Consider the following 288,358-nt stretch of genomic DNA (forward strand, 5'->3'; position numbering starts at 1 on the left):
GAGAGTGAGCCTTGTATATGAAATGCGTACTCTCTAAGACATTGGCCTCTCACTAGAGAGGCAGCAGTGCTTTTTGGGTAGCCAGCCTTAAGCATCTGACCAAGAGCTATGTAGTACAAAAAATGAGAAATAATGAGTGGCAGGAGGGATTAGTGAAAGATGTCGTTGGGTAGTTGGAGTGATGGCAAGAAGAATCAAATGCTAACAGAGCTTTGTAAATCTTATAGAGATACTAAGGTAGGTCAGATAGAGTCCCACTGAGGCAGGAAACTGCCCAGCTGCTCCAGAATATTTACAGTGCAACCTTCTCATGAGACTCCTACTAATAATTACATGTCACTGTGTGTTCACTGTTGAAGAAGTGTTGGAGGAAAATCTGACCTGAGAGGACAGAAACCATTAGTTTTGGAGATTTTAGGTCTTTATTAGCTGTTTAATAGATGGGATGATGCAGGTTGGGTTCGCAAGAGAGGCTAGTAGATTACTCTTCATCCAAAACCTTTTTTTTCAATTGTTCTGATTTAACCGCATCACTTCTAAAAGAAGCCAGACTACCTTTGTTTCTAGAGGTACATTGTTATGCTTTTACTTAGCATTGCCGCATGAAGTCATATTTCATAATCGATTTACCCCTACTCAAGGATATCGATCTAATGTGCACACCACACCAGCTGTAAAAACAGTGTGTAGAAATTCCACAGACTTAAGGATGTAGCATTTCCTCTTGTTGCACTGTTACTATTTTTAGGAATCATTAGTATTTATTACTCTCCTGCTGCTAATGTTCATGTGTGTGATGTATGCTTGGGTGTTAGTTTTTGCAGTCATGGACTTCAAAATCCTCACTCACGTCTACAAATGCCTGCACAACAATGGACCCAAATACCTCAATGACAGAATAAACTTCCACGTACCCATTAGGAACCTGCGATCATCCAACCTCGCACTAGCTGAAACACCGCGCATCCACAGAGCCAGATCAGGAGAAAGATCGCTCTCTCACATTGTGGCCAAGACCAGGAATGAGCTACCTGCAGACATCAGATGCTCCCCCTCCCTGAACACTTTCAGGAAGACCCTCAAGACCTGGTCCCTCGGCTGCACAGAGCGGCGCCCCTCCACCCCCCTCAGTGTCTTGAGACCCTCACGGGTGAGTAGCTTGCTCATAGTTCCCTGATGATTGATTGATTGATTGAAACAACTAAAGTACCAAAAGGAACTGGACATTACATACCCTTTAAGAATGAATGGCAATACATGGTTGATCCTTCGACCCACGCTGAGCCTCTCACCCTCCTCTTGATTGCTTAGTACAGAATGTTTGAAGATATGTTTAGTTTCTTATCCAGAAACTTCCTTGATGAACCTCAAACGCAGCCATACCAAAGACACTGCCAGGGTTAGCAAGTGCCCCGAGAGCTGTAGTAGCTGATACCGCTGGATATCTCTAAATTTTGACAGTGGATGCACCATGTATAATTATACTTATATTCAGTTTTTGTGCTTCATCATGTGCTGTTAGCACTAACTTCTTTACAAATATGGCTTGCTTTCAGGCTGCAGTACTTGCCAAGCATATCAAAAGCATGAATGCATGATGGAAGCTGGAATTCAGGGTTACAGTGTAGTACCACTGAATACACCTTCAACATTCTGCATGTTATAGTGCTGTCCAGATGATGTGGTTTACCGCAGTAAAAGGAGCCTGGACTAGTCATTGTGACCTAGCTCCTGGAAATGGCTATGCTGCCATTGATCAAAGCGCTAGCCTAAACTCCGAGTCTAGTTGCTCCCCTGACTGCACCTGTGTTACCTTCCTCAAATTTTTATGTTCATCTTTTACTAGATTGTTTTTATTTCTATAGAATACAAAGTCTGATTTTAAAACTGCTCTTTTTAAAATGAAATATTTGTCATCACAACAAGGCATTGGCACTTCTCACGAACACGGATTCCCTAAGAGTGGCTTGGGCATTAGCAAAATTCTTTAAAAAAAAGGAGGTCCACCTCTAGGAAAAAGGTAACGGCAACCCTAAACCAGACCAAATATTAGCTAGTACATAAGGCATACTGGACACCAGCCCGCCTAGCATCCATGGGGATCTGAGAGAGCGATTGTTGCGTGTTTATCTAGGTTCCTGATCGATACTGTGACCTTATGCCCCTATTCGGCTATAAATCCATTTATTCCCTATATTGGCATAACCGTTCAAGTGCGATTTTCTGAAAAGTCATCTCTGGCCTCACACGAACAGAGCCACATTCCAGCATAGTTCCCTCTGCCACTTCCTTTGCGACCAATTAGTGCAATGACAGAGCAGTAGTCACTATCTGATATTCCTAGATAACACTCTGAGTTCTTCAACAAGATAAAAACTCAGCAAACCTGGAAATCCCCGCTTGCTATGTTTTGATTAGTAATAGAACTCTAATGAGCAACTGATAACTATCACTTCCTAGTGACATCTTTAATTGACGTCTTATGTCCAGCAAACTTGCGTCAAACCCGGCACCTGTCAGGTATAAATATTACCAACGTTGCCTTAAGCAATGCCTGTTGTACGAGCTACTGAAGCCAGCTGCCTGCACGACCCCGTGTTGGTAAATCTAGCACTCTGTCGCTGCAGCCTGCTATCCTGTGGTGGTGAAGCTGCTGATACCATTATCGCCGCTAAAGCGCGAACTATGGTGCAGTACGCTTAAGGAGCTGAACAGCCGTCCCTCTGCGAAGACATCCAGCAGATTCCAGCTGCCCGCGGACGCTGTCCCCCCTCCTTCCTCGACGCGCTGAAGAGACCCGCTGCCTTTCTCGTGCAGAGAAATCCAGCCACGGCGTTTCCGGTTTACCCTCGCGGGTGACTGGGATATCGAGAGAGACCCCTGAAGGAGATACCAATCCTCCATCATTCTATTCAGAGGTATGGTGTTGACTAAACCCTTAGACGAGAATTCTTGAAACAAACCTTGGCAAAACCAACTTAACTTAAAGCTACTTACTTGCTCCCCTTTTCACGTGTTAGGCTTAGGTCAGGCACACTGGGGTAGGCTTAGTTAGAAGCACCAGTTGAGTATGTTAGCCTAATGTATATATGACTGTATATATGTTTTATTACTTTTAAACCATTGTATGGCTAAGAAACCATATCAATGCTTTTACAGTTCTATTTCGCAATACTTATCTTACTGTACGTACTTTTTATAATAACAATTATTGCAATTGTGGCAATACATTTCTCTTGTACGAGAAGAAAGACTGTTCAATAAATGTTAACCCTTTATTGATAAACGCCCGTCTCTCTATTCTCTACATCTCGTGAAAGTAAACTGCACTAGACTGACTGAGTGAAATACATGTCTATTGTTTCACACGACCCTAGAGATTGACTCTTGATCTGAGGAGCAAAGTTGTCATGTTGCACGGTTGTTGGAAAGCTGAATCCCTTCTTGTCTGTGCCAAGGAAGCTGATCACTTCCTATGCAGAGAAGAAAGTTTCCAGTGACCTCTGAGCGAGTTGGTAACACAACCCAATTAAGTTTAGCATAGTCAGTGGAGGCCTGGAATATCCGCAGTTCCACGTCAATACTACTGTTTATGTTATTCCAATGCGCAGGGCCTAGTGGGAAACTAGGAACTACACTACATGGCGCCCAAACGTTTGGTAAGGCGATAAACTAACGCAAGGCAGTTAGAGTAACTCAGTCGTGCATATTTCACACCCCTTTCTCCCGTAAATACTCCAATAGACGTCTGGAGTGGGTGAAAGGTTAAAATCCGCCCGACCTTAGTAGGAAGAGATTCCTATGTAAAGCTCTGGTTTATTCAACGTTGAAGGATACAGTGTTCCAAAATATTGTGCATCTAATCTTTGTCTCCTTGGAGACCTACTCTGCAAACCTTGCATTTTAACAATGCCAGAAAATAACGGAACCTCTGGGGCCGCAGTAGATGCGACTCAGCAGGGTCCCGAACACACAGACCCGGATGCTATTATCATCCCGGTCCACTTAAGAAGATCTATAACTTTAAAACTTATAGAAAACGGACTGACACCACAAGGTGGTACAGTAATTTTCATGATAGAGGCTCACGAGTATCGGCAGACAGAGGTATTCTATTCATGGATAAACTTTCCAGCGGTAAACGCTAGAACAAAAGAGTTTCACTATTACAAAATAGAGAAACCTCCGGAAGAGTACGCTCCTTTCGAGGAGATTGAAATTCCACTTAAATTTCAAGAGCACCTGCTCTGGTTTAATGGCGCCCTAAAACACAATGATCACATAACCAGGCTCGGTCCACTAGGTAGACCAGGAGCCACGTGGCCGGTTCTAGCCAGCTACACACCACATCCTGACATTGTAAAAATGTCTAAGGAAGAGCTGTTAGTACAGCTAAACACATTAATAAAAATACATAGGCAATTAGTCCAATATGTAATGCGGACTGCAACAGTCCAGCCAGCTGTTAATACACCACAGCTGACCCCTCATCAGGGGAACACTAATAAAATTACACCACAGAACATACAGTCATGTCTTGGTAAAACACCCGTAAAACGGGAACAAATTCCTTTCTGGTTAGCCCAGAAAATCACTCAAATAGAGGCAGTATTTCCTGATACTACCCCTATTGAGAAACACAGAATCTTGACCATCTGCCTTCCTATGGGAATTGCACCACACATGGAGGACTGTGACACTTGGGGTACAGTCTTTGCTTCCATTTACACAAAAACACACGGTGTTCCGTCTATGGCGGTAATACCAGAAGTGCTAAAACAGATTCAAAATGAATTCGGTCCAGAGCCCGCTTTAAATCTAGGTATGAAATTACTGAAAGACTTCAAGCAGGTCACGGCTATATTATTAGCCAACATAAAGGGAGAAGCAGCATCTGTGGCGATCCGCCAGAAGTTGAAGGAAACAGATATAAAAGATCCTGTTGAGCTTGCAAAAATCATAGAAAAATGCTATGAAGAATTAGGTAGAGACAGCTTGGGTGGAAAACCAGTCAAGCCCCAACTGCTCGAAAATCCTGAAAAATTATTTATTAAAAATAATTCAAACACTCCTAAAAAGAGCTGGGATGGAAATAAACAATCCACTCCCAAGGAAAAAGTTTTCCAGTCCAGAGGAAGGTCTCCTCGACGGAGGGAAAGAACTCCGACTCGAGAACGCCAGTCTCCCCAGAGGGAGCCCTCTGAGAAAAGATATAACCTTAGAAATAGGGATAATCTGAAAAAACCTGATAGATATCAAAGTATTGATACACGTCCCTCTCGATCTTTTCCACAGAATTCGGAAAGAAGAGGACGGTCAGACCCAGGAGAGCACACCAAGTCCAAAGACAAGGAACCTGCTCAGAGTAAAAAATCTCAATTTCAGAAAAAGAAGGTAGCTAGTATTAGAATAATCAACCATGCCGAGAATACTGAGGACACAGTTGAAAAACGAGGAGTGGGCATTGACAATGTTGGACAGTGCAGCAGAAATCAGTATAGCGCGCAAGATCTTGATGAGTCATCTGGAGACAGTGGACACGAATGAATTCATTCAAGTTGAAACTGCCGACGCCAGACTTAGCGAGCCCCATAAAATATACGAAATAACATTGCGTATAGAGGGTGATAAGACTAGGAAAATTAAGGGTCTATTTTGGGATAAGCTCTCAAAAGGCTATGATATTCTGTTAGCTGAAAAAGATTGGCCCCCAGAGTTTGTCAGGGAGTGCCCTCGTGGCGAAGAAGTGATTATGCCTGCCTTCTCGAATCACATTCCGATTCACAAAAACTATACATATGCAAGGAAATGGGCAGTAGCCCAGGCACCTGCATTATATAAAAATCATGTAGGATGGGATGAGGATTCACCTCCTCACAAAATCCAACTAAAAAGTGAACCAACTGCCCAACGGCAGTATCCCATAAAGCAAGAAGCTAAAAAACAAGTCAGGGAGATCTTAGATCAACTTGAGTACCAGGGGGTGATTGAAACATGCACCTCTCAAATGAACAATCCTTTGTTTCCTGTCTCCAAGCCAGACAATTCATATCGTCTAGTTTTGGACTACAGACATCTTAATACATGTTGCAAAACTTTTGCAGTACAAAACTCGCATAGTGCAGCCCTAATGAATAACATAGTTAGGAAAAAATACAAAACGACATTAGACATATCTAATGGCTTCTTTTGTCAAAACATTGCACCAGAAAGCAGATATTTGACCGCTTTCTCCGCATTTGGGTCACAGAAAAAATTCTGTCGACTCCCACAGGGGGTCAAGAACAGCCCAGGACTATTCTCAGCTAGGGTAACAGAGTTACTACAAATCTATGATGATGAAGCATTATCTTACGTAGATGATATTTATCTCACAGACGACGACTTGGATACTCACTTGAAAAGAGTGAACACCATTATACTTGGGTTCGCAGCAGAGGGTTACAAATTCAACTTTAAAAAGTCCCGAATTGCCCATCTGACAGTACTATTTTTAGGGTACGAGTTATCAAGTGAAGGGAAAAGCCTAGCGGACAACTTCTTAGAGAAGTGCGCTGTACTCCAAGCTCCAAAAACGCTGAAGAATTTACAATCCATACTAGGTTTTCTGAATTTCGGAAGAACTTACATTCTAAATTACGCAGAGAGGGTTAAACCTCTCTACGAACTAATTAAACCTGATTTTAAACAAATCAATTGGACTCAAAAACACACAGAAATTTTGAGATCACTGCAAACAGACATGTTAGCAAAAACAAAATTAGATACACGTGACAACACACGTGATCTTGTAATCCGAGTCATCCCAGGAAGATGCGGATTCACGTACCTAACCTCTAATGAGGGAGAAAAGGTACCTATTTCAATTAAATCTCACTTGTACACACAAGCAGAAAAAACATTCAGTCACACAGAAAGAACTGTGAAAGCAGTGCAAATCGCATTAGCAAATGAACGAGAACTAGCACACGGCAAACGGATTAATATCCTTACAGCGGAATCCGCCTTCGAGGCGCTATTCAGCCCAGTATACATGCCTACAGTGTCACTGGATCCGAAATGGATACAGTGCATAGATTCTCTAGGAGCGGAAGATGTGAAATACTATTTCGCCCCGCAATTTGAAGAACTGAATGATTTAGAATATGAAGAAGAATATCCTCTGCCAATCGAAATTCTACCTCTCCCACAATACGCCTGTATAATCTATACAGATAGCTTTGTACAGCATTTCAACGTAGAGAGAAAATCCTACGATGCAGCATGTGCTCTCATTAAAGGTCGTTGGCTGTGCGGTAAATTCAGACCGAAAGTAACAAAAACTGAATCTGTAAGAAACTGTTCGGTTCAGAGAACTGAAATCAGATCTTTAAAGATGGCGCTCGAAAATGCAGAACGTGAATTCCCGACACTTATAGTGTGCGATTCTCATTTTTGCGTCAACTCTTACAACAATAAACTGTAGAGTTGGATCGAAAACGACTACAAAGATGACACAGGTGCCACAATAAAGCATAAATTGCTCTGGAACGAGGTAGCTCTTTTAAGCAAAGAACTACATAAGACTCACGTGATTCACGCACAGAGTCTTCAACGTGATGGCGTCCACGTTGCAGGGAATTCATTGGCTAATACAGCCGAAGCGGAAGCAACTAAACCGGCTTCCGTAGCCACAAAAAAGCGTACAGATAAATACATAGACGGGGAAACCATGCTGGCAGTAAAAACGACCGTAAAAGGCGACTGTGCAGCACTACCCGTAAACTATCCACTCAATTATGCATACATAATCGATGCAAACTCCGTTCCTTTTGCTCGAATCCCTGGAGTGGGGGACAGAGTAATTCCAAACATGAACAGGAGAATATTTTTAATAGCAGACGCACACATGGGTTTGGGTCTAAGGCACAGAGAGATCAAGGAATCACTGACTGAATTACAATCAGTATTCTGGTGGCCGGGAATGAGTGTAGAACACCAAATATATGCAAACAACTGTGAAAACTGTAATAGGGATCGCAGTAGCGAACCTTGCTACCGGCTACCAGTCAGAAAGAGCGTAACGCTGCCTACACCCCATCCTGCGTCCTATTAACAGTTAAGACGAAAAGCACTTAAAAAATGAGGCCCCCAGCGCTCGGCTGACGCTAGAACGGTTATAAAAGATTTGCGAGTCTTTATCGGCACATACGCAATTACCACGTTCCATTCTGACCAGGGTCCTGCTTTTAGCTCTCGAGCTTATAAGGAGGCCATGGCCAGCATGGGAATTGGGTTGCGGTATTCTTGTCCGTCGCACCCCGAAGGGAATAGTGTGGTAGAAAGAAAAAACCGTGACATAAAGCAATCTATAACAGCGAAGGTATTAGGTTCAGGCGCTGGGTGGGTCAAACATTTAATAAGTGTCCAGACTAGTCTTAACAACATGCCAAGAAATTCTCTAAAAGGTTTCAGCCCATACGAACTATTGTTCGGAATTAGAATGCGAGTTCAGGACCTCGATAGTCAGATGTCAGTGGTACAAGAAGAAACAACGCACTTTGATGTAAAAGATCGTTTGGCTGTTTTACAGGAACTGAATGAAACAAGAAAATCATTAAGCAACATAAAATTAAAGCAACAGCCAAGTACCACTGACGAGGCACCACCCGCAACAGCCCCAGCAAGGCCTGTCTGGATTCCAAAGATTGGGGATCTAGTCAGAGAAAAGATCGCGGTGAAGAAGGAATTTGGGCCTTCTTACAGAAAAGCAGTACCTGTCTTGGCAGTCACCGGAACAAGATCAGTTGTACTACCGCCCCTTGCTGGTAAAAAGGAGAACAGAGTTGTGTCTATCGATCTGGTAAAACCACAAGCATGTGGCCTATAATCAACAGTAGGCCCAGTGGACTCCCAAGAAACATCAGAATACCCAAACTTGCAACAATCCAAGAGGTTCAAACTGAAAGACTAATCACATTCGATCAGCCTGCAGTGCACAATGAAGGACTATGCAATAATGCCATGGAACTCGTGCCTCTTGAAACACAGATTGAAACAGTTCGTCAAGAAACAACACCAGTCTACAATGATGTGGCATCAGAAAGTGCTTCCGAGAGAGAGATTGAAAAAACAATCCCATCAATTGACAGAACTGCCTCTGGTTATTTCATCAACTTCGACAACTTCTCTGAAGATCAAAACGATCCCGAAGTGATGCCAGAAACAAAAAAGTATTCTAAAGAAAATACAACAGGACTCTTTCAACAAATCAAAGAACTGTATCTGGATTCACCGTTGATTGAGCATTGGATTATCTCAGGGGTATTCATACTCCTACTTTGCCTAATTTTAGTTTTAATTTTAGGAAAGTTTATTACAATTGAATGGACACAGCAAGTCAGAACATCAACCTAGTCCTGAAACCACACAGATCATCCCACGTGAAGAAAAGAGAACTGTCAACAGTAAATGTCACAGCAATTCCAATACCTGGTGGGGTAGTATGGGAGAAAACAGACTATGAGATATATGGTCCGGTCGAAATCCTGAAGTATCCTCATCAACTAAAGGTTTCCTTAAGTGACTTTGTAACACCTAGTACATTCTCTGATGATTGGGACTTTAACAGTATTAATGACATGATGTCTGATTTAGTAATGTCAGCTAGATTCACAGATCATGATTATTTACAAGGTTCATCTAGTTATGAGCAGTTATTCTGTTATACCCATTATGGGGATCATTATTTGCATAAATCTGCACAGCCTAGAAATGTTTTTATGTATAATCAATGGGAACATTGTTCTACACCACCTAAAAGCAGTTCTAAAGCATTCTTTGAGAAATTCAAATACTTCTCAGGGTTTAACACCAGTAATGCAGAAACGTTTTATTACAAACTGTTAGATAAAACAGGAATGAAAACAATGCTGACAAATTCTAAATTGATATATTCAGAAGCATTTTATGACAAAATGATGACATTTGGTTTTGATTATTGGAAAAATAATATTGAAACGAAAACAATTTGGGGTACAAAAGATTGGCAGGTGCAAGGCATTGAAGCACTATTTAGAACCTGCATGATACCAGAACAAATGTTGTTTTTAAATGACACAATACACCAAACATCTTGTCGTGGCCTAGCTAAGATCAAAGACCTTAAAACACCGTCTATTCCGAAGCCAATACCAGATAATGCAACCGCTGATATTGAGTTAGACGTGTCACAAATTTTACATTTCAACAGAACACATCCTGATTGGAAAAAGTGGTTAATCTGGCCTACAGACACAAATAGCTGTCAAGATAGATTCCTGAATAAAACACAGGGGTTAAAAATGACCAGATTAGACCCTAGATACTCCCAGAGACAGCATCCAGGGATTATAACAACATCCAGTGTAGGGAAACTCTGCCTTGAATGGCTAACTTCATCCACACTGGCTGAAATTAAGCTACACTTGTCTTTATTAAAAGATGGTGCTGATTTGCGCGATTTCATTCTTGGACCACGCAAACAGCGTCAAAAGCGTTTCATAGCGACCAGTATCTATGCTGCTTACAACGAGGCTTGGAAAGTAAAGCAAATTGAAACTGCTGAAAAAATACGAGAAATTGATCGTATTAATTTGGAGAAATCACTTTCTGTGGTAGACAATGGGTTAACGACTCTGTCTTCCAGAATATATTCTTTGGACAATATTGTATCCTCTGCCTTTGATGTGATAGACAGAGATTTGCTAATGTTACAACATGGCCAATCTCAATTACGCTCTATTATAGAATTAGGCTGGACGCTGCAAAATCTTCGTTCAGGCTATGTGCCTTGGCGTTTAATCAACACGACGTCATTATTTTCCAGTTTTAACCTTACTGATAAACAGATCAGTTTGGCACAGAAAGGAGCAGACTATACAATCCTGAGCATCGAAAAACTCGAGAGATTACCATTGACAATGTCAGAGAGTCCTGTCAATGAATGGATAATACACGGAATTATCACAATTCCGATAACAACTTTCCGATTTAAAAAATGCCTTGAGTACATACCTGCTGGCCAGTATGAACAATTGGGTAAAGGATATGTAAAATCCGAATGGAAATTACCATACACTCATTCTTGCTATAGTGACAGTGACAAAAATGTATTTCTTAGTGGTGAAAATTGTAAACATTCACTAAGCGGTATACTTTTGTGTCAGGGTATTAATTTACACGGAGCATGTGATGGAAATTCAAACAACCTTTCATGCCACCAGCTAGTCACACCTGCAACTCAGATAGAGCCCTTCTTTATGCAACTTTCGAACGGGAGTTACATTCTTAGAACGGATCACAGATGTTGTGGCCTCACGCCAGGGAAAAGTTATCTAATAGAAGTAACGTCCATGGTCAAATGTTGTATGCAAGCATTGTTTCCGAGTGGGCCTCCAGACATAGTGACTCCCATCTGGCCTCGTCTGAATCTCTATTCTATACGAATTGATACATTAAGCAAAATTAAATTTGTACTTTTACAGACAACAGTGCCTATAACGTCATCTAAAGAGACGTATGATCTTCTAGTTGCAAGGACAGCTACTGAAGTTCATGACCTTTTATCAACAAATTGCCCCGTGCATTTCGTAGAAATGTTCAGCCAACTCCTTAACATGTCTAGTGCAACAAGCATCCCAGGCATATTTAAGACAGTCTTTACGGGACTGCTAACACCCTTCCAGGCAATTTTGGGAATCTTTCCTAATTTTGTGCACTCCATTTTTGGCGGCATACCATTATTTTTGGGACTCGTCGCAGGGATTCTATTTTTGACCCTCCTGCTTCGTTATGGCAAGCCTCGGCTCAGACATAGCTCCCATGGGAATGGAAGAGACAATCCTAGCAATGCGCTACCGGGACAGGATAACTAACGTCCTTGGATTGGCCAGGCTGAGAGATCTAAACATGACCTGGTTCCTTTCATTCAGACCGATATGGCAAAATTGCATTTTACCTGTGCTACGGTGTATGCTTTGCGGCGATGAATGTGTGTTGGACATCTGTCTTTCACTTCCATCAGCAGTACCAATGGACGTCGATGCTTTGCTCAGTCCAATAACGGCTCACGGATTGTGTTGTCCCCAGCGGCTACCAATCCTGATGACGGCATTCGTGGAGACTCCTGTACTACAGCCAAGTGGTAACAGTGGAGCGAGTGACAAAAGCAACATCATCCAGGTACAACGTTCTGTGAGCATTGCTGGTCCTGCCTTCGATGACAGCAATCATTCTCACACCTGCCAAGTTACAGCGCTATCTAATTTGGTTGAACTATCACCTGATTTTGTAGACCAATTCTTTGAGAGTCTGTCTGATACGATGTTCTCACCCGTACAGAAACAATAACTTTTAGAAGCTTTCCGACACACAGCGTTCCCATGAACTCTGAATTCGGCCTTCAGTGTTGATCAACAAAAACTGCCAAGAGCTTTGGAAATCTATTTTTCCCCGTTCAAGCAATAACTTTTTGATTTGGACAATTTTTTTAATATTGACCCCTTTTTGGCACGAACAATTCTTTGCTTAACGTAAAAACTATTCTTAGAGAACAGAAGCTTCACACTTCTATTTCTAAACACATCTAGAGACATAACAACATTACACCAGCCTCTAGCACACATGTTATTACAATGCATTTTATGTGATGATTTATCTCGCCTTTTCTTCTGTCAGAGATACTTCATGTGTAATTCTTTTTGCATAATCGTTCATTGATTTCATATGCAATAATTTTTTGAATGATTACTATGCTTTAAAAAACGTACAGTACCTAAATTCATGTATTACAAGTACGCCTATTTCGAATGCATTTATGTATTTTGGGGTGGGCAATGTTACACATGCATCTAATTGCTTTAGTTTTAGTAATTTTGATGGACATTAACCCGTGGAGTGGGTGTTGCGTGTTTATCTAGGTTCCTGATCGATACTGTGACCTTATGCCCCTATTCGGCTATAAATCCATTTATTCCCTATATTGGCATAACCGTTCAAGTGCGATTTTCTGAAAAGTCATCTCTGGCCTCACACGAACAGAGCCACATTCCAGCATAGTTCCCTCTGCCACTTCCTTTGCGACCAATTAGTGCAATGACAGAGCAGTAGTCACTATCTGATATTCCTAGATAACACTCCGAGTTCTTCAACAAGATAAAAACTCAGCAAACCTGGAAATCCCCGCTTGCTATGTTTTGATTAGTAATAGAACTCTAATGAGCAACTGATAACTATCACTTCCTAGTGACATCTTTAATTGACGTCTTATGTCCAGCAAACTTGCGTCAAACCCGGCACCTGTCAGGTATAAATATTACCAACGTTGCCTTAAGCAATGCCTGTTGTATGAGCTACTGAAGCCAGCTGCCTGCACGACCCCGTGTTGGTAAATCTAGCACTCTGTCGCTGCAGCCTGCTATCCTGTGGTGGTGAAGCTGCTGATACCATTATCGCCGCTAAAGCGCGAACTATGGTGCAGTACGCTTAAGGAGCTGAACAGCCGTCCCTCTGCGAAGACATCCAGCAGATTCCAGTTGCCCGCGGACGCTGTCCCCCCTCCTTCCTCGACGCGCTGAAGAGACCCGCTGCCTTTCTCGTGCAGAGAAATCCAGCCACGGCGTTTCCGGTTTACCCTCGCGGGTGACTGGGATATCGAGAGAGACCCCTGAAGGAGATACCAATCCTCCATCATTCTATTCAGAGGTATGGTGTTGACTAAACCCTTAGACGAGAATTCTTGAAACAAACCTTGGCAAAACCAACTTAACTTAAAGCTACTTACTTGCTCCCCTTTTCACGTGTTAGGCTTAGGTCAGGCACACTGGGGTAGGCTTAGTTAGAAGCACCAGTTGAGTATGTTAGCCTAATGTATATATGACTGTATATATGTTTTATTACTTTTAAACCATTGTAAGGCTAAGAAACCATATCAATGCTTTTACAGTTCTATTTCGCAATACTTATCTTACTGTACGTACTTTTTATAATAACAATTATTGCAATTGTGGCAATACATTTCTCTTGTACGAGAAGAAAGACTGTTCAATAAATGTTAACCCTTTTTTGATAAACGCCCGTCTCTCTATTCTCTACATCTCGTGAAAGTAAACTGCACTAGACTGACTGAGTGAAATACATGTCTATTGTTTCACACGACCCTAGAGATTGACTCTTGATCTGAGGAGCAAAGTTGTCATGTTGCACGGTTGTTGGAAAGCTGAATCCCTTCTTGTCTGTGCCAAGGAAGCTGATCACTTCCTATGCAGAGAAGAAAGTTTCCAGTGACCTCTGAGCTAGTTGGTAACACAACCCAATTAAGTTTAGCATAGTCAGTGGAGGCCTGGAATATCCGCAGTTCCACGTCGATACTACTGTTTATGTTATTCCAATGCGCAGGGCCTAGTGGGAAACTAGGAACTACACTACACGATTCCTGCTGGAACTGCGACAAGGGGAGGGGAGACCTGGAACACTTACTCCTAAGCTGTCCTAAGGTTAGGGGATTCTGGTACAAAATTGGAACACTAATTAATTACATCACAAGAGTAGCCATACACATAGATTTCCCAAGCCTAGTTCTGGGCTTCACATCCCCATCAATCACAACTATAGAAGACCGTGACCTCACCGACCTACTGCTGACGGCTGCAGTCAAAACAGTCCCAAGCAATTGGAAAGATACATCGAAAGCTGCGCCCCAGGTGTGGATTAACTGGATTACCTTCCTAAGGGGGGCTGACAACATTACAGCGAAACACTCACCGAAAACTCACAGGCAGTCGAACATGTGGGGCTCCCTAGACTTCTACCTATCATCGCATAAACCCCCATAGGCGGCGAATCTAGTCAATAAACGAGGCGGTACACCTCGCCGGTCTATGTGCATACAAAAGGAAAATAACCTGCAATGCTCCTTTCCTTTCCTCTCCGATCTTTTCTCTATCCTCTCTATCCTCCGGGGCGTGGGACAAAGATGCCAACCAAGCAATACGAAGTGGCAGCAGACGACAACGACAAGCAGAACTTTGAAAGACTGGGAACCGAACCAACCCAATGAGACTGGAAGCCAGCAGCTAACCCCCCTCGCCCCCCTGCCCGGGCGTTTTTCTTTTCCTTTCTTTTCCCTCTTCCTCCACCCATGTATATACCATGCTCCATGTAAATATATATATTTTTTTATACAATAAAAAATTACAGAAATAAAAAAACATGGTTGGGCTAGAATTATTGTTAGAGATGAATATTGATTAAAGTTGACCAAACTCCATGTTGGTCTTGCTGGAGTAGTACTGAAGTGGCAAACTTGATGATTTGTGATATTATGCTGTATCGTCTACTCTATAGCGTGGTTAGGTGTGGGGAGAACAAGTAGGTTGTTTTAATGATTTTATTTTGGATTGGGCGGTGGCTGGGGTAGGGTTTTTTATTGTGAATGTGTGTTCATTGTTTTATAGACATGTGTCTAAACAATAATAAAGATTTTTTTTCCTCATACCCAAGGCTCAACTCCAGCTAAAGGAGGCGGGGGAGCAAAGGGGCGATGCCATAGCATCTGAAGAATGCACCCTAGCTTCCCAATCATTTAAAAAAATAGACTTTGGCCAGATATACTTGGGCCCCCCTCTGTTTAAGAGATGTCATTCATTGCAGGATATAACCCATCTCCAGAGACTATACCACCTATTATACATCAGCACTTTATATCATAGTCCTGGACCGCTGGGAACAGCATTTAAAATACACCCAAGCACGCCATACTACATCACATAGAGGATGTAAATACCCACATAAACATGAACCTGAATCTATAAACTTTACCTGAAGATAAATGCACATGAATCGTTTTTACTATAATTAAATGAATAACTACAGATAGGATTCTTGGAAAATTGAAGTAGCTGGTATGAATAAGTAATGTTTATTTAAAACAAGTGTTCCTTTTATGTCAAGGTTCCTTCAAGGAAGATGGAAATGCTGCGGGAAAAATATTTTGTTTCTGATAAAATTACATAGTATTTGGAATAACAACTCAGCCTTGTATGGCACTATTGCTTCTTTAAAATGAAGCCATATTCGAGCGATTACAAAGAAAAAGTATAATAATGTTTATTTCCATTTCCAATTTTTTTCTTTAATTGTCGGGTTGCATTTTTCACCTTATCTTGTAATTAATATTTAATTGTACATTGCATAGTTTCTGGGAAGAGCTATTGTCTTCACATGCTGTCTGTCACCCAAGAAAAGTCAGCGTGACATCAAACGTAGACGTGGACATTCTAGACACTATCTTACAGTGGAATCTATACTTCTTCCTGAGCCCAGACAGCTTGAATATTAGACATACCTTGTTGTACGTGCCACTCCCAAGCTGAGAATTCATAAAGCACTTCTTCTGATAAAAATCTACTTCCAAATACTTCTGACTGCTCATCTAAGGTTGTTGTGAATACTCATAAACCATGGCGTTCCAAACAGACTGACACTGGCTTTAGCGGATGTAGCATTCAAATAAGGAAAATGTAGGTATGTTTAATGACAACTCACTGCCTCTTCACTCAGGCGAAAGTATACAGAGTGTCTGAGATGCAGAGTTGCCAACATATTTTTTGAAAACATATTTTATTGGCATTTTGTAACTGTTAGTGATCAATACATTGCATTAAAGTATTAATGATACATACACGGCGTTCTAAGAAATTATACATTAGCTTTTCACATTCCTTGCTATTCGACAATCTTTATCTCTTACTCATTGACAACATAGCTACAGTGAGCTATATTAAACGTCACATTATCTTTGGACTCGGTCCTTCATTCACTGATATCTGACATCGATTTCTCCTGGGGGGGCTCACAGATGTTGCCCAGAAAGGCATTCCACTTGCCCCATATCCGTGTCCATTTCTTGGGCCATCCTGTGTCGACATAGACTGATTTCTCTGTTATCAGTGCATTGTCCATGTCACAACACCATTGGCGATGGGTAGGAGTCAGTGTTGAGCTATATTTTGTTTCGCTAATGCCATACCCAGCGTCGCCTAGTCATGAGCCATATGATTGATATCTGTAGGCTCCCAAACATTAAGGAGACATCTCTTCGGTTCCGGCGGAATCGTAACTCCACTAACCTGCGAAATTGTGTGTATTACCGCCTCCCAGTAGGGTATGATTTCCGGGCAGTCCCACAGTGTGTGATAAAATGTGCCTGGCGATCCACACTGTCTCAGGCAGAGTGGTGTGTCAGTCCGACCTTAATCTGTGCATAAGTATTCCCGTGAAGTAGGTGCGATGGAGGATTTTTGGTTGTACAAATTTTAGTTTAGAGGATATCACAACCTCTCTTGGAGATGCAATTGCCTCTTACCAGTCTGTCTCATCCAGTTCTCCCACGTCAGCCTGCCAACGATCCTTAAGGGCTGTCTTGGGGTCCAGCTGATTGTTTTTTATTTTTCGGTAGGTTTGGGACATGGCTTTTGTGCTTAGGTGGTCTGTTAGGAGTCTGTCCTCTAATGGTGAGGCCTCTGGTAGTTGCGTTCCTGGTGGAATAACCCCCATGAGTGCGTGTCTGATCTGCATGTATCGTAAAGTTTCCGTCTGTGCCAGTCTATATGTGTCTTGAAGTTGAGCGAACGCAATGACCTCGACCTTTCTCCACAGATCCCCCACCTTTGAGATACCTATCAGGTCCCACTGCCTGAATCCTTTAGTGTTGCATAGTTTACCTAACCGTCGGGTTTCGCATAGTGGTGTGGCCTGCGTTATGACCCCCTCCCATCATAGCACTCGTTGTGGGGCAAACCAGATTTGGACGGTGTGCGCTGTTGGACCTGTGAGAGTATTACCCCGTGATTTATTGTACAATACCCCCATAACTCCTTTGGCCTCCAGAAGATGCCTATCCATGCGGAACGCTGGTTCCTCCTGGGAGGCGTGAAGCCACTGGTTTATTACAGTGAGCTGCGAAGCCCAATAATACACTTTTATATTGGGAAGGGCAATGCCACCATCATACCAGCCTTTCACTAGTTTATGCATGGCTATACAGACGGGACTCCAATCCCCCAAGCGATTGGTCACTTCGGCAGTTATCGTTATGAAGTATATTGGGGGAACAGGGAATGGGGTGTTTTGTAGGATGTATATGAATCTGGGGAGTGCCATCTACAGTTCCGATCTACAGTTTTGTTTAACTCAATCAGAAGCCACGTGCGGAGATACCCCTTCGGGGCTGATTCACGCGCGATACAAGACTATAAATAAATAAATAAATCATCTTAAAGATGGCTGCTATCCCCGGTAGTATTAGCGGTAGTGATCGCCAATGTTTGACATCACAGCAAAATCATTTTAAGGGCTGCATGAGGTTTTCCTCAATAAACATGTACAATCCTAGGTATTTAAATCCCTTGTCAGCACTCTGGATTTCACACCCACGTGGGAGCTGTGGAGGGGGACTGTGAAGCACATAAAGGTACAATTTTGCCCAGTTTATGGTAGAGCCTGAGACTCTCCCATATGCTGTGCAAATATCCAATAGGCAATTAATAGAACACGCATGGTAATGCCAGTTATAATAACACATCATCCACATATAGCGAAATACGATCTTCCCATCCCATAGCCCATTTTACCCCTTGGATGACCGGGTCCTGTCGTATCCATGCCGCCAGCGTCTCTAGCACCAGCGCAAACCATAGCAGTGGGAGGAGACGGCCGTTTCTTGACCTTCTTCCTAGGGGGAAGTCCGCCGAGATGCGACTATTTGCCACCACCTGCGCCGTGGGGTTTGTGTACATTAGTTGTACCCACGAGCAGAACCTTGGGCCAAAGCCCAGATGTCTGAGGACCGCAAAGAGAAATGGCCATTCGACGAGGTTGAATGTCATACATGCATCTAGGGCACAGCTTTCCAAACTGTGTGGCGCGACACGTTACTGTGTTGCGCCCCATGCGTAGGTGTGTTGCGCGATCACAGGGTCGGCCGATATAGGGGAATGCGACTCCAGCCTTGCTCAGTTTTTACGTCGTTGAAGGCGGAGTAGCAGCGGAGCCTCGTGGTGAGGAGCTCCATTCAGCTATACAGAGGCTCAGTGGGTTGGGTGACCAGATGTCCGGGTTTTGCCCGGACGGTCCCTGTTTTTGGCGAAGTGTCCCGACACTTTTCTCCAAAGTAGAGAAATGTCCGGGTTTTACAACAGCGTCCAGGTAAAACATCCAAATGTCCAGGTTTTAGCATGCTGTTTAGATCAACAGGCAGAGTGGCGCTGCAGAGGCTCTAATATGAATAACAACAAAGCCTTATTAGCACGTTATATTGTCTTTTAAAGACCTGTGAAGTGCTCGGGTGCGGCTGTGTGTGGGTCCGGCAGAGGGGTCTGGGGGGGAGGGATTCATTTGTGGATAGTCCATTTGGCAAAGGGCCCTTCAATGGGTGAATACGGTGGGTTATTGGGTCCAGGGGGTTGGCCTGGGGTTTGGGGCAGCCCCGTGATCGCGGTTGCATTGGAAAGAAAAGCTGCCAAGAAGCCCTATAGAAGCTTTCACATTTACATCATTCTGCACGCTGCGGATTGTTACGAAAACAAAAACATAAACAATTCAGTTCAATGGAGAATGCCCTTGTGAGCCATGGGCATGAGGAGTGCGAAGGAGGGAGTGGGGAGGGGCGCTGCACACCTGGGCACCACCAATACAGGAAAATATTAAAACGATTTATGAATGAAAGCAACATTTTTTCCTCTTTGTCACAGACCCTTATGGAACCCACAGAATATGTTGGTCAGGGGAGAGGGAGGGAGTGAGACAGAGAAGGAGGGAGTGAGACAGAGAGGGAGGAAGACAGAGAGAGAGTGAGACAGACAGGGAGGGAGACAGAGAGAGTGAGACAGAGAGAGTGAGACAGACAGAGGGAGACGGAGGGAGAGAGAGTGAGACAGAGGGAGACAGTGGGAGACAGTCAGAGGGAGAGGGAGTGAGACAGAGATGGAGGGAGGGAGACAGAGGGAGTGAGACACTCAGAGGGAGAGGGAGTGAGACAGAGGGAGGAAGACAGACAGGCAGGGAGACAGAGAGGGAGTGAGACAGAGAGGGAGGGAGGGAGGGAGACAGTCGGAGGGAGACAGATGGAGGGAAAGGCCACATCCGTCACTGATTTCCTCACTAGTACCCGTTAACAGTGCCCCTCAAGTCTCTATAACCACTGTCTCTCAGATTTCTATGTCTGACAGCTGTCGAATAGTCCTACTTTTATGTCGATGGTTAGTGCAAACCGCAGTCCTACTTCTATGTGGCAAGAATAGGCTTGAGTGTTGTGTGGAAAAGCAAACCCAGCTGAAGCCAGGATAATAGATCAAAAGTGTGGCCATGAAGAGCAGAGTTTTACGAGACAGAATTCCTCCAAGAACATGCAACATTTCGGGATTCTAGACCACAGAGATTTAGTCTAGTGCCGAAACTGGTGACCTAGTGATCTGGAACTTCTGGTTTTAATTCCAGGTCTGGCACTTGACTTTAAAATGTGTGATTCTGGGAAAATTAGTTGACCTCACTGTGCATAAAATTGTACATATGTATGGAATGTAACGTGATTGTAAATATGTAAAATGTAATATCACAAATGTGCAAATCTCCTGTTAATGCTCTGTTACCAACCATGTGGGTTTTCTTCAGATCCATACAAACATACGTACATTTTCTGGGGGTGGATGTGTGTGGGGTTGTGTGTGTGGGGGGTTGTGTGTGGGTGTGTGTGTGTGGGTGTGTGTGGGGGGGTTGTGTGTGTGGGGATGTGTGTGTGGGGGTGTGTGTGGGGATGTGTGTGTGGGGTTGTGTGTGTGGGGGGGTGGGGTTGTGTGGGTGGGGTGGGCTGTGTGTGTGTGTGGGGGGGGGGCTGTGTGTGGGGTGTGTGTGTGGGGTTCTGTGTGTGGGGCTGTGTGTGTGGGTTGTGTGTGGGGTTGTGGGTGATTCGGGCTAGCACGCTGCGCTTGCTCGTGTTACCGTGTCCCTGAAAACAATTCACAAAAAGTTGTGTCACCAACATGAAAAGTTTGGAAAGCTGTGATCTAGGGAAAGAATGACAGTGCCTTCCTTAATAGTGGGCATACGCGCCATAACACTATTTGGTCGTCTCAGGTTGAGCGCAGTGTTGCGGTTCGGCATGAATCCCGATTGGTCCGGGTTGATCAATGTTGTGTGGTAAGGTTGCAGCCTGACGTCCAATGCTTTAGCCAGTATTTTGGCTTCTGCATTTATCAAGGAAATTGGCCGGTAAGACGTGCATTCCTGCGGCAGTTTGCCTGGCTTATGGATAGCTACTATTGTCGCCAGACGCTGATCCCTGGGCAACTTCCCTTTTCCCAAGCTATCTTCGTACATGCTAAGCAGATGTGGTATGAGTTGAGTTGCTGCTTTCTTTTAGAATTCAACAGGATTACCATTGGGTCCTAGGGCCTTCCCCATTTGTAATTCGCCTATTGCCAGTGCCAGTTCATCCGGAATCAGATCTGCCTCCAGTGCTGGAGTTGCACTGTGGGCTAGTGTGGGCATCTTTATGTCTTTGAGGAAGGCTAGATTATCATTTATTGTGGTTGTGGCAGTGGTCAAATATACCGTCTCTTAATGAAACGCTAATGCATCAACTATTTTCTGTGGGTCTGCGGTAATAGTCCCATTCTCTAGCCTGAGTTGCGAAACCCATCAACTAGCCCTTTCCCGTCTATCTAGCCAGGCTAGGAGCTTGCTCATTTTATCACCAACCTCATAAATAGTGTGCTGTGTTTTGGTGAGTTTAGTTCTTGCCTCCTCCCAAGCGTAGGCCCTGTATTCCTGTTGGGCCAGGTTTAACTTATGTGCCGTAGTGTCGTTGGTGTCTATGGCATGTTTATCCTCTGCCTGGGATACCCCCTGTTCCAGGGTTTCTATCTGCTGTTGCTGGACTTATTTATGTCTTGTAATTAGTGAGATTGCGTGGCCCCGTAGTACAGTTTTATATGCCTCCTACAGAGTCATAGGGGATGCAACCGAGTGTTCGTTCTCCACAAAGTATTGCCCTGTGGCTGTAAATGGACCTTTCCCAATCTTGTGGTTTTTAAGATATCAGGGGTAAAGCTGAAAAATTCTGTGGCGTCCCGGGGCATGAGATGCATATGTAATTAGCACAGGTTGGTCTGAGATGCCCCTGGGCAAGTGCCAAACCTCAAGTACTCTCTCTAAACCCGTCGCCAGTGTAAAAATATAGTTTATTCTCAAAAGACTATTATGGACTCCTGAATGGAAGGTGTACTGTCGCTCCTGTGTGTACCTGGATCGCCAAACATCGACTAGATCAATGGCGTCAATGAACCCTATTAGTTTGAGGTTTACGCTACTGGGGTCCCTAGGGGGTTTTCTGTCAATGGTAGCGTCAACTGTAGCGTTGAAGTCGCCCCCCACAATGAGTTCGCCCTGCGAGAGTGTTAACAGGAATTTTCCCAGGGCCGGGAAGGCCATCGGATACAGTGTCGGCGGGATATATACTGATACTATGTTGTTGTTAGTCATCAGGCCTCTTGCACCCTTTCCTTGTCTAATAACCCACAAAGAACTACCAGTCTCAGAATGCACTGTTAGGGCTATCGCCTTGTATGCTTTCCCATGCTGCACTAGTGGCGGTCAGCTGACCTGGTACAGCATATAGATGTCAGTTCCTGGTATCAGGTGCTTGGCTTTTCTTTCCTGTTTAGGACCACCCCCCCCCCTTTTCCCTCTCTGCTAGAGTGTGGTGGATTCCTTGCTGAAGAGTCTTGTGGCTGAACTGCTTCGTGTTCTTCTATGCACCGGTTGGTTATCAGCATTACCAGTGCCTAAGGATGTATGACGTTACAACCCATGCTTTTACCATGCATGCTGTTACAACGCAAGTATTACAACGAAAACCTTTACAACGCATTATACTAGGGGGTGCTGGATAGTGAATAGTTTAATTTACTATTCCAACTCCAGTCCCCGTGGACACTAGGGAAGGTGTTGGATAGTAAATTAAAACTATTCCTTATCCTAGAGCGCCCCCCAGTGTAATGCGTTGTAATGGTTTTCGTTGTAATACAGGCGTTGTAATAGCACTGCGTGGTAAAAGTTGCGTTGTAAAGGTTGCATACCGCGCCTAATCTTCTGCCTCCCAGAGCCTAAACTGCTTCCTCCCTATTTTTGGATTAGCAGCCGTTCTACACGCTGCCTAATTGTGGCTCATCTCGCTAAACGCGGTTAATTGTTTTCTCCAGAGCGCGAGGTTGCGCAGTCCCCGACCTCGTTTTCCTCTGCCTCTGACGCGAGGTGTGTTCTTGTGTTTGGCCATTGCTGGCGCGAGTCGCGCTAGTATACAAGACTTTTATTTTGATTTTTTCGTTTCGCTAGTTAGCGCTGCACTTTTTCTGAAGAGTAACCGAGTCAGTTGTAACTCTTTTTCACACGCATGCAAAATTCTTTGTTGTATCGAGTGATACAAGATTTTGTCAGTCAGAATTTTCTTTGCTTTTAGTTAACAGCGTTATATTCTCTCGCTGTTGGAAACTTTTTTATTCCTGCTTTATTTAAAGAACTTGTACAGCAGTCGAAGCTTCAGAAGTCAAATACCTTTTTTTCAACACTGGATTCGAGTTCATCAGCCTGAATTTTCTTGGGACTATTTTTCCTTGGGCGCCAAAAAAGAACTTTGTTTATTTTGCCTCCTTTTCTAATTGGAGAGTCCTATTCATGTGCTACACTTCTAAGGCGCCTGTAATCAAGTGCAACACTGCCAAGGAGCCTATTGAAGTGCTACACTGCTAAGGTGCCTGTAAGTATGGGCTAGCATACAATGTGAACTATTGGCCATATCTGCATGAAGAACTATCTCTATTTAATCTTCTTTTCTCTGTCTTCTCGTCCATTTGCAGATTACCCGACCTTCACCTAGTCCCTCCTGAAAGACGCCCAGGTAGTCCTTCACGGTCTCTCCACTCCTTGGGGTTATCAATATATTCTCAGTTTGCTTCATTGGTTTAAGGTGGCTATACCCTACAGGAGTGAAGAGGCGTCATCTTTGCTCCCGTGGATCTTGGTTCAGCTGGTCTTGACGAGTGAGAAAACTCATCAGAACCCGACAGTTGTATGACCATCCCTCCTAGTGGCATTCTACTGCTGCAAAACGTCCTTGATCATCTGTCCAGGACCCAGTTACAATCAGTGGGAAACGTTTATTAATCAGGATCCCCACCCCTCGAGAACCCAAGGTGAATTCTGAGTGTGCTACCATTTTAAAACCACATCTGTCCAGGACTTTACAAGCTCAACCCACCAAATTGTATCAGTGCTACAGCCGGGGTTGTACTTTTAATGTACTGAAGGACCAGCCTTCTCTTTATTTTGTCACTAAGACCATTTACATTCCATGATATCACAGTGAAAGGAGGGCTTGATGTTCTAGAAGTCGAGGACTGGGTGGTCGAAACGGCAGTCAGTGTTTCTATTCGTGCCGTGTATGACATCGGCTGTGAAGGAGCGAGGAGCGTGTCGCAATATATGTACCGTGTTGTCACAATGTATGTAGCCAGTTACTTTACTGTGTACCTGTAACAATGCAAACAATAACCTATAGAACTGGTCCCCACGTCCTACCCGCCTACCTGCCTCCCTGCACGGCAGACCTAAAACTACCCACCACCCCAACTTAGCAGAGTACTTATTTCCCATAACTTGCACTTGTTCAGTGATCTCCTTGAGTCATCCCCTTAAATGTGCATGCTATGGTGGCTAGCTATTCACACACAAATGTCAATTTTGCAACATCAAAGCCACCTGGCGGCACCATGCATTATGTCCATTTCGACCCTTGGCAAAAGTCCTTTCCCAGCGAACTGCTGTGTTGTCGGGTCCCCCAGTCCGTCCCGCTGGGGTTCTTCTCTACTCAGTCCTGAAGCTCTTAAATTTGACATTAATCTGAGTTCTCATCTGTGTTCTGTTGTGCGTCTCCCGTTGCTTCCAACTCCTTCGCTCTGGACAATGTCGGTTCCATTAGTTGGTGCTTCTGTGTCTGTCCCTGCCTTCTAGGTGCCACGGGCGGGCGCCATCCCTCTAGCAATTCGTGGGCTTCTCTGGGTGTCGCGAAGAACCTGATTTTCCCTTCTGTCTCTACCCTCAGTTTCACAGGGTACAACATTGCATACTTGAGTACTCGGTTTTGCAGTTCTTTCTTGACGTCCAGAAAGTTACGACGTTGTTTGGCCTCCTCTGCCTTGTAGTCTGGATAGAGGTTTACAGTGCAGTTTTCGACTCGTATTGGTAGGGCTATTCGCGCTGCTTGCAGAATCACATCTCGATCCCAGAAGTTAAATATGCGTGCTAGTATGGGCCTAGGGGGGTGCCCGGCCCAGGTGTGCCCCCAGGCACTTGGTGTGCCCTCTCCACTGAGAAGAAGCTGGACAGCCCATGCGGCTGCAGTTGAGTCTTGATGAGGTCTTCCACATATAGGTCCAGGGCCAGTCCCCCATGTTCTCTGGCACTCGAACTAAGCGGAGATTAATAAATAAAATAGGGCGAATTGCCTATTGACTATGGAGATGTCCTTGGCTTAATAAAGTTTCTTTGAACTCACTTTCGCTGGGACGGCGAGTTTTGGAGACGTCGCACGCCAGCTGCCGAGAACTCTTCGCGTCTTGTTACAAAAAGACCGCCCGGGCTCAGGAAAGGTCGCATCGCTCTTGAGGAGAAGAAAACAGTACAGCGGCAGCCCCGAGGAATCACATGTCTAAATCCTTCTTAAGTCTTTCTAAACCGTGTCGTCCAAATATCTGTTTTTTTTCAAAAACAACGCTTTTCTACGGTCTTTTAAAAGCTCAGTTTTCCGATGTCTTTCTTAGACTTTGCTTTGCTGGCATAATGGTGGTTGGATTTCATTAACCCCTTCGCTGCGGATGACAAAGCCAACTCGTCATGGGCGTTACCTGCGCTGCGCGGATGACGAGCTGGCTTTGTCACGAACCACGCGATTTTCAAATGTCAGCGCACAGCGGGAAAACCCGTAGCGCGCATGCGGTTAAAGACTGGAGGCATTCTTCAAGGTATGCTGTTGCAGGGATTCTGCTCCTACACAGAACTGTGCACAGAGACCCAGGACCTTGGTGAATTGTGGTGTACCAAAAAACTCACCTTAGTGCCTAGAAGCCCTAACCAGCCAGCATCAATGTCACATTAGCTCTTCGTCCTACAGCAAAGGAACCAATGATTAGACAACCCAGAACATGCAACTTCGGTTACACTCAGGAATGGTGGGAAACAAGAACACTCTTTCGTTATACTCTCATACCAGTCCACAACAGGAGTAATAAGAGACACGGGCAAAGTTAAAATATTTATTTTAACGACGTGCTCTAAGATGCAGTACTTTTGCCAACATAAGCAGACATACTATTAGAAATAATATGGTCAGCTCTGTTACAACTCCATGAAACACAAAAGGAGAAATCCTATTACAAGCATGGTGAAAACTGGTCTTACAGTGCCTAGTATAACATCTTCCTTAGATAGGAACTATGTTTTATAAAATGTAGAAGGTCGCTTAGGCTTGTTTGGGGGATCCTATACCTCTAAGATCAGCAGTAGTTTATCACATCAGGATCTGCAAAAGCTCTCTGTCTCTCTGGAAAAACGGGTTTCTTCCAAGTGTCTGAAATCATACTTACAGTGCATCAATAAAGGCGCCATAATCAAGTTGGCTGCAGCTGCAGATATGCTATGGCTGAAACGTGAGCCGATCAGCCCGAACAACAGCTACCTTGATATGATAACTTTGGAGGCTTTATAACACTGTGTGCAGCCTAGAGTCTCGAAGTAAGTCTAGGGATGCTGAAAACAAGCCTTTCTCATGTAAAGCATTTCGCGCAGCCTAACTTACAACAACATTCATATTTCGAGTCGTGTGCAAAAGCAGCAAAAAGGTAAATTAGCATTTAAACTTCTAATAAGCCTATGCTAACATAGCAGTGTGAGTAACAAGGTCCAGCCCTCACTACACCCTCCCTTGATCGGAGAACGCACAATAGCGGGGGCAATTTTTAGAACGCAGAGTTCAAGTTCGATTGAGACAGAGCCAAGTTCGAAATGTTGCCAAACTGGATAATTGGGAGTAAAATCCGAATTAGGAACCGTAAAAATTGTAAAACCCAACAGGGGTGTAAAGTGTCAAAACACATGTAACTTGTGAAGTGAGAGAAAAAAATAAAGGGAAAAAATTCATCAGTCCATTACGTGTCTATGAAGCAGAAAAAATCGTAACTTCAATCCAACAGTGTATTGGCACAGTACAATGCAACTGCCTCCAACGGGAAGTCGTTATTTTCATCAGTGACCATTTTAGCCATCCAATTCAGTAATGGAAAAGAACACACATGTTCTTCAACAGCCGGAGCCTCTAGCACCATCAGAGGATAACTTGGATGTTCTTCGAGAAAACTGTGTGCCAGCAAGTCATGGGCTGCTGTCCATCTATTCCATTTGCTAGGACTCCATGAGCCGCTGCACAGGCCATATTCCCCATACCAGAACATTCTAGTTCATGAGCAACTAAGGGACTCATTAGTAGATCATAATCCGGGTTAGGAGACACCGTGTTGCTGAGACACAAATCCAGAGCCCAGTACAACATTGCATACTTGAGTTCTCGGTTTTGCAGTTCTTCCTTGACGTCCAGAAAGTTACGACGTTGTTTGGCCTCCGCTGCCTTGTAGTATGGATAGAGGGTTACAGTGCAGTTTTCGACACGTATTGGTTGGGCTATTCGCGCCGCTTGCAGAATCACATCTCAATCTCGGAAGTTAAATATGCGTGCTAGTATGGGCCTAGGGGGGTGCCCGGCCGAGGTCTGCCCCCAGGCACTTGGTGTGCCCTCTCCACTGAGAAGAAGCTGGACAGCCCATGCGGCTGCAGTTGAGTCTTGATGAGGTCTTCCACATATAGGTCCAGGGCCAGTCCCCCATGTTCTCTGGCACTCCAACTAAGCGGAGATTGTTGCATCTCAAGCGGATTTTATGATCATCCAGCTTGGCCGCCATTAACTTATTTGCCAATTCTAGTTGTTGCACCTGATGTTTCAATACAGCTGTGTCTGTGGAGAGAGCTGCTGTTGTAGTTTCCACCTCCGCCATTCTCATGCCCATTTTTGAGACATCTGCACTTATTAGTGAAATGTCTGTTGAGATCGTACCAATAGACATTTAGACCTTGTTGAGGGTGGCCATGATATCCTGCAGTGTAACCTCCTTGGGTTTCTCGGTCTGCGGGCCCTCCCTGTGTTCTATGATTGTCGCTGGTTTGTCCGGTTGGTCTTTGTTGTAAGCTTATTTGTCAAGTTTGATGTTTTACATGGTGCGCTGGAAAAGACCCCCTACGGTGTCCAGACCTCTGGACGTCCCACCAGGCGGTGCGGGGTGGGAGGGAGAGCAGTAGTCGCCGCTGCCTGCCTGCGGGACTATTAGCCACGCGCAGCCTTTTGGTTTTCCTGTCTCCCCCACCACGTTACCAGGAGCGGGTGTTGCCACGTGGGGGTCGCCCTGGCTCTGGGGCCTGCCATTAGTTTCACAGTTTACCTGGGGTCTATAAGGCCCATCCGCAGCGGAAACAACTCCCCAGAACTACGCAGCTTAATTTGTCAATTAGTTGCCTCCCCACAGGCTCAGCTTAGTCTCAGGTCATCTATTTCTAATAGCAGCTTCAGCCGAGAGCGGGCCCACACACCTGGGCGTTGAAGTGCATGTGGCCGTAGTGTAGTACAGCCAGATGATGGCCGGAGGAGGTGGAAAGATCTATTGCACAGGGAGTATGGTGCCACGCAGCACCAGTTACACCAACCTGGAAGACGTCAGCGCTGCTATCCTGGTGTATGTGAGCGTCTCTCCGTTACAGTCCGACACCGTTTCTCTCGCGCCAGGCACCCGATTCCTGGAGTCCACTTCTTGGGCGCGTGTTGGGCAGCCCAGAGCATGGCACCGGTAAGAGGGCGTTCTGCAGACCGTCCATACACCTCCCGGCCCCCGCCTTCACATGCAGTATCCTTGCGGCGTAATAACACAATTAGGACCCAGGCCAGGGTCACACTGAGCCGCTGACCGCCACCTCCTTTTCGCACCGGCTCGGCTGGTTCTCGCGTGTCTCCCTCTATCGGGTTTTGGTGCACCGGCGGTCCATACGCGCTTTGAGTCTCGTCCCACGGCAGATGCCTTTTCTGTCCATGCCGCCTGGGTCTTCCTGCCTCCCTCTGGAAATCCGGGCTGGCTTTGCTTTCGCCCTACTCGGCGCTCAGGACACGCAGGGCCCTGGCTTCTGCGTATTTCATAAGCCGTATCACTGCATCGCGGTCTCGGCTGCCCGCTGTTTGTTCTCTGGGAATCCAGACCTGCTCAATCTGTGCACCGGCCGTTCCGATGCCACCTTCATAATTTTTTATTCAATTTTGCCACCGGATTAATGTCAGGATTAGCGGGAAAGACTCCTTCGATCACGGAGCTCTATTAGGCTGCAGCCATTTTAGGTGGCTGCTAGCCATGCCCCCAGTTATCAACATTTGAAAAAAGTTTCCAGGGACACTTTGCAGCAGAGGGCTGCTGGAGATAGAAAGTTCTCGTTTGCGTGCCTGTGTGTAATAAAGAGGAACAGTTTCTGCAACAATATCACCCGGGAAAATCTCCAACTTGCCAGAACTGTTCCTGAAAAATGGGACAGTTAGCAACTATGGAGAAGCTATTAATACAAACCAGTCCTTCAGCCCGAACATTGACAATACACTGGCAGGGTTCCTATCCCAACAAGATGTCCGAAGGTCTGAGAGATGCTATCGATACACACTTCTCCCTCCACCCACACATCAACAATACAGTGGGTGGCGGCCTTTCCCTAGCGCGAGGCCTTGCGATATGACAAATGCTATTGATGCAAACCTCCCCTTCCACACAAACATTGACAATACCCTGGGATGCTGCCTCTCCTTAGCAAACGTTCTGAAGGTCACAGAGTTGCTATTAATGCAAAACTCCCCCTTAACCCAAACATCGACAATACAGCTAGTACTGCTCCTCCCTAGCAAGATGTCTGAAGGTCCAACAGATGCTGTTGATGAAAACCTCTCACTCCGGGGAGAAGCAAGATGGCGTCGTGTAGTGGCTGCTAGCAGCAGCATGTTGACCGGTTGATACATGATGAAACAAACTAACCTCTGAGATGCAAGTGGACTCTGTTGCTCTTCGCTGCTGCCTTGGAAACCATTAGGCTTGCTCATGAGCGGTGATAACTTTGAGGGGCCTTGCGATCTTCAGGTGTCTGGCGGTAGCTGTACTATCTCATTCAGACTGCTCTCTTTGTGGAAACTCGACTTGGAGGATGGGACCTAAAGCTGGTGGTGGTGCCCAGAAGGCATAGACAGCCCGCTCCTCTATTCAGACGAGCGCAATACTGCAGGGAGATGAGACTGTGATGCCGATCCCGCGACCAGGACGACACGCTCCCCAAGGACATGTCCGTCCGGCCCTAAAGTTGTTGAACTCCTCAGGGGGTCAGGTCTGAGACATGAGCTGAAGGAGCAGGAAGGGACTACAGGGAATCCACGGAGTCAGCAGAAACCTGCGGAGACAACCACTCTGGTGCCATCAGATCGGTTAGTTTTCGTTACGCCGTTCTGCTTCCAAACTAACTTTCTCAAAAGGGTGATCAATCAAAATTGACACCTGGTACAGAAAATTCAACCAACATGGAGCAAACCTTAATTTGCTCTGAAAAAGGATAAAAGTGTGGAAAATTAAATTGTACGTGCAGCAGTTCAGCAGTCGATCAATAGGAACACGTTTAGATCACAACTTAATCTACCTCCCATTAGTGGTCACCACAAATGTGGGACCTGTACCTGTTGCTCACAGACTATTGAAGGTTCCCTTTTGAGTACCATGGCATTAGATGGAAGCATGACTGGTTCACCAATTGTAAGAGTAAAAATGTGGTTCATGGAATTTTATGTCCATGCCCCAAACTATACATTGGTAAGACTACTAAAAAAGCACGACAACGGATCACGCAACATATGTCCAGAATTCGAAGAACAGTTAACAATGCCCCTTTAGTGGGCCATTGGGTCTCTAAAAAACATGTCATTAATGACCTCAAATGGACTATCTTGTCGAAAATTGAAAAAAACTCCAGAGGTGGCAATATTGAAAGGCTAATATTGCCCTGTGAAGATATGCTCATTGTGAAGTTTAATACTTCTGTAGACGGTCTGAATGAAATATCTGAAATATCTAACTTGTAAGGAAATTTCATTCCTGGCCCTCTTTTGAGTTTAGTCCTACCTTTGAATATTGGTTTTTCCAAACAATAAGCTGTCTGTGACTGTGTAATCTAATAACAGTTGTGTTTTCCGACCTCTTTTGAATGATTTATCATTTTAAGTCTGGCCCGCTTCACTTTAAAAAGGTGACAAGTTTACATTTAGGGCATCCTGGCTATCATCGGCACGAAGTGTAGCTTCCTATAGTATGATCTTTCATACTAAAAATTGGATTGAATTGAGAAGTGTCCGGTTAAACACAACCCTGTACGCACTGATGTTGCTCTGAGTGTAAGAGCCGAATTTGTAATGAACCAAACCGATAAGTCCAGTACATAACTAAAAATAAAATAGGGCGGATTGCCTATTGACTATGGAGATGTTCGTGGCTTAATAAAGTTTCTTTGAACTCACTTTCGCCGGGACGGCGAGTTTTGAAGACGTCGCACGCCAGCTGCCGAGACCTCTTCGCGTCTTGTTACAAAAAGACCGCCCGGGCTCAGGAAAGGTCACATCGCTCTTGAGGAGAAGAAAACAGTACAGCGTCAGCCCCGAGGAATCAAATGTCTAAATCCTTCTTAAGTCTTTCTAAACCGTGTCGTCCAAATATCTGCTTTTTAAAAAAAAAAACTCTTTTCTACGGTCTTTTAAAAGCTTACTTACCAATTCGGTAATTGACATTGATTCCTTTAGCTACATCTCATTTACCGAATCTAGAATACCGAATCAGTGAAATTCGGTATTTTAGAGTCGGTAAAGGAGGATTACCTACATTGGGCCCTATGTTTTATAAAATGTAGAAGGTCGCTTAGGCTTGTTTGGGGGATCCTATACCTCTAAGATCAGCAGTAGTGTATCACATCAGGATCTGCAAATGCTCTCTGTCTCTCTGGAAAAACGGGCTTCTTCCAAGTGTCTGAAATCATGCTTACAGTGTATCAATAAAGGCGCCAGAATTACGTTGGCTGCAGCTGCTTATATGTTATGGCTGAAACATGAGCCGATCAGCCCGAACAACAGCTACCTTGTTATGATAACCTTGGGGGCTTTATAACACTGTGTGCTGCCTAGAGTCTCGAAGTAAGTCTAGGGATGCTGAAAACAAGCCTTTCTCATGTGAAGCATTTCACGCAGCCTAACTTACAACAACATTCATATGTCGTGTCGTGTGCAAAAGCAGCAAAAAGGTAAATTAGCATTTAAACTTCTAATAAGCCTATGCTAACATAGCAGTGTGAGTAACAAGGTCCAGCCCTCACTACACCCTCCCTTGATCGGAGAACGCACAATAGTGGGGGCAATTTTTAGAACGCAGAGTTCGAATGAGACAGAACCAAGTTCAAAATTTCCCCAAACTGGATAATTGGGAGTAAAATCTGAATTAGGAACCATAAAAATTGTAAAACCCAACAGGGGTGTAAAGTGTCAAAACACATGTAACTTGTGAAGTGAGAGAAAAAAATGAAGGGAAAAAATTCATCAGTCCATTACGTGTCCATTAAGCAGAAAAAATCGTAACTTTAATCCAACAGTGTATAGGCACAGTACGTTGCAACTGCCTCCAACAGGAAGTCGTTATTATCGTCAGTGAACATTTCAGCAATCCAATTCAGTAATATTAAAGAACACACATGTTCTTCAACAGCCGGAGCCTCTAGCACCATCAGAGGATCACTCGGATGTTCTTCGAGAAAACTACGTGCCAGAAAGTCATGGGCTGCAGTCCATGTATTCCATTTGCTAGGACTCCATGAGCCGCTGCACAGGACATATTCCCGATACCAGAACAGTCTAGTTCATGAGCAACTAAGGGACTCATTAGTAGATCATAATCCGGGTTAGGAGACACCGTGTTGCAGAGACACAAATCCAGAGCCCATTCAAAATTACAATCCAGGCAGTGGAAAACTGGCTGCACGCACGTAAAGTACGAAAACCGGAAAGATAAACCATACGCCACACTTAGAGTAGCCAGTGGTAGCAATCCATAGTAGTCAAGCATTCGGTTATGAAGCTGGAGCAGCCGGGGCAGATTGTCGCAGGGCACAGAATGTGCAACCATTTTTCAGCAAGAAAATAAACAGCAGCACACCGGCAGCTAAAGCAAGAATTAATGGGTAACCGCCAAAGAGGCTGGAGAAAATAGAATGAAAAAATGCCAGTATCACACCACATATAGTTTGGAATGAGGTCACAAGGCCAGAACTTACTTTTTAAAAAAGTGTGGCAAGGAGGAGGAGCCGCACCAGCGACCAAGATGGCAGCTTAGAGACCCAGCTCCGCCGACCTAACTCTCCTGGCTCAACATCCTGACAAATATCCTTTGCCCCAACCCCACTCTTTGGTGTGGGAGCCGCAGCGACGTCCACGGGTGTGGATTTGAGCCGCTCCCGAGGTCTGGCGACTGTGAAACGCAGTCTTGAAGATTTAGGCCTGCCGCATTGGGAAAACGGGGCCTCGAGTGGCGGCGCGGCCGCCCACAAGTGAAACAACATCGGCCGCCGTGGACCAGATGGAGTCGGCCTGACTCGAAAAACGTGCCGGGATTGCCCCGCGATATTTAAAGAGCCCCACATTACAGAAGCCTTGGCTGGACAACAGTATAGGGGCACCGGCACAGTGCTGCCCACTGGAACTGCCCGTCTAGCTATGAGTGGGTGACCTGGCGGATTGGAAAGCGAGTCGCGATTCCCCCGGAGTGTGTGGCTAACCCCGCAGCGTGGGATTATCGACTGAGCAACAGCAGAGGGGCACAGACGTAGAGCTGCCAACTGGATCTGCCCGATTGTTGGTGGCTGGTAGCCCCGGTGGAATTTGGGACGCCCTGAGGAACTGCCCGGTGGGTGCTGTGGTCTTGCTGTGCGGCTCGGGCTCGGCCCCCCGGGACACAGATGGCGCTTGTTGCCTGCTCATATAATTTGAGAATGACGCCTTGGAGGCGGGCTTTGACTGTCGCTGTGACCCTGCCCGGGGGGTCTGGATAGTGACGCTGCCCCGGGGAGCAGCAATGGTGGCATTCATTGGAGTAGATATATAGCAATCAGCGGCGGTGAGGAAGACCGTGCAGAAGTGATATTGGCGGGGTTGGCCCTGGAGGGCCCCTACTGGTGTCTTGACTTTGCACAGAGGTAGAAATACTCTGCAGGAGCTGACCCTGAGATACGCCTGACGCGAAACTCACTTATCAACCGGCAAATATAATCGGAAGGGGCTGCGAGGACTGGATGATATACCTGCAGCAGTGGTAGAGAGCCACCCTGGGAGCTTTAGGATATACCGCCGGAGGGTGATGGAGATTCCAGTGGGGGTGCTGTCCCTAGTGAGGGTGACTGGGGCTGCGAGCTGCGTGTTACCATAACGTGGTGACAATCTTCATATTTGCTAAGATCTTGATTGCACTTTGGGCTCTTTTATATTTGTTCTGTTTTTACCGTTGGGGGCTTTTAATAGCGTTAATGGGAATTATTAGCCAGGCACACTGACACTCTCACCTATTTCGTGATCTCCTTTCTCCTTGCCCAGCCGCTTTTCAGCCGACACTCGGCGGCGGTGGGCGCCATCTTTGGTGAGGCTGGGGGAGCGCTCTAGTCGCGCCGTCCTCCCGCCCTCCTGGAATATTTAGTGGGGCTTCCCAGCGAGCTTGGTGCCTAAACGGAGCTCTCCCTAGTGAGGGTGACTGGGGCTGCGAGCTGCGTGTTACCATAACGTGGTGACAATCTTCATATTTGCTAAGATCTTGATTGCACTTTGGAGCTCTTTTATATTTGTTCTGTTTTTACCTTTGGGGGCTTTTAATAGCGTTAATGGGAATTATTAGCCAGGCACACTGACACTCTCACCTATTTCGTGATCTCCTTTCTCCTTGCCCAGCCGCTTTTCAGCCGACACTCGGCGGCGGTGGGCGCCATCTTTGGTGAGGCTGGGGGAGCGCTCTAGTCGCGCCGTCCTCACGCCCTCCTGGAATATTTAGTGGGGCTTCCCAGCGAGCTCGGTGCCTAGACGGAGCTCTCCCTAGTGAGGGTGACTGGGGCTGCGAGCTGCGTGTTACCATAGCGTGGTGACAATCTTCATATTTGCTAAGATCTTGATTGCACTTTGGAGCTCTTTTATATTTGTTCTGTTTTTACCTTTGGGGGCTTTTAATTGCGTTATTGGGAATTATTAGCCAGGCACACTGACACTCTCACCTATTTCGCGATCTCCTTTCTCCTTGCCCAGCCGCTTTTCAGCCGACACTCGGCGGCGGTGGGCGCCATCTTTGGTGAGGCTGGGGGAGCGCTCTAGTCGCGCCGTCCTCCCACCCTCCTTTCTCCCTATATAATGTGCAGACCGGCCAGACGGCGCAGGGGGCTGGCACAGCGGGCGCGCCGGACGTGCGCCGAAGCCGCGCCTAAGCCAAGCCCGTCAGCGCCCGTCCGCGCCAGGATCGCGTCGGGCGCAGGGCACGCCGGGCAACATCTACCCACCATCAGGTACGATAGTAGGGATTTAATGGCACTTCGATCTAAGATAAGTGATCCATGTAAGGGCTGTCCCCCCACTGACCTTCTTTGGGGCCCCTTTTCATGTTTACATTGTAAATGGACGTCTCCCGGGACATCCACAGAGACGCCCAAAAGTTCTGTCCCCCCTAAGCACGGCGGTAATAACTTCAAAGGAGGTCTTATCAATGCCCGCTCACTGTGCTGCCACAGCCAAGATATACACGACTTAATTATGTGTCATGATCTTGACGCCCTTTTTATAACAGAAACATGGCTCAACGACTCTTCTAATCCTGATTTGGCTACTGCCCTCCCTCCAGACTTCACTATTTTCAGACAGGACAGACCAATTGGGCGAGGAGGTGGGGTTGCATTTATTGTTAAAAAGTCCCTTTCGTGTCACACATTTGATTTAGGTCCTCTCAAGGGAAGCGAGAGTATTGGCTTTTCGATCAAACTTAATGCCTCTACCTCTTTTCGGGAGGCCTAATTTATCGCCCTCCAGGCAATGCCACCCCTTTCTGGACTCCCTAGACGAAGTTCTTGGGTCACTCATGTTACGTTACCCCCATTTTACTCTACTAGGAGACATGAATATGCAACTGGAATTGCGCGTCGACCCTAATGCCATTTGTTTTCAACATACCCTAAATATTTTCGGACTGGCTCAATTAGTGACCGCAGCTACCCACCTACCCACCTAGCACACTCTTGACGGTATTTGTTCCAACTTAAGCACTATGACTACGTCCCCTCCCATTCCACAAATTTGGACCGACCATAGTTTTATTCCCTTTGACATCGAGCAACAAGCCCAAACTTCATTAATAATAAAGCGCTCCCAACCTTCCTTCTCAGTAAACTGGAGAAAGGTGACCGACCGTATTAAGTTGGACACTCAGCCATTGGCACAGGCCCCTAAGTTGGTGGGAGACGTATTGGTCGATTCCCGCAACTTTCACACCTGGATGGATCAGATTATCTCGGAAAATTCTGACCCCATAGGCAATCGTGTGAAATGTCCTAAAAGGAAACTAAGTGCCCCATGGTACACCCAGGCCTTAACTGAGAGTCATCTACTTTGTAGAATAAAAGAAAGAAAGTGGAGGAAAACATATGACGAGGCTTCAAGAGCCCTCTATGTTCAGCAGAGGAAAAACATACCTCTCAAGTATAAAGTCCGCCAAAAAGGAGTATTACACAAAGGCCATCAACGACGCCCACCAGAAGCAAAAAAACGTGTTCTCTATAGTTAAAAGCTTCACTCACCCCACAGCTCTCCAACCCGAAATCCCCCCCTCTGAAACTCTGTGCAACCAAATTGCAGATTTCTTTGGGGAAAAAATTGCAAACATTCACAAAGATTTCCCGCCCCCTTGATCATTCCCAATCCAGGCCCCCAAAAACAGGTACTCGACAACCATCATTCCCTGTGCAGCTTCTAACCTGTTTCTCTCCAACAGACCCGCAAGGCGATTTTGGCCTGCAAATCAGGAGCACCAACTGACTCCTGTCCCCCTCACATTCTGCATCACTTAATCGAGGTAGTCAATCCTAACATCAATGCCATCATAAACGCATCCCTAGACTCAGGGGTAGTGCCTAATGAATGGAAAAAGGCTATCGTGAAACCCTTGATGAAAAAGCAAAATAAATCTCCAACGGATCTGACGAACATGCGCCCCATTTCACTCCTGCCTGTTCTAGGAAAGATCACTGAACAGATGGTGCACTGGGAGCTAAAAGCATTTGTGGAGAACCTTAACATTCTGCATCCCCAGCAATCTGGTTTCCGCTCTAGCCACTCCACCCAAACGGCTCTTATAGAACTCTCTGATTCCATCAAGTTCCTGCAGGATGAGGGAAGGCAAGCCGTCCTCATCCTGCTTGACCTCACAGCAGCGTTCAATACTATCTCTCACGTCATCCTGATAGACAGGATGCGTGAGATTGGCGTGACAGACACAGCCTTGGCATGGGTAAAATCCTTTCTGTCCAATAGGTCCCAATCTGTGTCTTTGGGTCCCTACTTATCCTGCGAAAAAACCATTACATCGGGAGTACCGCAGGGGTCCATATTAAGTCCACTACTTTTCAACATCTATATGGCACCCCTCCTCGCTGTGATAGAGTCTCATGGGATCCTAGTCACGTCATATGCTGACGACACCCAACTTGTCGTCTCTATCGACAAAAACTGCACGGACACAGAGCTGCGATTCCGGAATTGTCTCACTGAGGTATTTCAGTGGTTGAATAAAAACCACTTGAAGTGCAACAGTGGGAAAACCGAAATCATACCATTAGGCAAATATTTGCTCTTCTGCCCCAAGGATTGGTGGCCCAAAGATTCAGAGGCCCCGTCTAGTGCAGTGTCCTCTGCGCGCAACCTGGGCGTGCAATTTGATGCAACCCTTTCCTTTGACGATCACGTCAGGATTACGGGCGGTTGCTGTTTCGAACTCATTAAATCTTTTTAAAAAAATTTGACTTCCTCCCCATTGCTTCTAGGAAATCGGTCGTGGTTGCATTAATACTCTCCCGACTCGATTACTGCAATGGGCTGATGGCAGGAGTGAAAAAATCCACCCTGAAGAAGTTGCAAAGTGTACAGCACGCGGCTGCAAGGCTAGTGTTAAAACTACCTAGGAAATCTTCAGCTTCAGCAGCATTAAACTCTCTCCACTGGTTGCCATTGCATAAGAGAATCCTCTTTAAACTCTTACTCACAGTTTTTAAATCCCTGAAAAACATAGGTCCTAAATACCTCGTCAACCGCTTCATTCATTATGACCCCGTACGATGTCTGAGATCCTCAGGGGCCAACCTTGCCAAGATCCCGAGGTATAAATACAAAACCAGGGGTGGAAAAACTTTCACAGTCCTAGCAGCAAGGGCTTGGAACAACCTGCCCGTAAACCTCAGACTGATCGAGACTGAGTGTCTCTTTAGGAAACAACTGAAGACTTGGGTCTATCAGCAATCGGATACCTATGTGTTGGCAGCTATTTAGATCTTTCACCACCTATCTCCCACACGCATGCTCAGCGCCTAGATCCTCCTTCCGGAGCGAAAGTCTGCGCTTAACAAATATCCACAAATAAATAAATAAAACACCTACTTTGTGACACGGAAGACCTAACCAAGGCATGGTATATATCGCGCTAGAGAGACACAATATTTTGTCTGTTGGGGAGGCTTTCACAGCGGCGTTGGACCCCTGAGTAATGCAATAACTCTCCTGGCGTGATACAGTCTGAGAGGAGGGACCTGGATTGGGCTACCGAACTGGGCCTAGCGGAGGCAAGTGCTGGAGATTGGAGGCAGCCCGTTGCCGGATATCGGGGGCGGATGGAGACACTGCGACTCTGACGACAGACTTGGAGAATATAAACCTTTTATCAGAGAGCGAGATGGCGGCAAAAGCAGACTCGGATAAATCGCTGCCCAAGTCCACTAGGGGGGCCAAAAACATCCAGTCCAACAAATTGGATCGCTATACCCTGCCTAAAGGGTCTCCGATAGATTTGAAAAGGGGCCCCGCATGGGGGGCTGAGGACACTCCCGCCAGAGATGAGCCGATGATGGATCTCATGGCGGCTATCAATGGAGTGCAGACGTCCCTGGGCCAGAAGATGGAGGCCTTGGACAATAAACTGGATACTGTCACAATCGAGGTGGGGCTGATAAGAGCAGATCTCACAAAGGCAAGTGAGAAAGTCAAATCGCTAGAAGTCAAGACAGCTGGCTTCATAGATGATGTTTACTTGTTGCATCAAGAGTAAGTATGGGTGAATTTTGCAGATCTGCGGTCCGCGAATTTGCGCGAAATCACAAAAAAGTCCACGAATTTGCGGATTTTCCTGCGAAATTGCGGATTTTTTGCGATTTCCATCTACTCAACTGGAGTACTTTCTACTGGCTAATCAGTAAGTGCTACCTCATTGGGTAAATGTATAGTGCTTTTCCTACACTGCAGCTGCGTAAAGGGCCAGAAGATTTGTCTCCACTGACCATGTGTGCCTGTAACTTTGTCACAGCGCCAAAAGGCGCTGAGGTCCCTTGAGTGAGCTGTCCATCATAGTTGGGAAAGGGCGGGAAGACGTTTGATACCGCTAGTGTGTGGTGTGGGGCTTCTATGCATGTTCACATGCCTCTTGTGTATAAAGGGTCAGAGAGCGAGCAGGGCAGCAGGTGAGGAGAAAGCAGCCTCCTGGTCACAGGAACGGGGATTGCGCTCGGGAAACTCAGGGATGCAAAGACCTACAGCTAATTTTCGACTGCAGATATGGGGTTAAAGCACACTTGCCCAGCCTCGACCGTGCTCACTAATGTTTTGGGCTGAGTAAAACATTACTGAATTTGAGCTTCAACTCGGGCACCTACTTTATTTATATCTGTAAGTGCTTCCTGTTGAGGTTTAATTTTTGTGACAGGAGCCTCATGCCAGAATGAATCCTGCCCTGCATAGTTATCCACGAAGATGCCACCCTTTTGTGCAATACCTCTACTCAACTGGAGTACTTTCTACTGGCTAAGCCGGTAAGTGCTACCTCGTTCGGTAAATGATAGTGCTTTTCCTACACTGCAGCTGCGTAGGGCCAGAAGATTTGTCTCCACTGACCATGTGTGCCTGTAACTTTGCCGCCGCGCCAAAAGGCGCCGAGGTCCCTTGAGTGACCTGTCCATCATAGTTGGGAAAGGGCGGGAAGACATTTGATACCACTAGTGTGCGGTGCGGGGCTTCTATGCGTGTCAACATGCCTCGTGTATAAAGCGTCACAGAGCGAGCAGGGCAGCAGGTGAGGAGAAAGCAGCCTCCTGGTCACAGGAACGGGGATTGCGCTCGGGAAACTCAGGGATGCAAAGACCTACAGCTAATTTTCGACTGCAGATATGGGGTTAAAGCACACTTGCCCAGCCTCGACCGTGCTCACTAATGTTTTGGGCTGATTAAAACGTTACTGAATTTGAGCTTCAACTCGGGCACCTACTTTATTTATATCTGTAAGTGCTTCCTGTTGAGGTTTAATTTTTGTGACAGGAGCCTCATGCCAGAATGAATCCTGCCCTGCATAGTTATCCACGAAGATGCCACCCTTTTGTGCAATACCTCTACTCAACTGGAGTACTTTCTACTGGCTAAGCCGGTAAGTGCTACCTCGTTCGGTAAATGATAGTGCTTTTCCTACACTGCAGCTGCGTAGGGCCAGAAGATTTGTCTCCACTGACCATGTGTGCCTGTAACTTTGCCGCCGCGCCAAAAGGCGCCGAGGTCCCTTGAGTGACCTGTCCATCATAGTTGGGAAAGGGCGGGAAGACATTTGATACCACTAGTGTGCGGTGCGGGGCTTCTATGCGTGTCAACATGCCTCGTGTATAAAGCGTCAGAGAGCGAGCAGGGCAGCAGGTGAGGAGAAAGCAGCCTCCTGTTCACAGGAACGGGGATTGCGCTCGAGAAACTCGGGGATGCAAAGACCTCCCTCGGGTATTACAGATCATTTTCGACGGCAGATATGGGGTTAAAGCACACTTGCCCAACCTCGACCGTGCTCACTAATGTTTTGGGCTGATTAAAACGTTACTGAATTTGAGCTTCAACTCGGGCACCTGCTTTATTTATATCGGTAAGTGCTTCCTATTGAGGTTTAATTTTTGGCCCACCGGAAGCACTTACAGAGTTAAGGCAGGTGCCCGAGTTGAAGCTAAATTTGTAACCATTTTAGAATGGCGCCAGCAGGCACTCTGTCAGCTTTCCGGCGCCATTCTAAAATGGTTACAAAGTTAGCTTCAACTCGAGCACCTGCCTTAACTGTGCTTCCTGTGGGCCAAAAAAAAAAATCTGCCCGCTCGCTAATTCGCAAATTTTTCGCCAAAAACGCGAGATTCGCAGATCACAAAATTGCTGAAAATTCACAAATTTCACGAGCGGAGCGGATTTTGCGCCCATACTTTTTTTTTTTTTTTTTTTTTTAAACCTTTATTTGGAGATAATCAAGGACAGAGGAAGTGCATACACAATACATACAGTCGCATATGGCCATCACAGTGGAATGTCAGACTCGAAAAAATGTGAGGGAACAGGTACAGGGGAGCATATCAGTCAATACATATATCCACATCGAAATGTACTATGCATATAAGAAAGCAATGATCCAGTTTGCACAGACAAGCTAGTATTACAATACATTATGGTCATACTCTATGAGCGCTCAGAGAATAGAACAAAGCAGAAACAAATAAAAGAAAATCCTGACAGGGGTATGACCTCAATCCCCTCCCATCCACCCGCCATAGGAGGAGCCACAGCTCCCAAAATCTCGCAGTAAGAGGAAGCAGCCCAGCCTCTCCCCCGACACTCGAGGATCAACAGGTGTAAAATGAAAACCCAGCCCACCATGCTACCGTCAGCCAACCCCAACGCGGTCCTCATGTTCAGAATCAGAATCCTGCACAGCTCTAGTTAGGAGATACACCTGGAGCGGACTCCAAAAGTTCTTCGGTCTGCACCTGACAGGCATCAATTCAGAGTAGATATTATATTGGTCCTGACAGTATATGAGGTCAGTCAACCAATCCTGGAAGCGCGGTACCCTGCCATGACCCCAGCAACAAGCCACCCTACGCTTAGCCAACAGCAAGGCCACGTCAACAAATCTACGGTGAGAGGCAGGCACGTCCTTAGAATAACCCAGCAACATCACCAAGGGGTCCAATGCCACCCCATCCTCCGCCATAATCTGCAGGGCTTCATGGACCTGAGTCCAATATTCCAGCACCCCCGCACAACTCCAAGCCAAGTGCAGAAAGTCAGCGCCTTCTGCCCGACACCTAGCGCATCTGTCATCCTCCGCTAAATGAAACCGAAGTTTCCTCGCCGGGGTGTAATAGTACCTCTGAACAAATTTGTAATGGATAATTTTAAGCCGACAACTGGAAGAAACATTGGCTGTGAGTCCACAGCAGTACTTCCATTGCTCGTCGGTAATAGGGGCTCCCAATTCAGCGACCCACTGCTCGCGCACCCGATTGGCCGGGACCGAACGCTGTCTGCGAATAGCACCGTATAATTTCGATACCAGGTGTCGCCCATCTGATACCAACAGCACGTGGAGGGGGAGGGTAACCTCCGGCTCCGAAGGGAAATCTGGTAACAAGGCACGCATGCCCTGCCGCAAGCGGACAAAGTAGAACAGCTCTAAAGGGGAGCAGACAGCCACTCCGAAGAAATGAGCCTGCGTACGGAAGGTACCGTCATGAAACAAGTCACCCCACGAAAGGACACCGAGCCGCCTACACATTCGTTGGAACCCCGTTTCTAGCAACAGAGACAAATCAGGGTGATAAGCCAGAGGCAGGGCCGGCGAATAAAGAAAGGAGACGCCCAGCACTTGAGCCACCCGTTTCCAAGCATCCACTGTGCACGTCACCGTCGTGCGAGGCGTTTCCACATCCGACACCTTGCCCAGTACCATCCCCTCAAGTGGGAGTGGGTGGGCAACCAAATGTTCAGCAGCAATTTGGGGCATAAACGGCGTGGGGCGCATCCAGTGGTAAGCGTAATGCATCTGAGCGCTAAGATAATAAAGCTCAAAGTCAGGGACATCGAAACCGCCATCAGAGTAGGGTAATGTAAGGGTAGCCCAAGCCACCCGCGGCTGCTTGCCCCCCCAGAACAATCGTATGAGCTCAGAACGAAGTCTGCGAAAAAAATAAGCACCAGGATGGTACGGAAGGTTTTGAAAAAGGTACAGAAAGCGAGGCAGAACTACCATCTTGATAAGTGACGCCCTGCCGGCCATGGAGAGAGGCAAGGACATCCACCTAGTGACATCATCTGCAAGTTTACTAATAGCCACTCCATAATTAAGCCGAACCGTTTCTTCTCTATCCAATGACACGACAATGCCAAGGTATCGCAGCTCCGAATCACACCATTCCAGAGGGTAATCAAGGGGAAACCTAGCTACAGCAGCAGTGAGGGGGAAAAGTTGGGACTTCCGCCAGTTAATATGGACACCGGAGACACCCCCAAAAGCGACCAACTCTCGCAGGAGCGAATTAAGGTTGTTCTCAGGGTCTTTAACATAAAGTGTAACATCGTCAGCCTATAAAGAAATACCGACCTGCCGCTGAAGACAATTAAAAGCGCTCTGCTGGTGAAGCTGACGAATCCTGCAGGCCAGCGGCTCAATGGCAATGGCAAACAAGAGGGGCGAGAGGGGGCATCCCTGTCGGGTCCCCCTTGTAAGAGGGAACGAGGGGGACAGCACTCCATTCACCACCACCCTCGCCATCGGATCAGTATATAAGAGCTTGACCCATGAGATGAAGATCCGGGGGAAGCCCATCCGACAAAGAACATCAATAAGATAGCCCCACTCAACTGAGTCAAACGCCTTAGTGGCATCCAGAAAGATAGCGGCAACCGGGACATCAGGAGCAATGGTCGACACAAGCGAAAACAAGGTGCGAAGATTGTGGGAGGTAGCACGGCCGGGCACAAACCCCGACTGATCAGGTAGTACAATAACGGGCATGAGCTCGGCAAGCCTCACTGCCAAGACCTTCGCAAGAATTTTGACATTGCAGTTGAGCAATGAAAGGGGCCTATAGGAGCCCACATCCACCGGATCCTTCCCCGGCTTGAGCAGCGACATAATGGCGACCTCCCGCATGGAGCACGGCAGACGCCCCTCCTCCAGGGACTCCTCAAACACCTCGCGGAGAACAGGGGCCATGGTGTCCACATAACACTTATAAAATTCAGCAGGAAGGCAATCCAGCCCGGCGGCCTTTCCATTATTCAACGACATGATGGCATTCCTAACCTCCTCCACCTCCAGGGGTCTACCTAAGAACGCTTAATGATCATCCGATAGCCAGCAGAGCGCCAGCTCATCAAGAAATCCGCCAAACCGTGTCTCACCAGTCTGCTGTGTCGTGTACAGGTGTGCGTAATGGTCAATAAAAGTACGCTGAATCTCCGCAGTGTCCCGACAGCGAGTGCCATCCGGCGACGCCAGCTCCAACACGTCCGACCCATGCCTCGGATGCCTAGTAAGGGCAGCGAGGACCTTACCGGGCCGCTCCCCTTCACAGTATCGCCTCGCCGTCCAGTACTTTCCCCTATGTCTAGCCTCTCTAGCAGCCTCCTCTTCATATTCTGAGAGTTTAGTACGGAACTGGACCAGAAGATCGGGATCCGAGTCTACCTGCATCCTGCGTTCTAAGTCTCGCAAGTCAGCCTCCAAGCCCTCGAGGGTCCGAACAATTAGCTTGAGGATTCCACAACTTTTAGAAATAGTGACTCCTCGGATCGTAACCTTGAACGCCTCCCATATAACCTTGACGCTTTCAACAGAGCCCTTGTTTCTAGGGAAGAACGCCTCCACCTCCTCGCCAAGCTCCTCCTTGAACACCGGGTCAAGCAACGCAGTCGGAAAAAGGCGCCAAGGCGGGCGCGGCCTATGCAGCCCGGGTACGGATAGAACAGCCTTCACCGGACAGTGATCAGAATACGTACGAGCCAGATGTGCAGCCTCCCGCAAGCCAGCCACCAACCCTCTAGACAAAAACACATAGTCCAGTCTCGCCCATGAACGAGCATGTGTAGTGTAATGAGTACCCTCCTTAACGGCAGGGTGGGTGTACCTCCAGCTGTCGATCAACCCAGCCTCCTCCACAATCCCACGCATTACTTCCCTAGCTTGCACATTATACTGAGGGCTCCCTTCCGATCTATCCAACTGGGCATGAAGTGCAAGATCGAAATCCCCACCCCACACAATGTAAGTGGCATCAACAGCAAGCACATGACCCCACAATGTAACGAAAAAGGTTGGCGTATCAACATTAGGAGCATAGCAATTAACAAACAGTACAGTGTTCTGCCCAAGCCGCCCCCACAATAACACATAGCGCCCCTCAGGGTCCCCCATAGATCCCAGTTCTTGAAATGCGAGCGACTTTTTAACAAGAATGACAACCCCCCGAGCATAAGAAGAATAGGAAGCAAACATCCTGGCCACAGCCCACCTCCCTCCAAAGCTGGGGGAAGGGGCGGGGCGCAGATGCGTCTCCTGGAGGAGGGCAACATGAATAGCATGCCTGTCCAGATACTGGATCACACTGCGACATTTCCTGGCATCATTAAGTCCCCGTACATTCCATGACAAAATCGATATCTGATCTAGAACAGCAGTCGACATTAGCCAGTTTCCGGGCCCCACAGGACCCAGTAAGCGAATACGGACCATCCAACTCCCAGCAACAGCCAGCAACAGGACCAATCCCTAGGGAGCAGTCGTCCACCCGCATACACTACACACACATCCAAGCCATCTCCAACCCCAACAACCAGAACCGTAACACCCCCCCCCCCCAGCTGAACCATCCATGCAACAAGCACTCAGCAACCACTACGCGCAGCACGCAGCCAATCCAGCCCAAGCGGCCCGCGCCTAGCACACGTGTTCCTCGTGCAAAGCATTCTCCGCCACGCGGCTGCCAAAGATGGCGGCCATCCCTTACGGGCTCAAGGCGGACGGGGGCAAGGGCCCCAGGATCAACTCCGCCGAGATGATAAATGGGCCAGCCTAGGTAGCAGGCACGGAGCCGCGCCTGTGCAGACAGCCAATAGCAGCAATCCAACCACTGATCCCCGAAGCCCGGGCGCGCAAGTGCAGTCAGCTTCATCCCCACCCCACCCACCCACCTGATGCCACCCCAACTATCAGGCCATGCGTACCCCCACCCCCTCCCGTTCCCCAACACACAACCAGTCAACCAACAAAAGACTAGATTCCAAATCAAAGATACAAGTGGGGCACACCCTTCGGGGAACCTTCTAGAGGTGCACGATACCACTCCCTCACACCACGCCAGTGTCCGAGCCAACGGGTCTCAAACGGCCCCAGGCGCAGCGCGGGGGGGTGGGTGCCCAGAGCGCGACACCAGATAGCACCATCCTGCGCGGTTCCACTCCGACCCCAAAAATCAATGCGTACACTCTCACCTCAGACATGACATGACCCACGCCCCAGCAAAAGCTAAAAGCGGATATCACTTAGGCCACCAATGCGGACAAGGAAGTCAGTAGCAGTCAGCATAAAAGACAAATGTCCAGAGTGTTCCAACACCAGTAAAACAGAAACAAAGACCAAAGTCACCACAATCAGGCGACCTCCTCCTCAGCCGCCGAATGTTCATCCTCAGGGTCTCGATCACCTCCCCGATCTGCAGCCGCTCGTTCGCGCTGGAGGCGCTTTGCAAAATCCTCAGCATGCTGTGGGTTGGTAAAAAAAATGTTGCTTAGCCTGGTGCGTCACTCTAAGTTTGGCAGGGTAAAGCAAGGCGTAGTCCACTTGTAGTTCCCGAAGTTTCTTTTTCACCCCCAGAAACTTACGACGCTGGTCCTGCACCATCGGCGTGAAGTCGGGGTACATGGTGAAAGACACTCCATCGAAGGAGAGGGCCCGATTAGTGCGGGCAGCTCGGAGGGCAGCGTCCCGGTCACGGTAGTTCAAAAGGCGCGCGATGATGGGGCGCGGTGCGGCCCCAGAGGCCGGCCGAGGTCCCAGTGACCGATGCGCTCTCTCAACGATGAACTGGGACGAGAATGCTTCCGCCCCAATGGCGCCCACCAGTAGTCTCTCAACATAAAGTTCCATTTTGCCCACATTTGTGGACTCCGGCACACCTACAATGCGAACGTTATTGCGCCTACTCCTCGCCTCCAACTCCTCATTCTTAGCGGCAATAACACGCAATATATTGTCCATCCTCGCCAGTTGGGTGGTATGGGTGGCCGCCGTGTCGTCGTGGTCCGAAATGCGCTGTTCCGCCGTTGTCAGGCGCTCCTCATGCACGTCCAGCTTCTGGACGACCGCATCCATGCGCGACGATATCTTGTCCACCTTGTCCACTATCGTGGCAAACCCCTGCCTCATCTCCTGCATCATCTGGGTAAAGTCCGGTGGTGGTGGCTGCGGCACATTATCAGCGACAGGCGGGGGGGGAGACCTCGAAGCCCCAGCATCTTGGAGCAACCGCGTACCCCTCCTAGCTCCTCCAGAGTCAAAGGACAACTTGGATTGCTTAGTGTCCGGCTTCCCCATGATGGTGTGCTAGTATCACAGTAGGGGACCGGGGCAAGTAAGAAGTAGGATGTAGGCCGGGCACAGGGCACGGACAGCTGCCGAGACCGTGGGGGCACGAGCAGGCCAGCGCGCCCCGCCACTCCCAACGACGACAAAATGGCCGTCCCTGCACCCAGGCCCGAGAAGCGAACTCCCAGGCAGCCAGTAGGAGATCCGCTATGCCTCCGTGAGCAATGGTATCCGGACAGGCAGATGTAGGAGCCAAGAGATCAGTCCGATAGCAGAGAAGTAGCAACCCACCTGCCCGGCCAGCGAGCAGGCCCGGTGGAGAGGGGCAGAGCAGGGCCTACACCCCACGTGCAGAGCCACGGGCTGGCATGAATGATGGCGCCGGGCCGAGGGACACCAGACCTCCAGAGCGCATGTCGGGGATACTTGAAATCCTCGTAACTTCGGCCAGCAACCTCCGATCGGCCCAGGAGTTGGACCGTGGGTGGTCAGTCGGTATCCCAGTAGATCTATAGGGTCAGATCAGGGCGCATCGATGGTAATCAGGATCCCTAGACGGATAATAGCTCCGGGCAGCAGGAGCCTCACGACAGTGCGGCCATTCTGCAGTGCGCCCTCTAGCGCCCCCCCATTTTGCGCCCATACTTAAACAAGAGGTGCGTGATCTTAAGGCCTCAAGGGTTCTTACCGACAGGAAGCTGGACGATTGTGAAGGACGGGCATGACGCAACAACGTTCGGATAATGGGAATGCCAGAAAAGTCAGAGGGTCTAACACCAGATCTATTCATTGAAAATCTTATTCTCAACCACCTCAAACCTAAAGGTCATAGCAATTTCTTCACGGTTAAGCGCGCCCACAGAGTCCCGGGTGGTAGACCTCGACCAGGGGCGAACCCCCGTCCTATGATTTCTAAAGTTCTCAATTTTCGAGACAGAGAGGTGATCCTTCAGACGGCTCGAGCCACAGCTCCATTGAGATTCGAAAACGCAACCCTCTCATTCTTCCCGGATTTTACCTAAATGGTACAAAAGCAGCGGCAGGGCTTCTTGGCGGTGAAGAAGAAACTGAGAGACAAGGGTATAAAGTACGCCATGATGTTTCCAGCCCGCCTCCGAGTTGAGCTCAACGGGAAGGCCTGGTTTTTTGACAATCCTGAGGTGGCAGCGGACTGGTTGGATAGTGCCCAGATGCCGGGCTCCGAGAATCAGGACCAAGCAGAGGCGGATGAACAATGACTTCGTAATAGTGGGGACGTAATGGAACTTTTAATTGAAGTAAGTTGCTGTGGGTTTGAATAGGGCACGTAACTGGATCCCCTGCCTAGCTGTGTTTTGCAAGTTATTTCGGTGAATTGAAAAGCGCAGGGGTGGTGATGATGGGTCAGAGGGGAGGGGGAAGGGGTAGGAATCTGCCGGATGGCCCTCCTCTGTTTTCTACTTTTAGTTAACTATAGATTAGATTGGGGGCAACAGGCACACTGCTAGTTGGGGATAAGCATTAGCTATATGCAGGGGTGCAGGGTGGGGGAATGGGTGTTCTGAATTGTGAGTTGTTTTGTGTTTCAGTTTTTCTTTTGTTTATGCATTTTTTCTTTGCATCAGGTGAAAGTATTGTATTTTGATGCTAATGGTGTGGTTTGAATGTCTCGTACTAGTCAGGGATCGGGGATGAAAGTGTTGAGCTGGAATGTTAATGGGCTGGGCGACAAGATTAAAAGAGGGATGGTGAATCAGTTAATCAGGAGGCACTCCACGGAGGTTGCTTTGTTACAGGAGACATATCTTGTTGGGAATCGATGTATGTCTCTCCATAGAGGGGGATATAAATTAGTTGCACATGCTGGATTTACATCCGGGTCTAGAGGGGTTGGTATCCTTCTTAAAAATTCCTTCCTGTTCGATCTACAGGCCACATGGTTAGACCAGAGGGGCAGATATGTTGGTATTTTGGGGCAGCTGGGGGGTAGGACGGTTACCTTCTTATCCATATATGTGCCGCCTGGCCTTCAGTCCGACACCTTTAAAGATCTAAGTGCTATCTTTCTAACCCTGCCCCTGGGTCTTCTGGTACTGGGGGGAGATTTTAATGCCGTACTAGATGGTGGGGTGAATCGACTCCCGCCACGTCCACATGCGAATGCACAGAGGTGGCTCCCTGACTTTCTTGAATCGCTGGGATTGGTATATTGCTGGAGAGTACGTAACCCGACTCAGAGATGCTTCACTCATGTATCCGCCGCACACAATTGTATGTCCAGGTTAGACTACATACTGGTTCCAGCAGCCATGGCACATACGATTAGAGAGGCAAGGTACCTGGGAAGGGGTATTTCGTACCATTCCCCGTTGTGGTTGCAAGTTGATATTGGGCAGTCAGCGGTTGATAGAATCACCCCGATCAATGCATGGCACTTGAAAGACCCGGCCACAAAGAAAGAGGTATGCCAAATTTCGAAACATTATTTTCTGGAGAATTTGGGCACAGTCGATTCTGCACAGACTCTGTGGGAGGCATATAAAGTGGTATTAAGAAGAGGAGCAGTCCACTCCTTGATTGTAGGTAAAAAGAAGGCACACCAGGCAGATGTGGTCAGAGTAGAGGCGGAAGTCGTCGACTTGAAGAAGAGAGTGGCCGACATGGCAGCTCAGGGAGATGTGCATTTGTTGAAACTGAAACAAGATGAATACAAAGGCCTCTCTGGAGAAAGGGCAATTTCACATAATAACGACATACAGAGCCGGGTGTATGAACAAAGGGATAAGGCCGGTAAGCTGATTGCTTGGTTGGAACGTGGAGAGCATGCCTCTCCTCTGGTGCCTGAGCTAGAGGGGTCGGGACCCGATAACATCACAGACCCGCAGGCGGTGGCAGACGCCTTCTCCGAGTATTATAAAGAAGTATATACCTCAGTGAATAGTTTTACAGAGATCGAAAATAGTGAAATGATGAGAGATATAGCCATGCCGAGTCTCTCAGATGAAAATAGGGAATATTTAGACTCATCTATTACTGATGATGAAATTGCGCAAGCAATTAGAAGCAAAAAGTCTGGGAAGGCGACTGGTCCTAACGGATTGCCTATAGAATTATAAAAATTAAATGCCCATAAAATTTCTCCACATATCCGTGCCATGTTTCTGGAAAGCAGAAACTCTGGGCAACTTCCGTATGATCAACAGGTGGCTAATATAGTAGTCATTCATAAAGCGGGCAGAGCTAGGACATCCCCTTCCTCGTACCGGCCTATTTCACTTCTTAATGCAGAGCCCAAGATATTGGCGAAGTTACTCGCCACTAGATTGGTCAAAGTCATCACAACCCTTATACACCCTGACCAATCTGGTTTCATGCCACGCCGTAATACAGCCCTGAACGTGCGGAGACTGCATGGGATTTTGGCTGGCTGCCCTAAGATATTGGAACCGGCGGTCTTGGTGTCCCTGGATGCCACCATGGCATTTGATCAGGTTGAATGGGCTTATCTATTTGCGGCTCTGGCCAAAATGGGCTCTGGCTCGGAATTTATCTGGTGGGTTCGATTGTTGTATGCCGCTCCTTTGGCTAGAGTTATCGTAAATAATTGTAAATCAGATGACTTCGTCCTTGGAAAGGGCATGAGACAGGGATGTCCGCTGTCCCCACTTCTTTTCGCACTGGCGCTGGAGCCGCAGGCGGCATGGGTCCGGTGGGACCGATCAATACGGTGGACATCGGAATGGGAGGATAACATTTCGCTCTATGCTGACGATATCCTGTTATATCTCACTAACCCCAGAGCATCCCTGAGTAACTTCCTATATGTCATGACAATATTTAGGAGATACACTGGATTTGCAATAAATTGGACGAAGTCGGTATTGATTGTTATATCAGGTGATCCGCCGGTGGTCCCGCAGGCATGCCCTCTAAAGATCGAGCTGGTGGGATTTAAATACCTTTGCATATATGTAACACTGGATCCCAAAGGGAGATATGCTAATAATTTAGAGCCCCCCTTGAACCGGCTTAGAAGAGATGTGAAACGTTGGAGGGCCCTCCCTCTGTCGTTGCTTGGTAGAGCGGTGTTGTTCAAGATGATGGCCTTACCTCGGTTCCTATACGTACTCCAAAATACCATGGACCCAGTACCTGTTACCTATTTCAGGGAAATTGAGACACTCCAAAGGCAGCTTCTTTGGGATGGTAGGGCCCGCATAGCCTTTGTTAAGCTGACTCTTCCTTGGTATGATGGAGGAATTGGTCTCCCAGATTTGAAGAAATATTACTGAGCTGCTCATCTGGCGGCAGTGAATCATGTCATTTATGGCCCCCCGGGGCACCCTGGCTTTGCCATGGACCGTGGGCAGGCTGCGGGTGGGGATATTGTCAGAGCATTGTATGCCAGACCGGGAAGATTCACACTGTCGGGTCCAACAGCACATCCGGTACACATCTGGCATGCGGCTACCAAAAGTTTAAGGTGGGAAGGGAAGCTGACGATGGCAACCCCCCTGTTTAATTTGGAAAACCTTGGGAGCCTGTGGAGGACTAAAGGGTTTGACAAATAGGACCTCATTGGAATCAGTCAGATCAAGGACGTATGGGGGAAGGGCTGTGTGCAGACTATCGAGTCTCTTCAAAAACAATACAGCCTACATAATAATGAACACTTATGCTATCGACAGATTAGACATGCCCTCCTAGCTCACATACCCCTAGGCATGGAATTACTGGAGGCCTCCCCCCTTGAGGACCGAGTGCTTGACGGTTATCTCCCAGAAAAAAACATTTCCATGATCTATAAGAAACGAATTAATAATATGGAAGATCCACCTGGGAGCATTAGAACAGCGTGGGTGCTGGATGGATTGGAGCTGGATGATGAAGACTGGGTGGAGGCGGTCTCCTACCCCAAGGTAGTCGCAATTCAGATGATGCTTAGATTGGTGCAACTTAAAATCTTGCAGAGATCATATGTCACAGGGCCTAGACTGGTACACATGGGGAAAGCGACAAACGGAGACTGTAGGAGGGGGTGTGGTGAGGTGGACCCTTTCATACATATCCTATGGCACTGTCAGGAGATACAAACCTATTGGATGAAAATTCATGATGTGATCAAAGATGTGCTCTGGGGAAGTGATGCGACCGGAGGCCCGCAGATGTATATTGAACATATGGGAACCCACGGATTTGAATGGATATAAGAAACAGTGGGTGACGCTGGCGTATATGGCTCGAAACGTAACATTGCTCAACTATGGGGAGCCAGCCAATCACCCCAGCTCACCAAGCGGTCCGAGGATTTACACTGGTGTATGTTTAGAGAGAGGGCGGTATATGTGGCTAGGGGTTGTCCGGAGAAGTGGGGAAAGATTTGGGGGGACTTGGAATACTTACCGTGGCGATTTGTGTACACCCACGATGAGACAGCTAGAAGCTGAAGCACTGGAGTCCCTGTGATCCCGAGAATCTTTTATACTGTAATTGCGATTTTGTACGAATGACAGTTCTAACCTTGCAATGTTGTTATGATTTGCTCACCTAATGCCTTATTTATTGTTTGTTCTTTATTTAATAAAAAGATTTTTCTTTTAAGTGTGCCAAGCCCGTGGTCGAAGAGGCATTGAATATAGTGTGACTCAACTCCCCAAAATACTGGGAAAGATCAGTATTTAATAAGGCATGCACCTCGGTACGAGTGTTAGCCACGTGAAGGACGAATGTTTCATGCGCAGATGTAAGGGCGACTTCTTTTTGAGACAAAAGACCCCTTATTCGACTCATCTTGTTAAACTCTGCTTTCAAGGTCGGACTGGAAGGCCAGATGGATACATTGAGCTTCCCATGTGGAGGAATAAACAGCACATTCTTACAGCAGACACATGTTGGGAGACAGTCACGATGTACGGAATCCCTGCCAGCATACCACAGCAATCTTGATTACTTAAAAGTAAATAACTATTGTTTGCTAATAACATGAAAGTAGGTGTAATAACCGGGGCGAGTATACCTTTTAAACTACAGGCCAAATTTGGTGCGTCTGTATTGCAGGAACCGTGCAATTGTAAATTCCTACAGACCAATTAGTGATCAGGGGTGGAAGTGCAATCCTCACCTTTCAACTAAACTTCTTTTCCCTCCATCAGACACCTATAGGTGAACGGAAGAGACCAAACTTCATGGAGATATGCGCTACCCAATGGTTCATATCTGCCTATTGCATAGTGCTTCATACATGCTTCAAATTTAAACAGCGGGAAAGGTAGTGTTATTAACCCATGAATAAGCCAACCTGTAATATTTGTCTCAGTCAATGAGAATGGTAAAGGTTCTAACTTTTCAATATGCAAAAGTGAAAATGTAGCATCTTTCATTGACATAAATTGTTGTTTAACAGTCAGATTAAATGGTAAAAACAGTGAAGAAGTGTTCATATAGTCCCAAGGCACTTTCCCAGCCTTCAACGTTTGTAAAGTCCATGCAAACTGCATAATGGAACGCAATTGATTTTGACTATGGTACAGGACTGAGACTTCATCTTGTACAATATCAACAACAGAAGAAACAATATTACCTAATGTGTAAATTCTGGGAGAGAGTGTATTAATGCTATTATCTACAACCGCAAGCATTTTTACTAAATTAGCTTGATCAATAGCTCGTAACCTAGAAGCAGCTTCAATTTGGGACAGTTTTCAAACTTCGTTGTAAACCGCATAAATCCATCTTTTGGACCTGCCTTTTGCAGGACCTTTTACGAAGTCATTCAAGTCAACGGCGTCAGTTAATTAGGACAAATGGAGTTTAACTGACACTAAGGTGGAGTGCTTGAGCAGGGACTGACACAGCTTGCCTACAGAATAGGTAGTGACAGAATGGTCGCTCTCAAAACGGGGATCCACCCTAAACTGTGTATAGCCAGGTGTTAAACCCAGAAACTGATGTTGGCACGAATCTGTTCTTTTTTGCCATAATAACCAGCCTTTGGGATTCAAACTGGAAATGTTAAAGGTTGAATTTTGTAACAAAGCCTGTAAATCACTAAGGGACCTACTGGTGTGATTAATCCAATTGGGATATTCTCCTAAATCAGGAAAAGAAGGAGCATTTAATTTAATTTCATAGACATTGCCAATCCTAAGCAGGTGGTTTGTGGAATAGTAGAATTCAGAAACAACATATGGTTCGGTATGAGACATGCACGATGCAAAGCCTCAGTGCCTTGCACTTGCCAACTTTTAGAACCCCAAACAGATTTAAGATCAATGGTACCTTTCCACGGTTCATAGCCCCCAACAGCCCATTGGTCAATAAAGGACTTTGAATATAGTCATTTTATGTGGGTAAGTCTAACTTTGAAAGAGGACTTCTCAGTCATCTTAAAATAAAATGTATCAGGGTTGGATTGATTAAAATCAGTAAAGTAAGAAAACTTTTTCAAAAGAGTTTTAGAGCTGCCTTCAACGGGAGCGGGACAATGTTCCCATTGTGTTTAATTAACCACATTCCTAAATGTGTTTGCTTTGTGCAGAAAATGATTGCCATAGTATTGGTAACAGAACAAATCAGTATAATTAGCAGAATCTAAGTACAAATCTTCAGCATCAAAGGCAGCGTACTATTTCAAATCAAAAAATAGAGCCTCTACGGCTTTGATGTCCCAATCATCAGAGCGAATATTTTGTTTAACCACATCCCCCTTTGAAGCACGAAGTACATTAGGGATATTAATAACCTCTGTGGGTCTGTGTATCTGAAAATTGACAGCATCCCATTCTATCCCATCTAAGACAGGTCAAGCAGTGATATTCCCAAATGTTAGGTCCCTCTTCATTCTGTGTGATGAGGAGTGGGGTTCCAAAGTTCCATCAATTAGTCTAATTGTAGTTCTTTCCTTAACATAGTGGCATTCACAAGGTGGAAAAAATACACCACAAATCCAATGGACATGAACAAAAAAATTGAAAAAAGCACCAGCCAAATGTAAGTCCAAGGAGGAATTAAAAATTTTTTTTTAAACCAAACAACAAAAATTGAAACTTTTGAGGGAGACTTTGATGTGGTAGAGTCAGTGTCAAATGAAAAACGTGATTGATTAGACACACAGGTCTCTAAATCAGGCATAGATAAATCTGTGGGATAAGTATACTCAGTATCATCAAGAGGATCAGCAGCAGGTGGATCCAATAAAGGATTTGTAACTGTAGGCATCTCGATGGCAACATCAGGTCCAGCAGCAGGTGTCGGAGCCAAAACAGAGTTTCGCAGCATGGCTAGACAAGAGACCGCAGGTGTCGTACTAAGAAGGATCGGCCACTCTGTGTAGTTTGACATTGTCAATGGCGATGTACCTGTTTTCCTTTCAACCAGGAAGCGGAGGTAAAATTACTGTTCTTGTACCCTGCACGCCAAGCACAGGAACTGGTGCACGATATGAGGGATCAAACTCCTTCTTCTTTGCGACCTTTTCTCGGACCAACTTGGGGTAGCCAGCCAACTACCGGGATCTGCAATGCAACATCAGATGCGGAGAGCAAGTGTTCTTTTGCAAGACTGTCACGGGTCTTTTGTAGATTCTGGAAAACAGTACAATGTTCATCTACGTCAAAGGGAGTGGCTGACGGCGCTTGGTCTAGACCTCCAAGATCCGGAACAAACATTTTGATACCAAAGAGCATCTCATATGGGGTCCGCCCACCCAGAGACCTTCTAGGGAGATTATTAAGTGCGCGATGAACGCTTTTGAGGGAGACTAGCCAGTTCCGACCTGTACCTAATACCCTAACTGCCAAGGATTGCTTTACATCACGGTTCATCCGTTCCACAACACTATTGCCCTCAGGCCGATATGGAGACGAAAATTTGACTTGGACCCCCAATGAATGCTGGACCCTGGTCCGAATGGAAGGTACCACATGCAAAAATTCCCACAAAGACACACAAATCCCTTATGACAGTTCTGGAATCAGCATTCCGTTGGGGCCACACCCACATAAAGCGCGTGCAAGAATCAACTGCAACTACGATGTACTTATACGCAGTATCAGAGGAGAAAGGACTGCAGTGACCTAAATAAACACACGCAAGTAGTTTATTAGATATGTACAACTGTGTCTGGGGCCGGCGTGCAGCAGTTGTAGGTTTTATCTGCTGGCAAATGTCACAATAAAGGACATAATCACGCGTCTGTTTGTAATATCCCCACACCAGTAACGCTGTTATAGGAGAGATACAGTAGCTGAGAAGCCGGCATGCGCTGAGGCCATGCCCTTGTGAGCCACTGTAATCAAAGTCTGCCTGCGGTCCTGTCACCAACATCATTAATTCTCACATAAGGAACTTTATCAGGACTTAAATGAGTATTTAGATGGGAAAACTTTCGGGTAATTACCTCCCTTCTCTGCAGCGGCAATAGCTGCCAAGATGTCATCATCAATCTTACTTCTGGAACGTGTGTATGCTGCTACTGAGTATGTTGCAACTGCAACTGCTGTCTTTGCCGCTTCATCTGCAAGACTATTGCCAACAGAGTGAACCCCAACATGCTGGTGACCAAGAGAATGAATCATAAACACGAGTGGGAGCCGTTCTTTTAGTTCAGCCACTCGAACCCAGATCATTTTATGTTTTATTGTGCGACCTTTGGAATCACGAAAGTCATTTTAAGTCCAAAAGTATAAATTGTCATTGTATGATTGGACACAGTAGTAAGAGTCACTTACGACAAGAGTAGTCACACTAGGATCTTCGTACTCTAATGCAAGCATCAGAGCACGAAGCTCTGGCAATTGGGTGGTACAGTCCCCTAATGTCTGTGTATGTACGACTTCGGACTTGAATTCACCATCCACTATAGTACCAACCACTATTGCGCAGGCTGAAGAATAGGCGTGTCTAGAAACTGTAGCTGGTTGCGCGGAACAGTCAGTGTAAATGATACAATAGAAATCCTCTAAGGGCTGCATGGTCAGAGGAGCAGGATGAACGAATTCATACTGCAAAAACTCCGGAGTCTGCAGAGAGGAATCAAAAAGAAACGTGACATCCGGAGATGTCAAGGACGTGGCCCATTGTATCCACCGTAGGTGCAAAGGATTTGAATTTGGTACACTGGCTTTTGTCACTGTCTCCAAGGCAGGATACCGAGTAACAACCAAAATGAGCTTTCCCTGCAACAGTGCACGTTCCTTAAGAATCGCCATTTGCACTGCTGTCAAAACTTTTTCCACAGCGGAAAATCGCAACTCAGCCGAAGTGTACAAGTGTGACTTGTAAGCGATAGGGACTGTGTCACCCTCATTAAAGGTCAGGTACGTGAAACCCACCGCCCCAGGTACGATTCTTATCACCAGGTTGGTGTGGTTATCACGGGTGAACAAGAATTTAGATTCTAGAAGATCAGCTTGCAAATATTGCAAGATGGCTGAATGAGCAGGCAGCCAGCATGATTTGGAGAAAATTGTTTGTACCAAAGCGTAAAGAGGCTTGATACGCTGGGCATAATCGGGAATGCAAGTACGCCCGAAATTTTAAAAGCCCAGTAAAGACTGTAGTTTTTTCAATGTTGTAGGAGCGCGCAGCTGTGCGCATTTTTTCAGGAAGTGAGGAGCCAAACCTCGACCTTTATTGTTGAACTCGTAGCCCAAGAATAACACTGTGTACTCTGCAATGTGTGATTTTGCAAAGTTAAATTTATAGCCAAAATCTGCAAAATTGCAAATTATGCGGTCAACCTGACACAGATGCGGCCATAATACGTCGTCTGTGAGATAAATGTCATCCACATACGAACATGCATCTGCCTCAAGGCCCTCTAAAAGAGAGACTATTCGGGCGGCAAAGACGCCTGGACTGTTTTTATAGCCCATAGCCAAACTATGGAATTGGCGCTGTTTGCCACCACTGGTAAAATCTGTCCATTGACTACTAATGGAGGACAGATTGTGGGCAAAGAAGCCATTGGATATGTCAAGTGTGGTTTTAAACCTTTTGCGCACAAGACCATCCACAAGAGCAGAACTGTGAGTATTCTGTACCCCACACGTAAGACAATGAGAGTTCAGGTGGTGGTAATCCAAAACCAAACGGTACAAGCCATCAGGCTTAGTCACAGTAAAAAGAGGGTTATTCATCAGAGATACACATGTTTCAATTACACTTTGATATTCCAAATGCTCAAGGATTTCTGCTACGGGAGCTTTCGCTTCACGTCGTATGGGGTATTGGGGTTGAGGATGTGGCATAGACCGCAAAGGAAACTCATGTCTGGGGATAATTTGTCCCACCCACAGTGAGTGCAAGCACCTCAGCCCAATCTTCTGCAAAACGCAAGGCCTGCTCCTTCGGCACCATGTGCGTGAAACTAGGGAGGATTACCTCCTCCCTTGCGGAGCTGCTAAAACAAAAGGTGGGGGCCAGTCGACCTCCGCCAACAAAATGTCATATGTAGTAGTTGGGGTACGTTGTATGTCACCTTCAATTAAAAGGACAATTTTGAAAGGTCTTTCAGGGGGAGCCACTCTAGTGTCAGCCTTCTCAACTACAACAAATGTGTCAGTCAGTGTCACCTTCAGTAGTGGACGCATCGCCTCCCGCACTATGGTAATCTCCGCTGCACGGTCCAACAGTGTCAGCGCCCATGTCAGGTTCTGAAGCTGCGTTCTCACTATCCGTGGCATATCTCACTGTTAAAGCAACACCTTTCTTCTTCTGAAACTGGGGCCTCTGTTGTGGGGAGTCGTCCTGCTTGCCTTTACCGTCTGTCTTGCGGGGAGGGTCCTGCTTCACCCCCCTCCGCCTGCCGTCGTCTCCTACACCGGTGGGTGAGACCGATGAGTCCTGCAAAGAGCGAGGAGAACGTTGATCAGGAAACTGAAAACGATCAGGTGACTTAATCGGAGCGCGGTAGCGCAATTTATAAGTGTGCTCAGTAGACACAGGTATTGGCGAGGCAGGGCGGGACCCCTGTTTCTGTTGCTTTTTCCCGTTTTTTTTTTATTCCAAGTCTGTTTTGTGTGGCAAAAGGCTTAACACCCAAACTATTACGCCAATGGTCTTATATGCCACTGTAATAATTTTTGGCAACTGACGGGGTTTCTCTGCATCGGGGACATCGCGCAAAGCATTAGATACCTGAAAGCTTACCGCATCTCCCTTAACATTAGCAAGGACGAGATCTGAAACTACGTCAAACACTCCCATGAGTCTCATTCCCAATTCAACAGCTGCCTCCGGCCCGTGCTCATCTTGAACACGTTTAATGACGGAGGGTAGGACAGCCATTGACGGCGTGCCGAAGCATCTCGTATAGACTGCTGCAAAAATCATACCCCATGAGGTACAGTCAGTTACTTCCAGCACTAAGTCTTTCTGCAAACTAATGGTAAGAATCCTGTGTTTCTCCACACTTGTATTAGGAAATACTGCCTCCAGTTGGTCATAACCGCATTAACCATAACGGGACTGGGGGTGCTAGGTGGCGCTGGACCAAGATGACCACGCACCAGTGAGGCTCCAGCCCTGCCGAGCAGGGAAACATCCTTCTACCCCATCCTGAGGCATATTTCTCTACATCTGACCTCACCACGAGCAGCTCAGTGTCCTGCTGATGCTGGCGATACCTTTCTTGACCCGAAAATCTGGAGTGTAGCCGAAGCGGAGGCTGAGGAAGCTGAGTGCGATCTGCCACGAGTCGTGCTCGGAGCAGGGACTCGGGCACTGCAGCTGGGAAAGGCCGTGGCTTGGGGGGTCCTGATGACGGGAGCTTAATTGGCGACCTGACGAAATACGCCTTCACCGCAACTACTGTGCCGCATTATGAGCTGAAAACAAACACCGCGGGACGAGTGACAGCGGACGCTGCGGTGGCGGGACCCTGTGACCCACACGGAAGCCCCAGGAAGATTACTGCACCATAGGTATGCGGCGCCGCTAGTGGAGGGCGGCAGACGGCCAGGCGAAATTGGAGGAGCTGGCTGGGAGGCTGTTCCTGGCTGCAACTGGGAAAGGCGGTTGCCGTGCATCCCCGTCTAGGTGAAGCAAGTGTGGTCTACCTGGGAAATTGCGTAGGCTGCAATCTGACTAACTGCGAGTGAACTCTGCCATTTTAAAGCGCCTGTGCTCCGTAGACTACGCGGAAGGGGCCTGTACCTACGGGGGGACAAAAAACGGAAACTGTGGTGCCATAACCCTTGAACCCCTACTACTCACCTGGGGTTTTCAGTGCCCGATATTAACATTACCCGCCACCTCCCATCTCTATTACGCTGCCTCCGGCTGTGAGTACCTATCCAGACCGCTGGGGCGACACCATTGATTGGCAGTACCTAGCACAAAAGTGAACTCGGCGGCATACCTAGTAGCGCATTGCTTGAGAACTACTCACCTACCGGCTGAACAACATAATCCCGGTCCCTCCTGCCGATTTTGGAAGCCTTTTTACTACTGAGAAGGTACAATCGCTAGCCCTATATCAGTGCCCATCATAAGTACCCTGTGTACCCGCCATTACAGGCAGTGGGAACGGTCTGACCGCTGACTCTATTGAAGGGTACCGCGGACACCACTTCTCCACAGAAGTCATAGTCTCTGCCCGGCGGGGTGGACTCTACCTGAGGCTGACTTGAGACCCTGCTTGCTGCCTTGCTACTGACGCTGCCTCGTGGGATTTTGCCCCGACCTCTGAACTGACTCCTCTCCCTCCAACATGGGGCGCAATGATGCCAAGATCCCATTTGAAACGCACACAATGCCTAGGTCTCAATCTACGGAGCACGCGGATTCTGATGCTGCAGATGCACCAGAAGAAGACTGGGAGGCGCTCCTGCTTGGAAGGAAGCAAATCCTCACATCCATAGACACCAAAATGGATGCGAGGAACATGCGGATGGACACAGTAGTCACTAAATTGGGTCAACATGAACACCGTCTTAAAGAAACGGAGAGCAGGGTGTCGGAACTTGAGGATGGAGCGACGGCGAGTAGGAGCCAGATATCGCAGATGGATAAGTTGCTCAAGATCATCGCGTATAAGAACGAGTACCTGGAGGACCGCTCCAGAACGAACAATGTACGTATTCTTGGACTTGCAGAATCACCAACACAGGCTTCATGGAAGACTTCATCGAGAAGCTGATCGTCAACTTATTTGGTAGGGATTCCTTCTCTGCGCATCTCACGGTGGAGAGCATGCGCATAGATCCCTGGCAGCTCGCCCCCGCCCCCTGGGGCACCACCACGGCCCGTGGTAGTCCGTTTCTTAAACCATCACGACAGAGACACAGTCCTGTGCTTAGCCCACAAAAAGAAACAAGTACATCATGAAAATACTACACTGGCATTTATCTCTGATTTCACCAAAGCGGTACAAGACGCCAGACGCAAGTTTACTGCGGTCAAGAAAAAGTTTCAAAAGCAAGAAATCCCTTACGCCATGATGTATCCAGCGAAACTGAAGATCTCGCACCATGGAAAGCAGCACTACTTTCAGAATTTGCAGCAGGCTGAGGACTTCCTTAAACAAAATAGGCGTGCGGCTTCCATGGAGGCAGCGGCGCACGCACGCTCCAGACCCTAATCTCCTCTATCAAACCCGGACTGAGGTGCGGTGTTTACGGTGACTTCTAGCGGCTCCTGATGCTGATTAGGCATGGGCGAATTTTGCGAATTCGTAATTCGCGAATTTGCGAATTTTGCAAATTCGCAATCCGCAAAATCCGCAAATTTGCGGATTCGTAGATTTTGTGGATTGTGTGGGGAATGGCCGGGCGGGAAAACAGTGCACATCGCTAGTGTGAGGGGCAGGGCCAAACGGGCGAGGCTTATATGCGAGTTCACATGCCTCTTGTGTGCATAAAAGGACAGGCACGGATCAGAGAAGCTCGTGGTCACAGGAACTGCACAGGGATTGAGCTCGTGAAAGTCAATAATGCAAAGGCCTCCATCAAGCATCATAGCTATTTTTCGACGATAGATATGGGGAGAACGTACACCTGCCCTGCCTCGACAAAACTCACATTTTTGGGGGGGCTGATTAACTTTGCCATCACACCAAAGAGCGCCGGGGTCCCTCGAGTGAGCTGTCTATCAAATGGGTAAAGGGCGCGAAGATGGTGCACACACCACTAGTGTGTGGGGAGGGGCCAAACGGACGGGGCTTATATGCGAGTTCACATGCCTCTTGTGTGTATAAAAGGACAGGCACGGATCAGAGAAGCTCTTGGTCACAGGAACTGCACAGGGATTGAGCTTGTGAAAGTCAATTATGCAAAGGCCTCCATCGAGCATCATAGCTAATTTTTGACGATAGATAAGGGGAGAACCCACACCTACCCAGCCTCGACAAAACACACATCATCCTAACTAACTATTTTAGGATGGCGCTGGCAAGTTAGCTTCAACAGGAAGCACAAATAGATAAAATAAAGCAGGTGCTCGAGCACCTGCTTTATTTTATCTATTAGTGCTTCCTGATGAAGCTAATTCAGTAACTATTTTAGGATGGCGCTGGCAGCTTGCCGGCGCCATCCTAAAATAGTTAAAAGTTCAACAGGCTTGAACTTTTGCCCCCGAAATCCGCCGCTCGCGGATCTCGCGGATTTTCAGTAAATTCGCGGGAGTTCGCGGATCGCGGATTTACCGAAAATCCGCGAAATCCGCGAGCGGAACAGATTTTCCGCTCATGATTAATGCTGATCTAAATGCGAAGAACTGGCCTGCATTGGTAAAGTATTGATATGACTAACTCTGTGTAATATGCGTACTATGCCCTGCTCGGCCACCTACCTCCGTCCCGCCGTGGCTACCCGTCTATGTAGCGGAATAGCTGGGGGGTGTAAGTAAGGAGGAGAGTGGGCGGGTCGTGAGCCCCTAGTACTTTCCCCACGAGGGCAAACTCCCGACTTTTCAATAACAGGGGGAGTTAATCTTTGAATAATAGGTTTTTTCTGGGTGGGAGGGGACTTTATACCCGGCAAGTTGGGGGTGCCGGTGTGGGTGGAGAGGGGATGTTCTATTATAGATGTGCTGCAACGAGTTCAAGTAATGATGGTTAACAGTGTATGCTTAAATATTGGTAATTATAGCAATGAGAACGTTAGATAACGCAGGTACTGTTTGCACTATTAAGATGGCATCATGGAATGTGCGTGGCCTCAATAATCCTAGGAAGCGTAGGCAAATACTTGGTTACTTAGATAGGCACGATATTACGATTGCTCTTTTACAAGAAACACACCTGGCCCCCGGGACCATGCCTCAGTTTGCCTCGAGATGGGCCTCGCATCGTTGTTTCGCGTCCTACTCTAGCTACTCTACCATACTAATCAAACGGAGGTAGCGTTTGCACCCAGCGGGTCTGAATCTGATGTGGGTGGTAGGTTCTGTCTGGGGGAGACTCCATTCGTATGACGTGGTATTCGCCACTTATTATGGCCCTAACACTGATGACCCTCATGCTCTCCTCCTGTTGTGGAGCAAAATCCAAGCGTTAGGCATCACTTACGTTATTTGGGGAGGAGACTTCAACACAGCACTGCAACCCCAGATGGATAGATCTCGAGCTTCCCCAGCGCACTACACGACTACACAAAGGACACTAAGAGATATTGTGGACAGCAACTACTTGCTGGACTCCTGGAGGTACAAACATCCTGCACTTAGAAAGGGCACACATTATTCAGCGGTCCACTCCACCTGGCTAGGCTTGATTATATGTATATGTCTGCAGGTATGGCGCATTGGCTAGGCCGTGCGCTCCATTTGGCCGGCACGTACTGGGATCATTCACCTGTGGTCTTGGAGCTGCAGACCCCTCTAAACAGCTCCCCGTATATTAATTGGCGCCTCAACCCATCTCATCTTTGCGATTCAGCGCTTAAGGTTGAGGTAGAACAAGATATACAGGCCTTCTTTGAACGCAATATGAAGTCTGTCTCTAGCATTACGACGGTTTGAGAGGCATTCAAAGTTACGGCACGGGGATGGTGCATACTCAAAGGCGGAGGCGTTCTTAAAACGCTACGCAATGACCTCATCAAATTGGAAAGGCAGCTCCATGATCTAGAAAAAGACCATGCTCGCAGTCCCGATGGCAATACAATTAAGGCCCACATGAGAGTTAATGGAATATAAGCTGATTGCGGACAGGGAGTGTAGATTTCGGGGGAAAACGCACATGGCACGTGTCTATGGTGAAGGGGATCACCCTGGGAAGGCACTGGCGAGTGTGACTAGGCCCCCTAATTTTTCCAACTATATAACGGAAATACAGGGCGCACACGGTATCATGCATAGGAACCTCCCAGACCAACTCAACACTTTCAGGGAACACTATAGTACACTTTACGCTTCTCAAAGAGGTGCCCCGCTTGATTTGCCTGCTTATTTTAAAGATACTGCACTTGCCTGGCTGGATGATACCCAACGGAAGTTCCTAAACCTAGACCTGGAACTGGACGAAATCACGGACGCCATCATGCAGATGAAGTAAGGTCGGGCCCCGGGATCATATGGGCTACCAATTGAATTTTATAAAACCTACGCTTCGCTACTGGCTCCTATCCTGAAGGACGTGTTTTATGCGGCATTGGAAGAGGGATGCCTGCCCCGAACTATTCGTGAGGCCCTTATAACCTCACTGCTTAAACCAGGCAAATCCCCACTGTTGTGTGATTCATATCGTCCCCTGTCTCTATTAAACTGCGATACTAAAATATTGGCAAAGGTCCTAGCAACCCGCCTTAACCTACTGATGGAGCGACTGGTGTTGCTCGATCAGGTGGGATTCATCCCCAATCGTGCCACATCGCACAATCTTAAAACCCTGGCTGCCGTCCTACAGGATATTGATCTTCCCTGCAAGGCAGTGGCATTATTCCTCAACGCCACCAAGGCGCTTGACTCCATGGAGTGGGACTACTTGTTAGGTACACTGGGGTATATGGGAATACCTCTTACTTTTCTCAACTGGGTACAACTAATGTACTGTCAGACGACAGCTACAGTGCTACTGAATGGGGCCAGATCTCCACCCCTTTAATATTTTCAGAGGCACCAGGCAAGGCTGCCCATTTTCCCCAATCCTATTTGCATTGGCCATTGAAGAACCCTTAGCTGCCAAGCTTAGGCAACACCATAATTACAGAGCATTGATCTATCCAGCCAGACACCTGCTAATTTCTCTATAAGCAGATGATATGACACTATGTTAAAAAACCTCAGGACAATCTAAACCCTGTGTTGCGAGAGATCACAAAATTTGGTGGTATATCTGGCATACAAATTAACTGGTCTAAGTCTGCTATATTCCCCCTTACTGATAATACCCAGCCGCACCAACTAGACTACCCCCTAGTCTGGGAATCTGATGAACTAAAATACCTGGGCATATGAATTATGAGAAACAAGGATACATTGATGAGGATTAATTATGGGACGTCCATTGATAAGATAACTGACAACATCACTAAATGGCTCCATCTACCACTCTCCATGGCGGGCAGAATCTCTCTTATCAAGATGGTAATGCTACCCAAATTATTACACCTGTTCATCAATATCCCATATCACCCAGGGAGGTGTTTCTTTAGCACACTTAGGACCCAACTCACAAGACTCATATGGGGAGGGAATTAGGCGCGACTTAACTTAGCTACACTGATGCTACCATATCACCAGGGTGGATACGAGGTCCTCAATTTTGAATATTATTATTACTGCACACAGGCCCACTTTGCAACGTACTGGATCCATCCACCGCCGTTTATACCCCATCTGGCAGTAGAGGATGGCTATATAGCCCCGACGTCTCTGCCGTGCTACCTTTTTACAACAGTGAAGGAGCATGAGCGGGACCCGTCCACTGTCGACTGCACAGTGATGGCATGGCGACAGCTTGCTCGAACTCTGCGGAACCCTTTTTTGTACTCCCCCAGGATGTCTTTGTTGCAAGATCCCAGATTACAGACGACATGTGAAGAGATATGCCGCAGGATGCTAGTTGGACTACAATACCATACCTGGGGGGACCTTTACACCGGAGGCCAATTCCGCTCCATAGAGCAATTTTTTGGAGCGCTAACACCCTCGATAATAGACACATTCCTATATACCCATCTCCAGCAAAGTATCAGACAAGGGGAGAGGGGAGCCTATTACTAGCCTCCAGTCGTTGGTAAACACACCATCCAAAGTGTGTCCAGCTGAGAGGGTGGGGCTTCCCTCTCCTTGCAACAGTCCACAGGATGCCAAGGAGTCTAGCAAAAGAGAAGTATCGCCAGAGTTCAAATTGTCCAAATGGAAATTGAAGTCTCCCAAGATGGTCATGTTAGGTCTGTCAATGTATGGTTCCAAGATTTTCAATAAATCATGACTAAAGGCAGACCTAGGGCCAGGAGGCCTGTAGATCAGGAGACCAAAGAAAGAAACAGAAGGAGAAGGATTGAGGGAGAAATACAGGGCCTGGAAAGAGTCCAGAGGGGAGGGGAGAAACTCGGTCTGGCATTTTAGTGAGTTTTTATACAGTATGCCTAAACCACCCCCCCCTACGACCCACTCTATCCATTCTTGCCAGGGCATAACCCTCAGGAATGGCATTAACAAGCTCGGGTCCTGTAAATTCAGACGCCCAGGTTTCCGTGATAAAAGCCCAGAAAGGCTTTCTTTCCGAGATAAAGTCCCTGAACGCGATATTGTTCTTAACCACATGGCTGCTGGGCGTTCCCCCCCCCCCCCTGTGCTGGAAAATGCCATTTTAGTGGCACCATGACGAGCTCAGCTCGTCATCAGCACACGACACCCGTGGGTGATGACGAGCTGAGCTCGTCATCAGCATCGAAAGGGTTAACAAGAGACCTTGCATTAATAAGAAACCCAGTATCCTTCCTGATTAAGGAGGGTTCTCGCTTCTTAGGCATGGGCTGCTTTTTTAAGGGGTCTGAGGTGGTGGAAAGACTTTCTATCCTAGTACATCGACACTCAAAAGTATCGAGGAGCTTCTCTGGGGGGGAAATATGATGGCAAGGCTGCCAGAGTGGTCTTAATGCTTGTAGCTCGTACGGGGTATACAGAGGACTCACTGAGGCCTGAGTATGTGTGGCACCGGCATCCCTGGCCCCTCGCGCTTCCTCGGCGCTGACGGGCACAGGCGGGCTGGCCTTAGGCGCGACTCCGGCGCGGGAGCGGCGCGTCCGCTGAGAGCAATTGGCTCTGATCTGCGATTCTACAAACACAGATTGAACTCTTGGTTACTGAAAGTATGCCTTTACATGCAAGGTAGTGGGAGCTCCAGGGTGGGAAGTGCACCAGATGCGAGGGTGCTCCAGTTTCCTCGGCTGCTGGGGTCCTCCAAGGTAGCTTTGCTACAGAGTGTGAAGTTGCTCCAAGATGCACTGCTGCTTCAAAGGGCGAGGATTGTAGGATTTGTAGTTCTTTTAGGTTGGGCTGGGGAGAAGGCATGAATTCTGCGGGTATCTAGAGTGGGTGCGGAAGGGCACATAGAGAGGTCAGGGGAATAGAGACATACAAGGGGCATAAAGCGAGACAAACAAGGTGGTACGGAAATGAAGACAGGGAGACAGACGAGCAAACCTCGTGACAGACAGTGGTATGGAGGGAGGCCACAAAATCAAATCAGAAGAAAAGGGACACAACGTCACAGAGTTAGATAAAGGAACAAAGAGCGGCAACTACGAGCATGGCAGGAGGGAGAATACCAGTAAGCAACGAAGAGGGACAGGAGCAGGCAAAAACAATCTTATTGCCTAACAGAAATAACCTGGAGGAGTTCTGTGCGGAGCACCAACAAACTTTGCCTCCTCACCCCGCTCACCTACGTTCGTAATGCTGCCAGTCAGTGCATCCCTCTTCACGAGTGCTTGAGGGACAGCGGTTCTCTCTTCACAAGCATTTGTGAATCAGCGCTGCCCCATGCGAGAAAGTGAGTGCTGTTGTGAACGCAGACCGGCATGTGTGCACCGATCCTATCGCAGATGTTGGAGCACCCTGGGCAGACGCTCCCCCTTAGTTCATGGCCCTCTCCTTGTGGTGGCAACCTAGATGTGCTGAATGCTGGATGACCATGTGCCTCGCTCCCGTCCATGAGAGGAGCCGCAACGGGACTCGCCAAACTGCAGCTTTTGTTCAGCAACAAAGGTACAGTGAGCACCAGAGGCAGTGAGGTCTCGACCACTGACCCACGCGATATTGCAGGCATTAAACCACAGATAGGAGTAAAGTGATTGACCAGCAGCGGCGACGGCAGGCAGCAAATGGACTGCAAAGGCGGGGTAGGCGGAAGTCAGCAGGACTGCTTCACGGCACGCACTCAGCATCTGCAGTTTTGCGAAGGCACGAGCGAAAAGCAAAAAAAAACAATATACACACACAGCATTTCTCTTGCGGGAGCGAGCAAGGGCACCATCTGTTTGCAAGATAATTACAAACAGATGTCGCCAAAGCTTGCTCCCACAAGGGAAACGCCAAACGTGCACGCCTTACAATAGAAAGCAATGCAAAATGTGTATATTTTTGGCCCAAAAAACGAATCGATTCCAAGAGGTTCCCTCCTATGCAGCGCATGCGCACTGCATAGGCGAGACCTAAAAAGGTTTATTACAAGTTAGCAGTCGGGTTTAAGATTAACAAATCTTAGCACCATGCTATAAAGTCTGTGTTCACACTAGGGCTTTAGAAGCACCACTTTCTATTAAGAGACCAATAGAACAGTGTTGTACATTGCTAGGTACAATGTCAGCGTCTGCCTAGAAGGCATCAGACCTTAAAAAGAGAAGTAAAATGTTTGGCATCTTGCTGTACTCCAAGCACCCTCTTGAAGTACTGGGTGACGTGTGTCCGGTGTAACATGACTTTGCACGTACAACGAAGTACATTTAACCAGTGAGGCTCTGAAGTATAATTTTCTTCCCGATTTATCATACATTTACTAATTAGAGTCTTTACCAAAGACCATCTCCGTCAGTTTCAGCATTAATCATTCATTATTGCTATATGCAAACGCTCGAATAAAGCACTGATTGTAATCTAGTATCGGTAACAGAAGTAAGGAACAATATTTAATTAGATTGCACACAAACTGCAAAAATACCAAAACCAAGCCATATAAATACATTGTAATTTGTGCTCTTTGACCTGAATGTGAACATCTTTTCTCTGAGGTCTTCTCTTGGCTCTCTCTGCTGACAAGTGGGTCTATTTGTGAGAAGTTGGCCTGATATATAGTGTTCACTATTCTAGTGAGCACTTTGCATCAGTCCAAACAACCCTTATGGTGATTGGTTGTAAGTCAACCTTATAGACCAGCTATCCTAGTAGCGTGGATACGAGCAGTCTTCGGGCTAAACTCTAGAGGGGGTGTTAAGCCAGCTGTTATACCATCACATATACCCCTTGAACACCAAGTGAAAGGACACCACACAAGTGTTATGAAAATAAATAGTGTATTTATTGAGATCACAACAGCCCTGTACTCTTTATGAGGACAGGGTATTAAGCACACAACAAAACTCTTAGGAAAATACTTTAAGTTGCACAATTTACACAAATGCCCGAGGGGCACGGAAAACCATATACTATGGAAGTGGAATGCGAAATTACTAGCAGGTAAGTACTGTACTAATAGGCTTTGGAATCGCTAGGACTACGTTACTGAACCTTCAGTTACTAGTAGGAGGCCTAGGGGACTCGGGTGCAGAGTGGGCACTCTCACGCGGGATGCGGGACAAAGTCTATGGGAGCTAGTAAAGACAAAGTTAGTGTTCTCGGGCGAACCCGATTAGGTAGGTCGAAAACGACAGTGGATCCTGACCCTTGGATAGTAGGGCTATGCTGGGGCACCGAAATGCCGAAGTTACCTAGCCCAGGGGCTGCAGCTGCATAGGTCTCAAAAGACATCGGGAATCCTCGTAGACGAACCAGAAGCCTGAAGAAAGGAGTTGCTGGCAGGCGACCAGTGAAGATTGTTCGAGTGATCCAAGCCTGGATCGAAGATGGATGACACCTGAAAGCAGAGGGGACCAAGTTTGTGACTACTAGCCAGTAGTCAGGTGGCACCAGGAGGGCACCAGATGGTAGTCACCTCGACTAGGTGAGTGGGCGACGCTGTGCTCTGCAGATCTCATGGACCAGGAGGCATTGTCGGCGCCCAGGATGGAGGTGCGAGCTGTCCCACGATGGATGATGCTGTCGACGTCGCTGGACCCAGGATTGGGGCAACAAGTCTTGGCAAATTCAAGCCCACGCGGTGGACTCAAAATGGCGTCTGGAGTGGACCAGGAGGGTCCGGGGTGCTCCTCTTTTGGAAGGGAGCAAGGGCCAGTCTGGAGCAACCAGACCAGCAGCAGTGATGTCGTCGGGCGTCGTTAAGGAGGCCACAAGCCAGCGGGCTAGTAGCCAAACAACGCGGTGAGCAGCAAAAAGCAGAAGGGCCCCACGCAGATCGTGGAGATGCTGGGAGGCTGGACTTCGGTGCTGGAGCTGCTCAGGGTTGGGGCTTCTCGGACCCCAAAGCACTCACCAGAGGATCCCTCGGCGGTCGTGCTGGATAGAAGTTGTGCAGTTCTGATGATGGCCGGTCCCTCGAGGTCTCGTCGCACCTACGGTTCTCAGCTTAGCTGTAGAGGTAGGTAGAGGTCAGAGGTGCCAGGGAAGCCGGGTCTCGTCGTGCTGGTCGGTCGGATTCCTGAGGAAGGACGTGCAGCAAACCGCAGAGTTCTTAGATGGTGCCTGCGGATGCAGGGTGACTACTCCTTAGCTACAAGGGAGAAATCTTGAGAAGAAGTCGAGAGTTCCTTTCGTAGAAAGTAGTTTCGTGATTCAAAGATGATCTAATTTGGAAGGGTCCCCGCTCCTGCCTTTATCCTAAAGAAAGGGGTGGGTACGGGACTAGGTCCTGCCCTAGGGGTGGGACTAGGAAGGGGGGTGGTTACACCCCTCTCCCCTGCCGGACTTTCCCCAGGCCAGGGGCTGGTGTGCCCCTGGAACTGGTTCTAGCCGGCAGATGCGTAGTGAGCACCGGGGTGCCACTCTGCAGTCACCTTCCTGTAAAGCCCTGCCTACCCAGGATACACAAAACCCTGTCTGGGATGGTGCTAGCACCGCCCCTGACAGGAAACCCTTTGTCCAAGCTCTCCTCGCTGGAAGGACTCCCAGCAGCAGGAGGCCAGACTCGTGTCTATGGTGGCAGCATCCATTTTGTGGAGCTGAGGCTTCGTTTAACTTTAACCGGGGTTCACAGTTATATACATGTCGTGTCCCTCTAGAAGGGTGGAATGCTAACCCCGTCACCAGAATTGGCGAGGGGTTAGTATTCCAATTCGTATGACACCTTACTCGACATGTTTTGATAAAGCAATACCAGAGATAGCATTTAACCGCGAGGATTATAATGCACTTAAGAGTATATGGTATGCGTTATCATGGAACAGCTATTAGGACTTGGTTCCGCAAGCTGCAAACGGGCTCAGCTCATGCCAGAGCACCATTTCACACGATTCCAAGCACTCTGCCTTCAGGATTGTCAAGGCCTGCCATAGGAGTGACTGATAGGAATCTGTGTGTCCATTTTTAGGGTTAGATATAGGTATACTATATCTAAAGCAAAGGGTGATTACACCACCTTGCCCCAGCTGTCGTGCAGCCAGTTGTGTCAGATTTAGATGGCCATCCAGGGGTGGAATAATACATGCTTCAGCCCCTGGTAGGCCCTGGGTACACCTATGCCCTGAGTTACAGGGTCTGATAAGGTGGCCCAGTACCAATTGGAAATGTACCTAAGGTACATGGAATCCATTTTAGAGAGAGAGCAGTAGGCCTGGGGTCCAGATTGGCAGGGTCCCAGGCCAACTAAGTCGGAAAACCAGCAAAACACCAAGCAAAAAGTTGGGGGTAACCATAGTCAGGTATCCACCTTCCTACACAACCCCCCCCCCCCAAACGAAAGGAGATAAGGCTATCCTTGTCAAGGTAAGCCTATATTGCCTGAGTGGCCATATGAGGTGGTACATGCACTGGCATGGTTACCCCCTGTATCATGGTCCACTAAGCAACCCCTCACCCTAAGGGTATCTGAGGGTCTCCACCATAGGGAATCCCTACCTGTGGTGTGCTTTGGCAAAGTAAAAGGCTGGTGTGGGAATGGAGTACTGAAGTGAGACTCCACTACTGTTGGGCTCAACTTCCTCCAATCACTATCCACCATATGTGCCTTTCTTTCCAGTACTGAGTTGCTATGAGCTCTCAGGGTCAACCTCTGGCTACCTAAAGCTGGAGGCTGAGTCCCTCTGTTTGGCTTACTGGAGGGACAGGTCAGGCTTGGGGTTTTTAGGCCCCAGGTTTGGCTGTGCCCAGCAGTGTCCAGCTGTGGGAGTTCCCTAACTAAGTTTAAGGGGGATCCCTCAGGAGTCTGTTTTATCTTCACTTGGCTAGGGCTACTAGCTTCAGTGATCCTAATCTGCTGATTGGGGATTTTTTGACAGGGGGCCCTTTGGGGTCCACCACTGGCCTCCCTGACCTCTACAGCCCTGGGCTGACTGAGGCAGGGTAGAGAGGTGCAGGCTACCTGCTCCAGACTGGGTCCCACCTGGGAAGGGTCCACTGTCGTCAGGGGCTCTGCCAGGCTAGGCCTGACTACCTCTGGGGCAGTGCCTTCACCAGGGTTAGAGTCAGTTCCCTGAGGAGGCTGGCTCTCACCTAGTGTCTGGGAGGGGGAAGACTTTTCTTCCTCATCAATGCTCTCAGTTTGGGTGGAGTGATCCATTGTTTCAGGCTTCACAACCCCACTATCTGTCTGAGTAGAGGTTGAGACCATTTCAACCTTGCCAACCTTTTCAGGAGGGCACTCAGTCTGTGTTTGGTCTGTGACTGTCACAGCCCTCCTATCCTGTTCAGGAAAGTCTGTCTGAGCCTGGGCAGTGGCTACCACTGCTCTTCCAACCTTTTCAGGGAGGACTGGTGCTTGGACTGGGGCTGTAGCTATTACTGCCCCACTAACCTTTCTGGGTAGGCCTATCATCCTGGAGTGAGTTTCTTGCTCCACCTCAGCCCATGCTGAGAGTTCCAGGTCATTCCCCAGTAAGCAATCTACAGGTAGGTTATCTGTCACTGCCACTCTCATGGGCCCTGTGACATTACCCCAACTGAGCTCGACTACTGCCATGGGATGCCTTCTCTTCACTCCATGAACGTCTGTCACCTGATAAAGGAAACCAGGGGTCAGTTGAGCAGAGGGGACCAGATGGTCAATCACCATGGTGATGCTGGCCCCTGTGTCTCTGTAAGCCTCAACTTTCTGACCATTGATAAAGGGCTCTTGTCTATACTTTCCCAAAATGTGGGAACCAGTAGTGAAGTTGGCAAACCCCATGCCAGTCTCACAGACAAGAGTGTTGTTAGGGGACCTGGCTAGGCCATAGTCCACCTGGTTACCCAAAGTAATGCCCACCACATTCTTGGGGGCACTCCCACCACCTGGGGGATTACCACTAGTGGTAACAGGAGGTCTGGGAGTATTACCTGGGGGTATTTTCTCCTTATTGTTGTTGGCCTTGGGACAACTGCGGTCACTTTTGTAATGGCCTACCTGTTTGCAGGTATGACAATAAGGTTTCTTTTGGGTTTTGGGAGAAGTTTGGGACCCACCCTTTTCAGAGGAATTTTGGGGCCCTGTGGTTTGATCAGAAGATTTATTCCCACCCTTCTCTTGAGGCTTGGTTGATTCCTTCTTTTGGTCACCACCCTGGTTCTTAGGCCTGACCCTGGTTCTGACCCATTTGTCTGCCCTCTTACCCAATTCTTGTGGAGAGGTCAGATAAGAGTCTACCAGGTGCTGGTGTAATAACTGGTTCTGACAATTACTTAAGATTTGCTCCCTCATAATTAGATTGTACAATCCTTTAAAATCAGTAACCTTACTTCCCAGTAGCCAGCCTTCAAAAGCCTTAGTGGCACAATCAACAAAGTCAGTCCAATCCTGAGACTGAGTTTTCTGGGTGTCTCTGAACATCAACCTGTACTGTTCAGTGGTTAAACCAAACCCATCAACCAGTGTATTCTTCCGGACTTGGTAATTGTTAGCATCCTCAGCTCTAGTAGTGAGGAGCTTATCTCTACCTTTGCCTTCAAAGGAGACCCACAAGATAGCTGCCCACTGACTCTGGGGGACACACTGTATAGTGCAAGCCCTCTGCAAAGCAGTCATCCATTTGTGGATGTCATCCCCTTGCTTAAAGGGGGGCACTATCTTACTCAGGTGCCTAGTATCTAAACTCCTGTTTTCCCTTGGGGGAATGCTGCCACCAGTGGAATCTAATCCACTTAACTGTTGCTCTCTAGCAAAGGCAAGTCTCTCTTTGGCCAGGGCAAGTTCTTCCCTTTCAATCCTCAGATTGACTTCCCTTACTTTGGCTTCATATACTCTCCTCTGAGGGGATGTCATCCCTCTTTGAGAAGAGCCCTGAGAGCCATTGGTTCGAATGGATCTGTTAGAGCCTCTGGATAGGGACCTAACTCGTCCATTCCCAATGTTAAGCTGGCCTGAGAGGGGCCCCAGGGGTCTCCTAGTACCATTCTCATGCCTGCTTAAGTTGTCCCTAGTTAGCTGGCTAACTACTTCTGGACCTTTGTCTGCCTCGTCCTCAGATGGCTCTAGATCCTCATCCTCCTCTTCACCTTCTGCAGAGAGATGGATAAGGTCAGGGTCACCTGAGGTTCCCTCTAGGGGAGGCATGTTGCCATCTGGATTAGAAGGGTCTGGGTTACCAGCCCTCCTGGCATCATACGTCTCTAAGAGACCAATCAGGAATGGGATTGTGGGGTTAGACCCCTGTTTTAGCTTCCTGGAGGTACACACTTGTCTCATCTCCTGGAAGCTAAGAGCAGCATATCTGGAAGTGACCTGTGGAGGGTCCACTGACACAAGGGGAGACTCAGAGTTTCCTCCTTTGTCTGACATGCTGATTCTAGTGTGGTGTAAGTGATGCACCTACCTACACTATATGTTTGCCTACTGATCCCTTGCTAAGAGTTGTAGCCAAGGTGTGCTAAGCCTTGAGGAGCTACAACAGCTGGTTCAGTAGAACTCAGAGTATTCTAAGCTAAGTTATATGTACCTGAAGTACTTATGTGATCTTTCACAAGATATTCTTAGGATACGTGTGGTAAAACAACAGCAAGCTCAAATCCCAACCGCTGCTCACCAATGTGAGAAGTTGGCCTGATATATAGTGTTCACTATTCTAGTGAGCACTTTGCATCAGTCCAAACAACCCTTATGGTGATTGGTTGTAAGTCAACCTTATAGACCAGCTATCCTAGTAGCGTGGATACGAGCAGTCTTCGGGCTAAACTCTAGAGGGCGTGTTAAGCCAGCTGTTATACCATCACATATACCCCTTGAACACCAAGTGAAAGGACACCACACAAGTGTTATGAAAATAAACAGTGTATTTATTTAGATCACAACAGCCCTGTACTCTTTATGAGGACAGGGTACTAAGCACACAACAAAACTCTTAGGAAAATACTTTAAGTTGCACAATTTACACAAATGCCCGAGGGGCACGGAAAACCATATACTATGGAAGTGGAATGCGAAATTACTAGCAGGTAAGTACTGTACTAATAGGCTTTGGAATCGCTAGGACTACGTTACTGAACCTTCAGATTACTAGTAGGAGGCCTAGGGGACTCGGGTGCAGAGTGGGCACTCTCACGCGGGATGCGGGACAAATCTATGGGAGCTAGTAAAGACAAAGTTAGTGTTCTCGGGCGAACCTGATTAGGTAGGTCGAAAACGACAGTGGATCCTAACCCTTGGATAGTGAGGCTATGCTGGGGCACCGAAATGCCGAAGTTACCTAGCCCAGGGGCTGCGGCTGCATAGGTCTCAAAAGACGTCGGGAATCCTCGTAGACGAACCAGGAGCCTGAAGAAAGGAGTTGCTGGCAGGCGACCAGTGAAGATTGTTCGAGTGATCCAAGCCTGGATCGAAGATGGATGACACCTGAAAGCAGAGGGGACCAAGTTCGTGACTACTAGCCAGTAGTCAGGTGGCACCAGGAGGGCACCGGATGGTAGTCACCTCGACTAGGTGAGTGGGCGACGCTGTGCTCTGCAGATCTCACGGACCAGGAGGCGTTGTCGGCGATCAGGATGGAGGTGCGAGCTGTCCCACGATGGATGATGCGGTCGACGTCGCTGGACCCAGGATTGGGGCAACAAGTCTTGGCAAATTCAAGCCCACGCGGTGGACTCAAAATGGCGTCTGGAGTGGACAAGGAGGGTCCGGGGTGCTCCTCTTTTGGAAGGGAGCAAGGGCCAGTCTGGAGCAACCAGACCAGCAGCAGTGATGTCGTCGGGCGTCGTTAAGGAGGCCACAAGCCAGCGGGCTAGTAGCCAAACAACGCGGTGAGCAGCAAAAAGCAGAAGGGCCCCACGCAGATCGTGGAGATGCTGGGAGGCTGGACTTCGGTGCTGGAGCTGCTCAGGGTCGGGGCTTCTCAGACCCCAAACCACTCACCAGAGGATCCCTCGGCGGTCGTGCTGGATAGAAGTTGTGCAGTTCTGATGATGGCCGGTCCCTCGAGGTCTCGTCGCACCTACGGTTCTCAGCTTAGCTGTAGAGGTAGGTAGAGGTCAGAGGTGCCAGGGAAGCTGGGTCTCGTTGTGCTGGTCGGTCGGATTCCTGAGGAAGGACGTGCAGCAAACCGCAGAGTTCTTAGATGGTGCCTGCGGATGCAGGGTGACTACTCCTTAGCCACAAGGGAGAAATCTTGAGAAGAAGTCGAGAGTTCCTTTCGTAGAAAGTAGTTTCTTGATTCAAAGATGATCTAATTTGGAAGGGTCCCCGCTCCTGCCTTTTTCCTAAAGAAAGGGGTGGGTACGCGACTAGGTCCTGCTCTAGGGGTGGGACTAGGAAGGGGGGTGGTTGCACCCCTCTCCCCTGGCGGACTTTCCCCAGGCCAGGGGCTGGTGTGCCCCTGGAACTGGTTCTAGCCGGCAGATGCGTAGTGAGCACCGGGGTGCCACTCTGCAGTCACCTTCCTGTAAAGCCCTGCCTACCCAGGATACACCAAACCCTGTCTGGGATGGTGCTAGCACCGCCCCTGAAAGGAAACCCTTTGTCCAAGCTCTCCTCGCTGGAAGGACTCCCAGCAGCAGGAGGCCAGACTCGTGTCTGTGGTGGCAGCATCCATTTTGTGGAGCTGAGGCTTCGTTTAACTTTAACCGGGGTTCACAGTTATATACATGTCGTGTCCCTCTAGAAGGGTGGAATGCTAACCCCGTCGCCAGAATTGGCAAGGGGTTAGTATTCCAATTCATATGACACCTTACTCGACATGTTTTGATAAAGCAATACCAGAGATAGCATTTAACCGCGAGGATTATAATGCACTTAAGAGTATATGGTATGCCTTATCATGGAACAGCTATTAGGACTTGGTTCCGCAAGCTGCAAACGGGCTCAGCTCATGCCAGAGCACCATTTCACACGATTCCAAGCACTCTGCCTTCAGGATTGTCAAGGCCTGCCATAGGAGTGACTGATAGGAATCTGTGTGTCCATTTTTTGGGTTAGATATAGGTATACTATATCTAAAGCAAAGGGTGATTATACCACTTTGCCCCAGCTGTCGTGCAGCCAGTTGTGTCAGATTTAGATGGCCATCCAGGGGTGGCATAATACATACTTCAGCCCCTGGTAGGCCCTGGGTACACCTATGCCCTGAGTTACAGGGTCTGATAAGGTGGCCCGGTACCAATTGGAAATGTACCTAAGGTACTTGGAATCCATTTTAGAGAGAGAGCAGTAGGCCTGGGGTCCTGATTGGCAGGGTCCCAGGCCAACTAAGTCGGAAAACCAGCAAAACACCAGGCAAAAAGTTGGGGGAAACCATAGTCAGGTATCCACCTTCCTACACTATGAACCAAACGCTCTCGCTTTACTGAAAAGCATTTCTATGTCCAGATTCACTTGGATGGACACACAACCCCCCACAATCACACAAGCCCCCACAATCACACAACCCCACACAAACACACACCCGCCCAACACATATAACCCCACACACTTATAACCCCACACACACAACCACACACACAACCCCCCCCACACACACACAACCCCACACACACACACACACACAACCCCAAACACAACCCCAAACACAACCACACACACAACCCCAACCACACACACATCCATCTATCTATCTATCTATTGCACTCACTCTATCTATCTATCGCCCTCACTCTATCTATCGCATCACCACAGCATCACTCAGCACCACCACAGCATCACTCAGGGGCACCACAACATCACTATGCGCTACCACAGCATCACTGAACGCCACAGCATCACTCGTCGCCACCACAACATCACTTAGCACCACCACAGCATCAATCTGTGCAACCATTCAACAACAACTGGTTCAAATATGTTCTCTCAATGTTTCAAGCTTTATTACAAATGCCACAAAGCTGTTAATATTTCACTTCTGTTCTTGGATTTTCGTCACAATAAAATACACTGAACATAATCTTCACAAAAGTTATTTACACAAGTTTAAGCTATTGCCATTATAAATTACAATAACTTTTATTTAAGTATTAATTATTTAAAAAAATTAAAAGCCATTGTTATTTGTAATATCAATACATCTAAGTGACTTAAATATAACACATATTGCATTACAAATAATATAGGTGTCACATTTGCGAAAATTATAACTATTGCCATTGTAAATGAAAAAACTATTAATTTCGCTATTTCAAAACCAACACATCAATAAAAAAATTGTCATTTACAATACCAATAGCTCAAACTTTCTTAATACGAGACCTATTGCATTGCAAATGCCTGTTGATGATCTGTTTGACACTTTTTGTCTCCTGTGATTTTGAATCCACTCTGGTGCACTTAGGGAGGCCTGGTTTTAAGTCTTGCGGGGCCTGCGGTCGCAAAATGTCGGTTGTGGTCCCCCACGACGTCTGTCTCTGCTGCCTGGAGTATGACCACGACTCCCAGTCCTGTTTGGACTGTTGGCCATGGCCCTGAAGACCTTGAGGGAGCGGTGCTGGAAGCTACTTGAGGTCCGGCACTCGTCCCAGCACCGTTCAAGGTCCAGGGGCCGCTCCAGAGAACGCTTGCGGAGCCACCGTCCTTGCTCCTCGGGTTCCAAGGATTCACCCTCGGATTCGGGTAAGAGACAACACAAAAAGAAGTTGAAGAAGTGTTATCGCTCTCCGACGTCCCCCCGTCGGTACCCGGATACAGACGAGGGGGACAGGGGTTCTGACCCCGTGGCTCCTTTGGAGCACGGGAGTCCCGCGGTCTACCCGCTTTACCTGGGTTTGTCGGCGACTCGCGCACAGATGCAAGAATTCATCTGTGTGACTCTGAGCAGGACTGGGCAGCCGAGTTAGAGGAGGCTGGTGGCCTTGAGGTCTCCTCTGGCCCAGGGTTTGCTTCTCTCCCACCTACCATGTAGGGGGGGCACTTCTTACATGGTCGTGCTCCGTCGGGCAGCTGAGGTCCTCAACCTTAACCTCCCTACGGTTGCCCTGAAAACTAATCTCCTCACTGAGGTCTGCCAGGCGGTGTCCACTTTGTCGTAGCCCCTACTGCCATTTAATGACTCCCTCACTGATGTCTTACTGGGCACTTAGTCAGGGCCAGCCACAGGGGCCCCTGTGGATACGATTGTCGCCAGGCGCCCGGTGACCCTGCCTTCCTGACCACTCATCCTATTCCCGAGAGTCTGGTCATCCAAGCTTCGACATCCCAGAGTGCTTTTCCCATGGCCCCGCCGCATAAGGACTCTAAGAAGCTGGAGCAGTTCGGCAAGCGGTTGTTCTCTTCCGCCAGCTTAGGGCTGCGGTCGGTGAACACCGTGTGCCTATTGAGCCGCTATTCCCATGCGGTGTGGGATACAGTTGCGCAGGTGTTGCCTCGGTGTCCTGAAGAGACCCAAGCTGTGCTGTCTTTAGCGGTTGCCGAGGGTAAAGATGCGGCTAAGTTCGCCATTCGGTGTGGCTTGGACACCGCGGACTCACTGGGTAGGGCAATTTCTACGACTGTGTCGCTTCGTCGCCATGCCTGGTTGAGATCTACCTGGTTCTCGCCAATGTCCAAAGCTCTCTCATGGACATGCCGTTTGATGGCACTCGCCTGTTTGGCGATAAAGCCGACAGTGCGCTGGAGCATTTTAAGGACTCGCGGGCTGCGGCCAAATCCTCAGGTCTTTCCACCTCAGGCCCGGCCAAGTCTCCCTTTCGGTCCTTTTGTGGCCACAAAGGGGTGCCCCTGCATGTTCCTTCAGCCAAAAACCTGCACAGAACCAACATCAGCGCGGATGTGGAGGCTGCCATGGCGGCACAGGATGCAATCAGGCGGGTCAGTCCACCTCTGCTCCCGCAGCAACGCCTCAAAGCCTTCCTAGTTTGAGCTTTGGAGTGCACCCCACGCCTCTGGGTGGCAGAATTCGACATCACCTCCCCCACTGGCATTCTGTCACTTCAGACAGGTGGGGGGTGCAAATTGTCTGGTGGGGTTACTCCCTCTCCTTAGAATCTGCCCCCCAGGTCATGCCACCTCAGTTCCACTGCATGTCGGGGGATCGCTTTGCGCTTCTCCTGCAGGAAGACAGGCTCTCCTGGCCATGGGGGCCATCGAGCGCGTTCCTGGGCCAGAAGTATGACGTGGTTGTTGTTCCCACTACTATCTGGTCCCCAAGAAGGACAAAGGGGGCCTGCGCCCCATCTTGGACCTCAGGAACGTCAATCGCTTCCTCCGGAAGGAGAAGTTCAAGATGCTGACTCTGGCTCAGGTCTTGGCTGCCCTCAACCCTGGAGACTGGATGGTAGCGTTGGACTTGCAGGACGCATATTTTCACATCCCCGTCCTGCCGGTCCCCCAGCGTTACCTGTGGTTCACGGTAGGCCAGGAGCATTTTCAGTTTGCCGTGCTCCCCTTCGGCCTTACCAGCGCCCCTCGGTTGTTAACCAAAGTGATGGCGGTGGTCGCACCTCATCTGCGCAGGTCAGGGGTGTCCGTCTTCCCCTACTTCGACGACTGGTTATTGAAGGCGGGCTCATCCCAGACAGTAGTCACCCACCTTCAGACTATTGCCGACCACCTGCATTTGCTGGGGTTTTCCATCAATGTGCCGAAGTCGCACCTGAGTCTCTCTCAGAAGCTCCCCTTCATCAGAGTAGTTCTGGATTCGAAGCAGTTTCGGGTTTATCCTCTCGAGGAGCAAGTCCGGGATATTCAGGCTATGATTCCGATCTTTCAGCCTCTATCCAGGGGCGTAACACAGGCCCCCGCAGCCCCCGTGTTACGGGGGGGCCCTCGCCCTCCAGAGGCCCCCACCGCGGCTAGAAAGCAAAACAAATCAGTTTTGCTTGGATGTGACAGGTTACGTAACTTACATGATTACGCTCGCCATCATTGCACCTCACAGCAGCCTCTTTTTGAATTAAATTAAGAGTGGCGCGCAGTTGTCTCTACGTCTGTGCCAGCTCAGCCCTTCATCCTTAAGGTGGGGCTGGTGTTGTGCACATCGCACCGTGGTACTAGGGGAGCTCTGGCCAACGCTAAATAATCCAGCCAGGGAGAACAGCAGGGTAAGTGGGGCAGTCTATCGGATTGAAATTCATAAATTAATTGAGGTCCAAGTCCGGGGGGGGGGGGGGGGGGGGGGAGTACCAAAAGTCATGAGCAGGGACCAAGGCGGATCAGTAGCAATATCTGGCTGGCATACATTACAGGTGTTTTTATTGTGACCGATTATTTTATTGCTGTGGCATATGGCTCAGGACAGGGGGCCTCCAGCGCTCAGGGCTTTTTAGGGGCTTCTCTGAGAGTTCCATTTGGCAGTCTGTCTGGGAGATTGTCTCGACTGAGAGCGACGGTGGATAGGCGGGGTCACAGGCTGGCATTGTGCAGCATGCCCCTGGCTGATCTTTAGAATGGTGAGAATAGGGTGATTGGAGGGGTTATTTCAACAGGGGGAACGTGGCCTCGGCATTTTGTGTGCTGGATCATCGATGTCAGGGCACCGGCAGAAGGGGCTGCAAGTGGTCGGTGGGACTGGGAGGGCATGATTGTCTGGAGTAAATCTCAGACCAGTCCACCCATTGACCTTTTCTGTCAGGAAGTTTAGAAGTATTCCACTGTATTTGCAGACGCTGTGTTTAGTGTGGGCGGTGTCCGGCGTGTTGATTGCCACGCACGTGGAAAATCTGCCCCCTGCCCAGACCTGGGTTTAGGATTCTGTGGTTCTCTCTGTGTGTATTTCCTTCTCCACCAGCATTACTGATACGTTTCCGGTCTAGCTTCACCTTCTGTATTCCGGATGTACTCCTGTCCAATCTTTACTCTTCATGGGCATGAAGAAAAAGAAAGTAACTAAAAAGCCTCATGTTTTAAACTTTCCTTTGCCAGGGATTCGCCCCCCCACGAAGTTAAAGGTAAAACTCCTTAATGAAAATTGAAAGTTAGATTTATGTAAAAAAATTCAAAGGCAACATATTTATTTTGTAGAATTTTGTTTAAACAAACAGACAGTTCAGGTGGATTCCGTACATCCCTTGTACAGTCCACATTCTATACGACCTCTGTTCCTAAATCGCCCATGCTTGGGAAAGGAAGCCAGGGCTTTGCGTTCTTGTGGAGGAGTCTGCCTGGGCAGGCTGGTTATTATGTAGTGGTGTTTAGTTCTTGTTATGTGCTGTGAAAATGTAATTCAAGTTATGATTATAGGAAAAGTGTCAACACTTTGGTAATTTCAATAGAAGCATTCACTTTATGTCAATAACCATGGCCAGGCCTCCCTTTCCAGATTGTATTACTACCTCGGATGTAAATGCAGCGTTGTGTGCTTTTCAGATGCCTACGTTTCATACATTGTAACTTTGAAGGTGCAGGGATTTTAATGTAATGTTGTTTTTTTGTGTGGGTAGAATCATGAAAAGATGGAATCTTTACAAAGACCCAAACAAATGTGTATGTTGGGGAGACAGAGCTTTACTAAATGAAAGTAGAGCTGAGGCGATCCTCATTGATAAGGAATGTATTTCTATATCCGAAGTGCATGGATCGATCAACACAGGCTGTTTTTTCCCCTCCACTCCTTTACTTTCAGTATGATGGTGCCCTAGGTGCGGATGCGTCGAGAGTTACCAGAGACGGAGCGCTTGTTATCGAGATATGCATGGGTGCTGGTTATGATGCAACTGGTTTTGAAGATAGTGCTGACCTAAAAGTGGAGCCAGTGGGTTTCCATCAGACTGTAGGTCACGTCACTCTTTGTTACCCATGGCCAGTGTCATGTAGGATCTTAAATGTGACCACAAGTATAAAGGAATGCCCAACGGTAATCCAACTGATTGCTCCGGTGGAAGCACCTCAAAAGACCGATCGCCGATCGCAAGACGACGGAGCGCTCTGGAGGCGGAGCGGATCGGAGTGCTGTCCAGACGCCTCGGCTGGGCCTGGTGCTGATGGTTAGCGACCTGGTGTGGAGACCGCCCCGGTGCTCGAGGGGGATCGAAGGAGGGCTGTCGGCTGTGTGACCCACTACACGGGGAACTCCTGAGTGAGTGCCGTGGTGCTTGAACTTGAGGTGGTGGCCTCCCCTATGGTGAGAACCCCGGTCCCGGGGTCAGAGGACGATCGATTTGAGACCGGAGCCAGATCTACTATCTCTTCTAAATAGCCGGACGGCCCCGGTTGGAGAACTCTCCCATTTGCCTGGCTTCTGGGGTGGCCCCGGTGGCATCGCCGGGCTCGGACGATCTACTTGGCCCCACCCAACTGCCATTTTGTCTCCGCGGGGACAGAGTCGCAGACCTCCTTCAGAGTCGCTTGGAAGCCGTTTCCTACACCCTCTGCCTCTGTACAGCTCTCCCCTTCTGCGGGGCGCACTGGCCGGGGTTCCCCCAGTGAAGATCCCAGTTGCTATCTTGGTCGGGCGCCCACGGCTTGCTGTGACTAGACTGACCCGCCATTTTGTCATCTGTGGCGCAGGTCCCCTATCTCGCTGAGAGCTCCACATAGCGGGTCCTTGCTGGTTGTTGGAAATTCCCTGAAGTGGTCGGGCCCGTGCCCATTCTTCAGTTGAGAGCGACCAGGATGTCTGGAAGAGGAGGTTCGAGGAAGGGGGACCGTACCCTGCCGGACATGCTTGGCAGGGCCCAGCAACAGCGGGACAGGGCGCAGCCATCGCCGGGGTCTTCCCAAGCCACAGCGGACGCGACCGGGGGAGAACCCCCTGTCACGAGATCTTTCATGGAGGAACTGTTCAGCTCGCTTAAGGAAGACTTCCAGACGCTGAAGCGGGAGGTGGCCAGTGAAGTACGCGAGGTCCGCAGAGAGGTAGAGGGCCTTGGTGAACGGATAGAGACGGTGGAGACAGCGGCCCAACGCCGGGACGACGAGATTGTCCACTTACAACAGGACGTTCTCCGTCTCCGGGAGCAATGTGTTGAACTCCAGGCCCACGCCGAGGACCTAGAGAACAGGTCGAGGCAGAATAACATACGGGTACGGGGTGTACCGTCTGCGGACGAAGGGACGGACCTGGTGGGCTATTTGCAAGACTTGTTCCGGGAGATTCTGGGAGAGGCCGCGGACTTTCCCATCCGCATTGATAGAGCCCACAGAGTTGGCCGACAGCGCCAGTCGACGGCGCCCCCGCCGGACATCTTGGCTTTCCTGCCTGACTTCCCACTGAAGGAGCGCATCATGTCCGAAGCCCGCAGGAAACAACCACTGACTTTCCGAGAGCGGCCCGTAGCGCTCTATCAGGACCTGTCCGCCATCACGTTGCAGAAGCGCAGGTCCTTCAAGATTGCAACCGATTTCCTGCGTGAACATGAGACGCCGTACTCCTGGGGGCATCCCTTCCGCTTGATTTTTCGTTGGAACGGGGTGCTTCATCAGTTGCGCTCCTTGCAGGATATTTGCGGCGTCCTGGGGCTCACGGCTACGGAGGAGGATGGAGCAACGCCGACTTGGAGGCGCTCAGATAGAGGGGGCCGACGGAGGTCAGCGAGAAGACGATCGGCGGCGAGCGCTGGGCGTCCAGATTCGCCCACCATCAGAGCGGACATGGCCAGTGCCTTGAGAGAAGCGGCCAGGGACTCGGCCGCCTCTAACGGTGTGGCCTTGACGGCCTAGATTCACTCCGGGGGGAGATGGACACAGCTTCTTCGATGCCAGGATCGGGGGCTGGAGGGGGGTCGGGGGGGAGCGGGGGGAAGTGAGTGGCCGGGCGTCCACTTTCACTACCTACTACAGACTTGTCCGTTTTGGGACTTGACTGAGACAATGGGTTGTTCGAGTTGGTATTTGGCTGGTTGCCATTGGTTTGTTTGGGGTGGGGTTGGGAGTTGTTCAGGGGTTGGGAAAGAACCGTCCGATGTTACCTGTGTTCGCGCTTGGCCTACTTTTACCTGTCCCGCGCTGCTGCCCTACGCCCCCCCCCCCCCCCCCTCTGGTTCCCTGCCCGCAGCATAGCGTTCCCGGTCCCTGGGAGACATGTCGTCCCTGAAGGTGGTGACCCTTAATGTTAAGGGCCTGAATAATCCTGTTAAGCGCAGGGCGATTTTGTCTCTGCTTGAGGGGACGCAGGCTGACATCTGCCTCTTGCAAGAGACCCACTTATTGTCCCGTGACTGCCATAGACTGCGCACCGCTAGGTTTCCCACCCAGTTTTTCTCCTCTGCGGTGACCAAAACTGCGGGAGTGGCCATTCTCATAGCGAGCTCCTTCAAGGGGGAGGTGTTGTATAAATATGCTGAACAGAATGGGAGGCTTTTGGCATACCGCCTCCGCCTGGGGGGGCATATCGTTTACTGTTGGCTCCGTATATAGCCCGAATGACCATCAGGAACGCTTCTTGGACTCAGTACTAGTAGATGTCACTGCCTCCCCCGATCGTCATGTTATTCTAGGGGGTGACCTTAATATCGTCTTTGATTCAGCATTGGATAGGTCGGCGCAGCGGTTCCCGCAGACTGGGGAACTTTCCCAGGCTGCGAAGGCCCGAATCGCGGACATGGATCTGCACGACCTTTGGCGCTCATTACACCCTACGGACAGGGACTACTCCTATTATTCGCATGCGCACCAAACCTACGCACGGTTGGACTATCTTTTGGTTAGTGGACCGATGCGCACCGCTGCCACGGCGGCGGACATTGGGGTCCTGACTTTGTCTGATCATGCGCCGGTTGTTGGTGCGTTTGCGTGGCCGGCGACCTCCCCCTCTCGGGGGGTGTGGCGCCTTAGGGACACCCTTCTGCACAAGAAAACAGTGGTGAAACCCATTGAGGGGGCCATACGGGACTACCAGACACATAATAGTAATTCAGACACTTCACTAGCGACACAGTGGGCTGCATTGAAGGCGGTTCTTAGGGGGGAATTTATCTCCACCTCCTCGGCAGAAAACAGGGAGCGGCAACGGAAGAGGGAGGAGCTGACTACCCAGGTCCGGGAGCTCGAGCAGGTCCACCGCCGCACGGGCACTCCAAGGGTTTGGAGGCAGTTGAAGGCTGCTAGGAAGCTCCTGTCGGCGCTGGACATGGACAGGGTGGAATACGCAGCGTTACGTCTGAAGCATACCTTTTATACAGGGGGAGACAGGTGCGGCAAGCTCCTGGCGCATAGACTCCGAGTCGCGCAACAGCGTAACGTGGTGAAGGAACTCTTGGGTGCGGATGGGGTGGCCGTTTCTGGGGATGCGGAGGTGGCGGAAACCTTCTGCAGTTTCTACGAGGCGCTGTACGCCGGGGAGCCCTCCTTACCGCGGGAAGCCATGGAATATCTAGAGTCTGTGCCCCTTCCGGCACTGGACCCCGCTCAGGCGGAATATCTTGAGTGCGATATCCACGTTGAGGAGGTGATTTCCGCTATAGCCAGACTTAAGCACGGGAAAGCCCCTGGCCCGGACGGTTACACGTCCCTGTTTTACAAAACCTTTTGCCCGGTCGTGGCCCCTATCCTCGCTCGGCTGTTTAACTCCTTCTCCGACCCGGGAGCCATCCCGCCGGATCTCCTAAGTGCGACGGTTTCGGTGATCCCGAAGCCCGGGAAGGATCGGGCCTTATGTGGCTCGTATAGGCCCATCTCGCTCTTGAATGTCGACCTCAAGCTGTACACGGGGATTCTGGCATCCAGGCTGGCCTTGCACCTCCCCGGTCTGGTTGAGGCTGACCAGGCTGGCTTTGTACCCGGCAGGCAAACTGTCGACAACACTAAGCGAGTGACGCACATTTTGGAGAAGGCTTCGCGGATCCCGGGTGAGCGGATGCTGCTGGCGGTGGACGCTGAGAAGGCCTTCGACAGGGTTCCTTGGCCGTACCTCGAGCTGGTGCTCAGGAAACTGGGTATCGGTGATAAATTCTGCTCGATGGTTTTCAACTGCTATAAGTACCCTTCAGCGACGGTGCGGGTCAATGGGTGCAGCTCCCGCAGTTTTGCAATCAAGCGCGGCACGAGGCAGGGGTGCCCCCTTTCCCCACTCCTCTTTGCTCTCTACATGGAGCCGTTCGCCCAAAGGATCCGCCACAACCCGGATGCCATTGGGATCAAGATGGGACAGTACGTTCACACGGTCAGCCTCTATGCGGACGATGTCCTGCTGACCCTGGATGACCCCAGGAGGTCCCTGCCCGCCTGCATCCACGAGTTGGATGCCTTCTCACGTGTGGCCGGCTTCAAAATGAATATGAGCAAATCTGTGGCTTTAGACGTGTCCTTGGCTACGGACACTAGGCGAGACCTTCAGCGGCTCTTCCCCATGCAGTGGTCGTCGTCCCTAGTACCATACTTGGGGATTCTGCTGGCGCCAACGTTGCCAGCGATGGTGACGGCTAATTACGCTTCTCTCAGTAAGAAGATCAGGGAGGAGCTTGGCCGCTGGAGTAAGGGCCTGTTATCCTGGCTTGGCAGGATCGCAGCGGTCAAGATGACGGTGCTGCCCCAGATCCTATATCTTTTCCGAGCCTTACCTCTCCAGCCTCCAGTGGGTTGGATCAGACAAACGCAGGCTGACATCTCACGCTTTGTCTGGCAAGGTCGCAAGCCCCGGATGAAGAGGGTTCTCTCCACACTTGCCCCGGAAGCAGGGGGCCTGGGCATTCCGGACCTCCGTAAATACTTTCAGGCGGCACAGCTACGATACCTTGTGGAGTGGAGCAGGTGGGAATCCGATAAGCACTGGCTTTTTCAGGATCAAGCGGTTGCAGGGCGTACCCTCCAGGAAGTCCCATTCTTGCGCCGCGCTCACCGCCCCCCCAACCTTTATGCTTCCTTCGTTACGAGGGTTCCCTTGAGGGTGTGGGACGCGGTTTGCGAGGTCCGGGACCTCACCACGTTCCCTTCACCATTCACGCCCATTGTGGATAATCCTGACTTCTCCCCGGGGATGGAGCCGGGCGCTTTCTCCCATTGGAGGACGGCGGGCTGTTGAGCGCTCTTTCAGATCTATGGGCCTGAGGGAGTGGTTCCCTTTCAGCAGCTTCAGCAGGAGTTCCGTCTGACGGAGTTGGACAGACTACGTTACATGCAGGTCCGACACTGGGCGCTCCAACCCCAGGTGCGGGACACCGCTGACCGTCGGATAACACCGTACGAGCGGTGGCTGGTGACCCAAGCTTCTGATGCTAAATTGATCACTGATCTTTATAAGCTCTTACAGCCTCCTCCGTTTCACTATTATAACCCGGGTAGGGAGCGATGGCATAGGGAACTGGGCAGGACACTTAGCCACAAAGAGTGGGACCAGATTGCACAACGGGCGAGACACTCTGCGTACCACACTGGCCTCACCGAAACATTCACCAAGGTGTCCACGTACTGGTACTACACCCCAGAGAGACTGCACGAGATGAATAGGCACATTGATGAGGGGTGTTGGAGAGGTTGTGGGCAGGTGGGGACCCTTTCGCATATTCTTTGGGGTTGTCCCTTGCTGGCCGCTTATTGGAAGGAAGTTCTTGATGAGGTGGACATGCATTTTGAAATTGAGTTACCGCGCTTTCCGGCGTATGTATTGCTGGGCCTTCCTAATGGCCTAATGTATCCGTTGAAGTCCCGTAGGGGCAGGCAAATCGCGATCGCGCTGGGCTCAGCGGTTCAGAACACCCTTATCCACTGGCGCACTACCACAATCCCCTCCATCACGGGTTGGCTACACAGGCTCTGGCACGTGCTGGGAATGGAAAAACTGTCGCTCATGGTGGCGGGGGAGATAGACCAGTTTGATGAGCTGTGGCAACCCTTTCGTGCGCTGTTAACTACCGAATTTAGGGAACTCACCTGTCCGAGATACCTCAGGCTTCTGAGGCTGACACCACTGGTGATTCCGGCAGACTAGGAGGGGCGAGGGGCTGGTTTTGGAGGGGGGGGATGCGGCTGGGGGGCAGGTAGTGTTGTTGGTGGAACATCGGACGGGGGTGTTGGGGGGAGTTGGGGAGTTTTTTGGGGAGGGGGTTCTAGGGGTTGGTGGGCTGGGCTTATTTGTATCATTTTTATCACTTTCTTTGCTTAGACTTGGGGTGTCGCATATGCTCAGAACGGAGATATAGCATGTATTTCGCCTTTCATTTGCTGCTGTTTCCTTTTTTCCAGCGGACTATTCCACGATCGCACTCATAATGCCATGCTTTTTTCCTTGTTTTATTGTATGTGACCCTAACCTCCTACCCCCCCTCCCCGTGTTCTTTTGTCTTAATAAAATGCTTTAAACCTAAAATATCTTTGATTGAGACAATCATCCAATGACCTCTCAACCTTCCAGTGTTCTAATTATTGGTAACATGTCCTTTGATCACTATATAACAGTGAAGAGTGGGCGTGAACTCGCTCCATTTCATAACCCAATGCTTCTAAAGGATTGTGTTCAGCATCCCCGCCCGACACAAATCCCTATCTCGTGTTTTTTTTCTACTGTGTAACATTATGTAATTGTTATGTCACCTTGTGTAACTTGCTTCGTGATGATCTCTGTAAAGCGCTCTGATACCTATGAGTCTAGCCAGCGCTATATAAAACTCAAGCAAATAAATAAATAAATAAAAACATGATACCCCCGCCCCTCTTCCAGGGCCAGACTGGCTCTACCAGGCCGTACTGGCTGTAGCGGGCATCGGGCGTTATCCTCCCGGCTGGAAGGGTGTGGGCTGGTATTGCAGCGGTGGGGGCCGCTTTTGTTACGAGGGCCAGCTTTGGAGTGACGCTTAGTAACAATAGCTGCAGTGCTTCACACTTGCACTACACCACCGCCCTCGGGGCTCCGACACAATTGCCAGAGCTGCTTTGGTTTTCCAGGCCTGCCTTGCCCTCCACCTCCACCCACTGTGCAGCACGTTACAATTCAGAGCTCAAAATACATTTCGGAGAATTTGCCTTGCACTTGATCATGCAAACGCTCAGCTTCAGGAATAGATTGTCTCGGTATGTAAATGAATCAATTAGCGCATCACCACCTCCGAGCTTGGAAATGAAACTGCTGTAACACAGGCTACATTTAATGGATCCGGGGGAAGGACAGACCACCCACACTGCTCCGGGATGGCAGTTCAGAGGCAAACTTGGGCAGCAGTCCGGGTTTATATACAGAACGTAGAAGTGCCTGCACTTAGATGCACCCGCTGAGCACTTTGCAGGCCTTGGGCACCTGCCTATGCCAGGACCCTACCTGTACATGTTGGCACAGCGCCCCTCTGTAAGAGTAATGCACAGCACAGCTCCTTGATAATTAAGAGGGGCCCAGAGGGGTGCCAGTTGGATAGTTCACTCGGTTAAAACACCTGATGTAGGGAGTTGTGGGGCCATCTGCAGCTAATAGTAACAATAATACGAGGAATGCTCAGCACGCTAGAGCATGCCCCTAAACTCTTCGGAACCCAGGGGACTTTACGTCACTCATGCTATCGTCCTCAATAGAATCCCATTTCAATCTGTCCCGGGGTATTCTTCCTTCTCTTACATCATAATTTACCATTTCCTGTTGCCAATTCCAAAATCTCACTTTTCATCTTTGTCCAATCGGAATTACACGCTTTTCTCACCTGTTGTTTGTCTGTTTAGACCAGTTCGACCGTCCATAGACTATTTTTCGTGGTCTCAGAAGGCAAGCGAATGAAAAATGTAGACACGCTTGTCGCAGTAACACTGTCGCAAACTTGCCACATGACCGCAAAGCTTACACTGGCTTGACACCGCCATGCCACCCCTTCTGCCTCTGGCCCATGCATCTGGGCTGGTCAGAGCACCTCCCCTTCACATCCCACGTTCAGCACCTCTTCAGCCAACCACAAACAAACAATAAACACTCCTCGGTGACTACCCTATAAAATCACTCAAACATGACCGCACCACCGAGGTGAACTTACAGCCCCTGAAACACCTACCCCCTCACACATAAAATATCTTCACAGCCGAAGCCACTTACTGTTCAACAACCACCTCTGAAGCCTCCAAGCGGGGCAAAACTTTATTCAGTGTTATTAGCCAATCGCAGCGTCTGCTCATTCAGCATGTGGGGTTTTGGTTGCACAACTATGCCTGGTGCTTTCTTCATGAGGGCTGGCAGTCGTCCATTGGACCACCGTCTTGGTGGGAAGATTGAGGGGCCACCAACAGTGATTGAACAGTTAGGCAAAGGGGGTTGGAAGGTCAAGTGGCGACCTTTGTATGTGTTGCATGATTTGTTCTGGTGCTGCTCTGGAACATGTACTGGCAGCATGTGGTTGCATGATTCAGTTGCAAGCTGTGGTGCCAGACCCAGAGACGAATGTGAGGCCAATGAAATGATGTAACGTCTTCTTTGGTGTCTAACAGTCGGTAGAATGGGTCATTGGGTCACAGTCTGCATCTTTGGTCGGGTGCAGTGGCTTACAGTGAGTGGCAAGCATCTAAAATAAAGGTGCAGCGATGGAGGTCACACACTCTGGTCTTGCACATGCGATGTTCAGCTGAGGATAAGTTTCATGCTTGCAGTGGCTTACAGGGAGTGACAAGCAACCACAATAAAGGTGCAGCGATGGAGGTCACGCACTCTGGTCTTGCACATGCGATGTTCAGCTGAGGATAAGCTTCATGCTTGCAGTGGCTTACAGTGAGTGACAAGCAACCAAAATAAAGGCCCAGCGATGGAGGTCACACACTCTGGTCTTGCACATGCGATGTTCAGCTGAGGATCAGCTTCATGCTTGCAGTGGCTTACAGTGAGTGACAAGCAACCAAAATAAAGGCCCAGCGATGGAGGTCACACACTCTGGTCTTGCACATGCGATGTTCAGCTGAGGATCAGCTTCATGCTTGCAGTGGCTTACAGGGAGTGACAAGCAACACAATAAAGGTGCAGCGATGGAGGTCACACACTCTGGTCTTGCACATGCGATGTTCAGCTGAGGATAAGCTTCATGCTTGCAGTGGCTTACAGGGAGTGACAAGCAACCACAATAAAGGTGCAGCGATGGAGGTCACACACTCTGGTCTTGCACATGCGATGTTCAGCTGAGGATCAGCTTCATGCTTGCAGTGGCTTACAGGGAGTGACAAGCAACCACAATAAAGGTGCAGCGATGGAGGTCACACACTCTGGTCTTGCACATGCGACGTTCAGCTGAGGATAAGCTTCATGCTTACAGTGGCTTACAGGGAGTGACAAGCAACCACAATAAAGGTGCAGCGATGGAGGTCACACACTCTGGTCTTGCACATGCGATGTTCAGCTGAGGATCAGCTTCATGCTTGCAGTGGCTTACAGGGAGTGACAAGCAACCACAATAAAGGTGCAGCGATGGAGGTCACACACTCTGGTCTTGCACATGCGATGTTCAGCTGAGGATCAGCTTCATGCTTGCAGCGGCTTACAGGGAGTGACAAACAACCACAATAAAGGTGCAGCGATGGAGGTCACACACTCTGGTCTTGCACATGCGATGTTCAGCAGAGGATAAGCTTCATGCTTCCAGTGGCTTAAAGTGAGTGGCAAGCATCTAAAATAAAGGTGGAGCGATGGAGGTCACACATTCTGGTCTTGCACATGCGATGTTCAGCTGAGGATCAGCTTCATGCTTGCAGCGGCTTACAGTGAGTGACAAGCAACCAAAATAAAGGTGCAGCGATGGAGGTCACTCAGTCCATTCTTGCACATGCGATGTTCAGCTGAGGAGGATAAGCTTCATGCAATGGATGCAAAGGCTCACAGTCTATGGATGCAAAGGCTCACAGTGTTGACATGCGACCAAGACGTGGTGCTGCTAAGAATTTGCATGCACATACCTCACACCAGCAAGTATACTTGCTCTTGAGTGCATCATTCGAGAAGATCAGGTTCTCTGGTCTTGCTGAGTAACTTTGCCCATTCTGAAACAGATGTTATGGTTTGACTCAGCAGTGCTAAGTATCTCCCAACAGTGCAGTGCACAATATCTGGTGGTGCTCAGGCAGGTTCTCAGTATTCTAGGCAGTCTACCAGCTTGCCTCCGCAGCATAGATCTTGTCTTCAGTCTTCATGGTATGATCCTTACCCCTCATAGGGGAATAGATCTGTATTTGGCCTCTGGTTCTGCCCTCCGCCTACTTAGAACTTCTGTACTTTCTTTAATGAAAAAGGTGAACACTAGTATGCTGCAATGGTGATAATAGATCCTGGTCTCATGCAATCAAATTTAAAGTTAGGTTCAGTTTTGAGAGGGGACGAATTCTTACGAAGTGCAACTTCTTTTTATGTGTGTGATAGCTTTATAGCAAAGAGCTACAGAAACTCCAGTACTCTCATGCTTTGTAGAGCTTCCAGGCAATTTCTCCAGCTGATCAGATGCTGTTGCCGGGGTCTTCCCACTGAGTAGCAAAAAGTACCTCATCTGTTTTGTGTAGTTGTGCTGCCTTGGCATTGCCTCAGGCCACAGTCATTGCTCCGGTGTTGCCCTTGCCAAGCTACAGGCTCAGCTGCTGTAACTGACTTGGTATAGGTTCTTCCTATACCTTTCTCTTGGATCATGCTTCCAGTTAGACAGTTGCAATTGGATTCTACATGGAAGGGGGAATAAGGGGAGCAGCACCGAGGGACATGTAGAAAGAAGGGGCAACAGCAGCACTGAGTACTACTAGACCATGGGGAGCTCGCGAAGGGCTACAAACAGGCAAGTGAACCCCAGTAAAGGAGTACAGCACCTCATATGAACCCACACACTCTCATGCGTACCACAGTCAGGGGAACTGAGGGCGCCCGATCATCAGGGCCGGACTGGCATTTGCGGGCACCGGGCATTTCCCCGGTGGGCTGGAGGGGTGGGGGCCGGTTTTGTGGCCGCAGGGGGCCGCTTTTCTTACAGAGTGCCGGTTTTGTAAAATCGGCCCTCTGTAAGAAAAGCGGTAGCAGTGCTTTGCGGTTAACAACCCTCTCCCCTCCCGTTACCAGGGCCGGTGGAGAAGCAACCTGCCAGGGCTGGTTGCTGGTCTCAGTCCGGCCCTGCCGATCATCCTGTACAACAAAGATTCACCAAGAAGAGAGCCTGTAGTCAGTTACCCCACTGGGGTTCAGATTAAAGGCAGTTACTATGACCACTCCTATCCAGGCGGATCCATATCATCTGATGGAGTAAGTCTTCTAGACAGTCCATCAGCATTCCTCTGGGGCAACCCTTCAGTGTGCTCTATGGTAAACCTGAACCCTGCTAGGAATTACACCTTCAATGCAACTTTCGTTTATGTGTTTTCATGGCATTCAGTATAAGGTCTTATGGTCCTGCTGGACAGGGAGGTAGTTCCAAGCAAATGAGGACAGAACCGCTTCAATGGCCACATTATGGCATAAAGCTCTTTATCAGTCATTGGCCATTTCTGCTCTTTCAACAGGACACGATGAGTGATCAAAGTCACTGCATGGCCTTTGACAATGTAATTCTCTTATAACACTCTTGCCTGAGGCATCTGCCTGTAGCAAAAAAGACCAACTGTAGTCAGGCCCCTGAAGTATAGGGATTTGGCAAGAGCCTTTTGACATTTTGCTGTCCAATTGATCCATTTTGGTTTTTTTTTATCTAAAAGTGAAGCTAGTCAAAGGATCAAATACTGTTCCATAGTGTCCACAAATTATGCTAGCACCCGTTTAGTCTTAGAAAAACAGTCATCTACATATGGGTTAAGGGAACCTCCCAGCCTATTAGAACTTGGTCTCAGACCTCTAATGACTGGATCATGTATATACCAATTGGATGTCAAAGGTAGACCAATCTGGCACTTACTTGCCTTGATTGTGATGTTCTTTCTTTGCAGCTCCTGTCAAAATTACCTCAGATTGTTCAGGTAATCCTTCCAGCTAGTGGCAAAGGACGCTGATAGATCGTCCAATTAGGGGACACAGAAATATTCAGTGAGGGCCAGTATTGATCTCAGTGACTGCATGTTAGACATCATGGTTTCCGGAATACCCAGTTGTGTAGCCAGTGTGTTGTGGGCCCCTGGTGCAAGGGAGGAAATAGGCCATTTGGCTGCTGTTTCAATTATTAAATAAAGCAATAATCAGGGTTCAATGGGCACCTCAAAACTCACTGCGCCTGCTGCAGAAAAGAAAGCTAGGCACCTGGGATTACCTTATCTCTGTGGTACTGTGCTCAGGCACCAACCCCAATGAGCTTGTCCATGGGCTATGAGTCGTCTCGATGTCCTAGAGGTCTAGCCTAGTAGCCGCTTCTGCCTGGACACAATCCTCGATTTTATCTGACGTCCTAGAGATGCGAATCCTCAGAGAAAGACTGACCTCAGTGTCAACGTTGTGCATACACAGTGAGGACAAGTATTATAATTATCTCAGAACAGATATGCATTGTCCGTGCAGTGTAGGTGTCATATCTGGCGAGAGATGGACTCCCTCAAGTGAGACATTCTTTCGGTCACTTCATGTTAGGTACAGGATGGGCTAATTGTACTCTGGCAAGTAGGACACCATCAGCAAAACCATTCAATTTCCACGCCCATTCCAGGCCAATAGAAATGAGAGGAAAGCTTCCCCTTAGTCTTTAACCTAGAGGTGTCCAGAAGTGCATTGCATCAGGAGGATCTGTGGGGAACCTAGGGAACTACTAGCCTTGTCCTTCTTTCAGGCCCATATCGAGTGTTCCCTCAAGAGCAACCGATCTTCATACCTAAGGGTGGTAGCACCACCCAAATCTCAATTGGGCACTGTTATTCGAAACAATGACACTGATGGGGCTGGGTTCCTTTCTACTAATTTACTCTGGATACCTTGGTGAATGAATCTGTGTTGCCTGCTGAGAAGTGTAGAGGGGAGAAATAACTCATTTAGACAAACTCAACAACTTTAAAGAACCATGACTCTGAAGCACCACAGACTCTGAATTCCAAGTTAGTGGGTTTATTACAAAGCCAAAAATAACTGGCCATACAGGCACCTCAAGATGAGGTTGTAGAAGTACATCGGTACTAATACAAATCCGAATCTGCGGGCAAGACGAAACACTGAATCATAAAACGAATGACAAATTCCAGAACCAGAACACAGGCAATAATTGTCCCCACGTCGAGGTCTATCTTCATTTGGGAAGAATAAATGAAAGCATTAGTCTGTCCCTACACTCCTACTACCGTGACATCCCTACTTAGTATTCCCGAGGCAAGGTCAGGAAAGGGTGTCAGTACGTGAAGATTTCCTAAGAAGCGCACTCATGTTGTATGGGTCATGTAGCCAAAACGACAGAGCTCGTTCTAAGATGCTACTTCCAGCTCCATGGATCTCCTAACCTCCTCTCCTGACGCAACCCCCAGGGCACTGTCCCTAATTCAAAACGTAAAACGCAAAACACAAAACGCGCCCACTGCTTGCATCTGGATCTCCTCATCCTGCAGGACACTTCTCATAGGTGATTTTCCATTTAGTTTTGATACTACCCGCTCCTGACTAGATGACCTTGATTACCAGGCCTCCTTCAGTGAGAAAGAACACCGACTCCCAATTATTAGCATTCTTGCATAAACGTATCTTCTCCTCCCTGAGCTTAACTCCTAAAACAAAAGACGTTACTCTAACTAACAAAGGCGACTTTCTCCACCTGCAACACAAATGTCAGAACAGAACAAATCCAACATACACATGAAATTAATTTCACTACCCCACTGCGAGAGCCGTCAGGGAGAATACATTTCAGGCCTACAGAAATCGGCTAACATAAGAATGAAAAACACAGGCCCTACGGAAATACACATAAAGGAACAGTTTTGCTTAAGCATTTCATGTTACATAAACATTTAGAATGCACAAATCATTGTGGGCAACCTATGATTTCTTACACATGTAAACTTGAGTTGCCACATCCTCTTGTAACTTTAATCTTGTGCACGTTTAACCTACGCATTACATTACAAATGAGCAACTTTGTTAATGAACTGCAGAAAAATGCTAAAGGTTACATTATTCAAAACACAACTCCCATGTTCTTTCTTTACATGGCACATAATAGTTCAAATAATTTCATTTTCACATGTTATTGCAATGTACATCCTAATGACCAAATGTTAACACAACAAAGGAATAAACGAAGGTGCAGACTACTTGTGAATATGTGGAGTGGTGTGGCTCACTGGTTAGAGGCAGCAGACCCGGAAGCAGAAGTCGGCCTGGGACCAGGGTTCAATTCCCGATGCGGCAGGGTCTTGGACCAAAGTCAGCGGACTCGATGATTCTCGCCTCGGTGCCTACTCTAACCAGCGGTCCCACTTGGCAACTCTGGGCATTAGCTTGCCTAATCTCCACAACGGCCCCACCAACGCCGGGGATGCCTGGCTCCACCTTGGGGACTCCCAGTAGGGACCATCCCACAAGGAAAGCCAGGATGGGTTCCCCAGTGGTATACAGCGCCAGGATGTTGGCTGGCAACAGTGCGCTTTACAAGTAATACATTACATTACAATATGATGCACCCGTATAAATGAAAAAGCACCATGGTGTGCTCAATCAACACCATCTGTGCCTGTTTACTTTGCTACCTCCTGGCAGTTCAAGCACTCCTAAGGCTGGGCAAACGCTGAAGCCCACATTTTCCTGGTACACTCGTCAAGTTAAAATGCTGAAGCAGGAAGCAGGACTGGGGAATTACAGATGAGGCAGGGAAATGTACTATCAGCCAGACTATCAGTGGTGGCATCCATCTTTACGACAGGTAATGCTGCCTACTAATGAGACCGCCAAAGTGGAAACACTGCCACCTTTAGTAACAGGGGAAGTGGCATTCGGCAGAGAGAGGCTTCAAATGTGCCAACAGAGGGTACACTGCATTTTAGTGTCACCTTCTGTTACTCTGAAATAAACAGAGCACGGTTTACCCACGATCGAAGGGTTGGGTGGGATGGATGGATGGAGGTGAGAGTGAAGTAGGTAGTTCTCCTTTGGTGGTGGTGAGAGTGCAGTGTAAGGGTAAGTAGATGTACAAGAACGTGTACCATATTCGGTTTCTCCTTTTTTTACTGACATTTGCATAGGAGATGTCACCTCTATGTTGTAAGGAATATATCAAGGCACAAAAATAGACAGGCATTATAGGAAGTTAATACCTTATACTGCCATGTACGTGTTTCAGCCCCATACCCACCGGCTGTACTTCAGTACACCATACTGATGCTCTTTTACAGGGGTGGCAGAAATACTACAGTGGTGTTCATGCACTAGGAATAACTGATAACCCTGGGCCCGAGTAGTCCTTATTGCTAGAATTGGAAACACTACTTCCAAAGCTGCAGCTAAAGGACACTCTGGCAGGAGAATGTTGTGAACATTTGCTTAATTTAAGTGGCCACCCAGAGTACGTTTTTGGAGCCAAGATAGAGCCAAAACATATCAACAAGAAAGTCCATCCAGCTGGGAAACCCAGTACTTGCCAAAGTCTACCACAACAACTGTAGGAACTTTATACTGTGATAACAAGTATTTGAAGTGAGCTGCACCTATGGAAACATTGTTTTCTCATGACATTATACATTGATTGGCTCCTTTGACAAATCCGATCACTTCTTGTATAGAACACAGGGTGGGGATAGGCCCTGAGGCATCGACACATGGAACGATTGAGCCAGAGCTACGTTTGTCATTCTACTCCAGCCAATCGCATGTCTTTGTTATTTTGTTCAGGGATTTAACCTAGCTCTATCTGCTATGCACGTACCAGCCAGCACCTTTGTCAGTAATTTACATCTTGCGTGCACACCTGTGAACTGCTATCTGTAACAAATATATATGTGGCTGTATTTTAGCAAAAATGTCAACCGCACCTGATACCTTTGCATCCCAATTATCCTGCTGTTTTAAACATTATCTTCAGCCCTGACGAGTCCTCGTACACCAATAAATAACGACACATAGAGTTGGTGTGATAGACTATTTTACAAGACGTTTGAGTGGCTTGGACGGACCTTTGCACCCCAGGTTCTCTGCAACAGTGACAAGCACTAGCGTGGCTTTGTTTCTGAAAACAGTGTGGGATTGATGCAATGCAAACAAACCAAGTGTGTTCTATGTTTAGGCCGAGATCTGCTCTGCAGCAAAGGCTTGAGCAACAATCTTCACAGTCAGCGACCCAAAATGTCTTCGGAAATTAGAGCCCTGGAAATTGTTTTGTTGCTATGCAGTGCTTTTCCAAAGAAGATGCTTGTCCTCAAACAGAGAGCTGGAATCCATGCAGCTCTCGGAGTCGATATGACCCATTTAGGGAAACCATATATTTATTTCTGTCCAGGGCAGGGCGTTTCAGAATAAAGAAACTAAAAACCCATAAAAGTGGTCTTTTTTACTTTCAAGATATTCCATCCCTGAAAAAATATGAACATGTAGCCAACAAAATTCTAATAAAATCAAAGTGACATTTACAACGTATTTAACCCAAGTTCGTTACAAAATGGCTGCATACAGCTGGAGGGCGACTGGAACACAATCCCACCTGCATATACGTTGGAAGCAATTCACTAAGGCGCTCCAGGTTTCTTCTATGACCTCTCCAACCACTTTTACTTCATGTGACAAATCTGAAACCATCAATTGTAGTTGTCTTTTTTTTCAGTTTTATATAGCGCAAACTCGAAACGAAGGTATCAGAGCGCTTTGCACAGCACCAGTTGCATTACAGACAGACACATTAATATTTTTTGATGATGAAGTGATTTGCCCAGAATCACAGGATGTTCAGCGTCCCTGCCGAGACTCGGACCTGGTTCCCCAGCTTTTACGTCGACTGCTCAGGCCGTTAGGCCACATTTTCTCCCCAAGTGTGAAAAAAACCATCAACAAGAGCTGTAGGGTTTATTAGCCCATTACAACAATTTCCGCTGCCGGGGCCAGGGCCAGACAGTACCTAACGGGAACTCCACCCCCCAACGTGCTTAGAAGCAGGAGCTGCTGACGCGTGCTGGCGCGCCAGGAGGCACTTATTATCCGCTCAGGGCTCCCACGGCGCTGACCGCGCGTGGCGTCGCCCGGGTAAGGCCAAGGGCACGCCCGGAAGAGGCTGGGCTGGGCCTACCCTCTTGGCTTTAATTTCTTTCCCAAAGTGGGCTTTGAGCTACTTGGTGGTACGTGGTTATTCGCTGGGGGAGTCCAAAATTCACGGCAAGTAAGTTTGCTCGTGTCCTAGGACTAAGCTAACGGCTATACCTTGTGGGACTGGGATTATACTCCTAACAGGGTGCCTGGGGATTTAGAGTCCGTAATCCCTTTGAGCATACTGAAAATAGCAGACCAATCTGCCCGTATGAAGCCCCCATCCCCGACTTGCCTTACAATTTCCAACAATTGAATTACCAGCCAAAAGGAAGAGGAAAACTAAACCTCAAGATCCACCACTAAGTACTAGATCAGAAAATAAAACAAAGTTACCAACACTGAAGGGGATCGAAAGTACCACAACCACATTAACAGAACCACCAAGGTATCATCCTACACCATCAGCCTCTACAGCTCTAACCAAGCATGATATAGAGAATCTAAAGAATCACTTGGACAATAAACTTTTAAAGAATTTCTTACCAATCATGGATAGACTTGATACACTTGAGGCTAATTTGGTTGAAATTCAAAAGAGTATTAATAAACTCGTGGTTGGGGCAGGAAAAATGGGTTGGGGGGGGGGAGAAGAACAAGTAAGTCAGTCTAACATGGCAGGAAGACATAATAGTAAAGCCTTACAACCTCCTCTTGCAGTTACCACTCCAAAATAAGTCAATAATCAAGCAAAAGGCACATCCAAAGACAGATCCTTGAGACAAGTTGATCACTCAACAGGGGGTGGAAACATAGGGAGTAGCCCAAGAGTGCGTTCTGCTGTACAAAATGTTAATGTCATGGTACGTAATAGACAGTCAAACTTCTAACTAGATGACACCCCTAACATGTATCCTTCCTCACATGGGACTAATCTGGACCTTCCACCAGAATGTTTCCCATATGTGTCGATTTTAACCAATGGCCCTACTCTACACAGAAATGTTGAGGAAACCACAAGCCAATTAAAAAACAAAGTCTGCCACTGGCTATCCCTTAATTCTGATTATACAAATACTAGTTATGGTGTTATTCCCTTTGTAAGAAGAGTGAGTTGGATTGGTCCCTTACGCAAACCTACCAGTGGAGACCGTGTGGTGATCAACTGCAGGTCTCCTGGCCTAGCAGGGAAATTGATCAGAGGCAGGAGGAATCATGCTGGGCGGGGCCCAGACCAAAGGATTGGCATCATGCCTTTGTTTTTTTTTATAGACATCTCAAGTATAAGGGTCCTGCCAGTACAATAGATATTTGCACAGCCCATTATCCTCATGCATGTAAGGAACAATTTTCCCTTGCAACCACCGATAGCAAGCTCTCTCGGAGATGTAGATCTCCGACTGACTAAAGATGGGCAGTGTTAAAAGGATGCTGTCCCATGATATGGTTTTACCTAGTCAACTAAGGAGGGACACTACAAAAAATAATCTGAGAGAAATAGAGACTCGAAGTTCAGTTACTTCCAATGGCCATCAAATAGGTTCTCAAGATGGTGAAGTAGAAAACTTAACTGCAGGACTCCAGCTTCAAGATAAATCTGATGAGGCCCAGCAATTAAACATTATTTCACGGAATATTGCAGGGATAAAGCCTAAATTAAATAGCCCGGAGTGGGGCAGTCTAGTCAGATATGCCTGGTCCAAGAAACCTGGGATGCCGAACAGTACTATTAGGTGGGATACACCATGTTTAGTATTGAAGCTAGACCCTCAACAGCAGTTAGACCTGCCGGAGGTCTGTTAATTTGGATCAAGATAACCCTGGGTTGTAAAATTAAGCATCTAAATATAGGTTCACATGAGATCCTTGGATTAGATCTTATATTTTTGAAATGGGACTTTCACGTTAGGATAATTAATCTATATAATTGTTTGCTAGTCCCCATAAGAACTCTGATACTATCTCAATGCTCACTAACTTCCTTGACAACTCAGGTAAGTAATATCATCTTATTGTAGCTGGTGATTTCAATACGGCCTATGAACCTATCGATTATGTGCAGGAACTAGCTCAGGAGGAAGAACAAACTAGAGGTATAAAAGGCTTCAGATACCGGGGGGGCGTGGCTTGGACGCCGATCGGGATGGCGGCGTGAGCTCGCAGCTCCGCGCGGAATCCCGCTAATTCTCCTGATTTCTGCACCCTGGGCGACCCGTGATCGGCATTCCTGCCCTACGAAGTGTAGGGGGACCACTGGGCGTCGGTAGAAAGTTGCTGGGAGACCGCTGGCCCCGAGGAGATCCTGATGTGCGACGGCTGAGGTGTCGCCGAGAGTGAGAAGAAAATGGCGGCGGAGCGGACTGGAGGCTCCGGACATCGACATTGAGCGGCCTTGGCTTGGTGCCGACTGGTGGAGGGCTCGGCAGCCGTGAGATCGAAACGGTAGGGACTGTGGCGAGAGTCCTGAAGATCGGGGGACGGGAAACCCGGCTCCGCTCAGACTTTGAGGACAATTGCTGGCCGCTATCCCTCCTCCTTCCTTTCCTCCTCCAGGCTCCCGAGGGGACAGGTCGGACGGTGCTAACCCACTTGGCCCCTGGAGCCGCGGGCATCGGCGGTGGCACTTGATCCTGCTCAATATTGGGAAGTTTGTGCCGTCCCACGAGTGCCGGGACTGGACGGGTATCCTGGCCTGTGACGCAGCACCCTAAGAGGGCGGCTACGGGAGGGCCGGTGGCCGTGGAGCGCGGACAGGGGGACCTGGCGGCGCTGTCCCAGGTGGGCGAGACCCCCCCGCCGGAGTTGGACCAGGAGCAGCGACTGAATCGACGCTTGGATGCCATACTGGACGCAATTACCTCGACCAAGGAGGCGTTGCAGCAGGACATTGCGCAAGTAGCCACGGGGCTGGGGCTATTGCGAGCGGACCATGCGAAGCTGGCAGATAAGGTTAAGGACCATGATCAGCTGCTATTGGACCTGAAACCGTCGGTAGTGACTGCGGAGCATAAGATCGCGGACATCCTGGCCCGGTTGGACTCGCTGGAACGACGTGCGGAGGATGCCGAAGGCCGCAATAGGAGGAATAACGTGCGGGTCGTAGGCCTGCCGGAACGAATTGAGGGGGAGGATGCGGTGGCCTACATGGAGGACTGGTTTCGAACTGTGGTGGCGCCGGAGGGGCTTACTCCTTTCTTTACCCTGGAGCGAGCCCACAGGGTGCCAGCTCACCCGCCAAGGCTTGGCCGCCCCCCCCGACCGATGGTGGTGCGGCTCCTCCATTATAAGGACCGGGACCTCCTCATCCAGAGGGCTCGGATGTCGAGCCCGTTTGAGGTGGAGAACAGCAGGGTTACAATCTTCCCGGACTACACCCAGGCGGTCCAAAAAAACAGAGCATCGTTCCTGGAGGTGAAGAAGGAGCTGCGAGAGGAGGGCATTCAATACTCCTTGCTCTTCCCGGCCAAGCTGCGGGTCATCCTGGATGAGGCCACGCACTTCTTCCAGACTCCGGACGAGGCATGGCAGTGGCTGGAGTCGTACAGAGCGGGGACGGATAGGTCTCACAAAAGTAGGCGAGATCGGCCTAAACCGCCTCAGATCAGGCAATCGCAACGCATCCGGTCCCGCAATAGGCGCCAGCGGGAGAAACGGGAGGCCCAGATGGCTGCAGAGAAGAGAGATGCGCTCGCAGCGACGGCGGCCATCACGGGGTCGCAGCAGGACAGTGAGCTGGTGGAGACGGACTCTGGCGGCGAAGGCAGCAGGACAGGAGAGGACCTTTCGGAAGCGGAAAGATTGAAGGGGCCGGTGGTGACCCCCCAGACTTCTGATGGGATATTTCATGGTTGAGGCTGTATTGGGACTTGGACAGGATCTGATGGTAGGGTGGTATCCTGTTGGCAATGGGTGGATTGCCGGGTAGGGTGCCGCGTGGGCTGGACGGGATGGGAGCGCAGGGCATGGGCTCCGCTTGCTGGGGTCGGCGATAACTCACCCCCCCGGGGCCCTTAAGGCCTTCTGTGGTGGAGACCACAGGTTAGGAGAATGTGTGGTTGGTTTGAGGTTTGGATCGGGGCTGACATTGGGTTTGTAGGCTCTGTCCTGGGGAGTGGGGTTTGGGGTGTTTTTCTTTTCAGAGTTTGTTTCGGGGGGGGCAACTGCTTTGGTGGGGATGTGAACTGGCGTTGTTTGACCTGGACTGTTCGCTGCTGGTATGGGGACGTTACCTAGCTTAAAATGCCTAACGTGGAATGTCCGGGGACTACGGACCATGGTCAAGCGCCACAAGGTGCACGCGTATCTGGTGCGAAGGGGGGTCCAGATTGCTATGCTACAGGAGACCCATCTGACAAAAAAGGAATGTGCTGCGTTGCAAAAAAGATGGCAGGCCAGGTGATCGGCACGACTTACTCAGCATATGCCAGGGGGGTGTTCATTTGGGTGAGAGCGGGGATACCGTTTCAGGTGCTGAACCAAGTGGTGGATCCTGAGGGCAGGTTTGTGGCGGTGGAGGGGCGGTTGTATGGTAGGGATGTGGTTCTCTGCTGTGTGTACGCCCCAAATACTGATCAGGCCCGATTCTTCGATGGCCTTTCCGGGTCCTTGGCCTCTTTCCTAGCGGGCCCGGTGGTGCTTGGGGGGGATTTTAACTCGATTACGGATGTGGTCTTGGACAGGTCTCACCCCCCCCTTGTTGATTCCCCGGTACGTAAGTTGGCCATGCACAGGAAGGACTGGCAGGACAGGTGGGGGTTGCTGGATGTGTGGCGGGAACAGCACAGGGACACCAGGGACTACTCCTTTTATTCAGCTCTCCATGCACTACACGTGAGGATAGATTCAGTGCTCTGTGGCGGGTCCCTGGCCCCATTGATCTCACACACGGAATACTTGGCTAGAACCATTTCGGATCATAATCCCCTTTTGGTACATATCCAGTGGCAACGGGAGTGCTCGGCGATTCCAACATGGCGGCTTCGGCCAGACACGTTGGAGGACTCAGTGTTTAGTGAAGCTGTCCAGCAGGGTATCGATAATTACTTCGGCGAGAACGAGGGTACGGCCACGTGTAGGTCCACTGAATGGGATGCGATGAAAGTGGTGGTGAGAGGGGTATGCCTGGGTCGGTTTTCGAATGCTCGTACGACTGTGTTGAATGCACTTGCGAAAGCGGAGGAGAATCTGAGAGACTTGGAGCGGTGCAGGCCGGCCAGGCCGGACTTGCAGGGCCGGTTGTTGGAAGCGAAAGAGGTGGTCGCCACCGAAACGGAACGGTTGAGGTGTTACGGCTACAGGCAATACGCCATCAGAGCGCATGCTGAACGGGATAAGGTGGGCACGCTCTTGGCCAGACTCGCTAACCCTGAACTTAGGGGCTGCCCAGTCCTTAGCATTAACAACGCACTGGGGGAGACGGTCTATTCACAGGCAGCGGTGTTTGAGTGCTCTCGTGTGTACTATGAGGAATTGTACCAGAGTCAGTTGGGAGTGGAGGCACAGGAAATTGCGGAGTACCTAGAGGCGAGGCAGCTTCCGGTCCTGGACGAGGAAGACGCGAAAGAGTTGGGCGGGCCGATCACGCTTACTGAAATAAGAGCGGCCATTAAAAATATGGCTCGGAATAAAACACCCGGGGTGGACGGGCTACCAATAGAATTCTACCAGCAGTTTGTAGACAGCTTGGCACCCAGACTGCTGGTGGTGTACACGGAGGCTTATGAGTCAGGGGGTTTGCCTGGATCCATGAGGGATGCTTTGATTGTGCCGCTCCTAAAGCCCGGCAGGGATGCAACGGATGTGAGATCCTATTGCCCGTTGTCCATGTTGACGGTGGACTACAAAATCCTGAGCCGGATTCTGGCCACCAGGCTGGCCCCACACATGACGGGCCTGGTGCACAGGGATCAGGCGGGGTTTATCCCCACGAGGAGCACGGCGTTGAATACCCGTCGCCTGGTTGGGATAATGGATGCCGTTCTGGACGAGGATGGGACCCAAGCGGTCTTATCTGTGGATATTGAGAAGGCATTCGATAGTTTGGAGTGGGCCTTTCTGAATGGAGTGCTGGAGAGGTTTGGCATAGGTGACGGGTTCCGCCGGTGGACGAAGGTTTTGTACTCCTCGGCGACGGCGCGGGTACGTTTGGGTGGCTTGGTGTCTGCGGCATACCCGGTGGGTAGGGGCACGAGACAGGGGTGCTCCCTTTCCCCCCTCCTGTTCGCTCTGGCGATGGAACCCTTGGCGGTCCACGCTAGGTCGGGTGACAGATACGCGGGGATAAATAGCGGCGGGCGGCTACATCACATCTCGCTATATGCGGATGACCTGTTGCTGTATTTAGACAATACGGAGCGGGCCCTGGAAGGAGCGATGGACCTATTGTCGGAGTTTGGCCAGTTGTCGGGCCTTAAGGTCAACTGGGCGAAGACCTGTGTGTTCCGGCTGAGAGCGGGGTCGCCCTGCCCTGCTCGTGACTTAGGAGTGGTCTGGGAGCCATCTTGCTTCACTTATCTGGGAGTCCGTATTTACCATGTGACCACGGACCTATTAGAAGGCAATATTGGTCGGTGTGTTCGGGCGCTGAGGGGCAGCATGTCCTTTTGGTCGACCCTCCCCCTGACGGTCCTAGGTAGGATTGCTCTCTTGAAAATGGTGGCGCTCCCCCGACTCCTGTACTACTTCCGGACGCTACCCATTTGGATTCCTCAGAGGATCTTTAGGGACCTGAGGACGATGGTTATTGGTTTCCTGTGGGGACATGGCCGCCGTAGAGTGGCTCTGAGCACGTTGCTACGCCCCAAGATTGAGGGGGGGATGGCTGTTCCTGATTTTGAACTGTATTACTTGGCGGCGCAACTCCAGGTTCTCACGCAACATGTGGCCAGGGTGTTTAGGGGACCGGAGTGTGATCGGGAGTTGGGGATACAGCGCCATGTGCTGTCTTATATCGTCATGCAGCAGAAGCTGGAGCTGCGGGGCCTCACTATGGAGGAACGGACGCTCAGGCTGTGCTGGCAGAGGAGTCTCAGGAGGGCGAGGGCGACTCGGCCTTATGCGCCGGAAATTCCGATTGGCATGCTGACGGCCCTACCACACGGGGGCGATTGGTCCCCTTTGCTGGAATGGGAAGAGGCGGGACTTCAGGTGGTGGGAGACCTGTATGTCGATGGGACTTTGGTGCCCTTCGGAGTACTTCAGGAACAGTTCGGGCTGCCTGACGGGGGTTTTCTCTTGCATGCGGCGGTGGTAGCGGCTATACAGAAGCACTGGAAGGGAGGGCTAATAGAACCGGACACAACAATGGCGTGTCAGTATGTGGTAATGGCAGCGGGCACCTTTAAGTCTGTGACCTGCCTCCATAACAGGATGTTGCACAAGGGATTGGAACCGCTCCAGGGGCTCAAAGCTAAATGGGAGGAGAGTGTGGGCAGGCCCATTCCAGACACGGCATGGAGCCATATTTTACGGCGCACGTGGAAAGGCACGAGGAATGCACGTTTTCAACAAGTGCATTTCTTTGTGATACATAGGGCCTATCTGACGCCGGAAAAAATACGGCGGTACTTCCAGGTGCAGGACGCACGGTGCCCGAGGTGTTCGTCTTCGGAAGCGGACATGGATCATTTGTTTTGGGGTTGTCCGCATTTGGAGGCCTATTGGGCCGAGGTGGGGGACCTCCTAAACGAAGTGACCGTCAGGGAGGTGGACTTCGACATGGCGGCGTATCTGTTGCTCTGGTTCCCGCATACCAAACACACTAAGGTGACGAGCAAATTTATTGACCTGGGTTTGATACTGGCACAAAGAGAGATCTCATGGCATTGGAAGTCCAGGGGCGGGCCGTCAGTGAGGAGGTGGAAGAATGAATTGCTGCGGTGGTCTGAATGCGAGAGTGTGCTCCGAATGAAGCAGGCTGTCAAGCTTGGTAATGAGAAAGCCTTGGATGCAGCGCGTGCGTGGGAATTGGTGGTGCAAGCCTTGCGTGATTTGTTAGTAGAAGATGAGGACTGAGTGGATGGGACCTGTGGACACTACGAGGCATACTAACACAGAGTTATCAATGACACTGTAGCGGGATCCATACTACACTTCGGAACAGGACACACACCATTAGCAGTTGCCGGGGAAGGGATACTGAGGGGTTGTTTAGTGGGAGTTCGGGGTGGGCGGGTAGCCAGGGGATTGGTTGACCGCGATGGCGATTCTGAGCTGAGAAGGGCCTGTGGGGCGTAGGCGATGTGCGGGAGGTGGCAGAGGGGCGCGGGTTAGATATGGTGGACCCCACAGAGCGCGGGGCGGGCTTGGAAGCGGCTAGTAGCATTGACCTGCATATGTGGGATGGCTGACGCTGTTATTTGTTGTGGGTGGGGGGGTAAAATGCAGATACGTAAAATGTTCTTTCGACCATTGTCCTGAAGGGACACTCACTGTGATGCCTTCTTGCTCTTTAGGGTACTACGCCGCCCGGCCTCCGGGATGCGGGCTGAATGGCTGTGTATGGTATACGTTTTAATGATTGAACGGGGGGACACCACGAGTGGACTGGTTGAGCTATTGTATTCTGTGGTTTCTAACTCTGCAATAAAAACAAATTTAAAAAAAAAAAAAAAAGGCTTCAGATACCGGTCCTGAAAAAGAGCACTAAGGTCGGACAGCAAGTCCTGTCATTTACTCTTAATCATGGGGTTCGCGCTTGTAATTGGCGGACTCCCTCAGATGTTGAAGCTAAAGTTACGTTCAAAAGGGGAACTGCTAGGAACAGGATTGATTTTATTATGTTAGATATTGACCTCTGGGCACAAATTAAAGATATGATTCTTTTAAACCAAGAAGACAGTGATCATAATGCATTGCTCCAGAAGGTATCTGGTATTAACATTCAGTAGTTCCAGACAAGCTTAGTGACAGCCCCTGTCATCAAAACTAACAATAATAGGAGGATAAAATGGCTTCAGACAATTGCTGATGAAAAGCTTTTACCGAACATCTATAAAGAGGTGGCCCAGACCTTTAAATATTTTGGGTAATCCAGATTTAAATGATGACAGCATTATGTCTACTTTCCAACACCTAGTAAACGGCATTAAGCCTTATTAAACTACCCCGTGGTTTAATGTGGACTATAAGCATGCTAGAACCAATTTATCCTTGGCAGTTAAAAAAGGAATAAGGATTGATATAATTGACAGAAGGAGAATCTACAATAGAGTACAGGATGAGACAAAAAGGGCCTGGGAGGCAGAAAATTGGTGTACATTAGTGGAGGAGTCCAGATCGAAGGACTTTCAGCTATTTTGGCACTTACTTGCAAAAGGGGTAAAACGGCCAGTCAGTGAAACTGACTTACACTTACAAACTCAAGTCTGGGAAGAGTATTTCCAAAACTTATACACAGTAAAGGTCCCGGAGATGGAGAGTAAGGTAGGACTGTCAGGTGGTGACTGTAATATAGAGCATCCAATAGAAACTGTAATTAGTTTCTCTTTAGAGGAAACTGTGAATTCGATTAATTCATTGCAGTTTCGAAAAGCACCAGGCGATTTGTATTGATCTGGCCCTTTGCTCCACACAGTTTTTACAGCTATCACACAAGGTGGGAAAATTCCCGCATCATGGAAGGGTGCCGAAATAATACCCATATTTAAACTAGCATTTGCAATGCAATAGGTCTCGCATTTGCAAGAGTTTGAGCTATTGGCATTGTAAATGACAATGTCTTTTATTTATGTGTTTTGAAAACCTGTAATGTCGTGCGTAAACACAAATTCTTTACGAGAAGCAAGGCTGGCAGTAACTGCGTCTCTTTTACAGCCAGCCTGGCTTCTGGTAAGAAGAGACTACAAGTACAAAGAGGCACAGCTACTGTCAGCCTGGCTTGTCATAAGGAACACCTATAAGTACAAAGTGAGTGTTTACACAATACCTGCAGGTATTCAAAACACATAAATAAAAGGCATTGTCATTTACAAGCCAAAAGCTCAAACTCTCGCAAATGCGAGACCTATTGCATTGTAAATGCTTGTTGCATATTCCGTTAAAAAAAAAAATTCGTACAAAGAACAGGTTATTTTCTGTTTTTTTTAATGTAAAAAAATCAGTAAAACGTAAACAATTGTGCCTCAATTATTTCATAACTGAATCCAGAACAAGTTAACCACCTCCAACAGGGAATTCTTGACTCCTAAGCCTCACCAGCCACTGGGGAGTCAAGGAAACCTTGAGAGTGTTTGCTAACCACGTTCAGTGATCAGCAGACTGGGACAAAGGACAGGGAGGTTAAAAGACAGGGTTATCAAGGGTGATACTACCCAGTACTGCCCACTTGCCGCAGAAGCTGCAGAGAAGGCCTGACAGGCAGCAAGAGCAGTGCAAAGGTACAGAGTGAATTAAGGGAAAAGAGAGAAGCGTGGAAGGTAGGAGACGAGACAAACGTGGAGAGGGAGGGAGAGAGAGAATAGGAATGGAAAACAGGAGTAAGATGGAAGGAAAAAAGCAGGGACGTAACGCAGGCCCCTGTAGACCCTGAGGTGCAGGGGATCACTCCTTCAGGTGCTCCCAAACCCTTCAGTGGGGCCACATCTTGCCCAAGCCGAATGAATAATTTCAGAGCTGGGAGCCTCATAAACCCTCGTCATGTTCTGCATCAGTTGGGGGGCATCATTTTGCGTTATGACACTGGAGAGAGGAGAGTGCTGAAAGGAACATGGTTAGAGGCTGAAAACAGAAGGGAGGAGAGCAAGAGGGACCACTTCAGTGGGAATGTCCCAGCGAGCTGCGGCTCACTCAGAGCCGATGCCCAGCACAGGGGGTGTATTCAATTTCGGAGCTGGACTGGAAGGAGAAGCAGCAAAACAACTCATCAGATGAAACCCACCAGCAGGATTGTGTGTAAACCGCTGCCAATACTGTGGAATCTGAGAAGCCTTGGCAATACTACCAAACCCCTGCGAGGCTAATAAGGCTTGTAAATAAAGAGTGGCATAAAAATAAAAGTGAAATGATTTGCAATGGAAAACAGGGAGGTTTTGGGGGGAGAGGTTGGGCTCACAGGAAGGTTGGGAGAGTACGCAAGAACGTAGAAAAAGCCCACAAAAACACAGGGTGCCGAAGGAAGGGGGGTAGTATAAGACAGAGTGGGTCAGAGAGAGAAATCGGGTCCTGATGGGAGGGCTGAGAGTAGACAGCAAGAGACACAAATGAGGAGGAGAGGGGGGCGTAGAAAATTAGAGCAACAGGAGGAGGTGGAGGAGAAAGGGGGGTGCGACCATGGACCTCTGCCATGGAGGACTGGCGCCTCCTGGGACGTTCTAATCAACCCCAGATAGAGACTCCATACACAGGTGATTTGCTTTGCCACCAATTACCATGTTTAAAACAAATATATCCATCCCTCACCCGCTAAATCAACTATGTGCCCGTTTCAGATAGTCAGAAAAAAGTAACACTAGGAAAGGGGGGAGAAGATGCATTTTGAACCTGCCAATTGTGTAAACACTGACATTTTAAAATCAACCAATTCAAAACCGAAATAAAGACTCTACATACTTACAGGTTTGTTGTGTCTGTTGCGTTTGTGCTTGCCCATAAGATGATCTGTACCCACTAAGTTGTTGTCCGTAGCTTGACTGCGTGTCAGCAGACTGTCCGTAACAGCCGTAGCTCTGCTGGACATACTGTGGTTGGCCTGTTGTGAATACCCCTGACCCAACTAGGAAGGATAAGCCCCGTAACTAAACAGAAGAGATGCACCTTAGATTCTCTACTTTGAATTGCCAACATTTTAGCTTTAAAAGTAAAAACAGTGAATGAAACTCATCCCTGAGCAGCATGCTGACAATAATGTAAAATTATAACAAGCATGCGCCTCCATGGCCGCCACAAGCTGCAAGACAACGGACAGCGGGATGGGTCGGGAACAAAGGGAACGGGGACACCGACAACGAAAAAGGGGGTTGGAGGATGGACAACACGGCCAATGGGAGGGGGGAGGGAACAGGAAACTAAAAAGCCAACACTTCCAAACTCGGCAGCTAGTGGTGAAAATAAACAAGGAAGTTGTCCCTAAATGAGTAGAGGAACTAAACTGTAGTTGGTCGGAGCTGCTTCCTGCAAAACGGAAGCAAAACGGAAGTGACGTTTCGGACCACCATCCAATGAATAAGCTACATAAAAAGAGCAATGCCAGTTTTAACCAAAGGCAAGCTAAAAAACACAATGGGTGGAGTTTCACCACTAATACTGACTACTTGATACCTCGTAGAGGCAGCACATGCGCTGCCTATGCGAGACCTAAAAAGGAGATAAGGGAGACCCATCAAACTACAGGCCAATCAGTCTCATAGATGTATCACAGAAAATATTCAGCAAAATCATTTTAACACAACTAAAGAGCTGGATAGAGGAATTTAGTATACTCTCCCACCTGCAGGCTGGTTTTAGAGCCATTACGAGTACTTTAGAGCAGGTGTTTCGGTTCCTGGAAGGAAGTCACCATCAAGAAGGGCCACCTGTATGTCGTGTTTATCGATCTCAAAACGGCATTTGATTCCATAGATCGCACCAGGCTTTGGGCTGCCCTTAGGGAACTTGGTCTTCCTGGTGGGTTACTCCATCTCCGGGTTTGCTTACATCTAGGTAATTATGCCAAAGTCAGGTGGAACTCTGATGGTAGCTTAACTAAGAATATTCGTGTTTCTGAGGGGGTACGGCACGGTTGCTTGTTATTGCCGACTTTATTTACCCTTTAAATGAATGGGCTCATCAATGATCTTTATGATTGTGGAGGTGACCCACCAAAATTAGCTGGTAAACAAATCTGTTGTCTTTTATTTGCAGGCGATACGCCTCTCATTTCAAAAACTCCAAGGGGCATCCAGAAAGTGTTAACCAAGTTTGCTGATAGGGCGATTTGTTTGGTTTAAAAAAGTAAGGCAATAGTTTTATAAATTGGACCTGGGGTTCATGGGGGATGACCCGCAGTCTATTACTAAAAGAATGGGCTCTCAGCTCAAAAAAAGGTATTGGGGTTTTGTTGACCGATTTTGCACTGAAACTAGGACACTTAGCACTTTAACTACTCGATTTTTAGACATTAAAAGTTGTTTTAGGGGTTGCGCTTTCGCGTGACACCCTTGATCAATACTTCAACACTCTTGAACTCCTCTGGCTGGGCCACAGCCACTGGGAGTACCTCGATGAACCTTTTTCCAAGGAGGAGATCCTGGCAGCTATTAATAGTCTGCTAGGCGACAAGGCTCCGTGCTCCGACGGCTTACCAGCGTCCTTTTACAAAGCTTCCGCGCCCCTTCTAGTCCCGCACCTTGCCGCTATGTACAACGACTCCTTTGAGTGCGGCCACTTCGCTCCGCAAGCCCCTGTTGATGCTTCTCTTGAAGCCGGACAAGTACCCCGAGCTCCTCAACTCTTACCGTCCTCTGTCCCTCATCAACACCGATAATAAGATTTTCTCCCTCTCATTCCCCTTATAGCTCGCTCGGACCAGTCCGGTTTCATCCACAGCTGTGCCAGATTGCATAATCTCCGGACTATATTCGCCGTCCTCCATCAAATCAACCCCGCACTCACGGCCGTGGCTGCCCTGCATAGACTATACCGCTCCCCTGCCCAGCTGCAAAAAATGGGCCTCATTCCCAGCGACAGTTGCCTCCGATGCTCCGCTCCCGCTGCCGACTTCTCCCATCTCGCCTGGCTGTGCCCAAAGGTCTCTGCATTTTGACATGATGTGTGCACCGCCATCACTGAGATCACCTCCACGCCTGTCATGCCAGACCCACTGATCTGCCTCTTAGGTTTTGTGAAATACTGTCCAGACGCCTCCCGCCGGCTGACAGCTATGCTGCTACTGTAATGGTCTGCTTATGTACAATTGTTCCTACGATGCATGTAGCAGATGTGGTTCTCCTCTTTGAATGCAGTATTTGAGAAGAGAAAAAAAGTTGTTTTAAGTTCGATACCTATATGGATGATGCTGAACACCCCCACCCCCCGGCACAAGCATTTTATATAGAGTTTAGAATTGGGGTTCTCCCATTGAATGCTTTGGAAAGCAGCTGGATGAACGTGACTGTAACTTCATTGTGCCCTTTGTGTAGTGCCAGTCCTGAAACTTTAGAGCACTTTATATTTATCTGCCCGTTTTATGTCAATTTGAGGAAAAAGTGGATTGTTCCAGCCTGTCGGGTGTTGTCTTTTTCATGCCCCATAGATGCATTACATGTTTTTAGATGAGACTCAACGAGATGGCTTGTTTTTACGTTATTAAGATATTTGCTTTATGCCTGGTGGCAAAGGTCCAAATCTGAAACAAGACCATGATATAAGACTTTGGATATAAATGGGGCAGCAAGTTATAAAGCTTTTTTTTTTAAGGACTGTAGTGTTAAACGATGGTTGTGAACCAATCCAATATTATTGGTGTTTTCTCATTCTAATTGATTTTAATGTATTCAGAATTTTAAAGTGTCTATTTTAAGTATCTTAATCATACTTCTACCTAGAATGATGTAAAGGAGTACCAAGTGATGGTTTACTTTTTATCTATGGCAATATGAAATATGTATGTTCTGTGATATTTTTATATGTATATGATCATAATTTTGATCGAATACATTTCTATCTATTACTACAGCTGAGCATGATTTGCACAGGAAACATTTAATTTGTGTAGAGACAGAGGTCAAATGACAATGGTGATAAGTGGACCACGTGTGCAAAGATCCCATCTGCATGTCTCCTCACACTCATGTTCATGTCATAAGCACTGTCGAACTCCATTGTTAACTGGTCCTTTGCCACATGGAGTAACTCAGTATGTAAGACCCCTACAGAGAAAACATGACCCATGCTGTTAATGTCAGTCTGATCCCTGTATCAGTTAAGGGTATTGCAGGGTATTATAGGGTCAGGGATCCGTTGCCAAATACTGCTGTGTCAAGGAGTGAGCAAACACATAATCAATCATCCTAATCCCATTCTTTCAATGAAAAGGGCAGTTTGGGGAACTAGGGAATGGATCATTTATCATCCAAAGATTTTTGTGTGAAAAATAGAACCAGACATGGATGTTAATTCACCATAACACCAGGAGTTAGTGAAGTGTCAAAATGCACTCTTTGATACCAACATCACACTGTTTTTTAAAGTTCTTTTTATTTAATACTAGCTTACCAGTCGCGCGTTGCTGCGATCTCAGAAGAAAGGAAATTTGAGGAAACTTGTTATGATAACATTCAATTTACTTTGTGTCATTATTATTAAAACGTACTCATTTTAATATGGAAAACATTTTAAAGTGTTGTTTTAATTCTGTTTATTTATTCAAGTGCTTGTGGATACACAGTATTTTTTGTTTTTCCGTCTGGTGGGTACACAAATAAATCAGAAGGTTTTCCGACACGTGAGCTGGCCACAAACAGTTGTCCATGTGAGAAGCACGGATTCTCCAAATGTAGTCCACACACTTGCAGCGATTGTCCTTGTGTCCTTGTGCTTTGTTGATGGTCATTGTAAAAGCGAGTCACACCGTAAACTGTAAAAGTTCAGTATTGGAAAGATTATGAGGGCCCCGGGGTGGCCGGGGGGCCGATTTTTAACACATTTTTCATTTTTGTTTTTGCCAGAAACCTTCGCAGGAGTGTACTCAACAACTTTTAACACATTTTTGTTGTGTTTTTTTTTGCCAGAAACCTTCGCAGGAGTGTACTCAACAACTTCCCAAAGTTTCATGGCGATCGGATGAATGGTGTAGTAATGCATAAAGGACAAACAGGCATACTTTCGTTTTTATACATATAGATTTGGTCAGTTTGATTTGACCCTTCCAAGCAATATGCATAGCATCTCAATACTTGAACATAAGATTACAATACCGTTCTTTTGTTAGATTAACTCCAGTGTAAGTTCGAGGCATTCATGCTAGATTGAGGCACATTACATATTCAACAGGCTACGGCATCCTAGACATGTATGTGCAGAATCTTTGGGGTATCGGTTCAGTACCCCCTGTATGCCTCCCATAAACCCCAAATCACTTGTGAGGGCAGCCCCAACTCTGGTACACCACTTCCTCTGTGCTGTTGCACCAGTCCAGATCGACTTTCCAGGCTTTCACCCTCGGTGCCAACATCACACTGTTGACTCCATGTCCTCCTATTAGTGACGTAACAAAATGGTATGTGCTGCAAAGAGTACTTGGGCAGGACTGCCAAGGATTGGGATCTATAAAGTCTTTTGAGTTTCCTTCTTGGCTGCCAGAGGAAAGAGTAACTTCTCCTAGCAGCCCCAGTGCCAACCTGCACTTAATAGTACTTGTGAATGGGGTCAAGAGTCATCTGAAGAGGGCTCCAGTTAAGAGGAAAACACACCTAGGATAAAAAGCTTTTTATGTCAGTCTTGCAGCTCTTAATTAAAAATGAGGATTGATGCAGAAGTTCATAGCAAGGCATTACATCCCCCCTGACTACTGGAAAAAGGTAAAAGCCAAGCAAGAACATCCCAAATAAACACAGTACATGTTCCAAGCAAAAATCAGGGGCAGGCCAGTGCCTAAATGATGCCGGTATTTGCAGGTGCTTGGCCCCAGAACTTTTTCCTAAACGACACCACTTGTTTAAGACAGCCTTCAACATGGTGCCCCTTCTATGGGCCTCATTTACGAGGCCCTAGCGGCACTTTTGTGCCACCAGAGCGTCACTTTTTTGATGCTTTGGTGGCGCAATGTGCCACCGCATATTTACAAGGCCACGCAAAGCACCTTTACTGGGCTTTTCTTGGCCTTGTAAATATGTGCTCTTTTTACGCAGAACACTGCTGTGGTACGCAACACACATGGAATCTGAAGCATTCCCAGATTTACGAGGAATCGTAAACCTGGGAATGCGTCAGATTCCAGGCGTGAAAGGGGCGGTCCATGGGTGTTGCTGTGGGTGTTTCAGGCAGCACACATAGAATCTGCAGCATTCCTAGATTTACGAGGAATCATAAACCTGGGAATGCGCCAGATTCCTAAGACTACCCGCGGGGGGGAGCGGGAGGGGGGTAGGAGTGGCGCAAATAGGAGAAATACTTTTATTTCTCCTCTCCTCGTTTTTTCCTGCAGCACGCGTAGGAAGAGGAAAATGCCATCAATAATTATTTTAGGCAGAAAGGTGTCCCTTCCTGCACAAAACCAATCATCCCCACAATGCAGGCACCCTTCGAACATGGCGCAAGGGTATCTGTGTTGGCGCACGGCGGCTGTTTGTGTACAGGGAAGAAGGACAGAAATGTGCTGTATCTTGTAGATATCTGCATTACTGCCCTTTTCTTTTAACGCAGGGCAGGACAGCAAGATTTCCTTGTGGGCTGCCCTGCGCCAAAACCTCGTACATGAGGCCCTATGTTTGAGCAGTCCTTAGCACTGAAGTGTTAAACGTACTTCAAAAAAATTATTAAACCATCGGGACCAAGCCATGCTTTCAGCTTGACAAGACCTGAAATAGTGCATAACATCACACTTGTACTGTGTGGTTCTTTTTATTTGACCGTGATAACAGGGACAGAGAGTAGTGCCAACAATAGTGGCCTCCTGAGGAATACCTTAGGCCCTAGCACTTACAGTTCTACAAATTAAGCAATGGGACAAACATTTGTAGCATGTGGAAAAAGAAAGCAATAAACAGTAACGAACCAAATGCAATGTGACTCATCAGTCCCTCTTCACAGGACCCAACAGGAACTGATATCACAGGAAAAGTCTCTACTTCATCTTGGATTGGGAACCTCTGATAGGATTCTCTGGACAGACCACCGTCTTGGAAAGGGAAGTTCATAAAACATATCAACAGCCCTTTCCTGAAACTCATGAGATCGGTTTAGCACATGAATGCAATACCCAAGATTGCTATCCTCTGGTCAGTACTGAACTCCACACCTCAATTGCTGCCCTTTTTGCACAAAGGTCTACGCTGCTCACAGAACAACCCTCTGTGTGATTGCGAGTTTGGAAATGCCAGCACTATGTAGGCAGCAAAGACGCTTAACCACGTGGTGATTGTGGCATACAGTAACATACTGTCTGACTGCTCATGCAGAGCACCATCTTGTCTTGAACACTTGCAATCTCTGGTAAGCTCTTTGCAATAGTATGCCCCCACCCCCTGAAGAGGGGGCCACTGACAGAAACAGAAGACTAACAGGGAAGCATGGGCACTCTACAGAAGTAAAATCTTTCCAGTGGATGAGAAATTTAAGGCAAAATCAAAACTTCAGAGAATCAAAAAAAAATTCAACCTCATGTGCCATAATTGGTAGGAGTTCAGATGGAAGCTGATGATAAGGATCAGGAACATATGGCTTTGGTTGAGATGAATGAAAGGAAGAATATGTCTTCCAAGCATGAGGCAACTTCAATTGATGAGATTGATCTGATCAGTTATAAAGAAAATGGGCTAAAATGTTTGGTAAAATGTAACTGGCAATGTATGAGCATGTTGAATATTGTGTACACTATTTGGGTTGGACAGTGCTCAGCCATTTTTCACCAATTTATGAATGCAATATTTTCTGATGTCTTAAATCAGTTACTTTTAATCTACTTGGATGGTATCCTAGTATTCTTAAAGACTCATAAGTAACATTTAGAAAATATGAGCTTTATGTTATCAAGACTTCATCAACGTTATTTGTCTTCTTAACTAGAGAGGTGTGCGGTTAAGAAAGAAGAAGTTGAGTATGTTGTGTTTAGATTGAATGCTTCTGGCTTTCCATGGACCCAAATAAAGTTTCAGCTATTTTGGATTGACCCTCTCTTATTAATATTAAAGAGACTTAAAGTTTCCTTGAATTCACAAACATTTATCATCAATTAATCAATTTATTAAGACTCTAGCTGAGATAAACAATGAGATCATCTGAGTTGTGAAAAAGAAAAATATGAAGGGAGGCTTTTGCTAGGATAATCAAGTTGAGATGTATAATCAAGCACCACGCTCATGCCAGCCATCCTGATACTTCAAAAAAGTGCATTGTGTAAACTCTTGCCCTGGAGGAGCAGGAGGGGTAGTTTTGATACAAGAAGAAGATGGACAAGAAAACCCTGTCCGTTATTTATCTCATGTTTTATTAAAAGCAAGATGCAGAGGGTCACATTTTCTATAAGTGAGAATTTGGAAAAAGAACTAGTGAAATTAAGTGACAGTGGCATAAATGCACCCATATAGTCTTTTTTTATGGTTATCTTCCCTTGTAGTGGCTTGTAAGAAAAATGGGGAATTGAGGGTCTTCGTTGATTTGCAGACCCCCAACAGTGCAATTTGGGTTGATTCTCACTCCTCCCTAGGATTTTCGACCTATTGTCCATGGTGGCAGGTGCAAGTTGTTTTTTAACCCCTTAAGTGGGGGGAACGTTCAGCGGTCGTCGCGTGCACTACCTCGCTAGTGCTGCGCACGTCCGCTAAACGTTCCATTCACGTTAGCGCCATCGAACGTCCGCACTGGGGCGGAATTTTCGGCACGCTAAACGGGTTAAACTTGTCTTGGTATCTGCCTATCACCACGTAGTTTTGGAGCCTGAGTCGAAACACTTTATGGCTTTTATGTCCCCCACTGCAACATTTCAGAATTGCTGGATGCGGTTCGGATTGGCCTCCGTGGCATCAATTTTTCAGCAAATCTTGTAACAACTTCTCAACAACATAAAAGGGGTAGTTTCCTTTCAAGACGATGAGTTTATTTTTGCAAACACAAGGGAGGAACATGATACTATATTAGATCAAGTATTGTTTATTCTTCAAGATAGGGGTATTGTATGAAAAATTGAGAAATGTGAAATCACCAAGCCCAGGGTCGAGTATCTGGGACATGTGGTTTCAGGTGATGTCATTGAACCAAGACCTGGATTAGTAAATGCCATCATTGATGCTAAACCACCAGTTGAAAAGATTGTTCCTTGGTATTTGCAAAATGTATTCTCGTTTTATCCCCGACTATTCATCCCATATCAAACGTTTGACCATTTTCTTAAAGAAGAATGCAATTTTCAAATGAGACACTGCATGAGTCATTGGAATGGGTTAAGAACAGTTAGCCAGTTCAAGGGTTTTGAGATCATTTGACCCAAGGTTACAATGTTGTATCACAGTTGATTTTGGTTGTGGGCTTCCCACACAATCAGATGGTAAGGTTGAGAACACTATTTGCTATGCTTTGCGAGTTTTGAGAGAGTTAGAAACCCACTATTTCACAATATAAAAGGAACATTTGGTGGGCAATACAAAAGTTTAAATTGTACGTTTAGGGAACTAAGTTGATGATTGCGACAGATCATAAATCATTAGTTGGCATTCTTTCTTGGGAAAAGATAAAGGAACAAACCCCTAGAATTTCTAGGATCACAGCGAAATTATTTGAAAAATAACCAAACTTAAAACATTTTTCTTTATGCCTTTTTCTCCTTTTGTTATATTTCTGTATGTTGGCCTTCTAGGCAATGTATTTTGCAAAGTTTTAAAATCAATAAACTTAATTATTGGTAAAAGAACAAATGATTATCAGCATTAGTCCCACAAAACCCAATATAAGGCAACCAATGCACTGCTATTTTATTTTCAGCAGATGATTGAGTTCTTGCCACATTTCTCTGAGACCATTTAACACAGTGTAGTGATCAGGAAGAAACGATGACAGCATACACAGTTCAGCAGTTGAATCAGTGAGTTGATTAACAACAGGAACCACCATGCACATTGTGTCAGCACAGCTGCTACTACAACTCACACAGAACACTTATTGCAGCTTGCCTGATAACATTCCAAACCCAACATTCCACTTCACTTAGCCTCCCCTAACATCCTACCTATGCGTTTAAAACATGACATTACTTTTGCCCTTCCAATGAAAAATAACTAAAACGTATACCACCCAAAATACCCCTTGGAACATAAATGAAAAATAGCCTACAAAAATACACACTTGGATTGAACATTACTGAAAATAATTTTGGTTCAACTTTGCAGAGATCCCTGTAAAATTGAAACATTGCACAAAATCTCTACATTTCTTGGGCACATATTACAGAAACAATTCCATCATAAACCCCAGTTTACTCCCTGAATCAGAGGGGAACTTGCCTAGTGTGGCTGCTCCTGTGGATCACGGCGTCAATATTACTCTCAGGAATTGAAGACGGTTGGAAAAGTTGGCTAAATGCCAGAGTGATCTTTTCAGTCCTATCGTCACACTTAATGACCCTTCCCAGATTCCATCAGCCAGAACCATTTTTATGTTATGTTATGTTACAAAGTTCTTATAGAGCGCACGTACACCCAGGGGTTTCATGGCGCTACTGGAAACAGTCAGAGGGAATCTAGACGTGCGCATTTGTGAACAACTGGGTTTTAAGTGATTTCCTGAACCTAGTTAAATCTGCACAGGGGCGAATCTCTAGGGGAAGTGCATTCCAGAATTTAGGGGCCAAATACGCAAACCATCGTCCACCTTGTCGCTTCCGCTTGCAGGCAGGAGTGCTCAATAACTGAAGATGCATTGAGCGAAGGGCGCGGGAAGGAGTATACCTATTTAAAAGAGTGTTCATGAAAATGGGACTCTTGCCGTGCAGTGACTTGAGGATTAGACATCCCGTCTTGAATTCTGTCCTTTGAGGTATCAGAAGCCAGTGGAGTTTTTTCAGTAATGGTCTGGCTGATTGCCATCTAGGCTGATGATAAATTAGCCTGGCCGCCTGATTCTGGACCATCTGAAGCCTCTTGATAAGAAATAGGGGTAGCCCTAAATAGATAGAATTTGCATAGTCCAGGTGCGATATTATCAGTGCCAAAATCACCTGAACTAGCGCCGCATGGGTAAGCATGCGGCTGATTTTCCTTATCTTTCGGAGTTGAAGGAAGCACTTGGACACCACTGAGCCTACTTGATTTTTTATTGATAAGTCATTATCTATGATGATCCCTAGGCTTTTTACTGACATAGAAGGTACTGGTGAGGGACCTAAGTCCGTCGGCCAGTACTGTGGGCCCCAAAAGATCTTGCTTTTACCTGTTAGAAGTAACTCCGTTTTGCTAGGGTTGTGCTTAAGATGATTTTGATCCATCCATTGGCGGAGGAATAACATGGTGGTCTGGAATGCAGTCACTGACCTGGGTGAGCTGTCAATGGTGAAGGTAAGCTGAAGATCGTCAGCATAATTGAAGGTTGTTACATTTGTTTCCTTCAATTTACAAATCAAAGGGAGGAGGTATAGATTAAATAAATGAGGAGAAAGCGACGAGCCTTGTGGGACTCCACATGATATAGATAACCTAGGGGCTGTAAATGAGGCCAGACGTACAGATTGAGTACGGTCTTTGAGGAAAGAGCTAATCCATTTTAGAGCCAGCCCCTGGAAGCCCGCCTGTCTGACACGGTCGACCAAGATAGTATGGTCGACCGTGTCAAACGTGGCTGATAGATCTAGTAGTACCAGGGCCAGGGGTATATCTCCATCCGCCTTCTTACGTACGTTATCCAATACCGCCAGTATCACGGATTCCGTTGAATGTGCAGGGCGAAAGCCCGCCTGGTGAGAGTCTAGGGAACCAGACTGTTCCAAAACATTAGACAGGCATTTTGCCACATGTGCTTCCAGCACTTTTGCCAGATAAGGAAGCAAAGAGATTGGGCGATATTTGGTTAAGTTGAGAGGATCAGCTCCAGGCTTTTTTAGAAGAGGAACCACAATCGCATTTTTAAAAACATTAGGTACATATCCCTTAAGTAAAGACTCATTAAGAAGGGTTAAAGCAGCAGCTGGTAAAGCAGAGAATATGTCCTTGAGTACATCAGGCGGACAGCAATCCAAAGGAGAGCCAGATTTCACTTTAGACAGTAAGTCCAAAAAATCTTGATTACTAATGGTCGGGAAGGAGTCTAAAGTAAGATGATTGATAGGTAGACTAGCAGAGGTCCCCTTAGTATTGGAAATAGAGATAGGAATACCTGCTTTAATAACAGCGATTTTATCCAAAAAAAAGTTATTTAGGGAGTTGCAAAGTTCTTGAGTGGGCATGGGGGAGGGTAAAATTCTATCTGCATTGGCTAGTTCATTAACAATTGCAAAAATGTCCCTGGACTTGTTGGATGAATTAAGGATTCTGGACGAAAAATGCGAAGCCTTAGCTGTACTGATAGCTTTTTTATATTCCTTCTGTGCTAAAGATTAGATCTGTCTGGATTCGCTAGAATAATTTTGTCGCGACTTGCGTTCTTTTTGGCAGAGGGCAAGTTTCTTCTCTTTTAGGTCCATAGAGAACCAGTTATGTGCCTCCGACCGGCGGGCCTGTTTAAGTTTTTTTTGTAGGACATGCAAGTTACTAGCTGCCGATATCCAGCTCAAGATATTGGCGTCTAGAAGGTCCAGATCTGAAGTTAATGAGACTGAAAGATCGGTCAAGGAGTTCAAAAATTCTAATTTATTTAAGGATCCCCATGCCCTAATCAGGCCTCCTTCAGCCAAGGGGGTCTTGATATCTGTAGTCATAGTGACTAGAAACTGAAGGAAATGATGGTCCGACCATAGACAGGGTAAAATCGTAAGAGAGGATACAGTAATGTTATTTGACCAGACCTGGTCCAGAATGTGGCCTTTGTTATGTGTGGCCGAGGTCACATGCTGAAATAAATTCAGATTAGTGAAAAGTTCGGTGAGTTCTATGGAGTGAGGCCCTTCTCGCAAATCATTTGACCAGTAGTATAAGTCACCTACTAGCAGAATTTTAGTATAATTGGTAGCAATATTGGCCATTTGCTCACTCAACTGTGCAGGAAAAAGTGGCATATGCTGTGGAGGCCTATAAATCAAGACGCAGATTAGTAGTCCTAATTTAGAATCTAGCTTAATAACCAAATTATCTACCTCCGGGAGATCAAGAGGAGTCATGGTCGTGAATTTGTAGTTGTGCTGAATAATTGCAGCAACACCTCCTCCTGTCTTGCCAGAGCGATCTCTACGAAGTATATAGTAGTCATTGGGTAATGCTGCCAGAATGTCAGGCGTCGAATCTAAATTCAGACATGTTTTGGTAAGAAACAGGATGTCTGGTTTATCTCCTGATAATAATGCGAAAATATCTAGTAGGTGTTTTATTAAGGACCTTGTATTTAAATAGAGTATCTTTAATATTTGACTAATAGGTTTATTTCGAAGAGGAATAGATTGCTTACATGGATGTGTAGGGGGGGGTTTTGGTACCTCCTGGTAGTTGGTCTGAGACCTGCAGATCACTAATGACCTCAGACGCGCGATTGTTCCACAACCAAGAGGGGTGAAAGATTGATGCATGGACCTAAGTTCCTCAGCAGAATAGCTGGTAAATTGAGCATAGTTCATGGCCCCTAGGCCTTCGGCACGCCACCGACGCACACGCTGCGCGCGTCCGCTGCACTCCTGCGATAAGGTGGCCATTTAAACAGATTCCCAGCCTCTGTCTGTCCTCCGCTCTTTGTGATTGGCTGTAGAACAGGGTTAGGTAGAGACTCCTAAGGAGCTCTGCACCGTGAACAACACGTCGGTATTAGGTAAGGGAAATGACTAGTGCCCCCTAATACATTTACTACATTCAATTTTTTAAAACAGCAGCAATTCTGAGTGCAATTTTAAAAACAAGCCCTTCAGGTAGCGGTATGATTCCCAGTGCCCGCTCCCGCTTCTGAGCCGTCTTTTGAGCGATTCCCCACCTCTGTCTCCTCCCCCGCCCTTCGTGATTGGCTGTAGCACAGGGTTAGGTAGAGACTGCTATGGAGCTCTGCACTGTGAACAACACCTCGGTGTTAGGTAAGGGAAATGACTAGTGCCCCCTAATACATTTACTACATTCAATTTTTAAAAACAGCAGCAATTCTGAGTGCAATTTTAAAAACAAGCCCTTCAGGTAGCGGTATGATTCCCAGTGACCCCTCCCGCTTCTGAGCCGTCTTCTGAGCGATTCCCCGCCCTAATAGCATTCCCACATACTTTGTCCATTACACAAGGGTCACAAAAAATGTTATCTCCTATTTTTATATATGCCCCCTTTCTAATGCAGACCTTATCCCCAACTTCAATTTTTCTTTTAGAACTTGGATACACATATCAAATGTTTCTTTTTGTTTAATTCTGTCCTCAGCAACACATTTTTGATTGTGGCATCGTATTCATGCAAATAAATTCCCAATTTGACCCATCTGCTCATCCAATTGGGACAAACCTTTGTAGCTGGCTTTCTTCGCCTCAACAACTCAAATGGGGCACTTGTGTGGTAGAATGAGGACTCGTTCGATAAAACTATAGCATTGAGTGGACAACATTCAGAACAACACATCTGTTGGCATTCGCCCTTTGCACACACTGTGTTATCACCTTGTTCATGCGCTCGACTTGCTTGTTTGTTTGGGGGTGGTAAAGTGAAGTCCTGAGATTCTTGATCTGACCTGCTTTAAGAATCATCTCCATCTCTCCGCTCACAAACTGGACCAATTGTCTGATATCAGGAACCTAGGAAAACCCTCCCTGAGAAATGTTTCTTTTAAGAACTCAATAACAGGCTTCATATTGAGTTAGGTGACTAATTTTACTACAGGCCACTTTGATCAGAGATCCACTTCTGCCAACGCATAATGTCGATGGCTCGGTAAGCAATTGATTGGGTCAACCAGATCAATGTTAAATATTTTGTCATGCTTTAGAAGGGCCCTCAATATTCTGTAATGTAGGCTTCGTGACAACCAAACCCTTTTCTGCACCTTAACATACAACACATCTTCCTACAAAGTGGTCGATCTCTTTATCATATGATAGCCACCACAATGTCTGTATGATCCTGCACTTGGTAAAGGTCTTCTTTAAATGTCCTTCATGACATATTTTAATTAACCTAAATCTGATATTTTCCAGTTTAGACCTGTGTATTTCCCCAACTGTAGAAATGGAAATAAGGAAACTACGGCGCAATCTTTTGAACTAGTTAACGGAAAAATGTACATTCCCTGATATTATTAATATGCTCTACGAATGGCGTTTTGAAAATAGGATCGGACAGTCGGTTTGCTGGGGGAACCCGAGATATGATGGTTCCAGAGAACGAAGGCTGATATTGCCTGATCTTACATACCAAGAATACTATACTAAGGAAGACAGTAACTATTGTCATAGTTGAAAGACCATTTGAAGGTGAATTATAAAATAAAGGTCCTTGATACGAGCCGGATTGTTTTGACACTAAGAGTGAGGACAGTTTTAGGCCCTGAAGAAGTCATTGGGTAATGTCCCTTGACGAAACACGTGTTGGCGTTTGGCTGTTGTATACTGTATCAAGACTGTACTGCTGTATCCACAAGTCTTCGTGAACATCTTGGACTGAGAAAATAAAATACGGACATCTCATAATATGGATGCACAGATATGGACAATGATTTTTTTATTAGACTAGCAGCCCGTCCCGACCTTGTCCGGGAGCATTTAGGCTTCCAATACCCCTGCCTCCTCTGACATTGCCCAGCAGATCGTGCCCCCGCCTGCCCAGACCCCCGCCTGCCTTGTAGTCTGTTGTGTTGTAACTCCCCGTCCCCCGCCTGGCCCGACATCCGCCTGCCCCGACATTAACTCCCCGTCCCCAGCCTGGCCCGACACCCGCCTGCCCCAACATTGTCCCCTGAGCCTTACCTCATCCGCCGCTCCTCAGTTCACCGCTCCTGGCCGCTCTGTGTTGTAACTTCCCGTCCACCGCCTGGCCCAACACCCGCCTGCCCCCACATTGTCCCCGGAACCTTACCTCATCCGCCGCTCCTTAGTTCACCGCTCCTGGCCGCTCTGCTCCTCACCGCCTGTCCGCCGCCGCTCCTCCCCCGCGCCATGTCCGCCTCTCAGCTGCTCGCACCGTCGCTGGCCTGACCGCAGCTCCTCACGTCACCACTCCTCCCCCGCGCCAGGTCCGCCGCTCCTAGGACGCCGCTTCTACCCGTGCTCCTGACGTGAGCACGCACGTCGTGGCCGGCGCTACTTTGGAGGGACTACTTTTTTTTTTAATATACATTTTTTAAATAACGTTTATTTTTTATATTTATATAGCCTATAACCATCTACACACCCTGACGATTTCAATGGTGTATCAGGTGTGTAGATTGGCGCCGTGGTTCCCGAGTTTACCCGCCTCAAAGCCTGAAAGTTCTTACTTTATTATAGTTGTATAGATTTTATCTGTAAAACTCACAGATACGTGTACTCTTGTGCTCAGGGAATCCTATATGTTTGTTCTATCTTGTTAAATTCTACCAAGAAGATATCATAAGATGACAAACAAGGACCCAAATTTGTAACTAATAGAGTTGCCCAAGTTATTGAGGCTGAAAAAGTAAGGTAATTAATCCTGCAATCCATTATGTTTTTCTGTTGACTAAACTGTGCTTCCCCTACTGTTGCCTAGGTTGGAGTGGGAATAGTATGTCTGACCTCTCCAAAGTCCAACGCTTTCCCTACAGTTGCCCAGGTTGGAATAGGAATAGTAAGTCTGACCTCTCCAAAGTCCACCGCCTACGCTACCATTGCTTAAGTTTGGGTGGGAATAGTAACTACTCCATGGTCCAAAATTGTTGTTAATGTATTTTTGTTTTTTTTGCAGTTTTATATAGCGCGAACTTGACCCGCAACCGAATCGGTTATCAGAGCGCTCTACATAGCACCAGTTACGTTACATGAGGACACACATTCATGTTGCTCGGGTTGGAGTGGGAGTCATAAATCTGACCAGCACTTTCCCTACTGTTGCTTAGATTGGAGTGGCAATAGTATATGTGAACTCTCCAAAGTCCAACACTGTTATCAATGTTGCTTAAGTTGGAGTGAGACAAGTAAATCTGATCCCTCCAAAGTTGAAGACTTTTCCCAATGTTGCTTAGATTCGAATAGAAGTAGTAGATCTTAACCATGGCCTCCAAAGTCCAGCACTGTCCCTACTATTGCTTAGATTGGCGTGAGAACAGTACATCTTATCTCTCCAAAGTCCAACAAGTTCATTTCTGTTGTTTGGGTTGTAGTGGGAATAGTAAATGTAGCCCTTTAAAGTCAAACACTTTTGACAATGTTGCTTAGGGTGGACTAAATCTAACACCCACCTCCCCAAAGTCCAATGCTTTCCCCACTGTTACTAGATTTGAGTGGGTATAGTAAACCTGATACCTCCATGGTCCAACATGTTCATACCCATTGCTTAGGATGGAGTGGAAATAGTAAATATGAATCTTTTAAAGTCCAGCGCTTTCCCTACTGTAGCTGAGGTTGAAATGGGAATAGTAAATTACATCGGTCCCAAGTGTAACCCTTTCCCTGCTATTGCTTAGGTTGAAGTGGGAGTAGTACATTTTATTCCTCCCAAAAAAAAATTTTGAGCGGGGGGGGCTAAATGTGGAATGTTTATTTTGTTTTTTGGTTTGAACATGTATTTTAATGGAGTTTAGGTGTTTGTTTGATATGTATCTATTTTTTTACGTTTATTACTTTGGATGTAGAATTGAACATTTTGTATCCCTTTTTGATGAAGATGCATTTTATTATTATGTTCTGTAGGTTATTAGTATTTTTGAAGTTTGGTTATTTTTTATTCAAATATTTGTTTCATAATTTTAGCTTTTAATTTTTTGTGATTTTATTTTAAAGCATATTTTATCCTATTTTAATATATTTCGTTTATTTAGTAACTTTTGTTGAGCAATATGGTCATCCTAATGCACTCATAAAAAGTATTTTTAAATACACTTAATAATTATATGGTATACTTTTCATTTTTATTCAGTCTTTTATAATAAATGTATCTTATTGACACCTGTTTTTATCGCTTCCAGTTTGCTTCCTTGGCCCCCATAGTCCCTATTATTAATGCTTGAGGTACTAGTAACTGTGTTAGCAGCAGTTGTTCCTTGTTGTAATCGTTCATATGGTTCCCCCAGTGGCCCATTCGCATTCTCCCTTGGGTTTTCACTAATAAGTTTTAATATACCGCTAAGTTTAATAACTTCTCCATTAAGTTTTTCTAGTTTATCATGGAATGGTTTTATTAATGCTTCTAGCTTTTGGGTTAAAAGGGCTACAATATGATTAATTTGCACAGCCGGCAGAGGCCCTTGGTCAGGGTTTTTTTCTGGTTCGTTGACAATAGTGTTCGGCAGTGGGCCTTTTTTGCTTTTATTAATGGTCCCTGTTTTCACCTGACTTTTTTTACAACCCCTTTTCCTTTTCGGTGTAGGTGAACCACTAAGTGAATGTAATCGTGGTGCATCAGATAAAGTAAGTAAATTTGTATCAAGATTCCCTGTACTCACTATTGTCGGGTGGTACCTTATTGCTTGTTACAGGGGACAATCTCTGCTTCATGCTGTTGCTTACTATCTTAGTATAGAAACAAATCACAGTAAAAAATACATTAAAATTAATGGTAAACACAAAAACACACTTACAAAATACAAATAAACATTGCATTTCACAAGACCTACTGCAATATCTATAACTAACCAGCACATACTAATCTAAAAATCTAATGTGCAAAACAAAAAATGCAAACAAATGCTAAATGTTTATAAATCACACTGAATCAAAGGAGAGAGGGAGGACTAGGTAAGCTAGTCTGAATCCCCGCTTTTATATATCAAAAATCAAGAAAGACTAGCTAGGTTTTTTACAGATAAGACTCAATGGAGTACGTATGTCAAGGAAAACCAGTAGGTTTTTTAGAAAGCCCTCACCCACCAACCTAGTTGGTGGCATGCTTCATCATCGGGCCCACCACAGTGGCACCTAACGTACCCCGGGTGTGCTTCGACGCCAGATTACTGCGGAGCTGGTATAATTACTGAGTGTGCAGTGTAGTGAGTGTGAAGGTGAAGATTTAAAAAGCCATACAAAAATCCCAGCACCCGAGGGTAAAAAATATTTTAATAAAACTGGGTATCTGTTGGCACATTAAAAGGCAGACGGACACGGTGGAGTATGGATTATGACCTCCAGTGTCCTGTGTGGTCTACATGTTTCAGCCTGGCCTTTCTTAATTTAAAACAGGCTTTCCTCAGGACCAAGTGAATATGTGTGGGGTTTTAAAAGTAATTTACAGTGAGTGTTTTTTAGATTTTATGTGTAGCACGCGCTAAGGTGCTATATGGGTGAGAAGGGGATTCCCTCTCGTTTTGACAGTATTTTGCTGTTCAAAGCCTTCTTGGGTCGCCTGGCAGAGAAAAAGACCGAAACTGTCGATCTGGTTCCTCCTTGGACCTGTGGTCCTTCTGCGGCGCCCGGTTGTGAGGTGCCACTGTGGTGGGCCCGATGATGAAGCATGCCACCAACTAGGTTGGTGGGTGAGGGCTTTCTAAAAAACCTACTGGTTTTCCTTGACATACGTACTCCATTGAGTCTTATCTGTAAAAAACCTAGCTAGTCTTTCTTGATTTTTGAAATGTTTATAAATATCATATGTAGTATTTGAAAGAAAAACCTATTGACATTGAAAAATGTGTTACAATTTAGGAAGTTTACTACTCCTACTCCAAACTACACCACATTGGGGTAAATTAACTTTGGAGGGGTCAAATTTACTATTCCCACTCCAGACCTAATCACATTGATAGAATATTTGGACTTCGGATTGACAATTTTAACTCCAATCTTAACTGCATTGGGGAAAGCGTTGGGATTTGGGGGTTAAAAATACTATTCCCACTCCAAACATAAACATTCTGGGGAAATTGTTGATTTTTTGGGGGGCTGGGGGTCATAGTTACTATTCCCACTCCAAAGTTATCCACATTAGTAAAAGTGCTGGGCTTTGGAGGGAACAGATTTACTATTCCAACTGTAAAATTAAGCACTCTGGAGAAAGTGTTGGACTTTCGGGGATTCAGATTTACTATCCCAACTGAAAACTTAACCATATTTGAGAAAGTATTGTACTTTCAAGGAATCACATATGCCATTGCCGCTTCAAACTTGGGGAAAGTGATGAACTTATAATATCAAAATGACCTACTCCCACAAAATTGTAACAGATACACCACTAGAAATGATACAATACAAAAAGCCATTCTAATTATCCCAAAAAAGTAAATCACATTACATAAATAAGGTTGATTGGAAGTACTATGAAAATAACAAATCTGTGTTGTAACTTTAAAAGTGACACGTATAATGATTTTTTAAATACGTTTTACCGTTTAAAAAAAAATATTTAGGAATATAAATTATTAATAGTTTAAGTTTTAAAATTAAATGAAATTACATGCAATTTTACCTCCCATTACATAAATATACAAATTATGAAAACACCCTTATGTAAGACAAATATATATTACAATTAATAACATATTTTACAATTAATAGAATATATTTTTTCTTTTAAATAATTATAAATATGGTTTTATGTATCAAGTACCAAAAAAAGTTTTATAATTGTATATACAGAAAACCCTACTTATTACACATTTTAAAGAAAATAGGAATATTAAAAAAAAATTATTACTGAATTAAAACTCAAAACAAATTTAAAAATTCAATATATAGTTTCATAAAAAATTATGTATTATATATAATAATGGAAATTTTTGAAAAATAACAAAATAGCAAGTTTATAACATTAAAACCTTTAATTTACTTAACAGCATGTTCACCTTTTACACCAAGTTAAGGTCCCTGGTCACAACGCCATTCCAGGCAATCTATTTAATTCTTAGGTCAACATTTGGGCTTTTTACATCAACTTTCTTTCAAACAAAATCCTCAAAGGGGCTGATCCTCCTTCTACTTGGTCCAAGACTCACATTATCCTCATTTTCAAAAAGAGAGACTGAAGTGAACCCAAAAATCATAGGCCAATAATACTCCAAGACAACTTCCTAAAAATATTTTGATCCCAGCTCCTCACAAAGCTCGAGAACTGGATAGATGAAGCTAATATTTTGTAGCCTTTTCAGGCTGGGTTTGTCGCAAGATTAGCACCCTAGACCAAGTGCTCGGATTCCATTTTTTCGTTTGTAAATACGCCGTCCTATCCAAAGACCACCTCTGCGTGGCTTTTGTTGACTTCAGGGCCTTGTGTGACAAGGTCCTCAGGCGTATTCTCTGGGGGGTCCTTGGCGACCATGTGTTCCCTCCTTGAAACTTTAAACATTGTTGTCAGGCTCCATCAATCTAATTTTGCGAGGATCAGATGTGGCAATGGGAGTGAACTAACTGACCCCATCTCCATACACAGAGGAGTGTGCCATGGGTGCATACTGTCAACCACTCTATTTTCTCTCTTCATCAACGGGGTCCTCAACCAGCTAATGTTGAAAACGGTGATGTCCCGAAGCTGAGCGTAAATTAAGATCCCTGTGCTCCTGTTCGCAGACAGCGCTCTTCTCCTCTCTAGAACCCCATCTGGCCTCAAAAACTTCTAACTAAATATGAGGATTTTTGTCTCTCAAGAGGTTTGGAAATGAACATGCAAAATACCAAACTAATGGCCTTCCGACAGGATAGAAGCCTTAAGTATCAATTCACCCTAGGCTCGACACCCCTGCAGCTCTTCCAAACTTTCGATTATCTTGGAGTAAGGATTTCTGACTCCCTTTCTTGGTCACCCCAGATTCTTAAAAGCGGCCTGATTATACCTCACTCCTCGGTTAGCATTTTAAAACCCAAATAGTTGCACTTCATGAAGCTGAGTTATGGGGACATGCAAATTGTAATTTGCTAAAAGCTAAGGAGCTTAAGTTTCTTATGTCCTTGCTCAAACTCCCCTAGTCTGCTCCTAGCCTACCTATCATTCTAGATAACTCTCACAAACGTATAGCTCATCTTGCTGCTCTAAAACCCTTTCATTATTTGACCAGACTTTGGTCCAACCAGGAATTGGATTTGATTAGAAGGGATGTTCTTGAAATTAGCAGCCCAGATCTAGACAATAAGATCAAGTGGATCACCCACATCAAGGATTGGTTCACAAAATTAGGCTTGCAGTCATTTTACACTTTTCACAAATGCATCACTCCTAAAGCTACGACAATCCTCAAGAAAGCGTTTTGGAATGTTTTAGTGGCCCAGTGGCACCAATCAACTAACCTAGGCTCCCCATTACTACATTTCCTGCTTTTAACCCTGCTGCTAAATTTGAAGGGTACCTCAATGAGATTACCCCTCCTGTGGCGAAAAGCCTATACATTAAATTTCGCTTTGGCTGTTTGCCACTAAGGGCCTTTACCAGCAATGGTCCCAAGATCTTCTTCCGAAGACAGAATGTAAATTGTGAGGACATAAACATGAAGATGTTGATCATTTGATGTTTTTTGCCCGTTCTATTTGCCCCCTCTGGGCAAATGGTTTCAACCCTTGTGTCTTATCTTGGGCATTGATAATGGCCCACAGGATGTTTATAACAGACCCCTCAAGGGTTATAGCATTCACCATCAGTAGATATCTAATCGCTGCTCAGTCCAAACATTCTAGATTTCTCTCCATTGATTCCATGAACTTATGTTAAACTTTTGAATATCATTTGATCTTTGTACTCTCTGTCCATGTGATACGTAGTGATAGTTGATCTTTATAGGATAGATGAGTGCACATTGGTTTTCTTTATAACCCCCTTCCGTAACATCATTGGCTTCTCAGTCCTTAGAGGGCATAATCATACTCTCTACCTGAGGTTAGTGAGTGTTATCCTTCGTTACCCCTGAAGGGGGTCAGCCTAGCAAAGGTCTTGGCTGTGTGGCCTTCAATCTCTAGTTCCTGGTAGGCGCCATTTTCCAGCTTATCTACTTATTGGTTATAATGGGTATTTGGACCTCTCCCAAGTGTCGTTCAAGTATTTAAATTCCATCATCATAGTTGTAGGAGCACATAGCAGACCCTTAATTGAGATTTTTATTCTCCTACTTTCTTCTTTTCTACTCGAACACATAACCTATTTAGCTCAGATGCTCTGGTTCTTAGGTATGTAAATTTACACAATGTTTTTATTTGTTCCATTTTCATTATGCCATGCTCCAGACAGATTTGGTTGGAAGCTGCACTTTTAAGACTAGCAGGTATTTCGTTATAGTACATCTTCTTCTAACTGATTACTGTATAGTCATATGTCGCTATGTCACTATGTACTTTATCTGAATGTCCTTATACTCCTAACGTATTTTACACCTGCAATTTGTGATCTCCAAATATTGCGATATTCTTTGATTTATTTTTTTTCATACATACTTTATTCGAAACAAGTTTCATAAAAGTACAACACACAATATCCAAAATAAGCTATACACAAAAATTAAAACAGATTATTAACATAAAAATAATTTCAGACAATGGGCAAAAATTTTGACCTAATGAACCAAGCATTCGCCACATATTTAGCCACCCCACAAATCATATGCATTGACTTGACATTTGTTTGTAAAATACGCATGGCTAATCTATGTTCCCTCACCCCTAAATTCCTACAAACAGGTTTCAACCACCTATCTCTAGGTTTTTTGTAGGCTACACAAGCAAATAGGAAGTGTCCTAATGATTCTTTCGGGCAGGGACAACCTGGACATTTAACCCCTGTACCGCTATATCCCTTCCAACCTTCTTTGAATGTGTTAAGAGGTAAAATGCCGTATCTGAATTCCAGAAACAAAGTTCTATCTCGAGGGACCTGGATAAAATCCAAAAAGGGCTCCAATTTTCCAAGGGGCTTATGTTCAAGGAAGGAGTTAGTTAAGTGGCCCAAATTTTGGTTCCTAAGATCTTTTGCAACAACCCAATCCCAATATAGTTTCTTTACAATTGTTTTTGGGGGTGGCATTTGGGAGATCCAACTCTCCTCCAAACCTATGGCTTTCACGAGCCTCTTTAGATTATTCAACCATTTGATTTTGTTGGCTACATTCAAACCAATCAACTCATCCAAAACCATGGCATAGTTAGAGAGTTCTGGGGTCCTTCTAAGACGAACCCAAAATAACAAGGGGCGAATTTGCACCAGGTCTACTATTGATTTTTTGCCCAGGTCTAAAAATAAGGGTTTCAAGGGGGACGATAAAGGTAGCGAAACCATATTTCTAATAAACTTATTTTCCGCCACTTTTAAAGCTTTTGTATTTTCCGCACCCCAAAGTTCTGAACCATAAACTGCCGCCGACAGTGCTTTCCCTTCGTATACTGCCAGGGTAGGGGCTATGGGTCTGCTAATAGAACGTTGCTGGTTTTTGAGAATCACTCCTGCCACCCTTTTAAGGTTTAAAACCATTTTAGTAATATGGGCAGACCAACTCAAATTATTACAAAGTCTTACTCCTAGGTAATCAAATTCTTGAACCACCTCCAGCGCGGTGCCATTCAACAAGAGGTTAACCTTCCTATGTTGCTTTTTCGAGGTTAACACCATCAACTTTGTTTTGGAAGTGTTTATTGTCAACCCTCTTTCTTTACAAAAGCTGCAAAACCGATCAAGCAGTTTCTGCAGACCCATAGGGGATTTAGACATGAGAAGAGTGTCATCGGCAAACAGGAGAGTAGGTGATTTATGATTATTGTCAAATTTTGTGTATCTTGTTTTTACTCTGCACTTTTATGAACTTTTGGCTTAACTAAAGTTTTACTTCTACTACTACTTCCCATCATATTATCCTCTAAATCCCATATCCTGTTCCTAAAGTTATTACGCAAAAGATTACAAGCATATTTTGAAAAATCAACATATTAATGCACAACATACACTTAAAACAATATAAATTACAATTAAAATATTAATATACTAAAAAAACAATATTCTTACCTGCGATATTCTGATCCAGTACATTTTTGGCCTCACGGTATTTAAAACATAATATTTGTGTCTCATAATATCCTTTCTATGTTTCTTCAGAACATCAGCAAGACTTTGGGTGCTGAATTATGGCCTAGTAAAGCTAAGGTACTTGTAATGGAGGCTAGTGTGTCTGTCCATAAGGTACATGGTTTGCCTGCCACTTAGTAGGTGCCATTCTGTTGTTGTTTTGCGAATATATGCCTTGCTTCCAAAGGTAAGATACGTACCAATGCCTTCCTTTCTTTTATTAAAAGAGTCGTTATTTGTTGGCTGCCAATATCCTCAGAACCACAGACAAATGCAATAAACATTACATTATAAAAACATGATTATCAGAAGGTATGTACCCTATGTGATAGCACCATGAACATTAAACAGAATGGTGTACATGCCTATGAAAATTCTCAAAGTACATTTTTCATCTATGGCCTAGGACTCCGCCTAGTATTATCCCCTAGAGACCCTGTTGTGGTGTCGCTGAAGTGCCACATTGGTGGAACCCGCACACAAAGGAAGCAGGAAATGAAGGGGTGTGGATGTTGGTTAGTGTAAAACAAACATTTAGGTAATACATCCTGAAATTCAGTCTGCTGATCAACATTTTGGACTTCATTTAGAATTTGGAGGAAACTAAAACTCCTCCAATTTCTGAAGGAAACTCTAAATGCAAAATAGAATCCACCAGCTGATTATCTTCCCCCATCAGATTAGGCCCTGATTCAGAGTTTCGTGGAGTCTGGAGACTGAAACTCAGCATTCCTGCCACACCCACAAACATACAGTTCCCTCACTCAATTTTGAGTCAAATCCGTTCTCCATAGTGAAAACATCAGCTAAATTGGAAAGATGTGTATAGAGACTAGATGTATTTTGAAAAACACAGCAATCTTATCAGCCATTACATGAGGTGCGTGACCTAGAACCCTTAGGGGAAAAATGCAAAAAAACTGTGCCCAGTCACCTGGCAACGATATAAGAGTTGGAGCACAGGATGGAGAAGGAGCAGGGGCAGGAACGGGGGTTAATGGAAAATGACTAAATTAAAAAAGTATGGGCTAACCCAGGGAAGTTTTGCGTTAAAGAAAATAACTCTTTCATGGTTAGAACTGCAGAAGGCATCATGAGACCATGGTATATAAACCTTTATCTGGCAATAAAGGCTGAAGAGGAAACACCAGGCTGAATTCAAAAACATCAACAGCAGGTCCAAAGACTGGGGTGTGTCCGTTGCTGTCTTTACTCTGAAGAGTATGAGGATTTCATGATCCTTGACACCCTGAAATGGAGATTCGGTACTAGCAGACAGATAGTGCTAAATCTCCTTTGCCAGAAGTGTTAACTAAACTAGCCCCTTTACAGGCAGAGCAGTTCTGTCAAGCACAAATAAAGGCAACCATACAGGTGGTGGAGCCACATTGTTACTAGATATTGATGCAGCAAAGAAAATGGTAGCACATGATCATGCACAACCACCAATCACATACCCAATGATGTTGCAAAGCATATATGGTCCACAGCAGGAATTACCCATCAAAACCGCAGCATCTCTTTTGGGGAATTAAATTGCAATTGCACACAGAGATGGCAACCGGGTGGGGAGGGCGGAGGGTGCACAAAATTTGCTAGGGAGAAAAGATATGAGGCACTACAATCTTGTTGTAGGTATCTCCAAAATGACCCTATAGCAATGGTCACGTGGTACACACCCAGACCAATTCACATTGCCATCACAGCTTCTGAGCCACATGATGGCATCCAGCCAACCAACTCCTACAACCACTAGAGACAAGTGTCAAACTACTAGAGACCTAGTGCAAAAGATGTATGCCATTCCTCGAGACAGCACACGCTGCATTAGGACAGTAATGAAAGAACTATTGGGCCAAATGTGATTGCAGGCGCACCAGCATGGGCAGGTTCTATGCCAGCTGCTGGCAACTGCAAAACAGACTAACAGCAAAGGACAGCAAGATTACTGCTGACTGGGAACTAAAATAATGGTGAAACGTATTTTGCACAGATAGGGGCTGCTTTCCTTGAGATTGTTGCAAAGATCAGCATATCCTTTTGATTTGAAAAATGGGTTTTGGTGTTGTCCCCTTAAGGAAAGTAGCAGAGAATATACCGCCTTTCACTTTTGCTGCAGAAGGTAGCTAGGCGGCGCTTGCAATTTCCGCATCAGAACAGGCATGCAAACAGACAAAAAGAATCATGCCCTCACATGAGTCCAATCTAAACAGCAAACAAGAGAAGAAGAAAAGTTCCACATGTTAAGAAAACTGCAGAGCAAAGAAGCTGAATTCAAATACCCTCTAGAGAAAGGACATCCAGCATGCACAGGACAATGGAGAGACCCAATTGTGGCACACAAACACTGCCCAGATTATTCAGGAATATGCTCAACACATAGTAACACAAGTCAGTGAACCATAATTAAGCAATATGTTGATCACGTCAGTGAAAGGAAAAAAATGCAGGTTGGTGACCATTGTATGATCCACAGAAAACAGCAACACCAGTTGTAAGGATCCAATAGGAGTAATAGATGGCTCTAAACCTCACTCTCGGTTGCTGGTTCCATGCACACTCACTGCAGTCCAGGTTTTTCAGGTGGCAGATGAGTTAGTACCCATGGCCACAGCAACGGTTAGCACGAATGACCCAGTCTATGAAAAATATGTAGCTAATTATGACGAGGAAAGGTGTATACCAGTGACCTTGGCAGTCTGACAATTGACAAATAGGGAACAAGAGCTACAGGTACTTTGAAAATAGCTATTAATGTGTTGTGTGCTGCCATGAGATAGTACCACAAAAGAGTGAGGGTCAAGAAAACATGGCAATGCAAACCAATGACACAAATTAATATGCATATACCATCGAAGTATGTCAAGAGAATAGCACAATAAGTATAAGGGAGCATAGTGTTGATTATCTACATGCACCTTTTTATATATGATATGACTGATAAAGATAGACATTACAAGGTACATGGCAGATAGAGCTACACATATTGTTACATCAAATACTTGAACAACAAAGGCAATATGGGAGAAAGGAAAGAGATTTATGGAATGTACTCAATCCTCAATACAGGAAGGGCATCTCTATAGGCCTTGTAAGTGAACATGAAAGAATAAACAGTTTGGCACAAGAGTAGATAAAGAAGCAGACCATCAACTGTCATCAAGCTACCTCCAACTGAATCAAGGACAATTAACTGGGAATGCTTTTCAGGAAGCGTTAGACAACACAATATAAATACAACAAAGCACAGCCAGCATAGATAGAAGTAGCAAAATAAACAAAGACATGAACTGCCTCGACTCTTCTTCATATAACAACAAGCTTAAGTGAAAAGGTGATGAAGATAGCTTTGGGCATGAGTGATTCCATAGCCAATGTCTTCACTGAAATAGATGCATCACATTGGCAAAATGAGAAGTGCGTCTTAACTGCGACTAGTTACCATTGATTCATCTGTGTATGCAGCAGGTGGCGGACTGATCGCAGCCACTCTAGCAGGCCTCTTATGGGAGGATGAAGCAGAACAAGTCATTAGGATGGGACATCTCTGCACATGGATGTCCAAACACTCAAGGTTCTGGAGGCATGCTCCTTCCGTTAAATGATTCTGACAGAACTCTGGAAGGATAATCCCACCCAAATGTTGCAACTGGAGAGGAGGGACGTGGATCTCTTGATGTACCACAGGAGAACTGTACTGGATGAATGAACACATCCTTTTGGACCCGACAATCACAAACAGCAGAGACAGAGTGAATAGCACATTATATATCCTGTTGCGTGCTTATCTAGGTTCCTGATCGATACTGTGACCTTATGCCCCTATTCGGCTATAAATCCATTTATTCCCTATATTGGCATAACCGTTCAAGTGCGATTTTCTGAAAAGTCATCTCTGGCCTCACACGAACAGAGCCACATTCCAGCATGACTCTCTGCTACTTCCTTTGCGACCAATTAGTGCAATGACAGAGCAGCAGTCACTATCTGATATTCCTAGATAACACTCCGAGTTCTTCAACAAGATAAAAACTTAGCAAACCTGGAAATCCCCGCTTGCTATGTTTTGATTAGTAATGGAACTCTAATGAGCAACTGATAACTGTCACTTCCTAGTGACATCTTTAATTGACGTCTTATGTCCAGCAAACTTGCGTCAAACCCGGCACCTGTCAGGTATAAATATTACCAACGTTGCCTTAAGCAATGCGAGTTCGTTGCCTGTTGCTGATGCAAGCTGCCTGCATGACCCTGTGTTGGTAAATCTAGCACTCTGTCGCTGCAGCCTGCTATCCTGTGGTGGTGAAGCTGCTGATTACCATTATCGCCGCTACAGCGCGAACTATGGTGCAGTACGCTTAAGGAGCTGAACAGCCGTCCTCTGCGAAGACATCCAGCAGATTCCAGCTGCCCGCGGACGCTGTCACCCCTCCTTCCTCGACGCGCTGAAGAGAAGCCGCTGCATTTCTCGTGCAGAGAAATCCAGTCCCGGCGCTTCCGGTTTACCCTCGCGGGTGACTGGGATATCGAGAGAGACCCCTGAAGGAGATACCAATCCTCCATCATTCTATTCAGAGGTATGGTGTTGACTAAACCCCTAGATGAGAATTCTTGAAACAAACCTTGGCAAAACCAACTTAACTTAAAGCTACTTACTTGCTCCCCTTCTCACGTGTTAGGCTTAGGTCAGGCACACTGGGGTAGGCTTAGTTAGAAGCACCAGTTGAGTATGTTAGCCTAATGTATATATGACTGTATATATGTTTTATTACTTTTAAACCATTGTATGGCTAAGAAACCATATCAATGCTTTTACAGTTCTACTTCGCAATACTTATCTTACTGTACGTACTTTTTATAATAACAATTATTGCAATTGTGGCAATACATTTCTCTTGTACGAGAAGAAAGACTGTTCAATAAATGTTAACCCTTTATTGATACACGCCCGTCTCTCTATTCTCTACATACCGTGAAAGTAAACTGCACTAGACTGACTGAGTGAAATCTATGTCTATTGTTTCACACGACCCTAGAGATCGACTCTTGATCTGAGGAGCAAAGTTGTCATGTTGCACGGTTGTTGGAAAACTGAATCCCTTCTTGTCTGTGCCAAGGAAGCTGATCACTTCCTATGCAGAGAAGAAAGTTTCCAGTGACCTCTGAGCTAGTTGGTAACACAACCCAATTAAGTTTAGCATAGTCAGTGGAGGCCTGGAATATAAGCAGTTCCACGTCGATACTACTGTTTATGTTATTCCAATGCGCAGGGCCTAGTGGGAAACTAGGAACTACACTACAAGCGGCAAAGGTCGGCTCAGAGGCAAACGATGGGCAAAGAGGGACTATAATATCGATTAAAGAAGTCAGTTTAATACAGGTGAGCACCAACATCTTCAGAGGGGTACAGGACATCCAGACAATCTACACTGAGAATGAAAACCAACAACTGTAACGGAATACATTCACCAATAGTTTGTTTGAGCCTAGCCCAAAAGGCTGTGTTACGTGTCTCGAAAGAAAGAGAAATTAACAAGAATGTAATCATTCTAGCAAAGCACATTTTGGGTCAGATCAAAGACATTTAAGACAACAGTGTCAACGAAGAATTTGAAAAGATGTCCATATGGCTTTCAAAACCATACATCAGGATTTGGAAACAGCAAATGTATGGTGCGTGTAGCGCATTTCTGTACTGTAGCACGGTGTCACACTTTTACCTTAATAATGATTTTTAGAAAGAGTCGAAATAAAAAAGCCAGGGGGAGCAAAATGAAAAGAATATTATTGGGGAAAAATAGCATATTAGCATGGTAATTGCTGAATAAAAACATAAAAAATGAGCCCATGTGGATGGAGTTAGAAAATGGACTGCAGCACGACTAAAGGCAATACATGAAGGTGCCCTATTAATAGGCTCTTCCCCTACCAACGCTTGGTGAAGAAATCGCCCCAGTACACAGAGTCAGCTGGAATATTTCTGGATGGGCAGCAACAATTTCATACACAACGAAGGACACAACTGATTCAATTATGGAACTCTTAGAATGAACTCTGGCATCCTTTGCAGGTTTAGTGTATTTCCTAATAAGGTTGTAGTTTCTACTCCACAAAGTCTGTAAAAAGAGATTCACTAATTAGGAGGTTGGGCAGTGCTAAGGGGTTATCCTTCACATTAATATAATGCTGTTGTTTGTGCATGCTAGGGGTTGGAGACTTGCAGCACGATTTAGACATTGACATGTGGTTAGATGCAAACCCCATGTCTCTTCGACCTCATTCCCTAATAGCCGGCAGAGATTATGAACTTTAGAGACGGTCCCTGCCTCACGTAAAGGGACGCTCTACCTGCAAGCCGAAGCTTGGCTTACTTCCGTGACCACGCCCCCTACCTTGTTCCTGCTTCGAGCGTACGCCATTCCCCATAGCGTTTCGCTTGTTTCCCTATTCCTGCCCGGCCTGCTATGAACCCTTTTCCTCCGCTTACCGAGGATTGTTTTGGAGTTGGTGCGGAGATCCTTTTCACAGCGCGGACCTCCCCGCGTACTTTGGTGTTCGTCCCCGGCTTACGAGGAAAGCCGGTTCTCCTTCTTTCAGCGCCGTTTGGTGCACGTCCCGGCTTGTGAGAGAAGCCGAGTCTGTTTCCCCTGCATTGGTGTGCAAAGCCTTAGCGCACCGCTTGTGTACGACTCGAGGAGTCGATTCTCTCAACCCCATTTGATCCTGGCGCACAGTAAGAAACTATGAGTCACTCAACTCGCCCTATAGAGGTTTCTTCATTCCTATTGAGAGAGTGTTGCTCCGCCTGGCGCTTGGTCCCGGGCCGGGCTTCGCCTCCTTGAGTGAGTAGATGCTCCGCTCTTCGTTGGCCCAGAAGAGCCAGCCATTGCTCCTCAAGTCCCCTTGTTAACCCCTTTATTCTTTCTTTTGTATATTTCCTTTTGGTCTGAGTGTCGTGTGAATGTGATACTGAGTAGCCCATCCAGAACATCAGGACTCCTGCTTTCCCGAGTCCATTACCTTACCCTCTTCCTGCTTCAAGGACATTCTGAGACATAACTGGGGTAAGTGAAATGCGATGCTAATCACATGTCAATGTATTGGTAGTTGAATGTTAAAGCACAGTGTATTGGTATCCTCATATTGTTTCCTTGCAGCTTCTTGTGACCAGGCAGACCTGTTTCCCTCCTGTGATTCTGTCCCATGTATGGGGAGAGTGGTGGACACTCCTTGGAATTTTCCCCCATACTTTTAAGGAATAGCCTTTATGAGTGTATGCTACACATCATTCCTGTGGTTGTTTTTTCGAGGTTAAGGGGATTTCTCTTCACTCCTGTGGACCCTGGGCGCCTGGTTCTTGATTCCCGACAGTGCACAGGTGGAGGGAGGTTTAACACTTGCCATACAGCAAGTGACACTCACAATAAACCTGATCTGAATACTTTGAACCAATGAGATTATTTGTCTTCACTGGGGAGCAGTGTTGCAGTGCTGTACAGTACTCCAAGGTACTGACTAATAGTCCAGGGCTGGCTCTTGGGTGATGTGACCAGGGCAACCGCACCTGGTTCTGACCTGGGCAGGGGCTGTTTTATAAATAACGTGTTAGTTTAAAAGGATTCTCTGCAGAGTTCCTCATGTATTGGAGAGTTTTCACGAAACAATAAAATTGTCAAGATAACTCTCATGATTAATGTGCCTGCTGGGAGAGAGATCTGTGTTTTGTCTAGTGGCAGTTCTGTCTCGTGATAAAGGGTTAATTTGCAAGCTGCAAAGTGCGTGTACTGTGCAGTTCACAGATTTGTATTTTATGTGGATAGATCAGTGGGTTACTGTTTTTGTCACAGAGATCCTTTTGTTACAAGGGTCAAGGTTTCACAATGCAAAATGTAAAATGTAAATGTATTTGAGCTTATATAGCGCACAGCTACCCACAAAGGGTTTCCCGGCGCTTGCTTAGGGAACCCGTCCTGGTATTCCCCTGTGAGATAACCCCGGCAGGGTATCCACAAGGTGAAAGCCAGGCATCCCGCCGCGAGGGGCCGTTGTGGAGATTAAGCAAGCTATTGCCCAGAGTCGCAGAGTGTGAACCCGTGAGTTGAGAAGGCACCGGAGCGAGAATTATCGAGTCCGTGGAATTTTTTGAGCCCAAGACCCGCCGAGGCGGGGAATTGAACCCTGGTCCAGGGCCGATCTCAGCTTCCGGGTCTGCCGCCTCTAACCCCTGAGCCACACTTCTCCACCAGAACTTCCGATCCATCTCCCTGCTCCCGTTCCAGGCGAAAGTCATTGAGAAGACCGCCAACAGACAACTGAACCACTTCCTGGAGGAGAACAACATCCTGGACTCCTCCCAATCTGGTTTCTGAAGCAATCACACCACAGAAACCGCCCTCATCGCTGCCACCGATGACATCAGGACCCTGCTGGACAACGGCGAAACCACAGCCCTCATCCTCCTCTCTGCCGCCTTCAACACTGTCTGCCATCACACCCTGCGCACACGCCTCCACGACGCAGGGATCCGTGACAAAACCCTGAACTGGGTCTCCTCCTTCCTCACAGGCAGAATCCAGAGAGTCCGCCTACCCCCATTCCGATCTGAAGCCACCACCATCACCTGCGGCGTACCCCAAGGATCATCCCTCAGCCTGACCCTTTTCAACATCTACATTGCACCCCTCGCCAAAATCGTCCAAGCACACCACCTCAGCATCATCGCGTACGCTGACGACACCCAGCTGATCCTCTCCCTCACCAAGGACCCGCCCATCGCCAAATCCAACCTCCAAGAGGTAATGAAGGCCGTCGCAGACTGGATGAAGTCCAGCCATCTGAAACTGAATTCCTACAAGACGGAGGTCCTCATCCTTGGCCCCACCGCCTCTGCATGGGACGACTCCTGGTGGCCGGCCACGTTGGGAGCTGCCCCGACACCCATCAACCACGTACGCAACCTGGGGTTCATCCTGGACTCAACACTCTCCATGACCCAACAAGTCAACGCTGTCTCCTCCTCCTGCTTCAACACCCTCCACAAGATCTACAGATGGATCTCCACTGAAACCAGAAGGACGGTGACCCAGGCCCTCGTCAGCAGCAGGGTGGACTACAGCAACGCACTCTACGCAGGAACCACAGCCAAACTCAAGAAAAGACTCAAACACAAACAAAATGCCTCTGCACGCCTCATCCTCAGAACCTCTCATCACAGCCACATCACCGCCCTCCTGAGACCTGCACTGGCTCCCGGTACACAAGAGTTTCACCTGCAAGCTCCTCACCCACGCTCACAAAGCACTCCACAACGCCGGACCAGCATACCTTAATAAACGGCTCACCTTCTACACCCCGAACCGCCAGCTTTGCTCCACTGACCTCGCCCTCGCCACTGTCCCACGCATCCGCCGAACAAACATCGGTGGTAGATCATTCTCCCACCTCGCCGCCAAGACATGGAACACCCTCCCCATCCACCTGCGTCAGACCCAGGACCTGCTGACTTTCAGGAGACTCCTCAAGACCTGGCTGTTCGACCAGTAGCTGCAACATCCTCCTCCCCCTCCAACACCTTAAGACCCTCACGTGGGAGTAGCGCGCTCTAGAAATGTTTGATTGATTGATTGATTATTTGCAGTTCAATCATAAGTTACAACCCTAATATATTACAATGACCTATGAACTGCCATCAAAGAGCTGTATGCAAACTGCAAGGAATGGGGTTGGAACCTAATTTTTTTCCCCAGTCTTTGTTTATCCTACTTTTTCTAAAAATGGTTTGTTTGGGTAGAAATACATTCTTAATAATAAAGCCAATCCCTACCACTGTGGTACATTTTAAATCCAGAGTTGGTGCTCCTCCAGACCAAGCATTCCTAAAATATACTGCCAACTAGTATGGATGACATGTGATTCATACACCTTGTAATCCTCATTGTCTTATAGACTGATTTACACACGTAAGATTCACTGTCTCGGTATAGTGTGTGTGATGTAAATTACTCTGACACTGGTACGAGTAGCGCTATAAAACAAATGAGATGCATGTGAGGGGCTATGGAAAGATCAGAGGCACTGGTGGAAGGTGGTAGTGAGGGAATCCATGGAGAAGGAGGTCACTGAGAGGAGCTCCAAAAAGGATTGTCACACCGGGCTGCACGAGTGCTAAAGCCGGCGCTGAGTCCAGTGGGACCTTTGCAGCAGCTGAGCCCTCCCTTTGCTAGCACTTTTGGCAAATTTAGGGATGAATTACTACTTAATTTCCATGCCAGTGTCCGAATGCAAGGCATATTGTTCACAGACAGAGAAATGGTAGAATGCTCCCACACACAAGGAAAAAAAAACTGTGCATGCCAGGGGCATTTATTTTTAGAGTTAAATAAACAAAATCTTGATGTGGAAGTTTATTTTCTTAATACAAAACAGTTTGACGAGAGACGCTTTGAATATGGAGTCCATTTAACAGACCATTCAGTGCAATGGCTATGAAGAAATTACCATAGCGTCCACACTCTTCACATCACTGAGCCAGGCGGTGATCTCTAATAATATTGGAGAGGAAATTCCGCCAGTGGATTCCACTCTATACGTAGAGTTCCCTGACATAAAGTTGAATAGGTATCCCCTCTTCTCTGTCCCCTTTTAAAGTGTATAAGATAATATGTTATTCATTATAACAACAATTAATACATGTTTCAATAGAGGTGGGACATACTCGCCTCATACAATTTGTTTCCCCTTTATGGATCCCCAGTCCTCATAAATGAATACATTTTGAGAGTGCGCTGTGCACTTTTTTGAGATTGCAGAGAATTACAGCGAAGCTGATGGCTTTTACAACCTTCAGGACCATTGGGACGAAAGCGAGGGACTGGTAGGGGAAGGGGTAGACAGTCGTTTTTGTTGTGCAGCAAGGTCATGTGGTGCCTGTGGGAGGTGGGCACACCTCTATTAGTAAGTGGATGAGGAAGGGACAGGGCTGGCCTTAGGCATGGATGAGCTGGGCCCAAGCCCGGGGCGCCATTATTCCAAGGTGCGCAGCAGGGAGCTGCCTGACATAACGTCATGCAAGCAGCACCTTGTCCATCCCACACTTGGTCTCAATGGGGTCCTGTTAAAAATGTTGTAATCATCCCTTAATGTACCTCAGTGTAATTGTTAGCACCCCATAAACTCTCTGCCCTCCATCCATTTTCCTCGCACCTCCCTCCGTCACACCATAACGGTCCCCCGCCCCCACAACAAACACTACATTTTCTTTCCACCCACGGCGCTATCCCGGTCAATCTGATTTAGGGCCGGCCCTGGGAAGGGTAATTAGCGCAATAAGAACTATCGATAAGTAACCAGCACATGATTTCACCGTGCACGCCTTCTTTAAAATCCATTATCTCCTCAAATGATCACTTCCTGTCCCACTGTTTACATATTGAGGGGCGACGGAAGTGACGATGACGCTCGGACTAAGAGGCCGTGTGCCTGCCCTGTCACGCCGTGACTGAAATTTCACATCGGCGTGGACTGGAAAATGTTGGTCCCCAGCATGAGTGCCCCCCTGGCTATCCCTGCAAAAGGTCACTTGTTCTGAGAGCGCTCGTTCCCAGAACCAAATCAAGACGCTTAGGTCTAAAAACAGCGCTGTCCCTATATAGACAGAGTGCTGTGAAACAGCAACTTCTCCACATGCCTTAAGAGGACGAGCTGGAGGGACCAGGGCATACTCAGTGAGTGAGGGCTGGTGAATGGGCAGCAGGGAGAAGCAGGACAGTGAGGTATAGGCCGATATTGTACCTGGACTCGAATTTACTGTTTTAAGGGCATGACACTGACAGTGACACGTTTCACATTCTATCTATAGCAGCTGTATGCACTTTTCATTCAAAAAAGATAAAATGGCTTTTTAGTTTAAAATGAGAAGGGCACAACATCCCTGCCCACTGTGATCACAGAATTAATAATCTGTGGGTGTAAGGTAAAATAAAATTAGGCACATTAATGAGGCAAGTTTGCTCTTTAAAAGTTATATTTCCTGCACAGCTATTCTTGCTCATTTTTTTTATATTTCACCTGCTTTAACTGCAATGTTAACCCCTGCAATGTATTTTTTCTTATTGTGCTACTTTATAGAAAAAAAAACCAATAAATCAGATTTTGAGTAAAAAAAAGTTATATATCCCGTGTTTGTGCTTGCAAGAACAACATTCTTTTTCTTGCAGCGCGGCATGGAGAGATCACATTTGCTCACAAAGTTTAAACGTGTGCACTCAGCAGGTATTGTATCATATATATCATGTGTGCAGCGCTTACTTGCCTTATGAGGTAGTGTTGTCTTTTCTTTGAGCCTAGGTGGGAAGTATTTTCATGTCATGCGTTATCACCCGTGCGGTTATCGCGCTATGAGACGCAGCTCTTCGAGGTGTGTGTAATCCTTTCCCCGCCCACCTAGTGTGCTTGGGAGAAAGTTGCGCTATTTTGACTTTATCAAAAATGCCCCCCAGGCCGCGCGCCGTCTTCTAAAACAACTCAATGCCAATGTATGCCGTGCTGGCACGCAAGCGTGACGCACGCAGGGCTTGCCTGCACGGCTTGGGCCAGTCTTATAATAGTATCAGGTTTTAGAGGCCGTGGTGACCTTATTTAAAAGCATCCAATGCAGGCCACGGCTGTTATGAAATTTATACCATATATATCCCACTTTCTTCAGATTTACAATCTGTCGGTGGTTTGTTCATAATTGGGCCTGATACCTTGCCAGCTTAAAGCAATGTGCCAGCTAGTGTTCTTAAGAGCTCTCCTGAGCAGAGCTAGTCGTGTCCTCCCAGCCAGCACGTCCCTGACAACCTAGTGCTAGCTCAGGTGCAGTGAGGCGCTTTAAGCTGGGGGCGGAAATCTGCTTTGTTTTCCAATTTAATTTGGAAGCGCGGAGGCCGAGCATAGGCAGACACAGCTAAAAGCTGATGCACATAATTCGATAATAAAACGTTTGTTAGGTAGTCTCCTGTGTGTGCAGTGCTTAATGTGTGAAACAGATAATAAACAATTGCAGGGGCCAAAAGTTTTTCTCAAGAGCCCAAAGCTGCCTAGTTTTGAGCCCCCTAAAGCCCTAAACTCTTTCTTCCACTGCCCTACATGATCTGTCTCTTTACCTCACTCTTGCACGTTATTTCCATCTCTTCTTACTTCTCGTGTTAATATTACCCCCTCTTTTCCGCCTTCTCTTTCAATTTCATGCCTTTCTTTTGCTTGGACTTGGACAAAGTCATAATATGAGAAAATCTTCCTAATCATTAAAAGTGAGTGCTGAAGCCCAGCTCAAATTAGACACTGTGAGGGGTATGTGAATACACCTACTCTTACACTTTGTAGTACATTTTCAACTTCAGGCTATTCACCATTTATAAGTGTAAACGTACTACACACTCTTTTCTCACATGCCTCCACCCCCTGAAACCATGCTCTGATACTTTATGAGTCCTGATAATTTATGAGTGTCAAGTTATCCATGTAACTTTTCACACATAAACCGAGATTACCACTGGGGTAGATATCCGCCTATGGTAAAGTATAGAAAAACATTTAAACGTTTATTAACGTTCACATAAATTTAATAACAATATTTTAAAGATAAATATGAATGTACATTAATTTAAAACATTTCTTTTGAACGAAAGAATAAATATTTCAGAAGAAAAAATAGACCATTGTCAGTCTTTTATTGATTGCAGCATGCTTGAGTCAATTTTTCTAGAGGGGCCAGGTAACTATTTGCAGATAGAAATGTTTGCATTAATCCAATGTTGCACACAAAGACAACGACTATATAGATTCTACTAAAGAGGAGTTATTTGGATGTATTTATTTTTCTTCTTATCCTGTCTCACTCCATTCCGTCTGGTACTTCCATCACCATGATAGAACACAAGCAGTGGCATGACAGAAAATGATGCCCCTGCAGAATGGGCTAGGGGTTTCCCCCAGTCTCCCACATCTGACAGATACTCATAGACACTGCCCTGAATGAGGGCCCCCTGAATAGTGGCCCCCCTCACCCTCTATGTCACAGGGGCCTGCATTACACACCTAAAGACTGGCAGCAAAAGAGTACTAATAAGGGTGGGGGTTGGGGGGGGGGGGGGTTGGGAGGGGGATGACATATGAGACCAGTCTGACTGAGGACGAATGTTCTTCACTATAGAGTATTGAGTACGTACCTAGCTGCATATATCTAACCTATGGATAGCCCAACATGTGCTTATTTCATCTCTTACATCCAAATTGCGATTCTGATTTGATAACATTGCAAGGCCTCCTACTACACTCCATCTCACTTTTGAGCTTTTTACGATTTTACTATTTGTAAAACGTGTGGAAAAACCTTTGGAAATATTGTTTATATTTAGTCATTTTGAAGCACTGTCAAAAAGTCTTCATGTGTGTTAACCGAAAATACAAGTTAGTGCTAATATTCACAACAGTTTAATTCTAGTAGGGTAAGTAGAAAACAGCTTAGACCCTCATTAGGAATAGCATGGCCCTGGAGGCGATAATTAGCACTTCTGCAAAAATCCAGTTCCACAAGGGTCGGAAATTAACATGTGCTGTGCAATACTAATTTCCTTTTCTGAATTCATCCCTGCAAAGAAGGGCATTACATACGGATTTTGATGCTTACCATTATTCAATAAAAACTCAGGATATGCGATAATTATCACATCCAATAAATTCCAAACACTTCGGTGCCAGATTTTTTATTTATCATGAACAATAATTATCGCATCCTACAGGACTATTCTTAGTCAGGCTCTATGCTGGAGTTCAAAAGCCACAGAACTCTTGCCCACCAATTCCTTTTAGAAACTCTGTCAACGTTTCCATCTCACTTAACACACTGGGTAATATGTCTTATGTAAAACAATTCTAATAACATGAAATATAAAGAACACATGGTTATTCTTTTAACAGTTCTTTCTCTGGTCTATGAAAGTGGGATGCTTTTGTATTCTGCTGGTACATTTGAACTCTCCAAAGCCCAATAGGCCTACTTAAATCCATTAACAACCATTGGTAAACGAGGGGCCATCACAGCCACTGGTAGGTTGCAGTTGATCCATTATAAGTTTTTACATAGGCTATACTATACCCCTGTTAAACTGCACAAATTCCTGCTAAGGAAAATTGACAAATATGCCAGGTGCGGCAGAGACGGGGCATGGTTTCTACACCTAACATGGGAGTGTCCAGCAATATAAGAATACTGGCATCATATATTCGAAGCTATGTCACAGACGTTGGGTAAATCACATTTCAGATAGCCCCGGATGTCGCCATACTAGGGAACATTGATGAAGTAGAAACTGCACATAAGAAATATCTAACACTGGGGTTTCTGATTGCAAAATGTAAAGGAGCCTGTAAAAGGGGTAGAGGACGGGCCCCTAAATTCAAAGAATGGCTGCAAGATCTCATAATGTGGCAGGAACAGTAATTTCAGACTATATCAGAAATCAGAAAGCACAAATAAAGCAAATTATTTGTGAATCTGAAGTGTGGTGGAAAAAAATATTTTAATAAGATCACAACAAATGTATTTACTATGTGGTGCCATTTCAACACATTATCGTTTGTGCTCTGTATAGTTTTATTAGTAAAACTGTATGTCTGTGAAAATGTAATGGTCATTTCAATTGAGAATGCGTTGTCATTAATGGCAGTGCAATACCACACCATTCATACTCCACTCCATGCCACTACACTCTACTACACTCTATGCTACTCTACAGCCCTCCACTCTATGACACTCTACGCCACTATACACCACTCTATGCTACTCTACAGTCCTCCACTCTATGAAACTCAATGCCACTCTACACCACTATACGGCACTCCACTCCACACTACGACACTCCACAACACTCTACACCACTCCACTCTGTGACACTCTAGACCTCTCTACTCCTCTCTAAACGACTCCTCTCTATGCCACAACACTCTACCCCACTCCACTCATTGACACTCCATGACACTCCACTCTATGCCAATCTGTGACACGGCACTCTACAACACTCTCAACCACTCTATGCCACATCACTTTACCACCATCCACGCAACTTTACTCCACTCTACAAACACTCAACTCTATGACGCTCCACTCCACTATCCACTATGCCACTCCACTACTCTCCACTCACCACCACTCCACTCTACTCCACCCTACATTATGCTATACCACTGTACTCTACAGGACTTTACCCCACTCCATGCCCCTCCACTCTACGCCCCTCTGCTCTATGATCCTCCACTCTACACCCCTCCACTCTATGTCCCTCCACTCTATGCCTCTACACTCCACACCTCTCCACTCTATGCCTCTACACTCTATGACACTCTAGAACACTCTAAGACACTCTACAACATTCTTCGAAACTCCACTGTACAACACTTTACTACACTCTATTCCACTCTATGCCACTTCACTCTAGCCACTCTAATAAACGTCACTCCTTAACATTCCATACTACAACACTTCACTCTATCCCACTCTACGACACCTCCACCTACGACTCTCTGCTCCACTCTATGACACAGTGCGCCACTCCATTTTGCTCCACTCTATGCCACTCTGCTCCATGACACTCTACACCCCTCTACTCTATGATATTCCACTCTACAAAACTCCACTCTATGCCACTCTACAACACTCTATTCCACTCTATGTGACTCTACTCCACTCCACTCCACCCTACTTCACTCAACCTCACCCTACTTTACTTCACTCTATGCGCGCTACACCACTCCCCTCTATGCCACTTTACTCACCTTTATGCTACCCTACTCTATGCCACTCTCCTCCGCTGTATGCCACTCTACTCCACCTCACTTTATTCCACTCTAAGCCACTCCATGCTACAGCACTCTACTTCACTTTATGCCACACCACTCTATGACCCTCCACTCTAGGACTGAACAATACTTTACTCCGCTGTATTCACCTCTATTAACTCCACTGTTAGAGCACAAATTGTGCTCTTTAATTTGTATGGGTGAATTATAATCATGGGTAGTCCACACCTACATATAATTCTTTATTGTATTAACTAAGGAAATTAGAACGTGAACTGTAGTAACGTGGAAGATGACGTGTTAGGGATATATTTAATGGGAACATAAAGAAATGAACGTTGCAACTATGTGTGGTTAGTTGAAAACAACGTGCAGAATTCGTACAAGTCTCTGACAAATACTCACATAATTGATGTGCTTATGTTTTCTTGCTTTTTAACATCTTTATGGCTCCTCTGGCGGTGATGGCGGAGTCTTTCGGCGCCCGGATTGTCACCTATGCTGACGACACCCAGCTCCTCTTTGTAAGCAACAGGGATGGTCTGTTTGATGATGCCCAGGTTAGGGGTTGTTTGAGCGCGGTTTTTGAGTGGTTTGGACGTCATGGACTGAAGTGCAACTCCGACAAGTCGGAGTTGCTCTTCTTTGGTTGCACTTCTGAGCCTGATTGGAAACCCTGGTGGCCGCAGGATATGTTACCTCCCGCTAGCTCATCCTTGAAGGCCAAACATTTGGGAGTTATTATCGACAGTGATTTATCTTTCGGACCGCATATTTCCTCTCTTACTGGGAAATGTTTCGGCATCCTTCGGATGCTTCGTAAATTTCTCCCCCTAGTGTCCATCCAGCACAGGAAAATCATTGTCCAGGCACTGGTCGGCTCTAGGCTGGATTACACGAATGTTTTGTTTCTGGGACTTCCCAAATATCTGGTTAGGCGTCTACAAATCGCCCAGAATTCTGCGGCCCGAGCCATCTTTGGTCTTCCAAGAAGAGCCAGAGCCACTGATCTTCTTTCAACCCTACACTGGCTACCTATTGCCAAAAGGATTCTTTTTAAAACTTTGACCACGACTTTTAAGGCCCTACATGGTATAGGCCCTAAATATATTTCCAAACGATTGTCCTGGTATCATCCCTCCAGATCTCTTAGATCTTCGTCCCTATCTAAAATGAATGTTCCCATTATCAAGCGCGCTAGAGCAGGAGGACGGTCCTTTCGCTACTTAGCTCCTCATGCTTGGAATGACCTCCCAATTTCTTTAAGACAGGCTTCTAGCCTTCTGTCCTTCCGAAAGGCCCTTAAAACATGGCTTTTCCCTTAAATTGGTGTTGCTTTCCTGTATCTGCGTGTCCTCTCAGTGTTATGTTCTCCCTTCTTCGGTGGGTTCCTTCGATAAAGCGCCGGGATACTCCCTGGAGTGGCCGTGCGCTATAGAAGTATAATAATAACATAACAATAATAACATAACATATGTAAAGTGTTGATTTAGATATGTACAGTAAATAGTGGTAATTTGATGTTTAATTTCCTGAAGCTGTGTGCCGTTTCTTGAGTTCACCGATTTCTGTAGGCCTGAATTGTATTATTCCCCTGGAAGCTCTCACATTAGATTTACTAGTAAGTTTCATGTGCATGTTGGAATTGTTCTTTCTCACATTTCTGTTGCAGGTGAAAAATTCATCCTTGTTAGCTAAAATATTATTTTTGTTTTAGGAGTTAGACTTCGGGAGGAAAGAATACATCGAAAGTTGATACTGATAATAAAGAACTGCTGTACTTTCTCATCGGAGTAAAATTGGGAATCAAGGTCATTTCGACAAGGCCTGTGAGCATTGCTGCCATGTGGAAAACTACCTACAAGGAGGTGACTTAACTGGATGGTGTGATGCTGCAATGCAACTAGGGATACTACCTGTGAGAGTGATGTAACAAAGTTAGGGGCAGTGTCCAGGGACTTCTGCCTTGCCTTGAAAGAGAGAACATCTTAGAACGAGCTCTGTAGCTTTATGCTACTTGGCCCATCTAAACGTGAAGATACTTCTTAGGAAGACTTCATGTGCTGACACCTTTGTGGATCTTGCCTTGGGAAATGCTAAGTAGGGATGTCACACTAACTGTAGTGTAGGGACAGATTAATGCTTTATACCCACAAACGTCCAATGAAGGGGAATCTCGATGTCTTTGCTGTCATCCTCTGTATTCTGGTTCTCAAATTGATTATTCTGTGCATGCTTACATTTCACGCGTAGGTTTGGATTTTGAATGTATTTCTACACCCTCATCTTGAGGTGCTTGTATGTCTAACTGCTCTTGGCTTTGGAAAAAACTAACTAAGCCTAATTGGGAGTCTGTTATTATTCGGATTCATAGTTCAATGGAACTGTAATGATTGATTGGCTAGCGATTTCTCTCCCCTCCACACTTCCATCCTGAGAATAAGTCATCGACTGGGGGTTCCAGAGCAAACCTAGAACGTGGAACCCGGCTCCTTCACCACTCTACAGCATTCTCCTTCACTCTAATGCAGTCTATGCCCCTCCACTCCCCTCTGCTTTACAACACTCCACTCTATGACACTCTTCTCCACCATATAGAACTCCCTCTACGCCACTTTACTTCACATTACTCCACTCTAATGCAATTCACTCTATTCCACTCCACTGTGCGGCACTCTACACCACTGTATGACACACCACGCTACTCTACCCTACTCCACTATTTTCCACTCTATGGAACTCCCTCTACACCACTTTACTTCTCATTACTCCACTCTAATGCAAATCACTCTTTTCCCCTCCCCTGTGCGACACTGTACACCACTGTACAACACTCAGCACCTTTCCATACTACTCCACTCCATGACACATTATTACACTCTACACCACTCTACTACAAGCCAATCTTTGCTACCCCACTCTACAATACTTTATGCCACTCCATTTTACTCCACTCTACGCCACTCCACTTTACAATACTCTACTCCACTCTATGCCCCTCCACTCCACACCCCTTCAGTCTACACCCCTCTAAACCACTTTATGCTCATCCACTCTATGCCACTGTATACCACTCAGCACTGCCCTGCTCTACTCTAGACCATTCTTCACCATTCTACACCACTCCACGACACTCCAGAACACTCCACTGTGCTCCATGACACTCCACTCTATTCCACATCATTCCACGACACTCCAGTCCACTCTACTTAATGGCACATGTTATTTACCCAAAGGTAATCGGGTGGGGGATGAATGGGGAACTGGAGGATTAACAGTCTTGGGATAATATTTATATTTTTGATGTATGTGTGACCACGATGGCATACTGGATCCTAAAATGTGGGTCATGTGTTGTACCTATCTGCTGCCTGGAGAGTTTGTGCAGGGCGAGACTGATGGTTTTAGACCAAGATGTCAAGAACTGGTTGGGAATGTAAGTCTCAGTTGTTGGTGGGGAGAAGCCGCTCTGTATCTGACAAACTATTTCTAAAATGTGTGGTAAGATGCATCCTGTTCCTTTAATATTCAGAGTGTTTTCCCTGGAATTCTCTTTTTGTAAATGGTATGTTTGATTCCAGCTCTGGCAGTTGCTGTCTGTTCCTGTTTCGTGTAGCTGCTCCTGCCGTGGGCTACTTATTACTTGTATACCTGCCTTAGTTTATATCTAATAAATCCTTATGGATTACAACTGATGTCTCTGAGAGTTCCTGTATCTGCTCCACCACATTTTGGTACCAGGAGTGGGGTAAAGGATAACTCTCAACATCCTCCTCTACATTGCTGCTGGAGCCCACCAGTTTTTCCATTTGGGCGTATTGCTACTTCTACTTCCATGACTATTACAAGCGTTTTCTACGTGGGACAATTTGTGCTCTACGTGGTGGGTGATTTTGTCTTATGCCCTGCCTCCAACTTTTACTTTCCGTTGGTCACCCATACCTATATACATTCAAAATGACCACAGCTGCTCAGCCCCGCGCTACCCATTTATTCAAACCATCACAGCTACAGCCCCGCGCTCACCTACCTTTGTTACGTCGATTCCTGAGCCAGGAGGTTCTACTGTTCATCCCAGCATTCTTCCTGCTTGTTTGACGTCAGTTCATCGCGCAGCTATGCGCTTGGCATTCTGGGAGGCTTTGTGACGTCATACGCACGTCGGCCATTTTTGGTGAGTCTTAGAAGGAATTTTCCTCAGACTCCAACGTTTACACCTTTTCAGTGCGACACTACAGTCAAGTCAAGTCAAGTCAAGTCAAATAATTTGTATAGCGCACTACATACCCAGAGGGTTTCAAGGCGCTTAGGAAGGGGAGGAGGATTATTTGTCAAATATCCACGTTTTAAGCTGCTTTCTGAACGCTAGGTGGTTCTGGGTGAGGCGAAGGTAAGCGGGGAGTGAGTTCCATGTTTTGGCAGCCAGGTATGAAAAGGATCTGCCTCCCATGGTGGTCTTGTTGATGCGAGGTACAGTGGCGAGGGCTTGGCTGGAAGAACGTAGTTGGCGGGAGGGGGTGTAGAAGGACAGTCGAGAGTTGAGGCAATCTGGTCCGATGTCGTAGAGTGATTTGTGTGCGTGGGTAAGCAGTCGGAAAGTGATCCTCTTATTGACGGGAAGCCAGTGGAGGTCTTTAAGGTGACCAGAGATGTGTTCGTTACGTGGGATGTCTAATATGAGCCTGGCTGAGGCGTTTTGTATTCGTTGGAGTTTCTTCTGGAGTTTAGCGGTGGTACCTGCGTAGAGGGTGTTTCCGTAGTCCAGTCGGCTCGTGACCAGAGCGTGGGTGACTGTTTTCCTTGTTTCGGAGGGGATCCAGCGGAAAGTTTTTCTGAGCATGCGAAGAACGTTGAAGCAGGATGAGGATACGGCGCTGACTTGTCTGTTCATTGAGAGTGAAGAATCCAGGATGACGCCAAGGTTCCGTGCGTGGTCTGTCGGGATGGGTGCTTTTCCGAGGGCTTCCGGCCACCAGGAGTCGTCCCAGGCAGAAGGGGATGTACCTAGGATGAGGACTTCTGTTTTGTCAGAGTTCAATTTCAGACGGCTTTGTTTCATCCATTCGGCGACTTTTTTCATTCCTTCGTGTAGGTTAGTTTTGGCGGTGCAGGGGTCCTTGGTGAGAGAAAGGATCAGTTGAGTGTCATCCGCGTAAGAGATGATGTTGAGGTTGTGTTGGCGGGCGATGGCCGCGAGGGGGCTCATGTATACGTTGAAGAGGGTGGGACTGAGTGAGGATCCTTGAGGTACGCCGCAGATGACTTCAGAGGCCTCGGACTTGAATGGAGGAAGGCGGACTCTTTGGGTTCTTCCGGTGAGGAACGAGGTGATCCATTCAAGTGCTTTTCCTTGGATTCCGATGTTATTGAGGCGTTGTAGAAGGGTGCTGTGGCAGACTGTGTCGAATGCTGCGGAGAGGTCGAGGAGGATGAGGGCGACTGTGTCTCCATTGTCCAGTAGAGTTCGAATGTCGTCTGTTGCTGCGATGAGGGCGGTCTCGGTGCTGTGTTTTGCTCGGAAGCCAGATTGTGAGGGGTCGAGGGATTTGTTGGCTTCGAGGAAGGCGGCGAGTTGGTTGTTGACGGCTTTCTCGATGACTTTTGCCGGGAATGGAAGGAGAGAGATGGGGCGGTAGTTTTTGAGTTCGGTGGGGTCCGCTGTTGGTTTTTTCAGAAGGGCGGTGAGTTCAGCGTGTTTCCAGTCTTCTGGGAAGGTAGCGGAGTTGAAGGAGCAGTTGATGACGTCTCGGAGGTGAGGTGCTATGACGGAGTCTGCTTTGTTGAAGATGTGGTGAGGGCATGGGTCTGTGGGGGATCCAGAGTGGATGGAATTCATCAGGCGGATGGTGTCCTCAGTGGAGATTGAGTTCCAGGCGTTAAGGGTGTTTACGGGGGGAAGATGGTCAGCAGCTGGTAGGGTGGGTTGGTTTCCGGGTTGGTTGTCAAAGCTGTTGTGGATGTCTGCAATCTTGTTGTGGAAAAAAGAGGCTAGGGAGTCGCAGAGGGTTTGAGAGGGGGTGATGTCGTTGGAGTTGGCCGAGGGGTTGGAAAATTCCTTGACGATATTGAAAAGTTCCTTGCTGTTGTGGGCGTTGTTGTCAAGTCGATCTTTGAATGCTGTTTTCTTGGCTTTACGGATCAGTTGGTGGTGAGTGCGGGTGGCGCTTTTGAAGGCGTCCTTGGTGCTGGTGGTTGGGTCTTTTTTCCAGGCTTTTTCAAGGGAGCGGCAGAGTTTCTTGGATTTCTTAAGATCATCGTTGAACCATGAGGCCTTCTTGCAGCCAGGTTTGCTTTGACGTTTTTTCAGTGGTGAAAAATAAATATTTAAATAATCAGGGCAGTGTCAAGAGCATCAAAACACACAATTGGAAAAGGGTCCTAGGGCATGTTTATAGACCTGGCACAGACACAACCCCCAACAGAATACTTAAACAACAAAAGGTGTCCATCAGTCTCATCAAATAAACCTTCAAGAGCCCAACAAAACTAAATATTTAGACAGAGTGATGCTAACGGTGTGTGACTAAAGCAAAACAGGATATCCCTAAGGCGTAAAAGATACCCATCAGTTACTATCCGATACCGCCCTTGTCATCATCTGGGTCTCCTCATACCAAGGAGATCACAGTTGTAGCCATAAGTACTAGATGTAAGTATTAGATGCCACAAAACTAGTGATGCAAAGAGATTATTTAAGGTATCAAGATGTTATATGTGAACTGAATTGCAGTGCATAAAGTGGTGAAAAAACAAAAATCGTGATGTGCATAAAATTGGAGAGATTTATTTATTTATTTATTTAGTGTACTTATAGAGCGCAGTCCTGTCACCCAAAGGGCATCCTGGCGCTTTGAACTTCGAGCGGTTGCACTTTTCACTGCTCAAACAATTTTAGGAAAAAAATGCGTTTTTAATGGGATGGGAGGAATTGAAATTTTAATGGTGTCTCTCAATCTTCCAATGATTAAAAAAAGTGCAAATAGGTAGCAGTTTGTACAAATATCTGCTACGAAAAACTTGTGGTCAACATGTTTCAGCAGAACAAGTTTCAAGAGCTTCACATCATTCATACCAGATAATTGTGTGCGACGCCACGATCGGTGATTAGCACACCTGCTCTCCCATTTCGTCGTACAAGTGAGTTAATGGTGCATCGTGTGGTTCCGTAGTTCGTGCGGCCGTGGTTCGTAGATTCTGAACACGTTCAATAAAGGTTGTCGGATATAGACGATTTTGGTATCAGCAGATCGCAAATCATGAGTGCGGTGTGTACGAGTGTTTTTGTCATAATCGATCAATGAGAACACTACGTATTCAGGGATTTCGTTTTGAACCCTTGGGTTCCATTTTGTGTACGGCAGCCATTTTGTGTGGTTGCCCTCACATAGGCCGATGACTGCGGCCGAACGAGTCTTTAGGACACGTGCACCTTAACTGACTCTTGCATGACCTGGCCGAACTGACTCCCTTGCCCGAGGCTGACCTCGCCAAGCCAGTTCCTTGTTAAGCAGCTGGTCAGATAAAGATAAAAGAGCAGGACATTGCTGAGTTTATGGTACACTGCACCCACCCTTCTATCTTGCTTCTCATCTGTTTCTGTTCCTTCCTTTATGGCTTAATCACTGATTTGGGTTGAGGCTTTATGATGGGTTTGTCCAGCCTGATTGAACAGGATATTGGAATGTGCTTGGTCATTTCTGGTGGGCTGGACAACAGAAAGGGGGATTGTCGTCATACGCTACTTTTGAAATGTCACGTTCTGATTGGTCAGTTTGTATGTAATCAATGCCAGCCTGGAATGTGATTTTTGGCATAAAAGACCATGCTCCGCTCATTGAATTTGTGCAGTCTCTAGCGAACCACCTGTGTTGTGCTTCGTAGACCTCTGTTCCTGGTTGCAGCCAATAAACTTGGTCTTTGACGTCATCAAGAAGTCCCCCGTGTCTCTGTTTGCCGAGGCAGGGGAATCCGAAGACATCGAGCGTTATCCCTGGCGCTGCTGGGTTCTAAAACCCGGTTCTTCAGTTGGCGCCCAACGTTGGGCAACTTCAGCAGTACCGGTCCAAGCCCGAAAATCGGGAGGAGCTTTGTGTGGAAATTCTGGAGGAAGGCCTGCCACTTTATCGACCCCTGTATGTCGTCGTAGTCCGAAAGTCTTTGCTGCGAGGTTCCCCGCGTTCCGACGGCTACGAAGGACTGCTGCCCTGACTGTCGCCCTGTCTTGGAGCCATTAGACGATTTGTAGAGCGAGACGATAGACGGGTCTTCTGGTGACGCCATCGACATTTCAGTTAAGTATGAGTGGAGCGTCTCCCAGTCCTTAGCTTTGTTTGGGTATCCTTCGGGATCGCTTTGATTTGGTACCTGCAGGCCCCAAAGCCGAGGGACTCGTGTTTTCACTAGGCTATCGTTTTCAGATTTCCCATGAAGTTTGAAGCTAGACTAGTGAGCGAAGATGCCTGGTCTTAGCAGATTTGGAAAGATATTTGGTTTTGGTTGTACTAGGGATTCCCGATTGGAGGATTCGTGTCCGGTTCCTCCGATTGGAACTCCAACCTATGAGCTCTACGTAAAACATGGAGTGGGCCCCATCTCGTATAATGACATATGGGTAAAATATGCGAGAAAAGACGGTGTCCTATAGTGGCCCCGTTATGGTAGCTTTGAAACTGAGATTTTAGACAATCTCGAAGTTAAACTGTTCAAGAAGAAAGCCCGGCCGGCAATGTTTGACTCTTTCCGCATAAGGCGAAAAGAAGCCAAACAGAAAGAAATTAAGTTAGCGAAGAAGAATAAACGAGAACGAGGTATGTCAATGGTGCAAGCTGTTATACAGTTTAGGGATAAGGAGGAAGAATAAGAGAGCGAACAGATCAGTAAATTAGCAGTAGATAAGTGCTACCCAGCTTTGCCACCTAAACAGCAAGAAGAGAAGAAAGATCTTGTGAAAGATCCTTTAATGTCGCATCTATTGAGTTCGCCACCCCCTTATGCACAGAATGCTACGGCACCTCCACCGCCAGTTGTAGTTGCGCAACCTCCGGTTGCTTTGCCACCTGCGATTCCTCAACAGCCAGCTCCTCTTCCTTTGGCTACTATTCCTTTGGTGCAGCCTTCTCAAGGGCCGCCGACTTTGCTACCTCCTTCGTCTGCTATTCCTACACCTATCTTGTGTACTTCTTCTGTTCCGACTTTGGCTTCCTCTCATATTGTTCCGTCTCCTCTTCTTTTGTCACCTTCTCCTTCTGCTCGACAGAGAATGACTGATGCAGTAGCTAGTCTCGTTTCTCCTCTGATGGGTTCATTGGGTATGTCTCCTGTTGTCGAGTGTAGACAATCGTGTAGTCAATTGCCTAATATTGATGAAAGGACAGTGTTGGATCACATGGCGCGTAAATGCGTTACGTATCCTACGCAATATGACCTTGAGGGTGTTATGGATGTTTTCCATCAATGGGAAGCACCGAAACAACGGTACGTTTTCAACATGATGTGTTCTTTCATTAGTGAACAATGGGAAGATAGCGAGGTAGGTCAAACTCCGCCTGAGTTGTACCGTATGCGTTCTGAGTTTGCGAAAGGGACTGTTGTGGGTCTCGAGATTGAAAAAGCAGTTGCAACGGTGTTGTCATTACGGACTGCATCTCCTTCTGATCGATTGTTTGAGCCTGATTCGTCAGTTAGGAGAAAGGCGCGTCAATATCCGATGCGTGAGGTTCCTCCAGTTTGGAGACCTGCTGATGCAAGTGTTAATCCACCTATTGCTGCACACTTTCAGCGTGTCTGGGTACACGTTCCTTGGAAGCGTCCTGAAGTCTTAGCGCTTAAGCAGGCTTTGCCTGATCCGCGCAAAAATCCGGCAGGGTACTGTAAGGAGTTAACTCAGACTGTGGGTTCATGTATCATGAATCTGGCAGATATAGACATGTTGTTTGGGAATGTTGTTCCACTGCCTATCTGGAGTAAGATTTGTCATACGGATCATGCGGAGGAATTAGGTGAGACATGGATTAATCTTAGAGATGCAGATAATAGACAAATAGGTGGCGCTAAGCCTGAGGATTTGATTGCTGACCTTCCTGGTAGAATTATTACTTATATGAAGACTTTGATGCCTGAAGTGCATGTTAATTGGGACAAGTTGTCTGCGTGCAAGCAGAAGAAAGACGAAACTGTGTCTGACTTTTTCACGCGGTTCGAAGAGACCTTTGTAGACCACAGTGGTCAGGACATGAGTACCGAAGGTGGTCAGAGATTGTTCGTCGACAAATTCCTTCATCATTTGCTTCCTGAATTGTGCAATAGATTGAAGGATTCTGAGAGTGCTTGGGCTGTTTCTACGTCAGCGCAGATTTTAGCCACTGCCCAGTACTATGAAAATAGGAATAAGGATGAGATAGAGAAAGCGGAAAAGAAGACTAAGGAATTGAAGACTAAAGTTCTTCTACAGCAAGCTTATCCGCCCCGTAATAATCAGCGCGATTATCAGCAGAATCAGCAATATTCGAGAAACTCGCAAAGATACGAGTCTTCTCAACCACGTTTTCCTGTTGGTCCTAATCAGTGTGCGTATTGTAAAGAAGAGGGCCATTTCAAGAGTAGTTGCCCGGTTCTGTTACAGCGCACGAATGGTGCTTCTGGTGTGAGAGGTCGAGGTGCTCAACAAGCGCCTAGAGGTAGAGGTCGTGGTCAGAATACGCGTTCTTTGCCTCCACAGAATTCTATGAATAGCTTCGATCAGCAGAATGGTGCATCTGGTAGGACGGCACAGTACTATACGGACGACTACTATGTTGAAGGTGAGGAAGTGAATGCTAATGATTGTTAGGACAGCCCTAGACAAAGAGAGGGAGTTGTTTCAGTTCCAGTAGATCAGAGTGGACCTTATGTTGAAGTGATTGCATCAGGTGTGTCAGAGCCTTTTCTGTTGGATACTGGTGCTGCGAAGAGTTCTATTATGCACTCTAAACTCCCTGGTGCACCTTTGTCTGGCTTAAAGAATGTTTTAGTAGGTTTTTCTGGCGCCCCGGTTACGAATCCGATTTCTACTCCGTTGCCTCTTTCTGTTGGACCTCGTAGATTCGAAGCACCCCTCATTTTGACGACCGGTTGCGGTGAGAACTTGTTGGGATTGGACTTGTTAAAGAGATTATATGCGACGCTATATTGTTCTCCGTCAGGAGTACATCTTACGTTGGTTGAGAGAGTGATCTCTCCGATGTATATATCTAAATCGACTTCCACCTGAATTGTTTTCTCTCCCTGATTCTCTTTGGGCTACTGGTCCGAACGATGTAGGCCTTTTGGAGATTCCGCCATATGTTGTGAGGTTGAAAGCGAATGCTACGTTACCACGCATTCCACAGTACCGTATCTCGAGCGATGGTGAGCGAGCACTTTTGGCGATCATCTACGATCTGATTGAAAAGGGTGTGATCGGGGAAACGAGAGGTAATGTGTGCAATAGTCCGGTTTTCCCTGTTCTGAAGAGGACTGATTCTTCACAGCCTCCAGTATATAGGTTCGTGATCGATCTCCGCGAGGTGAATAAGATCTTTGTCCCGCAATTTCCTGTTGTACCCGATATCACCGCTTTGTTGACTTTGATCCCGGCTACAGCCACGTGGTTTTCGGTGATTGACTTGAAGAATGCTTTCTTCAGCATCCCGATTGCCGTGGAGAGTAGAGATATCTTTGGATTCTCTTTAGGAGGACGAAGCTTCCGCTTTAAGCGCGCTCCTCAAGGCTATTGCGAGAGTCCATCGATCTATAGCCAAGCTTTGAAGAATCAACTTGATTTGTTGGTTTTACCTGATGGTGCTGCTCTTATTCAGTACGTTGACGATTTGTTAGTTGCTGCCGACAATGAAGAGATTTGTGGAGAGGCCACTTTGTCGTTATTACGCCACTTGTCTGATTTCCATCACAAGGTTTCCCTTTCGAAGTTGCAATATTGTCGACAAGAAGTTACCTATTTGGGTCACCTCTTATCGAAGGAGGGAAGGAAACTGACCCCAGAAAGAATTCAAGCTATTGCAACAATGAGTGTGCCTACGACACAGAGAGAAGTACGTGCGTTTTTGGGTATTACGTCGTACTGTAGACAGTGGATCCCTAATTTCTCGTTACTAGCGAAACCTTTGATAGCTCTTACTGTTAAGGATACTCCAAATCCTATTCCTTGGACTGACGAATGTCAGAAGAGCTTTTCAGAATTGCGCAATGCGTTGTGTTCAGCTCCTGTGTTGGGTACCCCCGACTACAGTAAGCCTTTCACATTGTATGTCCACGAGAGAGAGGGATGTGCATTGTCAGTTTTGACTCAACAGTTTGGCGATAAGCAGCGTCGACTTTGGACCCGGTAGCTAGAGCGTTGGACCCGGTAGCTAGAGCGTTGCCGAGTTGTCTGAGAGCTACAGCAGCAGCGGCTGTTTCGATTCGACAGTCTGCTGGTTTGGTGATGGACAATACACTGATTGTCATGGTTCCACATGCAGTGGATACCTTGTTGAATCGTACCAAGACACAGCACTTAACTAGTGCTCGGTTGTCGGGTTACGAATTGACCTTGTTAGCGAGTCATGTGCATATTAAGAGATGCAACACGTTGAATCCAGCTACGTTGTTGCCAATTTCAGCTGAGACAGATAATGACACAGAACAGCATGATTGTTTCCTTAGAACTGAGGAAGAAACGAAAAGGAGGATATACCTTAGGGATACTCCTTTTCCAGAATGTGATGGTACTTTGTGGGTTGATGGTTCGTGCTTCAAGCTTCCGAATGGTGATAAGACTGCGGCATATGCTGTTACGACTTTGCATACGATTGTTGAAGCTGTACGTATCCCGCATAATTCAGCAGAGTTGATTGCATTAACGAGAGCGTATGTGTTGGCGAAAGGAAAACAAGTGACTGTGTACACTGACAGCCAGTATGCGTTTGGTGTGGCTCATAGTTTTGGACATTTGTGGAGAGAGCGTGGGTTCCTGACTTCGCATGGGACGAAAATTCAGCATGGACAGTTGGTGAATGAACTTCTTGGATCTCTTACTTTGCCATTGCAAGTAGCGATTGTGAAATGCAGTGCGCATAAGAAAGTTACGGATGATGTTGGTTGTGGTAATGCGTTTGCAGATGAGGTCGCAAAAGAAACTGCGAGAATGTGATGAGCCGAATGTATGTTGCAGGTCCGGCAAGATGGGTTCCAGATAGAAGCATGTGTGAAGATACGATCGAGAGTGTGAAATCCATCCAAGCTGAAGCTACAGAGAAAGAGTTGAATGAATGGAGAGAGAGTAAGGGTAAATTGGATTCGAATGGTTGTTGGACTGATTTGTCAGAACATCAAAGATGGTTGTTACCTGATGCGTATGTGCTTCCAGTTGTTACGATGGCTCATGGAATGGCACATATTAGCGTGAAAGGGATTTGCAAGCTGTTGGCTCGGGTTTGGCAGAAGGCTGGAATTCCTAAATGTGCAGAGAATCTGGTTAAGAACTCTATGGTGTGTTTGATGTACAATCCTGGTAAGGGAACTTCAACTCCAGCTGGTCATTTTGCTCCTCCAACGTATCCATTCGAGGCTTTGCAGCTAGATTTCATCCACATGGAGAGGTGCAACAACCTGAAGTATGTGTTAGTGGTTGTTTGCACTTTTTCTAGATGGGTGGAAGCTTACCCTTTGAAGGACAATACTGCCTTGTCGACAGCGAAAGCCCTTATCAAAGAATTCCTCCCTAGGTATGGTTTGCCGAGAATGATCTGGAGTGACAATGGGAGTGAATTTGTGGGTCAAGTGATGAAGAGAGTGTGTGAGGGATTAGGAATAAGGTAGAAGTTCCACGCTGCAAATCACCCCCAATCAGCTGGTTTGTCGAGTGCTATAATGGCACTCTTAAATTAAAGTTGGCCAAAATCCAAGCGAGTTCTGGTTTCCAATGGCCAGATGCTTTGCCCCTAGCTCTTTTGTCCACTAGAATGACTGTGCATTCGCGAATGGGTTTGAGTCCGTATGAAGTCGTGTTTGGCCGCCCGGCGAATATTTGGGGTGTGCCAAAGGCCGACTAAATTCAGTGAGATTGAACATCCTGTGTTGCTCGATTACCTGTATGAATTGACGGCTAAATTGTGTGTTTTACACCAACAGGTTCATGACACTCTTCCACAGCCTTCTGAAGATCCAGGTCACGCCATCGAACCTGGTAGCTGGGTCCTTATCAAGAATTTCCAGCGGACCAAGAACAAGCAGCCCCGTTGGACAGGACAATTCCTCGTGTTGTTATCTACCCGTTCCGCAGTACGAGTGCACGGCAAAAAGAATTGGATCCACGGCGTAAACTGCAAAAGGGCTCCTTTGCCCTTGCCGTACGACCGGTGGGTCCAGAAGGGACTTCCAGATTCTGAGACTGGGACCGTGCCTCGTTTTCTGCCATTTAGCGATGCCCGTTTGATTGGAACGAACACTGAGAAAGAAAGTGACGATATTCTTCAAGAAGCTGTGCCTCCTTTGAATCGTTTGAACACTACTGAACCTGATCTCTTGTTCCGCGAACAAACATTGCCTGGCAAAGACCGTTATAATTTGCGACCAAGAGTCGCGGGACTAATAAAATAATAAAATTCTTTTTTTATGATTTTTCTGTTTGCAGGTTAACTCTCCTCTGAGGAACTACTTTGATTTTTGTTTTTCGAACCGCCATCCGGGTTCAGCTGTAGGGTCGCGGTTGACAAGTCTTTGGAGTGCAAGCCTGAGACACTAGGTCGACGGTTCTGGTTGGCCTAAGGGAGGTACCCTGGGCTGACAGAGGCATTCCTTAGCATAGAACACCCTACCACCGCGAGCACCATATTAGTGAGGATGGAGTTTTTCGAGATGGAGAGACCTGTTGAGACAATAAGCTTTAAGAGCAAAATTTACAAACTGATGACTCGAAAACGATTTTTAATACTATGTTTATTCATGTTGCTGATATTTTTAATTGGTTATGTGACATTTTCTTTTAAAGTGACGCTCATTCCCTCTATGCAACCTGTACTTCCTCCCACTATTTCTTCTCATTCTTTTCACCCTCTGCCCGAACATGAAATAGTTAGAAGATTGGAATTTGCCAATAATTCTTTTATTTAACTTTTGAACCAACACCAGCTTGTTATGAACACGACAAATTGTTGGATCTGTGGCCTAATGCCCCATACGACCGATAAAGGTATTCCGTACTTGGTTTTGCCTTTCAGCCTTAATGGTTCTATTTGGGCATATAGAACGATGTTCATTTATGCTCATAGTGTCTATCCCCAACGTTCAGCAAAAGATAATCCGAAGAATGGTGCTCTTGCCAAGGGTATAGTCGATATGGTTAAAGGAACGAGTTCGTATGAGACTATTCTGAAAGATGAGAGACAACCATACATTAGTTGAAACGTTACTGGATATGGAGTTAGTCTGAGTGTTAACCAGCGAGCGAAAAGTTCTCCACCGATTTGGATAGTGCCCCATCAGGTTCGCTATTGTCTGCAAGGTAATGGCAAGAATCCGAAAGCTCAGTTAGGGAAGAGTGTCTGCACTGAGACTTATGTATTTGCGTCTCAGACTTCCCCAGCGTTTCTAGCAGCTAAGGGTACCTATTTCATCTGCTACGACAAAGCGTATACATGGTTGCCCGCTGACCTTTCCGGCACATGTTTTGTTTCTTTCCTGTTGCCTCCCACTTTTTCAGCTGCGGCAGATTACCATAAGATGAGAGTTGCTAGAGGTGTCTTCAGCAAGGAAGATACCACAGGGCAAGAGTTGGGAGATTTCTTTAAGGGTTTTCTGCCGTTCTGGGGACCGATGGCTAACAGCAGGAACATTCGCCAGTTGACGAGAGTGGTTGAGTCCACCATAGTCGAAACTGCCGGTGCCCTTAGTAACCTGACTGCTGAGCTTCAGTCGGATCGACTTATGACATAGAGTTGCTCTTGATGTCATACTTGCAGATAGAGGTGGAGTGTGTAAACTGATTCAGCCGAGCTGCTGCATTTTCATTCCAGACAACGCTACAACAGTCTTCCAGGCCATTTCCAGACTACATAAGATCACCGACTCTGTACATATAGACAAAGGAGATTGGTCGTTGATGGGATGGTTTTGGGGATTGATATCCACGTGGGGATGGAAGATTCTGATGGTCATTGGAATGATCTTAGCTATCCTTTTCCTGTTCTGTCTCTGCGTACAGTGTGCTCCTGCTATTTGTGGCCTTTGTGCTACTTCGTGTGCGAGGAGACCTGTCCAGAGAGAGATACTAAGTACTAGGATGATGCTACAGCAACATATCATGATCTAATGAATATAGACCTAGATTCAGACCGACATGGGTTTGGGTTTATTGCCTATGCAAATGCCTGTGGTTCCGTAGTTCGTGGGTCCGTGGTTCGTAGATTCTGAACCCGTTCAATAAAGGTCGTCGGATAAAGACGATTTTGGTATCAGCGGACTGCAAATCATGAGTGCGGTGTGTACGAGTGTTTTCGTCATAATCGATCAATGAGAACACTACGTATTCAGGGATTTCGTTTTGAACCCTTGGGTTCCATTTTGTGTACGGCAGCCATTTTGTGTGGTTGCCCTCACATAGGTCGATGACTGCGGCCGAACGAGTCTTTAGGACACGTACACCTTAGCTGACTCTTGCATGACCTGGCCGAACTGACTCCCTTGCCCGAGGCTGGCCTCGCTAAGCCAGTTCCTTGTTAAGCAGCTGGTCAGATAAAGATCAAAGAGCAGGACATTGCTGAGTTTATGGTACACTGCACCCACCCTTCTATCTTGCTTCTCATCTGTTTCTGTTCCTTCCTTTATGGCTTAATCACTGATTTGGGTTGAGGCTTTATGATGGGTTTGTCCGGCCTGATCGAACAGGATATTAGAATGTGCTTGGTCATTTCTGGTGGGCTGGACAATGGAAAGGGGGATTGTCGTCATGCGCTACTTTTGAAATGTCACGTTCTGATTGGTCAGTTTGTATGTAATCAATGCTAGCCTGGAATGGGATTTTTGGCATAAAAGACCATGCTCCGCTCATTGAATTTGTGCAGTCTCTAGCGAACCACCTGTGTTGTGCTTCGTAGACCTCTGTTCCTGGTTGCAGCCAATAAACTTGGTCTTTGACGTCATCAAAAAGTGTCCCGTGTCTCTGTTTGCCGAGGCAGGGGAATCTGAAGACATCGAGCGTTATCCCTGGCGCTGCTGGGTTCTAAAACCCGGTTCTTCAGTCGTGTGTGACACCCATTCTACGGTGATTCACACACCTAATGCCTATTTCACCTTTCTAGTGGCTTGTGTATGTACTGTGTGTGACGTTTGTTTACAGTGCCCTACACACCATTTTTATTGCGTTTTTCATTTTTCTCACGTCTTTAAACTCTCTTTTCACCTTTGATACAAACACTATTTCCATATTTGCTGCAAACATTTTGTTTTCCTGTTGTTCTATTTGTTTCCTTTACCATGGCAATCAGTCAAGGTGTGATTCAGCCTGCACCTCTCCTACAAAAGCCATGCAAGCCTGATATAAAGTGGACAGAATGGCTAAGAGACTTTGAGAACTACCTTACTGCTATCAACGCTGATGCCTACTGTCCTTCAAGGAAATTAGCATTATTAATCAATCATTTTGGAGTTTCTGGTCGTAGGGTGTTTAAAAACCTTCCACGTGTTCCAGAAGATGGTGACAGGGTAAGAATTGACAGCCAGCAGGGAACATGGCGGCCGTAAGCTAAGCGGTCGTGGATGAAAGTCTCTCTAATGGGATCTTCCATAACGAACTCTGAGTAATTTCGCTGTACCCCACCCTGTATTCGTTTTGGTTCCTCTTTTCTTTGTATTTGTCCTTTTCTGCCGGCAATTTTTCTCTCTTTGTCACGGCACTGCGAATGCCTCCAGAGATCCTGGGAGGAAGACCAGCACTCCGAGCCTCACGGTGGGAGGGCGCGGCTCGAGAGTGGCGATGCAGCGGAACTGCATGCTTCCAAGTCTGGGCTTCAGGAGGCAGAGTCAGTACCGGAGATCGTTCGACTGCAGAGCTTGGCTATCTATTGACTGTTGCAGGAAAGCAAATATTTCAGGTAGGGCATGAGGAGCCTGGTTAGAACACTGAGTCTGAGGTGTTCGCTGGGAAGGAAGGTAAGGATATTTATAGCTGCCCGGGGCACTTCCTTCCTCGCAGTGTGTATTGGAGAAATCAGGGGAAAATTCTCGCTGTTGCTTGGAGAGCTAAGGGGGACCCCATACTGTATGGAGAAAGGAGAAGTCTTGCAAGGAATAGGTTCCCCATTCCCAAAGTGTTCAGATACACCTTTAGAACAAGGGCTGTTCAGCTCCCCTCCCATATAAATATTGCTCCATCTACAGAATCTCTTCCCCTATTGCGGAAGTAACAGTGTCAACCACACAGAAGAAGGGTGGAGTGGAAAAGGGTGTTCATTTCGAGACCTTAGTTTGTACTAAAGGAAGAGGCAGAGGCAAGAAAGTATTGGCTCCTGAAGTAAAAATAACACCCTCACTGAAGTCATACTATAAGGTTCTGTCTGCTCCCACAACCTGGGGTTCTAACAAGGAAGGTATTTGTCCCTTCAATACCAGCAGGATGCAATTGGACCAATCCCAGAACCCACCCCAGATCGTGACCTTAGCTATGTTAACCACGCCTCAGAGCGAAATACAATCCCCCGCTACACTTCGTGTCTCGGATGGAGCAGCATAGGCATTGTCAGAGATCTCTGGGAGCCATCAGATTTCTATCCCCACTACGGTTAGTATTTCAAACCGTTTTCGCGTTTTGGAGGCACAAGATGGTCAACTAGGCTCTTGCCCAGAACCAATGCATCCAGTAACATCCCCCCAACATCTTCCAACATCAACCCCAGGGTCTCTGGCCGATATCCTATTAGCATTCAAAAATGAGATGGGGAATAGATTCACAGTCTCTGAGTCGAATCAGGCAGTTATTCAAGCATCTTCTGTAGTGTTAGCCCAAAAGTTGGAAGAGGTATCGTTACGAACAGATGTCTTAGAGCAGGAGATAACGAAGATCAAAGAGGCACTCAATACATCCGTAACGGAAATGGCTAAGTTGGTAAGCCAGAACAGGGAAATGAATGATGATCTAGAGCGCTTGGAGAATAACGCAAGGAGGAATAATTTGAGACTCATGAATGTTCCCGAAGTACTTGAATGCACTGATATTAGGGGGTTCCTGACTTTACTATTAAAAGAGACAGTATCAAAAAATTCCCCTAATATAGATCTTGCTCAGGAGATACAACGGGTACATCGGAAACCCTTTAAAAGAAACCTGGCAAAACAGAAGCTCAAAAAAATCCTGATAAACTTCCTTACGTACACTGTCAAAGAGGCAATTTTATCAACAGCACTCAAGGAAGGAACATTAACATCTAATTCCCTCTCCAACTCTTTTACATTTTCTGTGAGATCAGATGTAAGTCACACCACTGCATTAAAACTGTGGGAGCTGGGCAAACGAATGGAGGAACTGAATAGGCTGGGGGCAAGGGCACATTTGAAGTTTCCAGCATCACTTCGCATCATGTGGCATAACCACATGTATATGTATCGTTCGGTTGAGGAGGTTGATGCCCTCATTGATTGACTAAGAAGGGTGCTGTGGTGTTGGGGGAGGAATGTTAAAGCAAAGGAGGCCCTGAAACTGGAGAGACCTGGGAAATGAAATGTAAAGTTCAAAGATCTTTTTTTTTTACCAGTCCGAGGGTCTGAGGCTGAATAGGCTTATAGCCTATTAGAAGGGAGGGTTCCCCGGGGGGGATGAGGGGCACGTAGGTGGGATGGGAGTGGAAGGTGAGGGGGAGCATGGGGTGGGGAGCAGTGGGGAAAAAAAATTCTCAATCACACCTTTATGTTAGACGTCTCCCCTGGGCTTCCCGTATATAATGGGAAGGTTACCGCTAATAGCTGAACTGTTTCAATGGGTGTTAGTGATGTAAAATTTATCTTGTGGAATATAAACGGTTTAAGATGCCCTTGTAGACAAAGACTAGCGGTGAAATATCTAGACCAAAGTTCTGCTCCAATCTTTCTTATTCAGGAGACTCATTCGAGCCACCTAGAGAGTCGTACTATATTCGCAAGCTACTCTTGGGTAAAATAGTTCTATACTTCAGAACAGACAGTTCATAGTAAATGGGTGGCCAATTTGATAAAACAGGGGGCGGGCTATACTATCAAATCAACTAAAACTGATCAAACAGGGAGATGGATAGTAGCTATATTAGACTTTGGAGGATCAGAGCTAAAATGTGTATCTTTCTATGGTCCTAACATTGACAACCCTACATACATTTGTAAGTTACAATCAAAATTGATGGAAGCAGTCTCAACCATAGTTATCGGAGGGGACTTCAATGTCCTTCCTGACCCTCTAAAGGATAGATCTTATCAGAACCACTATGGAGGGGCGCCTCGGATTCGTAGAGCCTTGAAAAATATGTTCCATGATCTGGAGCTCATGGATCTGTGCAGGGCAAAGATGAGCGACAAACAGGGTTTTACTTTTCATAGTAAGAAACATGGCCACTCTTCTAGAATTGACTATGTTTTGATCGACAGGCCTAGCATAAATAATATGACATCAATAACCGTTCTGCCTAGTCATATATCAGACCATGCCCCTGTCGCATTTGCTTTTGCAGGAAAGAGGTACAATCTAAGGCCCAGGTGGACATTAAAAAAGTCTATGCTGTTGGATCCAGAGATAGCAAGGGATCTTAAATCTGCATCCCTAGTCTATTTCTCAGTAAATATCGGATCAACATCTATGGACCATGTCTGGGACGCCTTTAAGGCATAACTAAGGGGTTTGATATATAGTTGCATTTGCTCGAAGAACAGGGAGGAGTCAAAAGGGTTACAGACATTGGAGGATAAAATCTCCCAACTAGAGGTAGAAAGGTTTCGGCTTAATAAGGGGGCTTCGGAAAGATTGGAAAGATTGTTATAAGTTTAGAGGGACATGGAAAATGCTTGCCAGGACTATAGGGGTAGGTTAAATCAGAAATGTAAGGCACAATGGCTGGCCAAAAATATGCAGAACTTCGATTATGGAGAGAAGGCAGGAGCACTTTTGAAATGGAAAGCCAGAGCAGATCGTGCAAAAAAACACATTAATGAATTAATCGAGTAGATTGGAGGAAATGCAAGCCCGCCTGCTTTCACTATTCACGAAGCGCTATGAAAAGGAGATTGTACCAAATACTGAGACCCTTCAAACGTGGCTGAGGGAGAAATCCTTATTGACTTTAACAGCTGAAAGTTACGAAAGACTAGATGATCCAATTAGCGAGAGCGAGATTAGAGCGCAAATAGGGAAATGTAAAAACAATAAAGCCGCAGGTACGGATGTGCTTCCTAGTGAGGTCTACAAACTCCTGTTAGAACAACTAGTCCCGATTATGGGTATTTTATTTAACTCAGTTTACCACTCAGTGGGCCTGATCCCTAGATCTTGGAAAGAGGCAACTATAGTGCCTATTTTGTAACCTGCAAAGGACCCCTTAAGGGTGTATTCCTATATACCAATCTCCCTGTTGAATGCAGATTATAAAATCTTTATGAATATTCTTTCAGGGAGATTGGTTAAAATTGCCCCACAGCTGATTAATGCCGACCAGAAAGGATTAATTGCCAAAAGATATATCCAGGAACAAACGCAGCAACTAATTGGCAATATAGATCTGGCCACAGTATTATTGGAACCCTTGGCCGTTGTGGCACTGGATGCGCCCACGGGGTTTGATGAAGTTTGTTGGGTATATCTCTGGGAGGTATGAAGGTCGATGGGCTTTGGGCCCATTTTTATTCAGACCATGATAAATTGCTATCAAGGGGTCGCAAAAATCTTACTGAACGGTATGTTAACTCACCCTGATCGTAGGACTACGCTACGCTCGCGAAGTTTGCGCAACTACGCGCTATGCGATTTGCATGTAGCACAGTGCAAAAACGCGTAGCGGGCATTTTTTGATTGCTCGTTAGAACTTTGCACCCGGGACTCATTTTCCAGAGTCCCCGGGGCGCCTCATAGCCGCGTCATCATTCAGCGCCAGGAGGCGCTTTAAATCCGCCGCAGGGCTCCCACAGCACGGGTCCCAATCTTGCCTTCCTGCCACACGCCTGATTGCTGCCCTGTTGCCCTGCTCCAGAACAGTCCGTGGGGAATTGCAATGTTAGAACTTTGTGCACGGTACTCCATTTCCCAGAGCCCCCGGGGCGTCTCACAGTCGCGTCATCATTCAGCGCCAGGAGGCGCTTTAAATCCGCCGCAGGGCTCCCGCAGTGCGGGTCCCAATCTTGCCTTCCTGCTGCACACCTGATTGCTGCCTTGCTGCTCTGCTCCAGAACAGTCCGTGGGGGACTGCAATGTTAGAACTTTGCGCCCGGGACTCCATTTCCCAGAGTCCCCGAGGCGCCTCACAGTCGCGTCATCATTCAGCACCAGGAGGTGTTTTAAATCGGCCACAGGGCTCCTGCAGGGCGGACCCCAATCTTGCCTTCCTGCCGCACGCCTGATTGCTGCCCTGCTGCCCTGCTCCAGAACAGTCCGTGGGGGACTGCAACGTTAGAACTTTGCGCCTGGGACTCCATTTCCCAGGGTCCCCGGGACGCCTCACAGTCGCGTCATCATTCAGCGCCAGAAGGCGCTTTAAATCCGCCGCAGGGCTCCCGCAGTGCGGGTCCCAATCTTGCCTTCCTGCCGCACACCTGATTGCTGCCTTGCTGCCCTGCTCCAGAACAGTCCGTGGGGGACTATAATGTTAAAACTTTGCGCCCGGGACTCTATTTCCCAGAGTCCCCGAGGCGCCTCACAGTCGCGTCATCATTCAGCACCAGGAGGTGATTTAAGCCAGCCACAGGGCTCCTGCAGTGCGGGACCCAATCTTGCCTTCCTGCCGCACGCCTGATTGCTGCCCTGCTGCCCTGCTCCAGAACAGTCCGTGGGGGACTGCAACGTAAGAACTTAGCGCCTGGGACTCCATTTCCAAGATTCCCTCGGGCGCCTTACAGTCGCATCATCATTCAGCGCCAGGAGGCGCTTTAAATCCACCGCAGGGCTCCCGCAGTGCGGGGCCTAATCTTGCCTTCCTGCCACACGCCTGATTGCTGCCCTGCTGCCCTGCTCCAGAACAGTCCGTGGGGGACTGCAATGTTAGAACTTTGCCCCCGGGACTCCATTTCCCAGAGTCCCTGGGGCGCCTTACAGTCGCGTCATCATTCAGAGCCAGGAGGCGCTTTAAATCCGCTGCAGGGTTCCCGCAGTTCGGGTCCCAATCTTACCTTCCTGCCGCACGCCTGATTGCTGCCCTGCTGCCCTGCTCCAGAAAAGTCAGTGGGGGATTCCAACGTTAGAACTTTGCGCCCGGGACTCCATTTCCCAGAGTCCCCGGGGCGCCTCACAGTCACGTCATCATTCAGCGCCAGGAGGCGCTTTAAATCCGATGCAGGGCTCCCGCAGTGGGGGTCCCAATCTTAACTTCCTGCCGCACGCCTGATTTCTGCCTTGCTGCTCTTCTCCAGAACAGTCCGTGGGGGACTGCAATGTTAGAACTTTGCGCCCGGGACTCCATTTCCCAGAGTCCCCGGGGCGCCTCAAAGTCGCATCATCATTCAGCACCAGGAGTCGCTTTAAATCCACCGCAGGGCTCCCGCAGCACGGTTCTCAATCTTGCCTTCCTGCCGCACACCTGATTGCTGCCCTGCTCCAGAACAGTCCGCGGGGGACTGCAACGTTAGAACTTTGCGCCCGGGACTCCATTTTCCAGAGTCCCCGGGGCGCTTCACAGTCTCGTCATCATTCAGCGCCAGGAAGCGCTTTAAATCCGCCGCAGTGCTCCCGCAGCGCGGGTCCCAAGCTTGCCTTCCTGCGGCACACCTGATTGCTGCCCTGCTCCGGATCAGTCCGTGGGGGATTGCATTGTTAGAACTTTGCGCCCGGGACTCCATTTCCCAGAGACCCCGGGGCGCCTCACAGTAGCATCATCATTCAGTGCCAGAAGGCGCTTTAAATCCACCGCAGGGCTCCCGCAGCGCGGGTCTCAATCTTGCCTTCCTGCCGCACGCATGATTGCTGCCCTGCTCCAGAACAGTCCGTGGGGGACTGCAGTGTTAGAAGCTTGCGCCCGGGACTCCATTACCCAGAGTCCCCGAGGCGCCTCACAGTCGTGTCATCATTCATCGCCAGGAGGTGCTTTAAATCCGCCACAGGGCTCCTGCAGCGCGGGTCCCAATCTTGCCTTCCTGCCGCACGCCTGATTGCTGCCCTGCTGCCCTGCTCCACAACCGTCTGTGGGGGACTGCAATGTTAGAACTTTGCGCCCGGGACTCCATTTCCCAGAGTCCCTGGGCGCCTTACAGTCGCGTCATCATTCAGAGCCAGGAGGCGCTTTAAATCCGCCGCAGGGTTCCCGCAGTTCGGGTCCCAATCTTACCTTCCTGCCGCATGCCTGATTGCTGCCCTGCTGCCCTGCTCCAGAAAAGTCAGTGGGGGATTCCAACGTTAGAACTTTGCGCCCGGGACTCCATTTCCCAGAGTCCCCGGGGCGCCTCACAGTCACGTCATCATTCAGCGCCAGGAGGCGCTTTAAATCCGATGCAGGGCTCCCGCAGTGCGGGTCCCAATCTTAACTTCCTGTCGCACGCCTGATTTCTGCCTTGCTGCTCTTCTCCAGAACAGTCCGTGGGGGACTGCAATGTTAGAACTTTGCGCCCGGGACTCCATTTCCCAGAGTCCCTGGGGCGCCTTACAGTCGCGTCATCATTCAGAGCCAGGAGGCGCTTTAAATCCGCCGCAGTGCTCCCGCAGCGCGGGTCCCAATCTTGCCTTCCTGCGGCACACCTGATTGCTGCCCTGCTCCGGATCAGTCCGTGGGGGATTGCATTGTTAGAACTTTGCGCCCGGGACTCCATTTCCCAGAGACCCCGGGGCGCCTCACAGTAGCATCATCATTCAGTGCCAGAAGGCGCTTTAAATCCACCGCAGGGCTCCCGCAGCGCGAGTCTCAATCTTGCCTTCCTGCCGCATGCCTGATTGCTGCCCTGCTCCAGAACAGTCCGTGGGGGACTGCAGTGTTAGAAGCTTGCGCCCGGGACTCCATTACCCAGAGTCCCCGAGGCGCCTCACAGTCGTGTCATCATTCATCGCCAGGAGGTGCTTTAAATCCGCCACAGGGCTCCTGCAGCGCGGGTCCCAATCTTGCCTTCCTGCCGCACGCCTGATTGCTGCCCTGCTGCCCTGCTCCACAACAGTCTGTGGGGGACTGCAATGTTAGAACTTTGCGCCCGGGACTCCATTTCCCAGAGTCCCCGGGGCGCCTCACAGTTGCGTCATCATTCAGCGCCAGGAGGCGCTTTAAATCCGACGCAAGGCTCCCGCAGCGCGGGTCCCAATCTTGCCTTCCTGCGGCACACCTGATTGCTGCCCTGCTCCGGATCAGTCCGTGGGGGATTGCATTGTTAGAACTTTGCGCCCGGGACTCCATTTCCCAGAGACCCCGGGGCGCCTCACAGTAGCATCATCATTCAGTGCCAGAAGGCGCTTTAAATCCACCGCAGGGCTCCCGCAGCGCGAGTCTCAATCTTGCCTTCCTGCCGCACGCCTGATTGCTGCCCTGCTCCAGAACAGTCCGTGGGGGACTGCAGTGTTAGAAGCTTGCGCCCGGGACTCCATTACCCAGAGTCCCCGAGGCGCCTCACAGTCGTGTCATCATTCATCGCCAGGAGGTGCTTTAAATCCGCCACAGGGCTCCTGCAGCGCGGGTCCCAATCTTGCCTTCCTGCCGCACGCCTGATTGCTGCCCTGCTGCCCTGCTCCACAACAGTCTGTGGGGGACTGCAATGTTAGAACTTTGCGCCCGGGACTCCATTTCCCAGAGTCCCCGGGGCGCCTCACAGTTGCGTCATCATTCAGCGCCAGGAGGCGCTTTAAATCCGACGCAAGGCTCCCGCAGTGCGGGTCCCAATCTTGCCTTCCTGCCGCACGCCTGATTTCTGCCTTGCTGCTCTTCTCCAGAACAGTCCGTGGGGGACTGCAATGTTAGAACTTTGCGCCCGGGACTCCATTACCCAGAGTCCCCAAGGCGCCTCACAGTCGTGTCATCATTCATCGCCAGGAGGTGCTTTAAATCCGCCACAGGGCTCCTGCAGAGGGGGTCCCAATCTTGCCTTCCTGCCGCACGCCTGATTGCTGCCCTGCTGCCCTGCTCCACAACAGTCTGTGGGGGACTGCAATGTTAGAACTTTGCGCCCGGGACTCCATTTCCCAGAGTCCCCAGCGCGCCTCACAGTTGCGTCATCATTCAGCGCCAGGAGGCGCTTTAAATCCGCTGCAGGGCTCCTACAGCGCGGGTCCAAATCTTGCCTTCCTTCCGCACGCCTGATTTCTGCCTTGCTGCTCTTCTCCAGAACAGTCCGTGGGGGACTGCAACAATGTTAGAACTTTCCGCCCGGGACTCCATTTCCCAGAGTCCCCGGGGCGCCTCACAGTTGCAGCATTATTCAGCACCAGGTGGCGCTTTAAATCCGACGCAGGGCGCCCGCAGTGCGGGTCCCAATCTTGCCTTCCTGCCGCACGCCTGATTTCTGCCTTGCTGCTCTTCTCCAGAACAGTCCGTGGGGGACTGCAATGTTAGAACTTTGCGCCCGGGACTCCATTACCCAGAGTCCCGGAGGCGCCTCACAGTTGTGTCAGCATTCATCGCCAGGAGGTGCTTTAAATCCGCCACAGGGCTCCTGCAGGGCGGGTCCCAATTTTGCCTTCCTGCTGCCCGCCTGATTGCTGCCCTGCTGCCCTGCTCCACAACAGTCTGTGGGGGACTGCAACGTTAGAACTTTGCACCCGGGACTCCATTTCCCAGAGTCCCCGAGGCGCCTCACAGTCGTGTCATCATTCATCGCCAGGAGGTGCTTTAAATCCGCCACAGGGCTCCTGCAGCACGGGTCCCAATCTTGCCTTCCTGCCGCATGCCTGATTGCTGCCCTGCTGCCCTGCTCCACAACAGTCTGTGGGGGACTGCAACGTTAGAACTTTGCGCCCGGGACTCCATTTCCCAGAGTCCCCGGGGCGCCTCACATTTGCGTCATTATTCAGCGCCAGGAGGCGCTTTTAATCCACCGCAGGGCTCCCGCAGCGCGGGTCCCAATCTTGCCTTCCTGCCGCACGCCTGATTGCTGCCCTGCTGCCCTCCTCCAGAACAGTACATGGGGGACTGCAACGTTAGAACTTTGCGCCCGGGACTCCATTTGCCAGAGTCCCCGGGGCGCCTCAAAGTCGCATCATCATTCAGCGCCAGGTGTCGCTTTAAATCCACCGCAGGGCTCCCGCAGCGCGGGTCTCAATCTTGCCTTCCTGCCGCACGCCTGATTGCTGCCCTGCTCCAGATCAGTCCGTGGGGGATTGCATTGTTAGAACTTTGCGCCCGGGACTCCATTTCCCAGAGTCCCCGGGGCGCCTCACAGTCGCATCATCATTCAGTGCCAGGAGGCACTTTGAATCCGCCGCAGGGCTCCCGCAGCGTGGGTCCCAATTCTGCCTTCCTGCCGCACGCCTGATTGCTGCCCTGCTGCCCTGCTCCAGAACAGTCCGTGGGGGATTGCATCATTAGAACTTTGCGCCCGGGACTCCATTTCCCAGAGTCCCGGGGGCGCCTCACAGTTGCGTCATTATTCAGCGCCAGGAGGCGTTTTAAATCCGCCACAGGGCTCCCGCAGCGCACGGGCGCTCAGGCCCGTCTGCCCCACCAGAGGCTGGAAGAGGCTGAAAGAGGCTGGGCCACGGCTCTTGGTTGCTCCTATTTGAATATCACTTGAAGGTACTGTGCATTACGATCGAAGGGGGACTCCATAGAAAGTCTCCGTTACCTGCAAGGGACTTTGCACTTGAGTGGGCTTGAGTGGCACCTACTTGTGGGCGGTACCATTTGTAAAAGATCCTGATTGTGTACATCATATCCAATATGGGAAAACGAAAAACAGCACGTGCTTTGCCGAAAAAGAAGCAGGGAAAAACAGGGGAAGGGCCCTGTTTATCGTTAATGAATTATCTCACTGGTGCAATGGGTGCTATTGAAAAACAAATACAAATGTGGAATAGGCTATGACCTCATATAAATCCAATAGTATAGAGAACCCTATCGTACCTATTAGTATTAGCAATAATTTAAAAATATTAATTGATCCCGAATTAGAAAAATCGGGTAGTACAGTTGGATCTGATATTAGAAATGGCTGTGTTGTCAACATCTCCGACCATATTGATTGTTCTGACTCAGAGAGTGACCCTCAGCCGCCCCCGAAGCGATCTCGAAATCCCGATAATTTCCAAAAGCAGGACAAGGAACATACTATAAAGGATGTGGCTGCAGTAACCTTACCACAAACAAAAGCAACAAAAAAGGGCAGGACATTGGCACAAAATAAACCAAGTGGGAAGGAGAAAATTAGGCCAGACGCGCGATTGCAGAATAAAGTTTTAAATGTAAAAAATAAATTGGAAGTGCTAGATATTCTTGGGAAATTAAGCATAAGATTGGGAGCCATAGAAGTACTGATTAAATCTCATAGCCAAGGTGAACCTTTGCTACAATCCCGAGTTATTAATCTTGTAACAGATGACATTACTCTAGATCCGGGTAAAAACGTACAGACTCATACCCAAAATCCACTATGTAAAACTGGAAATAGGACTGGAGACATGGCGACTAGTACTAGACTAACTGCCCTTAATGGACGTGATATTAATCAACATGAGGGGCATAGCGGGTCTAGAATGGTAGATGCTCCAAGAGGTCCGGAGTTTGAGAAAGTAGTGTCATACAAAGATCTTCCACCGGCTGTAACTCTGTATGTTGTGGTCCTAACCAATGTTATGAGGCTCCATGAAGGGTCTGATGAGTCATGGGAAAGCCTAAGAAATAAGTCACTATCCTGGTTGGGATCCAGAAATGGCTTAACAGAAACCTGTTAAATTAATTTAAAATGGCTAGAATGGTGGGTTGGATAGGAAGGGAACCTAAAGATCACATGGGAGATTGTGTAAGCTTGAATTTTAAAACCCCTCATTTGATCAAGGCAATCTTAGACAGGGTGTATATTATTCCAATTAGTGGAGATCATATTAATATTGTCCCATTAGGCTATTTTTATATACATAGTCATTTTGGTTTTGGGACACAGAGAAAAGTTGCTCCGTGGATATTACCAATTATAGGTCATGGTATACCCACTTCTAACCGTTTTCATATGTTGCAGAATCTGGAGGAAGTTGATTTACAAATTGGATCTGAGTATGTCAGCCTGAGGGAAGTTTCTAAAACATTTGAGAATGCCTGTCTGAGAGAAGTTCCCAAAAATTCAAGTGCTTTTTGTATAGATCAAATACCAATGAATTTTATGGTTGATGTTGATAAAGGAGCTAGTGGAGCTATGGAAATACATGATAATGAAGTGCTGGCGTATACGTTGGAAGATGACCAACTATTTAGGGTCATATGAGAGAACTCTGTTATAGCTGATGTCGCACATTTGCCATCTAGGGATACCACTCCTGGGTCGAGTAATGCAGAACGTATGGTATCTGTGAGAGCCCCCATAGGGAAGGGTAGATGTAATTTTATGTTCTGGAACACTGCTGGCTTGAAATCAAAAGTGAATAATGTAATATGGTACCAATTTATTCAGCAATTCGACGTTTTTAGCCTTCAAGAAACATGGGTGACAGAACCAATACACATTAATGGCTATAGAACTCTTCACACTAATGCGACAACCTCCGATTACGGTAGAGCTAACGGGGGCTGTGTACGTACTTTTCTAATTTTGCTACGTTTGGAAAAGGAGACCTGGTACAGGAGGATAGTTTTTATCAAATTATCAGCTTGAAGGTTGATACTAACTGTTTAGTATTACTTGTGAATTAGTACAATAACCTTCCTCATGATTTACGAGATGGTATCCTGAAGGCTGTACGTGGACATTTGTATAAGTTGCAGGATTTTGGGGAATAAAGATGTGATTACGCTATGGGGTGGAGATTTCAACACTGCCCTTTGCCAACATTCGGATAATGGGAACTGAGGTTTAACGTACGATATGGAGATTTTTCTCCCACATTTACCACATACATCATATGGAGAATGTTTAAATGAATTAATATTTGAGCTCGATCTGGGTTTTGCTAATACCCTTAGCAGTTCCCCGGTGCCTCTGGGCCCTACATTTAATGGGCATGGATCTGGCTCCATAATAGACTTCATTTTGATTTCTAATTGCTATGGGTCCATTGTCGAAGACTTTACCCAACATCAAATTGCGTTGAGCGACCACTTCCCGCAGAGTGTAGGAATAACACTATTTGAACAAACAGTAGGTAAAGCGAATAGCCCATATACTATTCTTGAAAACGTCGCCTTAACTAGACAGAATGGTTATAGTCTGAGTTGGGAGAAGGTGATGCCCTCTGACTTTATGGTTGGGGTGGTAACTAACTGTAAAGATGCAATCATGTTTTGTCTGGAGGAAAATGCCTCACTTAAGGATGTTTTTGATAATTTCATTGTAATTGCAGATTATATAAAAAAGGCTCTTACTATCAGTAAAAAGCAGAAGCATAACTGTAAAGGGAGAAAGGTTGGTTTGACTCAGACTGTACGAGGACCCACAGAAATTTAAAAAATGCTCTGCAAGGTGAACTAGAAGATAGAGATAAAATTAGAAGGGCACGGAAAGAATATAATCAGTCCTTCACAGATAGAAAGGACAAGTTGAAAGCAGAGGCTTGAACAGAACTCCATGAAGCATCAATTGCTAAAGATCCCTGTGTATTCTGGAGGGCTTTTAACGCACCATTCCTTAATGATAAGGTGGCATCAACAATTGAGGTCACTATCCCCGAGAATAGGTGATTGAGCATTTTTCACTTTTATATGATGTAACAACTTTACAACTACCTGAGACGGATATATTAAATCTGGATGCCAGGGGGGATCGAGGTTTGAGGCTTATGGACAAATGAAATTGTAAATGAATCTAGGACCCTAGTGTAAACTTTCCCGATTCTTGCCCTTATATAGGTATACTTTATTATATCCTTTTATAGGCATAGAAATCACTATCATATTTGGCCTAAGCCTTACAGCCCAAATACGGCATGGCTACTTCCACTAAGTTGCGAGAATCAACAACGATTTCTTGGAAAAACCCGCCTCCAGCACCTAGGGATTTCCCCCTGCTTGAATATTGAGTTCTCCAAGAAATCCTGGAGTTATCAAAGAATCTAGCCTTTGAGTGACATTATTAAGTCCAATCATGCATCAAACTCAGCACCTTCAAAGTATAAATATGCCTAGGTTTGCCCAGACAAACACGCGGTGGCTTGGAGCAGATCGAATATCTACTTGCCCGACGCCCTGCAGCAGCAAGTGCCGAAGGAAGCCGACCCTCCAGCTGACGCACTGAGAGACTCTGTCTTTTCTCCTGCCGAGAAATCCAGCTACAGTGTTTCCGGGGTACTATTGCGGGAATCTGGGAAATCGAGTCCTGAGAGAGAGATACAAGACCTCCTTCATTGTAAAACCAAGGTACGGAGCTGATTAGACCTCTTAGAGAATTCTTGGATAGATCCTTGGCAGAAAAATACTAAATTTAAGCTACTCCTCACTTACTTCTTCCCTTGTACTAGACTTAGGTTAGGTACACCGGGGTAGGCGTATTTTAGAAGCACCAGTTGAGTACTTTTTGTCATTATTTTATCACTGTATGTATTTTATATGTTTTAAGGCAATTTATGGCTTAGAAACCATATCATGCTTTCACAGTACTACTTTATAATACTTTTCGTATTATATGTCCTGTACTTCATAACCAGTGTTACGACAGTAGCAGTACATTTCTTATGCTTGAGAAAGAAGACTGTTCAATAAATACTTTTATTGAAAACGCCCGTCTCTCTATTTTCTCAGCACCACTGGTGAAACGAAGCATGCACGATTGACTGAGTAAAATAGTTATCTATTGTTTCTGCGACTCTAGAGATTTGATTTCTTATTCTTGGGAAACAAAGTTGTCATGTTTATGCCGTTGTCAGAAACTAATCCCTTCTTGTGAATTAGATAAAGTTTCTAGTGACCTCTGAGCTAGCTGGCCCTCACTATTAAGTTTAATATATTCGGTAGAGACCTAGTCGACCTCAGTCCTACGTCTAAACTACAGTATATATTATTCCAATGCGCGGAGCCTATTGGGAATATAGGAACTACACTATAGAATGTCACATTATTCAAGCTTAGTGAGGTGAATCACTAGTGAGGTTAATCTAGCGATCGCGTCAAGTTCGGGAGGGAAGGCGGCAGGACCGGATGGCATCCCAGTTCATGATTTTAAAACCAACATCGCTTTATGGAGCCCCTTACTCACTCAAGTATTTAATGCCTCAATTTCAACTGGCTTCATTACAACATGGTATGAGTCTATTCTCGTACCAATATACAAAAAAGGGGACAGAAATGATCCAGCCTGTTACTGACTTATACCATTATTAGATTCAACTGTAAAAATTATAGGCTGAGGTTACAAGACTGGGCGGCAGAACAGTCAGTGGTCAGTGATCAGTGACCTACAGTTTGGCTTTCGCAAAAAAAATAGGTACCATAGAGCAGAGACTAAATTTAAATATTTTATTGATAATAAATATACCAAGGCTAAAAAGGGGCCCTTATATTTGGCCTTTGTCAATTTATCTTCGGCCTTTGATTGTGTAAATCACAGTAAATTGTGGCTTACTTTAGAAGAAATGGGCATTGATTCTTTTTTAGTTTCTTTTATTAGAGAGTTTTATTTAGGGGCAAGGGCACGGGTTCGGTTTGGGATAGGAGGTGAATGCACGACTCACTTTGAAGTTAAACATGGTGTCAGGCAAGGGTGCGTTCTCGCACCCTTTCTTTTTACCCTGTACATAAACAGTGTCGAAAAAGTATTAGTTCAAGACTGTAAAGATCTACCTCAGGCTGGAAAGCGGTCCATTCCCGCATTATTATACGCGGACGACGCAGTCTTAATGGCGCGTACCCCGTTGGGATTGCAAAGGTAGTTTCCAGCTTTGCAAACTACAGGTTAGATAGAGGTCTCATTATAAATGCTTCAAAAACATATGTAATGAACTGTGGGCCTGGATGTTTAAAGAAGAAATCTATTTTTATCGATCATAAGCAGTTAGATACTACAAAGATTTTTTCTTATCTGGGGATACTGTTTGATTGCACAGGGTCTTGGGTGCAGGCTGTAAGAGCAAGGAAGTTACTCTACATTAAGACCTTGTCCACTCTTTCCAACTTCAGTAGGAGACTTGGTAGACGTCCCGCTGTGGAACTAATGGAAATCTATAAGGCGAAATGCCTTAGCGTAGCTACATATGGGGATATGCGGATGTGGGCTCAATCCAGATAGCTGAAAATATGTTTTTACAATTTCTATCGATGGTCCCCAATAGCACCTCCTCTTTTTTATGCCATACGGAACTCGGACTGACTTATATTGAAGATATTATAAAGATTCAATGGGTCCTCTTATGGCACAGGATATGGACCACTAAGGAGACACATTTTAATAGGGGAGTTTTACTAGATAGTATGGGCCTGGATGGGGCAACAAGGATTGGATGGTTGTCTGGATTCATAGAGATCCCAATACAGTCGTTCGTGAAAATTTCGGGAGAGCTTACGCGAGGCTTGAGAGTCAAGTGGATAGGTGGATCTCGCTGCCGCTGTCATTGGCAGATCTTATAGCACTTCTTAAAATAGTAGTCTTGCCATGGTTTTTATATCTTTTTCTTAACATCCTTGGTATTGACGAAGGGGTTTTTTCGGAACCTTCGCACGCAGTTATTAAGGCTGGTATGGGGAGATAAGTGTGCCAGAGTGAGATGGTCGGTACTCACCAAGAGTTACGACAGGGGAGGGTTCGGAGCACCGGACTTTTATTTGTATTATCTGAGTGCGCAGGCACAATACGTGTTTTACTGGTAAAGACCTCATGCGTACACCCCACATGTCACGGTGGACGAAGGGGACGCCGCCCCGACACCACTGCACAGTGTGAATACTCACCGGACACGTTGCACCCCGAGGAAAGAGATCAATGCGGTGGATGCCACTGTCGCTGCCTGGCAGAGGATAGGGCGATTGGCGAATAAGTTGCCAATATATGCGCCGCATGTCTATCTGGAGCATCATGCAGCTCTATCAGTCACAAACGAAGCACCTTCGATGCGCTTGCTGCAAGAGGCAGGTTTTCGGCGCATGATGGATGTTTACCCAGATGGCACATTCATTACACAAACTGACCTCCAGTATGTTAGTAATCTGTCACTATTATTCAGATTGCGGTACATCCATTGCGCCATGCGGTAAAGGAGCACTATATACCGTATCCACGGGAACCCCCATCGCTACTGTCACTACAGTTTGCACTCACTGCCTCTACCAATAAACAGTTAATATCTAAACTATATGGGCTGATTAAAGATGAAAGCATTAATGACACTGATGGGAGCCGGGAGAGATGGAATGAGTGCTTGCCTGACCCGATCTCGGAAGCTGATTGGAAATATGTTTGTGGATTGACCGGGACTCTCAATATGAATGGGAATCTGTGTATTATACATTTTAGATATATACACCAAGTGTATTATACTCTGGTACGACTGCATAGGTTTGGGTACATGAATCGGACAGATGTGTGCGGTGCGGACAAGAATGCGCAGATTTTTTACATTTAGCATGGGACTGCATGAAAGTGTCTGAGTTCTGGGAGACGGTGGTACGCCACCTGAATGATATGGTAGCTGTGGCGCTCCAGTGTACTCCTCTTGTGTGTTTGCTCTGTTGTGTGCCGCATATTAAGGGAGTGAGTGGGAAATTCGTGCGTCTGGCTCTGCTATTGGCGACGCGGAGAGTGGCAGTTGTCTGGGGGGTAGGTGCCAACCGAAAATAAAGCAGTGGCTGAAATATCTGGTCTATTGTAAGGATAACCTAGAGTTATATGCAGAAGAATTACCGACAATCTCAAGACCGAGGGATATTTGGGCATACACGGGTGCTAGACTGGCATAGAAAAAGTTCAGATATAGGCTCATTAAAGCGGGGCTGGCCCTGCCAGACATAGGATGGCACTGTGTTGCCTTTCCTTTAAAACATATTTGGATTGTGGTGAAGGCAGGGTTCTGCTTGCAAACATTGCTATATTAGCATAAGTGTATAAGAAGTTTAAACGCCATTTTGCTACTTTGCAGCTTTTGCACACAACACAACATGTAACTGTTGTTGTAAGTTAAACTGCTTGATTTTCTTCGCATGAGAACAGTCTGTTTTTCACATCCCTAGACTTACACCGCGACCTTAGTCTGTACACTGTGTGCAGAAGTCTTCAAGGTAGTAATAACAATATATGCTGCTGGTTCAGGTTGATCGGCCCACGCTCTAGACACAACACGCACACAGCTGCAACCAACTGAAATTCTAGTGCCTTTAATATTGCATTGAAAGCATGATTCGGGTACTTGGAGAAAAAACCTTTCCAGAGACAGAGAGCTTTGCTGATCCTGAGATGTGATTCACCTCTGCTGATTTTGGAGGTACGGGTTTCCCCATTCAAGCCTAAGAGACCTTCTATTATTATAAAACCTAGCTCCTAGCAGGGGAGGGCGGTACACAAGGTGCTATATGACCTGTTTCCACTATCATTGTAACATGATTTCTCCCTTTGGGTTTTATGGAATTGTAACAATGCTGATTGTGTTATTTCTAATCATATGCCTGCTTATGTTAGCCAAAATACTGCATCTTGAAGCACATAGGTAAACAAAAACATTAAAAACGTTTCTGTGTCTCTGATTACTCACATTGTGGACTGGTATGAGAATAAAAACGAAAGAGTGTTCTTGATTCCCACCATTCCTGAGAGTACCCTAAGTCACATGTTCTGGGTTGCTTATCATGGGTAGCTTCGCTGTATTATGGAGAGCTAATGCGACACTGATGCTAGTCGGATAGGGGTTCTGGGTACTGAGGTGAGTTTTTTGGTACACCACAATTCACTGAGGTCCTGATTTCCTGTGGATAGTTCTGTGCATGAGCAGAATCCCTGCAACAAGATGTTACTTGCGAAGCCAGAGGAGACATCTTGGGGCAGACTATTGGCTGAAATGACAAGGGAGGATGGTGGCGGAGATGGTTTTTTGTATACATTCGGGGCACCTAGATACTTAAAAAAAAGTGTGTTTGAAAGTACTGAGGGCTGCCCTCAGTCTTTGGTATAAGGTCAGATGTAGATGGGGGATCCGGTATTACTCTGAGTTCGCTCCAATCTGGGAAACCCCAGGGACCCCGTTATGTCTGATGGATAGCCTCGCAACTTCAGTTAGAAGGGCAGGCATCACCATATGGTCAGAACTTTTATCTTCAGAAGGGGTTCACTCATGGGAGGTTTTAAGAGCTAGGATTGGAAGCGGTTTCTCCAGATTTAAATACTTGCAATTAGTTTCTTGGTTTGCAGCAGAAAAGGGGGACATACATGGAGATTGGGAGTCGAAGCAAACTCTGCAAGAGGCACACCTTAAGGAAATCTCAAAATGGTATAAGAAACTCCTGGAGGCTGAGGAGATGGAATACCCCCACAACAACTAGTTTGGAATGAGATCCCCCTAGAATGTGATAGTTAAGAACTCTATGAACCCTCTTTTTGAAGCTTCTTTACAAATACGTTAAGCCGGCTAACCTTAAAAAAATAAATTTTTTGTTATTAATAGACTATATTACACACCTGCAAAGATTGCTAAGTTTCTCCCACTCTCCTCCCCCAAATGTCCAAGATGTGACTTTTTTAAAGCCAATGATTTTTTTTGTTCAATATTTTTATTACATTTTTTAACAAAACATAATTTAAGACCAATATCAATGAGTCACAGTAGCCTCTTAAACATCAGTGGCCACGAAGTGGTGCTCCGTCTACTTTCGCCCCTTCAACTAAAAGGAGCATGAATACAAATCCCCTATATGATACATCAACATACATGTTCACTATATGGGATATGCAAATGAAAGGTGTTTCGGCATGTCCAGAAAGTGCCTCTGCAACACCTAAGCATCCAATAAAGAAAAATGCAAACCCCTCCTCCCACCCACTCTCCCTACCCCCACCCATGTCCCCGGTGTGTCTCGTACTACATGACTGCAAAAAAAAATGTCTGTGCTACACATGGATCAGAATTGTAGAACAGTAGCGTAATAAAGCATGTGAATGTCAGCATTCCCCCAGTCAAGGACACTATGAATATCACAATACTCCCAATCAAACTAGCAATATTCACAGAACTTTAGGGTGAAACCTTTGTTGTGCCCGCTGTCAAGTTATCACCCGAATCCATCTCCGGTGCTTGCAATGAAACTACTAGTGCTTCCCAGGCCCTAGCGGTCTCCATGGCTTTATCTCCCTGTGCTCGCCTAGCTAGCTGGAATTTGAGTGTGCTTTCCCTCGTGGCCCATTTAATCAATTCCATTTTCCATCTCAGAACACTCAGTACGGCCTTCCAAAGCCCTGTAATATCCCTCTTGGCCCATGTCAGGTGTTATCTGCCGTTCTGTGACTAGGCATAACAGTGCTACCACATCCTCCCAGTATGTCCCTGAGAGCGGACAGTCCCACGTCATGTGCTTAAACTCTGCCCCTTCTAAATGACAGCGTGGGCACCTCACAGTATCAGTATTAAAATATTTATTAATGTTGGCAGGAGTAAGATATGCTCGATGTAGTATAAAGAAGTGGACCAGTTGGAAACAGACGTTATTTGTGCTTTTCGATGCCCTCTTAATGATCTGGGCCCACGGTTTCTCAGGAATCTCCATGCCTAGGTCCAATTCCCACTTCTGTTGCAGTTCCCTCAATGGTAGCAGCCCTACCCCAGTCATACGCCTATATAGGCACATAACTGCCTTAAAGGTTCCTGCCGCCATTACTACATACTGACACGCTATGGAAGTGTGCGGCTCCGATAGCCCTTCCTGTCAATGGCATTGTATGGCCGAAACGAGGGCAGAGTGAAGCAAGAAATTTCCACGAGGGAGAACATACCTTTCTTGCAAGGTCTGAAAGGGGAGGAGAACACCATTCTCATACAAAACCCCCAGCACCTGTAGCCCCATAGTCTCCCAGTCCGTTCAGACCAATCCCCCCATGTGGGAGGACCGTGCATATTGCCAGAGGAATCTCCAGGGCGTAGGGCCCGTCAATCATGGCTCTGCGCTGGCTCCGATTCCAACATAATCTCAACGTCCGGCTGTTGAAGGATAATGGAAGAAAGTACCGGCCTTGGGATCCCATTAGTATCCCGATCATCCGGGCCCTGAAATTCCAACGCCCCTGCTTGGGTGAGCCATTGCAGCTGGGACGCCAAATAGTATGCCTCGAAATCAGGGACCGCTAACCCTCCGTCAACATTGGGGCGCATCAATGTTTTAAGTGTGCCCCGTCTCCTGCCAGTTGCCCAAATAAAACCCACGATCAGAGACTGAATTTGTTTAAATAACGACCCTGGAACCCATATTGGGAGTGTTCTGAAATAATAGAGCAACCGAGGGAGCGCCACCATTTTCAAGAGCGGCACTCTCCCAGCTACTGAGAGAGGGAGAGTGCCCCAAAATGTCATATTGCCCCGGAGATTCTGTATAGCCCTGCCCATGTTACCCTCCAGCATATCAGCAGGCGTATGATAAATGTTAGTGCCACGATAAGTCAAGCATCGATATTCCCATTTGATTCCATTAGCATGAGACGGGCCCTCACTCGCCGGAGTCACCCGGAAGAGACACGTTTTTGCCCAATTTACTCCGAGGCCTCAAAGCCTCCTAAAATCTCGAAGCAGGTCCTGCGCACCCCCAAGTGCGTCTGCCGTGTCAGCCAGGAACATAAGTAGGCCATCCGCATAGAGCAAAATATACTGTTCAACCCCATACACTTCAAGGCCAGCATACCTCCGTCCCAGTCTAGCTTGTGCTGCTAGCGGCTCTATTGCCAACGCGAACAACAGGGGGGAGAGCGGACACCCCTGTGGGGTCCCACGACCCACTATCCAGGAGGAGGAGATTAGTACCCGGACTGTGGCTGTTTTTACAATATTTCCATCCATGCCACTAAGGCGTCTCCAAGTCCAAACCTACGCATAACTTGGAACAGGTATGGCCACTCCAAGCTATCAGGCGCCTTCTCGATATCAACAGATAGGATGGCAGCAGAGGTTGAGGAGTAAGTTTCCGCCGCCATGATACGGAGGAGGCGTCGCACATTAATGGCGGTGTTTCGGGTTGGGATAAAGCCTGCCTGGTCTTGAACCAGGTGCACCATAAGCGGAAGCAGACGCGATGCAAGTATGTTACTCAATATTTCATAGTCTGTTGTGAGCATGGACAGGGGACGATATGCCGCTTTATCATTGGGAGGCTTTCCAGGTTTCAATAAAGGAATAAGGACGGCCTCGCGGGTAGAGGACGGCAACATTCCTGCTTTTTTAACCTCATTAAAACAGACATTAATTTAGGGGCAATAAAGTCCGCCCATGCCTGGAGCTTTATTACATGCCATACTCTTGATTGCACTTCGAATTTCCCCCAACATTCCCAGACCTAACAGGTCCGCCTGCGTCTTGTCCAGTTGCGGTAACCCCGTGTCTGTTAAGAATTCTCCTATGGCATCCCCATCTATGCTTAACTCACTCCTATATAATTCCGCATAATACCCCAAAAACTGGCCATTAATCCCCTGTTGGGTGTAAACCGGGTCACCAGATGGGACATATAGTTCCAGTATAATCGTACCTCGACGGGCCGGATTAGCTAGCGAGGCCAGCAGTGTGCCCGCCTTGTCACGTTCTGCATGCGCGTGCCAGATATTTCTTGAGGTCAAAGCATTACAATCTTTTGACTAGCACTGCTACTGCCTCTATAGCATCGGATACCTCCGTCTGATCTTCAGGGTTCTCTGCACGGGTTATTTCCGCCGCCCACAAACGCTGTTCTGCTGAGTCTATGTCTTGCAGCATCCCATTCAACTGCTGTCGACAAAGCCGTACCCTCATTTTCAATGAAATACTGGGTGATTCCCGCCTCAACTTCTGCACGAAATACCTGGTCTTCTAGAGCTTCTGGGCGCAACCTCCAAGTTGGAATCACCGGGCGGTCCTGAGACCAATGGTGGTGCATCAGCAAGGGATTATGATCTGACATATAAAGCTAATGATATTCATAATTTCTACGAGTGTCCCAAACTCAGTGCTTTCTGGAGGGAAGTCGAGGAAGTTCCTTGTGGTATCTTTGGAGTAAAAACCAAGGTCAATGTGACTCTGTTTTTCTTTGCGGATGATGGCACGTTAAGTAAGAAGCTGAGACACTCATATAGAGGTCTAATGTTACATCTTGTTTTAATTGCACGGAGGGAAATATGCAAGAATTGGAAAGATCCGTTGCCACCAAAGCTCGAAGATTGGATTAAATCTGCGTTTGCTATGACCCGTTTGGACCAGGGAGGAGGAAATTAGAATTTTGTGAACATTTGGCAGGCCTTACTATCTTGGGGTAGAGGTCTAAGACTTGTATAGCTCTATCTACCAACAATGGGGCAGGTCTGGACTGGACCAAGCGATTGCAGTAGCCGCGGGGCTTAAAGGTTGGAAGGGCGGCTTCTTAAGAATTGCAGACGCACATTTGGGGAAATGAGGACAAAAAGAAAAAACCTTCCACGTGTTCCTGACCCCACCTTAAGAAGATACTGTGTGGATTGTCTATATTGAGGCTAAATTGCGTATGGGTAAACAATATTCTGATTCCTCAAGTGTCCTCTTAGAGAGGATCAATTTTGCCATCTGCAAGCAATCTTCGGAGGAATCTGTGGAAGACTATGTGGCAACCTTAAGAGATTTAGCTGAAATATGTGAGTTTGGTCCTAAAGTTGATACTTATATTAGAGATCAATTTGTTTTCTATTGCTACTCCAAAAAGATTCAAGAGCGTCTCCTTACTTCTTGAAATCCTACTTTGGCTGAAACAATTGACATTGCCAAGAGTATTGAGAGGTTAATTGTCACATCTAAAGTTTTGTCCACTCATTCTAACCAACCCACTGTTCTTCCTACCCAATCTACCATGCATCCTCCTTTAAATTTGATTTCTGATGAAAATGCTATCTGTGCAATCAACTCTAAACAATTTTCAGAGAAAAGATTTTCCAAGAATCAACCTACCAGAGGTCAGCTGATTTGTTTCAATTATTGTTCCAAGAGCCACATCTAAAATAATCCCAGCTGTCCAGCTATAGGTAAGAGATGTGTGTGTCAAATGCTGCTAATTAGTTCACTTTCAAGATGTGTGCAGGGAACCCATACATGCAGCGTCAAATAGTAGCTCTAACAGAGTTAAAGTTTCAAACATTTCATTAGACACTCCTGATGTTCAAGATTGCATTTCCCAATTCTAAAATATTATAGTTACTATTGATGTTCCTGAACCTGAACTACATTCTGTCAAACCCATAAAAGGACCTTTAGTTGACATTTCTATCCATAGTAAGACCATTTTAGCTATGGCTGACTCAGGTGCTCCAGTCACAATTCCTGCAGATCACACATTTTACAAATTGTGGCCTAATAATTTACCACTCTAGGCTCCTGATATAAGTCCCTAAGCTTTTGGAGAACAAGATATCGATCTTTTGGGTTATTTTTGAGACAAAGTAGAGTGTCTAGACAGATTTGCCAAAACTAAGATTTATGTTGCAGTTAAAGGAAGTGACATCATAGGATTGAAAGACATTGCCCTTCTAGGTATTATATTACGTCCTGGACAAGATCCTCCCATAATTTTGGGTGAGCTTCCTACCAACATCCTATCTGTTAATCAATTTGACTCTACTGTTGAAAATATAGTACAATTGTTTTCTGATGTGCTCAAAAATTCCGTGGGTACTGTCAAAAGTTATGAACATTCTATCTTACTTAAAAAGGATGCCAGTCCAATTGTACACAAGGTTAGACCTGTACCTCTCAGTGTTAGAAATGATTTACAATTACTGCTGCCCAATCTTCAATCCGAAGGTATTATTTCTCCTATTGATGCCTCGGAGTGGATTTCTCCAGTGGTTTTAAAGAGAAAGAGGACTGGAGATCTCAGGCTACGTGTAGGCTTGAGATCTCTTATCCAGAATATTCTTGTTGATTGCCACCCTTTACCCCCATATACGCCAAATGCTGGCCAACATTGGGAAATCCAAGTTTTTCTCCACAATCGATCTGCACTCCACATACCATCAAATCCAGCTTTCCACGAGTTGTCAAGCACTAACTGCCTTTGTTAACAAATAAAGAACAAACTACAGACAAGGGTCCAGCTCAACCAAAACACATGTACCATCAACAATCAAAGGTTGGTGCAAAACACTTCCCGCACCCATCGTCCAAAGGTACGCGTCAGGTCACAATTTTCATAGAATAATGGAAGGTGCACTTGTTGAAATTAGACGCGGAATCAATTAGTTCAAAAGAGTGCTTGGACTAATTGATTCCGTGTCTAATTTCAACAAGTGCACCTTCCATCCTACTAACTGTCTTTGTAACTCCTTTTGGTGCCTTTAAGTATTTGAGGCTACCTTTTGGTCTTTCTTCAGCCACAAACGTTTTTCACAAGCTTATGGAAAATCTTTTTGGTAGTCTTCCACAGGTACAAGCGTTTCAAGACGACATTTTAATCCACACAGAAACAAAGGAGGAACATTTGCAAATTCGTAAGAAAGTACTCAACATCCTACTAAATAAAGGTATGATTTTGAAAGCTACAAAATGTAAACTACTTGTTAGTCAGGTTGAGTACCTTGGACATATGATATCTAGTGAAGGCATAAAACCCAAAATTGGCATTGCTGATGCGATACGTAATCCTCCTCCTCTACTTGATAAAGATTCCTTACGTTCTTTTCTTGGACTCTGTGAATACTACGCCCGGTTGGTTCCTGACTATGCACAACTAGTCTAACCCCTAAGGTGTCTTCTCAAGAAAGGTACAACATTTGTATGGACGGATACACTACAAGATATCTTTGAGAAGGTCAAACTTTTGGTGGTAAATGCACCTGCACTACATCCATTTGTTTCCAATGGCAGTTCTTTCTTAATTGAAAATGCTAGTCAGAAAGGTCTTGGTGCAGTTTTCGGACTGTGGGTGGATGGTAAGGAAAACACCATCGCCTTTACATCTCGTATCTTGACACCCACTGAATGCAACTACAGCACGATTGAAGGTGAGGCCCTTGCTATTGTTTGGGTAGTTCAAAGTTTAAAACATACATTTGGGGTACTAGGTAGAAGTGTTCACCGACCACAAGCCTTTGGTATTCTAATTGTCTGGCAATGGTTTGGGTAAATCTTCTGCTAGGCTAGTAAGATTACTTTCCTTGCTATAAGAATACAATCTCACTATCAAATACATCCAAGGGTGTAAGAATGTACGAGCAGATTGCCTTTCTCTTATTCCTCTTCCTGATTGCAGCGAAGGTGAAGATGACTTTCATAAGGATTGTGTGGTTGGTCTTGTAGATGCCATCTCCATGGGCAGTGGCAGCATCTCACAAGATGAATGATCATCTGCCATGGAAATGGATAAAACTCTCAAGAAAGTAGAGTTGTATATTAAAGGCAACTGGCCTACTAGCAAAAACCTTACTAGTGACTTATGGTGTTTCGCACAAATTAGTGAGGAGTTGTCCTTTGAAAACGGAGTTTGTGTTAGGAATGGCCTTTTCGTACCTCCCACTTCCCCGAGAGAAAAAATCATCAATATTGCTCACGAATGTCAACTTGGGATTTCCGCTACTTTCAGAAAATGAAAGGACATTTACTGGGGGCCAGGTCTAGATAGACAAGTATCTCTTTTTGTGGACAACTCTGACAAAAAATATTGTGTGGTTGCCATTGATTATCATTCCAAATGGATCTATTACTCTTTTGTGCAAACGGCTAACTCCTCCATTGTTGTTTCTTTTCTTCAAAGTCTTTTTAGGATTGAAGATACTCCTAACTGTGTCGTTACTGGTAATGGTCAACCATTTCTTTCTCATCAAGTTACTAACTTTCTGGAAAGTTCTTAGGTCAAACATTTACAAGTAGCTCCATATCGTCCATCCTCCAATAGTCTTGTAGAGCGAGCCAATTATTTCCTCAAAGAAGGTGTTCAAACTGCTATTACAGCCAATGATGATATTGGTGTTTTTTTTGCAGAAAAAGGTTTGGGCTTATCTTACTACACCACATTCTACCACTGGAGTCTAACCTTTCAAAGCCCTCAAGGGTAGATAAGCTAGGTCCAGACTCATGCCCAAGTGGTTCACTGATGTAGCAGTGTGTTCTGCTTTGTCTCTAAGAAGAAACACCTCAGTAAACCCCCAGTTAGTCAAAGACAATGTTGCTGCCAAACAGTTACTCCAGAAGAAAGCTTATGACGGCCCGTTTAGGTCCCAAGGTCCTGTGTTCAAAATCAATGATTGGGTTCTCACTAAGAAACCATATAAGGTTTGCAAAGGTCAATCTAACTTTTCTCTACCTGTTCGTGTTGTTAAAGTCACCAAACCTTTTGTTCTATTGGAAAATAGAGGTTGGTGGAATAAAAACAATATTGTCAAACTTACTGACACTCAAGTTGAGATTTTTAACAAGGTTTACGCTAACAGGTTGGATGAAGATGATTCCGATTTCCCTTTTGGTCCTGGTTTTGACATTATACATTTCCAGAGTGTACCTGATAGTTCTGAGGTAACTACACGTTTCTTCTTCAAAACCCTCTCATACTGTTTCACCTCATTCCTCGCAAATTTGTAGGTTACCTATCAAATTACATGATTATGTTTTATATTAGTTTTTTGTATTTGATGGTAAGTTGCATCCTGTTCCTTTAATAATTAATGTTTTCCCTGGAATTCTCATTGTGTAAATGCTATGTTCGATCCCAGCTCTGGCAGTTGATGTCTGTTCCTGTTTCATGCAGCTGCTCCTGCCGTGGGCTCCTTATTACTTGTATACATGCCTTGCTTTATATCTAATAAACCCTTATGGATTACAGCTGATGTCTCTGAGAGTTCCTGTATCTGCCCCACTACAAAATGTAAGGTCATTTTGTTTACTTACCTTGGCGTCTTGTACCCATTCTACGGTTTCAAACATGAAAAGTATATGTTTGTTTTTGAAATAAATAACCCAGTTTATGGTTTGATAAATGACGTTAAAGGCTACATTTCTCCATCCCATGTAGCTTTAGTTTCGAAAAGGGTTTTTCTCTGGATCAGAGCAGAATTTACGCGAGAGTTGCTGGAGTTTGTATGACCTGCAGGACAGAATGCACTGCACATTGTTATAAAAGGCAGAAAGACTCCTCGTGATCCACAGCAGAGTGAACATCTACTCGTTAAATCAGGACTTCTCGGGTTACGGTTTGGAACATTCTTTCCTTCTCCTTGATTGCTGACAGACCTCATTTAAACGGAAGTGCTCAAAATCAGCACTACTGCCCTGCAGTGCCTCCTCTCGTTAAGGCGAATCATCTCAGTAATAGGGTATTAATGCCTGAGAGACAGAGGCCTGGACAGTGCAACTACTAATGCTTTTCTTCTCAGTCAGACTTGCAACCTCTTTATTTTTTCTTTTAATTTATTTCTTCTCAGGAACAACTCTTTTTGTTAACCACATTTAATTTTCCTTGTCAGTGATTTCATTTTCTCAATAAAGCATGATTAGTAAACTTAATTAGTGAACATTCAGTCCCCAATGCTAAGCCCCCTCAGGTCTTTTGCCAGTAACTAGGGTACCTGGGCAACCTTCCCTGCAGAAAATTTGGTCACAAAACTCAATAACGTTGGATGCTTTTACTTCAATAGAGAATGCAACTTCAGGCCACTTAGAATGATAATCAATCAGCACAAGGGCAAATTTGTTCATTCCTTTGGCAGTGAATGCCCCACAAATATCCAAGGCTACCCTTTACCATGGCTTACTGGGAAATCTGGTAGGAGCAATGGGGGATTCTTCAACCTGATGTGACTTGTCACTGCACATACAATCCACACAACCATGTATACACTCTTCTACATTCTTGTCCATTCCTGGCCACCAAAATGTCACTCTAGCTCTTCTCTTCATTCCCGACATCCCACTATGTCCCTAATGCAATAATTTAAGCAGTCTGGGAGGTAACTCACTGGGCACCACTAAGCTGCCATCTCTATGCACTATACTATCTTAAACAGATAATTCTGGTCACACTGTCCAGTCTTCGCCAAATATCTTTTTCAATTCCACATTACTTTGTGTGGGGCAGGCTAATTGTTCCACCAACTCCATCATGGTAGCATCCTCCCTCACTGCAGACTTCCACTAATGCACTGTGATGGCTCTATTGCACATTGGCCACCAAACACTCATCACCGGTTTCATCCTCATCATCTACACACTGTAAGGGGAACCGAGACAAGCAGTCAGCAGTTATATTGCGGATGCCAGGCACATCATTTAAGGTGTAATCATATCCCTGTAACCTGTACAACCATTTGGTAATCCTAGGTGTTGCCTTCCCTGCTCCTTTGGTAGTGAAAAGATCTATGAGAGGCCTATAGTCTGATCTGATGTCACGGTTCGTCTGTTGACCCCCCCCTTCCTTGTCACCTGGGTGCCTGTGTGCGAGTGAGCCGTGCTCATGCGGGATGCGATCTCCTCGCTTCCAGTTTCATGCGGGTTAGCTGTCCAGCCTTCCTTGCCGGAACGGCCATGACGTCATTAGCGCTTCCCGGGGAATCTGCATAACAGCTGCGGTTTTCCCCCGGTTCGGCGATTCGTATCAACGCCATTCCCGATGCCAGTGGCCCGCATTGCTTCAGGATGCTTTCAAAGGTACTCTGCCTTTAGCGCTGGAGGGCTTACTTGTTTCTGCTCATAGCTTTGTTTTCCCCGCTTTGGAGCGCTTGTCAGTTCATAGCACTGCCGCGCTGGAGCGCTTCTTATTTCTGATAATGACTCTGTGTGCCCGCGCCGGAGCGCTTGTCAATTAATAGCACTGCAGCGCTGGAGTGCTTCTTGTTTCTGTTCATGACTTTGTGTGCCTGCGCTGGAGCGCTCATTGTTTAATTGCACTGCCACGCTTGAACACTTGCCTTTTTTCCTGCATCACAGCGCTGGAGCGCCTGTGTGGATGCCGGTAACTCTGTCAGGTCTCAATGAATCACCAGTACTTGCTGCCTGGCCCTGAAGTACTGGGGAACTTGTTATCCTATGCGTTTACCTTGCCACATTGCGCAGGAGCGCTTCTTTGTGTTTCTTTCTTGTACATTACCTCACCGCGCTGGAGCACTAATTGTTTTGGGTTCTTAATGAATATAGCGCAGGAGCGCTTCTTGATTTGTTATACATAGCGCAGGAGCGCTAGTTATCGTGGCAAGACTTTCTGTCCTTTTTCTCAATGATGGTAGCAGACCTTATGATGTTCAGGCAAGAGGTAACCACTGATTCCCGCATGAGTGTATGATTGGTAACAAGTTTGTTTGTGCTGATGGTAACAGGCGTTCTCTGGTCTCCCTGTCCAGCCTGGTGCCCACGGTTCATCCCGAACAGAGGTAGTCCCTCTACTGCCTTCCTGACATCATCCTACCATTCTTAACTACCTTCCCCACTCCCATCTTTATCCAAGTTTGTTGTCAGATCTAGAGTGGGGTAAGGAGGGCGTGGGGGCGATAGCTCATGTCGCCTCTGCGAGATCTCTCTGCAAGAAACAGGTAACTTGTGGGGTACCCGACATTTGACCTCGAAATGAGTTCCCCAAACATAATTCTTAAAATGGTTAACTACCCACCAACATGCTGGGGCTTCCTTTTCAAATACAGAATAAGTAGGTTCTGCTCCTTTCAATATACGAGACGCAAATGCCACCACACGTTCTTGACCAAGATGTTTCTGCATAAGAACAGCCCCCAATCCGTATGCAATTACATGCACTATAACCATACTTTGGTCAAGGGGATTAAAGGGTTTTAAAGCTACTGACAATCTGCTCCTTGATGGCATCAAATGCTGCTTGGCACTCCTCCCTCCATACTAATTTACTTCATTTCTTCATTAAAACTCTCAAAACATGTACTTTGTCAGCAAAGTGTTGAACAAACTTAGAACAAAATTCTGCCAACCCAAGGACCAAACGTAATTGTTCCTTGTCTTGAGGTGATGGGGCATTAGCAATGGCGTCCAACAGTGGTTTTTTGCTTGTGTTTTGCCCAACAATTATATCACAGCTGTATGCCTCACAAACAAATTATATCACAACAAATAGTCACAGTTTTTTTAAAACACAACTGTCCAACACAAATTAATATTCTTCTCAGAGTGTCATACAGCCTGCTCAGACATAAAAAAACAAGTTAAAATAACCAACGTAGTCACCGTTGTCACAAGTTGGTTGTATGTTGCTGCCACAGTATCACTGTCCCAATCACCCTCTGTATGATCACAGCGCAATCCTGCTGATGAAATGTCTCTGCACCAGTACTGCTTCACGAGTTACCAGCTGCCACACAGTATGACTTCCTGCACTTCTCACGTGATCACGCTGACGCTGTTCACAATGACGCGTACATCTCAACGCATTGCCAGCTGACACGTCACATCCTTCTGTGACTTCTTCCGTATCAAAATGTCCCGCCGATGCTGCTTTTAGTGACCTGCACAAGCAGAAAGACAATGACTCTGGCGAGACAATGGAGATCCGAACCTCGCGCAGATCAACGGACTGCCGGTGAGTGCACTTAAATAATGACAAACACCGGCATGTCCCATGCAGCACAGCAGCTCACCGCTTGACAAATTCCGGTAATTCAAATTCCCGTCACCGCTCTCAGCACGAAATCTGGCCACACTCTGCCGGTGGTGTCATCAGAGCGCATCCATCGTGCAATCCCCGTGCACCGCACCCTGCTGCTCGTGCAATCAGAGCACTCTCGCACAAACTCTCTGCCACTATCCTCTGGTGCACTTCACCATAAAGAGAACATCCGGATGCAGGCCCAGACACTGGCACTGACTGCCAAGGCACACTGTACGTAAAAGTGCCTTTAAGATTCGGTCTTCTCCACAGCCAGGGGTTGCCCAAATCTTGATGTAGTAGATTGATGACCGTCCACATCAGCCTAATCTGCCTTCACCGATCCCATCCTCGTCACCGCTTTTAAGAAGTGCAAAGTCCAGCTTAGGTACTAAATATATTGAATAAGTAACATGGGAGCAACCCCTGGACATGTCTACAAATGGCGACCCCTTCCCCTTTGTAAGTGGTTTACCACCTACTTGAAGTAGGTGGTAACTGTGAGTGTTTTGCGGCTGCAAATTCAGTAGCAAAACACTTGTACATAGCATGATGACTCGCTAGTAGGAAGGGACGCCCCTTCCTAATAGCGAGAGTCGCAAATGCTATTTTGCGAGTCAATGACTCACAAAATAGCATTGTTACTTGCTATAACTTTTTTTTGCGACTGCAAACGGGAGGTTCTCCTGTTTGCGGCCTCAAAAAAAGGGTTGTAAATCTGGCCCTAAGTATGCTGTGGATTAAGGGTTTTGTGACTGCAGCCTTTGCTTCCAGAAAATACTGTTCATTGTCAAAGTCTGTGCACAGCAGGCTCTGGTTGCAGGGATTGACAGTTGGCTATTCCATATGCCCAGTATATAGACCACCAGAACCTACTGCTTGCAAGTGATGAAGCGAGTTTCAGAAATGAATTATGTTTTATCTTGCAAAGTTAAACTTCCATAATGACTAATTGTATTAATGAGTTTATGCACGAAAATGTACTAATCAACCTAGAATAAAATACATACATGACACACGGGACTAATTCATATGCTCTATGTTGCACTTAAAATAATAAAATAATGAACTAACCTTGTCTATTGATTTTGTCAACATTAATTGCGGCTGTTTAATTAATGGCATGTGCTTATTTTAAATGTGCTTTTGTCTATGTTGTGTCTTATGTGTGGCAAAGGCTCGTGGAGAATCCTGGAGGCCCATAAGAAGAAGGTTTTTATTATGCTGCTTTTTGTGCTATGGCTAGGTAACATAATTAACTGGGTTAATATTTAGCGAGGGGGTCTGTAACAGAATAATCTTCATTACTCAAATTAATTAATGTTTTGTGTTTCTTTGAATACTAGCCTTCAAGGAAGAGGCCTGAGGCCCAGCTTTTTTAAAGGGTGTTTGGAATGCTGTCGTGATGAGCCGAGCACAGCTAAGAAAGTGGAAAAGTTTTGCCACAATGACGTTCATCAGAAAAATAAATAAATGGAACTGTGCAAGATGTGCTCTGGGTTGATTAACTTCAAGGACAGGAAGCGGCAGATCAGCCAAGCTGAGGAAGCAGCGAACTGTTGTTTAATAAGATGTTGCAAAATCCTCGGAAGCTAATGTCACCTGTGAATAAAGGATAAAGACGTTTTAGAAAGGCACAACTTTGGATTGAAAGGGTTATGATCTCATATGGACTGACGGCTGTCAGCCAATAGAAATGCTGGATGACGGAGAAAAAGTATTCTTTTAGTGTGAATTAGTAAGTTTTAGATAGAGAAAAGGTATAAAACCTGACCTCATGAGAGAAGGTCGGCTGGCTTGTTCCTGATTTCTGAAGGGCATGAAGTGCTGTTGGACTTTTGACACACGTAAGGATATTAAACTGATGACTTTAGTCAGAGAAATAGAAAATAGGGGATGAGACCTTTACTGCTTTAATTCTTTGCAAGCTGATCTGTTTAAAGTGTCAGTCTAATATGCCTTTGATTAAATGATGCTTTCAAAATTGCTAATAAAAAGATTTCATATTCTAAAAATGCTCTTTGACTGATAATAAAATTAATAAATTAGATTTTGAAATGACAAGCTGGTCTTGTTTATTCTTAGTCTAGTTACCATCAGTTGATCCATTTACCTGAGTGACTTAATTAAATGTTTCCGTTATATTTTCATGATTATGATGATGACAAACTGCAGTTGTATATAATGTGTAAACAGTTTGTGGATAGTTTTGGTTAATTAGGTCACATGATTCAGTTGCCCAATATTTGTCTCGGTTACTTATGGGCCTTGTGAGAGTTTATGATTAATGGTGAGTATCATGGTGTTGGGTAGTGTTGTTGAGACAGATTTTCTATAGGGGCGCTGGATCAATTCCTTGGTAGCAGAGTTATGGGGCTAGATGTAGGTAGAATAGATTTACCGATTTTTAATTACCAAATTTTACCGATTCGGTAATTAAAAATCGGTAAATCTAAGGGGTGGATATGTAGGTATATCCAGATGTGGAAATACCGAATCTGTAACATTCGGTATTTACCGATTCTGTAAATACAGAATCGGTATTTCCCATTGATTCCTATGGGCTTTGAAGCCCATAGGAATCAATGGGAAATACTGATTCTGTATTTACAGAATCGGTAAATACCGAATTTTGCAAGGGTGCAGGGGGTGTCAATTTGACACCCTCTGGCACCCCACAAATAGGCATGTGCGCCATGTGGCACACAGACATGACCTAAGGGCATGTCTGTCTGTCACATGGCTAGGTGTGCATGCACACATGTGCATGCACACCTGAAATCGGTATTTTACCACACAATAGGATTGTGTGGTAAAATACCGATTTGGAGGGCCTTTGGGACTCAGAAGAGTCCCACCTACATCTGAGATTTACCGAATCGGTAAAAATACCGAATCGGTATTTTACAGAATCGGTAAATTTACCGAATCGGTAAAGTTACGATTCTGTAAAATTGTGCCCCTACATGCCAATTCGTTAATACCGGTCGGTAACGGCCGAAAATACCGATTTTCGGCCGTTACCGACCGACCTACATCTGGCCCCATGGTTACTATGGTAACGGACATGCTACATGGTAGTAACGTAGGATCCATGTCTAAAACATGTTAAGTTTGTTCTCTTGTTATATGTAGTCGAAAGTTTTTTTTTCCAGCAGTGTGAAAATTCCTGGTTGCCGGCAAAAGAGTAGTGTAACAGGTGAAGTTACACAGTGCATTTGTTATGTTTCAAAATAGTGGTATTGACATATCGCTAGTGTTGTGGACGTACAACACAAGTTTAGCGATTTTAGGTGTAATAGGTAAAATGTATAGTGAGGATTGGCTTTGAAATCGTAGCTTTGAGTATAGGGACTAAGAGCCTGTTTTAAAACTCACTGTGAAAAGAGTAATAGGTTTTATCCAAGCTTGAGTGAAGATAAGGAAGCGTCGTCTATTCTTACTGGCGAATGAGGATTTTCTATTGGCAGGTTAAAGTCCTACCAAAGATAACCACATATACATGGTTAGGGTTTTCTGTTTGAATGTGTATAAATGATTTTGTGAGAATAGCGTCGTCTATTTCACGAGAAAGAATACTCGAATGATTGAGAAAACTATTGCTTTATTTAGCGAAACAGACAAATGGTTTGTTTTTCTGTAGTTACTAATTGAATTTCATCGAAAGAATTGTCAAAATGGCGTTGTGAAAATATTTTGTAAAGGAGGGGTGAGTTTACGGAGTGGAGACAGCGAAGCTGCAGCAGCAGTATACGTCACAAGGTTCGCACTGTGATTGGTTAACATACGTCACAGCAAGCGCACTGATTGGTTCACGTGACTAAAATGAGCTGATAGCTGATTGGTCCTTTCTGAAAACAGTACTTTCATTGGTTGAGCAAGGTAGTGACGTGGCTTACTAAAAAGGAATTTCCTTTCTGTGTATTCAAGTTCTAGCTGTACAATACCATTTGTAATAGTCAATTATACCAACAGCCCACCACACATAACATTTAAGTCAAAACATAACATTTAATGTATCTAATTATTTTTATTGTTATTTTCTTATTAAAAAACAGTTTCTTTCATATACACAGTATGCACAATTTATTAAAACATATAGGTTTTTTCACAAAATCATTTCACATAAGTCCACATAGTTTATCTTGAAAAAACAAAAAAAAACACAACATAATACAATTTAAAAAATTTTTTTGTCAAAAGCTTGTCGACGCGTTTTGGTGCTTCGTTGATTGGAACACCTTCCTCAGGACTAATTAAAACATCTTCTTTTTGTAAAGCAATTATTATTTTGCAGTACCAAATTCAATCCAGGAGTGGTTGTGACATTAATGACTCCTCATCCCTGTTCTGTCATCAGAGACTTTTTCATTTGCGCTGGAGCAATTCGAGACATTTGCTGCACTTATGTAAACTTGTTTATTCTGTTTCTCCCGTGTATTATTCTGGCCACACGTGGTCCTAGATACTCCACGGATTCAAGGATAGCTCCCTCCTCTTGTTCAATTGAGGCAGGTCTGCAGTGTCTCTAGTTTCCGCGAATGCTCCGTCCGTCCGGTCTCCCTGGTTGTCGGTATCGGTTACCGATACCGACCGGACCACGTGTGGCCAGAATAATACACGGAAGAAACAGAATAAACAAGTTTACATAAGTGCACCAAACCTACTCAATTTGAGGCTTTAGTTGAATGGGAGGTTGAAATGTTTGAACTTCAACGAGAAACTAGAGGTATAACAAGAGGCTTAAAATTAGACATTAATAGGCAAACTCATGAAGATAGAGTGCGACGTTAGAGAAAAGCAGACATGTGTGATGGTCTGTACCCAGTAAGAGTGATGATTACTGAAACACCAGGTCAAAAGAATACCCAAAAGAAAAATAATATTGATGAAGAATTAGATGATGCGGTTTTAGAAGAAATGTATACTACAAAACCCAACCCGCCACCTTATCAACCAGATTGTTCATGGTCTACCCCGAGAATTTCTTCAGGAACTTCTCCAAGTGCACCTCCTAGAGAAATTGATGAAAATTCACCCAGTTTAAATCAGAATAATGAAAAATTACCTGAAAGAGTAGGGACAAGAAGTAATTCTAGTTCATCAGAAGAAAACAGAAATTATCCTGAAATTCCAGAACAGAGAAATTAATTCACAAGGAATGTAATAAGAACAGAGAAACTTGGGAATATACCAGAAATTTCGGAATATTTAAGAGCAAAAGAGGAATTAATACAGCAATTAACTAAAGGGATGGAAGCAGTAACAGTACCAGTAACAATTGGTCCTGTTGTACCGGTTTTTGACCAAAGAGAAAATAGACACTCAGCTCTGACTGCTCCATTAAATGCGGACATTCAGAAAGTGGCTGAAAATTTTTATTCAGATTTATCAGAAATACATCGAGAAAAAACAATGCCGGATTTAACTTTTAATCGAAGTTTGTCAAATGATTAGACACCATCTGTTGCAGGATCTGATTCTGGATCTCCAGAAAAGAGAATGAATAAAATAGATTTAACACAGACTCCACAGACCCTACAGGCCCCTGAATTTAAACTACTTGATGTTGCAAAATTGAAAGCAGATTTGGAAGAATTAATTATTGGCACAATTGGAACTGACAGTTTAAAGCAATATCAGGATGATGAATTATTGTTTATTTGCAAAAGCATACAATGGAAAACAAAAAATAAGTATGATCAATTAGAGGAAATGGCTGCTGAACTAGAAATAGATTTGAGTAGACAGAAACAATTGCAAAAACATTACAGAGTGGATTTTTCTGAAAAAGATATTTAAAATTTGAACACCACAGGTAGGATAACTCGTGTAAAATAATTAATTGTGTTTCTGAAAAGATTAGGTGAATTAAGTAAATGGAGAGTGAAATGGACAAAGAAAAGAGAAGAAGAAAAAAGAGAAAGAGAGGAAGTTGCAAATGAGTTTCCTATGAGAGAAATAGCTGGTGGAGGGTATGTTCATGTCCCTTGGACAAGACAGGACATTATACTGTTTACAAATGATTTTCCTCTGCTGAGAGAAAAGCCAGTAGAATGGTATCGCCAGGTAGACAGATTCATTAAGGTTTCAAAAGTTCTGTGGATTGATCTTGATGGATTCTTTGACATTGTTGTCCCATCAGATCTTTGGACAGAATGTAAAATTTCTGTAAGTTGGTCCCAAAGAAGAACCAGCTAGAGATAGAATAACAGGTGCTCCTTCAGCAGATGTCATGGATTTGTATGACAAAATAATTGTGTGGTTGAAAAACAAAATTGCTCCAAAAGAAGTAGATTGGGTTAAAATTGACAGAACAAATCAAGAACCAAAAGAGTCAGTGCATTCATTTCATGAAAGATTACTGCTAGAATTTAAACAATACAGTGGCTATGAAAAATTAAGTGAGAAAGACATGAGCCACTTCATATACAGGTTTGTTTATGGCTTGAGACCTGAAGTTGGTGAAATGATTAGAAATGGAATTGTTGGCTGGCAATCACTCACAGTTGACGACATTCTGAGAAAAGCAAAATATTGCAGTGACGAGATAGATGCCAAGCAAAAGAAGCTTAAGGAAAAAGCAATGTGGGCACAAGTGAAGGTAGCTGAACAGCAAATAGCGACCTTAGAAAATAAAAATGTTCATCAGAATCAAGGCAAATTTAAAGGAAATTTCAATAAACCGAAATTTAATGTGAATATTGAAGAGCTCAAGCAGAAGCTCCCATGTTTTATTTGCGGCGAAATTGGACACTGGAAGCGTGAATGTAAGAATCAAAGCAGAAATTTAAAAAATACATCATTAAATCCACAGATGCACAGTGAGATAAATCAGCAGCAACAGCTACAGCGACAGTTAGTGAATCAGCAGAGTCAAATTCCACAACCGCCACTTCCAAACTGTGTGAATGGGCAAAGATACAGTCCTGAAACAGGATTCTGTGGAGGTGAACAGGTAAACAGACCGCCAAGAGTTGATGTGTCAAATGTTTCTCAACAATTTTGGTTAAAAGAAAATGAAGGAAGTGATTCAGAGGATTACTCATGACGGTGCCTGAGAGAGGAAGAAAAGTGTGTGCTTGGAGCCACTCTTGAGGTAGATCAGTCCGGTCCATTTGTTAATGGTAAAGTGATTGATGTAGAAATCACTTTCCTTGTGGACACTGGTGCTACCGGTTCTACTGTTAGATCAGTTGAAATAGAAAACCTTCCTCTCTCTGGTGATACCATCCAAGTAGTTGACGTAGCAAATCAACAGATTAAAACAGATTTAACTGATCCAGTTAAAGTCGAAATTGGAAAATTTAAAGATAAACATAGATATGTAGTCTGTAACAGCAGTCCGTTAAATCTATTAGGGAGGGACATTTTATGCAAAATGAATTGCAAAATATATTGCTCGCCGGATGGTATTGAGCTTCAAACTTTAGAAGAAGATGGTCTGCACAAGCTAACAATGCTAATGGTTGAAGAAGAAAATAAACTATTTCCTGCTTTTGATAAAAGTTATTTACCTGAAGAACTGAAAGAGACAGTTAATGCAAAAATCTGGGATTTAACTGGAGATGAAATGGGTTTAATGAAACATGTAGACCCAGTGCAAATTACAGTAAAACCAGGAGCAGATTATTCGAATATTCCTCAGTATAAAATGAAAGCTGAGGCAATTGAGGGAGTAATTCCTGTAATTGAAAAATTTATAAAACAAGGTGTATTAAAAGAAATTGAGAGCAGCCCATGTAATTCACCGATTATGGGGATCAAAAAGCCAAACAGAACTTACAGAATAGTTCAGGACCTGAGAAATGTTAATCAGATAAAGGTATAAAACCTGACCTCATGAGAGGAGGTCGGCTGGCTTGTTCCTGATTCCTGAAGGGCGTGAAGTGCTGTTGGACTTTTGACACACGTAAGGATAGCTAAACTGATGACTTTTTTCTTTAGGTTTTAATGAGTTTAGTCAGGGAAATAGAAAATAGGGGATGAGACCTTTACTGCTTTAATTCTTTGCAAGCTGATCTGTTTAAAGTGTCAGTCTAATATGCCTTTATTTGATTAAATGATGCTTTCAAAATTGCTAATAAAGAGATTTCATATTCTAAAAATGCTCTTTGACTGATAATAAAATTAATAAATTAGATTTTGAAATGACAAGCTGGTCTTGTTTATTCTTAGTCTAGTTACCATCAGTTGATCCATTCACCTAAGTGATTTAATTAAATGTTTCCGTTATATTTTCATGATTATGATGATGACAAACTGCAGTTGTATATAATGTGTAAATAGTTTGTGGATAGTTTCGGTTAATTAGGTCACATGATTCAGTTGCCCAATATTTGTCTCGGTTACTTATGGGCCTTGTGAGAGTTGATGATTAATGGTGAGTATCATGGTGTTGGGTAGTGTTGTTGAGACAGATTTTCTATAGGGGCGCTGGATCACAAGTAAGTAAGGAAGGCAGCAAGACCTGTTTGATATGTTTGGTATTTCAGTACAGACCCCCAAGGTATCCTGGAAGTGGGGGAACATTTTTTCAGATAAAAGCACAGAGGGTCAGAATAAAATGTCCCAAGATAAAGAGTAATAAACAATTCCTTATGAGTGAAGCTGATCATTTACCATGGCAAGTAACTGTCATGTTCCCTACCTTGGTGAAGCCTGTCTTGCCTTTTTTCAGCGCTGCGTACTGAGCTTGGACTCTCTTCCGTGCTCATGAGAAGGCACGTTCAACGCGACGCAACGGACTACGACTCCCATGAGCCCTTTCAAGGGCACGCCGGCTTCAATGGAAGGAAACAGTCAAAGTTACATCCATTTTCCCGCAGCACTGCCGATTATTCCATGAGTAATCCGGTCGCTGCTGGAGACGTTGGAGATTCATACATGGGGGTCCAGTAAGGGTGCATCGGCACCACTATTTTCTACATTGGATACCTGATATGGCCACCAATATCCTGTGGGAGGATTAGGATCCATCATAAACTGTCATATGACTTTCAGCGCTTAATCCCTTAGCATGGTTTTCCTCCCTGTTGGTGAGACACACGTATGTAGTCTCGTGCAGGGATTATGGATACCGGCGCTCTCCTGTTTTATGTATATCGAGCAGTTCCTGCCTATTCACTGTGTTTCAGAGTTCTCTGGGCTCGGAGTAGTTGTAAATCGGGCAACTGCATTCATTCATTAACTCACTATTACCATATTCCCTTTGTTGGCAAATTCACATTGCGTGGATTCATGCAAAGGGGAGTATTGAGCTATACTAATTCGCATGTGAACTAAAGACTTTTTATTCATGAACTAACACAGTACTGAGGTATCACAAGGTGTGGATACCTGTACTGTGGAACTATTTTCAGAATCTGTTTGGTTGTTTGTGTTATGTGTTGTCCTTGTTAGATTCTGTGGCATATGGCACAGAGAAACAAACCCACTTCCATAGGGGAATAACTCAAGCAGGCAGGGTGAGTGTACTGCCGGTGGCTTACACTTGAGTATTATTGCTTATGAAGGCCTCACTGAAGAAGAATGAGAGGATAGATCGTGTTAGTTTAGTTAGGACCCATACGCAATTGACAAATAATTATTTTCTATGCTTAGGCCTCACATGATAACAGGGGATAGTAGAAGAGTGTTTCTCTGCAGCCTCTTATAACCCTGTGGAGCGAGGCAATTTTCACACACGGTGTAATCATAATGAGCTCTTACAAGAAATTTCCGGGTAACGCTAAAAGGATGGGACATTTGATGAAGACATAATTGAACATACAACGACTTATATTTGCTCTAAATATAGTAGGAAGAAAAGACAGAAAAGGGACGCCACCCTGTCATTACGGAGGGTGTTTCATGAAGTAAAAACAGATGCAAAATCAATAGCACCAGAAGAGGTATACAGTCCCCCGGAGCAGCCCCCACCTTATGGTCTCTACCCTGTCTTGTCAGCCGCTGGTTTCCAGGATTCTGCTAGAGCTGAGCATGAGGAGAAGGGACAAACTTCACAGGGAGGAGAAACAAAGCCTGACCCCAGCCCTACAACTCTTCAGGACAACCAAAACCCAGGCAGAAGAGAAAGATTTATAAAAGAATTACAGTACACTGTTAGACAGGCAGAGAATTCTCAAAGTCTTTCTCCCTTTAGAGGGCAGTGGACCACAGGACGTGTTATTCTCAGACTGGGAGACACATCTACAGAAACTTTGAGAGAGACAGCTGAAGAGTGGACAAGAGAAGAAGAAAAAGAATGAGAGAGGGACACAGAGACACCTCAGTATTATGAACCCCTAGGTGAGTTACAAGATGTAGGGGGGGGCAGAGGAAGATAGAGAGAGGGATGACAGACCCAACAGAGGTACAGCTCAACAGGACATTTACAGAGAGCCATACAATTTTCGGCCACTCCCTGGGCAAGGGACACTTATGACAGTAAGAGACACTTCACAAGGACCAAAGAAGTTGATTGTGAAAAAGAGCAGGTCAGACCTAACACCTATATAGGTCATAGAATACAAGGAGGGTAGTTATTTTTGTCAGCCCTTCTCTGATGAATTAGCAAAGTGGACTAAAAGAGATGGCAGGAAGCAATGGCACCAACAAGGGTCTTTTGACCCTGTTGATTTAGCAACTGCCGAAGATTGTATATGGTAGGGACAAGGCAACCCACAGTGGGATTACCCCAAATGCAAGAGTGTCTCTCAGTATGGGAAAGGTATGTTAAAGACCCACCAATTGAAATGATCAGGAGCAATAGGCCAGATCCAAGATTAGGGCCTAGACCAACCGGTCACCGACCAATAACTCAGTTGCCCCTCATTTTGTAGGGTAGGCCAGTGCACACATATGTACCATGGCCTCAAATGGATAGAATATTTGAAGAGGGCGTTGCCGCCACTATCTGATGGAGCAGGAAAGGGGATAGGATGTTTTGAGAAACACACCACAGGAGCGAACCTTGCTTTTTTGGGCAATTTTAAAAGCTTTTATGTTCCTTTGTGGAGATGAGGTAAACACCTTTTTTATTAGAGTAGGATTTGCTCAAATAACCTTGATAGACACACAATATGATGGGTCATCTTTTAACAATATCAGACAATATACGTGGAGTGCGCTAAGGCAAACATATCCAGATAGACCAGATATTGGAGCTCTTATGGTAGAAAGTATAAAACCAACTGAAGACATTGCAGAATTCATTACCAGAATGAAAGAACGATGGATGTAAGAAATAGGTTGCAATTGGGAAAATACTGGAGGAAATGTCGTGTTATTTTATAATGTGCTAAAGAGAGGCTTGCCCACAGAGGTACAAGCAAGCCTAGATGGAGTAGTGGGACTAGAAGCTAAACCATGACCAGAAATACAGGCTCACATAATACATTATTTCAAGCAAAAGAAAAAAATAGGATAAGGAGAGGACAGAACAAGCAGAAAGGGCTACAGCTAAACTTGTGCAACAAAAGCTTAAAAAGTCCTGTACAGAAAGGGCACTCTTAGCAGTACCATCTATAGCTGTGACTGTGCCAATGTAGATGCAGGAGCAGGCACCAGGAGGGCAACGGGTAAACAATATAGGAAAGAAACGACGTTTTACAGAAGGTATGGGGTCAGTAAAAAGGAGGAAACAAGGCGGACCCAGAGCAGGAGTAAAATGTTATTATTGCTATAATGTAGGTTACATTGCAAGAGAGTGTAGAAAACCAAAAAAGGATAAGCAAGCACAAGGGTTGGTCATTCCACAAAAGCAGCGTCGGCCACAGCAGGGGCAGTGGAACCCCCCAACAGCAAGTGATACAGGGACCCCAATAGCAAGCCCTCGGGTTCAGTGAATGGCACAGCAAGGGCAGGTGTTGCAGAATGCACCTCAGGTTATTAGGAATACAGCAGGAGGGTCTACACAGATGCAGGTAGGAGGAGGAGGAGTGACAGTATAAGAAGGTAATCCCTTCAGTGTCCAACTGGCCAGAGCAATGCCAACCTATAGTTATACACAATGAGAGAGCCCACAGGCAACCATTGTGTGTCCGATACTATCGGTGATCCACAGAATAGATGAGAAACCCACTGTTATGGTAGCCATAGAAGGTCGCCCTTATAGTTTTCTAATTAACACTGGGGTCACAAAATCTTGTATAAAGTAAGGATCACTACCACTTTTTAACAAGGCAATGGACACACAAGGCTTTTCTGGGGCTGCAGGAGGGTTCCTTTCACTGAGTCAGTGAGCATGACAGTGGGAGACACACAATTAAATGAACCATTATTATTTTCCCATGAGGTTCCAGTTAATATTCTTGGAAGAGACCCGATGAGTAAGTTCAATATGACATTCTCCTCTTCGGAAGATGGGTCAATGGTATGATACACTCCAGGTATCCCACCAGGTAGGACGTAGTCACTCCTTGCTCATGAGGACTTGGGACAGCAAGTCAGAGCAATTCCAGTAGACACAGATGCTTGTTTGCCTGGCATATATGCTTTGATAGCCCATAGACCAACACTATTGGGAAAAACAGTGCAGATGTCGTAGTTTGACAATGGCCGAGTTAGCGCTTAGCTGTGCTACACGTTTTTCCCCTTAACTTGACTATACTTGGAGACGCCATTTTGTAAATCGTGGCGGCCATTTTAGAGAATGAGCGGCCTCGTGGTCAGCGTGCCCTTTAGTCCGTTGTCCGTGCAACTGACCACTCGACTCTGCCCAGCAACAGGCTATTTTTAGCCACGGTCAAGCCCGCACATGCGCAGTTCCAACTGACCAGTCACCCCTTAGGAATGTGCCGCCAAACTGACCAGTGGGGTTGTAACCCCTCCCATGAGTTGGCTGTGCTCCAAAAATGACCATATATGTACATAATCTCTGTAACCTTGTACCGCCTATCTTTTTATTGCTTATACACTGTATAAAAGAGGGATTCACACCAACGTTCGGTGTGATACTTCTTGCATTGCCGAAGGGTGCTGTAGGAATGTACCACCACCCCATGGGGTCTTAATAAACTTGTTCTTTGTACTTTTCAGTTTCCGTGCCAACAGTTCTTTCAGTGTATGTGGGTTATCTACGGAGCATGTAGGCCTTGGGAACCCGATACTACAAATTGGCGACCACGAAGGGACTCATCGGCGACTCGGATGCCCGAAGGAGAGGTCGTGACGAAGGTTTGGAAACTCACCATGGACGCGTACGCTGCCACCGAGTGACCCGAGTCTTGGCACCCACGGTGTTTCTTCCCTTCCTTCCGTTCTGACCTTCCAGGTGGCGCCGGTCTCCGACTGAGTTCTTGATCGTCTGCGTTGCTGGATAAGTGCCGTTTGGCTGATTCGATTAAAGACCTTGGCAGTTGGAATCTGGACCTTTGAGATTTGGGTAAGATTTGTGATCGGTAAGGTAGTCTGCGGACGCTTACTGAAGTTCTATGATTTGCGATCGGTAAGGTAGTCCTCGGACGCTTGCCGAAGTTCTATGATTTGTGTCTATGATTTGAGTTAGCTAACATTTGTGACTTTGTGACTTTTGGGATCTTTGAATTATATGTGTAGTGCACTCCACATAGGCAGGCATGTAGAGATGTTTCTCTAATTTTGTTTTTTTTCCTCTGAGCGGCACATTTGTGTGAAGTACTGTAAGTGCCAGTTTATATGGTATCACGCTTTCGTGGTACTTTTCGAACATGCCTGTTTTAAGCACACTCCGAGGGATGTGCTGTCTTGGAAATGGTACCTCAATTAGGTTAGCGGAATCACAGCCGGCTCCTCCAGAAGGAACTCCAAACCGTGAGATGTATATCAAATTCGGCCTTCCCCCTATAATGTACAGTAAATTATGGCATAAATATACAAAATCAGATCCTGAATTGCAATGGCCACTACATGGGTCGTTCGATTTGCGAAAGGTTCAATTTGTGGAGCAGTGTTTGTTTCAACGTAGGTCTAGACAGAATATGTTTGATTGTGTACGAATGTGGGAGAAAGCGGTGCGTGAACGTATGAAACGTGAAATTGCCTTGGTGGACAAAGAGCAGCGCAAGGCTGCTCGAGATAAGGCTTTACAGCTTGAGGAAAAGTAAGCGCAGGAGAAGAAAGAAAGGGAGGAACGGGAACGTAACTTGCAAACGGCCGGTCAATTTCCTATTCGTCGTCCGCTTTATCCTGTCCTTAATATTGAAATTGATGATTTTTCGTTACTAGATCGCTCTCCGCCTCCGTATGTCCACCCTACGGCTCCGTTCGAGGATTCTGGTGATGAAGGTCAGGATAAGTCGGATGGAAAGGACAATTCGAGTGTCAGGTTATCTGCGGACAGAGCCGCAGACTTGCGTGGTCTTGCTAGAAAATTAAATTTGGATCATGTAACTGTAGCAACGATTTTAGCTGAAAGGAAAATGTGGTCAGATCGAGAATTAATGTGTTTCGTAAATACTTTAGCGCATGAAGTTGTTGCTCGTTTTCGTAAATATTCGGACACTTTAGAACCCAAAGCTGTGTCAGTCTATTGTGAGAATTTGGATAAAGGTTTATTTGCTCTTTCAGATACTGACGACCTTTTCACACGACTACTTCATCTGCGGGATGAGGCGACCAGATTGCGGAATGAAAAGAAAAATGCTACAGGGTCCGTGCCGGGGTTGACGGAGGAAATCAAAGAGTGTTCTCTTCGGGGTTCAGATAAGAGTACCAAAATGCATGTTATGCCTATGCGTGAAGCTGCGCCTTTGTATGTTCCTCCAAAGGGAGAGGGTACAGATGACGATAAAATGTCGAAGGATGCGAAGGGGTACTTTATATATAATTGGGTATATACGCCTTGGAATAGAGCAGATGTTATGGCATTAAAGAATTCCTTGCCCGATCTTCGTAAAAATCCAGCTGCGTTCTATGAAGGGGTTGAGGGGGCCATTTCTTCTTGTGTTATGACCCTTGTTGACATAGATCTCTTTTTTGGGTTAATTCTTCCCCCTGATATGTGGAGGTTGATTCGTAAAACTAATGATCAAACGATTTTTGGGGCTGCGTGGAAGGACTTAGAGCAGGCTGACTTACAAAGGGAACCTGCATGTAAAACGTGTGCTTTGATTCTAGATCTCCCGACGGCTATTTTGACTAAATTAAAAACTCTGGTACCTCCTAAAAAGATTGATTGGACCATGTTGGCTTCATGTAAACAGAAGCCGGATGAATCGGTATCCGATTTCTTTACACGCTTTGAAGAAGCTTTTCATGATTATAGTGGACAATCATTAACGGACGGCACGGGTAGGCATTTGTTTGTCGATAAGTATGTGGCTAATCTCCTACCGGAGATTGCGAAGCGATTGAAAGCGAGTGAAAGTTCCTGGACCACGGCGACCCCTGCGTCTTTGTTAACTATGGCTCAGTACTATGAGCGGCAGGAATTGGAGGCTAAAGAAAGTGTTGATAAGAAAGCGAAGGAATTGAAAACGAAGGTGATGTTGGCACAGGTTCGTGGAACACAATCTAGAGGGAATGATAGAGGCAGGCGAGGAGGGGGTAATGCGTCGTATGGGCGTACGGATATAGCGGAGGATCAATGTGCTTATTGTAAGGAGTTTGGGCATTGGGCTGATGATTGTCCGGTACTTCGTGAGCAGCGTAGTCAGCGTGGTCGTGGAGGTGGACGGTCGAGGGGAAGTTATTCGGGGGCGAGAGGCAGCGGAGGTGATCGTAGCAGGTTTGAAGAGAGGGGCCGTGGCCAGGATGAGCGTAACGCTTTTGATAGACGGAACTAGTATCAGATATCGGAGGGTGAGAATGTGGAACATCAGGATTATGTACATGCATAGGATTGCGTAGGATGGGGTACGGAATCAGTTGAGGTGCCAGTAGATCAGAGTGGTCCATATGTATCAGCGGGCATTTTGGGTTCTACTGATCAGTTTCTAGTCGACACAGGAGCTACTCGTAGCGCTTTGTCTAAAAACTTGGTTCCGAGGGCTCCCCTGTCTGGCGATATGATAACATGTATAGGGTTTGATGGCACACCCACTCCTAGCCCATTATCGAAGCCTCTTGCACTTTGTCTTGATAAATTTTTCAGTTTTGGCCAATTTTTGTTGTCGCCTTATACTCCAGATAATATTCTGGGCATTGATTTGCTCAAATATTTTCGAGCGACGATACGTTGTGCTCCGGAGGGAGTACGAGTTATTTTGAATGATAACTATCCAGATTCAGACAGATTTTTTTCTATACAAGATTGTGAAGCATTGGCCTCTCTCCCTCACACGTTGTGGGCGACCTCAGATACGGATGTGGGACAGATGCTTATTCCACCTATTCGCATTACTGTAAAGGAGGGAGTACTTTTGCCACGTGTACCACAGTATAAGATCTCTAGGGAAGGTGAAATTGCCCTGACACACATTGTTCAAGATTTGATCATTGCAGGGGTAGTGGAGGAAGTCCCCTATAATGTTTGCAATAGCCCTATTCTCCCGATCCTTAAGAAATATACTAACGACAAAGTCTATCGGTTTATTATTGATTTGAGAGAAATTAACAAAATTGTCATTCCCCAATACCCGGTGGTGTCTGATATCACGACATTACTTACATTGGTCCCCCCAACGGCGACAAACTTTAGTGTTATCGATCTGAAAAATGCGTTCTTTTCCATTCCCATCCATCCTGATAGCAGATACTTATTTGGCTTTACGTTAAATAATAAATCGTATAGATTTTGTCGTGTTCCTCAAGGTTACACTGAGGTCCGAGTATCTACAGCCAAGCCCTAAAGAGACAGCTTGATTCTTTTCAATTGCAGTCTGGAGTTGCCCTTATCCAGTATGTCGACGATCTTTTGTTGGCTGCTGACACGTATGCTCAATGCGAGGAGAGTACGCTTGCTTTACTTTCTTTTCTGGCTCAGAATAATCACAAGGTTTCGAAGAAAAAGCTCCAATACTGTAGACCCAAGGTGACCTACCTCGGTCATCTTTTGTCTAAGGAGGGGCGTGCATTAACATCAGATCGAATTCAGGCGATTCTAGATACACCAGTCCCCCGCACACAGAGAGATGTACGTGCCTTTATAGGATTAACGTCCTTTTTCAGACAGTGGATTATGGGGTTTTCGCATATTATCAAACCTTTGTTAGCGTTGCTGTCCAAAACTACACCAATGCCCCTTGAATGGACAGAGGAATGTCAAAATGCTTTCGAACAATTGAGACAGGCTCTATGCTCTGCCCCCGTGTTAGGTACACCAGACTATTCAAAGATTTTTACATTATACGTGCACGAGAAAGATGGGTGCGCGTTATCAGTGTTAGTGCAAGTACACGGGGATAAGCAGAGGCCATGCGCATACTTCTCAGCCATCCTCGATCCTGTAGCACGAGGGTTACCTGGGTGTTTCCGAGCAGTTGCAGCAACAGCAGTAGCTATACGGCAGAGTGAGGGAATAGTGTTATCGCACAAATTGTTGGTGTTAGTTCCCCATGCAGTTGATGCCCTGTTGAATCAGACGAAAACCCAGTATCTCACGAGTGCACGTTTGACAGGATATGAGCTTTCACTTCTGGCGCCACATATCACACTGAAAAGATGCGCTACCCTGAACCCTGCCACTTTATTGCCCTATCCGGTTGAGGAGGGTCAGGAAGAAAAACACCATGATTGTGTTTTCCTGACTGAGGAACAGACAAAGGGTCGTGTTGACCTACAGGATATGCCACTTCCAGATGTGGACGGGGAGCTGTGGGTTGATGGATCGTGTTTGAGGCTGCCAGATGGTACGACTTCCGCAGCATATGCGATCACGACACTTAGAACAGTGGTAGAAACAGCACGAATACCACAAAAGTCAGCTCAAGCAGCAGAGCTGATAGCTTTGACGAGAGCCTGCGAATTGAGTGCTGGCCTATGTGTGAACATATACACAGACAGCCGGTACGCCTTCGGAGTAGCACATGACTTCGGGCTACTCTGGAGAGAACGTGGGTTTTTAACTTCTCATGGAGTACACATTATGCACGGAGAATTGGTGCGTGATCTCCTAAACGCGTTGCTTTGCCCGAAGAAAGTAGCGATCATTAAATGCAGTGCCCATAAAAAGATCACTGATAAAGTGGGTCAAGGAAATGCTTTTGCAAATAGCATAGCAAGACAAACAGCTATGTCCCGAACTGACTCCCCCATGTATGTAACAAAATCACAAGCTGAGCGATGGTATGATGCTAGAGCGGAGATATTAGATATCCAAAAATCAGCGACTGAAGCAGAACTTGCGGCATGGGCAGCAGATGGGGTGCTAGATGACGAGGGTTGTTGGAGAAGCAAAGACATGGAGAAATGGAAATTGCCTGCAGCTTACTTGCAAGCGATGGTTCAGATGACTCACGGACTAGTACATGTGGGAGCTCTTGCGATCACTCGATTGTTATCACGAGTCTGGGAGCATCCCGAGATTGCCAATACAGCCAAGAGAGTAGTGCAGACCTGTCTGATATGTTTACAGCACAATCCTGCGAAAGGGACCCATACTCCGAAAGGAGGGTTCGTTCCACCTTCTGCACCATTTGAGGTACTCCAAATGGATTACATCCAGCTTGAGCGCTGCAATAACCTTAAGTATGTCCTAGTGGTGGTGTGCGCTTTTAGCAAATGGGTTGAGGCCTTCCCCACGAAAGACAATACAGCTTTGACAACGGCTAAGGTGTTGCTCAAGGAGTACTTCCCTCGCTTTGGAGTTTGCAAATTTTTGTGGAGCGATAATGGGCCTCATTTTGTTGGGAAAATTGTGGAGTATGTGCTGAAGGGGTTGGGGATCCAGCAGAAGTTTCATGCTGTGTTCCACCCTCAGTCAGCAGGTCTTGTTGAGCGGTACAATGCCACGTTGAAACTAAAACTGGCTTAGATTGTAGCATCTACGTCATTAAAGAGGCCGGATGCTTTACCGTTAGCATTGCTCTCTCTTAGATCAGTGCCCCACTCTCGAACAGGCCTCACACCGTATGAAGTGGTGTTTGGAAGGCCTATGAATATCTGGGGAGTGCCTAAGCCGCGATTGATACATGATTTGCCTTGTATAATGATGAATGACTATTTGGCACGATTAACAAATGATTTGCTTTCTATTCATCAACAGGTTCGAGAAGCGCTCCCTGACAACTCGACTGGAGAGGCTCACAATCTTCGACCTGGCGATTTTGTCATGGTCAGATCATTTGAGAGGGCGAACAGCTTGGAACCGAGGTGGCGTGGCCCCGAGCAGGTCCTCTTGGCTACTCGAACAGCTGTACGAGTGACCAACAGAAAGCGGTGGATACACTCAACTCACTGCCGGCGTGTCTCTCCGGACCTTGTGAATCCTGCCGTGCTGACTGACTACAAGGAGATTCTGGAAAAAGAAAAGAGCCCAGCTGTGACATCGGCCGAAGTCGAGGGAGCCTTCCCGGACCACACTGCTTCAGGAAAACAGCGCTACGATCTGCGGCCACGATAAGGAGAAGATTTTTTTTGGTTTTCGAGACTGGTTGGTTACCGCTCTGGGGTTTGTGAAACGGAAACCGGGAATCTCAAGGGGGGGGGATCAGTTCTGCCAAGAGTAGCGACACCCGTCTTGACCCCGGAGAAGAAAACAACGGCTACCTCGGAGCTCAGCACCGTATTTTTCCTTTTTAGGTATATATATATATATATATATATATATGTATATTTGAGACTTTGTGAACTTTTGAACTATTTGAGACATTAAGAACTCTTTGAACTATGGCGTCTTCTGCATCACGAGATAAAAGAATACTTGCTGCCATCCTTTTTGCCTTAACCATTGTGGTGATAGCAGTGATAGCTTGGGTAGTTGAACTCGTGGTGCCTGCACGTGAACATTTGCTGCCGACTACCCCGGCTCCATCTGAACATTTTCACTTCACCTTGCCCTACCATGAAGAACGGCACCGGCAGACCTATTTGAACAATAGCTTTATTCAGATTCTGCATCATACGCATAACATGACAAATACTTCCAATTGTTGGGTGTGTGGGATGTTGCCTGGTCATCAGAAGAGAGGGGGCACTCCACTTATTCCGCTTCCGTTTTCATATAATGGGTCTTGCAATGCCTGGTACACTCTGCTATTCACTTTGCGATGGCCAACGAAAGGGGGGGTGCTTTTTCGTTTGAATAAAATTTGCTATCACGACCGGGATGGGTACCCACGAGCTGAGGGTACTCGATTTAAATGGGAAGAATACCGCCCCGACAATGCATCTGCATCCCGTATTTACAGCAACCAAAGAAACATCAATGTGTCCAGTTTGCATGTTATTAATGTTATTGCAACTAAAGCTGATTTGTGCATACGTAATAAAGGTACAATCTCGGTTGGGAAAAGTGAATGCAATACTACACTTACATTTGACAGCCCGAATGGCATATCGTTTGTGGCATCTCGTAATACTTATTTTATTTGTGGAACTAAGGGCTATCATCAGCTTCCATTGGGATGGTTAGGCACTTGCTATGTATCCTTTGTATTGCCCCCTGTATTCATTGCCCCACCAATGTATCATAATGACTATGTGCTTTATCATGATTTTGTGTTAAATCGTGTTAAACGTACTGTTGTTCTGGACGATATCGACCAGACGGATACCGCACTGCAGCAATATGTGGACTTTAATTTGGGACTGTTCTCCTTTGTGGGGGCTGCTTTGAATAGTAGGAAAATACGACGATTGACCCGTGTTGTTGAGGCTGTAGCCAATGATACTGCTATTGCATTAGGAAATATTACTGAAGAACTTCAGATTTCTAGGATTGTTACGCTTCAGAACAGAATGGTTCTAGATGTGGTTCTAGCTGATCGGGGCGGGCATGTAGAATCATTGGAAGTAGCTGCTGTGTATACGTACCTGATAATTCACCATCCGTTTATGATGCCATTTCTAAATTGCACAAAATTGCAGCTGAAATACACCCGGACAATGGAACTTGGACTCTTTCAGGGTGGTTCTGGTCAATGCTTACCACTTGGGGTTGGAAACTGCTAACGATCTTATGTATCATTGTTGGGATACTATTCCTTGTATGTTTATGTATACAATGTGGCCCTGCATTATGTTCTATGTGTTTATCAGCTTGTATACCATCAAGACGAGCTCATGCTCACAACAACATGATGCTTCATAAAGAAGTAGCTCAAATAATGTTAATCGATATTGAAGATGAACATCCCGATTATGTCCACTATGAGGTAGCTTCAGCTAAACGCTAAAAGGGTCGTCTGTCGTAGTTTGACAATGGCCGAGTTAGCGCTTAGCTGTGCTACACGTTTTTCCCCTTAACTTGACTATACTTGGAGACGCCATTTTGTAAATCGTGGCGGCCATTTTAGAGAATGAGCGGCCTCGTGGTCAGCGTGCCCTTTAGTCCGTTGTCCGTGCAACTGACCACTCGACTCTGCCCAGCAACAGGCTATTTTTAGCCACGGTCAAGCCCGCACATGCGCAGTTCCAACTGACCAGTCACCCCTTAGGAATGTGCCGCCAAACTGACCAGTGGGGTTGTAACCCCTCCCATGAGTTGGCTGTGCTCCAAAAATGACCATATATGTACATAATCTCTGTAACCTTGTACCGCCTATCTTTTTATTGCTTATACACTGTATAAAAGAGGGATTCACACCAACGTTCGGTGTGATACTTCTTGCATTGCCGAAGGGTGCTGTAGGAATGTACCACCACCCCATGGGGTCTTAATAAACTTGTTCTTTGTACTTTTCAGTTTCCGTGCCAACAGTTCTTTCAGTGTATGTGGGTTATCTACGGAGCATGTAGGCCTTGGGAACCCGATACTACACAGATACCTAAATAATTATTGTTCAGCCAGAGAGGCCTATAGATCCTATAGAAGAACCTAACATGGTGTTTGAAATAATGGCCCCTTTAATAAACCCACAATATGCTTTATTAATAGCATTTGACATGTGACAGGTGATGTGGGCATCAGTGGTGTTTACCGATCCAGAGGTCAGGTTAAGAGATATATCTGATGAAGAGATACTTGATGACAGTCCACCACTTAGACAATGGTATTTCAAATGGACATTCCCACTAAAGTGCAATTACAATACAGAACAGTGCCACTTTGAACAAGAAATGGCTGTATTGATTAACACTGGCTATATATGCCCTTAGAAATCAGCCAGGAAGTGATCATCATCTAACGCCACACCAAATAGTGACAGGACACCAAATGCCTATCCCTTAGTCAATAACAAGGCAAAAGTCAGATGCCCATAAAACAGCTGAAGTTTTAGGAGAAAAAATGAACTGTTATTTGTCTGAGTTACTGAAGTCTGCTACTTTCTTCTCTAAACAGGTATTGCAAACAGAGAAGTCTGCCCCAGCCCAGCAGACTAGCCCAATCCCTGTTGGCCAAGAGGTGTACATCTGTAACTTCAACCGGAAATGAAAAGATTCTATTTACGACGGACCCTTCTCTGTGACGATGGGCACTCCGACTGCCCTGAAAGTAGCTGGTCGGAAATCATGGATTCATCAAAGCCATGTGCGCCTGAACCCCGCGTCACCACAGACACTCCTGCAAACCCAAGGGAGTCAAGAGGTACATAAAGAAGCGCAAGAATGACCAAGTACCCTTTCAAAGCACAAATGGAGTACTTTGTCGACCAGTTATGTAATGTTATTTTGTTCTTCTTCTTATGCATTATTTTATTTGCAGCAACAGTTCTATTGTATTATACACCGCCCATGGGATGTGTAAAAGTATTAGATGCTTGCAACAAGAAATACATGAGCAAAACAATGTATCCCATAGTATTCATGTAGGCTTGTTAGATAACTTATGTTACAGGCATACAACAGAAATAGGTACGCAAACTTCAAATGTTTCTTGTTTTGTTTGGTCTTTGATTCCACATGCTACTGATTCTGATAGATGCAAAAACCACAGTTGATGGACAGAATGCAGAACAATGTCATACATGCATCCCAGTACAGAGATCTGGGCCTAAATCCATTGTTTTTTTGCACTCCACACCACCTCAGTTCAGACATGGCCATATGCAAATCAGTCTGACCCTGTGCCTCATGGGAACAGTCCAGGCCGAACTGCCAAGCCACGCCTTCCCTGGACCGGAAACAAGCTTCCGAGGACTGGTTTCTGGCATTCCAGCCGTCTTCAGCCCGGCTTGCTTGAATCCAGTGGTGTGGAGTGCATGGGACTCAGGTCTGAGCATACCCATCCCACTCGGGGTGACAAATGCAAAAACCAAAGTTGATGGACAGAATGCAGAACAATGTCATACATTCACCCCAGTACAGAGATCTGGGCCTAAATCCATCTTTTTTTGCACTGCACACCACCCCAGTTCAGACATGGCCATATGCAAATCAGTCTGAACCTGTGCCTCATGGGAACAGTCCAACCCGAACTGCCAAGCCATGCCTTCGCAGGACAGGAAACAAGCTTCCGAGGACCGGTTTCTGGCATTCCAGCCGTCTTCAGCCCGGCTTGCTTGAATCCAGTGGTGTGGAGTGCATGGGACTCAGGTCTGAGCATACCCATCCCACTCGGGGTGACAAATGCAAAAACCACAGTTGATGGACAGAATGCAGAACAATGTCATACATTCACCCCAGTAAAGAGATCTGGGCCTAAATCCATCGTTTTTTTGCACGCCACACCACCCCACTTCAGACATGGCCATATGCAAATCAGTCTGAACCTGTGCCTCATGGGAACAGTCCAACCCGAACTGCCAAGCCATGCCTTCGCAGGACCAGAAACAAGCTTCCGAGGACCGGTTTCTGGCATTCCAGCCGTCTTCAGCCCGGCTTGCTTGAATCCAGTGGTGTGGAGTGCATGGGACTCAGGTCTGAGCATACCCATCCCACTCGGGGTGACAAATGCAAAAACCACAGTTGATGGACAGAATGCAGAACAATGTCATACATTCACCCCAGTACAGAGATCTGGGCCTAAATCCATCGATTTTTTGCACGCCACACCACCCCACTTCAGACATGGCCATATGCAAATCAGTCTGACCCTGTGCCTCATGGGAACAGTCCAGCCCGAACTGCCAAGCCATGCCTTCCCTGAACCGGAAACAAGCTTCCGAGGACCGGTTTCTGGCATTCCAGCCGTCTTCAGCCCGGCTTGCTTGAATCCAGTGGTGTGGAGTGCATGGGACTCAGGTCTGAGCATACCCATCCCACTCGGGGTGACAAATGCAAAAAGCACAGTTGATGGACAGAATGCAGAACAATGTCATACATTCACCCCAGTACAGAGATCTGGGCCTAAATCCATCTGGTTTTTTTGCTCTCCACACCACCCCAGTTCAGACATGGCCATATGCAAATCAGTCTGAACCTGTGTCTCATGGGAACAGTCCAACCCGAACTGCCAAGCCATGCCTTCGCAGGACCGTAAACAAGCTTCCGAGGACCGGTTTCTGGCATTCCAGCCGTCTTCAGCCCGGCTTGCTTGAATCCAGCGGTGTGGAGTGCATGGGACTCAGGTCTGAGCATACCCATCCCACTCGGGGTGACAAATGCAAAAACCACAGTTGATGGACAGAATGCAGAACAATGTCATACATTCACCCCAGTACAGAGATCTGGGCCTAAATCCATCGTTTTTTTGCACGCCACACCACCCCACTTCAGACATGGCCATATGCAAATCAGTCTGACCCTGTGCCTCATGGGAACAGTCCAGCCCGAACTGCCAAGCCATGCCTTCTCTGGACCGGAAACAAGCTTCCGAGGACCGGTTTCTGGCATTCCAGCCGTCTTCAGCCCGGCTTGCTTGAATCCAGTGGTGTGGAGTGCATGGGAATCACGTCTGAGCATACCCATCCCACTCGGGGTGACAAATGCAAAAACCACAGTTGATGTACAGAATGCAGAACAATGTCATACATTCACCCCAGTACAGAGATCTGGGCCTAAATCCATTGTTTTTTTGCACTCCACACCACCCCAGTTCAGACATGGCCATATGCAAATCAGTCTGATCCTGTGCCTCATGGGAACAGTCCAGCCCGAACTGCCAAGCCATGCCTTCCCTGAACCGGAAACAAGCTTCGAGGACCGGTTTCTGGCATTCCAGTCATCTTTAGCCCGGCTTGCTTGAATCCAGTGGTGTGGAGTGCATGGGACTCACGTCTGAGCATACCCATCCCACTCGGGGTGACAAATGCAAAAAGCACAGTTGATGGACAGAATGCAGAACAATGTCATACATTCACCCCAGTACAGAGATCTGGGCCTAAATCCATCTGGTTTTTTTGCTCTCCACACCACTAGAGTTTAGACATGGCCATATGCAAATCAGTCGGACCCTGTGCCTCATGGGAACAGTCCAGACCGAACTGCCAAGCCATGCCTTCCCTGGACCGGAAACAAGCTTCCGAGGACCGGTTTCTGGCATTCCTGCCGTCTTCAGCCCGGCTTGCTTGAATCCAGTGGTGTGGAGTGCATGGGATTCACGTCTGAGCATACCCATCCCACTCGGGGTGACAAATGCAAAAATCACAGTTGATGGACAGAATGCAGAACAATGTCATACATTCACCCCAGTAGAGAGATCTGGGCCTAAATCCATGCACTTATTCGGATAGGTTACGCTCAGTTAGAGAGGTACCCCCAAATGTTACTATGTGTCTGTTCCACCTTTTTCTTTATAGAATGCAAGCACAGATGCAACCAATGTGGACTAGACAGGCAGCACATTTAGTAAACACTACACATTATGAAGAGGAGGTAGCAGATGTAATGGATGTCATAACAGAACATAAAATATATCAGTGAAGGTAGATGAGATAAGGAAGACTGGCATTATCAGGTACTTGGATCAGAATTGGATATTTAGACAGGGCATTTTAGGAGTATCTAGGCCTACGCTCTTCTGCTAAAATTATTCTGCTACACCCGACCCCATGATTGTCAAGAAAGACCTTATTTCAGGGTAAATGGATCGGTATATGTTCATGGACAATGGCACCACGGTGCTACATTTGGATGTATGGCACTCTCTCACTGGAAGGAAAATTAAATTGATAATAGTACCGGTCAGAAGTGTCAGGGAGTGTGGGATGAGAATATCTCTAGGCTAACTTGGGTAGAAACTCCTACAACCATTCAATCAGGTAGAAAACTCACAGTCCAGGTGGGCCGGAATGCCAACTGCAATGTCACCACCTACAATTAGGACTTACAGTGGGGCACCTCCAGACTAATGGACTACTCTTGGATCTGTGGTGAGTGGCTGGATACAGAACTCCCTTCAAGATGACAAGATATTTGCTCCCTGGCAACTGTGCACACACAATATTTACCTCCTTCCTCTTGTCAGAGCCCTGAAGGAGCGCAAAGTCTGCACTTTCAACTATGCAGGTGTTTTTCAACTTATTTTCTCCATTAGTAATTCTTCTGAGTCGGCCCATGCTTTTCAATCAACCATGCTGTTCATCAGCCAATGGATAAACGAGAACCATCTGAAACTTTATCCGTACAAAACTGAGCTAGTTCTAACTGTTGGCATCGATAAAAATCCTTGGGGACCCCATTTCTGGCCCAGGGAGCTGGGCCAGTCCCCTGTCCCGTCTAGCTCGGCTAAAAGCCTTGGGGTGGTCATCAGTCAAGATCTTACTTTGAAGCCTCAGATTAGATCAGTGATCTCCACCTGCTTCTTACAACTTCAAAAAATAAAAAAGATCTGTAGATTCCTCACCCACGACGCTCGGATACAGGTGACTATTGCCTTGGTAATGTTGCATGTCGACTATGCCAATTTATTATACTTTGGCATCCCTCTCTTTCTCTTAAAACTTTTACAGATGGTACAAAACCAGGCCGTGCGTCTGATTGCTCACCAGCCTCGGCATCATCACATTACTCCCCTCTTGAAGCAACTTCACTGGCTGCCGGTTGCTCAGCGGTGTGCCTATAAGATTGGATGTCTTATTTTTAAGTCACTCAATGTAAAGAGCCTGAAATTTGTTAATAACATTATTATTAAATACGCTCCCACACGTAATCTTCGCTCAGCGCATAAAAATCTTCTTCTTATCTCCCTTTTTAGACGGAAGCGCACTGGTGGTGCCAGGTTCTCTACCTTAGCCCCCACTTTCTGGAATTCCCTCCTCTAGGATATCCGCTTCTGCACCAATCTCCTCGGCTTCAGAAATCTCTTAAAAACTTGGCTCTTCCGACAGGCTTTCTAATCTCTCTCTCAGGGACTTGGATTTCAACCAAACCAGCGCCATGAAACCTCCCCGTGTACGCGCGCTCTACAAATTCTTATTGACATGACTTGACACCATCCTTGTTGATTCCAGGGGTAGCCATTTTGCAAATGCATATGCATCCTATTGGCCATCTAAAGACTCTGCTACACATTCACTGGAGGAACAGAAATGCTGAGTATTATGGCACAACAGCCTGGGAAGATGTTCCACAAGAATACAGGCTTTTTAACAATGCGCAGATACTGTTTGGGAGCATCCTCCCATTTAGACAAGCTAAAGCAACAGCGCATTGGTTACAAATCACCTGCTTTGAACTAATGTGGCTATCAACGCCATGGTGAATGGCTTTACCGCTATCAAGGAAGAGTTGCAGGCTGTGAGAGTGATGCTTATCCAGCACCGCTATGTCCTCGACTTATTGACAGCCTTGGAAGGAGGAGTCTGTGCCAAAATCCATACTGCCTGCTACACATATATACCTTCAAATGATGAGGAGAATTGGACTCTGACAGAGGCCATACAAGCTCTTCATACCTCTTCATACCATACAAAAGAAGATGGTGGATGAGGGGGGTGCCCCTAGCGTATGGTGCACTTAGTGGTTTACTTGGGCACCTTCTCGGATGGGCAGGACTATTTAAGGCCTGGTTGCCCATTGTGGTGATCTTTACGTTGATCTTCTGTGTCCTCCAGGTAGTGATAGGATGTTACAAGAGGGTTAGTCCGAAGATAGGAGTGATGTTCACTAATAGAGTGGTAAATAAAATGCAGGATGTTGAGCCGAACGTATACACTTTAATGATGCCAAAGGAAGGTGAGGAAGTTGTTGAAAATTCAACTAAAGGGGGGGGGAATTTAAATAATTAAGAAAGTGTGTATGTTTCAATGCAAACCTCAGCTGGAAAACATGTACAAATGTATGTAGTGAAAGACCAATACAGGCCTAGCCGTGCCACAAAAGCAGAATGAAAAACAGCACAATTGGGTTAAGATTTGAAGGGAGAAAAATAAATGCATGTTTTCGTAGACTAGAGAAATATATTCAGGCAGCTACCGTAGCCATGAAGGCCACTGGCCTGCTTTGTAGTGAAAACGTGTTTATTAAAATTTGTTGATAAGAGTAGAATAGATGTGCAAGGCAGCAAGGATGTTAGGTTTCATAGAACCCCAGACATGTAGGAATAGTGCCTCACGCTTCAGAACCAGACAAGCCAATAACACCAAGCTAGAGTAACAAGCATTTACAATGCAATGGTTTTGCCTTTGTTAAAGTTAGAGCTATTGGCATTGCTCTTGACATTATTTTTATTTATGTTTTTTTTAACATAAATAAATGGCATTGTCATTTACAATGCCACTAGCTTTATCTCTCGCAAATGACACACACAAACACACAGAGCCCCCCCCCACACACACACAGAGCCCCCCACACACACAGCCACACAGAGCCCCCCACACACACAGCCACACAAAGCCCCCCCCCACACACAGCCACACAAAGCTTCCTACACACACAGCCACACAAAGCTTCCCACACACATAGCCACATAAAGCTTCCCACACACACAGCCACACAGAGCCCTCCACACACACCCACACAGCACAAGCAGGCAACAGGGGAACACGGAGGCACAAGCAGGCAACAGGGGCACACGGAGGCACAAGCAGGCAACAGGGGCACACGGAGGCACAAGCAGGCAACGGGGGCACACGGAGGCACAAGCAGGCAACAGGGGCACACGGAGGCACAAGCAGGCAACAGGGGCACACGGAGGCACAAGCAGGCAACAGGGGCACACGGAGGCACAAGCAGGCAACAGGGGCACACGGAGGCACAAGCAGGTAACAGGGGCACGAAAACGGAGGCACAAGCAGGCAACAGGGGCACACGGAGGCACAAGCAGGCAACAGGGGCACACAGAGGCACAAGCAGGCAACAGGGGCACACAGAGGCAAAAGCAGGCAACAGTGGCACACGGAGGCACAAGCAGGCAACAGGGGCACACGGAGGTACAAGCAGGCAACAGGGGCACACGGAGGCACACGCAGGCAACAGGGGCACACGATTACTGGTGGCTGACATTATTTCATGAAGTTGACCCATCACTTGTTTTGCTTTCCTTAAACAGAACAGGGTAGGAATCGAGTTCCTGCAGGAAACACTTTAAAATGCACATGGAGTATTCCAAGCTAGCAGAGAAATGGGGTGGACAGTGATATTATTCTGTGTCTTCTACCGTCAACAGAGGGGTGGCTATCTATTTGTTCTAGAAGTGATAAACATGGACCAGGAAGATTACTTCTGATAGATGTTTCATAAGCAAGAGCCCTATGAAACGGACAAGCAATGGTAACTGTGAAATGATGGGTAAAATGGATATCCTCAATGAACAGGGACAGAGCACATATTTTCGAATGTAGTTGGCTGACTTGATGGATAGCGTAGATATGATGGATGACTGGAGAGAACTGCATTGCACTGAAAAGGCTTATTCCTTTACCCTCTCCACCTACCCCCTACCCCTCCCCATGGCTCAATAAAAGAAAAGACACGAGAAAAAAAGCTAAACCTAGCATCTTCTTTCAGCCAGTGGGGCTCTCCTGCAACTACGGCAGCCGAGGCAGCGGTAGGGGGCGGGAACGGGAGCCGAGGCAGCGGTAGGGGGGCGGGAACGGGCCGGGGAGACACAGAGAGCAAGGCAGCGGTAGGGGGGCGGGAACGAAGCCGGGGAGACACGGAGAGCGTGGCAGCGGTAGGGGGGCGGGAACGGGAGCCGAGGCAGCGGTAGGGGGGCGGGAACAAAGCCGGGGAGACACAGAGAGCGTGGCAGCGGTAGGGGGGCGGGAACGGGAGCCGAGGCAGCGGTAGGGGGGCGGGAACGGGGCCGGAGAGACACGGAGAGCAAGGCAGCGGTAGGGGGGCGGGAACGGGAGCCGAGGCAGCGGTAGGGGGGCGGGAACGGGGCCGGGGAGACACAGAGAGCAAGGCAGCGGTAGGGGGCGGGAACTGGGAGCCGAGGCAGCGGTAGGGGGGCGGGAACGGGGCCGGGGAGACACAGAGAGCGAGGCAGCGGTAGGGGGCGGGAACGGGAGCCGAGGCAGCGGTAGGGGGGCGGGAACAAAGCCGGGGAGACACAGAGAGCGTGGCAGCGGTAGGGGGGCGGGAACGGGAGCCGAGGCAGCGGTAGGGGGGCGGGAACGGGGCCGGAGAGACACGGAGAGCAAGGCAGCGGTAGGGGGGCGGGAACGGGAGCCGAGGCAGCGGTAGGGGGGCGGGAACGGGGCCGGGGAGACACAGAGAGCAAGGCAGCGGTAGGGGGCGGGAACTGGGAGCCGAGGCAGCGGTAGGGGGGCGGGAACGGGGCCGGGGAGACACAGAGAGCGAGGCAGCGGTAGGGGGCGGGAACGGGAGCCGAGGCAGCGGTAGGGGGGCGGGAACGGGGCACAGGAAGGCGGGTGCCGGCTCAATGCCGGACCAGATTTGGGGGCGTTCCCGAGGGCTTTTGGCTGACGTAGCGTGACGTAGCCAAAAGCCAAAAAATCTCGGGAACGCCCCCGAATCTGGTCCGGCATTGACGGACAGGCCCGTCTTCCAATGGCTAGCCTCCATTTATGGAGCTAGCCAATGAAAGACGGGGGCCGTTCCTGTCTCCCGTACTATTCTCATTAGGTTTTCGCCTGCGTGAAAAAGATGCGCAGAGCGCATCTTTTTGCCAGGCAAAACCTAAAAATGGCCCCCACCGGTCCAGAACTGGCCCCCACCAGGTAAACGCCTGGATAGGGATCCAAAGAGAATTATAAAGCGACAGTGAATAACGCATATACCGTACACTTTAAGGTATGTTATTTTAATATATTCTAGATTTATATAAAACTTATAGTTTCTCGTAAAGAAAGCATGAAGTATGTAGCCCGCATATGTTAGGGCACTAACCCAACCACGGTCTGGATATTATTTCAGGTCAATACCCTACATTAAATTAAACCAAACAACTTATCGTCACCATGGATGAAGAAAGAGGAGGTTCTCCAAAATGAGCATTTTCTCTTGAAGTAATAAGGTACTTATTGATCAAATGAGTTTGGTGTAGTTAGATCCATGAAATGCGCTTTGGTAAAATGTTTGTGAATTATGGTTCACAGGGATAAATATGTTTGTTTGTTTCTTATATACTTCCTAGGTGACCAATACAATCGCTACTCTCACCTAGAGATTTATTATAGACGTGGAATTCCAGAGAGAGGTTTAAGATATCTGTTGCAAAACGTGATCCCAGCTCAGGAAATATCTACAAACATCTATATTTGTCCACTACCACTACGGTAGGAGACTTCAGATATACCCTAATATATGTATCCTGCATAAAAGGTCAATCTATATATGACTACCATTTCACCGATTTAGAGATTATTGTAAAAGTATTGCTTTGGCGCCGCATGCATATTCAGGATCGATATGTTTGATGAGGGTTTTGGATGGGCCCACCCTGGAAATACCTAATATGAATTGGGGACACACAGAAGTATATGTAGCATCTACCTTTGGTAAATACAACCTTTCAGATCACGCTTTGAAAGAGTGCTGGTATTATCAAGTCTTTAATTTGAAGTCTCCAATGTGGGACAAAGAATGAACTAATTCAAATAGTTTGGAACGTGATAGACATGAAAAAATGTGTTACAGCCGGATGTTCAGATGAAAAATAATATTAACGACTGTTTCTGTTAATTGCAATCCTGGTAGTACCATTACATACAAATTGAATATGAGGTAAAACACCATGTGTCTAACCAAATGATTTGTCTGCTTGACAATATTAGCCTAAAACCCGAGGCTCTGCCGAGGGGTGAATCTTAGGGGGTGCCCCTTTTTAAACTATCTATGCAGCCTAGGAACTGAACACAAGTGACAGAACACCCTTTTGCGATAAAATGTAATTGCTGCATTTTTAAAGCAAGTAGTATGGTTTTAAAATGTTAGCTTAACTTGGTGAAGCTAATAATGTTTGTCTTTTATGTTTGTAGCACTGTATTTGCTTTGAGGGTATTTACACGTGGTTTTTGTATGTTTTATTCCATGATTTACAGCCCTGAAGAAGTTCCGCTTGACGGAACGAAACGCGTTGGCTGGTCTTTCAATTGGAACATTAAAGCAATCCAGAACACTTTTTTTGCAATTACGGACTCAGCGTTTTCTTATTTGGAACATTCGCTTTTTGAATACAGACTTTATCACCGATATATGGTGTAGAACAGACTGTTGGAGCGGTGCATTTCATAATTCGTTTTTCTGTTGGTTTTTCCCTAAGTTGTTGGGACATACTCTTGGGACAGGGAGTATTTGAAAACTGCACGCTATTTGATAGATAACATAAAACTTGATATTGGTGACATATGGATTGGTGCTGATGAGGTGTCATAACTGGTCCACTGTCCACATTTTTTGAAGAGGTAAACGCCTGGTGCCTGCTGCAGTCAGTCCATCCCTTCCAATGGCCCCTTAAAGAAATCCTACATGATCCAGCTCACCTCATTAGAGCGTGCATACGTATGACCCCATCACCCCACTCTGCTGGAACTCCAGGGGCTCCCGTTGCTGGTCAGTGCCACCTCCCAAACCAGCTGCATCATCTACGAAGCCATGAAGACCTGTCTGACAAGCCTACTATCTCGGAAGGCTCTCCACGCACTCACAGCAAGGACACCTCACACACAGAAGATAAAGAAGTGCAAACAAGGACAATAACAAGGCAAAAGTCCTTCCCCGTCTATGCACCAAGAATCTGGCCCAGTGTTCATGCAGACAGCCCTGTGGCTGTCTAATCTAGGAAACAGTTGAATACGCACCCTTTTAAAGAACACTACAAGTCCACAATCCACCCACGCCTCCTATCACATGTTGCCTCTGTCTTTAAACATGCATAGCCGTCCACTTCCTTTCGACTAGGTGTGCACCATGTAAACACCTTGGGCCTCATTTATGAAAAGTGACACATCGCTGCGTTCAAACAGCGATCCGTCACTTTTCATTGCGTCCTCCTTGCGACATGAATGATGCGTCATGTTTACAGTATGATGCATCATTGCGCAAAGAGTTACAGATACGTCAGTTTTCCTGATGTTGTCTGTATGGCGCAAAAGCGACACATTGCTGGAGTGTGTCACAAAAGTGACGCAGCTCCAGCAATGTGTCCTTTCATCATGTGAAAGTCCTGCGTCAGTCTTTCGCCTTCTGTGAGGCAGGCGTAAGAAATTGACGCATTTGCTACCCTAGAATGGCGCAGTGAAATCTTATAGATTTCACTGCGTCACTTCTAGGACCTTTTCTTGGATCAGAACGCCCCCCTGCATACATTATACCTGGTGCAGGTATAATGTAGCGCAGGGATTTACAAAGTGACGCATCTATCTAGATGCGTCACTTTGTAAATATGGTGCAACAAGGCACATGTTTTACGCTGCTGGTGCGTTACAAAAAGTGACGCACCAGCGGCGTAAAAGTGGCGCACGGCGCCCCATATACATAAATAATTAGTGCACTAATCTTAAAAAAAAGTTACAATGTAATTAAATATATACTTTTTGGATAGATCTAGACTAAACGTTTCCACCCAGTGCGTCTGATATGACGCATTTGCACTTGACAGAACTTTTAAATATGTACTTATTAAAGTAGGGTTATTATTTATGTTATTGTTTTATGGATTTCCGCACAAGGAAAGTTACTTCTTGCAATAATTCTCCAAGGGGCCTAGAGGACTGATATCCAATTGATGTAATTCCCTGTGATGTCATGGTGTATGCAAATTACACGAGCCTCGCGCACCCCTGTCTGCTGGGGCTCCAAAAATCCTAGAACCATTCCTTGTCGGAAATGCTGTGTGGGGGGCATAGAACTGTAATGACTGGGAGTTCCGCAAATCAGGACCGAAGAGATGCAGTGATGGGGCGGGGCTCAGGTAGGCTGAAATGCACGGACGCTGTAGTGGGTGTGTTCTGGAACCGGAACCACGTTCAAGGGCTGAGGGGCATTGGCTGTCCGTTAGAGGGGGTTCTTGCTGACATACAGCGGGGAGGCAGGGATGAGTTGTAACTTCAGTGTTCTGGTACTAACATTACATTATGGGACTGAAAGGCAACGGCGTGTGTCTACATTGGAGGGAATAGCTCAAGTCACGCCGAACACGAATGCTGTGCGTGGATAATCTGTTACCAGGGATGCCGTCCTGCTACAGGGCATGGCAGGTGCTGATGGTGCAGGGATGCAATTAAAATATACGGGAGGGAGGGGCTTTAGAGCCGGATGGTATGGCTCGTGTTGTGTAGGACAGGTGTGAGGTGCAGGGGGAGACTGTTGCCAAGGCGCTGCTGGTGAGCGGGATGCACCGAGGCGCTGTCCCCCTCTGGTGCGTCAGTGCGGAGACTGTTGCCAAGGCGCTGCTGGTGAGTGGGATGCACCGAGGCGCTGTCCCCCTCTGGTGCGTCAGTGCGCCGAGGCAGCCGAGGCAGCGGTAGGGGGGCGGGAACGGGGCCGGGGAGACACAGAGAGCGAGGCAGCGGTAGGGGGGCGGGAACGGGAGCCGAGGCAGCGGTAGGGGGGCGGGAACGGGGCCGGGGAGACACAGAGAGCGAGGCAGCGGTAGGGGGGCAGGAACGGGAGCCGAGGCAGCGGTAGGGGGGGGCGGGAACGGGGCCGGGGAGACACGGAGAGCGAGGCAGCGGTAGGGGGGCGGGAACGGGAGCCGAGGCAGCGGTAGGGGGGTGGGAACGGGGCCGGGGAGACACGGAGAGCGAGGCAGCAGTAGGGGGGCGGGAACGGGAGCCGAGGCAGCGGTAGGGGGGCGGGAACGGGGCCGGGGAGACACGGAGAGCGAGGCAGCGGTAGGGGGGCGGGAACGGGAGCCGAGGCAGCGGTAGGGGGGGCGGGAACGGGGCACAGGAAGGCGGGTGCCGGCTCAATGCCGGACCAGATTTGGGGGCGTTCCCGAGGGCTTTTGGCTGACGTAGCGTGACGTAGCGAAAAGCCAAAAAATCTCGGGAACGCCCCCGAATCTGGTCCGGCATTGACGGGACAGGCCCGTCTTCCAATGGCTAGCCTCCATTTATGAAGCTAGCCAATGAAAGACGGGGGCCGTTCCTGTCTCCCGTACTATTCTCATTAGGTTTTCGCAGAGCGCATCTTTTCGCCAGGCAAAACCTAAAAATGTATTAGACTCCAGGTGCAGACTTTTATAATCACATGACTGGTTATTTTTGTAAAGCAGAATTGCCTTCTGTTAACAAAGACTTCTTCTGGAAGCTTCTATCAATAATTATGCATGTGACGTATTCACCTTTGAAATTAAACAGTATATATTTCGCTGCGTGCTCATATACCACAGGAAGTTTTCGGTCACAGCTGAGCAGAGGTGTCTATTCTTCCCCCTCGATGGAGTAAATACACTCTGTGCTTTGCTGCTAAAATTAAAGTCATGTTTTTTTTCTCTTTCATCCTGAGAACAACCTCAGTGGCATATGCTTGGAAAAACACCACTGTGGCAGCTGACACCTGCTGACAAGAGAAACCACTTTTCATTGAAGAAGTCCTCCTTCTCTCACCTGCAATTGCAAAGATGAAGCCGGATCATCTGACAGCTGCCACTGTGGCAGCAGCTGAATTTTGAGCTGAACATCAGGGCGGCTGTCAGCTTACTCAGTCCTGCTTCTCAAACAAAAGCATGCAATCGAGAACATTCCACCAGGGCAGCTATCAACCACCATGGTCCTCCATCTCCTGCATGCTTTGGTAAAGAAAGGGATGCACACAGTGGACAGCTGCCCTTGGTGTAAATTATGTATGTGCTTTTATGAATTCTTGGAGTTCGAATAAAAATGTATGAACTGAACTGAACTACTCAGTCCTGCTTCTCAAACAAAAGCATGCCAGAGGAGGAAAACCAGTGTGACGTTAACAATCGAGAACATTCCACCAGGGCAGCTATCAACCACCTTGGTCCTCCATCTCCTGCATGCTTTGGTAAAGAAGGGGAAGCACACAGTGGACAGCTGCCCCAGGACTTTCCTCATTCACCTGAGACCTGCATTTCTCCATCTCTCTTTTATTTGAGTAAGACTATAAACAGACATATGCCCACTTATTAAAGTAATAAGTATAGCAAGTACACATTGCTTAGGACAATTAATTAGTACCGGCTTCTACCAAAAAATGTGCATAGCTTTACTTTTTAGTTACAACTTTAACTGGCAAACATTGAGACCTGGACAATATTACAAAAAAGAGTCAGATTTCCACTTTCATGACATTGAAAACGCATTGCCCAAAAACAGAGAGGTTTTGTGGTGAATTTTTAGGAATGTGTGAAAATGGAGTTTCGTGGTGAATTTATAGGCAAGCATGAAACATAAGTAGAAATCAGATTTCATGTATTCAGAAGAAAAAATATCTTGACCTACCGCAAAAACGCAGACTTCCAAAATCCACCACAATATGCAAACCGCGGTGGAAGCAAAGGATTAGAATCCGCACCGCTCAGGGTACATTTCAGGAGTAAATTTGTTGAATCCATAATTCCAGACTTTTCACCCCTCGATGAATCTGTAATACTATGCTTTTTAATATTGCACTAAACATACAAAGTGTTAGGAAACCAGAATTCAGATTTTCAGTTTTTTTTGTATCTTCCACATGAAATAATCTAATTAAACCTGCGGAGTGAGCGGGCACAGACCAGACAGCCCTCACGTGTGTTTGCACAGACCAGCCTAAGTGTCCCAGCCGAGGGTGAAACAATCACGCACACACTGTGCTGTTTTAGGTCTGGCTGTCACGTGTTTTGTAAACGTGGAGCAGGATACAAGCAGGTGATGTGACTTGCCTCTTTTCCTCAGTGGTCACATGGCAGGCCTGTTTTTGGCAGATTTTTCTGAAAGCTGTTCAAGCAGCAAGGCTGCTGAGCTCCTGCCTGGCGGCCCTCCAGTATGCGAGGATTAGGCAAACTCGGGTCCATAACAGAGCCAACCACAGAAGTAATGTGTTTTGTAATACACGTGTTTATTTTACAAACACCTTTTACAGACACATTTAATCGGCATATCTTTCCAGGGCTTCAAAAACAAATTAGGGTGACTTTGCATCCCTATCATTAACTGCCCTTGATCTTGATTTGGTTACTGACTAGAAGTTTGGATTATTCAGCTACCATTTTATTTGAAATAAGGGGTGCGGGTGGCTGTAGCCACTTGGGCATGACGGACATCAATGGCATCAACCAGCTTAAGTGGAGGTTACAGTGCATTGTATATTGAACAAAACCAGGACGAGGCATCGGATGTGCAACATCCAGCAGAAAATAGATCGAATTCACATTTCTAGGTGAAACGCTCAGGGCATTAGTACATGGTCTGTGCCTGGCACCGCTGTGCGCTGCATGTAATCAATAGGGGTCAGTATGAGGCACTCAGACACTCTGTGCACAATTAAGTAATAAGAACCCTGACCAGGTCTCCGATGCCCCCTCGATCAAATGTGACCCCTGTATGTTCGCACCCATGGCACTTCTCTGTCCAATTTCAACATGTTCTGTTTGTATGTGGACGCCCAGTACCTCTTATACGCTATCCATGCTAAATACTGCTTGACCCCATATATGCGATATTTGATATCTGTGCACCGACTGATGCTAAGTTGCTTGGTTTTCTCTTTACCTTTTGTTCTAAGGGATTGGTGATTTCCCTTTTACCTTTGGGTATCCACTGTGTATGATAGGTCCAGTTCACGCACAATGCAATTTTTATGATTTACATAACCTACTCTTTAGGGCCCATTTGTCCTTATCTGAAAGCATGTCTCATGTTGTTAATTTTGCGTGAATAGGATGCATAGCTTCATAATGGTCAACAGTAACTGCCTGCTATAATGTAATGCTATTCTTTATTTCACCACTTGTTAACTTTGTGCCGTCTAAATGCCTGCTGTTGCTTTATGTTACCTACATTTTTCGCGGCCGGCCCATAGTGGTTGTAGGCGGCTTGCTGTGTCAATATACCATCCTCTTTGTTTTTCTGACTGATGTCATGTATCAGATTTGTGTCGCTGCCGGCCACTATGTGGTTGTAGGCACTGAGCTGTGTCCATGGTCATTACCCACAATAAAAGTTTGACAAAAAAAAAAAGTAATAAGATCACTGGCCATGCTCTTCAGTGCATTCATCCAGCAAACAGTGGCACATTTACACTGCTTAACCCCTTCATCGCGGCGGCTATTCCGCCGCAGTGCTAAGGGGGCGGGGCGGAAGAGCGGCGGGCGCATGCGGGTGACGGAACCGCTCCGTCACCAGCGTCGGTTGCGCTGTGCTTATGACGGAGCGGTTCCGTCATGGCCCCGCCCGCTCAATAGAACGCTCAGCGCAGGCGCGGAATTCGCGCCGCGCATGAGCGTTGGGCGGGCCATAACGGAACCGCTCCGTCATCAGCACAGCGCCACCACAGCTGATGACTGAGCGGTTCCGTCATCAGCAGGGAAGAGGTTAAAGGCTGCGGCCAGAGTTTTACTCATGGTGCAAGGATAACACACAGGTAATTATCATCGCCTGGCGTGGCTTGGTAAAGAAATGTAATGCAACACAGTGGCCTGCGCTGCGCTACGTTACATTTCAAGCTGAGAGGCATTCAATGGGTGGAGCATGGGCGTTCAAATGCATCTTCCCATAGATTTTGGTGCATTCCCAGATTCACTAAAGCTAGTATACCTGGGAATGCACCAAAATGTACTTATTCCCCAGTGAGCTATGACGAGGAGAAATATATTTATTTATTTATACTCAATAGCCCTGGTTGAGCATTATAGTTCAGGATTCTACCTTTCCTCCCCATCAACCATCCTTAATTAATTAGGGATGGGAAACAACACTTACAACGCAACTTTTACAACGCACTACCTTTACAGCGAAACTTTTGCAACGTAACATCCATTACAGCGCATGCCATTACAACGCAACCATTACAACGCATGTCACTACAACGCATACCACTACAACGCATGTCATTACAACGCAGTTATTACAACGCATACCATTACAACGCATACCTACACTATCCAACACTTACTCTACTGTTGCACCCCCTGGAGTTAGAGTAGTAATTTTTACCCCTACACTATCCAATACTTACCCTACTGTTGCACCCCCCGGAGTTAGAATAGTAATTTTTACCCCTACACTATCCAACACTTACCCTACTGTTGCACCCCCCTGGAGTTAGAATAGTAATTTTTACCCCTACACTATCCAATACTTACCATATATGCAATGTAATGGTATGCGTTGTAAATGTAGTATGCGTTGTAGTGGAATGCATTTTAAAAGTAGTTTCAAAGAATTCGTTGTAATGGCATGCGTTGTAATGGAATGCGTTGTAATGGATGTTGCGGTGTAAAAAATGCGTTGTAAAGGTATGCGTTGTAAAAGTATGCGTTATAACGACATACATCCATTAGGGATGGAGCTATAACACTGTCAACCCTTCAGATTTAGAAATAAAAACATTTCTGCCCTTTTTCATTCACCTATTTTTAAACTTACAAATAAGTTTAAAAAAAATGGTGCCACCGATGTCACACGCATGTGTCATCATCCGTACAAGCTCATATGTCAGACGCAAGCGTGTGCACACTAAATGACACAGGCCGCCATATCATCTCATCTCACCCTTTTTTGTATCTTTTTTTGTTCATATTGTACAGCATCAGCAATGCCGATGCCGTACATCATAAACAAAAGGCATTGGCAAACTTATAGGCTAACGTAATGCTTGTTTTTCTTTACTGGACGCTGCAGCATCTTGCAATGTAATGTTAAATATGCCAGTAGGCAGGGATGGTGCTAATTTGCAAAAATGCAGCAGCAGAAAAAGTGGGGAAAATTGTAATTAACACTATGAAATATCAACCAGGTATTGTGGGGTTGAAATAATTATTCAAAGTATCCTTCGGCGAATATACAAGCTTCTACTGTTGTTTTGGAACTGGTGGGCAAGATTATAGTTTTCTCCCTGGCCAAGATAGGCAAGAGGAGGGGTCGCCAGACACACTGCTTTCAACAAGCAGTGCAACATTTTATGAAGACAGTGAGGATTTAGGTTCTTTCCAGTGTCATTGCTGTGAGGCTCTGAGGATGTCACAAGACTCCTTCGCAGAATAGATGAATACACTATAACATAGTTTCACAGAATTAACAATGTCTAATCACTAATCCTAGAACTGCTGATCAAGAGTGTGCCCAGGAGATGATGTGGACGGAACGGGAGGAAAAGGGTAGTCCAGACAACAGGGAGGGCAGAGAATTTGATATCCTAAGTTTCTCTTTGTCAAACCAGCATTGTGTTCAACTGAAGTGTAGAAATGTGGCTTCTATCATAAAGGGCAAATGCTGATCTCTATATTTTTGTTGAAATGTGTGTTGTAATTTTTAGAAGTATGTTTATTGTTTTGTTGTTTCAAAAATTGCATTTATATTGCCTTAATTCCTTTCTCTTCCTTATGTTCCCTTTATGGTATTTCCCTTCCTCCCCAATGCTCCGGTTCTATCCTTAGAATGTTCATGGTTCTCACAAGAAGTTTGTCAGTTTAGAGCTGACTGTTGGTGATGTAGTAAGGAATAAACCTGATTTTCATTTACCTGTGATTCCTGTCATCATTCCTGGATTCCTACCTCCACTTCTGCATCTCTGAAGAATTGTGTCATGCTTGTGTAATCATTACAATGTGCTTTCAAATTCTGACTAGATAATAAAGATTATTATGGTGTTTTCTGATTCCTGTACTGTTCATTCTCATTGATAGTGAAATTGTCAAATACATATTTGGAAATGAAGACAATGTACTAGGGGATGGTAAAAATGTGAATAACCTTCAAAGGAAGATCAACATTGGGTTAGGTTTGCATAAGTAGAAAATGATCTAATCTATTGGTGGGGAGACACCAGAAGGAGCTAGGGATCAGACTTGATCCTAATGAAGATAATCCTGTACTGTTGATAGAAAGATCAATATTTGTGCCAGATTTGTGCTGTGAATTACCGGATGTTTTCACAGACAAATTGGTTCTAGTATTGAATTACTAGCACCGAATAAAACTGAAGACAAATGCCAAACCTGTGACATATAAAGTTCATTCTATACACCTCATCTTATGAAATAACCATTAAAAGCGGATTTATAAAAACTCATCAGTCAAGGGTAATTGAGCTCATTGAAAATTCAGAATGACTGTCACCAATAGTTATAGCATCTAAAAATGAGGGGAAAGACATCAGGGTATGTGTGGAATAAAGGAACCTCAATTCTAATATCTGTGTTGTTCAATATTTACTTCCAAGAATCCATGAGGTTCATAGTGTGATAGATGATACAAAATGCTTCAGCTTACCACCAGATCAAGGTACATCCTGAACCTAGACCACTTGTTTCATGTGTCACACCCTTAGGGGTATTTAAGTTCGTTCACATGATATTTGCACTAGCCTCAGCTGCTGCAGTTTTCCAGTGCATGATGCAGCATGTTCTGGAAGTCCTGCCTAACTTGATTTGTTTTGAGGATGATATTATTATTAATGGTGCCTCTGAACAGGAACATGATGAAGCCCCAAGAAATATTTCACTAAGATTAACAAAAGCAGGGGAGCTGCTAAAAGAAATGTCAGATACGTGTCAGGTAAGTGGGTGACATGGGTCATACAACCTCTTGACATTTATGTGAAACCCAAACTTCTTGTGGAAGCTGTGAAGAAAGCAGTTTGTCCTACTAAGAAAGAGGAGTTGAAATAATCTTTACGACTTGCTGAGTTGTATTAAAATTTGTTTAAAGATTTGAGGATAAGGTGTATCTTCTGAGGGATTACTTTAAAAAGATGTGCATTTTGAAAAAAATCAACCATGCCAATACGTGTAAGAAGTGTACAGGAAGCTGTTTGCACTGCTGCGTACTCTGGCTATATTGATGCTAATAGACGCACCATTTTGACCAAAGACACTAGTAATGAAGGGCTAGAAGCAACTCTGGGACAAGTGGTTGATGGAAAAGAAGGTGTCATTGCCTTTGCCTCTTGTTCTCTAATGAAGGTACAACTCAACTATTCCCACAGTTAAATACTCTTCCTAATATAGGTTAATATTTGTTTAGTTTTCATCTTTTATATTACTTGTCTTGTAAATGTGTATTTTTTGAGGTTTTAAATGTTTAATATTTCATATACTGGTTACATTTATTAAAATATATATTGTTTTTGAATGTATAATATTTTTTATGTTTTCTTTATTTGTGTATGTATGATATATATCCATTCAATGAAAAAAACAAAAGCTACAGGGAGGTTATAGTTATGATTTTTTGTTTTTAAAACCTTAGAAATTCACTAAAGAACCAAAGGTCACAGGGACGTTATAGTTTGGTTCTGATTTTGCACACACATAACCACAGCAATTCAGCAGTTATCTCAACTAATTGTACCCCGTGTCCTAAGGTAACCATAACTTGTGACTCCACCATGCACAGTTTTCTTATCAATAATTTTACAGCATATGTAGCACTTATATTATCAATGTCATAGAGGTTGTCATGAGTGATGTAATTTGTGGGATAATTCGCAGTGCATGGTGAGGATGCGAGTTACAGTTACCTGAAGGACCCCTTCCCACGGGACAGAAATTGGCCGGAGGAGGGGGACCTTGGGCACCCCTCCTCCATGATAATAAAATCAATCCCTCACCCCCGACCTGCCCACCAGTAGGGTCTAAAAATAACAAGTGCAGGAGACCCTGGTTGTCTCTTAGGAATGTATTCCTCAGTGAAGGAATTTTTGACAGCATTGTCACAGGTAAAGGTGTGTAACTGACTTGAGCACCCATGAAGGAGTTTTTACAGGAAATGTCACTATGTCATTACAGAATAGTGTTATACTGTCCCAGAGCCAATGGACTAGTTGAAAGAACCAATTGCATGATTAAAGAATTTATCAAATTGGCCTGTGTTAATCGTGCTCCCACTAAAAAGCCTCTGTCCCTCGGGGTCCCACAAGGTTCCATCCTCAGCCCAGTACTTTTTAATGCAAATATGGTCCCACTAATCAGGTTAATTTCGTCCTTCAACATTGAGACATCTCATATGCGGATGACACACAGTTGATATTAGTCCTAGACAAAAATACTACACTGGCTGAGGAAAACCTCTGCCAATGCCTCATAGCTGTCTTTCACTGGACGAAGACCAACCACCTGAGATGCAACTCTGAAAAAACAGAAATCATGCCTTTAGGGAAGGGTAATCATTTTTGCCCCAGCTAATGATGGCCGGCTGATACCCCTCCTAACATCGTAACTGCTGCCAGAAACCTGGGAGTCAGATTTGATTCTGCTCTGTTTTTTCATCAGCAAGCGCTATCTGTAGCAGGCACCTGCTTTCACTTAATCAAATCACCAAAAAGGTTTTTGACCTACTTCACATTATAACAAGGCAGACGGTTGCAACAGCTCTGATTACTTCTAGAATCGACTATTGCAACAGCCTTCATGCAGGCACTAATAAATCAGTCCTTCATAAACTTCAGATGATTCAACATGCTGCAGCAAGACTTGTACTTAAATGGCCCAGGAAATCCTCTGCATCAGCTGCCCTTAAAACACTGCACTGGCTACCTGTCCACAAAAGAATACTGTTCAAACTTTTAATAATTCTTTTCAGAAGTTTTCATTCCTCTAGCCCCCAGTATCTTCGATCTAGGTTTACCCATTATGTACCTTGCCGTACGCTTAGATCTTCCAACTCAAATTTATTAAAGTGTCCAGATGTATCTACAAAGGAGGTAAATTCATTGCAGTATTAGAACCAACCCCCAGTAACCTCCGTTTCATTCAATCAGAAACCCTCTTTAGGAAGTCCTTAACAACCTGGATCTTCATTGCCTCAGATGCACTATGCAGAGCTCTGATCTAACTCTTTTAATCCTGTTTCTCAATTGCTGTTACGTTATGCTCGCAACTCAATCTACTATAGCGCCATGATGCTTCTCGGAGTGACAGATGCTCTCTATAAATGCTTCCTAACATAGCATAATATAAAAAGGCCCTACAAGATATGTTGCGGTCATACTACATGACTCCTGACAGTGTCACAGGAATAGCTTTATTTATTTCTCTCAAGGGTAGCCTTCCCATAACCAAGTTATCACCACGATGGTTAAATAGTGTAGGGTTTTCTGAAGTTGACAGAAAGAAAGTCATGGGCAGGGTCAAATCATACCAACAGGAATACAAATTGAGATATGACCATTTATATGGAAAATCATCTCAAAAGCAGCATGTAGAAGATTGGGTTCAGGTCAAGGAACCTAGTAAATAAAGTAGGACAAACTGCTAATATTTTGCACCATTGCAATATTCAAGGTTATGAAATACAGTCACAAACAATTCCTTTCCAAGGCAGAACCTGTGTTCTGATGGTTTAAGGACCACTTCCAGATGTGAGGAGGACGCAAAAAACATTTTGGCACACAGATTACATAATGGGCTAGGGCTACTTCTTCCCTAAAAGAAAAGTTGAGTTGTAATCTTGAGACTTGGGGGCTGTTTACGATGTCAGTCGTAAAGCCTCCGACCGCTAGTCGGAAGCTTTCTGACCGCTGTCGGAGGCTTTCCAACCAACACAGTCGATTTGTGGTCCGACTGCCCGATTACGATTACGGCGGTCGGAACGTAAAACGGTTGCTTATTCCGGCACGGTTCCGACCAGCTCTCTGAATCTTCTAGCAGGTCGGAACTGCACATAATCCCTTATGGACAGCGTTTCTGCCATCGGGATTATGATGTTAGTTTCCCACAACCTTTCCGTGCCAGCGTTTTCGACACGGAAAGGCTGTCGGACAACAACTTTGGGGGAACCTGCCTCGGCGGCCTACGATTGGTGGTCAAGGGGTTACCTAGGGTACCACCCTGTATTTCCCTGCACTGTGTGGCAGGCACCACATGATGCAGGGTTTTACACAGACCCCCCATTTCTATATAGGAGCCTGTGTTATGGCCAGTTTATGGCCATGACACAAGCTCCCATAGAGAAAAGTGAGTATGCGACCAAACAGTGTTCGTTTGCATCGTAATCAGGCGGTCGGAACCGCTGACCTAAGGTAGGTCAGTCCCGAGTCCGAGACGGTGTCAGTCGGAGACATCGTAATAAACCCCAATAATGTTTTGTTGTTTCAGAAATCACATTTATTGTTCCTCAATTAATCTCCCCTCAATGTGGTCTCTTTTTGATATCTCACTTCCTCCCTTGGGCCCTGGTTCTATCCTTAGACTATTTATGGTAATCACGAGAAGTTTGTCTGTTAGTGACGTGGTAAGAAATACACATGATCTTCAAGCACCTATGATTGCTGTTGTCGTTTATAGATTTTTGACTCCACATCTGCGCCTCTGAAGAATTATGTCACATTTGGAGTTTGCTTCACCATTACAATTCTGGCTGTAAGAGGTGATGTGGAGTGTGCCAAGAGGTACTAATGTATTACGCCTTAGTACTTCAATCAGTCACTCGTTCAAAGAATATCTCAGTCTCAGCACCAAAAAGGCCTCTTGACTCTTTTTAATGATCTAGCTTCTTAAAAATGAATGGAGACTTCTTTGGAGTAGACCGGGAATTAAATAAATAAGAATGAATCTTAGGCTGCCCTTAGATGATGAATGAGAAAGAAAATGCTTTTCACCATATTGGTATTCAGAAAGATCAGTCTCATGTTACTACCAATAATTATACCTAGCTGTTAACAGACCCATATGGGATGGTATGTGTATTAATGCAACAGCCCGTGGTCTAATAATTAGTAGTGCTAAAGGTTCTGTTACTGCAAGAAGTACATTTGAGTTTCAAGTTCTTATTCTTCGGAAGTGAATTAAACAACCTGCTGGTTGGGGGCTCAAGAGAGGAGCACAAAGAGACTACAGTCTGCTTTGGAAACAGTCAGACCCAACTGGCGACCATGTTGAACAGGCAATTGTAGGATGCCACGATCTTGGAAGAGTGTTGACCGTCCCAAGCCTGTCCACATTCTGACTCCGCAAGCCTCTCATAACCACGTTCTCTTCCCCATAGCTGTAAAGAGATGTGTTCATCTTCCATTAAACATAACTTTCCCTTTTCAATCGAGGTACAATTGAAACCAAACTAGAGTACCCATTAAATACACTCTCTCCTCCCACCCCTTTTCCTGTAATTCAGGTTTGCCCCACTGGAGAATTTTGACCTCCATTTCAGACACTAAGGGCCTGATTTAGATCTTGGTGGATCTGGCCCCACCGTCGTTTTAACGTCGGATATTCGACCACCAACTAGGCGGTCCGCTTGCTTTATTTAGATGCTTGCGGATCCATGGACGAAAGACCGTTGGAGTGCCACTGTCTCTGTCAAACGTTTCTACTGCATCGACAGCGCCATAGGCGAAAGCGGCTGTCAGAAGGAGTATAGCCAGTTTGTCCGCCGAGCCAATCACGATGTGCATTCCTGTCAACACAACTGTGGTAGGGAATACTCTACACCTGAGTTGGCGGATTGGAACGGATAAAAGACAGAAACTTACCTTCTCTCTGTTTCACACTTTCTGTACCATCATGGGCCCTACTGTACAAGTCCTGCCGCTGCTGCTGACGCTTGACCACAATGCAATTCAACTCCGTTGTAGCAAGAAATGAAGGTAAGCTGCTACTTTTAACTTGTAAACAAACAAGTCAAAAGGTAACATTTGCTCAGGACTCGTTCGTTTTGAAATCTCTCGTACAAGCAATAACATATCAATGTGTAATGCATATGTGTGTAATGTTAATGTTTAAGAAATTTACTGAAACACACTCGTAAAATTTGAATGTATTATCATCTTTGGTGCCAGCTGCGTTCTTGAAAATTGACACTTGCACAAAAATGGACAACAATCAAAAAGGAAACCTATAGGTGTGTGTTAATTAATTATTATTTTTTTCAAATTAAAAACATGCATTCCACATTGTTAGGACAAGTGAACTGTAACTAAATGTAGAAGTTACATTAGACAAGGTGTAATGTTTATTTTAAAAAAACTGTAAAATCATTGTCAGTCCTAAACTTAAATAATTTAATATATTTAATAATGTAACATGTCCCCTTGTCTAGTGCATTTCCTTTATTTTATATTTCAATTCTCACAGTATATTTTAAGGTGTAATGCATATGTGTTCATTATTATCACCTAACAAGTTCAAATACTCACAACTGAATTAACACGTTAAAAAAATGAATTGAAACATATGTGTGTTGGTGTAAGTGTCCATTATAATGATGAATGCTTGCCACAACATTTAAATGTCCATCACATACTATTTAAACTCGTGTATCGACTTTACAAAGTAGTTGTTTTTACTGTCTTAATGGTAATTAAATATAGGTACTTCACAGTTTCATCTGTAACATTCCTAGGAATCAAATAATTGCAAATGAAAAAAAATCTCAGGACAAACTTAGTGGAATGAAAATAGTTGTTTTAGTACAAAATGAGATAATGCTCTCATAAATTACATTTATTAGAAAAAAATAATAAATAGAAAAACAAACATATGTCCATAGCTGCACTTGTGTGCTGTTCCTGCAAACTTGCCTCCTATGAAACTGCCAAGGGGAACATCCTCAGTAAGGGGCATCTAGTGAGCACAGAGCGGGCACCTTAATGATTTTTCTTGGGAGAGGTTGTTTTGGGAGGGGTTGGAGAAGTGGGTTTGGGTTTTGGAGGGGTGGGTTTGGGTTTAGAAGGGGTCAAGGACAGACCTGTTAAAAAACTGAACAAAGAGAAAAAGCAGGATTGGTGGGGGAGGATTGGGTTTGGAAGGTAGAGGGAGCTGCAGAGGGTGATGTGCATGTGTCCGTTGTTTTTGCAGTTGCATGTGGACCTGGTGTATGTTGTGTACATTTGGGTGTGTGTTCATGTTGTTGGTGAGTGTGTGCATTAGTGTTTGGTGGATGTTTTGCATATAAGTGTGTTTTTGTGTGAGGGTGTTGGTTTGGATGACATGGCTAGTTGAGGTGGTTGGCGTGGTGCGTGTGGGTGTATGTTTTGCAGTTGCATGTGGTCTGATGACTGGTTGTGTGTGGTTTCTCAGGTGTTTTGTATTTGGGTGAATGTTTGTGTTTCATTGGTGTTGTTGTGCGTGTAGGGTTGTGTTTAGATGAGTGCGCTGTTGAGGTGGTTGGTGTGGTGGTGCTTGTGGGTTTAGTGGTGCTTGTGGGTGTGGTGTTGCTATGGTGCTTGTGCGTGTGCTGGTGGTTGCTGGTGTGATTGTGGTGCTTGTGTATGTGCTGTGGTGCCTATGGATGTGGTGCTTGAGGGTGTGCTGGTGGTTGTGGTGGTGTTTGTGGGGTGGTGCCTGTGCTGGTGGTTGTGGGTCTAGTGTCAATAGTGTCTGTATGTTGTCTGGGTGTTTGCTTGTGATTCTTTGTGTGTTTATGTTTATGTGTGTGTGTGTGTGCTGTTTCTGTGTTTAGGAGTGGATGCCTACAAAGAAGTGAGTGTGTTTGGGATAGGGGTGGGGTGAAGAAGGGACCTGAGCTGGGGCATACTGCTGGGCTGCTTTGAAGTCTGCGGTCAGTGAGGAGGTTAGTCCTGTAAAGGATCTCTGCAGGCAAGATTTTTCTTTTTATGATATAGCATTATGAATGCCTTCTGGGTATGCTACAGGTTGTTGCATTTGGTAACTAAGGCCCTGGATGGTATTCAGTAGTGCAGTCTGGCCTATAAAGATGCTGCTTAAGAGGCCTATAGCCTTCACACTCAGCACAGCCCGGGGGATATGGGGATAGGGTGAGGTGGCTGTGGCGAAGAAGACCCCAGTCCTTTTAGGGGATCAGGTTCGGCCAACCGGGGAAAAGCAAGAGGTAGGGTGGAGAGGCTTCTCTGGGTGGTGAACAAGGATGCAGTTGGTACAGTTCCCGTAGGGTATGCCACCACTAGGGACTGCTCACTTGTGGAAGTCGCCGAAGATGATGTTGATGAGATGGTGGCCTCCGTTGGAGCCCACTCACCCTCTGTGCCACTGGGTCCCTCGGTTTCTGTGGTATCAGCACCCGACCCACAGTGGCCACCTACGTCCCTGCCTACGTGCCCAATGTCCCCTTCGCCTGCTTATGAAGATGCTGTAAAGACTTATACCTTAGTTTAATTGTATCTGGTGAAATAGAAGTGATCATTAAGTTTTCTTTCTAAACATTTTCTAATTTTTCAGATTTCACCTACTTCAAGGCTTTCAAACTCTGCTTCATTTTTATCATATCTCATGTATGTAGGGAACTTCTTCAGAAAATGTTTGGTCCCAGTTTTGTAATTTACCATTTTGCTCCTATATCATTTATGATCCTTTCGCTTCACCATTGTCAATTCTCTCCAGAAACTGTTTACCACCTCTGAATGTTTCTGATGTGCTGTTTAGAATAGTGAACTTATGTCTTAAAAAATGATACAAAGCAAAAATACCTTTGTACAGTGTGTTTACAAGGCATAAAAGAGCTCAAATATATACATACATAAAAATTTAACTATGAATTAATGTGTGTCAACAAATACTGCAATGTTGTACGAATATTTGTATAAACTGAAAGCCTATTTTCTTTGTTTGGGCATTTCACAATGGTAACACTTTCTTCAAGTAACCTTAGTATATTTCAAATGCTCAAAATATTATATGGATTCAGAACTGAAGTTGCTTATCAATATATCATACACTATGTACATGCCTATGCTGTAGAAGACATAAAGACATTACTTTTTAGGAGGGTTGAAAAATGACTTCTACAGCATAAGTACATTTCTAATCCACTTTAGTACAGAGCAAAAACATTTGTACATCTGACTTGAAAACATCTCAAGTTATTTCCGGTTTGTTTTACCATTGTGGAATGTTTTAAAAAATATGCTGGCTTTCACTTTAGGCCACAATTGGTACAACATCACAATAAATATTTCATACATAATGTTTACTGCAAAAATAAAACTGCAAAGCACAATATGCAACAGATTACACCTTGATGTATTTCCACATTTTCCTAATGAGTCATGAGTTGTGGAAGATTGTGAGTTATCCAGATGGGACACCCCAACATATATGTGATGTAACATTCCATCTACGAAAGCCCCACTAGGTATCCCATTTCTTTCATCATTGATTAATCATCTGGACATAAAAAAGGATATTTTACAAATGTTTGTGGGTTTGTGTTACTCTGTCACCAATGTGTACACATATCTGTCTGTTTTTTCTAAAAATCGTATGCCTATCAAAATATATATATATATTTTTATCCACACTAAAGATCATAAAGGAGAAAACCCCTCAAAAAGAAGCACAAAAGAGCGTACCACTCGTTGTTTAAATAATTACTCACACTAGGTATGGTTTCAATTAAAACTACAACAGACAAAATTGCATTAGCTAATGTCAATAAAAAGATTATGAGTGTTATGGAAAATAGGGGGGATCCTTTTTTAAGGACGAGAACCCTCACTCATCCAAAGGTGACATGCTTCATCATAGGGTTCCCTCCTCACACTGGGGCCGCAAGTTCCCCAGTGTAGGTTTCAACTCTCCAAAATGAATGGAAGAGGAGCCAAAGTGTTTTGTATTTAGAGGGGACCAAGAAACAGGGTGAGTGAGGGGCAGAGTGCAAAAATGAAAAAGTAACTGTATGATAGTTACCAAATAACTTTACTGTGCGGTGTCCTGGGGCAGGATTAAAAGCTAAAAGGACTAGGGGTTAACAACAAATATACCCCTGTTTTGGGACAACATGTTTCTGCCCACTGTTCGACCCCCAATGGGGTTCAAGGGCATTCATCAGGACCGGCAATACGCCTAGTTACTCTGCATATAAAACATAAAGATAATGTGAAGGAAACAGAGGTTTATACTGGCTCCCAAATATTGGTAGCTGTATCCACATAATTTGCAGAATACGTTGTCTCATCTGTAAAAAAATAAAAAACAAAACATAACCAGAATTCTTCTGGCTTTCATGTGCACAAATTGTGACCGTTCTCCAAAAAGTGACAAGCTACTACGGACTTCACGTTTTTGGTACGGATACTGCTCTTGTGCTCATTAACTCTGTTTTTGATCTTTTGTTCGGTGTTGCCACGTACACTAGCCTGCATGGGCATATGACGTTTTTTGTGCCACAGTTAGCAGAAACTCTGAGATAAATTTTGGTTCCTTTCATCGGATGTGTAATCCATATGACTTTCATAATGCTATTGCAGTTATTGCAACTGTAAGAAGGGATTGTCCCTTTGTGTGCTGTTTTTTGGGTATCGCACTTTGTCTGTGTAAACCTTTCTTTGATATTTTTACCTCTCTGATATACGAAAAGGATCACTGAAATAATATTGATTGCCAAAATATCGAGTTGCAATAATATCGTTGACAAAATATAGACTGTCAAAATATCGAGTTTCTATGTACTAACAGGTAAGTACAAAAATATCGAGTTTTAAATATCGTTTACAAAAATATAGTTGTAAAAAATATCGACTTTAATAAAAACAATGTTAAATTACATTAATATTAATAATTAATTACTAAAATATATTTTAAAATACTTAAATTAATTTATAATAATTAAATAATTAATGAAAGTCAAAAAAAATTTTTTTAATCATATTTCTTAAAACATATAAATAGAGTAACAAAATATAATTAAATAATAGCCAATATTATTAACATACAATAACAAAAGTGTAAAAATTACTATTCCCACTGCAAAGAATGCAAGCATAGGGTAAGCGTTGGATAGTGTAGGGGTTAAAATTACTATTCCCACTCCAGTGGGTGCAACAGTAGGGAAAGCGTTGGATAGCGTAAGGGAAAAAATTACTATTCCCACTCCAAAGAGTGCAACAGTAGGGAAAGCGTTGGATAGCGTAGGGGTTAAAATTACTATTCCCACTCCAGTGAGTGCAACAGTAGGGAAAGCGTTGGATAGCGTAAGGGTATAAATTACTATTCCCACTCCAAAGAGTGCAACAGTAGGGAAATCGTTGGATAGCGTAGGGGTTAAAATTACTATTCCCACTCCAGTGAGTGCAACAGTAGGGAAAGCGTTGGATAGCGTAAGGGTAAAAATTACTATTCCCACTCTAAAGAGTGCTACAGTAGGGAAAGCGTTGCATAGCGTAAGGGTAAAAATTACTATTCCCACTCCAAAGAGTGCAACAGTAGAGAAAGCATTGGATAGCGTAGGGGTAAAAATTACTATTCCCACTCCAGTGGGTGCAACAGTAGGGAAAGCGTTGGATAGCGTAGGGGTTAAAATTACTATTCCCACTCCAGCGGGTGCAACCGTAGGGAAAGCGTTGTATAGCGTAGGGGTTAAAATTACTATTCCCACTCCAGTGGGTGCAACAGTAGGGAAAGTGTTGGATAGCGTAGGGGTTAAAATTACTATTCTCACTCCAGTGTGTGCAACAGTAGGGAAAGCGTTGGATAGGGTAGGGGTAAAAATGACTATTCCCACTCCAGAGAATACAACATTAGGGAAAGTAAATATTTCATATATTATTCAAAATTCTAACAATGAATATCTATTAATAATTCATAAAAAGTAAATAAAAATGTATTTTACAATTACTATTTAACAATAATTATTGTAATTAATCACCTATTAATACAAATTAATTATACATTAACAATTATTTTTTTATAAATAAAAATTATTTCACAATTATTTCCAAATAAATAACGTTCAATTAATTTTATTATTTAATTAATTATTAAAAAATTACTTTGCACCCTATGCACCTATAAACCCACAACCGGCTACAGAAAATAAATTAGTAAAATGTACATAATTACCAATTAATCAATTAATATAAATAAATTAATAATTATAATTAAATTAATAAACTAATATCAATTAATTAACAATTAATTACTAATTAATATCAATAAATAAATTTACATATTAATGTATTTATAATTAATTTACTTCCCACCCTATTCCCCTATAAACCCACAACCCGCTACAGAAATTAAATTAGTAAAATTTACATAATTACCAATTAATCAATTAATATAAATGATTTGAAAATTCTAATAAAATTTATTTACAAATATAAATTAAGTAACAATTAATTACTAATTACTATCAATAAATACATTTACATATTTAATTAATTATAATTAAATTACTTCCCACCCTATTCCCCTATAAACCCACAACCCGCTACAGAATTACATTACGCAATATTCATTAAAAAAATTTCATTTAATAACATTATTTATCACATAAATACACACTTTTCACACATATTATAACATAAAAATACACTATAAAATATTATATTTTATTAAAAAATCGATATTTTTAACTATCTATATTATATATTTCGATATTTTAACTATCTATATTTTTTACAGTCGATATTACTTCACTTACCTTAAAAACGATATTTTGGTTGTCTATATTCTGTCCTGTCGATATTTTGTCCAGTCTATATTAAATACTCGATATTTTGTCCAAACGATATTTTGGACTCGATATTATGTCTGTGCACCATACGAAAATAGGCGTCTCCACAAAAATGCCTTTAAAATCAGGTTCTGTTGCAAGTATAGACCAATGTTGTAGAATACATTTTTTTAATTGACTACTCATCATTGAGAATTTAGAAATTACAACCATTCTTTTATGTTCCTCCTTTCGAGTGATTTCAAGTATTCCTGTCTTGTTTTGGTCATACTCTGTGTCTTGGCTTGTTCCAATAACTTTCTGGGGATTCCTTTGTCATCAAATCTTTTAAGCATTTCCTCCGTTTGTTCCTTCAATGTGTCAGGGTAGATACTTTCCTTCTCATTTTGAGTAGTTGTGAATACAGCAAATAATTTTTTTATGAAAGCTGTTGTAGTGTAGCATGTTTATTCTGTCAGTTACTTTCCTAAAAATATTGGTTTCCAATTTGTTGTGTGACTTGGTGACTTGGACATCCAAAAATGTAATGGTATTCTCATCTCTGTCATATATAAATTGGATGCTTTTGTTTACTCAATTCAGTCCTGTTAATGCTGTGGTTAGATCGTCTCTAGATCCTCTCCATAGTGTGAAGATATAGTATATGTATCTTAGAAACAGTATGATGTTTGTTTTCCATGTCTCTTTCCCCAGAATGTTTTCTTCCTCAAATTTGCTCATAAACAGATTAGCATACAGCAGCCCGTGGCAATTGCCCATGGAAGTTCCTGTGAGCTGCAAAAACCATTGGTCATCCCATTTAAAATAGCTTAGGTACAATGTGATATGTAACAGTTCCATGAGAAACATTTGAAAGTCCTTGTCCAAATTCGAGAGGACTAGAACCTGTTCAATGGCTTCCATACCTAAGTTGTGGGGAATTGATGTATACAAAGATTTCACGTCAATGGTACAAAAAAAGTATTTGTTCGCTCTTAGTGAACAAAATTTGGTTGGTTCTAGTGAGGAACTTGGTGGTGTCTCTTACATAGGTGTTCATTTTCAAAACAAAATGTTGCAGGTGTTTACCTAGAAGCTTCCCCACTGGTTCGTTGAGACTTCCTCTGGTTGACACTATGGGACTGAACAGCGGGTTGTGTATGCACTTGTGCACCTTGGATAACATGTACATTCTGGGGCTCTTTGTTTTTTTTTAACAAGAAATCGACTAACGTTATCCATGATAATTCCATAATTAACTGCTTTATGCAAAATGTTCTTCAACACTTTCAAGAACTGTTCGGTGGGATTATAATCCAGTTTGGCATACGTTTCAATGTCTGACACATGGGCATTGACTTTTTCCTCATAGAACTTGGAGTCCATGACTACCAATGCCCCCCCCCCCCGTCTGCTTTCAGGCAGATAATGGTCTGATTTTCTGCTACATTCTTCAGAAAATTCAATTTCTGGTATATTGTATACTCTTTGCACGAAAGGCATAGGGATGAAGGAGGGATTGTAACCAGCAGTTTGGTCAGATATACACATCACTGTTGAAGTAATTCGATCTTCAGGATTTCGAGCTGATTATGGCAGATAACAAATAAATATCGCCCTACAACAAGAAAGACTCATTGTCTGAATTTATGTTAAGAATTTGATAATTGAACAACCCCAGGACGACGGGGCAACCTAGTGCTCGAGGTATCAGATCCTAACAGGGGATTCTACATTTTGGCAATAGTCATAATGAACATGCCCAATTTGAATTCTAGAGCAGAGTAATTATGTCATGACACCAATCAAACTGGGCACAATCGCCAATAGCGCACAAGGCATATTTCTCATAGATAAGAATCTCTTTATTATGTCACTCTATAAATCAGATTGTTGGTGGGCCAGATCCTAATTCTTTAGATTGTTTAAATGTGTATTTGTGTATGCAAAGTGTGTCACCACCACTCTGAATGGTGGCAAGTTGTTTACAGATCAAAATGCTAATGTTACTCATTATTTAAAAAAAAAATTGTATTAAGTAGTGGTTACTATGGTTAAATGCGATAGTTGACTGGTTTTGTTTATACCACCATTGATGGGTTTTTAGATGAAACATTTTATTATTTAATTCTGAAAATAATACATTTAGATTGTATTATTCACATATTTCCTGAAAAAAAATAATGAACATGACAACATTTTTATTTTCACAACAATTAAGAAACCACTAAGAAATGTGCACAGATATGTTAAGTAACCAATTACATGTTTAACAAATACATGACATTTGTGTTAGATCTATAAAATTTGTTTGCAAATTATATTGAATTATTTTAATTTTTTTTAATGAAGACGTTTGAACCCAGGGAAAGGGAGAAGATGACAACCTCACGTTTTAAGACTATTTCCGGATGTTACAACAATGGAAGAATGGGATATTATCAAACTATTCAGATTGAATAGGCAAACAATTATTGATTTGTGCCATCAGCTGGAGCCAGATCTTCTGCCTCACAATAGTAATCCCAGAGCTATAACTCCACTAGTCAAAATCATGTCAGTACTTCATTTTGTGGCCAAAGGATCATTCCAATACATTGTGGCAGTATCTGGTGGAATGTCACAACCAATTTTCAGTGGTGTGCTACATGAAGTTCTTTCTTCAATGATGAGGCACTCTCTGACGCGTATAGGGATGAACTAGACGTCCCATTATCGGTTGACGAACTTGGATACGGGTTGATTGAGTTATGTTCAGGTAAAGCTCCGGGGCCAAATGGCTTTCAAAGTGAATTTTACAAAGCGTTCCGTGCTCAACTCCTGCTCCTTTATTTGGAAGTGATTAGCGCCACCGCTGAGACTGACTGCCTGCCGCAGGACTGGAGACATGCTGACGTGTCATTTTTCTAAAACCCGGCAGGCCTTCCGAACATCATTCGTCGTATCGCCCAATCTCGCTGTTAAATGTGGAAGCTAAGTTAATAGCCAAGACCTTTGCAATCTGTCCCTTGCTGCACATTATGGAACTCATTCAACTGGACCAGGCAGGCTTTATGCGTGGCCACGCCACGAGACACAATATCCATCAAGCCCACTATGCCTTCACGGCGTAGATCACTTGGAGGGTCCAGCGTCCCTGCTACTTGCAGACATCGATAATGCATTTGATAGCTGGACCTATCTCTTCCGACTCCTAAGTAGATTGGACTTTGGCCCCTGACTCCTGGCATATATACGACTCTAATATACAGATCTTACGGCCTCGGTTCGGGTGGCGAATGCCTCCTCGCGGACCTTCTCCATTGGACGAGGAACCCGGCAAGGTCTTTCCCATTATCAGTTTGTGTTCGCTGTGGAGCGGCTTGCAGCATGGGTCAGGTTGATGGCCAAGTCTGCGGATACGTATGGGCCGGGGGGTCTCCGACCGCATAGCGCTTCATGCTGATGATGTTTTATTTTTTCTCATGAGGTTCTGTAATTCTCGAGTCTGACTCCATTTTGTTCTGTGCCACCATTTTGTGTTGCCCTCACTTAGGCCTGTGAAGGTAGCCTGGCGAATAAAGTGGCCTGGCCTTCTTTGTTTGTGTATACATTAACTAAGGTTTCTTTTTGACTCTGAAATGAACTGTAAGAAACTGACCTCTTCACCTGAAACTGACCTCGCAAAGCCAATTTCCCTGATCGATTTTTGTCTGAGCTTGCCAATCAATGTTCAGGACATCGTTAACTTTTAGTTTCCTTGCACATGCCTTATCTTGTTCATCATCTGTTACTGTTTCTTTTAATGTTTCTTCGTTACATGGGTTATGCTTTCAATTATAGGTTTGTCCGGCTTTTGGAGGTTGAATTTGGGACATTCTTAATGAATATCTTTTGGGTTCGGATACTGTACATATAACCTTTCATGCCCTGCAGTGCCATCTAAATCAGATTAACCTTTGTGAACTATGTAATCATAACGTTTTGCCGATATCCTGCTAAAACCCCAAAAGCTACTCACCTGCTGACCCTCCAGATTTTCCATTTGTTTAGGAATGTAATTGGTACAACTCCCTTACATGCCTGGGGCAGGATAAAGAGTATATAAGATGTGAAGTAAGACCATTCTAGCAGTCTGCCTCATTCAGTTGCTAAGGCTTCTGTGACGTAGTCTCACTCATTTGAGTTTAATAAAGATGTTCTGTGTCAACTTCTTTGTATAGGTGGAACCCCTGAGAAGTGGATTTTTGATTTCTACAAATGGCGCGGCCAGCGCGGGCCTCATCAGAGAAGTAGCTATCTAAGGGAGTGATCTTGTCAGAAGACAGATATCTACTGAGGAGGACAAGACAGGACTCTACTAAGGAGGTACTCTGTGCACGGAGGTTCTGGGGATTCTTTGTCTCTGCAGCCCAGCATATTTCTGATCTTCCTGATTTTGATCCTCCACATGATGTCACTCCTGACTGAGAACGTTTTTGGCGTGAGTATTTTAAACAAAAAGACCGTTAGGTCATTTAGAACTTGGCAGTTAGAATTTGGACAACCATTTGTTTGGTATAGCTTTGGAATTATGGCATTTGTGTTGGCCAACTTTGGATTTGTATATGTTTGTATATGCGAATTGCAATTTGTGTAGGCAGGTAATGAGGAGATTTTTCTCTATCTGATTTTGTTGAACGGTGCACGTACGAAGAGTACTATAAGCACTACTTTGGGTATAATATTGCATATTCTGCAGTATTTTTGGCATGCCTGTTTTCAAAGCTCACATTGAAGAATGTGTTGTTTTTTCTTGGAGGTACCATAGTGAGATGCGAATTAAATAAGCCAGCTCCCTTGAGGGAATATCGAAATAGGTTTAGGTTTAAAAACATTTTTCTTCCTTGGTGATTCTGTATCCCCAGGGAATTAAAATATGGACATAATACATACAAGGATCCTCTGTTCTGTGAAATTGTATGAATGGAGATATGCAGAGCGATTTTTGGTGTTCTGCCAGCCAAAGCTAGTGAATTGAGTGTATCTTGGCTTCTTGGAAATAAAGGTCTGTGGGGCTGTTTTTGCAGTCTTTTGGGACACTATTGAGAAACGTTTCTTGTAAATATGACTTACAACTAGTATTTACAAATGGTTTGGTTTCAGTACAGTCTGTGGGATGTCCTTTGTTTCAGTCCTAAGTGTTGATCTGTGGGTTAAATGTGTGTTTAAATGTTTATGTGGTTTTCCCATTAGTGCAACCTCTGTAAGTAAATAGCGATGGCGCTATTTATGAAATGAATGGCTAAAGCGCGCCGTATTGTGTGTCCTGGGTGTTTGACCCCTTTCTGTTTATGTCTGAAATGAGCTCAATATGTGTTTGTAATCTTTCTTGTTGTCTTCAGTCAGTTATACAATATTAATTAGAAATTAAATAAAAATCCTGAAATGAACCATGTGATATGCTAAAATAGCTATATGTTGCTATATAATTGATAGAGTAAGCAATTACACACATGTACAAACTGTTAAATGCTTAAAAAAAATAAAATTAAATTTCACATTCACTAGGAATAAAAAGCCTTCAAAAACGAAATTGTGTATTTTTCAAAAAATAAACTTACAGCATTTTCCTTAGATACATTGTATTAGATATTAACAGGCAAACACATAATCTGAATTCATTGAATTTTGCTGTATTGCACATGCTTTTTGAAACTTGAAATGTCTTAGTTTTAGTTTTAAATAGACAGCCCCCGTGCCCACGTTTTCAACACTAAGAAACAGCTGTTGCTGCCGCTAAGCAAGCAACACATGAAGCAGAGTCTATTTTTTACCCCAGGCCAATTCGACCCAACCTTGAGGCATGAGACCCTGATAAGCCCCCACCAACTAGCATAAAAGGAATCTGTTAAATTGACCAAATTGTCCTAGCTGTTCTTTTTCTACGAATAGGCCCCAAAATGTCTCTCTCATACAAATCTTCTCAGTGAGGCTCAGCTCCCCCAGAGCCCCCACTTCCTCGATCTGCACCTCTTCTCTTAAACCCACGTAGATACCGCAAGAATAGCAATACCGCAAGAACAGGGAACTTCCCGAGCTAAAAGAGACATCACACAATACCTGATGGTTGGGGCCACTTGCCATCTGTCATCTTTCATATTATTGCATCTGTTGCTAGCCTTAATGTACCTAAGACATGCAACCAATATCTTCCTAAATGGTTCTCTTTCTTATAAAAGTTTCCCTGAAGTGACGCAAATCCTGGTCAATAGATGTGCAATTTCATTATGATTCATGGTCAAATATCCTGTGACCTTTTGAGAAACCTTTTGTAGCCTGGGTGTCACTTCTGTTTTCTTAAATATTTTCCAGAAGTGACCAAAATGTGTCATGTCCTATAGGTCAAAGACACCTGATAATGCCGTCATTATGTGGTCAATGGTTCATCATTGAAAGAGTATAAAGATCTGCTCCTCAGTCCATTCAACAGACTACCTCGCTGCAGTGACCCCTTGGGTCACTGACGCCTGTGTGGTCTCCTTCAGCCCTCTATCTAAGCATATTTGGCTGCAGCTCTAATTGTTTCTGGCACTTTAAAATTGTCTTTTTCTCTCTCCTCTGCTTCGCCCTTATTCTAAAACATTATTGCAATTGCAAAGCAATAACGTTGTTCCTCCTAACTTAACATGTGCCTTACTAGCATTGCAGTCAAATGTAGTTTGCATTTTGAATAGATTTAAAATATTTTTGCATTGCCTGAGTTTCTCTTCACTCCAGAAATGTGTCTTTCATTCCCTAAGTAATTTCAATTGTGCCTTTTTAATAATCCTGGCCCCTCACATTCTGGGTCTCTTTAAAATGTTGAACCTGCATGAATTATTCTCTTCAGGAAGGCTTGTTTCAAGTTCTCCATATTTTCATAGAATGTATTCTGTGTCTTTCTGAGTCTCTAGCTGATTTAAATGTGATTTTTAATGGATCCTCACTCCAGCTTGCCTTATAGTTCTCATCAGAAAGGCTTGATTCTAGGCACTATGATTTCATAACAAATGTACTCCATGTCTTTGGATCTCTAGCAGTTTTCCATTATGCATTTTTAAGAGTTACTCATTTCAGCTTACCTCGCAGCATTTTAGACGCGATTGCTATTTAGCATGTACTCCTGGCAGAGTGAAGCCAGGTTTTCTTAAGAGTGTTCACTAGCAATGCGTTTTATTGAAATACATGTGTTTTTGTGTAATAAAGTGCCACTCCAATGTGAAAAGTTGTCATCTCACCTCATTGTTCCTCTTTCCTCAGTGCATTATTGATACGGTACTCCAGATCACAGTGAAACATGACCACACCCTTAACGGGGGCTCGGAAGGGCCCCCAGTTCCCCCTATGTCACAAGAAACAATCACGAATAGACAGGAATGTTTACTCAGGCAGGACTTCGCCCTCAGTTAAACACGGGTGAATCTTTGCATTTCAGTATGTTGTTTTAAAAAGGTTCCAAAACTAAGATTCATTAATTTGTATTGCAGGAAGACATTTCAATTAAGGGTTTTAGTCTCTTTAAGCATTTTTTGTAAGCATATTCTTGGTTCTGCTGCTAAATGATGATTGTCCTTTTAAAAAAAAGTAGCGCGAAAATCTGTCATGTTTTAAGTTAGGCTTCTGTGCTTAGGCTCATAAATTAATGCGTCTAAAAATGATAGGCAAGAGATGCAGCTTGCTTTTATATGTGGAATTATCAAAAATGATTGGGTTTAGTAAAAATAATGATTAATTATGAAAAATAATTATTAAAAATAAGTGCTTCTAAATTCGTCTTTTAATATTTATAAAGCTTAATACTCATACTATGACCTCCTAGCATTAAAATTTAATTTAAGTTGTGTTTTACTGCATAATGAGGACATTTGTATGTGGAATTTCACTTGGCACAGGCGTAAAAACTCATTTTTCTAAGGAATTACATGATATGTTTAATGTCCAATCTCTGCAAACTGTAAAGAACATTCTGAGGATGATTAATATGTAGCACAATTATAGGATATTTATTTTTAAGTGCCCAAGGTGGCAAAGTCGAAATTGGGTGAGGACACTATTTAGGCAGATTTTTTTTTCATTTAGAGTAGCTTTTAAAGTGCCTTAAGCTTCATTAAATGCATACATTTAGGTATAATACAAATTTGCAGGTTGTTCTCATTTGGGGTTGCTTTTAGTGGCTCAGTGAGCCAATGTGCCCGGTGCAGAGGTTTGTGTTTAATATCAGGGTTGAAGGTTCTAACTTTAGCTGGGCCTACTGAGACGTTCATCCATTTAAGGTTGATGAAATGAGTACCATTGCATAGGGTGGTAGCAAACATTTGTTCTAAAGCTGGTATGTTATGTTATTATGTTCTGCAAATTATTCACAGTAAATATTTTAATCATGATTTTGCATTTTATCCTTTTATGAATTGTTCCTGTTGGTCCTGTGTGTCAGAAACGACACAGTAAGTTGTATTTGACAGCTGATCTCCACTGACTGGCGATCTGCTGTCAAACGGAGGGCGAGGAAAGTAAAAGAAAGTAATTTTGGTGTAATTTCGATTTTAAGCCTGACAAATTAAGCAGGCCAGAATATTGGGTTTTGGGCTGCAGGTTCACAGTGCATAAAGTGCATGCAATGGTGTTGTGTGTCACCGCTTATTTACATATGCTATTGTACTTTGTCTATGCTTTTTGTGCTTGATATACAGCGCGTATATCTGATGGCTTGGCATGTGTGTGTTTTTTTATCTTATGCATGTTTTTGTTTTATGTTGTTGCTTTTGATACTATTACAAGTTCCCCTTTGTTGTGAAGGGATTTTTCATGACAATGCATATCGCTGCACAACAGTTGGGTAACTTTCCACTGATACTAAATTTCACAGATATGATTTTTCATGCTGTGAACAAGACAGACAAAACTTCACCAGTGTATGTCAAATTTGGCTATATAATATTGAAGAAAAATAAAAGAGATATACAGGATCAAATTGTGTTACCTGCAGATAGCTATGACTGCCCTTTCCCTCAAGGAACAGGCAGCCCTAGATTTATGTTTCCTTGATTGGACCTAAGGATGAAATTATAGATTTGTGGCTCTTGCTAAAGGTGACCTAAACTTTTCATTTTTTTTCCTTGAAGAAGGAACTGGACCATTAGCTGAGATTACCGTATATGGTGTAGGGGCCAGCGGTAGAGTTAAAATTTGTGTACTATTGTGACTTTTTTGTATCACCCGTACTCTTGGTATTATGTCACAAACTTGACTATCACTCGAGTAATTTTTTTTGTTCTTCCTATAGATTTTTCTTTTGCCGCTTCTCCCCTGACTGATATTGCATTTTGCCTAGTTATTGGGGACTTTAGCTGTGTCCTACTCCTATTTCCTTTTCCGTATTCCTTTCACCAGTCAGCTCATTTATTATAATTGGTGTATTGTTCAGGTTCACACTTCCAGACTGCAGTGATGTACCAGGGACCCCCATATTATGTATAATTCTCTTTGGTATGACCAGACTGGTTTTCAAGAGTTTTCTTTAGGCCTACTTCGATGTTTTCCAGTCTGACTGTCAGGGTAGTGATAGACTGGTTAACTGACTTAATATTATAGTAAGACAAGTTTTCCATCTCAATGGGAGATACCTTATGTTTATTATTTTTTTAATATGACAAATTCAATGCCTATTCTAATTTGGTTTTTAGTTCCCTTTTTCTGCTGCTTTAATTTTTGATGGACCAGATGTGTTTTAATAATGGAAACACCAGGACTTTCTAGTTCTTGTCTTTTGTTTCCACATTTTGATCATTAGCATTTGTATTGCATAGTACACCTGATGCACAATTATTAAAAAGGAGGTCTCTACATGTCCCTGATAATCTGTATTATGTGATTTAGCTTTTGAGGTGTTCTAGATAAGGAATTTAGGAATACTTAGACTTAATCATTGAGAGAAAATGTTTACCCCATTAGACAATGTCACTATGTGTGAGGACATCCATTCATATAGAATTCTCATGTAGTTATCTACCCTTAGATGGTAGAGGATATGCTCTCACATGGAAACCTAATTGAAGAGGCTAGAGTCACTGATTTGCCTACTGCCTTTGTCTTTGTACTCTATGAGAATGACAGTGTATTTTAGATCACAATAGTCCCATGGCGTATGGCCACTCCTTTGAAGATTGCAGGCCACCTGTTTGCAGTCCCCTTGTTAAAAATTGAACTGTTTTTTTGTACTAAATTGAAGGAAACTAACAACTGTGTCACATTTCCTACATCACTAGGTTCTGCTGGATCTTCCAGAGTCAAAGGGAGAATGATACCCTGCAGAACGGTGATAAAGATGAGTCCTAATTCTCATCAGTGTCAGCTACAGATGAGGGCTACATACCTTGGCCCTACAGTCCCAACACCCAGAAAGTGCTTCATCAACTGCATCTTCAAAGCATTGTGCTTGCTTCATCAGAAGGCGTTGAACATCAGAGAAAAAGGAGGATCTGGCTTTGTCACAGAACCAGAGTTTCAGTGCAAAAGAGCACAAGCTAACTGTCATGTGCTGGTAACCTCTGACAGTGTGCAGTCCCTTGAGCCCCTTGGCCTGAGTTTTGGCCACAACCTTTCCCTCTTTTTCCTTTGCTCCAACGGAAGGGCAGTGCACCGGAGGATCCAAGATTGGCAAAAGGCACTACATTATGGTGCCCATGAAAGAGCAGCCTGAGCGTCCTCTGACCCTGAATAATGAGTGTTGGAGCTTGAGAATGTAGACCCGGTCTGCATGAGATGATCATGAGCATGAGATGATCTGTGCCCATGACCAATGAATAGCACATTATTTGTAGTGTCTGCCGCAGAGGAGAGACACTGGTGCACTGCCTTGAGACATTGAGACTTTCGAGTGAGCTGTGAGTGTTTGCCAGGAGGGCACTCCAACTAAGCAGTACTATTTTCATGAAGAGGCCTGAATCGAGAGGCCCAATGCGGAAGAAGACAATGAAAGCAGATTTGATGGACAATAGAAGCCTGCCAGAGAGCCTTTGAACGGACTTTGGGCACAGTTACACAAGTGATTCCAGTGCAATTGTATAAAGTAAATGTTAATTAAGTTCTCATTTGACTGAATTGCCATGGAAGAGGAAGTGGCTCTGCTTCTAGCATCTAAAAATGGTCCACCAGAAGTGAGTCTTTGTGCTACTATGTGTGTTCGGAGACCTGTCCCGAGAGAAGTAGAGAATCATAAGATGATGCTACAGCAACACCTTGACGACCTAATGAATATCGATGTAGACCTAGATTCAGATTAACATGAGTCTTAGGTTATTGCCTACGTAATGGCAAAAGGAGGGTTTGAGGTTCTGTAATTCTCGAGTCTGACTCCATTTTGTTCTGTGCCACCATTTTGTGTTGCCCTCACGTAGGCCTGTGAAGGTAGCCTGGCGAATAAAGTGGCCTGGCCTTCTTTGTTCATGTATACATTAACTAAGGTTTCTTTTTGACTCTGAAATGAACTGTAAGAAACTGACCTCTTCACCTGAAACTGACCTCGCAAAGCCAATTTCCCTGATCGATCTTTGTCTGAGATTGCCAATCAATGTTCAGGACATCGTTAACTTTTAGTTTCCTTGCACATGCCTTAACTTGTTCATCATCTGTTACTGTTTCTTTTTATGTTTCTTCATTACATGGGTTATGCTTTCAATTATAGGTTTGTCCGGCTTTTGGAGGTTGAATTTGGGACATTCTTAATGATTAACTTTTGGGTTGGGATACTGTACATGTAATCATTCCATGCCCTGCAGTGCCATCTAAATCAGATTAACCTTTGTGAACTATGTAATCATAATGTTTTGCCGATATCCTGCTAAAACCCCAAAGTCTATTCACCTGCTGACCCTCCAGATTTTCCATTTGTTTAGGAATATAACTGGTACAACTCCCTTACATGCCTGGGGCAGGATAAAGAGTATATAAGATGCGAAGTAAGACCATTCTAGCAGACTGCCTGATTCAGTTGCTAAGGCTTCTGTGTGACGTGGACTCACTCATTTGAGTTTAATAAAGATGTTATTTTATATTCCAGCTTCTGTGTATTAGTGGAACCCCTGAGAAGTGGATTTTTGATTTCTACACTCACAGATCCTCACCGGACAGGGCCAAGTCTACTCCGGGTCATACAGGTCTTTGGGGAGACGTCTGGCCTATTTATGAACACCTGTAAGTCATTCCTTTGGCCTCTCCAGGGTGGGAGCGACTTGGGCGCTTGGTCTAAGGAAGTGATGGTGGTCACAGAAGGTTTTAAATACTTAGGGGTATTCTTGTCATCTTCCCGATTCGGTACACGCAACAGAAATCCGGCCCCATTGATGGTGCAGATCAAAACACAGATTCAATCCTGGTCCCACCTACCTTTGTCCTTATTCAGCAGATCAGCAATCTTATAGTCTCCCTCCCTCTCTTGCAATATCAGTTACAGAATCACCCATATCCAACACCGACCACATGGTTCAGGCAGATGAACACACTCCTGGGTCAGTTCCTCTGGGGTGGGGGTTCCGCCCGGGTCGCCCTGAAAATCTGGATCCAATCCACATACTGTGGGGGAATGGCCACTCCAGATATCCAGGCATATCATGCAGCGTCTCACCTCCTGGTACTGAATGACTGGTGGTATGGGGATTGACGGGACCCGACATATGCAGTAGAGCCCTGGCTAATGGAGGACACAGCACTACACACACTTTTACACTCATGGATGACACTTCGTACCCTCCCACCGGCAAGAAGGACTGTGTTTGTGCTATGGAAGCATGCCCTGCGCCGGATGGAATGGTGGGGACAGTTGACCAGAGAAACTCCCGTATGGCACAATGGCCTCTTGCATCAACTTTCGACACTGACTGGATTCAGTGGTTGGGGGTGGTCTTGCGGGCCCAATCTTAAAATCGTTTCGGGAGCTTCAACAAGAATTTGATATGCCCCAAACACAGTTCTATAAATACCTCCAGCTCCGGCATGCCCTCTCCCCCTATATTGTTCACCTGGATGATATACCAGAGTTTAATCCTATTGAGGCAAAGGTCTTTATGGGCGACTTAGGTGACCATAGGATCACTAAATATTTAGAAGGGTAGCTACTAACAGCCCCACCACATTAGATACACTTCGAGAGGTCTAGCAGGGAGGTCTGGGACCGCTGGACGAAGATGACTGGACAGAGGCACTTGAGTCCGCCAGTTGTGTTTCAATAGCATTACGTCTATGACTCATACAATTTAAATACCTTCACCGGTTCTATTTTACCAGACACAAGCTGTGGAGGGCCGGCTTGGTGGAATACCCACTATGCTTGCAATGTATTTCTATGGAGGGTACTTGGTTTCATACAATCTAGCAGTGGTTCTGCCAAAGAGTCCTAAATTGTCTTTCGGAAGTTCTGGGGTGGAACGTACCTACCTCGCCGAGACTGGCCCTTTTACACATCACTGAAGGTGTAGGAGGTAATAGGTATAATTGTCATTTAATGTTCCTCAGTCTTACTTTGGCGAAGCGGGACATAGCCAGGGCATGGAAGGCCACATCCCCTCCCGTGGGTGGAGATGTGGAGGAGGGGAATAGATGTCTGTATGGGCTTGGAACTCCCAATTTTAAAGCGAGGGGATGACCCCAGAAGCACCCCAAAATATGGAAAAGGTGGGTAGACTGCTGTGGTCTCAGTATGGAACCTGTTGCCTCAATCTCACAGGTTGCTGAGGCATTAGGATAGTAGCATGGTGGGATGTTTCCTTCTTCTTTGTTTCAGGTTGATGTGGTGGAGGGGCAGGGGGTAGACAACATAGGAAATGTTTTGATGGCATGGCATTTGTCTTTGTTTGTTTTAATGTTGAACCAGATGTCATAATTATCACATAAGCAATTCCACTCTGTGCCGTCTTGTATGTATTAGTATTCCTGGTTTTACCAGGATATGTATGGCTGTAAGACATTATAAAACAAAATGTTACAAAATACAACTACTTCTTAAAAACAGGTAAAAAGATGTCCAGAAATGACAAAAAAATGTTGCCAGTATACATGAAATATATTACACATTCAATACAACACAGTGATGAGGAATATGTGAAATATACAATTCCAAGGCCTAGCAGGCTAAAATATCTGACAATTACACAACTTAAACGGATATTTAGCATTCATTATTCATCATATAAACATTACAGAGTAAATGTTCGTAAAAAAAAAGATTTTATATTCTGCATACAATATTACATACCTTTAAGATTTTAAGTCAACGAACTTTGATTTTTGTAACAAATAACATCAATTCAATGAGATGGCAAAGATAGGACAACATACAACATTAAACACAAAACACATTTCAAGGCATAGCATGAAATGGAGATTGATAAATGCATAACATCTTAACATATGTGAAAATATGATAGGAAAGAGAGAATGGGAACAATAACATTGCAATATTATTTTGCCAAAACAAAAACACGGCATGTGACAGTTGTAGTCATTTCAATTATACATTACCAACACTTGCAAATTGTACTTGCAGAAAAATTAAGAACATACATTTAAAATAAAAACACATACATGAAATGTGTTATTTGGTGTAAAAACACTATGGGCCCCATTAGGATGGCAGGCGGATTGCCCCCGCCAGGCTGGCGGTAGCCACCGCCAGCCTGGCTGGGGAAATCCGCCCGCCATCCTTCCCTGTATTCCCCCCGCAATATTAGAATGGCGGGGGGACCACGGCGGAGCAAAACACCGCCTGCCACTTTTCCGCCCCGGTCGCCTTGCGGCCGGGGCGGAAAACGAGTAACATGCAGGCGGTGTCTGTCAGACACCGCCCGCATCATTACAATGGGCATTTTACAATAACTTTCCGTGGCGGCATTGCCGCCACGGAAAGGCATGCGGTGTTCACTCTGGGGGCCCCCTGTGGGCCCCCAGAGTGAAGGCCAAAGGGGGGTGGCACACGGGGGGTAACTGTGGTACCCCCCTGCATTTACATAATCAAAGCGGTAGGCACCGCGCTGTGCCTGCCGCTTTGATTATGTAAATGCTGCACAGCATTTTTAGTATTGTGGCGGGCGGAGCACAGAGCTCCGCTCACCACAGTACTAAAAATACAGGATGTGCCCGCCACAGTGGCGGGCACATCCTAATGCTGCGTGCGGGACCCCCGCCCTTAGGGCGGGCGGTCCAGAATTCCGATAGGATGGCGGGCAGGCAAAGCCCGCCCGTCATTCTAATGGGGCCCTTACAATTGCCATTAGATCATGTGAAATGTAATGGAGATTGAAACCTGTAATCTTCAGTACAACAAGATACATTAAAACAAGACAAAAATAATTGTACAAATATATTGAGGTTTGTATCTTTAAAAATAGGTGCAAAACATTTTGGCAACTGGTAAATTAAATGCAAAAAACAACATTTAGGTTTAGTGATGCATTCAGAAGTTTAACTTACCAGCATCCACTCCACCAGGGATTCCTGTCAAGCCTTCGAGATATAGGTTCTGCAGACCTTCTCCTGCCAGGGAAAGAGTTGTAAGGTGGGCTGGGAGAACAACCACCAGTCCTCTGGAGCTCCAGGTGATACTTGGAGATTAGGGAACACACTTTCCCCTGCAGATCTGTCCACCACTTCCTAATTTCATGCTTTGTGCACAGGCTGTTTGCTACAGCATTCAGTCTGTCAACTATTCTGGTCCACATTTGCCTTTTCTGAGCTATGGTTGTATTTTGTACTTGGCTTCCAAAAAATTGTGGCTCTGCTCTAATGATTTTACCCACCATTCTCCAGCTGTTATATGAGATTTCTCCTCCCTGCCATTAGCCAAAAAATAAGAATTAAATAAAAAAACGTACCCACAAGAAACTAAATGAAAGTAAAAAAGGGACAAAAAACTAAGAAAACCAAAAAATAATACCTGACTACACTGACAACATTTCTGCTTGCAAATATTTTGTGGAGCAGTGGAATGGCAAAGGATCATCGTCTGAAGTGAAGTGTGGTCTATAGAATGGTATGCAGGTGAAGGAAATCAGCCAAAACACATAAGGTGTGTGATGCTAGAATCCGTCCAATAGCCACAAGAATGGTAGTAGGTTGAAAGTGTCCTGCGCCGGAATCCCTCCATCGGGAATCTGCCGCTAGGACAACGCCAGCACAACTGGGAAATCTAAATTTGCTCTGCACAATCCTGCCTCCCTGACAGCGACGGCGTAATGTTCACCAGCAGAAGAGTCTGCCGTGTCAGCAGCGGTGAGCCGCTTATGCGACAAAAAGCACTCTGTCAACTTGGACGGAGTTTCAGCCAGCACACATCAAAATATGGTGGGCAGGATTCTGTCATCTTGACACAGTACTTGGAAACTTCGCCGTGGATGGACGACACGAGTCTCTCCAAGATCTAAATCAAGCCCAAAGTAATAAGCTAAAATCTTTGGCCTGGATAACTGGCTTGGTGTAACTGGCCCATCAAGGGCAGCCTGAAATCGTACCTAGTTCCCAGTCAACCAAGAACAGTAACTTCTGATTAGAGCTTTATTTGGTGCTTTTTGGTTTAATTATTTACAAATTCATATCCCTGATTCCCCTCATTGGATTTTTATCTCCTATGTGTCATTTTGCTCAATAGGTTTTCCTCTATTTTTAGAAATTAGTTGTGGGATTTTTATTGCGTTTTGTTTTGACAATTAAACTGTTGTGTTGCTGCGAAATACTTTACACATTTTCCTAAGTTAAGCCTGTGTGCTTTGTGACATAGCTACAAGGAGTTTTTGGCCAGGTTTAAATGAGGGAAACTGTGTTCTACCTTGGCAAGTGTGTGACCTTATTCCTTGTTGCCCAATTAATAACGAGGTTTTTTACACTCATCAAAGCTAAACTCCTCTCACAGCTCTAGGGAAGCTAAGCAATGCGCTACTGTACCTAAAAAAACAGACCCACTACCAGTCTTTTCTCATTTCAAGAATCTGCAGCTCAACCCACTACACCTTCCCCTCTGTTCCAACCTCTGACTCTCAACAAGTCACAATGAGATATTTGTCACCTAAAGCTTTCTCCTTTAAAAACCTCTGCTCCTATCTCTTCTCAATAGTTTCCCTTTCAATCGTTCTTTCTCTCTGCCTCCATGCTAAGATTTTCCCACCTATCTCTACTTTTTGAACACATCTGATTCTTCTCAATTTCTCACATTCTCAGCCACAAATGGCATTTTCTTGGCTGAAACTTCCCTGCCACTGTTTCTTCTACCAGGTCTTTTCCTTCCATTTCTCCACCCCACTGATAAAAAACACTTCCCCCTAACATTTAGCCCTTAGATCTTCAAATAAACAACTCTCTACTATTAAAGTGAAAGAGTAATTTACTGGCAAGCGCTTGCATTCCTGTGACCTCTCTTGAGAACAATATGAATTACCTTTTCTTATCTTGCCACCATTGGCCCTCTACATATATAATCACAATATTAAGAGCATGCAGAAATAAAGAATGATAACTAACTACAACACTTCTAGACAATAAAGGCATTGAGGACTTGAAGACTATGGCCTATAATTATTGACTTAGAGACTGCCCAACCATTGAGAGCAAAGGGAAAACATGATGATCTGTCAGACTCATGGCAAATGTACAAACTGTGAGAATCTGATAGTAAAAACACAAGTGCCGCCGATGAGTATAACAACAGAAACCTCCCGCAAGTGCCTACTCATAACTGCCATCAAGCAAAGATGGAGATCTCGGACTTATTAGCTTCAAGCAACTAAAACATAATTTTCCTGACTGAAAATTGGCGATGTGAAAAATCTGAACCACTGCTACATTTTTGGGACTCACCAAAAGTATTTTATCACCCACTTGGATTGAATAGATACAACTTATGGGGTGGGGTTGTTATCCACACTGAATTAATTAAACAGAAAGAATAAAAAATTACAGAGTTTGCCAATATTTTTTTTCCACTATTCAATGCCTGTCAATAGAAATGAAAAAAATTAAAGACCTATCTCCATCAAAACTCCGCACCACCAATATTGTACCTGGTAAAATGTCAGCATCTTTAGAGCATCGTACTGAATTCCTCACAAAAAGATTGATTACCTTAGAATAACAACTTTTTCAAGAGCCCCAGGCCCATCGGGATTACTAGGTTCAGATTGTGGCAATCAGGGCCTTTTACCACTCGTGTTTTGGGGCTCAACCTTACTATTGAGCATCAAGCACACCTCTTTAGCATTGACCTGCATGGTAACGAAGTAGAAAAGTCTAAGGCTTATTCTGGGAGGTGGTGTGGGGTAGCGACTCAAAACTCAATAGACCATCTTATAGTAATTAATAAGTGAATGACCAGTCAGTTATTTGATCAATAAAAGATAAAGTACTTCACTATTTACACACACCGCAATACTGTAGATAAAAAACAGAGTCTAGGTCGGTGGGTGAGGGCTTTATAAGGAAAACAATGCTTTTCCTTATTTATTGACGTACCTACCTGAGTCTCCTAAATCCTCTCTTACTAGCTAGTCCTTATTGATATATATACATAATCCAGGGGATACGGTCTAGCCTATCTAGTCCTCTCTCTCATTGATTTAAGCAGCGATAAAAAACAGAGGGCATTTACTTCTTCCTGTACCCTAGTTATTCAACAGAGATCATGGGATGCAATTAAGGTTCTTTAGCACCATAGTATTTTTAGGTAATTGGTCACTTAAGCAGAGTTGAAATCTGTGTGTCACTCGGACGCTCAGGGTTTTGTTTATGCTGTGAGCATACCTTCGAGCCTCCAAGCACCACCCTCTTGCAGAGTTATGAGGGTCCTTCCCAGTGTCACTGTGGATGGCTTCAGTATGTCCTGTTCTGAGTCATTTTGAGCTCCCTGTTTTCTGGGCAGCATCCACAGTATCCAGCATCCACTGACCACATCCAATGCATCTCCTGAGCAGCAACTCAGCTCCTTCTTTCAAGGCCGACACTCCTGGTTGGTGCGTAGAGGTCCTCACGTTGCTGGTTCTGAACATGACAAGTGGAGTGTGCGGTGGATACCCCAATCCTAGAGCGCAGACTGCTTCTCAGTTGCCACTAGAGTGAAACCCGGATTCTGATAGTGAAATCCTGGCACCTAGGCGGAGGTTTCTATCTCATCTTTATGCTAAAATTAAAAGCAGTGGTTGTGTATTTCTAAAGTCAAAGGTGAGATCGGCTTTGAGCAGTTTCTGCCTTTTTCTTTATTCCTTTCAGACGGATAAAGCCATTGTCTTTTTCGTCTGGAGTTTGGGAGTCGCTTGCCAAGGGGGGCCAAAACAGAAAAGAAGAAGAGGCCGTCCCCACTTACTTGTTCGCCTATGGGGGGTAACCCTTTCAGTGAACAATAGGGCAGGAAAGGAAAGAGGCATTCTCAAACTTCAGTGGAACCCTCTGCCTCATTTCCTCCACACCCAAATGTCAAACGCACTACAAATGATCTCTGGAAAGTCCTAAAGAAGCCCTGCATTTCAGATTTCTCAATGGGGTGCTATCCACCCTCCAATTTAGGCAACACATGGATGCTGGAAAACAAAATGAATTTTTGTGTGGCACAGCTAGGGGTAACATGTATACTCCCTACACATACTCTATACACAGAAGTAACATCATCAATGGGTGCTGTCATTCTTATATTATGATGATGAAATCTGTACACAAGAAACGTGATATATATATTTACCAAAAAAGACCAAAGATTAAATTAACATTATAGTTAGGTGAATTTCTCTGTGACAACTTTAACGATTTGAACTAAAGAAAAACACAGAAAATCACTAGTTATAGTTAGCAGAGCTATTACTTGCGCCCCGCCATGCACTGATCAAGTCCTCACATATTACATCATTCATGACATGTTCTATGACATAACTTATAACATCACTGATGACATCTCAAATTAGATCACTGATCACATCACTGATGACATCATTCAATAAGTGTGTTTGTTTGTTTTATAGTTTACATAGTGGCGGATAACTACATTATTACTTTTTTATCTAATTTTGTACAGGCTGTGTGCAGCTAATGGGTGGATGGCATGTCTTGGCAAAATGAACAAAGACAAGAGTCATCACTAATTTTATCATCCTCTAGTGGCCAGCCCTCCAGTGGGCGTAATTTAATCAGCATTCTGGGACCCGTAGTTCCTTTGTCCTACAACTATACCCTTCAGTGGGTTCTGCCGCAATAACAACTAGAGGACGATAACATTTTCCCCCAAGACATGCCATTTGCCCGTGAACAAGGAACAAGAAGTTCCGAAATGCGTAGGGCTTCAATTGTACAGGATGACGCTTGCCGTTTGTGGAAATAAAGAATGCTACTTGAAAGGAGCATTAAAACAGATACAGATGCAGTTACTCTGTTGAGTAACATTCTACGCTGAGGAGATTCCACCAGTAACATAACATAAGTATTTGTAAAGCAAACGTTCACCCAAGGGCATATTGATGCTGAATAACAGATGTTTATTGTTACCCAACTCTGTGGTTTCATTTTATCGACCTCAGAAAGATGAAAGGCTGAGTGGACCCACCGGGATTTGAACCTGTGATTACGAGGACCCGGCTTAACCATTACTCTTCCCATATATTAATTTAAACTTCATGCCTCTGGTGCAAATTCTGCACCATCTGCCATAGCCTTAAAAGAATGCTAAATCAATTGCACCAATATCATTTTATGACAATAGTACACCCACTGTGGCAATGAAAAGCAGTGTAACTGTGCATAGAGTGCTGATACCAGTCAACACCTGGACCATGCAGGAAAGTAGATTTCCCCCACAATGCAACTAGTATAATTACAACAACTACTGTAATTTGTTTTTTTTCAAACTGTTAATCTCTGGTGCTGGCATTGTCTCCGAGCATCCACAATTCTCTAAATGTATCGACACTGCCTTGACACAGAAGACGCTTTTTGTATATGTTGCTCCAGTATGCAGTGTAGGCCTGATTACAGACGTAACGTTGCACTTTTAGGTAAGTTTACTATTGTTGGCTATTCACTAAGGTATTTTACGAGTTGTATCTTTACGGCTGCAGAGATTCCACACATAAAATGATAGGACATTTCTGTCTCTTGATGTGCGGTGTCTCCACAGTCATACAGGGATCACTGAAACCATATCGAGGTCAAAAATATCGAGTTACAAAAATATCGAGGTAAAAATATAGAATACCAAAATATCGACCTCCTATCTCCAAACAGGTAAGTACAAAAATATCGAATCAAAAATATCGATGTAAAAAATATAGTCAAAATATCGAATTTTTTAAAATGCTTTAAATTAATTAAAAATTAATGAAATAATAAATATAATTAACTTAAACATACTTAAACTACTTAAATAACCTTAAAATTAATAAATAATTAATGTAAGTTAAAAACATTTTTTTACAAATTAATTTGTTAATACATATATATATATATGTAAACGTAATATTAATAAAATATTTACAATTTTTTTACCGTAGGATAGCGGAAAGTGTAAAATTTACTATAACCACTCCATTAAGTGCAGCAGTAGAGAAAGCGCTGGATAGCGTAGGGGTAAAATTACTATTCCAACTCCAGGGAGTGCAACAGTAGGGAAAGCGTTGGATAGCATATGGGTAAAAATTACTATTCCCACTCCAGAGAGTGCAACAGTAGGAAAAGCGTTGGATAGCGTAGGGGTAAAAATTACTATTCCCACTCCACAGAATGCAACAGTAGGGAGCGCGTTGGATAGCCTAGGGGTAAAAATTACTATTCCCACTCCAAAGAGTGCAACAGTAGGGAAAGCATTGGATAGCGTAGGGGTAAAAATTACTATTCCCACTCCAGAAAGTGCAACAGTAGGGAAAGCGTTGGATAGTGGGAGGGTTAAAATTACTATCCCCACTCCAGAGAGTGCAACAGTAGGGAAAGTGTTGGATAGCGTAGGGGTAAAAATTACTATTCCCACTCCAAAGAGTGCAACAGTAGGGAAAGCGTTGGATAGCGTAGGGGTAAAAATTACTATTCACACTCCAGAGAGTGCAACAGTAGAGAAAGTAAATACTTCATATATGAATAAAAATAAATTCAATATTATAGCAAATACAAATTAATTAAAAGTAATTATTAATTGTATATAATATAATAATTAATCAATTAAAAATACAAAAAAATAATTATTACAAAAAATTACCTATTAATACAAATTATTTACCAATTAACAATTAATTAATTAACAGATAAAAATGTATTACCAATTACAACAAAACTAAACCAATAAATAACAATATTTATTTATTCACAATTAAATTACTTCCCACCCTGTTCCCCTATAAACCCAGAACCCACTACAGAAAATAAATTAATACAATTAAGATATTTAACAAGTAAACTATTAATTAAAATTAATTACCAATTACATTTTAATTAATTACCAATTAAAAAGTTATATATCAATTAATTCCAAATAAATACCAAAAAATAAATAAAAAAATATAATTAATTATAATTAAATTACTTCCCACCCTATTCCCCTATAAACCCACAACCCACTACAGAAAATAAATTAATAAAATTTACATAATTAACAATTAAACTATTAATTAAAATTAATTACCAATTAAATTTTAATTAATTACTGATTAAAAAGTTATATATCAATTAATTCCAAATAAATACCAAAAAATAAATAAAAAAATGTAATTAATTATAATTAAATTACTTCCCACCCTATTCCTCCATAAACCCACAACCCGCTACAGAAAATACATTAATACAATTTACATAATTATCAATTAATTAAAATGAATTACCAATTATATTTTAATTAATTACAATAAAAAATTTAAATATCAATTAATTCAAAATAAATACCAATAAATACATTTAAACATTTAAATAATTATATTTAAATTACTTCCCACCCTATTCCCCTATAAACCCACAACCCGCTACAGAAAATACATTAATAAAATTAACATAATTATCAATTAATCAATTATTTAAAATAATTAACAATTATGTTTTAATTAATTACCAATTAATGATCAATTAACAATTAATTCTAAATAAATGCCAATAAATAAATTAACATATTTAATTAATTATAAAAATATTACTTACCACTCTATTCCCCTATAAACCCACAACCCACTACAGAATTATATTACGCAAAAATTAAATACCATAAAATTAATTAATTAAAATAAATTATAATATAAATATACACTTTTCACACATATACTAACATAACAAATACTTAAAAAAGTAATATTAACTTACCTCAAATTCGATATTTTTTTTGTCTATATTCTGTCCATTCTATATTTTTGTTGTCTATATTCTGTCATTCTATATTTTTGTTGTCTATATTCTGTCATTTTATAGTTTTGTTGCCTATATTCTGTCATTCTATATTTTTGTTGTCTATATTCTGTCCATTCGATATTTTGTCCATTCTATATTTTTTGATTCAATATTTATGCTATTCTATTCGATAATTTTGTAGTCTATATTCTGTCCATTCGATATTGTGTCCATTTCATATTTTTAACTCGATATTAATGTAACTCGATATTAAAAACTCAATATTTTGACTATATACCGTCATACAGATACTGCTCGTAAAATACACTTGTGAATAGCAAATAAAGGTAAACGTACGCAAAAGTGTGCGCTTCTCATTGTGAATTAGGCAAGTAAGTGTATACACAGGCACTAATTAATGTGATGTTATTGTTGATCTTTCTAAACATCTCCTGGTTGTAGTATAACAATTTAAAAACTAAAACTAAAATATTTTAAAAAACAACTATCGTGAAAATAGTCAAATTAGATTTTATAAATTGAATCTGTAAGCCAAACTAACTTTGAATACCAGTACCTTAATGACAATAATTAAAACCCTCTGTAGTTGTCAGAAAGTTTAATATAACCTTATTCAGTGTTAAAGACTTTGAAGGAGTTTAAGGAGTTTATAGCTGTTTACAAATTAGCAAGACAACTCAAAAATCATATGTGGCCATCTAAATGTAAACTCATTGTCCTCCAAATGTACAAAATCTAAAATGGATAATCCTTATTTTAACATTTCATTTGCTTAAAAGCCAGTGCTATACCATGCAGTTTTTGGGCTACTCCTATGCTTTTCCAGGGCCTCCTCTCTGATGAATTTTACATTCCTAGTTATTCGGGTTCCAAATGTAAAGATGTTCCTAACATCGTAGTAAATTAATGGAAAGAGTGCTGTTCCAAAGTTTGGAAGGACACACGCAGCGCTGTAACAACTCCCTCCCATCCATATTGTGATAAAAAACATTGGCCTAACAGGCCCTTAGTACATCAAAAGTTGACAGCATGCTGAATACAAAGTGCACAAACGTCTTTTGTATGAGTCCAGGCATCCTAATATTTGCCCATGAGCCAAATGAGAAATTTGTGATTTTAAACAGATTAATGTGGTTGTGAGCTTCATAAGCTGTCTCATCTTCTACAGCCACAAAAGCAATACATTTGGGCTCCAGCACCAGATGAGTGTCTAATATGAGTCAGACAATAGAAATGAGAATCAAACCTGCAATAAGGGGAGATAGTCAATGACCATAATTGTGGAAGCTTCGCCTTTAACTAGTAGTAACTTTACTGTAGTATTTGAGGTTCTTAATTACTCCATTTTCTATTTCAGGAGATGAGGACATTTAAGTCAACACCGTTGAGCAACTTTACACTCATAAATGGTGAATAACTAAAGGTAGTGGAGTTAATGAAAGTGTAAGTGTAAATGTACACATTCATATTTAAAGATGTAATGTTACCTTTGTGAATAGTTGCCAATATTTTTTTTTAAGTTTGTAAGCCTCTTCTATATAACAAAAGGGTGAGTCTTTTCAGCTTTGCAAGCATGTCCCTTTTCACCACCTGGTATAAGTTTACATTGGGTTTGAATTTTAGTATTTTTTATAAATGAACCTTCTGATCCTCCTACCTGCAATAATTAGCAATTAATTCAACTATTTAGTTGTTCCTAGACTAATAAGCTAATAAGAATGATTTATTGCATGGTTAGTTTAAATTCACACAGGTTCTACTGGGTACCTTAAGATATAGGTCCTGCGAAATGTGTTTTACATAGAACATAATCAAAGGTCATGGGGAAAATCAGTCAACTAACCCTTTGTTAACACAACAAAGAAGTATGATGGCATGCTCTCCTCCTGTGTGCAAAAACAAAAACACAGCATTATATACCAAAAAAAAATATTTTCTTTTTGTGGATCCAACAAAGGAAGAACAAGTGTGAGATACATTGTATTGTACTATTCATAGGTACATCTGAATAGATTAGCTGTATATCTACTAACTCCATGCTATCTAGTGGTTGTGTGGTGCCAAAGGTGGTTATGACAGTGAGCTGAACATGACTCCCTCGTCAAAAACACAGCACCTGTTTCGAAAAGAGAAGGGACCTAAAGTTTGGGAGAATGGATATCCACTAAGCATTGGCAAACGCTCTTTTACCAGCGTCCTATAAATGAGTCATATAATGTAATCCCTGAAAGTATGGCCATCCGAGAATGAGGAAAGGGAAAGTATTTAAAAGATGTGTGTTTTCATTTTAGAAAATGCATTTTAATGTGACTAGATTCATTGGCCTGGAATGAGTTAAATGAAGTGAAGAAAAACACTCTTAACATTGGAGATAGCCCACTAAACCTAGTTCTGCTTCACTTGCTTTGGTTTCTATATTGCATTTTGTACACTGGATGGAGTAAAGCAACCCCGAAGTGGTTTGACAGTAAGTTTATCAGTTTTTGTTTAATTTTCAAAGATAAAGATATATTTTTTGAGTGTAAAATGTTTAGCAAACATGTCTGAAAGGAAATACACGTGGGGCATAAGAGGAGCATCAAGGGACTTTAAACTCAAGTCCATGCACCACTGAGGCCAAGCTGCCCAGACATCTGGGTCCTGGATTCTCATCAAGTAGGTCATCAGCTATAGACATAATTTATTAAGGGTTAAGAAGCCCCAGAGGGGTGATCAAGGGCTTAACAAAAACACATGTGTTTTGTTAAGAGATGGTACAGGTGAAATGCAAAGATGGCCAAGTCGAGCAGGACCCAGAGGAGTGAAATATGTAGGCCCAACCTATAAGTCGATTGTGTACCAGAAATGTCATCAGTACCAATCCATAGTCCAACTGGACTGTAGAGGTCGGCTTTGAAGTATTCAGCTGCGATCCGAATAATGATGCCCTGCACCAATGGCCTCCAAAGAGATTGACAAAAGGCATTGATCTTGATTCCCTGGCAATCCGTACTGCGGTGGGCATGTTGTTCATTCACAGTAGTACACAACAATGGGCCTTCTTTGAGGCTAGGCTCTTGATGACAAGAGCTTACAAGAAGCTCCAGAGTCTTTCACAGATTGTGCAACTTTGTGAACCTCAAAAAACAAACATCGTAAGGAAAATCGTAGGGATATCCAACCTTTACTAATGTTCCTGTAAATAAGAATCTGTGAATTAGAAGACGTTTCAGCTTGGTCACTGTGGCCGGAAAATCCTGTCTGAGGGCCAATAGAAGGGGAGTCTGAAGATATGTGGATTTTACGGGCAATTACAAAAGTGCAGATTTTGCGGGTACTTTTGTAAAAATCGCGCATTTTTACAAAAGTGCAGATTTCGCAGCACTTTTGTAAAAATCGCTGCATTTTAACAAAAGTACCGATTTCGCGGCACACTGCGGAATCGCGAAATCCTGGAGGGTCTGTATAGATATATATATATATATATTGATTCCAATCCTGGATAGCAAATAATAAACAGGCGCTGACTCCGTGGGTTGCGGTGCATTCAAGGAGAAGTATTTATTTTTTACTTTGACGCGTTTCGGCGGACGTGTCCGCCTTGCTCACAACATCTGTCATCACTACAGTGAAGTGCAATTTATGGTAAACAGCTTAGTTCAAACGAAAATGAATTGCCATGGCAACCAACTCTGAAACCAAGGACATAGAAGAATTACATACAGTGAAAAAACGCTTGCCTTGGTGAGTTTGTTCAGTGTTTCTTCTGATCAGTGAAATATATTTAGAAGAAACCAATCATATACGTATTACATTAGTTTGTTAATTATGCACAAACTTGTACAGACTGATAAATTTAAACAAGCATTGGAAATGCAATAGGTCTCGCATTAGAAAAGTTGGAGCTATTGGTTTTGTAAATGACATTTTTTTTTAATGTGTGGGTATTGAAAATAGCAAATTTTTTTTTTTCATTTACAATGCCAATACTTTAAACTTTTTCAAATGTGACACCTATAGCATTTCTAATGCAACATGTTTTGTATGTACGTGACTTAGATGTATTCATCTAGCAAATACAAATGGTTTTAAAACATTTTAATTAATTAAGACTGAAATAAAAAAGATTGTAATTTATAATAGCAATATCTAAAACTATTTTAAATAACTTTTCTGAAGAATATGTTCAGTGTATTTTATTGTGACGAAAATCCAAGAACAGAGGTGAAATATTAACATATTTTTGTGACATTTGTAATAAAGCTTTAAACATTGATCGAACATATTTGAACCAGTTGTTGTTGAATGGTTGCATTGAGTGATGTTGTGAGGGTGATAGATAGATAGAGTGAGGTCGATAGGTAGAGTGAGTGCGATAGATAGAGTGAGTGCGATAGATAGAGTGAGGGTGATAGATAGAGTGAGGGCGATAGATCGATAGATTGATAGAGTGAGGGGTGATAGATACATTGATAGAGTGAGGGCGATAGATTGATAGAGTGAGGTGCCATGGATATAGTGAGGGGCGAAAGAGTGAGGGGCGATAGATAGAGTGAGGGAGATAGATAGATAGATAGATAGATAGATAGATAGATAGATAGATAGATAGATAGATAGATAGATAGATAGATAGATAGATAGATAGATAGATAGATAGATAGATAGATAGAGGGTGATAGCTAGATGTTGATATAGTGTTATAGAGAGGGCGTTGTATTAGTGTTATGTTTTTGTGTATGGCGATATATTGAGTGAGCGTAAATTTTGATGCTGGTGTTTGAGTTTATATTTTGAGTGTTATTTTGTAGTGGTGCATTGCATTTTGAGGTAGTAATTTGAGATTTTATTTTGAGGCTGCATTTTGAGTGTTGTGTCCGATTGTTTGTTAATTTTTTGTTTGTGGGTTGACTTTTTTTTTTTTTTGTGGTGAGTTTTGATTTCGCATTTTTTTTTTTTTGGGATTTGGATGGTGAATTTATAAGTGTTGCTGTAGTGTTGTTGAATGTTATTGTGGTGGTGCTGAGTTGTGCTGTGGTGGTTGTTAATGATGCTGTGTTTATTTTTAGTGGCGCAGTGTTGTTGCATATTTAATCTGTTATTGTTTTTATTAATATTGTGTTGGTGGAGAGTGTTTTTGTGGTAATTTTGTGTGTTGTTGAGTGGTGCTGTGATTGTGTTCATTGTCGCTGTGGTGGTGCTTAGTGTTGTTGTGGTGGTGCTTAGTGACGCTGTTGTGGCAGAGAGTGCTGCTGTGGTGTTGCTGATTGTTGCTGTGGTGTTGCCGAGTGATGGTGGTGCGGCGCTGAGTGTTGATGGTGTCGGGGCCTGGGCTGTCCGGAGTAAAGAAGGAAGCAATGTGTAATTGTGTTACATGTCTCACAGCTCACCTGGAGATGAAGACCCAGGCTGTCCTATTGAACCTCAGTACATCAAAATGCTACAGCAGCGTCACCAATTCTCAACCCAGACTAACTGAAGTGGGAAAACTTCACACAGCTGCAAACTGGCGTGCACCTCGAGGGGACGGGCCCTGGTGGCCACCTCCAATCAAAACTCAGATTTGTGCACATGCTCTCGAGCCTGAACAGACGAACACACAGAACGGCCGTGCACACAAGCGGAGCTCCGTGTGCTAGCACAAACCTGGAACACAGACCTGCCGTGCACACAAGCGGTGTTCCGTGTGCTAGCACAAACCTGGAACACAGACCGGCTGTGCACACAAGCGGTGCTCCGTGTGCTAGCGAGAACCTGTAATAGACGGGCCATGCACACAAGCGGAGCTCTGTGTGCTCGCACAAACCTGTAAGAGACGGGCTGTGCACACAAGCGGAGCTCCGTGTGCTATCATGAAACTGGAGGCTTTTAAAGATAAGCGACTAGAAGGGGCGGAGTTAGCACCGCCCTGCATTGTATCGCAGGACTGCATAAAGCAATGGTTAATCCCACAATGGCTCGCAGCACTGTACCCCCTGCAGACTACAGAAGTAGCGGAAACCTGTGTAAACAGCCCAGAGGCGAAAAGATAGTAAAAGAATAGGCAAGGCAGATTTACTTCCGCCACCTATCAAAGCGCTAACTGGAAATATTTGCTTAAGAAGGAGAAAATAATAAAAGTTTGCCGAGCATGGTCAAAGCCAATAGCTGTGGATTTTGTATAGTGAAGACGAGTTTGTGCAAACACGGACACTCATGGCAAGGTAGAACAAGGGAAGAAATGGAGACGAGAGGAGTGTAAAGGGAGGGCGATTAAGATACTGTAGAGCACTCCCCACAAAGGCAGGACACAAGAGGGGAGAGATGTGAACACATGAGAAAGGTGGGCAGCACAGCCCTGGCTAGAAAGAGGTAGGCATGGAAAAGGGAGCGGCTTATAGACGTGCACAGAACGGCCGTGCACACAAGCGGAGCTCCGTGTGCTAGAACAAACCTGGAACACAGACCTGCCGTGCACACAAGCGGTGTTCCGTGTGCTAGCACAAACCTGGAACACAGACTGGCTGTGCACACAAGCGGTGCTCCGTGTGCTAGCGAGAACCTGTAATAGACGGGCCATGCACACAAGCGGAGCTCTGTGTGCTCGCACAAACCTGTAACAGACGGGCTGTGCACACAAGCGGAGCTCCGTGTGCTATCATGAAACTGGAGGCTTTTAAAGATAAGCGACTAGAAGGGGCGGAGTTAGCACCGCCCTGCATTGTATCGCAGGACTGCATAAAGCAATGGTTAATCCCACAATGGCTCGCAGCACTGTACCCCCTGCAGACTACAGAAGTAGCGGAGACCTGTGTAAACAGCCCAGAGGCGAAAAGATAGTAAAAGAATAGGCAAGGCAGATTTACTTCCGCCACCTATCAAAGCGCTAACTGGAAATATTTGCTTAAGAAGGAGAAAATAATAAAAGTTTGCCGAGCATGGTCAAAGCCAATAGCTGTGGATTTTGTATAGTGAAGACGAGTTTGTGCTCACACGGACACTCATGGCAAGGTAGAACAAGGGAAGAAATGGAGACGAGAGGAGTGTAAAGGGAGGGCGATTAAGATACTGTAGAGCACTCCCCACAAAGGCAGGACACAAGAGGGGAGAGATGTGAACACATGAGAAAGGTGGGCAGCACAGCTCTGGCTAGAAAGAGGTAGGCATGGAAAAGGGAGCAGCTTATAGACGTGCACAGGCGTATCATGTGTTAAGGAACAGTGGTGAGATCTGGGGCGGGGGGAAGGGCAGTGCAGATCTGGCTAGAGGTGGGTGTGGGCACAAGGGGACACAGGCCAAAGGGACACAGGGGAATCATGGGTAATGAAACATTGGTGAGATTGAAGGGCTGGGGGGGGCGCAGTCCAGCCAGGTGCACGTGGACACAAGTGCACCATTAGGGACGCCGGGGAATCATAGGTAAAGGAACAGTGGTGAGATCGGGGCAGGGGAGTGCAGGGGGTAGTAGAGATGTGGCACGGGGGGCAGGACATGTGCTCTCTAGTCTTCGGCAGAGGCAGGAGGTGGCCGTGGAGAGAAGTCTGCATGAGTGAGATCTGTAGTGCGTGAGTGCACCAGGAAGAGTAAGGCACACATTATCAGAGCAGCTTCCGGGAAGAGGTCCTGCACTAAGGTGTGAGCTCTGAGAGCAGATGTGTAATAGGAGAGAAGAGGGGGTGAAAGACAGGAGGAGAAATACAACAAGAGGAAGAGAGCAGGCCGATTAAAGTGAGGGAAAACCAATTCCACCATGACGCACTCAACACTTTAAAGGAAGACTACAATGAAAGGAGAAAAAAGTAATAGCTGCGTGCCTACAAAAACAAAGCGACCGCGGCCGCTAACCTCAAAGCGGCTGCGGTCGCTTTGATGTTCTTGTCTTAATTTGTGGGAGGAGTAGGGGGAGTGGGGCGCGCATGAAGTGGCTGGTGGCAAAAGCTGTAGTTGTGGGCTTCTCCGCCAGCCGAGCCGTATTCCAAAGCCTTTGGGAGCATTTTCTGCAGCCCCTACAAAAGTTCTCGCTTCGCGCTAGCGGAGACTAGAACTAATAAAGACAGGCTCAATACACAGCTGAGAAAGTAAGCAATGCATAAATACAGATATCTGGATTTATCCGGCGGTTCTAGGTGTCAATCTGAGCAGGCAAGGAGCTGGTGCAAAGGGCTGTGAATATCTAGCAGCGAGATGGTCATTAGCACA

This window comes from Lissotriton vulgaris, chromosome 6, assembly GCF_964263255.1.
Source record: "Lissotriton vulgaris chromosome 6, aLisVul1.2, whole genome shotgun sequence".
Lineage (NCBI taxonomy): Eukaryota > Metazoa > Chordata > Amphibia > Caudata > Salamandridae > Lissotriton > Lissotriton vulgaris.